Genomic DNA, 264,472 nt, shown 5'->3' on the forward strand with positions numbered 1-264,472 from the left:
CAGGTAACTAGTGATAGGACTAGAGGGAATGGCCTCAGGTTGTGCCAGGGGGAGGTTTAGTTTAGAAATTAGGAGACACTTCTTCTCAGGAAGAGTAATCAGGCATTGGAACAGGTTGCCCAGGGAAGTGGTGGCGTCACTGTCCCTGGTGGTGTTCAAGGAAAGGTTGGACCTGGTGCTTAGGGACATGCTTTAGTGGGTGATGTTGGTGGTAGGGTGATGGTTGGACCAGATGATCTTGGAGGTCTTTTCCAACCTTAATGATTCTATGATCATGCCTTGCATTGTCAGTAAGGTATTGTTGTAAATGCGAACTGCTGCATATTCTTTGAAACTCTAGGTCTGAAGAGAAAGTCCACAGCTTCTTTTGAGACCAAAATTTATAACTGAAAACAGGAGCACACACCCTGAAATGGTTAACAGCTTTGTGCCACAATCAGAGAAAAATAGTTATGACCAAAAAACCCCGGTTCTTAAACACCTTTTAAAAAGTAACAGCCTTTTGGATTTCTGAGGTGAGAGACAAAGTTTTGGAAGATGTCTTCTGTACACAAAAGGAGAAACATTCATTCATCACACAAGCTCAGGGATTTAGGAGTTCTATCTTTGAACATTCTGGATAAATAAGCTCTTTTTATGATGCAGGTGATAGAAAATGGGCTTCTTCAGGCTATATTCTGCTGCTGCTGTACCTTACAGAGAAACTTAATTATGAGATGACTTTACCAAAACAGAACTGAGAATAAGTCTTATTACTGTTGCACAGGAAATATAATCCTGGATAATATGCTTAATCTGTAGTTAATATTAATTTTGCAAACTGAAAGAGGAAATATAATTTGATACTAACCAATTAAGATTTTAAATGAGATGAATGATTATAATTATTTTAAAACCTACTTAAACATTTCCTGAACACATCACAGTTTGTATTATATAAATGCAGAAAAATCCTTGAGTCACTGAGATGAGTGGTGATACGACATTTCATGGACCATAAAATATTACCTAGAGCTATGTGTTTTGAACAAGGACTTTATTTGTTAAAGTTAAGATTTCTCTTGAGCTGACTTTGGATCAGCCTCTGGTCTGTTTACAGAGCTAAGATTACAAGCTAGAAGCATTTGGCCAATACTGATAGTCTTTTATTGCCACTTTGTATAGTGCCACAAGCTATGTTGTGCTGCTGTTGGAAATAATGCATTTTTCCATCATTGTAATATTTTTTCTTAATGTACTGTTTAATGGTTTCACAAAACTTTTTTTTTTTTTAACGATTGGTCTGTTATTTTTTATGGTAGGAAAATATTTGTTCCACAAATAAACTGGAACAGAGTTTACATGTAAGTTTGCAGAGGGATATCAAATTTATTACAATGCAATTTATTAATCAGCACTTAATGAAATTACAACTTGAAGGAAAAAAAAAGTCCCCTATTAGCCCTAAGTTGCTGATAGATAACAGATATTTTTTTTTTATTTTCCATGCACAATATCTATGGTTGTCTTCTGCAGTAGAAGGATAAGGCAAACAGCATATTGTTCTATTAAAAATTGCTCATATAGTGGTAAGTAAAATGGTGTTTAAAAAGTCCTTTTTCCTTGAAAAAGAAGACTAGTTTGACAAGAAGAGAAAATGTAATAGGAGTTAGTTATTACCTGGTTATGATTTTACAATATATTCAAATTGTTAGAGCACTTTGAGTACTGTTGAGGTAAGTGGACTTTATCCAGGTATGTGCACTGGTGTAAAAAGTGCCATAGGATGAGTCTGTGCAAAGCTGATGCCAAGGAAAGAGCTCCTAGTAGCTTCATCTCAAGTTCCCACCTCGGGTCATCAGTCTCTGATCCTCAAAGTGTGATCCTGACCACAGCGCTGGGTTTCTTACATTTATTCTCCCTCCATTCTTTCTGAGGCTAGGATGCCCCTCTGAGCACAGCAGAATTAATTTGTTCTTTGGGAGACTTGGTTATCTATCCATGCTCCACTTTGGTACTCAGAGATCACACTGCTTTTAAGAAGGAGGGGAATCACATGTGTGGAGACTTTGCTCTGGAGACATAACATGCTGCAGCTGCTGGGAGTAGTATGATGAACAGCTTCAGATGATAACCTTCTCTCTTCTCAGATCAACAGGGAAAATGTTTACTGTTAATACAATCATATATATATATATTTAATATATATTATTATATTTTATATTTATATATATTAATATTATTGCATTCCTACTCCTGTAAGGAAGATAAGTTGAAGGAATTTTTTTTTTGTTAGTTTCAACATTTATGAAGTAATAAAGACCAGTTTTGTCAACAAGCTGTTGTAAAGCTCTGGTTTAATGCCAAACCTTTAAATGACATTAGGTAGCTTTCCAGTGCTTGCAGTCTTAAGACTTTGGCTTGGTTCACCAACTTCAAGGAAAATTAATGCCATCTGGGAATTGCCCATATTTTGGCTGCTTTATGTCTGTCTAAATCAGGACCTCAGGAATAAGAAAGAAAACCGAAGAAAGCATAGACCTCTGAGTTCAAAGATTTCTCTTACAGTGATTTATTAATGCTCCTTTGAGATTACTAGTGCAGCAAGTGAATGCCTACTTTTTAAAATCCCACCACTGCCAGGTTTGTACTCGTAGCCTTTCTCGGTCGTTACACAGTGAAAAGGTACTCAGACTGTTTTATTGTTTGCTTTAGTTTTGTTTTGTTTCATTTCTGCCATGTATGCAGTCTGTTAGACACCGTAAACAGGATTCAAATGAATCATAGAATCATAAAGGTTGGAAAAGACCTCCAAGATCATCTGGTCCAACCATCACCCTACCACCAATGTCACCCACTAAACCATGTCCCTAAGCACCAGGTCCAACCTTTCCTTGAACATCCCCAGGGACAGTGACGCCACCACTTCCCTGGGCAACCTGTTCCAATGCCTGATTACTCTTTCTGAGAAGAAATGTTTCCTCATTTCCAGCCTAAACCTCCCCTGGCACAACCTGAGGCCATTCCCTCTAGTCCTATCACTATCACCTATCACCTGTGAGAAGAGGCTGGCCCCCAGCTCCCCACAACTTCCTTTCAAGCAGCTATAAGAGAGCAATAAGGTCTCCCCTGAGCCTCCTCTTCTCCAGACTAAACAACCCCAGTTCCCTCAGCCACTCCTCACAGGACTTGTGTTCCAGGCCCTTCATCAGCTTCGTAGCCCTTCTCTGGACACGTTCCAGGGCTTCAATGTCCTTCTTGTACTGAGGGGCCCAAAACTTTGGGACACGTGGGACCCATCGGCAGCCATCAGGACAATGCGCCAAGAAAACCTCCCCATGATCAAATAAACAAATTTCCTGTGACAGCACCAGCCTCTCAGGCATGTGTTAATCAGCTGGGTCTTCCAGGTCCGCTCACTATCCCTCCTCACCACAGAAGGGACAGAGGAAAACACCACCTGCGCACCCACTCACTGCAGTAACTGCCACAATCCCCTGAAGTCCCTTTTGATAGCCTGCAGGCTTCTCTCAGCAATTTCATTGCTGCCAGCCTGAATTATCACTAAGGGGTAATAATCAGAGGGGTGAACCAAGTCACAAAGTTTCCTGGTAATGTCCCTGACCCAGGCCCCAGGTAGGCAGCAAGAATTCCCTATGTGTAGGGTCCGGCTGACATATGGGGGCCTCTGTTCCCCTCAGAAGGGAGTCGCCTACAACCATTATCCTTCTTTCCTTCTTGTTGGAGGAAGTCTTGAGGCATGGAGTCGAATTCCTTGCCCTAGACTTTCCCCTACATCCTCACCACACTGTCCCTCGAGCTCTAGGGCCTCAGACCTATTGCGTAAGGGCACCTGGGTAGGTGAGGTGGCTAGGGAGGGGGCTCGCCTGAGACGCCGAGCAGGGACCTGTTTCCATTCCTCTCCTCTCTCAGGTCCCCTCCCTCTGCCCGACAGTGACAGGGCAGGGAGTCCACCACTATTTGGGGTGTGTAACCCCGGTGCCTTTCTGTCAGGCATGGCAGGGAGTGACTCTGCTGGTCTAACTTCTGCTCACACTCCCTGATGGTCCTTAATCTCTCCCCCTCCTCCTTGAGCTCAGCCACCAGGCTTATCAGATCCTCCACCTGCTCGCACCTCATGCAGGCAGTATCTCTGTCACACACCACTGGCAGCGACAGGCTGAGGCACTCCCTTCCGCCAGAGACCTGAACAGCTGCATCTTTGGGCAGGCACTCCGTCTGGGTCGCCGCAGGCTCTCTAGCGAGCACTTGCCGCCTGGTGGTGACCATGCCTGGGTTTGCTGGCTGGGAGGCAGCCGGTAGGTAAGCCGGTCTCTGGAGTGGGGAGGGATACTCACCCCTCCCTGCCCGCCCTGTTGGCCGCGCTCCCCAGGGACTGCCTTTGTACGGCAGGGGGCTGCAGGCGCCGCCCGCGCCCAGTCAGCCGCCCTCATGAGGGCTGCCGGCTCCTGCCGGCTCCCTCGGATGCCTCGAGTGCCTCCACGCAGGAAATTCCCCTGTCCGCCGCCATCCCCCGCCCCGCTGCAGCATGCGACTGCCTCGGTGCCAATCTCCGACTGTTTAACCTGCCGCTGAGCTGGTATGCTTTTGTTACATAGAGCCTACCTTACGGTACCTTATTTAGATGGTGATGTAAATATTTTTGCGTATTTAAACTGCAGTGTTTGGGGAAAGGTGTGCTAGAATGGGTCAGAGTGAAGGTCCTGCAGCCCTGTTAGTCGGCCTGGCAATGGCCTGTATGAGGTGTTTGAGGCATGCAGGTAAGAGTAAGTGCACCAGAATAAGCCCAGGGTGAGAATTCCTACTTGTTTATCTTCATTCTCTTCTAGTTTGAACGCTTGTTTTGAAGTTCAAACTCACAAAACCATTAAAAAAAGCTGAAATACTTTGAAGGTCTCATGCCTTTAGAGCAGCACCAAGTGTCTCTTGTGTCTGCCATCCAAATGCCAGCTTCAGTTTTTCATTTCTTTTTCATGGTCCAAAACCCTGTGGTCAACAAAAACCATGCTTGGTGCAGACACTGAGAGACTGGAAAGGAGAGGTATGAATTTCAGCCTGCAGGAGCAGCGAAACCCTGGTAAATATGAGGGCAGCATCCTGCAGTGACCTGCCTGCTCACAGCCGGGTGGGTAGGGAGGCGCAGGGAGCTCTGCACAGATACTTCTGTGCCTCCAGTTCATGGGGGTTTGCTTTCACCGCAAGATTTCCTTCTGGCTATTGGGAAAAGTTTTAAAACATGAGCGATAGGGAGCTCAGCTGTGGGTTATGTAGGCCACTGATTCTATACCACTGGGTGCTGAATTCCCGTCTTGCTGAAGGATTGTTAAAACCAGCACAGAAATGTTTTCCCCTTTATGTGGAAGAGCTCCTCCCAGACTTTGAAATTGTCAGAAACCAAAATTAATGGGGAAGATGTGGAAAGAAGAACCATGTCAATGGAAATCTCTTGTGCAGAAAACTTAAGAGTTTGATTCTTTAGTATTTTCTGTTATAGACTTATATCTCAAACAAACAAAAACCCAACACATCACTTGAAATGGAAAAACAGGAACCTTTCCACTTAAAAATGACAGCATGTTGCAATCTCCCAATCTTTAAAAAAAGAAAATACCACAGAAAATGCATCAAATCCGATGTTTGCTGCAAGTTGCTATTCCAGTGAATCAAAATATTCAGAAAAAAATATGTATACTTGTATCACTTGGAGCCCAATTCTGACCAGCTGTAGTCTGAGAAAGCTGCCATCTAGACAACTAAAATGTTAGCATAGTTCCCACAATCTCTTTGGTGCCAAAAGGTTGTGCAGTAGATCTCCTGTAAGCATGAAAATGGAGACTAGATTTTGGACAAATGCTGCACTGTTAGCAGCAAGGACCTATTTGTTTTTTCAGTAATGTGATTCTTAATCCCTGGGATTCATCAGAGGGATTTATCTGTCTAATAAGTATGTCCACTCTGTCTATACTTTTAATGTTTCCTGATTAAAATAAAGCTGTTTATCTCTCTTAGCTTCATGGTTGCATGTAAGCAGGGATTACTTCTGAAGGAATCTCCTCCCTGTTGACGGTCTGTGCTATGTTCAGCATTCCTTTGTGAACTATGACCATGCAAGGCATGTGTTTGCCTAAACATGTGCAACTTGTTCAGAATTAAGTTAGAACACAACAATAGTTACAGAACAGTCTGTTCTGTTGTGTTTTCGTGTACAGGGATGTAATTTACTATTAATCAGTAAGTAATACAAAACCAGATCTTATATCAAGAAGGATGAAGGAACAAGATTTGACCATTCCAACATGAGCAATTTCTTTTTACCCTCCTTCCTCCAAAGGGTAATAGGAAGATTTATATGACTTCATTTGTATTTCTAAAAAAAGTATTGATAAAATATATGTGCTGATAAATTAATGGTTCCTTTGGGAAACTGTCCTCAAGTGTGAGAGGATATGAGTTATATATATATAGAAGAAATTATATATATATGTATAGAAGTGGGGCTTATTGTGGGAGAGGAGCAGCCTATGGAGACTATGCAAGGAGGTTTGGGAATTAACTTTGCCTTGTATAACTTGACATTGAGCAGAATCACTTTATATGTTATACGTGATTTACAGGTTATATGCATATGAAAATATAAATATTTTTGCTGAGCAAGCCTCAGAGAAATTAGATGAAGCAAAGTGCTTTCAGGGCTCTTAAACAAAAAGCTCAAGCTGTAAATGCTTGATAGAAAGTACATACGGAAAAGTATCCATCCTCCTGGCTTGTAGTCTTTCTTTGTATCTGCTGCTGTTCTGTTGCAAGGAGGACAGACCGCGTGGTTTGACCCAGTGTGGGCTGCCCCCAGGCGTGTGCCAGTCCCATGTACCAGTTTTGTGCTTTCTTCTTACTGTTGTCCTACCAATTACATTTTTCAGTTTCCAAATTTTTTTCTCTGCTATGCAGAGAAACTTCAGGTTTTCCTCCTGTAGTAATGAGCCAGAATACTGTTCAGCAACTTGCATTGCCCTTGAATAGAGAAGGAGGGTACGAAAAGCCTGTTCACCTGCCTATGTACAGATGACCTGAGCCTGTTCTCTCCTACTGTTAAATCAGTTTTGCTTGCTATAGTGTTCTCTGTGCCTAGATTTGTCACCGTAAAAACCTGTTGTGTTGGCTACGGTATGTTTCTTGCAGAAGATGCAGTGCTGTTCTGTCAGCTTTAACTGACTTTTTTGACTCAACACATACAGGGCCATCCAAGATCAATTAATTCCAATTAATTACATTGCAGATGAGCACTCCCAAGACTAGGTTTAGACTGGTTGGGAGCACAGAGTTTAGTAATGGCTAAACCTTAAACTGCTGCAGTTTGGAACAGATGTAAATACAAGATAATACTACTGTTAATACAGCATGCAATTACTCATTCAACTGAGTGAAGTTGAAGAGAATCTCTTTCAGGATTGTCCTCATTAACACAGATTGAAAAAACTGAGGTCCATTTAAGCTCATAATTCTTTTTTTTTTTTTTCATTTCTACCCTTAATCCATTTTAACAGAGCTGCTACTCTCCTTTTCATTAAAAACACGGGGAAAAAAATGGCTGTATGTGTTTCAGAGCAGTGGCAGCGGGCAGGGTAAGTGCAGCCGTGGCAGCTCATGCAGGGTGCCAGTCTGAGGAGGAATTTGACCAGCTCCCCACCAGCTGTTTCTTAAGGCTGTGTCGCTAAATAGGATGGTTTCATTAGCAGTTATTCTAAGATTTGAGGGCACTGAAGTTCTGGTTCGAAGTTTAGATTTCTTTCTTTTTCCTACAGCATATGACATGCTGTGGATCAAGGGCAGCTATCATAGCAGTCATGGCATGGCAGCAGTCTACATCGACTGGCTCCTGTCCTAACTAAAGACTCCCAGTAGTCAAAAATCAAAGTGGTGGTAAACATAATTTTTAACCTATAAGGAAAGGAGAGTACCTTTTTTTTTTTTCCCCCACAATATGCTGTCATGTAATGCTTGAATCATTTTTTTTTCTTTCTATATCTTACCCATTTTCTTTTCCTTTATTTAGTGTCTTGCTATCTCTATTCACATTTGGAAAGGCTCTTTACAATATTTATGAGGTATTATTTATAGCAGAGGGAATGTCTTCTCATGAAAGTCTTGCAGATTTTCTTCCTCGCTGATATATTTAAATACATTAATTCTCCCTTCCTTTCTCCCTCATCTTTCCCCAGCACATCACACTTCTACATCGTTTTCCCTTGCTTTAGTAATCTTTCTTTTCCCTTGTTTTTCCACCTTTTTGATACTGAAGATATGCTCACTTTTTCCTCTTTTTCTTCCACTCTTTCTTTATCCTTTCTCTTTCCTTTGCATGTTTGCTTCCTTCTTCTTATTTTTTTTCTTTACTGCTGATCCTTTCTTTTCTATTTATTTTTTTTTCCCCAGGGCCACAACTGCTTTCTTTGCTATCACTCTGATGATCTACCAGATTTCTCATCATGTTTATTTTCTTGGCTTATCAGCTTGGTGTGCATACTGATCTCAGGCAAACCACTGGTCTGATGCTATGGTGAGCTCCAGTGGAGTAGGCTGGGAAGATGCAGTAGGGCGAGTGCAAATTGGGGCTTCATGGCAGTGTGAGGCACCCATTGCCTGCAAAGTAACAGAGAGAGCAGAGCTCTGCTTTTCTGTGCTCTTCTGTCTGCTGCATGCTCTGTTCTGAAGATGGTCTCTCCTTCACCTTAAGCTGAGGGGAGGCGCAAAAGAGCTATCTTATGCCGAATAAGTTCTTCCTTTGCAGTCCTCTTTTTTTACAGATGTTAACAACCTGGTCAGGTGCTGCACATCCTCAGGAAAGGTGCATGCAAAAGTTATGAATGGCAGTCTAAAAAATGCATAGACTCTATGCCAATTTCTTGTTTAATAAATTATCAGTGAAGACATAAACTTGGTTTCTGAACCTAAAAAGACATCTTTTTCTCATTAAAGTCTGGACATTACATTTTGTAAATTGGAGAGCAGAGGCAAGATTTCTTAACCATGCTGCAGAGATTGAGGTGTGAGGTTTTTGGTCTGATGGTTTCAGTCGCAACATGGAAATAATAAGCCAGCTGCTTAGTCTGCTGTCATATTTGAGGAGACAAAAACATACAGTTTGTAAGCCCATATGCTGGGATTGCAAGCTGGCAGCCTCTTCACCAATGTTCTGTACAAGTGCTTAAGTACTAAAGGTATTTAAGGAAAACTCATTTCTTTTGAAGATTAGATAAGGAATTGCAGAATGTTAGGTACTCAGTTTCAGATTTAAGCTCAACAAACTTAGTGGTTCTGGGGATGGAAAAACTTCTCTATGTTTGCATGTATGGAAAACTAATATGTAGTGATGCTATTCAGCCTTAATCTTATGTCATTTAACTAGTATATATTTTACATAAACAGTTTCTCTCTATTTTCCCTGACACAGCTTCATCTATTGTAGCTTTAGGAATTGTCTACATCCTTCAAAGAGGCTTAGTTCTGTCAAGCTGTTGATTTTGTGGTTGATTTTGTGGAATCAGGGGTGTTCCAGGATTCACCTATCCTGATCAATGCTGATAAGTTTCCTAACATTGATTTCTCTAGAGGACGAGGACTCTCACGTCTTTGTTCAATAGCACAGGAATGAACTATGGCTGTCTGCGTATTCATGTTTTCTTACTAAAACAGTGGATATTTCTGTATCGTTTTCCTGAATATCATCTCCAGCTACAGGGCTGCTCTTAGCTTACAGAGATGGCTCTGGCGCTCCCAAAAGTGTGACTGTGGCTTAGGCAGATAGATCTCTCCAGGCTGATAAAGGCATTGTTCTTCAGGCTGCGAGCTCTTATCTACGTTTGATTTGCTTTTTTGTTTTTCCTGCTGAAAACAATAAGGATGCTCTTTGGACAGCCTGCTTTGGAGGTAAGTATACCAGTGATAAAAACTGACCCAGCATATACAACCTAGTGTTGCCTCCTGAGGGAATGAACTGTCCAAGAGAGCACTTAGGGGGTTTTTAAAGCATGTTCAGAGAATTTCATATGTGAACATTAGGAAACCCTCACAAACAGCGTGGGCTTTGACACTGCATACCTAGTTAGCAAGATATTTGAGCACATCTAACTGCGCGTGTGATGTTGAATGCATGTGCCCAATAAAAATCTTCCTAAGTGAAAGGCTGTGTTATTATATCTGGTCTAAAGGACTAAGAAATAATTTAGTAATGGCAATTCAGTGCTCAACAACAAAAACAAATTTGTTAGAGTATTTATTACAGAAATACACTTGTCAATAAGGTATATTTGTCACAAATGTACTTGTCACAAACATACTTGTTCAAGCAGGACCCTGGACATTTTTCATCAGTTTTTGAAGTATTCCGCTGGAACAGCTATGCTAGTCAGAGAAAAAGCTCTTCTTGTACATGATGCTTTCTTCAAAAATAGCTATAAGTGGGTTTGTAGGAATTACTTTTCTACTTATTTTTCTCTATTGAAGAGCTTTAATTTATAACTTTTGGCACTAATTTGATACTTAGAACGAGATGATATTTTAAAAGCTTATTTGTAATAAGTCAAAACAGAACCTTTGTGTGGAAACTTAGACAGTCGTGATTAACATCAAGGAAAATTTCTGTTTATGACCAAACTGAGAGCATCAGTCTCCTGTCAAAACAATTAATTAGATGTCTAGAGCACTCAGCTGAGGTACGAAGGATCCCTGGTCTAAATTACACATTTGGAAGGGAATGAGACATGTACAAGTATGTTAGTAACCTAACTGTAACTGTTTGCTCTACTGGCTTTCTTCCCTGCCTTCTCGTGATAGAAGTTCTCTGTTTCAACTTGCTATTGAATAACACTCTTACGTAAACCTCATTTTCATGAGATGAGAAAGCCACTTTTTGCTTAGCTCTGGTTGGAAGGCTAGGTACAAACATTCTCAATGGAGAAGCGTTCACATCTAAATTTATTCATCCAAATTCCTTACGTTAGAAGCTGCTGCTTTCAAATGTTTCAGCATCTCCTTCTTGGAATTGCACCAGAAGATACTTGAATTAAACGATACAGTTCTCTTGACAGGAACATCTGCAATCCGCAGCAGTACTTACCTTAGCCTGTCTTACCTCTCCAGCAGATTTAACACTGAATAGCAGAAAGTCAGCAGAAGCTGCTGAGATCCACCTGTAAAACAGTCATCAGAGCATCCATCTATTGAGCTAATTGTAACCTTTTGATCCACCTTTGTTCCTTTTTTTTGATGTTAAAACAAGTTGCCAGGCAGTGTGTGTTGAACTGTGAAATATATATGTTTTGAGGACAGGCACATAAAGACAGCAGGTATGACTTTTGCTTGCTAGCACTAGGTTTTCCTTTCCTCCTGCAGTCACAAGAGAAACATGATGGTGTTGATTAGAGGATGTAGTTAATTGCCTTTTGCAAAATGGCACCAGCACTGCTGGGGGCAGATTTCTGGTCTGAGGGCAGTAGGGCATTTTTTCATTCTAAGGAAGCAGAGATCTGGAGATCCTCTCAGAATGACCACGCTTCACTTATTGTTCACTCCTGTAAAGAATATTTATAAGTCGGGGCAAAAAGGGTAGCTTCCATGAATAAACAAAAATTCGTGTTTGGTGCTTGGCAGCAGTACTTACTGACCATGGGAAAATGAAGAACTGAGGGAATTAGTGCGTGGGTCCCAGGCTGAATGTAATGAATTCCCTGCCATGAGCTTGTGTATATTTACCAGTGGATTTAAGGTTGGGTAGGTCTGCTCCACACTCTTCTTTTTGATGAAAGAATATCAATGTTCACACAGTTGTTCCACTTAGGTTATTTGTAGCATGAGTAGCTTGATAATCTCTCTCCTTTTTGTGCTTTTCAGCATGCTTAAACTTTGCTTGGAGACAGGACACTGGATGAGATGGGCTACTAATCTGATCCAGCCGGACAATTCAAGTGTTTATATCAGTATATCAGAGATCCTACTGTACCATTCATTTATCAGCCATATGAGAACTTAAATGACATATGGAAATGTACTGGGCAGAAAATCAGATTAAATTCAACATGTTTTCCTAAATCAACTTCTACTGTCTAGTACTCCTTGCAGAATATTAAAACTTCTTCTGACACTTTTTGCTTCTGATTTTTCTCTTGTTTTCCCTACCAATTTAAAGCATTTAATTTAAATGACTCCCTCCAACACCCACCCTCTTCCCCTTTATCCTTCTCTCCAAAGATTTGGGGTTGTAAATGCTTTGCTTCAAACCTATCCTCTTCAGTTCTGCACATCTAATCTAGTCATAGCTCTGACTCATGAAAGGAAGTTTAGCATATTTGGACCCACAGACAGTAGAATTTTGCCTTTGGTAAAGCCAGTTCAGGAGAGTGCATCATACTGCTGGCAAACATCTTTGGACTCACGGTTAGGATTAGGAGGAGCTCAGCGGATTAGAAGAAATGCAGTTCATAGCTCATGAAGCACATGAGGAGGGCAACACTCAGCACAAAGAGGGTTGGAGCATATTTGCTTCAAAAAAGAAAGAGAGATGGCTGGGTTGCAGAGGAAGGCAAATTATTGAAGACTGCTCAAGTACTGCATGAGGCATCGTGACCTCCTCAAAATGGAATTGTTCAAGTCACTGCAAGAAAAACTCATGGCAAATGTATTAGCTAATACTGAAGCCAAACAGGTGAGGTAATACCACTTGAATAGTCAGGCTGCAAATAATAAATAAATAAATAACAAAAAAACAAAGCCCACAAAATAATATAACAATGTCCAATTTTTTTTTTCTTTCAGCTGCATGTCCTCCTGTTTGTGGCTCCCAGTTCTCTCTTCAAACAATTCTTATTTTCCTGCCTAATATTTCCCACTGATTTCTTTTCCCTCAGCCAGTCATGGTATTTACCCTTTTTCATCCATGAGTACTCATTTTCTGTCTCCAGCCTGTATGACCTGAAAAAGTTCAGTAATAATAACAAGGAAAAAGCATGTTTTTATTTTTAATGCAAATCCAATCTTTTGCACAATTACAGGAATAGTTTCATATTGACAATGAAACTATCACCCCCCTCACCTGTTTCTCTGTTTTTTGTCTATTCACAGCTCCTCTGGCATTTTGATGGTCTTGGTCTTTTAAAGTCTGTCCTATTTAAAGGAGGGCTGACTAGCTTGTGGCTCATGCGCCTTGTGTGGTTCAGGCGCAGCTCTCTCACTGGCACTGTGTCTCAGAGCTGTGCGGATGCAGGGCTGCTGCCCAACTTCATTGCTCCTGAGGAGTCTCACCTCCTCAGTGTGGGATAACTATTGAGGATTCAGTGTCAGCTAGAAAGCGAACCCTTTCAGAGTTGTTCCTTTCTCTTGGTTTGGTGGCCATGTTTGTCTGATGTCTTGTGGCTTGTACTGGCACAGTGATTTTGATATGAAGCTTGTAGCATCAGCCAGGTTGGCCACTCCTTATTTTAATCCTAAGCATAAAAGCAGCCCAAAAGTCCTCGAGGTATGTCTTACCAGCAGCTAAGTGTTTAGTTTTGTGAATACATTCTTGAAAAATTTGTATGGATTTTTTTTTTATTTATTCACTTAAAGACTTGTACAAGTAGACTTTTCTTCATCATCTGCCTTTTGTATGTAGGCAGCTGTTACACAACTATTCACTACAGGAATTATCATCATTTCTAGTGAGGGAAAGCAAATGTCAAAGCCAGCATACCTTTATGCTTGAATAAATGTCCATATTACCAGCTTATATTGGTGTAGCCATTTCTATGAAAGTTATTGCTGGAAATAAATTTGTCTGAACCAATAAAAATAATTTCATAACATCCAAGTACTGGGAATTTGGGTTGCATAGTGGTTTTGCATAGCCTCAGTTTTCCATTTAGAAATGCTGAAAATCTAAGTTTTCAGTAACTCATTTGCACTATTTAGATACAAGTGGAATTTGCATTCAAAATAAACAACTATTTTGACAGAAAAGAGACTTAAGTGAAAAGTTTTCATCCTAATAATAGTGTTATATTATCTAAAAGAAATAAACAGCTCCTGTTTTCTTATGTGTAATTCATCTGCAGGTGATAAGGTGATAAGGTTGAAAAGTGGCTGATTCAAGAAAAACTGATAAGCATCACTCTTGCCATGATATCATCTCTGGCAGCTTGCTGTGAGAGGAAGATGCCTCTCTGTTGTCTGTTTCCCTTTCCCTTTCCCTTTCCCTTCCTTGTTAGCTACTTTTTATAAATAAGAAATGAAGAACAGCTTTTCTTGCAACTGCTTTTGATGTAGGTTACAGGAAATTTCTGAAAGTATGTATTTTTATCTCTTTTCATTGCCTTACACTAATGGCAAAGTCACACTCAAAACATCCAAAGCAAAACTAGGGAGACGGAGACAAGTACTTAGGCCATATGTTCGTTAGTTTTTCTTTTACTTAGATGGCAAACAAGTTCATAAATCTTTAACTATCCCTGCAGACTCTTGTTTACAATGAAAAATGAGGGTCTCTCTGCCAGTGCATCCTACTTTCAAAACAACTTTTCTCCTATTCTTTTTCTAAGCCACAAAGATGCAAGTTTGTATGGTAGGAATGAGACTTTCTAAGGCAGATATTGGACTTCAGTGCTCATCCTCCAGAAAAAATCAGCATGAATTCGAAATGCATAGCCTGCCTGGTACTTTGCATACTCATAATAGAACCGCATTTGAATTGTATTGATGTAAACTTTGTCATTCACAGATCTCTTAAAAAAAAAAAAGTGATTGATTGAAAGGGTAGTTTCCTACAGAGGAGCACTGATAATGCAGCCCATGAAAAATCTGCCCTTGAAATTGTGGTTCTGTCATCTCAAAATGTACCTGTTTAAATACATTTTCTTTTACATCACTGAATGCTTGCGAAAGACTCATGTTTCATCTTTGCCCCTCCTTTGAAGATGGAAAGAAAAACTCTCTCCATCTGATGTAGAACCTGAATAATTTTAGCTGAGAGAGCCATTCTATTCCTTGTTTCTCAGTTACTGCTCTCATGACTGCATGCAGAAAGTGATTTGAGGACCGAGAAGCTCTCCCAAACTGCTCTCAAAGGTACGTGTGTGTGCTGCAGACTGATTGCCTGTCTAGTTACATTGTGATATGTCAACAATGATGTACATATCACAAAATGTTAAGTAATTTTGTAGCCCTTGTCAGAACTGTACATAAAATGAAAGCAGTGCAGAAGAGAGGTGCTCATTCTGTAAAATGAACAAAGCCACCTAAAAGTTCTAATTGTATTTTAAAGTAGCTTAATTTGCCTTTGCCACCCCATCAGAAAATTAGTCTCTGGAGGAGAAGAAATGGAATGGTAGCTAGAGAGGACAGGAAGATTTGTATAGCAGTAGAACTATAGATGTGATGGACAGGAGCCTCAAAGTCACTTAAATGGCTACCTGTAATCTAAGTTAGCCAGCTGGGTGTGAATATGTAAGACTGTGTTCTTCACCAGTAACATCTTTAAAGATGTGAGAGTGACTGCAAGCTTACATGCATCTCCTTTTGACATCATTTGTTTTATTGCTGGAGTGAAGAATTCATCAGACATCTCTGCACAAAGGGTAACTGCTGATTTTATTGAGTTTATAAGTTGTTTTTTTTTTGGTTTGCTTTATAGAAAGTAGTTGTCTACTGAAGCCAAGCGGCAGCCTATTAAATCACCTTTACAGGTGAAGAAGTTCCTTGCTTTAACAAGGAAGGACTACAGCTGATGCCATCGATAAACACTTTAATATTGTCACGTTGGACATCCTGTCCTGTCCTTCCACTGCAGAGATGGGGGATTATGTACCAAAACTGTTGTGTGCCTGGAGCATCCCCATTGAGATTGTAGGCTGCGGTATAAAATGTTAGCAGTGCACTATGTGAGAAAAAGATTGCATTCAATGATTATCATGGGACAACAGTGAACAGTGAAAGAAAGATGAGCTGATAACTCTCTATACCACACAGCCACGAAAAGTCTGTTTTGGGTTCTTTATTTGTGAGGTGCTCTGATACAGCAAAAAGATAACGTCTTCTCTAGATATAACTTCAGAGAGTAAAAAACACTACAGAGTTACTGACACCACAAACATTCTCTTTGAAGATAAATGATTAAAACAAAGGTAAAAATTAAGGAATGTGATAGCTTATTTCAGTGATGAAAATGGTATTTTTTATATAACTCAAGGGTACAAATAAATTAGGAAGTAGTCAAATGCATCTAATAAAAAACATAGAGTATAGATTAAAGAAATAAGAAAACTCCTTGATAAAAACAAGTATACAGTCAAGAGAATTATCTCCCTAGGAAATAAGTGGAACCCCAGTCAGGCACATTTGAGGCCAGAATGCGTAAAGCACTAACACAATGGTATAAGGGTTAAATCAGAAGGGGTTGTAGATGTCATGAACATAAATGGTCTGAGTATCTTCAATAAATTATGTGCTGAAATTTTTCACTTCAGATTCAAGTGATTTGCTGAGTTTTGGTTAACTCAGAATAGCTTAAGGGGAAAATGAAGAAGGCAATGCCTTCTAGTTCCAGTTTTAATTTTGGAAATTTAACCTGACCTGTACCAGATTTTGTCCATGTTTTATTTTGTCTTCTAGAACAAAACATTTTACTTAAGGGTCAATTGAAACATTTTTTCTTTGCAATGTTTTACTCAGTATGTTTTTCTTGAACTGAAGGAGGATTTTGGGAGAGAAGGGCCAGTGTTATTTGACTGGTTTGTTTTGTGTGGTACAAGCTGAATTTGTGATTTCCTCAATGGAGAAAAAAAATTGTTTTATATAAATCCCAAATACTTACTATTTTTAGTGAGTGATTCAGACAGTTAATGAAATGCAGTTCTACTTCAGACCATTTCTTTATATCACTAATGTATGTTTTAGTTTTGTGGTATTTTCCTTCTATTTCTTGCCCCATTACTCAGTGTTTGCCTTTCAGACATCAGCTCTCCTCCATTAGTGCTCCCTCTCTCTCATTCCTGTATTACACTACTATGTAGCTTTGCTTTCCCAAAAGCTTAGAAAAAAATGTCAACTGCTTTTGTCATTTTTCCTTTCAGAGGGAAAAAAATCCGTGGAAAACTATTTTAGAAAGACATTTTCATAGAATGGACTGGGTTTGGGGAAGGAATAAACTATTCCAAATTCCATAGTTCTATAGTATAGTAGTTCTATAAACTACTAAGTACTGTTATTTTTGCTGACGTGTCCATTTGCAGTTGCTGACCTGGAAGAGTGACAGCTCCTTATTTCAAGCCTTAAGGTGTTCTCTCTGAACCCTCAGCCGCAGTGGCTTTCTGCCAGGGAGGTATGGTGGCATCATTATTTTATTGTTTACTGTACCAGCCAGCATTATAGAATTGTCATTTCATTATTTATGGAAGGCTCCAGAAATGGGAGGGAGGTAATAGTCAACAGTGCAGTGCTACGACCTACAGCTCCCTGCCAGTGATGCTGATAGGGAGTAAAGCTGCTGACCATCATTTTGCAAGCAAGATTTATTGTTGCCTGCTATAGAGAGGAAGAAAATTATAGTGACAAACGATAATGTTGTTGACTCCCTGGTAAGAAAGTGGAAGCTTTATTGCTCCACAATCAAACAAACAGCTTCCTTTGTATCTAATGAATAGGTTCAGCTCCAAGTCAAACATAATCGCAGATAAACCCTGCTTAATATAAATACTCAAAGCAATTAAACTCCCCAAACTCCATCAGTTCTTTCTAGGTGACATTTCTTACATAAATTGCAAAAAGAAAAAATTACATGCAAATGTCTGGTAAAAGATTGGATCAGAATGGTTCGTTCTGAAGTGGAAGTTCTGAATACAATTAATAATGACAACGTTATTCCCATGATTGCTTTGGGACTGTAGTATGATTTTACATAAAAGTTTGAGTTTAAGGTGCTGCATTTTTTGGTATTTATCTGCTTTGGATATTGGCAACTATCAGGGAATTGGAGCTTGCTAGAACTACGTTGCTGACTTCAGTGTGCACTAGGAACAGGCCCTGAAGATATTTCAGAAGAGCAAGGGAGAAAAATGGCAGCTTTACAGTCTGAAAGCTCTTGGTTGAAGGGAGTGCATAAGCTACACAGGGAGAAGTTAGAGGCTATGTGCATGTGCGGTAGTGTTTTTTTGTTTGTGGAAAAAACAACAACATCCACTGCCACATAAGAAACAGGCAAAATCCATCTCACGTAAGCTGTCCCTTTGCTGAAGGGTGTATTTCTAAGACTTCTTGAGGAACTCCTCCCTAATCACTACATGTAAACTGTCTACCACTGCTAGTTGCAGTGATAGCCTAGCCTTACATTGTCTAGCACTGCAGTGCTCAGTCAGCTCTTTCACGTGGGCTGAGAAGGACTCAATAATGAACAGCTCTGTGTATATACTGACTTTTCCACCATTTCTGGCACCAAGAGACCTGTAGCAATGCTATCGTTAAAGCATGCACTCTCCCCAGAGGCTACTTACAGAAGGTATTGAAGTTTCAGCACTGTGGTTAGTAGATCTGGGTCTATTATTTTACTGCTTTGCTTATCCATGACTGTAATGATTTTTTTTTTCATCAATATGTTTTCAGTGTAAATGAACAATTACATTTCATGCGTCAGGCAATTTAATTTCTCATTACCACATTAAATACTAAAGGTTGTTTTCCTGCCTCAGATCCACAGCATCTGTCACCATTTGACTAAAAAAGTTTGTCTGCTTTGGAAGTCAGTGTGGTGTCAGACTGAGTCACCATCAAGCTAAAATTTAGAACATGGTTCTAGCATTCCTGATAATGCTGGCAAAATAGATGTAACTCTTGTGAGGTGTTCTTTTTTTTTTTTTTTCCTGGAAAGCCCTAGGGGTGGCATAGGTGAGGTTTATGAGAAAAATCCATAAAGAATTAATAGCAGTAAAAGCAATAAATAGCAGTAAAGGCAATGATTAGGGGTCATACCCTTGGCATGCATCACTTCAGCTTTGTTCACATCAATGAAAACTTTGTTCGTTTATTTCAGCTAAGAGTTTGTTTCTTGCGATATATTAGAATTTACTTGTGTCCTTCATTTCCTTTTGAAATATGAGTGGACACTTCAGGATAGAGAGTCAGTTTTCAAGGAGCTGAGGTCTAATTGTGCAAGTCATTTAATCTAATGTGCTGCTTTTAATCACCTTTGGTGTGAAGGTTGGATACAGAAAAGTGCATGTGTCATTTAAAATATTTTTATAATAACCCGTGGAAGTTATCAAATACTTATAGTATGCGTAAGGACATATCTGTTTATCTGAATAGGGGACAAGAGAGATATGATTCCTGTCACTAAGCTATCTGTGTACTGGCTGACAATGACTACTTTCCACTCTCCTCCTTGTGTGCTATATTCTTTATACTTTTAAAGCAGAAAAACATTTTCAAAATATACTTTTAAAGCAGAAAAACATTTTCAAAACACACAAAGGTTACAAGATCTCAGCCTCAGTGCTTCCTTTCATAATCAGCAAAGAGAAGCAAGTAAAAGTGAGTGTGTGGGGGTTGTATGCTTTTAGCATAGCTGTGCTTTGCTTTCTGTCAGAATGAGAATCTCCACTGCGGACGTTGAGCTTGCTTGGTGATTTCATGGGTGCCTTTTCAGGGAGCAACTGAGGTGATAAGATATAATTTTTCATGCATTAATTGACAGGGTAACCAGCACCACTTACTAAGCAAAGCCACCTTCTGACTGTTGGATGATTTTCCGAACAGTCCTCCAGTGTACAGTGAAAATCCAAGGAATGAATCCACCATTCATACCGTGATTTCTACTTGCACTTCCCTTTTTCGCTTTTTTGCTAACACATGTCACTTTTACGGCAGCCCTTCCTCCATTTGTTTTGTGTGTCTGTATCTTAAAGCCTCCATTTTAAAGACTGTCAAGTTTCCTGACAGCCTCATATTTGCATACCCAACTTGTCACTGCAATGAATGTGAATGTCTATAAAATAAGAGAGAATCACAGAGAAACTCTGTGTCTGATAATTTAGTAGACGTTGTTTTCTTTCAAGTGATGAAGTTAAATTTGTTTTGTTCATTTCTGGAACAGCAGATGCCAGCCGTTTGTGTGACCATCAATCCCTCAAGAGAGATCATTAACAAGGCTTCTCTAGGCTTTGCATGTTGTTAGTGTGAGACAAGGACTCTGTGGGCATATGAGTCATTATTTCACAGATGCTGATGTAACGATTGCTTTTCTCTTGGATCTCTACAATCAACATTCTATAAAATAAAACTCAAGTCCGATGATGTACCGTTAATAGAAAAATATAGACTGTTGGTTAAGATAAGGGTTATATGAACAGAATCAGTGCCTTGTGTTCCTCAGCTCCATTTTGACGGAACTGAAGCACTTCTCATCTTTACTTCTTGTTGGGATTTGCATACATGAGGTCTTTGGGACATCCTTGTCCTCCAGCGATGGAAGAGTGGGCCCTTGGGTCTCTGTATAAAGAGTAGACTCTGCTGAAGGGGCAGACAGAAAGTTTCAGGGAAAGGAGAGTAGAAAACAGAAGACAAGAACTTGGGAACAATTCAAAGATGGGAGGAACAAATACGGCTCTTTCCTTCTGTGATTCTCATTATTTAAGCTCATAGCTGCTCTAGAGGTGCTGTCTTAGTGCTTAGTAATAAAAGCATGATTAAATGTCATGTTTTTCTTCCACGGTTCTGCTGAATTTATATTTGATTCTTATTAAGGAAGAAGAGGTTCTGACCTGTTCTTGGAAAAAAGATACTCTGTTGTTAGGAGGTTGAAGTAAAGCTGAAAACTCCATCATGCCTAAACTTAGTGCAAAATTATTTTGGAACATAATTTAGCCTGATAAACTAGTAAAAATTGTGAAAATTGGTAAGCTGGTAGTGGCTTTCCTCTATGCCTATTCAGCTGCTAATATGAACACATTCTGTTACCCTTTAAATTCTTCTGGAAAATGTACTGAGAAAGTGAAGTGCCCATTTCTTTAGCTTACCAACTAATTGCCGTTTGCAATGAAGAATGCCTTCTTGTTGCCTGTCTCAATGCTGGAGATTGTGTGACCACATGGGCACATACCTGGGTTGTCAAAAGCCGTGGCTGCCAATAACACACAGCAAAGCCTTCTGGAGTGTAGCAAAGCAAAGAGCGGTGCATTTGAACTTGTTGATCCTAACCAGCTTTTGAATGTGAGCGAACCAAAACATTTACTGACAACTAGTTACTGTTATCTTATTTGCTCTATATAAACATGGTCTTCATAAAAACTGAAATCTGTTTAGGAATAACAATTTAAATGCTAAAGCCAAAATAGTACTTTTTTTTTTTCTGCACTGAAAGTACTTTTCAAAAAAATAGAATACCCTGGGAGGTGCTGATATACCAAAACTAAGGTTTCCATGTAAGCTGGGGAGGAAGGAGGTAATTTTAGCTTAGCTGTCACAGATTCCTTTCAGAAAAATTATGGGACTTCACTATAGTTTAAAATTAAGCATGTGTGCTCATCTGAGCTGGGATTTTGATAGTGTACAGCAGTGTGTCTTGTCAAATCCAAGCTAAATAATCTTGATGTATGGAGAAGCCTTATGTAATAAGGCTCCTACTGATCCTACTCTGCTAATGTCACCTGAATCTTTGCTATTGATTTTAGTTAGTCTGGCTTTACCACCATATGCTTTTATGTATTGGTTGCCTCTCTAAATCTCTCTAACAGGGTTTTTTTAATGACGAGAAAAAGGGTCTAGGGCAGGACTAGTAAGTAAATGGTGACTTCCTTAAGCTTCCAGAAAGCAAAAGCAAACATGGGCTCCTCTGGTGCAATTTTAAACCTCTAAACAAGCTGAGGAGCGTCCAGCTCTGTTAGCATACACTTACATGATGAGCACTACCAGATGGAGTTCACATGCCAGGACCTGGCTGGCAACTCGCTGCTCCTGGTCACAGAGCAGAGCCTGTACATCAGCAGGAGCAGCAGGGCCTCCCTACTACCTTTCCAAACTGTCCGTGTGCCTGGACAGTCTTCCTGGGGGAGCCATTGGCACCGCATGTAGACTACGTAAATGAACTGCAGCCAATCTCCTGCAGCTCCTCCCTGCATAAGTGGGTCACTTGGGGAACGACAGGTTGGGTAATTAGTGCCCTTCCAGATTCCGTCACTTATGGAGGCTGCACAGAGTGAAGGAAAGAAGTCCACTCTCTGAAATCCTGAAGTAGCTGTCTGTTCACTAATGGCCCATAGCTAAGACTGAAACAAACTGACTTGGAGATTTGTGCTTTCTGGTTAGGATCGAAGATCAATATGTTTCAAAGTCTCAGAAGAGTTGCTCAGTCAAACAGACCACAACTGTTTTGATCTTAATCACGTAAGAAGGCGAAGATGGGTCTTGGCATTTTTGTACCCTTGTTTACTCTAAATATTCCTAGCAGTGAGTCATTAGTTAGAGTGTCCACAAAAACATCAAACTGTAAGCTGAGAAAAAGAGGTATTTCCAGAAGTAAGTTTGGAACTTCACCTATGTAAATATTTCTTCCATAAAACAGATTATGTAAGGGTGGTAGTTTTCATTCAGTCAGGAGCATTGCTAGGGGAATACTATCCAGTGAAAACAAGCAGTAAAACTGGCATTTGAAATACTAGGCACATGTAATGAACTCACTTGAGAACAATCTTGAGAACAAAAAGAATAGACAAATAGCCATAAAAAGAATGGTTCTGGCTAGTAAACAAACACGGAGATGTTATGTTCCTCCTGAGTAGATAAAAGCTAAAACTGTTTAGAAATGACTCACTGTGAACTATTAGACTAGTTCCCCATAGAAATAAGTGTTCTTGTGAAGTTTGCAGCCCATATTTGCAGAGAGATGTCATTTGGATAAAGTAGAAGAAAAAGAAAATTACTGGAAACATGAGCAAATGATAAACCTTTCTGAAACTTGCCTGTCTTTCCTTGCTAGTCATTTTCCTTCAGTTATAGAAATTTGTGATATTTCCAGAGTTACTATAGTGCAAGTAGGTGGCATGGGATGCAAGGGAAACAACTCTTTTCACAAGCTGGGGGCATTTTCCTAGCCCTCTGGATTGCCAGAAAACAAGGTGTTCATATCTATACCACCACACTGCTCTGCAACTCCATTTTCACCTTCTCGTGTAAAGATGATCCCACTTACAGAGAGATGTCTTCTAAGGAGTGGTTTCAAAGGAGAGGCAATGTAACACCACTCTATGTAATTTCCCACATAATTTTCACAGAGCTGCTTGGAGAGAAGTGGAAAAAGTGCATGTCTGAAGTAGCTCTGCTCCACTTGGTATGCTCTGAGTTTCTGTTGTGTCCCTTTCACAACTTAAAAACTCTCTGAAATAGGACAGTTTCTCTTTTATTTTGCAAATAAAAGGCGAGAAATCTCATGATGTGTAAGACCTGGGATACTGGAGAGACATCAGAACAACTGCTAAAAATCCTGGATGTTTCATGCCTATGTTAATTTTGTCAGCCTTGTTTGTGTTGTGGTAGCATGGGGATGTGCCATTGAAAGATGGCTGTGGCAGGAGGATGGTGCACATGAAATAAAATCCTTCTCAGCCTATATCCCAAGTAGGAGCTAGATTTGATGACTCTGCTACAGTGCTCCTGCACAGAGGTTATTTATAGCAGTGTGTTGCTGATAGTCTCTTTGTTTCCTAGTAGATGCAAGTGACTTAGGACTTTACAAATAAATAAAGATAAAAACTGGAAAGATGTATTTCCTGTCTATCTGTTTTGGGGAATTTAGTATTGAATGACCTTCTGGTGCTGAGTCCAATTTACTTGTTCTCACAGGCATGACATGCAGTAATATATTCTCTATACTGAAAATACATCATGCATTTTCAGCCCAGCTCAGTTTTTCTCAGCATCTGTTGGGACAGTGTTTCAGAACCATACTTTTGTTTTGTTACAGATCTCTCCAGATTTCCTGGATAGATTTAGTTATGGTCGATTTATATTTTCATTCTGTGCCAACAGTATCCACCAGCTTAAAGCGTTTTCTCCCTGCATAATGCTTACATGAGGGCATTGAGTAGTGAACTGTAGGCAGCGATGACATTCCTATCTTTGGCTTCTCTGTTTGGGACACTAAAAAATGTGTTTGGTTGTGATACAGCTGCCCAGCCCGGGTTCACCTTAAGAGACTTTGTGTCTTTTCCTGTTTGAGTTAATTCTTCATTGGTCCAGATGATCAGACCTATCCACAATATTCAACACAAGTTTTTTCTGGGTGTCTTTTTTAATGGTACCTGGTACAAGACTTCTCTGCAAGTGACTTGTAATGGGTTGCCTTTTAATAGAATAGAACGCAACAATGCAGTTGGAAGAGACCTTCAAATATCATCGAGTCCAGCTGCCTGACCACTTCAGGGCTAACCAAAAGTTAAAGCCTATTACTGAGGGCATTGTCCAAATGAGTCGAGCACTGACAAGCCTGGGGCATCAACCACCTCTCTGGGAAGCCTTTGACACGGTCTGACCACCCTCACAGTAAAGAAGTTTTTCCTAGTGTCCGGTCTGACCCTCCCCTGGCACAGCTTTGTCCTGTTCCCTCGCATCCGGTCATTGGTGACAGGGAGCAGAGACCGGCGCCTCCCTCTGCACTCCCCTCCTCAGAGAGCTGCAGGGAACAGGGAGGTCACCTCTTGGACCCTTTTCTTCAGACTGGGCAACCCTGAGGACACTTTTTCAGCCTCTCCTCACAGGATACGCCTGCCAGCCCTTGTGCCAGCTTTGTTGCCCTCATCTGGATGCTTTCAAGGACCTTAGCATCCCTTTTATATTGTGGAGACCAGAACTGCATACCAGGTGAGGTCACACCAGTGCAAAACATAGCAGGAGAATCACCTCTTTTGACTGTCTAGCTGTGCTGTGTTTAACACACCCTAAAATGCAGTTTGGCCTCTTGGCTGCCAGGGCATGCTGCTACCTCATGCTGAGCCTGCTGCCAACCAGCACCCCCAGGTCCCTTTCTACGGAGCTGCTCCCCAGCCACTTGCCTCCCAGTCTGTGCCTGTGTCTGGCATTGCTTCATCCCAGGTGTAGCACCCGGCATTTACCCTTGGTGAACTTCATGCCAGTGATTGCCCAGTGCTCCAGTCTATCTAGAGTCCTCAGAGGCTCTAGAGGCCTCTTGTCCCTCCACAGATTCAACAGCATCACATCTCCCAGTTTAGTATCATTGAACTTGCTGAGGAAGCATTCAACTCCTGCATCACTGATAAAAATGTTGATCTGGACTGGCCCCAGAATCGAGCCCTGAGGATTGCTGCCGGTGACCAGCTGACAGCCAGGTGTAGCCCCAGTCACTATGTCCCTTCAAGCCCTGCCACTGAGCCAGTTCATCACCCAGCGTAGCAGGGACCTGTTCATCTCACAGTTGGGCAATTTGTCCAGACGGATACTGTGAGGGATGGTATCAAAGGCCATAGCAAAATCCAGAAGGATTACATCCACTGCCTTCCCTTCATCTGCCAAGTGGGTGTCCTCATCAGAGGAGATGAATTTACTAAGACAGGACTTTCTCTTGATCAACCATGCTGACTATGCCTGATAATAGCTTTATTCTTTAGCTGCCTTTCAGTGGCACCCAGGATAATCTTCTCCGTAACTTTTCCAGGGGCTGAGATTACTCTAACAGGTCTATAGTTTCCTGGGTCTTCCCATGTACCCTTCTTGTAGATGGGTACAACAATGACAAGCTTCCAGTCAGCAGGGACCTCTCCAGATTCCCAAGACCTTTAAGTTGTTAAGGTGTAAATATGGTATTCTGGAACTGAAAAGACAAAAAATTAGTCAAGGTAAGGGGAAACACTCTGACTGGTACACAGTAATGTCCTTCCTTTCTGTTTGTCCTATAACTATAATAGTAAAACTTGAGTAAGAATAACAAATGCTGTATTTTTTTGATGATAGTACCTAAAGAATGGCTCCTTGTAGATACAAATCTGAACAGTTTTGCATACTCTGAGGCTACTATAACCATAATAGATACAAGCTGTTAAATTTTTGCTGACTCATGCCTTATAACCATTAATTCACTTGTTTTGATTGTAAAACAGAGCATATATACCTTACATTAATAACAAATATTTCTTAGCTCTTATGGAATTAGATCAGAAACTATATTTCTCTTTTATGTGAGATGTAAAGCCCAGAGAAATGGTTTGTATTTATAAGTGCTGGGACAGACACTGTTTTGTTCAGTAGCTGAAATTGAATCCTATATGCATTTATGGGTTTCATGTGGTTGCTTATGCCCATGTACGCTGAAAACCCTTATCCTTCTTTTCTGGATGAATACGCTCGGAGCTTGCAAGTGCTGTTCAGGTTTCAAGTATGCAGTCAATTGAGCTGTCCTTACCCTTTCCACCCTAACTCCTCATAGTGTGGTTATAGCACATCTGGAAACAACTGGGTATGAAAACAAGTATTTCTTTACAGATATTCTCTTAACAGCCCTTTCATTGGTCTTTTTTTTTTTTTTTTTGCAAACTACTCCTTTCCCCTCTAGTCTGTGGGAGATGGATGGTACTTTTTATCACCTTCTTTGGTGCATAGTTATACATTTTCCTCTTGGACTGCATCAGACTGCCAACGTAACACTTTGGGTCTCTAGACTGCCAGCCATCGTGTGGTCTGCTGTACCAGGAGTGTGCTGCCAATGTGCAGCTCCTTGGACAAAGGGCAAGTCGCATTGCTGGTAGTACCTGGAAAACAACTGACTGAAACAACTGTGCTGGGAGACAAAGGTTACTGACCACAAGTAGCAGAGTTCCTGCTTCTATATTTCTGTCATGTGGAGTCTGATAAAGTATGTGCCAGTGTTCCAAGAGCTGCACTTACTGATAACCTCTCATTATACTGCTCTTCTATAACAGAGAGAGAGGACAGAGCACAGGAGGCCCTGAGTAGTGAAATTTTTGCCAGGAAAATGGAGGTGGCTCATCAGCATGCTGTCCCACCAGGCATCCTAGGAGGAACCTTCCAGGACTGCTTCACAGGTGGGTTCTCAGACACCTATAAGCAGTGGGACCAGAGGAGTGGGAGTTTCAACACCGTACGTGATCTGCACCATATTGTTTATTGCTTTGACAGATAATTATGTCCAAAGGTGAGACGTCCTTGTGCTGACAGATGACTGATCAATTCTACAGGTATTTCAGAATTTTTTGAGGCGTGCTGGGCTGCCCAAGGATTTATACAGCATTTTACTTTCCTCCTTGCATCTTTCCTCCACAACTCCTCGTTAGTTTCTGTTTATCTTCTTTAATGCCCCCAGCTGTGCCCTTAGTGGGTTGTCCACACTAAAGCAGATTATGGAACTGAGGTCAGTAATGGAAGCTCTGTTTGTAAATCTTATCCTGCCATCACTTTTTCAGGGAGAAGAAATGTCATGTGTACTTTAGACTTTCTTGAAAGTTTTAATAAAATAACTCTTTTGGCAATGATCTTGCTCTGATATGCTCCACTGTTTGTCTTATGGGCAGGCACCTGCAGTTCCAAGGCAGCTGAGTTCGCAAACAAAAAAGGAAGAATATAAAAATGATACTGGGCCAGCTGTAGAGTTGCAATGCAGAAGTGAAGTGAGAGAAAATTGTTGCTTGTTTTTCCTTTCTTCAGAGAAGAAAGGTGATGAGCAGAATGTTTTTGCAGGCACTTGAGGGTCTGAAGGGTGGCTGTGGGGCCACCTTGGGGCTTAAGCACATCTCTGTCACCAAGAAAGGAAATAGAGCAGGAATGCATGATTCCATTGTTCCGAAAATGCTAAAGAAGAGTATAGATCCCAAGGTGCTTTCCAGCGATGCAAACACAGGAGAAACAGGAGGAGATGATGTAAGACAAGTTATTGCAACAAGAGGTGAAAAGATGAGTGACCTAGGATGCTGCTATGCAGGTTCTGCATGGACCCTAGTAACAGACCCTGCATTGAGTCTGGCACCTGTGCAGACACTTGCGTGCAGTGAGTCACCTAATAAGACAAAGTCTTGGCAACACAAGCTCCTCTGCTAATACTTGGTCAAACACACAGGATTGCAGAAGCCCCTTCTTCAACACTCTGCAGAGCACTTTTGGAACCTGCATGCTGTCCAGCAGCTGAAATTATGAGTGTTTCTCAGGAGACAGAAGGCTCAAAAGCTTTCAAAAGGGAGAACAGCTCTTGTGCTCCTGGTCCCCATGTGATCTCAGGATGCCTTGGCTCGCAGAAAGAAGTTGGGAGAGGCAGAGACCCCGTATTCATCTGCATGTACTTTGAAATTACATGCAAAACTTGGGAATTGTTTAATTGTACCTGATTTGCATTTTAATTTTATTTATTGCACTCTGTGTGACAATACATGATTCTCTGGCAGTTTAATAAGGATAAGCAGCCAGCTTAGCTTGCTACACATTCATTTTTCTTCCCGAAACATAACTGTGACTTTAACAAAGTTTTGTTTGGCATTTGCTCATTGTGTCTGTGTTTAGCATATATTGTTAGTTGTAAAGAAATAAATTACCACTACTTTGCAAAAAGGTTTTATTAAAATATCAGAAAACTGTAAGCAGTCTATGTAAGTCAGTTAGATGGCACTCCAAGAACATAAACTAGCAGTCACTATTTCCAGTGAGATTTTATATGGTTAAGAAATCAGCCGACACCAATGTCATCCATAAAATTCTTTAGGTGCGGTATACCTTATAAAGATCAGTGGCTCCTTCATCACAGGGTAAGTAACTTAAAAAATCCCAAATAATACAGCAACCAATTTAAAGCGCTGTAACGTATTAGTGCAGTGCATTCCACAATAAAGCAGAAACTATACAGCAAAAAAAGTGCTTGCATTTGAGAGAAATCACCCATCAAATCACCACAGCTGCCCAGGATGTGAGCCCAGGAGACACTTCAAATTTTCATTTCCAGTGTTGAACCTGGGTTTGTGTAGCTGATAAGGGAGGACATTAAGATGGATGCTTTTGTCATTTACTCAAATTACCAAGGAAGTCCACAGGAGTCCAAAATACAGCTCATTTGTCTCTGTTGAGTGTTTTTCTCAGACTTCACATATATCACAAAGGGCACAGCAGCACATCACCGTAATTCTGACGTTTGTAATACTTGTATTAACTTTCAAAGGTAGTTCTAGAATAAGTGCTGATATTGCTAAGAGTGTAATTAAATGATCTGTAGGGCTCCAGATCACAGTGCTCCTTAAGCAGTGTTGGAAAGAACTGGAAGCGCTCCCCTAAAGCATGTTCATAACTAACTGCTTGGAGAAAGATGATAGCTATGTGTGGTGGTTTTACTCAGGTGGGCAGCTGAACTCCACCACAACCCCTCCTCAAAGAGGAACGGGGAGAAAATATGATGAAAAGGACTCAAGGGTTGAGATAAGAACAGGGAGATCACTCAACAATTACTGTGACGGGCAAAACAAACTCAGCAAAGGGAGATAGTAAGATTTATTGCCTATTACTAACAAGCTAGAGAAATGAGAAACAAAGGGCAAAAAAAACAAAAACGCCTTCCCCCCCCATCCGCCCTCTTCTACCTCCTCCTCCTGAGCAGCGTAGGGGAAGGGGGGAATGGGGGTTGTGGTCAGTCTATAGCACTTCATCTCCACCAGTTCTTCTCAATCACTCTTGTCCCCTGTGCTGTGGGGGACTGCTGTGGTTCTCTTCAAGAACTGCTCCAGATATGGGTCCGTACCACGGGGTCCGTCCCTCAGGAGCAAACTGCTCCAGCCTGGGTCCCCCACGGGCAGCAGCTCCTGCCAGGTCACCTGTTCCTGCGTGGGCTCCTCTCCACGGGCTACAGGTGGGGCCTAGAATCTGCTCCCACGGGGGTCCTCCACAGGCAGCAGCCTCCTTCAGTGCAGGTCCACCTGCTCCACCGTGGCCTCCTCCACAGGCTGCAGCATGGAACCCTGCTCCACTTTGGTACTCCATGGGCTGCAGGGGGACAACCTGCTTCACCATGGTCCTCACCACAGGCCGCAGGGGACTTCTGCCGCAGGGTGCTCCAGCACCTGGAGCACCTCTCCCCCTCCTTCTTCACTGACCTTGGTGCCTGCAAGGCTGTTTCTCACTCCTCTCACTCTCCCAGCTGCTGTGTGGTGCAGCATTTTTTTTTCTTCCACCTGTCTTAAATATGCTCTCACAGAGGTGCTAACAACGTCACTTATTGGCTCAGCTCTGGTCAGCAGTGGGGCCCTTACCTAACATGGGGCAAAAATGTTTGAATAAAGAAAGACTACAGAATAGACAAGGAGTGCTGATATTGAATCCTATAAACTCTCTGCTTTCCAGATGGAAAGTTCAGTCTATCTGGAACCAGTTACTGTTATTTGAGAAGAAAATAAAGAATATTCACAATATATGGCTAACTTTTGAAAAAGGTGCTTATCTCACGTATATGTCTGTTGCATCTTATTCCTGAGCTAGTGAAACACCGTGCAGCCATATAGCAACCAATTCCTAGTCTTTCCTTTCCTCCAGCAAAGTGAAATGCAAAACAATGAGATTTGAGCAGGATAAGTTGCCAGCATCTGGATGATAAATCCATTGAATGCCTTAGGGTTTGGATGATTTATTTTGTTTGTGTTATCCAATTTAAATGCCACTCTATTTCTTCTAAATGTTCTATGCTCCACATCTCCTCCATCTTGTTTAGGAAGATAAATAATCAGATTACATTAGTCAATTGTTTAGGAGATTAAAGCAAATCAAGTCAATCACTACATCAAGAATTTCAAGCCCGTGCTGAATTTCTCTTTTGTATGAAAAGAAACTTTACTTTCCTGTTTTAGAAGCATCTTCCTTGTCTGCTGAAGGTCTGATTTTCCAGGGCTTCTCATACTGCAATGCATAGACTTTGACCCTACCTAGCAGCACTCTGTAAGATTTTAATATAGCATTCTTTATGTATCTTAAACATGTAAGTATTTTTGAGCTGGTGCTTTGCTTAATAAAATCTTTGACATATTCCTGAATCAACAAGGTTAGAAATGGAGGCTTTTTGTTAAGTTCCTCTGTTAGTAGCCTAAGCCAGATACTTTTAAATAAAGATGGTTTCTAAAACACAGAATACGCACTTCACAAATTGCTCCTTCAATTTTAACTTGAAGGTGAGATTAGGAAACAAAAGAGATGTGTCTAAAATAAGAATTAAAAACAACTATTTTATTTTTATTGTGTTTGAATGTCTAGACTGTGATGGAGTATTATTTTCACCATAGCCTGAACATTCCCATAATACAGCTGCCCACTTCTGTGATTTTTCTCTGCAAGAAATGATTTCCTTGGATTGTTTCTCTGATACCTCTGTGACATTCATCTTTGATCTTCTATCTACAGATGTGTTTTTTTTCACATAAGTAACTTCCTAATCCTTTTAATCTTACTAAAGAGTGCTGCTGCTTAACACCCTGGGACAGCGATTTCCATATGAATTATAGATATCTTTCTAATGTATTTGTTGGAGAAAGAATAATATGCATTTATGAACTGTTAGTGGACTTCAGTATATAATACAGTTGAGTTTTTAGAGTTCAAAAGGCAGTAGCACTGTGTGGTTGAAGAAGGTGATCTCTGTATACAGGCTGTTAGCCTTCATGTACAGTGGTTTTTGTCTTGCTCTCTCTCCAGGGCTCTATCAGCCATCTTTACTTTGCTTTTAATCATAATTCATTATTATTGCAACATTCCCTACAGGGACAAATGTTAACTGGTGACAAGTCTGTTTCTGGCAGCAAACCAGCCTCTTGAGTTCTTTAATTTTTTCTGCTGCTGACATTCCACTCCGTCACATGTAGCTGCTTAGTCCTAATTACTCTGCCCTTAAATTGACTTAATCTTGTTCAGGAACATAGCTTGCTACTTTCTGAAGTAGAAATGAATAATTCTTTCTAACATGAGTATTGTTTTAACTCTTTCTTTTACTTTTTCTTGTGTTTCTAGTCTCACTAGTATTTTCTACTGCACAAGCCCTATGTGTTAAGAATTTTATGCAATTAAACCCTAAGCAGTTGGCTTTGGCCATTACTGTGCATGCTACAGTTTGCTAAGTTGAACTTCATTTACAAATTGACATAACTTCTGGCTGCAGTTTAACCTTACCAAATACAATGTGTTTATTATATTTTGCATCAGTATAATAATGTTGATAAACAATAGTGTTGGCTATTGGATCTGTTTTGATTGATCAGAAGCATATTTATTACATATATATCATAAAACGTGTTGTGTAAGTATACTATCTATTTGTGCTGGATATTTAAATTGATTTCAACTTCTCAATGTTCTCTGCAAATGCAGAAATCTAGGTTTTCTACAACAGAAAAAGCTTCCTCTTGCACAAGAAAAGGACTCTGTGTGTTCTACCTAGGTTCCTTTCACTGTCACAGATCCTGGCATCTCCCTCCATTTTCTGCTTGCCTTTCTCCCTTATTAGTTCAATTTGGTGTGCTGCTTTGATCTGTCTCATGTTTTCTCCAGCTGCCATTGTAAGATGTCTCGTATGCCTAGGACATACTTGTGCAACTCATGTACAAATGTGTTCTTTTCACTGCGCTGCTTGGCATTAAACCATTTTGTAAGATCCCAGGGGCAGAGCTGTTACTTCTCTTTGCCCATATGCCACTAAACACATTGTGAGCACTCAGAGAATAAACATGCAGAGACCACCTCTGTTAATGCTAAATAAAGTTTCATAGCTAAACATTCATATGCCAGGAAACGTGAAATTTATAACCAAATTACTTTTTACCTTACCTTACTTATTCCTTCCATGGAACAGTGAAGTCAAAACCCTCTAGTTTAGCAAGTGCTCCGCCTGAGATAGTTTTATTTTGTGCGATTTACTTCTTTAAAAAAATGCAAATATAATGAGTTTTTGTCCAACAGAATCCTCAGATAAAATTTTCATTGGATGTTTCCTAACATTGGCATAGGTAGTGTAATCTCCAGCAAAGTCTGTTGACCTATGCAATAATGAGTTTATCTGTGTTACAAAATCCTATTGCAGGGTTTTCTTGGAACCAAGAATGTAGAGTTTTAGCTTAGCATTTTCATTTTGGAGAATAAATATTGCTTTTGTAACTTTAGTGGTCTGAGAGTGCATGGCCCTGCTTGTTGCTGTTACAAGTAAAACATACTCCTAAAGACTTAACAGGCACCAGTCAGCCAAGGGCCAAGTAATGTCTTCACTAAAGTTTTGTACAACTCCCACTGGTTGGGAATTTTAAGCAGTGGAGGAGCTTGCAGCAGCAAGGCACTGCAATGTGTTCTATCTTGTTGCAGTGGGCTTCAACCTTCGTGTGCTGTGGACCCACTGCTGTAAGACGTTCCTTCTCAGGGTAGAGCCGTCCCACCGGTTCTGTGAAGGACTATTTTCATCAGTAAAGGCCTTCAGAAAGGCATGATTTTTCTTCTCACGTTCATGGCTTTGTTATTCCAGGCTTTTATAAGGAGCACTCATTGCAGCAGGGCATATTCACCCTGTAAATGTCTGGATTGAGAGCTACCAAACAAAAGCAAGTACACAGTAAGCCTTAATAATGCAAGTATGTTAAACAAAGTGAGTTTGGTTGGATGAAAATCATTCTTGAACTAAATTCATTCCCAAACAGTAACTTCTTGCATCTTTGCTTGTCCCAGGTGCGCCCAGTGGAAATAGATTGGGACATTATCACTGCAAATGATGCAAGTCTGAAGTTCGTCTGGTTGGTTAACAGTGCGGGATGATAACTTCTGGCAGTTTCTCACCATGTTTCTCCAAGCACAGAGGATTTGAACTGTGATAAACGCTGGGAAACATCAGACAGCTGTCAGGTATGTTGACAGTGGGAAATTGGGAAGGAGGGACTGTATGTGTTATGCACTGAAACTGAATTTGTTCACACGATGTTTTGCTCCATCTGTAATTAAAACTGGGCTCAACCCAGAAGCTCTTTTTTTGCTCAGCTCTCACTTTCCATTTACTTTCTGCCTGGCAAAGAGGAGTTGGTGGTCCCCACACAGCCTCCCCTCCCTGCATCCAGAGCCCCTCTGGTTATGCCAAAATGATATGCCATTCACACTGAACTTGGCAGTATTTCATTATTCCTCCTTCCTTACATTTTTATCAGCAGTGACACTGGTGCCAAGCCTTGTGCACCTCTGGATAACATTTATGCAAATTATCGACTAAGCTATTTTGTACATTTGCTAATAATTTGCATACAACTGTACAATTTAGCTTAATATGTGCACACTGAGCACTGGGGAAAGGCTCAGAAGCGAGGAGCCAGATGTCTATTGCAGTCTGCCCACAGTAACCTTTTCCCAGCTCTCACTTTCTCCGCAAAACGGGAAGCAATACAAATTGCCTTTCTCCAAAGGAAAGGCTATGAAGCTTGGCTGTGCAGTGAGCACAGCAGAGATGCAGAGGTGTTTTCAGCAGTAGGCGGGAAAGGGAATATCAAAATATGTGGTCATTGCTACAATCCTGCTTGCCTTTCTTTTGCTCTTTAAGTCAGCCATGCATGTGAGAGTTCATTAAACATGTACTCTCCTTGCTCTTTCTCTCTTTTGCCCTCAATTTCTATCCTGACCTCTCTGCTTACCTATTTGTGTCCCTCAAATACAGGAAGGTGCACAGCAAATGTTGATCTTGAACTTTAAGGTAGCCTCCTTTTGATGTAGTAGTAAATGAAGGAAAAAAAATCTCCCCAGTAATAAAATGAGATTTTGCTGTTTGGGTCCAGACATAATGGGAAAGTCATTGGAAGAATGAATTCTGTTTTAGAAGTAAACAGATTCCTATTGCAATATGCCAAAGACTGAATTTGGTTTAATAGTAAGAATAATATAAACGTTGTCAAAATTTAGGATTGTGATCATTTGAAAAATAATGCTGTTTTTAATCAGATGAAAAAAAACTATTTATTTTATTGCTGTCATCACCTTAGTACTATTTTGTTTTTGTTCAGTGCCAGCAACCCAAATAAATCCATACTGTGCTCTTTTGTTTAATAGTGGCAGTGGTGGGTTATATAAACATGAAAATTGACGGTCTTCTGTTGCTTTGCTGTGTTCTTGCCTGTGCCAGTGGTACAGCTGGTGGAAGTGTTTGTTAGAACTGAGTTATTTGTTTTTAATGAGAAAGAATTGCTTACTTAGGTCTTCTTCTGCCTTTTTTTTTTTTTTTTAAGTATACCAATAAAAAGCACAGGGGAAATTCTTTCTGTCTGTGTGTACACTTATGTATGCGTTTAGAAAATCACCTGCAAATGAAATAAACCTAGAATCTTGTCATCTTAGTGGAGTTTCTAAACTCACCAAGGAAGGGAACAGCAAACTTTCCAAATGTTTGAAATAAAATTGATAGAATTTTGCTGCTTGCTCAGTTACTTAGGACTTGGTTTCCAGCCTACAAATATTCATAGCTACCTTTAGAAAAATGAACATTTCTAGAAAGTGTCTGAACAAATAATTTGTTGTGATTATTTGCATAAGTAATTTGATGAGCTAAGTGGATAAAGTGGTAAGAGTAGGAACATGCTTTTCCATATAACACGTTAGGTATGATTATGATTCAGGACATTTTTCTTTCATGAGCACAATAATAACATATACAGGTGTTCCAAATAATCCTCATAAAAGTTAAGTAATGTTTAAAACAAAGATGTCCCATGAAAATATGAAATATGATTTGCTATGGAAGGTGTGCAATTTAAAGTAAACCTAAAGAATTTATAATTCTTTGTGAAACTTGTTTGTCCAGAGTGGTGAAATGCTTCATTGGCACTAAACATTTCTGGTTTGATTGGGATTTGTGTTTGCTTTTTTTATCAGTACAGCTGTAGGTTTTTTCCCCTAATAAAATATACATGCATTTAATTCTGAAAAAAAAAAAATCTTCAGAGACAGACATTATCCTGCTAAAAATTATCTTTAAGGAACAATTTTAGAATAGAAAGGAAATCTGTGTATTATGGAATTCCCTTTGGAAAACCTAGTCTGTTTTATATTGACTTTGATACAGAGGCTAAACTACATTTAAATATTTTACAGCAATACTGCCTTTAAATGGGTTATAAATAATTCACTCGATAGCTGAACAGATGTCTCTGTGGAGTGCAAATTATCTATATCTTAATGAGTCGATTTAATAGAGTAAAACAAACTTCCAAGCTTTCAGTTATTGGAAAACAGATGACAGGAAGTCTGACATTCTGCTCTGTATAGGAGAAGAAACAGAAAAACTAGAAATAAAAGCAATTGGGAGTGCCAAGACATTTTTTTTTTTTTGAGCAGTCACATTGTGCAGTATCATGGCCTGTAACATTTTATTCCCACTTTTATGTTCAGAAGAAGCCTTGATTTTTATTTTCCTGCACCAGTCTTTACACAGAAGAAAGACAAGGATTTGCATTAAACAAAACTGAAAAATTCTAAACCCCTATTTAAAATTTATGTTGGTTTTGAAAATTCAACATCATTAAAATTCTTCAGGACCAACTAAATGATATTCTCCTGCTGAAGAGGAGACATGATGGAGCAGTAGAAGCATCTCTGTTCTCTGCTACTGGGACATTTGCAAATGCTTCCCCCAGCCATTCAGTGTCCTTGTGCATTGCTGTTGGGCAGCACTGCTCAGAAAACTAGGGAAGATCCTGGAAAAAAAACAGCAATGGAATCTTGCACTGAAAAATATTTCCACACAGTTTTTTTTTCACCTTAATTGAAAACCTTGGCTTCAAATCTTAAAAATTCTTAGGCTGTAAAAACTATGTAGGAGATAATAATCCATATTCTCAGATTCTAGAAATGAATCTAGCTACAATGACTCACAGAAAAAAAAAAACAAAACAAAACCAACCCCACTGCCAAAACTGAGATCGTCACTCCAGACTCCATATCCTGCCTTCATCCATGTAACACTTACAGGACATAAAATTACCAGAAAAAGGAGAAGGAAAAAAAAAACAACTTTAAAACATAGTGAAAGCTTTGGCCTTCTCACTAGAAACATACCAACCATAAAGAGACAGTGAGTTTGATGTGGTGGTGCTACTAAAAATCAGAAATTACACAGAAGTACTTTTCAGTGCTTGGCTGGGATTCAGAAAAAGAACAACTGTAGTTATTGCTGTTTTCCAATTTTATTCCTGTTCTAGTTGTAATGTTAAATCCTTTCTTGTGGATGAAGATTGTAGATCTGTACACACATGTATAAAGTATCACTTCTGATGAATGAGTCTTCTTCCTGATATTTATAAAATTGTTGAAACTGTTTCTACTAGAAAATGGTAATGTTACAAAAATCTTATTACATCTTTTTACAAAATCTTAAGGTGTGTGTGCAACATATATTATCAAACAGTATAAGTAATATAGCATTTCTGTGAACTTTTCAAACGTTTTCCCAACTAGAACAAAACACAGGTTTCAAAATGTAATTCCAAACAGAAATACAGATTTTAATCAAGATCTAGTGCCTACCAGCTGCCTGTGTATTTCTGAGCAGCATCTCTGAGCAGACATCCAATAAACCCCCAAGACTCAGATAGACAACAATGGACCTTGGAGAGGATGAAAGACTACAGCATAATTCAGTAAATGGAGTTAGGAGCTTCTCACAGCTTTGGCAGCAGTGTTGTTAATTCTCATAACCTTTGGCCTTGCTGAAGAACCCTGCTTCTGGAAGCACGAGTAGAAAGAGTGTCTTTCAAACTTTCATACTTATGAAAGAAATTTGACAATAGCAAACCTTAAAAACTGAGATATCTAAAGGCAAAGAAAAATATCTAGAATTTATTTATTTATTTAAAGGCTCCTGATTTTTTAATACCTGAGTGGGGGATAATATGGATAATTACTTTCAATGTGGCCTTCGTGAACACTAAGGTAACTTAAAAAGTACCTTTGTTCTGTTTCCTGGTAAGATGAACCTCTGAGGGGAAGCAGCAGAAAGTCTGTCTTCAGAACGATAAATGGGAAAGGTGCAAGTTCGTAAAAAGTCCTGCAATAAAACCATATCTGGAGTGCGAAAGGCAAGTGCCTCCAGGAGCCTGAAACTTTGCAAGATCCCTCAGGCGTCCTAGCTCAGCTCTGCACCCAAGACAAACTGCAAGGAAAGAAGAGTTCTTGTAATGAAGACCTGTATCACCAGTAAGACCCATTCACAAAGCATAGCTTCAGAGGAACAGTAAAATCACAAATGCTTGCTGACTTTTTATTTTTCTCTCTTTTTTTTATGTTTAAACTCTATCATTTGTTAAATTGTGATGAAATCTTAATTCGGTCAAGTGGAAATTCATCACTAACCTGCATCTCCAGACCTGCTATACTCGCCGAGTCTACTGATACTTTAATGCTGTGACCCTGCTCCTGTTGTGTCAGCCACCAGAACCCATAGTAAATGGCTATCTTCACAGCACAGCAGTATTAAAATGCAATGGGAAGCATATTAGAAAACTTTTGGGAGCAAACCCAACCACCTACACAGAGCAGATAATCTTCTTTATTATCAGATCTCTGGCAGCCCATCCCAGAATGCTACATCCCAGCTCCTGGGTTCATTTTCAGAATTGCTGCATGCAATACAGGGAATTTTAAAACATACTCAATTTGTTTCCCTGTTTTCTCTGCGTGCACCAGACATAACATGAGCAAGCTGTACTCGACTACAAGCTCTGTAGGCTGTTCTCCAAGTTGTGACAGGTAGTCACGGACACTGACCCAGGTGTCTCACAAGCACGGTGCAGTGGAGTGTGGCAGAACATGCTCTGTGCCTGTCCTGGCTGGCCCAGACTTGCAAGTCACTTCTCCTAAGCAGCCTGTGATGTTCCTCATAATGTGCACTTGCTCGGCTTGGCAGTGTATTGCAAATGCTGTAGTTAGGTCTCCTGCTTGCAAGGCAATTCCTTCAATGTTTTGCACAGGCATTTGTGGCTGCCAGAACCAGCCCAAGATTGCTGCAGAGAGAATTTAGACCCATCTTTGTGCACATCCAAGTGCACATTCAAAAATGTTCTCCATTAGAGGCATTTGAATTCAATGTGGGTAGAGGCAGCGTTGAATTTTGCAGGCAACTTCTGCTGGTGCCTTCTTCTGCATTTGACAACTTTTTGGTTCTGAATGGATCTGCTGTACAGTTCTATATATCAGCACCATTCCCAAATGTAATATTGTATTATATTGTATACAATATTCTCATATTTCTGAAGCTTTTTTCTTGTACCTGTGAAGAAAAGATAAAACTTTAAGAAACATAGATCTCATATCTTTTGTCATCTAAATTCATGATTTGTGTACTCCTTCAACAAGGGCATTACCTTTAAGGTAGCGTAACACATAAGGTATTATTACATGAGAAATGTGAACCGATATTAGCTGTGGCTGGGTTACTGAAGGAATGAGTAAAGGTAACTCTGTTATGTCACTTCCGCAAACAGCACAATTGGTGGAAAGATTTGTCAGCTTTTCCTCTTAATAGTTTCTAAATTAAGCATTTTTCATTTTAACAGAGCCACTTCTGTTTCTTTTGAATGTATTTCAAGAAATGATCTGTAGCCACAAATCAGGCTGGGGGGAAAGTGCTGTTAATAGTTGCAATAAGATTAGTGTAGGTTTTCATGAAAATCGAAGCAGCATACGAGTAGGACTCCCTCTACCCTTTCCCCCAGCCCAGTCGTGCCACCACTCCCCCTTGGTGGCAAGATCATTAGAGGAAGTCTGTGGTGGGCGATGAGGCTGCAGTGTCATCAGCATGCTGAAAGCTCAGCTCTCTTTTTCACTGAAACAAGCATCAACAGCATTACAGCTTTCTCATCGCCTAGTTGACAAGCTGGCTGATGAAACAACGTGCCGTGGTTCTCAGAGAACTGCCTTCAAATCAACCTGGGTGAGACAAGGGGCAGCCCTTTTAGCACAAGCATCCGGAACAGAGGTTTGGGCTGGTGTTGGCAGCAGTTACTGAGACAGTCCTTTTGCTCTTGTCAAATTATTTTGCAGCCTGAGTCCCTGGTTCCCAGATACCAGACAGGTCTTGTTATCATCTGGGGCAAACCTGGAAGTCAAGCTTTTCTCTCTCCTGTGGTGTTTGTCATCTGTGCTGTATATGTCTCCAGCCAGTTTACTCTAGTGGGTGAGGAATGGCATTTAGATTACCATTTAAACACCAGAATAAATTATTGAACTCATTTGGCAACAATACAGGTTCAACCTTTGAACAGACAAAAGTCTATTCACATATCTTTCGGTGAGTTACATTGTTGTGGAGACTTTCTGTGAGGATGTCTTACAGTAAACAACAATACTGAGACATCCTGGGTAAAGGAGAGGTAGGATGGGGAGGATGATTTTGCAGTTGTCTTAGTCATAGCTTTGAGAACTGAGAAAATGACAATCAAGAACTAATGGTTTGTCAGCTTTGACTGTCAGGGATACAGCCCAAATCCTGATTGTTTTCGTGGAGTAGTCCAGCTGAAGTTGATAGCGAAATTAACTGTGTCCAGTAAGCAGGATTTATTCCTTTGCAATATAAGGTGAGAATAGCTGGCAGAAATCTGTGAGATAATTGGCACACGACTAAAATACACTGGATGATTATCCCTGCTGAGTTCTTCCCAAAGTAATTACCAAACTAATATAAATATGTAGCAATATCAGTGCTATCACAGACAGTTCATCATGAATTTTGCATTTATTTATTTTTAGTATTCCTCAATTCCTAAGTATAGGCTATTCATAATGAGATGGTCATTACATAAACAGAGTAAGACAAGGTTCCTGCAACAAATACTATATTTTACAGATAAGTCTGGTTATTAGAAAAATGTGGCCAGAAAGACAAATGTATCCTTTAGAAGGAAGGAAGGAAGGAATTACTTCTCTTCAGTATTTCCTGAGGTTTTATTTAATGACATGTTTTCTGAAAAACTCTTAAATGCCTTAGAATGAGAAGAAATTATAAAACAATTTTCTAGAGAAAAAGAATTAGCCTATTGATGTGTTTGTGTGGGTAGAGATGAAAAATTAGTACATTTACCAAAGAAAAAGGAAATAAACATTTATTTCAACTAATGAAATACTGAATCTTTTTAGATGTTTCAGCCAAAACATTACTTCTTCCTTCAGTACAAGATAATATAATATTTGCCTTTGACTGATTCTTTAAAATCTCTGAAAATTAGTCTAAGATCTTGATAGCTAAAATGAGTCTTCTGTCCTCACAGTTATGCAAATGTAATGGACTATATTTTCCAAATGGCTTTCCTTGAGATTTTCCATGCAATAGAGGCCAAAAGAAGTCTGCAACAAAAATCAATTGTAATATATGGGTCAGCTACATTTCAAGTATTTGTTGCATTACCTTTATGGCCATTGAAAGGGAGAAAGAACACAGCTTATTATGATAACTGTAGGGCAAATGGAGCGGTAGCCAAGATTGTGAAGGGATTTTTGCATTGCAGTGGGGTCTCTAGGAATGGGGTTTGCACTGTTGCAAAGGAAGCTTCAGTAGCTGCTACAAGTTCCTTTGCTTGGATGGTGAGCATCACATGTAACTTCTTACAGCTGTACCTGCTGCCATGTGGGTACCACGTCTGTTCCTGTAACCATTGTCATGTTGTGTTCTGGGAAAAGGTGAGTGCATGCACAGTGCACTATTGTCAATACATGAGACAGCCATATTATAAAAAAAAAAATAAAAATAAAATCAGCAAAGCAGTGAAGCTGGCAACACCAGCAAAGTAGAACCCTAATGGGAGCTCTGCCAAGTTTTCACGAAAACACTGCTGAATGTTGGGTGAAGGGGAGATACAAAAGGGAACTTTTTTCTAAGTTATTTAACAGTATTAGATACACATACACAGTTTTTCAGGTGAAATTCTACATCTCATTTTTTGCCATTTGATTGGTTCTTACAAACAGAAAGGCACAAACAAGCTGTAATATGAAGCACTGGGTCTGGTCTCATCTTGATAACCAAATAGAGGAAAATAAATGCAGCTCTTTGTTGACCTGATTTAAACCCAGTTTCTCATCGTATGATTTCTTTAATGAAAGAAATCAAATATTTTGTTATAAAAAGATACCATATAGCTGCACTCATCATAAATTCTTGTGTTTTTTTTGGACTTTGCAATACTTCATGCAGTATTTTTAATATAAGTATGACCTTTCAATCATAACAACTCATATCAGGACTGAAGTTCTAGTTAACTATTTGATTATATGAAAAATGGTGAAATTAAATCTGGAACTTACGAACAAGTGAACCGTAATGAAATTATGTTGGCCTGATGTATAGCAACCATCATCTTTAATACAGCCCTGTATTAAAGACATTTCAAAATTCAGATGTTTCTTCTTGGAAAGAACAGAAACTGAGATTCAAAAGCCATCTAACTCTCTGCCTTTGACTTGCCAATGGTAAAATTGTTTTCTAAGCCTTGTTGGATTTAACAGATTCATACAATCCTTTTGAACAAAGTTTCATTTAAATTTCTACCTTATTTCCTTCAAGAACTGCTTAGGCATGTAAGCAACAAACTTTTGATCTTATTTTAATTACCTTTTAGTGAGAAATGCTCGTTATTTTACCAAACATTTCTTATAAATGTATTAGGTAACACAGCCTCTAGAAGGGTTTGATTCCTCTATTGCCTGAGTCTGCATAAGTGAACTGAATCTAAAGCTGATGGGATTTGTTGTAGTCCAGTGGGATATTCAGTTAAACCTTCAGTCATGTTTTCTTCAGTAGTTTGGTGGGTGTGATGAGTAGTGCCATCTGTCATTCCTTCCAGCAGCCCAAGCTCTCTCCTCACTATTTTTTCTTGGGAAATTGGGGTAAAAGTCCCATTGTCGAAAAGCCCGTTTCGCTTCTGGTATGTGCTTTCTATGGCCCGTTTTACTTCTGGTAGGCATTTCATAAGAGTGGGATTCATGGTGGACCTTTTGGACTGCGTTAGCAACTCCCAAAGTATAAGGCAGTGGAAATAAACTGTTATATGAATATCTGCCACTAAGCAATATGAAGTGCTTTTAAATACGTGAGTCATATTTATGGTGAGTTAAAGTGGAGTGAAGTTTTCGTTGGTGCCCTGAGAAAATATGAATATGAGATATGAGAACTGCATGTTGCACAGGTAAAGCAAAGCTGCTAGTAAGGGCTGTGGTGTTTGTTATTGCCTCTTGCTCTGGATCTATGTAATAAGTTTGCTGACATATTGTCAGTTTCATCAAAAATACACCCGAATTAGCATTACAGTGATTTTTGTGATGTAGAAATAGACTACTACAAAATATATGGCAATTTTCTTCTTTTGTATGCAGTGATGCATTCAAAGTCTTGTCTTAATACATTTCCTAATCTTAGGATAAGAAAAGATTTTTGCTTTTACTCGGGTTTCCTTTTTATAGAACACAGAAAATACGTGGTTTATATATGTCTCGTCTTGTTCCTTTGCTTTGATTCTGATGGAAGGAAGTTTTTGTCACAGTTCAGCATCTGAACTGGATTTTCTAATAGAAATATGTTCATAAATCTCTTAAAGGTCTTTTCACTAGGCACAAGTTCTCTGCTGTTCTTGCAATATAAACATTTCAGCGTTGTGCTAATGTGCTAATAGCTAGAATTTGAACCTAAACACTCGCCTTTCATTGTCACGTCTAGTGCAAATAGTAAAATTGTACAAATGATAAGAAGCAACGAAGGCTATTATCTTAATAACGTGCACACATGAATAGTTCTATCAAACAAAAGCAGCTAATTTACTTCATGAATGTCTTAGCTATTTAACATGCTTTTACCGTTAATAACTTAAGATGTAATATTTGAAATAAATGTTTTAGGCTTTGCACAGTGTTTCTGACAGCACTCACAGTGACACTGTTCTGCTGTTTCCTCTGACCTCATTTGCAGTGAGCTGTGTGCAAATAGATTAATGTACAGAAAAGCCTGTTGGAACTACAAGGATCAACCACTTAAATTGCAAGGAGAGGGGAAAGCAGTACTAGCTGTTGAAAGGTTGGATAAAAAACACTGAAGACCCACAAAGCAAAAAATATGAATAAGTTGCTGAAATGGCTGCCTTGTTGCCTAGAATATGTGAAAATAGAGGATGGTGAATGCCCTTCTAGGAGCATTCAATCCTCTATTTCTACATGCTCACCTTCTGTCATGGTATTTATCTTTCTTTCAAAGAAGAGAGGGAAGAAACCAAGTTGCTTGCTGAGTGGTTATTGTGCATTGCAGCTACACATTATGCTAACAAGGCTCAAAGGATGTAAGAAAATATCTTTACAACATCTGATTTTATATTTCAGTATAAGAAAACAGATAGCAAGCTCAAGGTTTTATTGTTAATATTTTCAGACCTGCAAACAAACAAACAAAAAAATAAATTAAAGAGACCTCCTAAACTGCAAAGAGCAGTTTCTTATATTTTCTTATATACTCAGGTTCTTGCTAGGAATCTGTTTGTAACCTTCTGGTCTTGAGAAAATGTTTTCTTTCTCAGTAAGACTACCTATGGTCAGGATATATGTTAACCTAGGAAGTACTGTTTTCCTTCTTATTTTTGCCTGAGTGGCAGAGTAAAAATCTGAGAATGTTTTCTCTTCAAAAGATGCATCTTTTTATTTCTCTCTGCTTCTTTCATGCTGCTTGCTCAGTCTGTTACACTTAGGAGACAACCGTGGTTCATCCTGAATTATTTGTCAGCACTTGCATTCATAAGGCATCTGGTTTTCAACACGCAGTGGATTGTCTTTACATTTATGCTGAGCAACTTGGGCAACAGCTGTAGCATAAATGCTGCAGGCTCTTGATTTCTGTCCTTAAGGGAATGCTTCTAATATACATACTGCAGGGGCACACGTAGTCTTCTGACTTCAAAATGCTTGCAACAAGCCAGGAGTCTCTGGGGCATAAAGGAAAAAGTCTAGCTCAGATTTTCTCTCTTCCAGCAAATGTGCTCAAAGGAAAGGCTGTAAGGTGGATGCTTCAGAAAGGAGGAATATTTCTGGGGAAACACAACAATCTCAGGATTTCCGACACTAGGGACTCTTTTTATATTATTTTTTTATTATTATTTTATGATTAGTATTTTGCTGAGAAAAAGATCTTTTTCTGACTCAACTTGACAATTTGCAAGCTGTCTCCAGAGCAGATCACAGATGCTATGACAAGATAGCTCCATAGTGTACTGAGTCAACTTCTCTTAAAATGACCTATGGCATAGGAATGATACAAAGAGGCAAACTGAAAGATGAGGATTTCTACACAACCTTTTCTTATTGATATTAGCATCTAGGTCAATTTTAAAAGTATTTTTGTATCAAACAAGATTCCAGTCTTGAGTGGTTGCAACAATTTTTCACCCCATTTTGAAGACCAAAGTAGTTGTAAAAGTTTTTCTTTAAGCAGGGTTGGAAATGAAATCATGTCTCTGGTAGGGCAGAGCAAAGCTGTTGGAACCTTGTAAAGTCCTTCAATGAGCATGGATCAAGTTTATACAGTTGATTATTGCTTCTTTTTTCCACTGTTGTAAATATTACATTGAATTTCCTTCTGAGATTCAGAGAGTCTAACAATGCTATCAGTTATGTTGTAGCAATTTGAGCAGTACGATGAGAAACTGTGCCTTTCATCAACAACAGAATTCCACTGGAAAGGTTTTAGACCCTGGAGAAGTCACTATGAACTTAGTTTATTCTCTCTCTCCTATAATTATGGATGGAGATGAATATTTAAATATCTGTCTGGATAAAAATAGTATTTTTTGTTTACTAGCCAAATGAAGAAGTTCTCTTGCACCACAGGAGACCAGATATTAAAAGAAAATATTCATTTTATGAGATGTACAAGGATCCTGCTGGTATTTAGGAATTTTAAAATGAGATTTCTAATCAGAAAAGTTAAATTGGGAAAGGAGTGCAGCTCCCACCATCTAAAAACCTAGGCTTTCTCTTTTCAAACTAGCTATCCCTGCTAGCTTCATGTCATACACATATCTAAAACTAAGCAAAAGCAGGCAGAAAGGGACCTATTCCCTTAACTCCATTGTATTTCACTGCATGGAGGGGTATGAAGAGCAAGTGTAAATGTTGTTGATCATTTGGCCCTTTTCTAGTTTTAAGAGAAAAGTGAATGGAGCTGGCGTTTTACTCTCAGTATTTTGCCAAAGTGCATGCAGCATGAAAGGGAAATTTCTGCCGGCAGGGACACCACTTACCCACCAGAGCTAGGTAGTGCTTTTACCTGGGAAAGTTGGTTCCCGCTGGACTTCTTGAAGAATTCAGCTTTTGTGGGTTTTGATTTGGGGGTACAATTTTGATACTCAAAACCGTGCCTGTTTTTATGTCCTGCCAAATATTGTCTCCTGCTTATTTCCACTCACATGGGCAGACTCAGTACAGCTAGCAATGTGAATTGAGCCTCATCAGCAAAGTAGTTAACAAGTTTTAATGACAATCTCTATTACTGGTAATATCAATCTATTACCAGTAATATTAAGAAAGCAATAGGGAACAGGACTTGTGATCGCTTTTCAGGGTTGAAATCACTGAGGCACTGTAATGTGACACTGTGAAGTATCATTTCACAGAGATACACTTCAGAGTACAACTTCTCTTTAATTCCCACAAACATAACTCTGAGCTAATTAAATGACCTTTTTTCCCCTACTGTTTTTTTGTGCAATTGAATAAAAGACAAGGAAAAAAGAGAATTTACTGAAGTTATTGAATGCTGTGTTATTTTTGAGATTTGTAGCCTCTTGGGAGATTCTAAAGTGCTTTGACACCAACAGAAGAAAGTACAGGTGCGAGGGACATCATCATACACAGTTCAGGAGGGTTTTAGAAAAGAGCAAAGGAAACCTATTCTTTAGGTCTTTAACTCTGACACCAGCAGGATGAAGAAGTTTTAAACTAAGCTGTTTCCCATGTAACTGATAGGGTTTAAGTAATGAAACTAGCCGTGTCCTAAACAGGGAAATTGCAAGAGGAGAAGGGAGGCTGGAGCAGCAGTGCTGAAACTGAAATTCATGTGAGAGCTAGTCATCTATGGACTTTTGTTACCATCTGTTTGTTTTTAAGTACTATTATTAATAGGAATATTTAACATTTGTTTATATACCACTGTCAAAATGCTATCTCAGAAGTTATTATTCATAACATTCTGTAGAAAACAAAGAAATCTGGTGAATATCTGTTACGAAAAATATTTCAAGTCCAAGGATTTGTACCATGACTTGATGGAGACTGAGGTGTTTTTCTGAACTCTGAACTGATTAACAGAATCTGTGAAACTGTTCGTTGGGTCATGAAGTATTGCTGAGATCATCTTCATTATCTGTTCTCTGGTAGTTTTACTTCTTAATTTAGTATATGAATTTTACCTTACTCTGCGTATTGTGCACCCTGTAGATACAATGCATATTACTATATTTCATATATAATTCCATAAAATTATCAGTATATACTAGATAAAATATAGAATATAAACGTATATTAGAAAGCCTCCAAATGACAACTTTTAAATCATTCAGATTTTGGCCTAACTGCTTCAAAAAAAACCAACATCCCCTCCAACCCTGTGATTTTGTTGCAGGAAGTAATATGGTGCATCTATGTCATTACAAGGGCTTAGTGAGAAAATACATTGTAAGTTTGCTGTAGAATAGCTAAGAACATTAGGCACAGGCTGATACCTATTCTAAAGTAAGTCCACAGTAAAATCCACAGTACTTCAACTCTTCAGGTTTGGATAGAAGTGTCACCGATGTATTACTCATCCTATTATAAAACTAAAACCAGGTTATTCACAATCTCTTTCCACTGAAACTGTAGATTCATGTCCAAGAGTCATAGTATTGTGTGCTATAAATTGTATAGGGAAATAGAAATATATTTTAACATTCAGTTCTACTGTAATACAAGATGAAGTAGTTGCATGCCAAAAAAAACCCCTGTCGGATGAGTGCCTGTGAGACAAGCGTACTAGTGGCTGCATGTTTATTTTACACGAGTTTCTCTGATTTCACCTCAGACACTCATCTGTTAAAGATGGTCTGAAAGAGTCGGATGTCAATGCAAAATTTAAAGTTGATCTATGTCTTCATGCCATTTAAGAAAGAGAGTCTGAATCTGCTCCCCAGCTGAATACAAAAAGAGTGGCTTACCCTTGTCTTAACAGGATGAAGAAATTAAAATGTTGTAAGACCAAATTCTCATACATGCCTTAAACTAAGAAAGCAAATTTTAAAACTAAAATTTTAAACTAAAAACAAATATGTTTGTCAGACTCATAAAACCTATGTTTCTCTGGTAGTACTTTTGGAAGTAGCATTCCCTTGATGAAATGTGTATGGTTGGCCTGTGGCTGCAAATGCTTTGAGGAGAAAGACGGATTTTTCAGGACAGCCAAACACAAAAATTTGTTATGTGTGCATGAGTTAAAAACTTTGATTCAGATTAGGATGTCGTCATATGGGCTTCATGCCATCTACGTAGTGATTATACTTTGGAAGTTAAGACATGGTTAGTCTGAGATAGTAACATTAGTTTTCTGAAAATCATAAATCCTAGAATAGAGAAAATGTGATACCCAGTCTTTGGAAGACTTAAAATACTTAAAAGTATTCATTAGTTAATGTATATATTACTTGCTGTACTTACTAATGAAGAGTCTTCATTAAGGATCATCAGGTCAGTACTCTAATAAATACACTAATAATTAGTGAAAACAAGCCTTGGGGCTTATTTTCATGGAACTAAGACAACAGAATGAGGCTGTGGCAGTGGCAGAGCATAGCAAATGGGTTGGTCAAAACTCAGGTGGTCACGGTGAACAGTTTTCCAGAAAACTGACACTGAGCTGTATATAATTCGGCAGTAGCAGTAGAGAAATTCATTGTGGTTGGAAGGATTATGGAGAAATATGAAGTCTGAGATAAAATGCCTGAATGTTTTATTAGAATCGTTTCCATGTGTTGCAAGATTGTAATGTCTTACACGGTAGTGTCCTCCTACTTTCAGGCAATAGAGATGTCCTATTGTGTTATAGGGAAGATCAGGATCCAGCAGAAGGCCATTCTGATGGCCTGGTTTGGCATGCAAGTCTCAGTGGGACATAGGACTACATATCCCATGCATAAATAAATTCCTAAAGCCATTTCACAGAATCACAGAATCGTCTAGGTTGGAAGAGACCTCCAAGATCGCCTAGTCCAACCTCTGACCTAACACTAACAAGTCCTCCACTAAACCACATCACTAAGCTCTACATCTAAACATCTTTTAAAGACCTCCAGGGATGGTGACTCAACCACTTCCCTGGACAGCCCATTCCAATGCCTAACAACCCTTTCAGTAAAGAAGTTCTTCCTAATATCCAACCTAAACCTCCCCTGGCACAACTTTAGCCCATTCCCCCTCGTCCTGTCACCAGGCACGTGGGAGAACAGACCAACCCCCACCTCGCTACAGCCTCCTTTAAGGTACCTATAGAGAGCGATGAGGTCGCCCCTGAGCCTCCTCTTCTCCGGGCTGAACAATCCCAGCTCCCTCAGCTGCTCCTCATAAGACTTGCTCTCCAGACCCCTCACCAGCTTTGTTGCCCTTCTCTGGACTCTCTCGACCACCTCCATGTGCTTCTTGTATCGAGGGGCCCAGAACTGAACACAGTACTCGAGGTGCGGCCTCACCAGAGCCGAGTACAGGGGGACAATCACTTCCCTAGTCCTGCTGGCCATGCTGCTTCTTATACAAGCCAGGATGCTGTTGGCCTTCTTGGCCACCTGAGCACACTGCTGGCTCATATTCAGCTGCCTATCAACCAGTACTCCCAGGTCCTTCTCTGCCAGGCAGTTTTCCAACCACTCATCTCCCAGCCTGTAGCTCTGCTTGTGGTTGTTGCGCCCCACGTGCAGGACCCAGCACTTGGCCTTATTGAACTTCATACAGTGGGCCTCAGCCCATTAGTCCAGCCTATCCAGATCCTCCTGCAGAGCCTTCCTACCCTCGAGCAGATCGACACACGCACCTAACTTGGTGTCGTCTGCAAACTTACTGAGGGTGCACTCGATCCCCTCATCCAGATCATCGATAAAGATATTAAAGAGAACTGGCCCCAGTACTGAGCCCTGGGGGACTCCACTAGTGACCGGCCTCCAACTGGATTTAACTCCATTCACCACAACTCTTTGGGCCCGGCTATCCAGCCAGTTTTTAACCCAATGAAGCATACGCCAGTCCAAGCCACGAGCAGCCAGTTTCTTGAGGGAAACATTATCAAAAGCCTTACTGAAGTCAAGGTAGGCCACATCCACAGCCTTTCACTCATCCACTAAGTGTGTCACTTTGTCATAGAAGGAGACCAGGTTCGTCAAGCAGGACCTGCCTTTCATAAACCCATGCTGACTGGGCCTGATCGCCTGCTTGCCCTGCAAGTGCCGCGTGATTACACTCAAGATAATCTGCTCCATGAGCTTCCCTGGCACTGAGGTCAAACTAACAGGCCTATAGTTCCCTGGGTCTACCCTCCAGCCCTTCTTGTAGATGGGCATCACGTTTGCTAGCCGATTTTTGAGAATAAATCTCATCTTGGTATTTTATGCTATTCTCAAGTATGTCAGACTACTTTGTTCAGAAACACGCCACTTAATGTAATTGGCTCCATTGCTAGAATGGCTGGTAGAAAGGATGCTGAAGACCTTTTGGATATAGTCTTGGACTGGGAAGGAGTAAGAGAGGAAAGGAGTAGAGGAGTATAATAGTAGAATATGGGAGGGAAGTTTGAGCTGAGATGAAGAAAATGCATTTTGAAAGAATTAAGAGAATGAGGTGCAGGGAGACCCTCAGTTCCTGGTGTGTGCTGCTGCTGAGGAACAGGCACTGTTTTGCAGAGAGAGGGAAAGTGTTTGAAAATAAAGATCTGGGTAATGAGAGATATAGGTTAGTAAATATGGGCAAAGTGTTCTATGGAAAAGGCCTTATTCTTTCTTACAGCTACTAAGGTCATAATATGCAAGATCCCTACTTGAATTAGTGCTTTCTAGTTCCAAGTTTAATAATATTCACTTTTGATAGAAGGTCAAGGTAAGGACAACCTCACCTCAGTCACTGGAAAGGTGATATAGCAAATAGCCTTAGAATACATTTCAAGAAATGTGAACGACAAAAAGGGGATTGGGGGTAGTCATCATGGGTTTATGAAGGAGGAATGATGCCTGACCAACCTGATGACACCTGGTGACTGGTGTGTTGGATGGTGAAGAGCAGTGAATGTAGTTTATCTTGACTTCAATGCTTTCAACTGTCTCTCCGGTAAGATTCTCGTAGACAAACTGACGAAACAGAAACTAGATAAATGAACAGTGAGGTGGACTGAAAACTTGCTGAACTGCGAGGCTGATAGGATTATGGTCAGTGGCACAGAGTCCAGGTGCAGGCAAGTTGATTGTGGTGTGCCTCAGGGCTTGATACTTGGGCCACTTCTCTTTAATGTCTTTGTTAATTAGCTGGACAATAGGACAGATTGCACCCTCAGTAAATTAGCGGATGATACAAAACTCAGAGGAGCTGTTGACACACTAGACAGTTGTGCTGCTGTACAGCAGGCTGAAGAAGTGGTCTGACAGGACTCTCAAGAAATTCAGCAAAGGGAAATGCAAAGTCCTGCACTCAGGGAGGAATAATTCCATGCACTAGTGCACACTAGGAGCTGACCAGCTGGAAAGCAGCTCCTCTCTGGTGGACAAGTTTACCAGGAACCAAAGAAAGCCAACCAACTCTTCAGCTGCTTTAGGAAGATCATGACCAACAGGACAAGAGGTAATGGGTGCAAAGTGAAACACAGGCGGGTCCATCCAAACATAAGAAAAAAAATTTCAATGTGAGGATGACCGAGCCCTGACAGAGGTTGACTGGAGAGGTTGTGAAGTCTTCCACCTTCCGTACTCAGAACCTAACTGGACATGGTCCTGAGCAAACTGCTTCAGCTGATCCTGCTTCAGGCAGGGGGTAGGAGATAGATGATCTCCAGAAATGCCTTCCAACCCCAACCTTTCTGTGATTCTGGGATCCTCCTCATCTACGTGGGCCTGGGAAATACACTGGAGTCTCCTCTCTGTCTGCCAGTGACAAATCTTAATTACGGTTTTCATTACTAAGTTCTTGGATCCTGTTTATAAATTTGGAATGTCTTCAGCTGGCACTGAAACACATAATTTAAACTACATGGCAAGATTTTAATGTTGCTGGTGACACGTGTCAAATGCTGTTTATTTAATTCCAAAACATAATGTATTAAGGCAACATGCTCTTAGAAACAACCTGACTGTTGAGATACTTAAAGATGCTGAAAATGCTCAAGAAGAAAATCAGTGAAGCATTCAGTGACATTTTAGATCAAACAGATTTTTTTTGTGTGTGTGTGTGTCTTTGTGATAATTGTATTGTCTTCTAGAATAGTTTTTCTACAACAATCTGATTGTAAACTTAGTGTGCTTCTTAAATTCTAAAATCTGTCTTCCAGAAGAAAGTTATCCTTTGCAGGATGTGGATATTTGCAAATATTATTTTATTCATTCTGGAAAAATATTTCCTTGTTCTACTTGCTTATATGTTTTTCATGTTGAATATATAGTATCTGTTTGATGTACAGGCAATTTTTGCTTCTGGATGTTCAGTTAATGCAATTTGTGCTAAGCATCTGTTGCATTACTACTGTCAATATGTCACTTTGTGCTTTTCAGTGTTTCACAGGGAAAGACTGTGCTAATTAACATCTCCTTCAGAGCACTCCCTTGTTTTTGAAGACAGTAATCCCTTCAGCCCACCTGCTAAGCAGAGCATAAGCACATGCTAAGATAGGTAGCGTTGGAGCTGTAGTCTTTTTCACTCATTTTTGTGTTAGGCAGAAAGACAGTGAAGGCAGGTAACTGGACAAAGCTGCTCTGTCAGATGGGAACATTTCATCTGTCAGTAGGACATTGGTCCTATTCCTGCCTTGGTTGCTTAGTTTCTGTATGGTGCCAAGGTTGCCACCTTACTTGCCTGCAACTTGTTCCACTTTTAAAACTGGGATTTTGGCACTGAAGTGCTTCTCAGAGCAGAGCAGGCATCTTCATCTGATTGAATGGATGCTTTGTTTTCATTTCTGAAACCCTAAAACTTAAAGTTTTGATTTTTTTTCTATTTCTCTATTTCTTTCCATCATTTAATGCAGTTGAGCGAAAAGGCATCTGTTGGTTTGTATTTCTTCTTCCACCTAGTTACTTTGTGAGACATTTCCAGTGAGTTTCCCTCTCATTTGCTGCAGCTGTTTAAAATGTTTATTTTTGTCATATGGGTGAACTCAATCAGTTATGAAAAGAGGAAAAACAAGGAGACTGATGATCAGGATAATGTGGGCAGCTAACAAAGACTTTTCAGGAGATGCAGAGGTTGTTAGTGTACCACACTGAAAGGACATAACTCTGGGCCTGAATTAGTGTGAACAGTGGTGAGGCACTCCAGTAAAAAACAGACATAAACATGTTGATGAAGCAGGAGATGTCTAAATGCCTCCTTTAAGAATAAGAAGTGAAATAAAATAAAACTTTTTTTTTTTTTCCTGGTAATTTAAAGTTTGGTAACACTGGAGATAGCAATGATACAAATGTAAGCATTGTGCTTGATGACTCCTATTTATGCCACCAGCCATTTGCCATCCTTTGCCATGTACCTCCCAGCTCCAAAGTCACTGCTTTGCAGTAGGAAGTTGTTTGATGTTCTTTCCCTTCCCTGTCCACTGTCCCAACCCAGCTGGTAAAATCTTGTTTGTCCCTCCATCTTGCCTGTCTCTCTTAGGCTTAGCTTGTCAAGCAGGAATTGAGAGTAGGTCTTGAGCTATGTTTCCACATTTCTGTCCTGTTGCTGGACACACACCATCATCTCACAAGCTACACACTCATGCCCTTTTGTTAAAGGCTATCACCACTATTAATATCACCACTGTTTGCTTTGCCTCGTCCTCAAATGCATTTCTGAAAAGGAGCACACTTGGTATACATGGTGGAGAGGAAAAGTTTTAAGCTGGATCAATATGTGAATCCTGTTAAAAGCACAGCCACACAAACTATCAGACTGGTGGGGCACTGGGTGAGACAACCTCTGCAGGACAGTGGGAGGTGGTGACTTCCCAAGTGGGGTCTGCTGTTGCCAACCAATATCATGCAGCCCCAGGCAGTGAGCTTGTTCAGGAATATGCTGGAGTACAAGGGAAGGAATAAAGAAGGGGAAAGAAGGAACCAGTAGGAAGTGTTGGAGTGATGTGAAATGAGGCACAGCACAAAGAGACTTGTCAAAAAGCACTACATGCCTCAGAAAGCATAACCAATTATAATACTGCAGATTTCAGTGGTGTTATTAGGTGAGACCATGAGGGAGTAAGCCAGAGAAACTGGTTTGCTGCATGGGCCAGGTAACTTCTCTTCTGTCCTTCTGTTTCTGATTTTTCAAAGCCACTTTGGCTGCTCTTCTAGTGATAAAGCTTATTCCTCAAAAAGCACATAAAGTTTTGTCCTAGTAATTCCTTCACCATGGGATGAATGTAAGCAGCCTTTGATTTGAAAATATAAAAGGAATCGGTTAGTTAGTATTAATTAGAGGCATAAAAATGATGTTATTGTTTCTGCCCCATGCTTTAATGAGTCTAGAAATTTCTGTTTGCCATAGCATGTAGTTCAATGATTTCCATTTGAAACTTGGAGAGTTTATTTCATCAGACATGTTCCCCCTGCTTCTTCTTTTTGACATCTCACTGAAATCTTTTGGGGAAGAACAGCCCAGGAAGAAAGAATAGAGCTGTAGCAGCTTGAAGTGCAGACATACTGAAGTAATTTATCTGAAAACTGTCTCCTGATTTGCGAGGATGGCCTTTTGCTTCAATGTTAATAACACTTCTCTATTGGCAGTTGCCGTAAGAGAAATGAAGGTCAACTAATTACTATAGCAGCTATTTTGTTTACTGAGCCTGTTCCTAGAAAACATTTTTGGCAGATTTCAGGGCTAATTGAATGCTTCATATGAATACCTTTTTTGGAGAAGAGGTTATGTGTGTAACTGAATTTTTTTCAAGTTTTCTATCTTTTTATTTGATTAATTTTGCTGAACCAGTATTTTTCAGTCTTTCTTGATCAATCAAATTGTAAAAAATGCAATAGCAGACTCAGCAGGGCAGATTTACTGCTAGGAGTAAACTGGTTTCTTAGTTACTCTTTGCAGCTCCCTTATAAATCTCTGTGGATTTTCAGATTTATCTGTGGATCATAATTTGAAAGTCACAATGACAAAGAGAATACAGCTTCCTTTGAAGGTATATAGTTTAAATACAGTGCTTTCATCAGAAGGCACATTATTGCCCTCCTTACTGTTTGCGTAGTCTTGTAGAATATTAACTTCAGGAACCAGGAACTTAGTTGAAATCCTATAAGCATTTAATCTGTGTTTCAACATCGGAGCTCAGTTACATAATCACTTATAACAAATTACCCACAAAATACCTCGGATTACTCTCTAGGGCTCTAATACGCAACCTGAAACCTCATAAATTTTGACTTTTAGGAGTATTCCCCTGACAAACCTTAAATAAATAGAAATTTTTTAGCAGCTTTAAATGAAAATTCATCATAAAAAATAAATATACAGTACTCCAAACTCCATTTCAGTGACTGCTAGCATTTCAGTGACATCGGACTGCTTTGGCGTGAACTAAAACAGTCCAGTGTTTCAGGAAAGATGTTTAAGTATCTTAGAGTACCAGTTCAGTATTTTTATTTCTTGGTATGGCTGGCTGAGAAGAATAGCTTCTGGAAGATGTTGTTTTAACTTTGCTTATAATTTGGTTTTGTTCTGAATTAGATCTGCTTCATCTGTTATGAGAATCCATGTAAATTAGGAGTTGTAACCAACACTCAATACCCCACTTATGCCTCCAATTTTCAGATAATATTTGGGACCTATATTAGCGTACAGGTCTTTGGCATTTACTAATATCTGACAAATGATTGGACTTTTCTTCTGTCTTGCATGCTGTATTTGTTTCACCCAGCATAAAATGTGTTTAAAACACTGCTAGTTCAAAACGGCTGACAGCCTTGGTGCAGTGGTGAAGGCAAGAGCAGCAGCTATGTGTGACCAGAGGAGGGGCTCCCTGCTTCGGCCAGCCCAGCACTATTCATGGATCTTAGAAAGACATCCCCACAGTCACCTCCCTGCCACAGACCATTGAAGCAGCATTTGCTAGCTAGTGTGTGATCAGCTCACCCTCTTCACATATAGCTGTTCTGTCAAAAAAAATGTTATTTCTCCTCAGCTTCTTGCTACCACCCACCTGGCAGAAATTACTGCCCCTGCACAGACAGTATAGCTACCAGAAGTGTACAGACATTGATTTCTAATGAATTCACTGTGGGAGCTGAGGTAGTCTATGAAGATGATCAGGGCAAACCTGACTGCCAGGTCAGTGGGCAGTGGGGAGCAGCAGCAGGAGGTAGTAATATATAAGATTATTAAACCTGGAAGATGTTTGGTCATGTCTATTGAGTGCTTCAGTACTGTAATAAGACAGGAGTAATTTCCAAAAGAGCAAAACCTCAGAGCTTAATGGGATTTGCTAGATCAAAAGGTGGAATTCATCAATTTCCACCATATTCCTCAACAATATTAAATCCTTCTGTTTAATTACTGTGATTTTTTTTTGACTTGGCTCTGTGTCCTATCAAATGAAACAGCCTTACTTTTCTGTGCAGTTTGCCAACTTGCTCCCCATTTTCTCCACCAAGTTATTAATAAATATTCAAATACTAGGTGCCATGGAGTCTGAACTCTCCATTAACCTCTCTCCCCTCAGAGAGTAATTTGTTCTCCAATCCTCTGTAGATTGTTTTTAAATCTATGAAAACATCTACTAAATCTATGAAAACATCTACTAAATTTCCATCAGATTTTCTAGGATGGAAATGGATTTTTTTTTTTCATTTCATTTCAAGTACCAGGATCAGGTTGGACTTTCCCTAGTAAAATCTGTAAGAATAGGCACTGCATGGTGATTTTCCTGTCTTCAGCAAGAGTAGTTGAGATGATCCCCTCTTCTTAGAGTTACTTAGTTGGATCATCCTGAAAGTTCCCTTCAGCACAGAAATAGCTTCCCAGTATCATGATCAATGTCTTTAAAGAAGCGGAAAGATCACCAGCCTCTATGAGGTGTGCTGGGTTTTATGCCCAAGAATTGAGGTAGGCTTATGAGAGCACTTTTTTTGACCTGGCACTTTTACCTATCTGTATAACCAGGGCATAAGCCCCATCTATAGGTAGTCCATAAAGTGGAGGTGACCTAGCAGTGACTCTGATGAGTTCAGCAAAATGTCTGGAGACAGTCTGAATCTTGCCCATGATAGCTTGGATTTTTCTGATAGTTTTTTTTTTTTTTTTTTCTCACCCTGTCTCTAAAGTGGCTACAGATTTTTGAGAGGTCACCAGAAAAAAAAAAAGAAAAAGAAAAAAAAAAGTTGAAGAGAAGGAAAAAAAGAGAAATAAAAGGGTATGCTGGTCTGAAGAGCTGCTTTTAGGGTAATTAGCAGAGTAGCTACAGGAGTTTAGAGGGGGAATAAGCTTTGCATAGCACTAAATTGTACACTGAGCCATCAGAAGTGATTTCAGCGGTGTAAACACCTAGAACAGTGACCTCTGAAAACTGTGGGGATTCTCTCCAGCCTAACATGGGGAGTAGTGTAAACCTTGCCTGCCCTGCTGTCCCAGCCCTTGGCTCTGCAATCACACATTGCTGCTTATCACATCCAGCGACCCCAATTGCTTTCACCTCTTAATCTTCAGAGGCACCACCAAAATAGGTCCGACAGTTTCCTTCTCCCAAACCCATGTGCTACTTACTGCTGCTGTGACTTTATCTGGTACACAGCGTTGGGGCACAGTGGGGCCAGGGGCTCCTCACATCTAGCAGCAGGGCAGCAGGGACAGCCCGAGCCCTGGCCATCCCACACCTCCCTGGGAACAGGGACGGGAATGAGGATGGGGATGGGGACAGGAACAGTGACAGGGACAGGGTCAGGATGTCAGGGACCAGCGAGGCCCATGGTGAGAGTGCAGAAGCGACTTGAGAGCTGTCATCAGCTTGAGGCAGCAGCACCCTGGGGTTGCTGGAGCTGGGGATGGTGGCTCCAGCAGCTGAGCTGGGACTGCCAGGGCTGGCTGGCTGGGCACCTGCCTGAAGCTGGGTCTGGGGGGAAGCTGTTAGCATTGTCTGGTGTGGGGCACATGCAAGAAGACATGGAAAATGTCCTGCAAGCTTGGTGGTATGTGCTTGTTCCCCGTCATTTTCTGCCATAAAACATATCTACTGCTCTTCCTACATCTCAGTGTACAGATACATTTATCTACCGTAATTTATGTAGATGAAAAAGAAAAAAAGCTTTTCTGATAGCTGTTTGTAGTATACCGATATAACTGCTTCTAGGTTGTGCATTGCATTAGTATGGCCACTTTACAGGGAAAAATCCCACTGTCCTTATCAAAGTCCTTATACAGAGAGGCCTCACAGCATTTGCTATAGGCCAAGCAAAGCTAAAGGACGGCCCTGACCTGTCACACCAGTGCTGCCAAGCTGGCATCAGCTGACCTGCGCAAACAAATTCCAAGTCTCTTTGTGGATATACACAAACATATATTCAGAAAACAGCTGGAATCACAGAGCCCACGTCTGGACTATTCAAATATCCTCTCCCTAATGAAGATCTTTTCACGTTCTGCTTTTCCTTTTATTTTAAGATGTAAAAATGCCTCTCCTTTCTGTGGTGGATCAGCTGTCTTGGTGTGTAGTGGCACACATGGTGCTCTTGCAGCCTGGAGAGGGCTTGGATGCCCAGCAGCCACTACCTGAGCTAAATGACTGCAGCACAGGTAAAGATGCTCAGGTTTTACCTACCTGAAATTGCTTTTTCTGCCCTAAAAGGCTTATTATGGAATGCAGAATGCTGCGTCCCCCCGTAAAAGCCGCCCACAAAACAGAGTCAGGGGGTAGGAGAGCGGAAACTGCCATCCTTTAGGAATGTGAGAGAAAAGATTTTTAGTTATTTAAAGCTTTTGACACATTGTCAGACTGTAAACACCAAAGCAAATGGTAACAGAAGTTGCCATAGCAACAAAACCTTGGTCAGTGAAAGACTGTTTCCAAGAAGTGGTGATTATGTCCTTCAGGTAGCAGAGAATAGAATCTCATTGTATTCAGCCTTTGAATACTTTAGTTTGCACTTTGCTTTAAGGGAAAAGGCAAAATTAGGAAGGAAAACAATGAACGGAATTGCCTTTGTTCTCCTCTGGGGCGGATGGTTGAATATAATAATAGGAGCAACAGTAATCCTGCTGCCACCCTTCCCCCTCATAAAAAGAAAGAAGGATAAACATTTCCTGATCTTTTTTGAGGTTATAAAAGATGAATTATCCTTTAGAGATGCTGGTAACATTCTTTCTTCCTTCTAACCCCCTAACCCCAAAAACCTTTTGAAAGCAGCAAACTATTGGAAAATATTTAATAGAGAGGAGGTTAAGCTTTCACCCGTGGCACAGGTGCAGAAAGATGGAGGAGCCCATATCTGCCAAGCCTGGCTCCCAGGAATGTGTCCCCCTGCCACTCCACGGCTGAAGATCCACGGTGGAATTTGAAGCACCTCGAGGCTTTGGGGAACCCACTGGAAATCTGTGGGTGTGCAAGTGATTCTGGATAACGACGCCTCAGGCTGACTTTGCTACAGATCTTAAGATCTGTAAGAGGCTGAGCCCTCCTCAGAAACAGTTGGACTTCGGTGCTCTCAAAAAGTGAGAAAATGATCCAATAACACACAGAATCACAGAATCATCTAGGTTGGAAGAGACCTCCAAGATCACCTAGTCCAACCTCTGACCTAACACTAACAAGTCCTCCACTGAACCGTATCCCTAAGCTCTAAATCTAAATGTCTTTTAAAGACCTCCAGGGATGGTGACTCACAACTCTGTTGTTGTCTGATGGTACTCTGGAGAGTGAGGCAGTATATTTGGTGTGTTTAAAACCCACAGTGGCAAGAAGCTTGGCCACAAGTGATTTGTAGTCAGCCTTTTTAGGATCTGAGATGTTCTTATACAGAACCCCGTCCCAGAAGGAAAGGCCGATTGAATGGATTTTCTGAGAAGATGGGAAGACCTAGTAAAAGTTGTATTTAGCACCTATCAAGAGAAATTATTTAAATTTTCCAGTTGGAAGTATTTTCCATTAACTTTTTTTTTTTTCTGAGAGGAAAACGAATTTGTATTTTAAAACTTTACTTTTAGCCAGCCTGAGAATAGAGGATCTGGGGCCTAGCTACCAGGCACCAAGTAGAACACCAAAAGAGGATAGCTATAAGAATATATAGATATTATAGATACTTAGATGCCCCAAACTATCAGAGCTGACATTCTGTAACATTCTGTCTTAAAACAATAGGCTTGGGTGTTTGATGCAAGATTACAGGACTTTGTGAACATCTTCCGCTTTTTTCAGCTCTATTAATCACATACAGACACAAGTATGAATTCGAAACAAAGAAAGGTTTAATCTTTTAGAAGACTAGGCAGATGCTTAGAAAGAACATTGTTTTAATTGATTTTTCTTTTCCTAAACACATTTTGAAATGCTCTCCTTTGTGCTATGACTTGTCCCATTGCTTTTCAGATCAGGCAGTCTTTGAAGAGTACTTTCATCTTCCAATAATTCAAAATCAGGATCTTACTAGTGGCACCAGAACAATGCATATTTCATCCTGGAAGTGCGGGGCTTGTTCTGATAATGGATTATAAAACTGGTATCTTCTACCTCCTTAGAACGATTCAATTTTTTTCTTCGGATTTATATCTGACTTTTGCATTGTCTGTGCCTGTTGGCCTTTCAGAGCTAACACAGCTAATAGTGACTGCAGCTCCTAACTTACACAGCCTCATCTATACATACTAATTTGGATTATATATCTACAAAAATGGTTGATGTTATGTAGTTGTTTTCATGTGTGAAAGCTCACTGAGCTCAAACAGGTCACCTAAAGCCTTGCATAGACCCGCAGGACTTCTGATGCTCTTGTGTTGTATGTGATATACAGAAGTTTTTATGGAGAGCAGGTGGAGTGTGTGTGTAACTAGCAGTTATGAAGTTCCTTTCTTTGTTGGCAACCACAATGTGATTTTAACAGAAATCAGAGAAGTTCTACGAAGTCAGTACTGTGATGCCATTTTCACAGGGATACTTTTCAAGCCATTTATGGGAAGTTTATCAGAAAGCAGCGTTTGTACAGGAAGTCCAGAGAGAGCTATGCAAGCCTTTGGATTTTATAAACAAGTCGAAAATCTGTATTCTCTCATGGGTTGTAAGAATATGAGCAGAAGGAAGTCAAACATGGTGCCCTGGTCAGGACTCTGAAAACAGGTTAAACGATAATAATAGTACTCAGCATTTTTATTGATCTGTCTGCGTATAAAGCTGGATGCTTATTTTTGACCTACTTTTACCCATTTTCGTGAACAAAGCATATATGTGACATCGGCAGAACAGAAGTGAAATGTACGGCTGCATAGTAAATCTGTAGCAAGATGACAGCTGAGTAAGATAGTTTGACATCTGTTTGCTTACCTGCTCAGCAGCTCTTTTGCCGTGTGTTTACCTGGCAGACCAGAGCTGCCTCAACATCAGACATCTTAAAGAATAGCCAACAAATATTTTGGGAAGTTATTTGGTTTGACATTGCTGAGATGTCAAGGAAACTTGGCACAGCTGTTGTGGAGGCTGAAAATACGCAGAAGTGAGAATGTGGTGGTTGGAAAACTCCAAGGAAAAGACAACAGCCTGGGAGATGACAAGATGGGTCTGTGCTTATTTGTCATCTGTCAGGGACATAATCTTGGCTTATGTATAGAATCTATTAATTAGAGCTGTAATGAACTGTTCAGCTCACTTCGTTCATGCACTTGTTTGTAGATTTAGGGACAAAAGCCAGTGCCTGAAGACCCAGGGGACTAATTAAGTACTCAGTGTTTCAAGTAATTAACATCCTAGTCAGATGTTTTCAGTGACAGTAAGTATATTATGCTGTCATTGCCCTGCCCTAGATCATCCTCAGGCCAGGTTTTCTAAACACTCTTGTTCCGTAATCTATTATATCTGTTAACCTACACAACTGTCAGGGATTCGTTAATAAGTTTATAAAATAAATCTTTAGCAAAACTTGTTCTTTCCAAAGAAGTCATTATCCTGTTGAGGTGACCCAAGCTGCGATCCTTAAAATCAATTATTTTTTATTTTAAATTAATTGATTTAATCTAACTATTGGCAAAAGAGATTTTTGCAAAGGGATGTAATTCTGATTTAAATACTCCAAAAAGTGAGATTACCCAAATCTTTCCTGTGCCTATGGCTGTAACCCTAAAGTTGTTTCACTATGATCTGAATGGAGGAGATGCTGCCTCGATACTTCTGGTAGGCCACTTGAATCTTCTTGTGGAGTTTGCTACCTCTTGAGGGTTTCTAATAAAATGAGCTATCTATAACAGGCCATGCAGTGACGCTAGTAATTGGTTAAGTAGGAAGCTTGAAGGAGAATTCAACAAAGATGAAACAGTGGAGCCCAAATCCCAAGTGGGTCAGAGATGTACACATTTTTTAGTAGATTTTCCTTCTTTCAGAAGTGAATAATAATTCACTTAGGACCTAGGACATTTCAGCCTTGGATCTTTAAGCTGATCATAAATCATATCAGTGCCCTTATCCATACTTTACAAGTAGGAAAGCAAAGTACGCAACACAGCAAATGGAAATGAACCAAGACCAGGGCACAGGCCTCCTGGAGGCCAGAATTTTGTACTGTTTATCATATTATGCTGTCCATGTAGATTAAAAGATCTGTTAGATTTCTTGTAGCATACTGACAGATTGTCCTTTTGCTCTTGCACCTTTGTAAACAGAAGCTCATAGTGTATTTAATGAGGTATTACATTAAACATATATATATTAAATATGTATATATATATACACACATTAAATATACTATCAGGCTTATAGTGTATTTAATATTGCAATTGATGAAATGCCACAGATGAAAAGTAATTAGCAAAAAGTGCGAGAAATCCTGTATGTTTGTCAGTAAAATAAAAGCTGGGAAGGTGCTGTTAGTTTTCCTCATCCTTTGACTGTCTTTGAGCTTTTAAGCAATGATAGTGAGATTACCTGAGCAAGGTAATGAGGAAGAATACCATCAGTACCTGCCACTGAGGCAATGTCTGCTTGCATTCTGTGCCTTACAACTGAACTATTAGTCTTGGTAAAAAGTGGTAGCCTAAAGCCCAGTGGAAGTAACAAGTATGCATCTGCTATTTAAACAAACAGCAGGTAGCTATCAAAGGAATGTCTAATCTGGAAAAGCAGATCACATTGACCCTTAAGAAAGTGTCCAAAAGGAACAAAAGGTAGAATAATTTACAGCCAGTAACAAGATGTTGTTTCTAGTGAGTTAGTTCCTTTAAGCATCATAAGACAATATAAACTATAATATATATATAAATATATATATATATAAATATATATATATATAAATATATATAAACTATTGCTTATGACTTGTTAGCTGAGGATTAGCTATTCAGACTGTTAAACTGGGATCTCATCATCTTTCCTTCCCCTTTTCAGTCAGTAGTAGACTTTGACATCTCAGCAAACCTTCTGTGAAAGATGTTGAGTAATTTTCATGATTTTTCAGCCTTAGAAAGGATAAATGTGACTATTTGTTTTTTTGCCTTGGGTTCCCAGACTGAAGCTAGCCCTGCTTCCACCCTCTATATATTATTATATATTATTACAGTTATATTAGTTGGAGGATTGGGATCGCGTCACCTTTGTTTTGTCCAGGTGCTATGAAAATTTACAACCAGTCCTTACCGGTTGTAACTAGCAGGCTTGTTCCTGAAAGTCCAAAAGTTCAGTTTTAGGCATTCACCCACACCCACTCACATACACACAACTGTCAGCTGCCTGTCAGCATTCACAATTTAAGTTATGTTTCGCCTACCATATTTCACCTACCAAGGCCCTTAGGCAGCACGGTGCCACAGTGCACAGTGCTTGGCTCTGCTCTCTCCTGTCTGTGGCTTCTATTACTGTAAACCAGACTCGCAGAGACTTATGTTTTGGTACGACAGAAGTTGCTGTAAATAGTATTGATCACAGCCCTCAGAAATAACTCCTACGTCTGCTTCACTGAGATTGTCAGCAATCTTGGAGCAGAGACCACTGGGAACACAGCAGAGCCCACCAGAGGATGCAAGTTCTGCCTGGCAGACTTGTGGTGGTGGATTGTATTTGTGTTACAGGTTTCTTCAAATATTGCATGTGAAATATATTTTTGTTAAAGATTTCTTGAAATATTCAATCTTTTTAAAATTATTTTATTTTATTTTACTTTTATTTTAGGTATTATCAAGGCTATTTCTTTTCTACAAAAAACAGGTTCCCCAGGTATCTTTAGTAATATTTGATCTCCGCACACTTTGAACCTGAACACAGTTGTATTTTTCCTTCAGAATCAGTGAGTAACGAACTTTATTTTGTTAGAGTTGAGTACATTGACTTAAACAGTAACCTGTTCTAGCCTCTTTTCCCACCTTGTCACAGTTAGAAGAGTCCCGCAGTATGCTGTAAAATAAACACTACTCAGTTGCAATTTTAATTCCTCAAACATTATTTCACTACAAATACGATTGCTGTGAAGTAGCAGCACGATTAATGTTCCTCACTATCTTCCTTTATGTTTGCTACTTTATAGCAATAAATAACATTCAGAAGGAAATGTCTGCTCCACAAATGGAACAGTGGGAATTTGGAAGGGGTATCCCAAAAGTTTTCTTTTCCTTACTGTTTAAATGTGTTGTTGCAGACATGTTTATGTAAGGCACTGTGCATAAAACATATGCATGCCTGTGCATTTCTGAGATACACAGCTAATTTGTCTGATTGGAAATACTTCTGCAGTAAAGATAACTGAGTTACAATTTCTCTTGAGGTATGAGGCCTGCTGCTTCTCTGTAGTTCACAAGCCTAAGCTTGACAGATGACCTCGTTTGTATGCAACTTAGTTACTTTAAATACATTTTTTCTTTTATATAGAATTACAGTACTGGGGGACTAATGGCCAATAGAGAGCAAACTCCCAAGTATATTTTGAACTGTTTTGTCCAGCCACACAATTAAACTAATCCTTATTAGAATACATGATATCATTAGCATCTCTTCTAATTTTAATTTCTTATGGACAGAAGAAATTGCACTTGTGTCCTAGTATTTAATTTTAAAGAAAGACTTCTCAAAGCTTAGGCAGACATAAGTGGGCATGGGGACAGGGAGCAGTTGTAGGAAATGTGGCTAGGGAGTCCCTCCAACAGCTGGCAGAGCTGCATAGTTGAAATGCATGGTGTAAATAGAGTCTTTGTGAAAGTCAGAATAAATGTTGCATTGACTTTAGGCTTAGCACTTTTCCCTTCATTGTTCAAAGCACCAAGAAAATTAAGAGCTGATCCTGTATGTTTTTTATGAGTAGCCGCTAGCTAATAAATAATGGAACTCTTGGTGTCTGCTCAAGGACAGATAATATCATGGAAACAAAAGGCTGGAGGGGTCTTCCCATTCTCTCAAGTCCAGGCAACCATATTTTATAATCTCATCTCTACCTAAACCAAATGAGCTTTTTTTTACTTCTTTTCTCTTTTCTATTTTGGTTCCCACTGATGCTAGTGGGTGGTTATTCCTGAATGTCTGTCCTCTGATGTGGGAGGTTGTATTTTCACAAACAGGTTAGTGTCTTCAGAATCAGAAATTCTGCTTTTATAAGAGCACCAAAGATCTTTTAGGATTTTTAAAATGCCCCAGAGATGTCTTTGCTGCTCCTCAATATTACTACCAGACTAGCTAGCAGTACCAGTCAGATCTTTCTTGGAGTCCTGAGACGAAAAATACTGAATATCACAAAAGGAGACAATCTCTGTTTAAGAAACAATTGAGTTCATCTCTTGGTTTCTCGCACATCTGAAAGAGAGAGACCTGCTTGTATGATGATTTATAGGCATGCTTTGAAATGAATTATTTTACTTTGAAACAATAACTTGTAAATGTTGTGTCAAATAAATGCTGAAATGAAGCTGAGAAACGATTCTTATTCAGGCTTCCTTCCTCCTTGATAAACTTCTCCCGTGGCCTGAATGTATTTCACTAGATTCCTCCTTTCTTTTGGCATGTTTTCATCACTTGGCATTTTTATGAAGCAAAATTTATTTTCCTCTTAAAAGTAGCTTTCTCATCACTCTGATTTCCCCTGCTACTTTGCAATACTTTTACTGATAAATCTGTTCATTTTGCCCATGTTAGAGATGCAAAGATATTTACAGCAGTCACATTTTTAAATAGTCTTTCATTTAAATTGTTTATGAGCCCGAGGAAGGTTTCAGCCCTTTAACTTTATTTAACATATTTATTCTGTAGTGCCTAAATGTCAGGCAGACAAGCCCTATTATGTTAGGTTCTGTATGAGGGAAAGTAATTATCGTCCCTTGATCTGTCTATAAGGCAAAGTATAACAGGGAAGCGAGGCAAGCCAGCAAAGTGGGTTTCAGAAGGGAAATGATAGTGAAAACAGAATAACAAATACATATGCTCATAATTTTTAAGAGGGAAATGCCAATAACGTAGGAGATCTTCCCCAGAGTAGAAGATTTGAAAAGCACTGCATATAAAATAGTTTCACTTCTTCCTCTCCAGGGACCTTTGCATTCACAGTGGCTTGGCTACAGTTCAGAACTATTTGTCACACCTAGAAATATTATCAATAAGCTCCGGGGTAGCATCGTCACTACAAAGCTATGGTTGGAGGGTTGTTTTATTTTATTGTAATTACCTTACCTTACCTTACCTTATTTTTTTAATTTATTTATTTTTTACAAGGAATATACTGTTTTAAAGCTTTCAGTGCTATTCCAGCTTGAATTGAATAGCCCACTTCATTTTAAAGAGTAATTCTGTATAGAATAGTATCACAACTTAAATCATCACTCATTTCCTGTGGAATTCTCTTTAGTTTTGTGGCTACATCCCCAGAAGGCAAGAGACTGCTTACAGTCAATGTTAAAACCAAGACCTGGTCAAGTGTGATCAGAAAAAATAGATGCTATTCGGCAGGGGCTAATGCAAAGGGCAAGCTGAACTGGTGTTGCAGAAAGAGAAATGTGTCCAGCAAAATAGGTGAAATATTGACTTGTGTTCACTGCTTGGGAAGTTTCACATGGGGCAGTGACTAGTTTGGGACATGACACTTAAAGAAAGATGTGGTTTGACTGAGAACAGTCTAGCACACAGAAATGTGATCAGTCAGAGGTCTGGAAAGGTTGAGTTACAGAGAAACTGTCAGGGAATAGAGATGAGTAAGCCTGAAGAAGGATAAGACAGTCTAATATATGTAAGAGGCTATTATAAAGGAAAGAGAATAATAGTTTTCAGTGTTTGCACTAGGGTAGGCAGAAGTAGTTGGATTGAATTGAAAAACTGACTTAGACTCAATGAGCTGACTTAGACTCAATATTCAAATACATTGGTATTGCAAGAAGGTTAGGTATTCTTAGCTTCTGCATGGGTATGATACCTGAATAATTGGAACAGGTTACTCAGGGAGGTGATGGAGTCATCGTCCCTTGGGGTGTTCAAGGAAAGGTTGGATGTGGTGAGAAAGTCAAGCGCCTGGTACAGCCCACCAACTACTACCCGCTACTGGTCTTTCAGGCAGGTAATGACAAGGTAGCAACGAGAAGTCCGAGAGCGATCAAAAGGGACTTCAGGGCTTTGGGGCGACTACTTAAAGGATCAGGGGCACAGGTTGTGTTTGCCTCTGTCCTTCCGATAGGGGGGATCGATGCTGACAGGCAGACTCATCACATTAACACGTGGCTTCGGGACTGGTGCGACTGGCAGAACTTTGGGTTTTTCGATCATGGGAAGGTCTACGTGACACCAGGCCTGCTGGCACCAGATGGGATGCGCCTCTCTCAGAGAGGGATAGAAGTCTTGGCCCAGTCCCACAGCTACGACATCATCGGCATAAGCGAAACCTGGTGGGATGAGTCCTGTGGCTGGTGTGTTGCAATAGATGGTTACAGGCTCTTCAAGAGGGACAGGCAGGGTAGGCGAGGTTGTGGGGTGGCGATGTATGTGAAGCATGGGCTGGACTGTGTGGAACTTCAAGTTGGCAATGGCAAAGTTTAGAGCCTCTGTGTAAGGATTAAGGGATGAACAAATAAAGAGGATGTCGTTGTGGGAGTCTATTACAGACCACCTGGCCAGTACGACAATGCCGATGAATTATTCTTTGCAGAACTAAGAGATGCCTCGAGATCAACTCCCGTTGTCCTTATGGGGGATTTCAACTTGCCAGACGTCAACTGAGATCACCACACAGCTGACACGAGGAAGTCCAGGAGGTTCATAAAGCACCTAGATGATAACTTCTTGGTGCAGGTGCTAGGAGAGCCAACTAGGAAAGGTGCCCTCCTAGATCTGTTGCTGGAGAACATAGAGGGTCTTGTGGGAGACGTGGCAATTGGTGGACATCTCAGTCATAGTGACCATGAAGTGGTTGAGTTTAGAATTTATGGTGACAGAAGGAACACTGCCACCAAAACTTCAGCCCTGAATGTGGGGAAAGCAGACTTCAGGCTGCTCAGGGAACTAGTCAGCAAGGTCCCCTGGGAAACTGCTTTTGAAGGCACTGGTGTCCATCAGTGCTGGTCAACCTTTAAGCACTGCCTCCTAAAAGCACAAGATCAGGAAATTCCAAAATATTGGAAGTCAGGCAGGCGGGACAGAAGGCCGGCCTGGCTGACCAGGGATCTTCTACTGGAGCGTAGGCAAAAAAAGAAAGTGTACGGCTGCTGGAAGGAGGGTCAGGCGACGAGGAAGGAATACAGGGATGCTGTTTGTGTTTGTAGGGAGAAAATTCGTGTGGCCAAAGCCCAACTAGAGTTGAAGTTGGCCATGTCTGTGGGAGACAATAAAAAAGGTTATTTTTAGATACGTGAACAGAAAAAGGAGAACCAAAGAAAACATAGGTCCACTACTAGATGGGGAGGGTCTCCTCACAGACAATGACATAGGCAAAGCAGAGACGTTTAACGCCTTATTCCCCTCTGTCTTCAACCCTGATGATGGGCTTCGGGACCCAGGGTGCCCTGAGCTGGAGGACCATGACGGTGGGAATGACAAACTCCCAACCTACCCTGAACGTGTGCAGGATTTGCTGCTCCACCTGGATCCCTACAAGTCCATGGGTCCGGATGGGATTCATTCCAGGGTGCTTAAAGAGCTGGCTGGCGTCATCGCAGGACCTCTCTCAATTATTTTTCAACGATCTTGGGAATCTGGAGAGGTCCCATTGGACTGGAAGCTGGCAAATGTTGTGCCAATTTTCAAGAAGGGTAAGAAAGAAGACCCTAGCAATTACAGGCCTGTCAGTCTCACGTCAGTGCCTGGTAAAATTATGGAGAGGATGATCCTTGAAGTTATTGAAGTGTACCTGGGGGACAATGCTGTCATTGGTCCCAGCCAACATGGGTTCACGAGGGGTAGGTCCTGCCTAATAAATTTTATTTCCTTTTATGATAAGATCTAGTCGATCAAGGGAAACCAGCTGATGTGATCTTTTCGGACTTCAGCAAAGCTTTTGACACAGTTTCCCATAGGATCCTACTGGACAAAATGTCCAGCATACAACTTAACAAAAACATCATGCGATGGGTGAGCAATTGGCTAATGGGCAGGACTGAAAGTGTTGTGGTAAATGGGGCCACATCAGGCTGGCAGATGGTCACTAGTGGGGTCCCTCAAGGCTCCATTTTAGGGTCAGTCCTCTTCAATGTTTTTATAAATGATTTGGATGTAGGACTAGAAGGTGTTTTGAGCAAATTTGCCAACAACACCAAAGTTGGAGGAGTTGTGGACTCTGTTGAGGGTGGAAAGGCCTTGCAGAGAAATCTGGACACATTGGAGAGCTGGGCGATCACCAACCGCATGAAGTTTAACAAAAGCAAGTGCCAGGTCCTGCACCTGGGACAGGGCAACCCTGGCTATATGTACAGACTGGGCGATGAGACGCTGGAGAGCAGCCCCGCAGAGAGGGATCTGGGGGTTGTGGTTGACAGCAAGTTGAATATGAGCCAGCAGTGTGCCCTGGCAGCCAGGAGGGCCAACTGCATCCTGGGGTGCATCAAGCACAGCATCACTAGTCAGTCGAGGGAAGGGATTGTCCTGCTCTACTCTGCGCTGGTGTGGCCTCACCTCAAGTACTGTGTGCAGTTCTGGGCACCACAGTACAAAAAGGATGTAAAACTGTTGGAGAGTGTCCAGAGGAGGGCTATGAAGATGGTGAAGGGCCTAGAGGGGAAGATGTATGTGAGGAGCGGCTGAGGTCACTTGGCCTGTTCACCCTGGAGAAGAGGAGGCTGAGGGGGGACCTCATCGCAGTCTACAACTTCCTCGCGAGGGGGAGTGGAGAGGCAGGTGACCTATTCTCCGTTATCACCAGTGATAGGACCTGTGGGAATGGTGTTAAGCTGAGGCAGGGGAAGTTTAGGCTGGACATCAGGAAGAGGTTCTTCACCGAGAGGGTGGTCGCACACTGGAACAGGCTCCCCAGTGAAGTAGTCACTGCACCAAGCCTGTCTGAATTTAAGAAGAGATTGGACTGTGCACTTAGTCACATGGTCTAAACTTTTGGGCAGACCTGTGCGGTGCCAGGAGTTGGACTTGATGATCCTTATGGGTCCCTCCCAACTCGGGATATTCTATGATTCTATGATTCTATGGTGCTTAGGGACATGGTTTAGTGAGTGACATTGGTAGTAGGGTGATGGTTGGACCAGATGGTCTTGAAGGTCTTTTCCAACCTTAATGATTCTATGATTCTCCTTGATTTCCTTATATTTTTCTTAAGTGTCAGTAAATACTTTCAAAGTATAGCACCTTATTTAGCCAGCTGGGGTATATAATAAAGAGAAAACTGCATTTTCTTATCCAGAGTCTAAACTCACATTTACTTCCCCACAGCACTTACTCCAGTCTGCATCAGGCCAAGGAAAGTGGAGCCCTCAGACTATAACCATGCGTAGGCCATTGCACATGTGTGTACTATAGGGCAGCTATAAAGGAAGTAGCATGTTGGGCTTTCAGGTTGTCTTAGGAAAGCGAGTAACCAACTGATTCAAGAATGAAATCATCAGGAAGACGCACTCTGTCGTGCTTTTCACGCACAATCTGAATCACAAGGACCAGAGTGTTCATTAAAGGAACACCAAATGCTCTGTGATCACTTCCCAGGCAGTGAGCAACAAGTTATGTCACACCGTCACAAAGTAGCTGGGCACTGAGGGGACCTCTGAGACCTTCTGGTCCACCTGCCCTGCTCAGGCAGGGTCAGCTGGAGCAGTGTGCCCAGGAAGGTGTTTGATTTGACATTTTATCTAAATTTAAGTACGTTTCAGAGCATATGTTTTCTTTAACTCAGAAAAGGAGCATGGGGTAGCTAATGGAGGACACAGCACATTCTCCGTTTTTATTGCAGTCACAGGAAGTAAAGGACACTTGCCATATTTAGGATGAGACTCCTCATCAGGAGGGATTGTATAATTTAGCCCATTAGTTTTGCATCAGTATATTTTCAATTGAACATATTGGGTAGAGAATTCCCTCCACTGCTATCCATATGTCCCCAGAGCAACTACTACAAGATAAATGGGAATATTTCAAAAATTATATTCTCAGTCATAGAGTTAACAATACTGAAATTTGAAAGAGCCAAAGTTTTGGCTTTATTAATGTGCTGGCTTTCACGCACACAAAAAAAAAGTGATTTTAACAGCTTTTCAAATATCTCTTTAGATTTGTTTCTTGAGCAGGAGTGTTTTCTACACTTGTCTGGCAGTTAAAGTTAGATGACAGGTCCTCAAAACTTAAATCAATTTTGTCTAAACTATGTCAAGAAGTAATGAGCAATTCGGGGAGAAGTCTTATTCTGCTAACTGGAATATCATTTTTAGAGAGATAAAAATACATTAGACGTATGACAGAGGAGAAGAAGTATGGAATGACTGTGATGTATATTAATCTAATCTATGCAGAAACTGGAATGAAACTGTCCAACTGACATGAGTGGAAATGTTGCTGTTACATCACAAATATTTAACCTGTCACTTGAATAATAAGCAGACACTCAGCTTGTTACTTGGATCTATGTGTCTGTGGAAAGGGACCTGCTGTAAAGTTTTTTTCATAACCTGAAGGAGGGGTAAGACAACTTTTTTCAGATTTGTAATATTTTTATTTCCACCTCCAGAAGAACTCCCTCGCAATATCTGCTGGCACATTTGACTAGCATGTTTGTGTACAAATTCATTCCAGTTGAACCAAGAGGGGCTCCCCTCTACTAAGTCATTACACAGGCTTGCTCGCTATCCAGCAGTGTCCCGTGGGCCAGTGCAGTGCCATCTGCGACCCTCACGTAACCCATGTTTTGCCTGTTTCAGAGCAGCAGGGGCAGTGAGCACTGAGAGAAGGACCTGGCTCCTACTATCTCCTGTGAATCACCAGAGCAAAGCACAGCTGTGAATCTGTCTCTGCGTGATGTCAGGCTGGGAAGAGTAAGCCTAGATTGCTGCTGGTGGGTAAATTGGCAAAGTCAGTCAGTCACAGATACAAGTGGGAGCCAAATCTGATGAATGCATTGGGGCTGACTATGCATTTAATGGCAATAGAGATATCACCAGGAGAAGACAACAAGGAGATTGCAAAGGTGGCTTGCAGTGCTTTAAAGAGTTAACTGATTAAGAAAAATGAGGAAAGGGGCCAGCTAGGCTTGCAGATTCATGCTAGATTTTACAAGGCAGGTGGTAGTCAGTAAAAGGATATTTCTCTTCTAGATAGCATGCATGAGCTGGAGCCAGAGTCACCACAAAAATGGAAACCTGGGATGCCATTTTTATCAAGTTCACTGTCAGAACAGAACTGCATTTGTACCTGATTAGATAATACAACTTTTCACACTGAACTGACATCAAAGACAAATTTCAGTCAGATACTTGTTCTTAGACACTGTGAAAGTGTTGAATGGATACTGAAAAGAGAAACCATCTTACTTTATTTTCCATAGTATCTTTCATATGTTATTTCTGTTACTATTTTACATGGACTCTGTTCACTTCAGTAAGGGTTTAGTGAAAACAGGACTCAATAGAGTCAGAAATAGATTTTTCAAAGGGTAGGGAATAAAGACACATGAAAAGGTAACAAAATTTCAGACAAAATGCTAGGCTGGAGTCCATAACAGAACAGCAGATATTGCTGAGGAAAGCTGTCAAGCCAACAAGGGTGAAGTAAAGGGAGGAATCAAGAGGGTGTCAGTTTCAGGTAAGTAGAGAAAGGGTGCAAGTCTGATGCTTGCTGTCTCATACAGGTGTCTAGGGAAATGCATTTATAGTAGCTCAAAAATCTTTGAATCTTTGAATCTTTGCACTTCTGTGCACGTGTGACATAGTTTCATTTTGGTTGACCTAAACAAGTTCATTCCCTCTCTGAAGGAGTGTGACGTTTTAGGCAAATTAGACTCCTTTCATTTTCTTGTTGTCTTAAACCTTATCCTGTACTAGAATCCTTCATATCATCCTGAGTAAAGAAGGATGGCAAAATGGTCATTATGAGCTATCCTGACTGTTACTTTTCCAACATATTCCCAATTTGTGTGAACACAATGTGCTATACAGAAGAAAAAAAAAAAAAAAAAACAACAAAAAACCACTAATAGCACATATCGATATGTACTAAAAGCAGATCCAGATCTGTCAGTTCTCTCATCTTTGTTATCTACAAACTTCTGTGCAAATATGGCACTTTCTGCACTGCTTTGTTCAGAAATTAGCTTCACTGCTATTACCAAAATGAAAACCAAAAACATCTGGCACACTAATTTGCCAGATGCTATATCCTAAGGATCCAACATCATACTAATGACGGTACAATTTTGCAATAATAAAGATCTGTAAGTCTTGTTAGAGGAGCAGTTTCAATTATTTTTAGCATATCAAAGCCAGCAAATTATTAAATACCAAGATGCTCTAATTTATGCCATGTTTATATGCATCATCTTTCTGAAGTCCTCAGCTCTCATCTCTAATTTCTGTATGTATTTAGTTTCTATATTGGCATTCTCTCTGAGTCACTATCTTTTTTTTTTTTTTCCATTGGCCTTCTTATCCTCTAATTTCATTTCCGCTGTTATCATCTTGACATGCCTTTTAGTAAAGCTAGTCAATTATCAGAAAAGTTTACTTGACATCATTTGGTCACCTCACTATAATTTAATCAAACAGATCTAGAAATATTATTTTACTCAGTTTTTTACCTGCCTCTTATTGAATCTCTCTGAGTAAGTCAGCATGCCTGAAGTTCCTCTTTATAACCTACACTCACAACAAGACCTGAAAATGCAGAACAGTCCTCTATCTGTTGGTGGCCTAGAAATAAACACCCGGATGTCAATAGCCATAGGATTGAGAGTGAGGAATTACTGAAGCTGGAGAGCTAGGCAGCATGCAAGTAAATGCTCATCTTGCTGACCTAATCCATGATCTGAATCTTCTAAAATCTTCTAGTAGCAGCCAGTGTCTATGGGGAGACTATCTTGACCTTGCCTTTGTCGACAGAAATATCACGAGACCTTACAACAAAGATGTTACAAACTCTGTTCCACACGTCTAGCATAGCCAGCCCTTACCCAAAATTTTAGAACAGTTATATCTGCAAAGCTATTGACTTCCTGTTGCTGTTTGCAACCAGGATTGTCTCACTGAAGAACCTGTTGCAATAGTAAGGAAAGGTGAAACGGGCAGGAAAGTTGTGAGCTGTTTGTTGAAGCAATGCACATGCTTTTTGTGAAACACATTCTAAGCAGTCTTCTAGCAAGGAAATAGATCTATTTCCTGATCAATAAGGGAAATGATGAACAAAACACAATGTATAATTAGATGTATGAAATAGACCCATTCACTGAAGAAGACGTCATGGTTGGCAAAGAACTGGCTTATGTACAGGTAGTAAAAATAGGTGTTAGAGGAACATAGAAAAGGAATGATTGTAACTCACAAAAAAAAAAAAAAAATAGAAAAAAACAGGAATAACCCTATGGAAATTTATCAGCAGTTGGGGAAAAGCAGCATCATGACAGACCTGGCTGTATTCTTAACTGTGGCTGAGAAAGAAAACCTCAGAAACACTAGGTGTTACCTGACAAGAGTTACGTGGATTAATAGACTGAGTGGTTAGTTCTGATCAGAGTGGGGTCTGACGTGTTGTTTCATACAATACCTAGTTTTGGCAGTATTCTTCATTTGTGACAAATAGATCTGGGCTGGTGAAGAACCCTGTCTCCCGTTCATACTTAATCTGAAATCCTGCTTTGTCTCCCTTTAACTTATTCTTGTTACTCCCATGATAAAGGGAACAGGCAGGGGCCTGAAACAAAGGAGGAGGATGGGATGTGGTGGTGAGATGTGATGTAAGGTAAGAAGAGAGGATTTTGTTTTTGAAAAATAAAAAAAAAAAAAGTGAAGCAGAAGGATTAGGGGAAGCAGCTGAAAAGAGACAGCCCAGAGAGCAGGGTTTGCAGGCCACAGCAGCAGGCTGTGAGGGTGTCAGAGCCTTCTTCCTGAGGCTTGAACGCCACCCAGCCCTACTGCTGCCTGCAGACCTCTACTGCAGAGGCAGTGGGAAGGGTCGGAGCCATCACCCTCCTGCAGCCAGGCTGCATGAAGGCAACAACTGCTGTTGTGACCACTCAGTCTGCTGGCTCCAGCAGCAGAGCTGGGCTGTGCATATGAGAGATTTCAGCCTTAGAAAATCACGTAGGCATCACTGTGGTCGCATTAGAGGAATCCTGTTAACCAGTCTTGTTATCTTTGAAAGACAGGAGTGAGCATAGACACTAGCACTCTTGTGAACAACAGAAGGGTACCAGCAAACTCACTACTATGTGCCTTCATTCAGGAGTTTCTGACTTGATGCTGCAAAAGCTCCAACAAAAATGTTCATTTCACTCTTAATGCAGATCTCCACTAAAAAGCTTTGCCATCTTAACTCTGCTGCTTTATGTGATAGTATAAGGAGAGTCCGCTCGGCATCTTGGTCTCTTAACAAATACCTTCCTCTTAATTCAGATGTGCTGGTGGACGTGGGAGCTCCCAGATGCTAGTTTTCATCTTGCTCTTTGAAGCTGCCATCCCGTGAATCTGTTGGCAAAGCGGACTGTGACTGCGCACTAAAATACTTAAGGCAGAGTCAGCTGGCTTGCTTCAGTTACAGAGTTCAGACTTCACAAATAAAAACTCACTGTAAAGGAAAATGTTCTCTGACAATAGGCCCTTGGTAACTCAGGTTTTATCTTGAGGATTCGATGATCCACCTCCTCTTTTCAAATATGCAACATATTTGGCTACTAACGTGCAGAAATATTTTTTTTTACCATTCGCAAATTTACTATACAAACCTAGACCTAGCCTTACAGAATATATGCAGATTTCTTACTTGTATGTCTTTTAAGAGTTACTAGGTTAACTGTACTTTATTCAGTATTATTCAGAATACCAGTGATATTTCACTGTACTAGCAGATTGGGAGAGAACTAATAATGCTTTTAAAAAATTAAATAATTAAAACTAGAGCTGTGAGACTACTTCAAAATGCCATTATGAAAATGCATTCTAATGAAATTAGTTCAGTCTGGTATTTGAAAGTTTGTTTGCTCTCATGAATATTCATGCAAGCTGCATTTTTCTTAGCAATAACATTCCTTAAAAATTTAAAATTAATCATGCCAATATATGTTTGCCCTGAAAGTCCTGTGAATTCTCAGATGACTGTGTTTGCATGAATTTTCACTTGTGACAAAACTTACTCAAGTTGTTTTCCTTTTTCTTATGTGTGGTTGGATGACAGACAACCAAATGAATACCCTGGGATTTAAGAAGTTAGCAGCGCTGTACAAACAGCACATTGCAAGTAAAGAATGCCAAAAGCAAGGCTGGCCTGAGACAGTTAATGAGCAAACTATGGCAAGAATATGATCACATAAAATCCTTTCTAAATAATGTTAGCCAGAATATTTTGCAAAAATGAAATCAAAATTATTCCTATGGCCAAGTAGCAAACACAAAAAGAAGGGACTTTTATTAAATTAATTGTTCAGCCACCTATAACTAAAAACTGAAATAGTGTCCATTTCTCATTTCCTGAAATAGTTTATCCCTGCCTTAGGATGATGAACTCCTTTGCTGTAACCTGTGTGGTATGAGCAACAGATTGCCTTAACACATTACTAAGAGACATCAAGAAATGGCTTTTAATAAACTTTTAATAAACTTAATACATTCATGACAAGCTGTTTATAATTATCACAAAAATCTAATTGTTTCCTATGTGATAAAGCCTTAATTCTTGTAAGCAGTATGCCTGAATGTAGTATCAATATTCGGCTGCTCCTTTGCTTTGGTCTTAGAGTGAGAGTGTGCACAAAAGTTTTTGGTGCCCTAGGAACTAAAATCAATGTTGAAACAAACCACAGTCAACAAAGGATCTGGAACGGGGACTTTGAAAAGCCAGAACGGGACTTGGTGTCTTGTGATTTGCTTTTAGAGTCACACTTTTCCCCACTACAGCTTATCTAGAGTTCATATATAAATGCAGTGGGTATTCCTCTAACCCTTTATTATGTTATACCCAAGATAAGTAGCTGGATGGTTATTAGGTGATAACCTGCATGGTTATTAGCTGATCACGCAGCTTGTGTTGTAAACAGCTTCCAGAAATGAATATGAAAGAAAGCCTTTTCACCAGTGAGTGAAATTCTAAAACAGTCAGGTTGAAAAGTATGTAATCAGGGGAAGAAGAGGGAGGAGTGAAGAGGAAGGGGGCCATATGTGCTTATGAGGAAATGAGGGTTAACTGAAGATTCACCCACAGAAAAGCCATATGGCAAAAAACAAACAAAAACAAACAAACAAACATGAATAATTTGAACCATTATCTCAGAAGAATGGAGCTAAGAAACTTCTGACCGGACAGAAAATATGTCTGTTTCACTAAAAAATTAAGGAATCTTGTGTCATTTATGTGAATACATGGAATTACCCATTCAAAAGAAAAATAGTCACTGTTTATTTTACAAGAAAAGAATTGCTTTCTTAGAACAAAATGTATAAATAATCCTGGAGGAGAAAGTAGTTCTAGCATGAAGGTTTTACTTCTCCCACCTATTCCATAATCTCAGAATTACACATACTCTTGCATTAGACTTAAAAGGAGAGCTTACATCCTCTTCATTTTAAGGTTAACATCTCTCAGAGCCGCTGCCTGAGTTTGTGTCCTACCTGCTAGCTATTATGTAAGAGGCTGTGGGGGGATTCTTGGCTGCCTTTTAAATGAGTGGATGTGCTCTCAGCAGCAGCTATACCCAGGGTGGACTTTTATCCCTCACTGGTAGACAAATCTTGCATCTATCTAACTAAGCAAGGGACTGATCTGCAGCCAGTTAACTGCTCTGCAAGCATTGAAATATACCCAGTTTGCACAGGTTGTCAGTCCAATCACTGGAGTTTAGTCACTCTGTGCCTCATTCATCTCCTCGTGGCACATCTCTACTTCTACGAATTTTAAAATTCAAAAAATGTTACAGACCTTAAGGCACTAGATAGGGGTGGGAGCTCTGGAAGACAGATACACAAAAAAGACAGATCAGTCAACAATAAATTATCCCACAATCACTGATAAATTTTGTAGCAACTTCTTGATCTTTTGCTGAGAGTCACTGTTTGATTTTACCGAGAGTCAGAATCAAACTCTGCTGAATTCTTCCATTTTGTGTATTTTTTTCCTATCTGATGCAGTTGATAGGCAAAAAGGAGTCATTCCCTCTAATTCAGTCTATGTGTACAAAACCTAGCACAATACAGAAATTCTAATGAAAATGAAGACAGGGACAGATAGAAAACCACTAAATTTCTGGGACAAGTTCAGTAGCTAATGGCTTTTACTGAACACTCACCAGATCTGGTGTTAAAATATCAGTTGAGTCAGTGAGGAGGAGGAAGGTACAGGTATGTCAGTTTTAAGTACCAGCATTGTTTAACCCTGGTGTACATTCTGTGGTAATACACTAGGAAAGCACAATGAGGTAAAAATATCAAGTGATTGACTTTCAAATTGAATCAGTCAGGAACCTGAAGTACCAGAAATCCTGAATGACTCTTTGCAGCTGGATCCAATTCTTTCTATGAGTGAGACATCTTAAGATCTTGAAATGGCTTTATGGAAAGCTTTCTCCTCTAGATAATATAGATGAATAGTAATAAGATGCTCATGAGGACAGGTGAATTCACTCACTCAGTTTAGAGCAGAGGAGTACCATATATTCCTGACAGGCTCTTCAGTTAGATGGAGATTTATTATAACGAAGAAATTGAGTCATGTCCTCTGATACAGAACTCTAAGAAAGAGATACTTGAAATTATGCTTATAAATGCCAAAAAAGCATTCCCATGAAACATGCTGAAAAAGTAGAGCATGTATGATAAGACAGAAAGCCACTCTGAAGAAATTTCTCTCGATCACATTCATTCACTACTGAAGGGTGTTATAAAATATGCCCTTTCTATTCCACTTAGTGCTTTGAGTGCAAAACGAATTATGCAGTAGCACTGAGTGCTGGGCAGATAATGAAGAAGTTTGGACCCCCACCCTACTGATTGACTTTCATCTGAAAGTCAACTGCTTGGTGCGTTTATTTATTGTCCATATCATGATGTGTCCATTTTAAGCACAGCTAGGGCCTAAAAGCTCATGGACTTCCCACAAGGCTTTTTATTTTTCAAGATCCTTTAACATACTCCCTGCCCAGTTATTGGAATTGTAGAATTCATTTAATTTAATTGGCACCAAAGAAAAGAATCAGCTTGGGTGTTTTCTGTCAGTCTTCTGAAACCAGACAAAAAGGTCAGAGCATGGGTGATTTCAGATCAGGTTTGTGTTATTCAGAAAACCATTTCCTGCCAGGTTTCATTTGTGTTTTTTAGCAAGCAAAACCAAGGAGTTTGGCCAGCAAAACCAGGAACAAATATATGTAGAGTAGTATAAGCAAGATGCTTGGATGCTAAAAAAAAAAAAAAATCTTATATAGGGTAGTGAAACACATGTAGAAATTATCACAGGGTTGGTTGATGCCTGACTCTAGTCTGGCAATGAAGGAAATGAGAAAGAATTAAGCACTCAGTATGCTGTTTCTCATCTGCAATGGTCGTTAAAGGGCTGCTTAGCTAGGCCTTCACGTTTGTTATTTCCTGCAAGTGTACTCATAAGGATGGGAATGTAGGAAGCGCCGGCACAACTGAGCCATCTGGTGCAGAGACAGAGATCAGCCGTCCTGGCTGGGGCTGGCAGAAGGACAGAGCCCTTCAAAGAGAGGCAGAAGAAGGCACGGTGTAGCTCCCAGCTTTCTTGTTCTGTCAAATCCTTTGCATCTAGCCAGATGAAAGGGAGCCTTCTCACTCACAGCCCTTCTTGGGCTGCTCACAGAAACTGGGCATAATTTAGAGTTCATTTGGCTCAGTTCATGATTCCTCGGAAAACATTAAAAAAAACAAACAAAAAAAATACCACCAACAAAAAAATATCTTGGTTTGGATGGTTCTATTTTGCATTTTGGCATCCAGAATGTTTCCATGTTTCAGTACTGCACTGTCACTCACATGTAGCACAATGTGAAGTGACTCGTGCTTCCCAGCATGCCAGATGATTTCAATATTCCCTTCCTACCAATCTGGAAAAATAGTGGCTTGGATGACTCCTTCTCTGGGAAAACTAGTGTTACTCTGTGTGGGAAGGGAGGATGGAAACAGCTTTCCGAGCCTGGAGAAAAGATTTCTAGAACAGTCTTGAGAGGCTTCTCTGTGTTGTTAGGAGTATAGTGTTTGCTGCTGTAAAAAAACGTGTGAGTTACAATATGTGTCACACAGCCGAATAATCCCTTTGTACTTGCCTGCAGGTGACTCAGTGAAGAACTGTCAATGAGATTCTTCCTGTATAGTACTTTGAATATAAGCTCATTTTGCTGTGTTTTTTTACACAGAGTACCTTAATTAAGTCCCAAATGGGTGGGTCTACATGGCCTACTTAGACCTACATTAGAAAGTCTCAGTATTTTTTCAGCTTCTCACCCCAACTATCATTTCCTCAAGCAATTGTTTAGTACCCATATCTAGATGCTGTAGTAATTTCTTATTGATCCATTGGAAGGTAATCATTACACATCTACATGAAAATCCCTTAATTGAGTCACCCTAGAAAAAAATAAAGTTCTACCAATGTCATACTGCACAGATGAATTAATTTGTTATTTTTCAGTAAAAAAACAACAGCAACAACAAAAATCCAAACAAAAATAAACAGAGAAAAAATACTTATTGTAAGAGACAGATAAAATTACTGCAGCTCTGAAAATTAATTTCCAGTTGAGCAGTGAAATAATTGAAACACCAAGTTGCTCCTGAGATTAGAAGTAGGTTCTTCTGTCTGTGAATTGACTTTCATGCAAAATTCCCTGGAGAGCTAGCTTTTTTGTTGCATAAACATGGACAGCTTCCTACCAACAGAGATGTGAATTAATCACTGGAAAATGCATCAATAAATAAGAGAATGACTGATATAATCACCTGAAAGTGAATGGCTATTCTTAAATGATCACAGTGTTGCAAACTTGAAAGGCACAGCATTCCCATATCAGGACCTTTGTGCATAGGGCTTTAAAAATACTTATTGTAACACTTCCAGGGTTATTGTCCACCATCTGCCAGCTAGTATCTAGAGCATTCCCAATGGGCTAGGAGGCGTTATTATACAAAGGAATCATGCCGTGCTTCTGCATCATCCTGTAGGAACAGCAACACAATCACAACAAGAAATAAGTTCTACAAAGTTAGAAAGAAGAGACATTTTGTTTTTCAGAAAGCTGTTTGGAAGTATTCCTGCACTTTGGGCTAATTCATCTAGGTCCTTTAGACACTTCTGTCTGCCTTACATCTCTGAAAATTACAATTTTCTGCTTTGGCAGGCACACTGGTTCTAATCTGTGTTATTACAGGACACGTGCCGGGTCTCCTTAAGCACTGGGGACATACAACATCAGCCAATGGCTCCCTAGCAAAAGAGCAGCACAGCAAACCAGGCCAGATGCATGGAAGACATGCAAAGGAAGCTCGGCTTCATCTCTGACTTTCTTCTCATTTTTGGCACTTAATATATTCTCAACACCTAGTTTTAGGCACCTAGCTTAAATGCTGACTTCAGGAGGTACAAATTTTCCCATATAATCATTGAGGGAAGAGAGAAGTTTCAATAGTGATGACGCAAAGCAGGATCCTAACTTGGGTGTTTTTTGTGCCCTGTAGAAGAAAGGCCGTCTCTCTGCACTGAGGAATACTAAGCAGACCAAATTACATGATACAGATACCTTTCTGTCTTCTCTGGATCTTGGATCCCTAACTGTGGAATAGGAATAATGTTCTCTTTCCTCACAAAGTGATTGTGCAAATAGGCTGGGAGGTGCCTATGAACAATCATGGCAGGACCACTGAAATAAGCCTAATGAGCTCTCTTTCTCTTGCTCACTGTATACATTTGCTTTCAGCATCTAAAATGAATCCTTTGTTTGTTTTTGAACATAAATTGTATTATGATTTTAGGAACTGTTCTGCTAAATTCAGACTTCTTGTTTTCTTCTGAAAAAAAATGTTAAAGAATGAACTATTTTTTCTTGCAAATAGTTGGAGGTTTTTAGAAGCCAAAGGAAAATGTAGAAGAAATAACATTACAAAATCATTTCAGGTTCCTGAATCATATTTTTCCTTTGTGCAAAGCAGATAGGAACTACAAGAATGGATAAAGGAGTTCATCCATATAAGCCAGAAAGTGGATCTGACAATAAATGTGAAAGAAAGACATTATGCTCACCAGGCTGTTGAGGACAAGAAAGTACAGACAGGGGTATTGTTGAACATGTATATCCTAAGTGTGAATAACACTCCGTAGCCAATAACTTGGGCTCAGGCGAGGATCTCAGTGAAGTAGTAATTGCAATGGCAGGCGTCCCACAAGCAGGAGCGCACCTACTGGTTCCAAAACACAGTTTATATACTTTTTGATGACAGGCCCCTCCCCTGTTTCCCCACTGAGTGGGTAATCCAGGTTCACAATCTATCTGATGCTTCACAGACAATGCCTGGCCTTCAGTTGCTGGCCTGTTTTTGAGGTGGTAATGTTTTCTCTCCTTATCTGGCTTGACTTAACATAGTGATTTTCACCTGATTGCTCTAAGGAGTCTGGTTGTCTGCATTTTACGAGGTCACCTGCTAAGTTTTCTTATCACTGCAAGCATATCTCAATACCCCATTCCTTACCTTTAAACAATGTAACTCTGCAAAACCAACATTTTTATTCCCACATAAGTCAGGTAAGAATGTGGTTCTCATGGAAATTCAGGCAGAGACTGGCTCTTCAGAGGTTAATGATGTACTACTCTAATTTCTCTCTTCAAAATACTTTACTAGTGAAGAGCATGCGTGCTGTTAATTCTTTTCTAGTCTGGAAACCTGCTTTACCCTTGCACATACTTAAGGTTATGAATAGCCTCATTGTTTATAGTAAGTGGAGTCGCACATGGTTCAGGGATTTCACAAGATGGAGGCCTTCTTTGCCTAAGTAATATCCTTTTCCTGCGGGTGTTAACATGTTAGTACAAGGCTGACTAAATCCATTCTCCTGAATTTAGTGTTTTGCCATTGACTTCAAGGGGATGGAGCAAGGCTATCTGATGGGGCAATGGATATCTGTAAATAGCAGAGATTGAGTGAAGGTGCTCATGGTCTTTGCGGATTCAGAACAGATAGTGTGGTGTTGAGAACAGTAAAGAAAATAATCATAAATATGGCAAGTAGACATTTAAAAAAAAGTGAATGTTCACAATCACTTATTTTGTTAGGAACCTGAAGTAGCTTTAGAGGAACAGTGAAAATGTCTTTAAAGATCTGCTGGAAGGATGCATTTAAAAGAGATTTTATAAATGTTAAAAATGCTACCTACTTCTAGCTAAGATCTTAGATCAGGTCCTTTCCTGGTGGTAACTGGTGTTCATTAACTTTGTTGCACTGACCCTGCTGAGGATCTGGATCCTCATGTGCAAAAACAACAGTCTGAAGTGACTTGGAGGATTTTCGTAGATGTGCTAAAGTTTGATATATTACTGACTAGACAGCAAGTCAAATTCTGCTTAGTGCTTTGAATACAGTGGATGAGCCCAGCAAAGGGCAAAATCTAATCCTGTGCTGACTGCAAAGTACATCTTTAATAGGTTTGCATGAAGAAAATTATATACTGTGGTCAGAGTACATCTCTGAAGCTCTTACAGGTTCTTCAGAATATATGATGTACATTCTTTTTGAAAGGTACAGTAGAACTTTATATAAAAAAAAACCTTTCTCATGCCACTAAAAACATATAATATTTTCAGGAAATGAGCATTTCCATTTGGTATGAAGTGAATAAAAAAATGATTAATTCATTTCTTTAAGGAATGAAGTCTATGCTAAAAGGGGCGGCAGTGATGATACAAGCAGTATCTTTACTCTGGCTACACAGTTTGTATTCAGTCCACATCTTCCACAAATGCGCCTCAATTCTCTATTTCTGAAAAAGAAGAGTATTCAAGCATTCCCCCTTTAAATGGCCTCCGTAGAAACAGCTTATCTGCACAATGAATTGCTTATTCTGAGTGACAAGTTTTAAAGGCTGGGTACAGCACCTTTCCATTCATTTGTCTAGCACAATCCTTTTTATCAGCACCCTCCAGGCTCCCTTCACTCTCTGTGCGGGGAAGATAAGGAATAGAGCAAATTTTTATAAAGAATATTTTCTATTTAACAGACCATGGTATATATCTTGTTGTTAACCTTCTGAGCAATGAGACAGGATTACTCTATAGGTGGAGAAATAGCCATTAAGCTGATAAACAAAACTTCACTAGGATGTTTCGAATTTTCTTTTGTCAGTTGCCCAGGTCAGAGGAGAGGGAGGTTATTTTGAACTTGGAGGTGGATTCTCTCATGTGCTTCCATCACCCCGTGTTCCAGCCATAGGTAATACCAGATGTACTAGGTGGGTGTGGGTATTTCCTAAAGCCCATTCATAAAGGTGTTCTTTCCTAATAGATTTTTGTGCATTCTAAGAAAACTTCAGAGTTCAGTGCGTCAGCTTAATAATGATCTTGAACATCTTGAAAGAAAGTGAGGAAGCCCTGTGACTGGAAACCAAACTCACACAGCCTCTTCTTTCAAGTTTGTTTGTAAAAAGATTCTGTGAAAGATTGGCTAGATATCATGTCACAGACTGATCCAACCACTGCAGATGTTTTCATTTGCATATGCATATGCATTTATTTATATGCATAGATAAAATGAATAGTCTACCCAATCTATTTATGCACAGCACTTTCCAGTTGATCTGTTGTTTTCTCTACTGCTTTGAATGCCTGCAGGACTTGTTAGTTGAACTCTGACAACCATCTTCCCAGAGAAGACAGCTTTGCTCCTCATTCCCTCTGTCTGGGAGGTAGTTCTTAATTCAAATTAGATTTCAAATAATAGTGGCAACTTGCTGAAAAAAAAAAAAAAGAAGGTAGTTGTTAATCACTGGCAGGAACAAAATATCCTTTGAAGCAACCTTATCCTTTAAGTTACAGATTGACACACATTTTATTTAGCTATAATGTGTTTGGGATCTTGAGTTTCTATCAGCATGTCATAGCTGTGTCACCTGCAGGCATCAGAGGCTGTGAATGGGGATATGGCTTGATTTGTAGTTCAGGCAACTGCTGATGTGAAGCCCTCATAAATCACAACAAACAGTGTATGATGTCTGAAGGTAGTCAGTCTGCAAAGTGCAATTTCTTCCTCCTTTCACACATAAACATCAATATCAATTGACATTAGAATAGCAAGTGTAGAGCTGAGTGAATAATTTATAATGAACAATTAGTCTAACTGTGTCTGCTTCCGTTATGAGCTGATTATGAGGTGCTGAGATTGGATGTCTGAAATGATTTGTGTATTTCTTCAAAACAAGTTTTCCATGTGAATATCTTGTGAGTAATTCATTGTGAGTAGTTGAACTTTAGCACTGGTGATGGTTGCTAAGTTATATAAGTCACTGGGACTGTTCGTTTTCCTAATTAGATTATTTGCAAGTCTAGACAAAACACTGTGGATTTAAATTATCAGAACTGAAAATATTTTAGTGGTGGAATAAAAGATGGCAAATATTTGAATATTTGAACTTAATATATTTTGAGTTAAAGCAAAACTATTCAAATAACTGGAAAATTAATACAAAAGAATCATAGGCATCATTATATTTACATTTGTTTTCAAATGAGGTTGTTTAATGAAAATCTTATTATTCTCCAAGGTTTAACAGAATTTCCTTTTAACATCTGCATTTCATTTCTGTGTCGTTCAGGGAAGGGTTTTCCATTAATTAGCTATTCACATGTGGAGTTTGCCAAGGCCAACCCCAGATGATGACATAAAATCCTGGCTGAAGTGAAATTCAGGTATTTCCACTGACTTCACCAGCGCTGTGATTTCACTCTTTGTTCTGAATACCTTCATATTACAGGAGAATCATATCTGGCTAGAGGTTTGAATTTGCTATGCAAAATAGTAAGATTTCTGAAAATGGGGAAAAAAAAAAGGTGAAGTAGGGCATGACTAAAGAAAAATTGAATTGTTATTAGATGTTTTTATGAATGTCCAGCATCCTGCAGTGCCAGAGCTCAGGTGGCAGTGACTGGATGACTGCACAAGCCTGTTTGTGAAAAGCAGCGTCTTTTATCCTACTGAACATACCAAAATTTTTCATCTGAGCCTGTATGCTGCTGCTGCGGCTTCTTTACCTTTGGCCTGCACAGTTGTCCTATGTGGCTTTTTAAAAAGACTGTCTTTCTTCACCTTGTTATTTGGGTCTTGGCCGGGGGTCACTGTGTCAAATTTGCGCTCAGAGTACTGATGGGGGACTTACAACAATGCTGCTTTTCTCCACCACCACAATCATGACAAAGGCTCTTTCTTGGCATTTGGGCATCTTCCCTCTGTGTAATATCAAATCCATGACAGCGAGACTTTTACTCACAGAGTTTTGATCATCCCACAAACCGTCACGGTCAGCTATTTACTTGTACCACTGAGAGAACATCACATACCACAATTAAGGGAATTTTTCTGCTCACAGTTGTGCTTTGGGCACCCATGATGCATGAGTATTTTTGCCTTTATTATCTGTGCTTTTTTTCCTTCATGTAGAAATCAAAAATAATCATCTTTTTGATGTCAGAGTTGTTTTGTAAAGGTCAGTTAACATTTGTGAATCCCAGCATACTAAAATAAAGGGCAATAAAGGTAATAAAGGACATCAATATACCCAGGAAGAAATGAATTTTTCTGTCTTAAAAACAGTCTGAATTCTTTTTCAGTGAAAAAAAGCATGGAACAAACATTGCATCATGAGAATAAAATTAAAAATTGAACAGCTGCTCATTGAGCACTGCTCACTGTTTTACTAAATAAAGCAAACACATCCTTTAAAACATACTCTCTGGTCATGGAATTAAAAACAGTATTGTAGGACATGAACACCAAAGAAATGAGTGACTCTGCAACATAAATCATGTTCCTTTGATTTGAGTAAAGGGTGTTGCCCATATTTCTCAAAAGGACTATATCAGTACAATGAAGTGTAGAAAGAATGTGGACTTGTCAAGAAAAGCAACATTTTTATATGACTGGTAAATATTTTATGGGGCTAAGAAGAGTCGTGTGAGCAAGGGGTGCTGAGACTCAGTATTTCACTTGGGACAGAACACGGCATTTAGCACATGCCCTTCTTTACTTTGGTCACAGTGCTGTAGCAGCAGTGTTTCTAAAAAGCTGTAAAATGCAAAGATGGAATGGAATGATAATTCACAGCTCCTCACATATAAAGGTTTTGGAAAGAAACAAAATTTCATGGCATCAGCTTTTCCGTTTAGCCTATACCTGATTGATGTAACTTAGGTTTCCTTCTTCTCTGTTTAATTGCCTTTTTATCTGTTTTCTGAAACAGTTGAGTTTTATTTGATGATTAATAGTTACTGAGTTAGATAGTTAGTTAGATAACTGCTCTGATCACATCTATGTCCCCAGCTGTTTTTTAGGACTTTATAGCAGAAATTTAGAAAGGGAATACTGTACCAGACAGAATTAAAAATCAGTAACTCTTCACATGGCATCCAGAAGGTCTCTGAAATGAACCCTGTTACATGATTCATAGTCTATATTTTAGGTGTTTTGCTTTTTATACATAGTTTCCAGCATGGCATTGCTGCCAGCTCACTAATGTTTACTGGTATGCTTTTCTACTGTTGCCAGATTCCCAGATCATTAAGCATTTGTAACTGAGAGAGTTTACAGATTTGTGCTTAAGGCATACAAATGTTGTTGGTCTTTGTTGTTGTTTGTTTGTTTGTTTGTTTTTTCTTATAGATGAAAAAAGAACAGTATGTTTTATTTATTATTAGTAGTAAAGTTAATCATAGGCTGACTAACAGGCAGTCATGGAGACATCCAGGCGAAATATGGTAAAACAGATTTGAAAGTCAGGAGTCCCAGGGAGTTTCTGTGAGATCTACAGGAGCATGGAATAATGGATCATGCCCTAAATGAGAACACCATCTTACTATTGAAATTTGGCCTGACTGGAATAAGCTTGTGTTCAGGGTGAAAATAAGTATGCTACAGTGCTGTTAGCACTGCTGGGGTACAGTGTGTGCTCTCATGGAAGGGGAATAGCCCTTCCCAGAGCCATTCCAGCCAGCTTTCCTCCAAATATTAACTCTAGGGTGGCATCAGCTCCTCCTGGGTTCTCCCTCTGGACACTCCCATGGCCAAGAGAGAATCCCAGCTGGTAAAAGAGTGCTCTCCCCAGCTTCACTGCAGCCTCTGAAGATATAAGAACTGTAGCTTTGGCCAGGGCCTCTGTTCGCAGCATCCTCTCTGCACTCTTCTCTTCCACAGCATATACAAACTCAATTAAATTACTATCCCATAAACCTGGAGGTGCTGGCCATGTCCACTGCCACTATGCATCATTTCCATTTGTGTTGTGCACATCACTGCTTGGATGAGCTTCACCTGAGCTTGGAAGTAGGCCTGAGGTTCTTTACCTAGTTAGGGTGCTCACCTAGGGTGTATAGTTGGCTTGGGCTTTCTCTGGAATTGGTGTATCCAAATCCAGAGGGACGGGTGCTTCTCTGCCTCTTAACTCACAGGAGAAGGGCCATAGTGCCTCTAATGCACAGGAGAAAGGCATAGTGCATGACCAACGGGGTGAATCTTCCCTTGATATTTGAATAAGTATGTGCTAGGAATAGGATCGATGAGCTCTAGTAAAGGCATTAAATCCCTGTCATACTTACATTAGTAAACAATAGCACCTCCCAATCCAGTCACTGGAGTTGTGCCAATGCCTGGGTGATGAATGGCTGGCTCTGGGGGTTCCTACTTCATTTTCTGCACTCACATCTGATACATTTTTGTCATTCTAGTGTGTAAACCAGGTTGAGGCTAGTTTCTGCTATCAGTGGCTTGTCTACCTCTGCATCTTTCATAATGCTTGTAAGTGGGAAATAATTTTTAAAATTATTCAAGTTGACAGGCAGTGCTTTCTGTTAATCAAAATTGCATTAAAGTTCATTCTGTTAGCCTTTTGTTGCTGGTGGTGTTTCACCTTGATACACACAAACAGGCTTCAAAGTTTAGACGTGAGGTGTAGAAGCAGCAGTGCTGGGTTCTCCCAGGCAGAAGCTGGGCATCGCTGGCTTCTGAATGAATCCTTGCAGTGTTTTCTTGGGCTCTTTTTAGTTAGAAACTTCAGTTCAGTTAGAATCATAGAATCATAGAATATCCCGAGTTGGAAGGGACCCTTAAGGATCATCAAGTCCAACTCTTGACACCGCACAGGTCTACCCAAAAGTTCAGACCATGTGACTAAGTGCACAGTCCAATCTCTTCTTAAATTCAGACAGGCTCGGTGCAGTGACCACTTCCCTGGGGAGCCTGTTCCAGTGTGCAACCACCCTCTCTGTGAAGAACCCCCTCCTGATGTCAAGCCTAAATTTCCCCTGCCTCAGCTTAACCCCGTTCCCGCGGGTCCTGTCACTGGTGTTAATGGAGAAAAGGTCTCCTGCCTCTCGACACCCCCTTACGAGGAAGTTGTAGACTGTGATGAGGTCTCCCCTCAGCCTCCTCTTCTCCAGGCTGAACAGGCCCAGTGACCTCAGCCGTTCCTCGTACGTCTTCCCCTCCAGGCCTTTCACCATCTTCGTAGCCCTCCTCTGTACACTCTCCAACAGTTTCATGTCCTTTTTATACTGTGGTGCCCAGAACTGCACACAGTACTCGAGGTGAGGCCGCACCAGCGCAGAGTAGAGCGGGACAATCACCTCCCTTGACCTACTAGCGATGCCGTGCTTGATGCACCCCAGGACACGGTTGGCCCTCCTGGCTGCCAGGGCACACTGCTGGCTCATATTCAACTTGCTGTCTACCACGACCCCCAGATCCCTCTCTTCTAGGCTGCTCTCCAGCGTCTCATCGCCCAGTCTGTACGTGCAGCCAGGGTTTCCCCGTCCCAGGTGCAGGACCCGGCACTTGCTCTTATTGAACTTCATGCGGTTGGTGATCGCCCAGCTCTCCAATGTGTCCAGATCTCTCTGCAAGGCCTTTCCACCCTCATTCGAGTCCACAACTCCTCCAAGTTTGGTGTCATCAGCAAATTTGCTCAAAATACCTTCTATTCCTACATCCAGATCATTTATAAAAATATTGAAAAGTACCGGCCCTAAAATGGAGCCTTGAGGGACCCCACTGGTGACCGCCCGCCAGCCTGACGCAGCCCCATTTACCATAACCCTTTGGGCCCTGCCCGTTAGCCAATTGCTCACCCATCGTATGATGTTTTTATTTAGCTGTATGGTGGACATTTTGTCCAGTAGGATCCTATGGGAAACCGTGTCAAAAGCCTTGCTGAAGTCCAAAAAAATCACATCAGCTGGTTTCCCTTGGTCCATCATACGGGTGATCTTATCATAAAAGGAAATCAGGTTAGTTAGGCAGGACCTACCCTTCACAAACCCATGCTGGCTGGGACCAATGACTGCTTTGTCCCCCAGGTGCGCCTCAATAAGTTCGAGAACCATCTTCTCCATGATTTTACCAGGCACTGACGTGAGACTGACAGGCCTGTAATTGCTAGGGTCTTCTTTCTGACCCTTCTTGTAAATCGGCACAACATTTGTCAGCTTCCAGTCTACCGGGACCTCTCCAAATTCCCAGGATCGTTGAAAAATAATTGAGAGAGGTTCCGCGATGACATCCGCCAGCTCTTTCAGCACCCGGGGATGAATCCCATCCGGACCCATGGACTTGTAGGGATCCAGGTGGAGTAGCAAATCCCGCACACGTTCAGGGTCGGTTGGGAGTTTGTCATCCCCACTGTCTCGGTCCTCCAGCTCAGGGCACCCCGGGTCCCGAAGCCCATCATTGGCACTGAAGACAGAGGCAAAGAAGGCGTTAAGCGTCTCTGCTTTGCCTATGTCATTGTCTGTGAGGAGACCTTCCTTATCAAGGAGCGGCCCTATGTATTCTTTAGTTCTCCTTTTTCCATTCACATATCTGAAAAAGCCCTTTTTATTTTCTCTCACAGACACAGCCAGCTTCAACTCTAGGTGTGCTTTGGCCACACGAATTTTCTCCCTACAAACACGAACAGCATCCCTGTATTCTTTCCATGACACCTGGCCCTCCTTCCAGTAGCGAAACACTCTGTTTCCACCTAATCTCCATTAGAATGTTCCTGGTCAGCCACGCCGGCCTCCTGCCCCGCCTGCCTGACTTGCGATATTTAGGAATTGCCTGATCTTGTGCTTCTAGGAGGCATCGCTTAAAGAATGACCAGCACTGGTGGACATCGAGGCCTTCAAGAGCAGTTTCCCAGGGGACCTTGCTGACTAGTTCCCTGAGCAGCCTGAAGTCCGCTTTCCCCATATCTAGGGATGAGGTTTTGGTGGCACTTTTCCTTCTGTCACCGTAAATTTTGAACTCAACCACTTCATGGTCGCTATGACCAAGGCGGCCAGTTAGAAAGCTGGAATCCACTGCGCCGATCTGTCTGATCTCTGTGTGTGGCTTTGTCCCTGAATCTCCTTTGCAGGAGCAGGTGATTTTTAAGTGTCCTGCATATGCATATGATTTGTTGTGACATTTCTTCACTAGGTGTCTGGAGATCTGGTAAGCACACTGAGTAGTTTATTTGTGTATGCCAGCAGTAATGAAGAAGCAGTATAAGGGATCACCACTGAGCCTCCTTTTCCTGTCCACTTCCTACCAAGCCCCTCTTGGAAGGAATTCTTCGACACTGAATGAATATTATTCTAGTAGTACGCCATCTGTGAAAAAGCTGTTGGATCCTGCTGAATGCTCATTTACATTGCTTTAATCAGTAGTACCTTAAAAACAAGGGCTTATACCAATGTAAGGATGTCATGTAAGAAGATTCATGATATTATTCAAGCTCAGTACTAGAGCATTGAACAGGGAGCAAGTGGCACAAGACTCACTGTTTTCAAATCTTCTCCTCTGAAATTTGTGAAGGTGTCAGCTTTGAAGGTTTCCCTTGACAGAGATATTTTGAAGTCAATAAGGGTCATTTAACAGGAAGCCGAGCACAAAGCACATGATCTGTAGCTTAAACTTACTAATAAGGGTTACCTCCCTGTGTTTCCTTTTAAGTTCATGTTTTTCTCAATTCAAATAGATACATCTACCATGCTGAATATATAGATATGAAATAGTTTTAAATCAGTTCCTTTATTCACCTTGTGAGGCCCTGAATTAGGATCTGTGCTTGTTGGAGGTGTCAGTTCGGGTCCCAGCACAGCTGGGCTAACCTGGTGATCTCCTTAGACTAATTAGCATTGCCTCAAAGAGCATGCACATAGGTAGCGTGAAAATCTAGCTAGCAATGTGACCAAAAGCTAGCAGTGACCACCATAGTTCCCCGGATGGAGGCAGCCAGATCCTGCCTTTTTTCTTTTTTTTTAACTGAGGTATGGTACAGCCTAAATGTAGCCAGTCGGATCTTCATGGCAGATCATGGTACTTCACCATACAGATGTGTGGCCCTGTGCTGTATGATGTGGAGGTGTTGGCCTGATACATCAGCAGTTCCTTCAGCAAGTACAGTACCATGCTGCCTTGTCCTGTACAGGTGGAGTTAGCCCAGTTCCTGTGTATTCAGGAGTTTCTCCCCTCTGGTGTGTCCGTAAGGTTTCTCTGGAGGAGGTTACCTGAACTTTGTCTCCAACAGAGAGGTTGCCGTTGGAGTGCCTAAGACCAGTTCCTCAGAAGCTGCTTGCTTACATCAGGGGAATGAACACACACCGTTCACAAGGATCTTGGCCCAAACCACACAGGCTCATGTTCTGACTTAGGGCATTAATTTCTCATTCCCTAATCAGCCCTGCATTCTAGCTGTGAGATCAGATTCCAGCCCTGCACGTGGCCATTAGCTCATCATGCAAAGCATCACCCAAGAGGCTTGAATTTCATAAGAATTAAGCTCTGGTTACCCAAGAGGCTTGAATTTCATAAGAATTAAGCTCTGGTTTAAATCTACTCCTGATGAGGCCTACCAAGCCAAATCCCATATTAAGCATAATCTTTAGATACACATCCAGGGACTTTCTATAGTACTTGTTGACTGCTCAAGCTTATGATTTTACAAACCTGGCAGGAAATTGAAGCTGTCAGGAGCTTGCATGTGTTTCAGGAGTCCCTTGTAACAGTGGCTGCTAGAGAGAAAGTCAGAAAGTGAACTCTGCTTCTGAGAGCAAACAAAAACTCTTCAGCTCCCTTCATAAAATATTCAGGAGAGCCTAACAGAGATTTAAATTAACACATACTTTCAAAAAAATTTAGCAGTGACCACCTATGTCCTGGCTGACTGTGTCAAGGGTGTGATGGTACCCCTGGGGCTGATCTGGCAACTGGCTGCACCTCGGTCTGAGCGTTTTTCCGCTGTGATTCAGGTGGATGCAGGAACCCTTCTTCAAAACTCTCACAGATCAGTTTGTAAGAAATAATGCTTTGTGGAATGGAGACAGCAGGTCTGCATTAATGTCAATTCCTCCGTTCTGCCAGTGCAGCTGCTGAACTGTCCGGTTTCCTCATGTTATGGTGACACACTCGTCCATACAAATGCATGCAGCATTTGGTGAGCAAGGGTGGGCAAGTGGCACCAGGGATGGTACAGCAGTTGGCAGCTGCATCAGTTCCTGAAGCCTATAGTACAAACTCACAGAAGGTATTTTCAAAGAAATTTATGCTTAACAATATATTTAAGCAGTAAGTTCTTCAGAGAAACAGGCAGAACAAACATCCTTTTTCTGAACAGGAAGCATCAGAAATTAGTCAATTGCAGCCTGTTTGGGAACTTAGATGGTTCTTATCATAGAAATACCCAAGTGCTTCCCACCTTCTCCTGAACCAAATCTTAACAAAACCTACAGGAATTAAGAAAACATAATTCCTATTATACAGGTGGGAAACATGGTAGATTGATTGTAAATTCCCTACAGCAAATGGCTTCAAAAGTCATGCAGTAATAGGTGTTATTTTCACTAATACCTTTAATTAAAACTTATTTTCAAGCCCAGCATGCAACAGAGGTACTAGGGAAATAAATTAATTCATTTGCAGACACAACACAGATTTCTGCATGTACTTTTGCCTGTGTGCCTCAACTGGCAGCAGAGAGACAGAAGAGATTGCTCCTCCTGGGGAGGTGACAGCAGTGGGTACATGCTGCCATTCCCTGACATCAGTGCATGTTCAATGGGATCCACCAACATAATTTCATTGTTCCGGATATTTTTGTTTGTTTGTTTGTATTTGAAGGCTGAAGTTGCAGAGCCAGAAATCAAGTCAGAGTTCCCATCTGACTGTAGTATATTTCTTGGATAAAGTACATTTCTTTCACTTATTTGCTGGAAAGATAAAACAACCAAGGGTCATTTGGGAATTTTTTTTTCAAGCTGCTTTTACAGCAATTAGGGTCTTCCGTGATGGTTAGCTATTGATTTGTGTGACATGAAGTGATAGCCTGCTGCAAGGAAACAGCAGCATTCTTTCAATGCAAAGGATAATTTAATATTGATCTTTCACTTATAAAATGCAAGGATAATTCTTTTAGTAAAAACACCTTGCATCAGGGCTCCTATGGCTTTCCCTATTCAATCTGAATTTCTAAGCACTGAAGAAATCTCATTATTGAGAAGTGAAATAGCAAATCCCTTGGCAAAAAGGTCACAGAAGTGTGAAATAGCCTTTGTACTGTATTCAGCACCAGTTCTTGAATATAAGCATTACTCATCCATGAGGCTAACTCATGAGCATAACATGAGCATAACTCATCCATGATGTTTAAATGCCATCTACAACAGTGCTCTTTCTCTGACAGTCATTTTACTTTTCCCCCCTTTTGTCTTTAATAAAGCAAAGATTAAATGGTTTACAAGAGCTATTACTTTGAAAGTCACATTTTCTCCACATGTCACTTGCAATTATGTAGAGAATATGTCTAGTATTAGAAAACTTAAGTCAGTGGGTTTGAAAGTTAGGTTAGGTTTCAGCAAGCTTAAAAATGTTTAAACACGTCTCTGAACTTTGAGGTTTTCTCCCCGGTATGATGCCAGTCTTCTTAGCTTTCCATCCATCCCCACTTCCCTTCCAGCCCAATCCAGTCATTTTTATTTTCTTTGGTTCTGTCATTTCTTCCCCTCATTTTTCCTTGATTTGCCTTTTGCCCTTACTCACCTTATACTGCAATTTGTTCTTTTTTTTTTCTTTTTTTTTTTTTTTGCACTCCAGCAACATCCCGCAGTTACTGTGATCATTAATATCAGAGGAGTTTAAAGATGCTTCTTTGTTGTTTGGTTTTTTTTCTGCTTTTTTTTTTTTTCTGCCTTTTTTTTTTCTTCCTCAGTCTAATTTGGTTTAGGCTTGTTTTTAAATAAGTATTTAGAGAAGGGGTATAAGTACTATTGAAGAAGCATCTTCCAAGAGTTTTAGTGCTGGTTGTTTTTTTCCTTCAGAAAAAAAGAGAGTGTTACGTAAGTGGTTTAGCATACAGAAAATCAGAAAGAAAGTGGATGGGGAATTCCTGAAAACAGCAGAACAAAATTATATAATGGGAGGTTACTTCAAAGGAAATCTGGAGAAAAGAGAAAAAACGTGGGGGTCTATGTACCTGAGGAGGTGTACATTGCACCTTTTATTCCTACATGCTTGCAGTTCTACACAAAAACAATTTCACAACTGCAGTGTGCACACTGGGAGATCAATGAACTAGTGGCCATTAAGAAATTCCTGATGGGGAAGAGGAAGGAGCATTTGATTGAAGTAGGACAGTATTTGTGGACTATGCAGAAATATCTATTTAAAATACTGGAGAATATCTGTTGTGTTGGGGTCAGGAGGTAGGGCTCAGAAAGGCAGATGGCATGAGTAAGACTGAATAAAGTCATGGAAGTAATGATACAAGATTCACTGACAATAAAGGTGGTGAATGGAGGTCAGAAATTATGATCCGAAATTTGAATATTATGGAGATGAAGGAGCTGTGTAAATAGCCTTGACCTTCACAATGTGGCAGCCTTGTAATCACATTACCTAAGTAGAAGGGGAAAAAAAACATTGAGAAATGTGTAATTGGGTAATCAATATGAAAAGTCTATACTGAATCTGTAATAGCATCTATTAATGCAGAATATGATTGCACCATTGTGCAGAGCAGTACTGCAGGCTAAAGCTCTGTAACCAGAGAAGTGGCATTTATCATGGGAGAAGAGTCCATAGATGGGACTTCCTTTGGCTTCTTGCTTCGAGAAGAAAGTTTGCTCTTGTTTTCTGCGTTGGTCTGACCTCCCTTTTAAGCTGTGCATCCTTCACCTGGCAAAGACTGCACTTTGCAGACGTGTTCACAGTGGTCCCTGATGCCTGTGCCAGCCCAGCCATCAGAAGAGGCTGGGGCAGCAGCTGCCTCCTGCGAGCCCACACAGATCGTCCTTCTGTCATGTGTGTCTTGCTATGGCTCCTTTGATGCTACGGAAATGCATTAATTTATGCTTTGCATCTACATCCCAGATGATCACGCTTCTATTTTTAGACAAAAATAATAATAAAAATGGGGGAGGGTATGTACTCTTGGAGGATGCTATAGTTCAGCAGTTGATAAAAGGACTTAGAAAATGCTTTTTGCTCTGAGCCATTACAAGTGTAAAAGCTATGGTGATGTAGCACCTGGAGCCTTACTCAGATCCTGCATGCGGAATTCGGTTTCTGTTGCTGCCAGAGAAGTCTCAGTGGTTTCACAACCCTCCTTCTCCCTCACACATGCACATGTGCACATGCACATATTTACTTTGTCTCTCTCTTCCAGGCTCTCTCTTATTTATGCTGGACAGAGCCATCACACAGAAGTAAAAGTAAAGCAATTCTGCCACCTGCAAAAATGTTCAGCATGCTGCCTTATGGTTTTATCTTTATGCTTCTCACTTCTGCTCACTGAAGTGTGTACAAATGCTCACCAGTTAAAAGCTGTACTTCTGGTAAGGGTTCAACATCTCTGGGAAGATGTTGAGTTGTTAGTAATTTATTAACAGTTGTTCCCCCCCCCCCCCCCCCCCAGCTGTTTTTCTAGCAGGAGATGATGCAGTGATGCCCCTGTCTGCATACCCCTTCCTGAAGGCTCCAGAGATTATAGCTCTGTGTTTGGGAAAAGTGTTGGCAGGCTTTGAAGTCATGAATAAGGTCACAGCAATTTTCCCTGTGGGACAGTGAGGCTGAACTGGGAAATGACATGCAGATGTCTTCCAAGAAGAGAGGAAAAATGTGCCTCAAGGATGAAGTTTGAGTCCAGTGTCTCCAAACAGGGTCTAGGAAACAGTTTGTTCTCTGGCCTGATACAGACAAAAAAAAATCGTGTAAGCCAAAAGGCTTTTTAACTCTGAGTAAAATTTGTCTTTCGTGCTTTGGTCTGCTTTCCTGATTTACAGTGTCAGATAAGGTCTTCTGCAATCTCCATTAGTGGGGAGATGAACTAGATGATATCCTAAGATATTTTTTTAGCTTGGTTTGGTTTCTGTTTTGAATACCATATTTAGTATTTTATGGAAAAAAATACTTATCTACAAATTGATAAAAGCATTGCCTGCATTCAGTTTTCTTATTTTACATGGTAGTGAAACCACAGCCTTGTTCCTATGGCACAAAGAAGTGAGTTATTAAGTAGCAAAAATAAAATTCCTGGGTGATGCTAGGCTTTTTGTCTAAGAAGCATATAGGTGTTTTTTGTGCTTTATAGAAGCTAGCAAGGAATATACACGCCAAAGACAATGCAGAACCTGAGTTGTGCAGTTGTGGACATGATGTTCAAATCCCAGCTGACAAACTCCATTTCCTCATTCAGTGGCAATCTTTGACAGGTTTCACAAGCTGGACAGTGACAAAAAGTGAAAAAATGCCTGACAATTTCTTCCATAATTGCCACCTGCAATCCCAGAGATCAGAGGAGGAATGAAGCCATAAATAGCAAAAAAGATTTGTCAGGCTCTGCAAGATCAGAGCATTGATTCAGCCTTGATTGAACTCCCTACCGATGTCCTTTAGTTATTTATGTCAGGTTAACCTCTCACTTTCAGCAATGACATCTGTTCCCCATCTACTCATTCCATGGAACATAATGTGGTTTCCATTTTGTCAGCTGTTTTTCCTTCTTCTGATTACTTTGGAGTAATCAGAAGCTGGTGGGGTGATTTTTATATAAATTATGTCTAATTCAAAATGAATGTGCTTGCTTTGAGATAGGACATGTGATAAGACTTTGTACATTCCGTAAAACCTATGAACAATGCTCAAAATGAAATGAAAACAATGAGGACCTAACAGAGAGGTTTATGTAAGGCAAAGGCAGAGGAAAGACTAGGCGAGGCATGGGGGTGGAAAAGCCCAGGATTGTGGGCAGGTCTGTTTCGTATGAGGAAAATTTAATTGTGAAATATCCCATAGTTCTGCACTGTACGTGGGTGAAGTGGCTGGTGGCAGTTTGTACCTGGGTCTCTAAATGTGTGCATCGGCCTGTCACTAGAAGTCTGCTTCCGTTAGTCCAATAAGTTTAACAGCTTTATTTATGAATTTTGATTGGTTGTCTTCAGTTTGTTTGGGGGTCTGTTTCCAAAGGATTTTTTTTGTCTGTTTCCAAAGGCATTATTTGACATACTATTTGACATACAGTGCTTGCAGTGCTCTAAATCTAATTCTAGTGTTGATTCTGGCTAAGGTCACTTTACCTCATTATTCTGGCATCCCCCAGGGCAGGTGTTTCATTGTACTATGTATTTGATTTACGTAGTCTACGTTCAAATTCCTAGCTGTGTAGGACAGCATGTCTCATCTAATGCCAAGTATATTGTTAGTACTTAAAGAACAATAATGACAATTCTACCTTGGAGGAGAAAAGAGCTATAAAAGCAAGGTAAGAGACTTGATAATCAGGAAGATGTTAGCTCTGAAAAAAATATGAAGCTGCTTCCTTGCCCAGTAAGATCCAGAAAAAGCAGGAAAATCATAGAGTAGGTGAGGTGTTTGTGTGATCTCCATACAGACATTTTTAGCGATGTCTCCCACCTTCCCTCCATTTATTCTCTGGTGGTTTTTGACTTTGCCTCTGTATTTTATTTTAGGTTTTCTAGTATTAGAAATCATTCCTGGCTAGTGTTTTTAGCATTCCAAAAGCAGAGACTAAGAAACTCTTGAATTTCTCTCACTCTTATCTTGAGACAGGAGGATATATATATATTAAATAAAAAGACTGCTGTCCCATTATAAATGTTGTTAAATCAAACAGGCCACACGACTAATTCCCAGCCTGAAGGTTTTTAAAATTATCACTACTATTTCACATGGAAGCTCATCTTCAAAATATTCTGCGAACTTTAACTAATCCTCACAACTTCCCTCACAGAAGAGTTTAATTCCTGCTCGAAGATAGGAGGACTGTGGGCCAGGAAAGTAATTTACTGAAAGTCAAAGAAAATAGCTGGTATTGAAGCTATAATTAGGACCCATGATCAACTGGTGCTGCTCTCTGTGGTTGCTCCTTGAGACACCTTTGCCAGCAATTGATCTCAAAATGGACATGGGATATTTGTACAAAGGGATACTTCCAACATGGGGACTTTCTGAATTGAACCACTGTTGTTGATAACTGCTACTGGATCGATCTCAGTCAATTTATGTATTTCTCTACTGCATTGCAGAACACATTAAAATCATTGAAGAAAGACGTGTTCAGGCATAATTACACAAAAATGCTTCTATGAAGGCTTTATATAGATGGGAAGTGTGTGTGTGTGTGTGTGACTGTATAAGTACATATATTTTACAATGAACATAGTGGGAAGATATGCATATACAAAATGTTGAAGATCAATTTGTAGATTGCCAGAGCACACTTTTTTCCTCTGGCTTTTTCAGTTTCTAGTACTCTCAACTGCTCCTAATGATTTTCTAAATGAAACAGCTGTGTTTATGGGACTCTCATACCGTGATGTCTGGATTGCTGAATGCACACCACATTCACAAGTAGACAGTCTCTCCATGACAAAGACAAAAAAATGTCCAGACATTTTGGTCCCATTTAGATCTGTTACCTACTGAAGTCAACGGGTGATTAAGTATCAACATAGAAAACTGAGACTGCTTCACTAAAAGAAGCTCAGACAAGTTTCAATCAAGAATGGAAACTCTGTTTTCATGACATTCATGTTTTGACTACAGGTCTTCAGATTTATAGGATAAGAAAAATCTCGGCAACATTGGCACAAATTAGGGATAAATTCATCTCAAAACTACGGCTGCCCATTATCATGTGTGTTCAGAAATGCCCCATTCTCGCCAATTTCTGGTGTGCTTTATTATCCTGAATGTCTTGAATCTTCAACTTGGTCCAAGATGCCCTGTGGCTTCAATGTTGTTTTTCCAGCATTTTCCAAAATTAGAGAAAGAAAGACACACAAGTCTTGCAAAGTTTTTATTCCCTCCACTTAAAAAATAATAATAAAAAAATAATGCTATTAGGTCAATGCTAATACTACTATAACCCAAATTAGCTTCAGCCCTGTAAAGTACACCAATTAACAAAGACAAAAAGGAGAGCAATAACTAGGTATGCCATTATTCTGCCAATCTTAACAATCCCTTTTATGTGGAATTCTATTTCAAAGCGCCTTTCTTGTTTCTAACGAGATCACTTACATAAGCAACTAGCAGACGTGACTAAAAGTATTTTGTTATTCCTTCACATCTGCATCCTCCACTGCTGAGAATCTCTTATTGCTATTGTCCTTGGGAGTTCTTCAGACTGATGCCATACAGCTGTCTTTTCTGTGTACACATGTATTGCTTTAAGTTTTTCTTTGCCTTATGCACCTCCTTCTTCAATCACCCTCATTGCAATTTTTAAGGGCTGAAAGAGGATGTTGAGAGTAGAACTGGACAGGTAGGGGGATGAAAAGGTTGGGTTTAAACCACTTTGGTACTGGCACTGGTTTTAAATGCAAATAAGAATGAGCTTCGAGTAACTCAGAGGCAGCTGCTCAATCTAGAGAGCTTGCTCTCACAGCCTGAGAACTTCATGCCATAAAAGCTAGCACTCTGGCTAAGTTGCCTCCCACATCGGCATGGGTCTGGGGTTCTAACTTCCTACTTCTGCACAGGGAACTTGAGTCTTGCATATGAGAATTAAGTCTCCTGATGTAAACCGTATTTTGCTGGTGCATGCTAATGTATACATTGATACTAGAGGAGAATAAGCCCTGGTAATTCTCCTATTACATGACCTCATTTTGCTGAAGTATTAGCTGAGTCTGATATGAAACACAGCACTAAAATAAAGGCAAAACATACATTCTGCTAAACCAGATGTTTCAACTCCTACCAAGACAGCACCTGAGAAAAATCAGTCTTACAAATATAGATATGTCTATGAAATATACACATGTTGAAATGTCATCTTGTCTTTTAGTGTATTACCCAGATATATTTGTTCATCCTTGAATACTGACATCAAGACACAAACTTACCAGAAAAAGCAATTGCTGATGGAATGAAGTACTACAAGTACTGCCTGTCCATGCTTCAGATACTCAACATTATTCTGGAACCTTTTAAAGCAGTCACGTTATCTGGAAATATTGCACAGCTTAAGTTAATTGTCTACAAGTGCCTCTTCTGTAAATACATCAGGCATTGTAAAGCGCTCACAAAGATTAGTCATGTCAGAGGTGTGAAATTCAATATACATTGGTGCACCTGCATTGGGCACCCATAAGAGCAGTTGTATTTACTTATAGCAACTTGTCATTTATTGGCTCCAGCAACATTTTTGCAAGAATAAGCAAACTTGAGAAAAAGCAGTCCTTTATAAGACAAAATTGCAATGGATTGTTATTGTGAATAGCATTGCAGGACTCTGACATAATAAATCATTCAAATTCTATCGATGAAAAAAATGAAACATGAAAGTCTTTCTGTTGGGAATTAACACCAGTTACAGTTTCCAATTGCATGGCTAACCTCCCACTGTCAGTTGCAATACTGTCTTTGCCTAGTGTAGTGTTTAAAAGCTCTTAGCTGAATGCTAATGACCATGACTTGAGTTAACAGGCAGAACATATGAGGTTAACTTTGACAGTTCTTCTGAATGCATTTTAAAAGCTGGGTTCAGGAAGGGTGTTTACAGAACAAACAAAGGCCAGATGTCAAAAAACACATGACCGAACTTGTCATTTTCTTTTGTGAAGCCTAGTATCCCAAAGTAGTCCAAGGTCCTGTTGGGCTGGGTGTTGTACAGGAAAGAGACTGTCTCTGCCCTGAGTAGTACTCAAGCTAAAGAGATGAGCTAGTGTGAGAAACACTCTGTAGCCAATAACTTAGGCTCAGGCGAGGATCTCAGTGAAGTAGTAATTTATTCGCGATTGCAATGGCGGGCATCCCACAAGCAGGAGCGCACCTACTGGTTCCAAAACACAGTTTATATACTTTTTGATGACAGGACCCTCCCCTGTTTCCCCACTGAGTGGGTAATCCAGGTTCACAATCTATCTGATGCTTCACAGACAATGCCTGGCCTTCAGTTGCTGGCCTGTTAAATTTCAAATTTCTTTTGAATTTTTTACTGTTTGAAGTGGTAATGTTTCTTCACTTATCTGACTTGACTTAACACCGTGATTTTCACCTGATTGCTCTAAGGAGTCTGGTTGTCTGCATTTTACGAGGTCACCTGCTGAGCTTTCTTATCACTGTAACACTGCAAAAACAACATTTCTATTCCCACACCAGGTATGCACTTTTCCTCATTGCTCTTGTCTTTGTGACTACACATATATTAATAGAATGGACAAAGTTCAAAGTAAATCGAAATATGTATTGTTGCAAAGACCAGGAGATTTAACAGATCTATGTGAGAAAGGGATGGAAGTTCCCCTTTAACTTAATTCAGCACTGAGTAGTTGATATTTCCTTTAGAATTGATGATTTCCATCTCTGCTCTGAAGTGCATGATGCTCTGGGACTTGGAAATCTTTCTCCTTAGCCTGCCAGTGATATGTACTGTGACCCTGGTCAAATAGTTTCATCTCATATATATATGTATGTAAAAACGCTTTGTATTTGAAGGACAAAAACACTATATAAAAGCTGGGTATTACTACTGCTAGCTAGTTCCACTTCAGTAGATCAGACTAAGAGTAAGGAAAGTTAGAAATAAGTTCAGCAGGTTTCTCTTCCTGTGCATCTGCTAAAAATAATTTATCAAAATTCCTTCTGCAATGTCCAGTATACTCAGTAACAAATCTAGGATGCACTTCAGTGCAGCCAAACCACCAATTTACAGTTGTTTATTGTCGGGTAACAGATTTCCTAACAAAGGAGAAAAATGGACAGTTGTAAACTTCAGAAGTATGGTATGAGAAAACTAGGAAAAATATATCCCCTTCCCAGCAAGAGGTATGGCAGTTTAATTAGTATTTCTCAAAAAATGTCCACAAATGTTTATGTAATTTCCCAGAACATCAGCTATTTACATTCCTGATCATTTCGAGCTACTCTGATTCCATCTAGATCAATTCTGTAAACTCATAAAAATAGAAATATTGGATTTTAGCCTAATGCTAGAGAAGCATGTGGGTCATTAACTGTAACTTAGGCCTTGTAGGGTATTTTCTGGCTCTCCTGAATAAAATCAAAAGTGTTTCTCCCTCTCAAAAAGAACTGTTGTATTTTGTTTTGCACGTTTGGGGGGGGGGGCGTTGAAAGGAGGGACAGTCAGTCTTTTTTTAATCTTACTATTTGTACAGGAGGCAGAAACCAAAAAAGTTAACCCATAGAGATTTTGCTTTTCCTCACTCAGTACACTTGTCAGAAAAAGAAATTGGCAGTAGAGGTCAGAAGTGGTAAGTCATTATTTATTATTTGTTTTGCAGTCAGCCTGCGGGGCCTGATTCATAGGTATGTGACTGCATGCATGGGATCTGCCAGGTACCCCCAGCCCTGCTGAGAAGGATGTGTGCGCTTTTTTTTCTCCATTTGATTTTCTTAAGGGTCTGTCAGTCAGGTTCCCCAGGACTCTGGGAAATGTAGCAGGTGACTCTAAAATCTCTTCTGGTAATAAATGGTCACAGATATGGCTCTTATGGAGGAATGGATTCATGTTTTATGATACTAAGTTTTTTTTTCAAGGAATGTTAGGAAATAAGAGCTGTCCTGTAGCTCAGGATGTTCTGTTCATCTTTTTTTTTCCTGAGCCATCTCAGTTCTTCAGTTTTCTTTTAAAATATCTGTAGACCATGTGCCAGAGCTACCCTTCGTTTTTTAACAGGATTATGCTCCCAAGGCATGAATAACTTACAAAAATGACTAAAGCATTTCAAAATTATTTAAGAGAAAGGCACAATAAAACTGTCTCATATGCTGAAAATATCTTCCATCTGCCTCTGGGAAGGAGGCTGTCAGCAGCATTTAATGCTACCACAGTGTCCATCCAGAGAACCTCGAGGTACTTTGCTAATGCAGCTGTCGATGGTTTTGCATGGTGTCTGTTTTGCCTCAACAGGTTTTCTGGTAGTCTGCAGGAGGCAGGCAGTGGACTCCTGTGAGTGGGCTGCAGGTTGGAGACAGCTGTGCCACCAGCTTAGCCCTTCACCCCTGGTGTTTACATTTGTCAGAGCTTTCGCTAGTAAGGTTTGGGGCAGCTGATATGTTATGCTACTGTTTGGGGGAATATGGTAGTTACTTTTTTTCTGTTTCTTCCATCTTTCTTAGCTTCTCTAGGTATATAGACTGAAAACAGACTCACTGGAAAAAGGAGACACAGCAAATCTTGGTGCTCAGACCTTTGATGTTTCCTAACACCTGGAGGAGAAATTTCTCCCACAAATCAGTGCAGCCACTAGCTCAGAGGCTGCCTTGAAATCATTAATCTGTAGCAGAAGCTCTCATAGTACATTAAAATTAATGCCATACTCTAGATGATGATGGTGTACTGCACATTGAGGGAATGAAGTGACAGAACAACAGACATGAAGTATCAATCTCCTGATTATTTTTAAATACATTTAAGAGAAAAAGAAATCAATGTAGGTGTAATCTGGAGTGTTGATGCTTTACCTTTTTTTAGTGACTTACAGTCTATCAGCCAGGCAGGTCTGTACTCAAGTCACATTGTCTTACCAGCTTGATTTCTTTTATTGACGTTAATATTATTTTTAAGGACACTCACACATACTGGGAAAATTATTTGGGTCAGCTGAAACATCTTTGGTTGAGCTGCTTTCCAAATTACAAAAGTCAAAACAGAAACAATCTAAAGCAGAAGCTTTGCTCACAGTTAAGTCTTAGTAATAGACGTGGTGCCACAAATACTGCTCTATAATTCATTAGCAGGCAAGTAACAATGCATGGTAGGCATGGTGTCTCCTGTTCGACTTCAGCTGTGAAATGAAGTGTTTCCTTTCATTTAATTTATCAGCTTCTGTGGAAACATAAAGGATTAGGGCACTGTCTCCAAATTCTGGTGCTCATATCTTCAAAAAATGAGATGTCAGGTTTTATGGTGCATGGAAACACCATTCTCTCTAGGTTACTCTTTCAATACTTTTCTTTGCTGTTTTCAAGAACAAACACAGATTTTTCATCTCTTGGCTGAATGCCTTGATTCAGCCTTTAAAATCAAACGGCAGAAACATCTGCCATTATGTGTACCAAACAGTAATATTTTAAGGGATTCGAAACCTCCTAAAGAATAGCCTCACAGATAAACATGAAGTAAAAAAAAATCATACCAGATAAATTAAGAAGAATTCAGCTATTCGTGCAGCAGCAGACAACATGCCAGAAAGAGTAGCTACTTCTGACTATATGCCAACATAAGGTACAGATTAAACAAGATAAACATTTATGTTTACATTTAAAATGCCTAAGGTTTTCAGATGTGGTCATAAGTGTGCTGTTAGCATCAAGAGAGACAATTACATGGTGACTGATCGATAGTAACCCAGTAATATAGACAAAACCATGGTATTCTGGGGAAATACTGTTTATTAGTGGCATAAAACCCTCAAAGTTCCTCCCATATTTCACTCTTCCATGTAAGATTGTGGGAGTGAAATTGGTTGCAGCAGAACCAGAGTGCTCTTTTCATTAGCACAGTGCACATCTAATTCCAATGAGAATATAGCTGTCCATGCTACCAGAAGGGTATAAAATGAAAAGTCAATAAAAAATAATGTAGTAGCTCAGTTTCTCTTCCCCTTTAAACTCTGAAATTGCTTATCTGTGGTGTGTTTAAAAAGAAAATAGATAAAGTGTAGTATTTTGTATATTTATAAACTAAAACTGAAGAAACCACTGTGCATGTGAGCAGATTCTGATATCAGAACACGTGTAACGTGTTTTGATATAGGTGGGACTAACAGTCAACTATTAAGGTGACTCTTTGCATTAACATTTTGTTTTCATATGTTTAACAACTTGGAAAATTTTGACTAATTGGAGGGTGAAGGGGGTGGAGAGAATGAGGAGGAAAGAGGAAGGGGTGCAGAATATTTCTACCAAACCTGTTGATCTCTTTCTAAGGAAATGTTTCCATCAAGGCATTAAGAAGTTTCTTCTTAGTCCTTCTAGGTTTTGGATTAAGTATGTCAAGCTTTTCTATGACAGATAGTTACTAGTAATGACTCAGACAGGACTTTTTTTCTCTGCGCAAGCACTGTCCCAGTTGGCTGAATAATAAATCCTTAAACAAACATGCTTCATGCATGCTTGGTACGGGAATTTGTCAATTTTAGGAGCTCTCCTTCTAAAAATTGAAAGGTTCTGGCCCCTGCAAGTGTCAAGACTTGGGGAAGGAGCAGTGGTAGATGTCTAGAAAGGTGACTCCAAACCATGAAGAAGCCAATCGCAAAAGCAGAAACCCTCACACCTATTATGAGTTCTTGAGGTATGGTCAGGGTGCATGAAGGTCAGCCCTAAATTCTTACTAGTGGAGCTAAGATATTTCTTTTCAGTGCATTTTGCTGTCAGGGCCCGATGGCAATAATAGCCTTAAGGGCACTAACAGGCCTCAATAGCTTTAATTGCCCTGACCAGCTTCACCTGGGGCCTTCAGCCCCACCCAAGCCCTTGAGCCCAGAAGCCCTATTTAAACTCAGCCCCGGCCCTCTACTCATCTTAAGCTTTGTTGTAGGGCTTGTGTTTGTGTCTCTGGCTCTGTTCTCTTGGCTAGACCTATGCTGGGAGTTGCTTTTCTCCTGAATGGACCCCTCAGATGCACCCTGTGGTCCTGTCACTAATTCTGTTTCTGGAGCCTTCTCCTTTCTTCCTGGCTGTGCTACCTGGACCTGGTGTATCCCCTAATGATGATGGGGGTTGCTGGTGGGCGCTGTTATGAGCACTGCCTGCTGTGTTCAGCCCTTGTGGGACCATGCTCCTTGGAGAGGGCCTGGCCTATGCTGGGGTTGCGCATGGCTCCTGGCTCCCCTACCTCTGGGAAGTGGCTCACTTTCCTGCAGAGGTATGTCTAAGTAGTGGACTCCTAATCTTGAGCTACATGTTAGCAATGCAGGGCCCTACAGATGGTCTGTGGTTTTAATGCTGTTTGACTTGAAGTGGCTGATGTGAATTGGTGGGACTTAATATCATCTGAAGACAGATGCAGATGGTGATGTTTGTTGATTTGTAATACCTATTTCTGATGTGCAAAAGAATAGGATATAAGGAGTAGACTAGACTTAAATAAACATCTTAAAAAATAAGGGAGGTGGCAGGATGGGAGGCAGGCCTTTCTAATGCTATGAGCCCTAGGAAGCTGTGCAGGCTGTCAATGTGGGTGAGGGCTCATAGCTGGCCTAGTGCATGGTGTGTTCAGTGAACCAGAGCAACTTTCTTCATTCCTGATGTGGGAATAGAAATGTTGTTTTTGCAGTGTTACATTGTATAGAAGGAAGGAATGTGGTATTGAGATATGCTTACAGTGATAAGAAAGCTCAGCAGGTGACCTCCTAAAATGCAGACAACCAGACTCCTTAGAGCAATCAGGTGAAAATCACTATGTTAAGTCAAGCCAGATAAGGGGAGAAAACATTACCATCTCAAAAACAGGCCAGCAACTGAAGGCTAGGCATTGTCTGTGAAGCATCAGATAGATTGTGAACCTGGATTACCCACTCCAGTGGGGAAACAGGGGAGGGTCCTGTCATCAAAAAGTATATAAATTGTGTTTTTGGAACTAGTAGGTGTGCTCTCCTGCTTGTGGGGCGCCCGCCATTGCAATCACGAATAAATTACTACTTCACTGAGATCCTCGCCTGAGCCTAAGTTATTGGCTACAGAGTGTTTCTCACACTGAGCCTTCATTTCCAGTGCAGGGGAGAAAGCTGTGAGCTTACTCTGGAGGCGCATAGCTGGGACAGGTGTGAGTTGTGCTAGGGAATGTGGTGGTGAGCCACCAAGAACTGAGTCCTCGATGGGAAGAGGCAGATACAAGATCAAAAAGAGGGAGCAGGGTTTTATTAATATGAATGCTGCAGTGGGGGTCTGCTGTGCAAGCAAGAGAAATCATGACCCATTGAAGAAAGGCAACTGGGGAGACTGGGGTTTGCTTAATAAAGTATGGAAGGGCAAAACTGGGACTGCAAAAGAGAGAAGTCTCAAGAACACATGGGAGGAGAAGATCAAGTGCCCTTGTAGGGAAAGGGAGAGAAGGTGCAAGGGGAAATTTCTACAAGATTTGAAGTCAAGTAGAACCAGCTACTCCTTGTGGGAGGCAATGCAAGCTCTATTTTTTTTTTTGCCGGATGGCTGGTACTAGAAAAGTACTGTCAATCTGAGGTTGGACCTCCAATATCAGTGCTTCTATATATTCTAATTATCTGTTTCTCAGATAAAACCTGTGGATAAAATTACTTCTACAGGGTTTTGTGAAGACAAGTTAATATCTGCTGAGTGCTTGTAAGAGCTCATCAGCAAATGACTCATTCAATCCTCCAAGTTCTGTGTGATAAAAAAATCCTGTCTTATTAATTTAATGGGGAAGGGGAGGAAGAAATTCTGGGTGGTTGGAATCTTCTGTGGAGATGCAAAGGGCTGTTGCTGTTGAGTTGTGCCATCAATCTTCAGGTTGTAAGCTGGTAGGATCTGTCTCTTTTCCAGGGTTATAAAAAGTAGATTGGGAGAAACAAAGTCTATATCCCCTCACTTTTTCTATTTGAACTCAGAAGAACAATGGAAAAAATGAGTTACTTTGGCTATCAGGCAAGCCAGGAAAACATGGCTTCTTGGTAACATCTTCAGCTCTACATTTATCATTAGACACTAAGCAACATAGTGAGATGTTTTTTCATCTGGAGAAACAGTGAGAGTAGATTTCACGGTTGAAACAATCCATATTTCATTTGCACAAGCAGAACATTTACAGTCAAAATGTCAGTTGCAGAAGTCTGGTCACTGTCTAACATAATATAAATAAACATTTGGTTGGAAATCTTAAGAACAATGGCTTTTCCAGCTCCTGCTCAGTTCTCCTACTCCATTATATTCAGGGTCCTTTATTTGCTGCAGCTGTGCACATGTCAATGGTGGATCAAGCATTCTAAGGTTATTTTCAACTGCATGTGATTCAGCTTCAATAAAAATATAGGGGGAATGCCTGGCAAACTATCATTTGGTTCTGTTGCCTTTAAATTTCATTTTTTTGCCCTCCACATAGTAATTTACTGTTATGGTTTGCAATTTAGCTTCAGTTTTACTAAGCATCTTATGTATGGTTTTCAAGAGTACTCTTTCAAAGTGATGAGTTGGTAACTGCCTATACAGTATCGTCTCAGCTGTACTTGTTATGTGGCTTTGGGCTCCTGGAAATTGAGGTTCTTATCACAGGATTGTTCACGGTGAATAGGGACTCATAGCACCAAAGTCTTAAAAAGTTAAAGGAAGTGAGAAGCACCCTGAGTATGTAACTAAAATAGTAAATAAAAAATGATCGTATCCTCTGAGGATAAGTACTTGGTTTTTCCTGATATCTAATCTAAATCTCCCCAGGTGCAACTTGTGGCCATTTCCTTGAGTCCTATCATTAGTTATGTGAGAGAAGAGGCCAACCCCCTCCTCATCACAACCTCCCTTCAGGAAGTTGTAGAGTGCCATGAGGTCTCCCCTGAGTCTCCTCTTCTCCAGACTAACCAGTCCCAGCTCCTTCAGCTGCTCTTCATAAGGCTTGTGTTCCAGACCCCTCACCAGTTTTGTTGCCCTTCTCTGGACACTCTCCAGGGCCTTGATGTCCTTCTTGTAGTGAGGAGCCCAAAACTGAACACAGTACTTGAGGTGTGGCCTCACCAAAGCTGAGTACTGGGGGATGATCACCTCCCTGCTCCTCCTGGCTACACTATTTCTAACACAGGCCAGGATGCCATTGGCCATCTTGGCCACCTGAGCACACAGCCAGCTCATGTTCAGCCAAGCATTGATCAACACTCCCAGGTCCCTTTCCTCTTCACAGTCTTCTAGCCACTCTGCCCCAAGTCTGTAGCATTGCATGGGGTTTATGTGGTCAAAGTGCAGGACCCAGCACTTGGTGTTATTAAACCTCATCCCATTCGCCTCAGCTCAGTGGTCATATCCCAGGCTATGTGCCAAAAGGTAGGTGGCTGTTGCTGCGTTCTGGAGATGGATCAACTGCTCTAAATGCTGCGTTCTGGAGATGGATCAACTGCTCTAAATGCTGGTTAAGTAGAGGGGCACTTCTATTCTTATAAACATACAACATACTGGTTGGCTCAGGGTACACAGAAGGATCTCTGGGTCTAATCTGGGTGCTCTGAAGCAGATTCCTGTAGCCAGGGACAGAGCTATGGGCACCCTGGTGGCTTAGAAGCTGTGAAGAAGGACCACACTTATCACCAGTAACTAGCACCTTCTACATTTTGCTTTAAAGTTTTGTTTGTCAGAATACTTTAACTTTTTGCTGCTTAAGTAAGCCTGTATTTCAGTGGCAGACTTCATTTTATTAAAGCACCTGCTACTGTAGAGTATGAATTAAGCTGAAATCTTAAAAGCAGAAATGCAGTTTGACTCACAGCTAGATGGAAAGCAATCTTAACGTCTGGTCCATTTGTTCCAGCCAGTAGTGCACAACATGGCATAAGCTTTCAAAATACTGTTCAGCTTTAAAATACTTATTCAAACTGGGCAAATGTCAGAATCAATACTAATTTTACATGAAATCTGTAATTTGGAAACATTTCATCCAAGCTACTGTAGCTGAAAACTAGATGAAGTTCTTTAAAATATGTTGTCCAAGGAAGCTTTATTGGAGGTGACAAACTTCCATGGGCCAGCTTGTGTGGTAGTACTCATTTTTCCTGAAATTTTCTGATTAGTATTTTTAAGAAGTCTTCTGACAGGCTATCTTCTTGTTGTGGCACAACTGATTGTGCCAATTTTTCAAGTTTTCTTTTGGGAAAGAAAACATGAACAAAATTATATTGATGTACTTGAAGGGAAAATTATGATTCAGAAATTGTTGAATGGTTTCAAAATGTTGAAATCAAAACTTCCAGAGCTTGTGTTTCTTCTACTCCAGTGTCTGGATGCTTTTGGGTTTCTGTCAAAAGGGAGAAGGCAATTTCTGCAGGTCTGCTTCTGATGTACCACAAGATTCCCATAAAAGTAAGGATGAATGGTTGGCTTTGAAATCAGAGGATGTTTCCCACTAGATCAGGCTAGATTTTTGCTTCAGATCCTATTTCAAGTGAAATAGGATATTTGAGGGCTATTCTTTCTGTAATATGTTGGAATGCTGAATTGTCTGTTGTGTTGATAGGCCTGACTATCATAGTTAGGAGCCTGATTTCCTCAAACCTGGAGTGTGTTCAGTGACTACACTTGACGAAGTCAATATCAGCAATGATGTTTTGACATCTGTCTATTTCTGGATCACTTCCTTGACCTTGTTCACAAGATAGCTGGTCAAACTGGGGCAGGTGCTCTGTTGTGCCAAGGGGTACAAATGAGATGTGTGGAGTGGGGAATGACTTCAGTAAGCATTGTCACCAGGAGCTTTTCCTTGAATAAAAAAAAAAAAAAAGCTTTTAGTTTCACATGAATCTAGAGAACCATCTGGAGTTTGGATCTCCATCTCATGTGGAATAATTACCAGCTATCACCAACTCTTGGATTTTCTCCATTTTGTCAGCTTTAAGATGTGAGACATAATCACTTCAACTCAAGTCTTTATAAATAGCATTTAATTCCTGTGTAACTTTGAGGATGCCTGTGGTAGCCAATTTACATGGGTCTCATGTATTTGAATAATAATACTTCATATTTGCATCATTATACTCACAGACTTTACTTCAAGGGGACAAAAGGGAATTTCTGTCTAATCTCATTTCTCCTGACTCTTGGTCTATTAATAACAGAAGATTTACCCTTTCAAGACTTCAGTTAATAACCGAGGGTGGCTTACCTTGGGCTAGCTCTAGCAGTTTTTGTCCCCAGCTGTTCTTTCATTCTTTCAAAAAAAAAAATAAAAATCCCTGCCCCTTCTGCAGGCACAGCTGCTGAACTGCCATAGTGTACAGCTGGTACTCAGGTAAACGGGCAATGATTTCATTTTCTTGTAGCATGGTAACTTCTGACAGCTTGGCAGCTCTTTTGTGAGAAGATGAGGCAGCTCTGAAGCAGTGAAAAATTCTAATAGTCAAACAGGAAGGACAATGGCAAAGTAATCCCCATCTAAGAGCCCTCTGATACAAAGATCATGGCCACTTCACATGTAGGAAATCGTAGGTTATCATTCTTGCATTCACTGATGGATTGTAATGAGATGTCTGAATTTGTCTGTGCAGCTACAGTCAGGGTAATGTGGTCTGAGGGGAATGGGGATGAATGTTCATGATCACTAGGGGAAGCTTCACAGGAAGCTTCACAGTTTGTATCAAGCTCAACCACACTGGTAACACAAAGGACATGACAGGTGGGCTCAAGTGATGTGAGGAGCAATGGTTGGAGGCTTTACTATTGGCAGTTGTCACTCTTCCGAAAGTAACAGCCACAAAGCACACCATGTTTTAGTGATCTCACTTGTAGCACAGTATGGAACACTTAAATACTGCAGCTGTGCACAGGCCAAAACTGGGCCATGTTTGCACTCTGTTTTCTCTCTGCTGCTCTCACTGTGCTGCAGTGTTGTGAGAAACACTCCGTAGCCAATAACTTAGGCTCAGGCGAGGATCTCAGTGAAGTAGTAATTTATTCGCGATTGCAATGGCGGGCGTCCCACAAGCAGGAGCGCACCTACTGGTTCCAAAACACAGTTTATATACTTTTTGATGACAGGCCCCTCCCCTGTTTCCCCACTGAATCCAGGTTCACAATCTATCCGATGCTTCACAGACAATGCATGGCCTTCAGTTGCTGGCCTGTTAAATTTCAAATTTCTTTTGACTTTTTTACTGTTTGAAGTGGTAATGTTTCTTCACTTATCTGACTTGACTTAACACCGTGATTTTCACCTAATTGTCCTAAGGAGTCTCCTTGTCTGCATTTTACAAGGTTGCCTGCTAAGTTTTCTTACCACTGCAAGCATATCTCAATACCCCATTCCTTACCTTTAAACAATGTAACTCTGCAAAAACAACATTTTTATTCCCACATTGTCAGCAGTGGAAAGCCAAAGGATCTGTACTGCTTTATGCCCTGGGGATACTGGTATTGAAAAAACAAAACACCCTTCATCGATCCCTATAATAAAAGGAAGCAGAAAACATGTCCTACTTCACTAAATCTTTAGGATATCAATATTTTATACTTGGTCTGATAGTAAATGCATAACATCTATTGCCACAGGGGTCTGACAAAGGAAATACTGGTTAAATGTGGTATGTATAACCAGACAAAGAAAATGCTTAGTGAAGCAGAAAGATAAGGGGAGTAGTGAGATAGCACAACACCTAGTGTTTGGAGCTTTTAATTTGACAAATCATTTGTCAGGAGCTTCTGTTTAGAAACTTGAGCTTTGATTTATTAGGTGAGTTTGTTTCCCTAAATGTTTCCTCTCTCAAGGTACCCTCGTGCCAGAAACCTGGATATGCAGTAGCAGAAGCACAAATTAAGTGTAGGGTTAAGCTTTTGACATTGATGCCCTGCTGGAAGACATGAGATTTCATGTTTATATTTTTGTTATAGGGTAATGTGAGGCTGGCCTAAGCTAGTAGCTAGAAAACTATGCCTGAGAAGGATTTCGGCTCCTTTAATTATTGAAATAAGCATCTCCTGACATACCAAGAGACAATATCATGTACCTCTGCTTGGGGTCAGACACTTCCCAGGAGACTTGAAACTTGATAGGTGGGTAATGTTCATCGTGGGTGCTGCCATCCTGGTAGATCTTTAACTGAAGGAATTAATATAGCTTTCTTCCTTCTAATAGGAGATGAAACATTGGTGTTTATAAGAAATGATATGAAATAAAGTGCTTAGTCAAGACCAGAGCTATGGCTGGATATATAATTGCAGCATGGGTAGTTCATCACTTTGGAAACTTAATTGGCCTTTTCCTTATCTTTTTTGATCTGAAGAATGTTTAAGCCTATATCTTATTTGTGAGAAGTTATCTTCATGATGATTAAATTATGATGTTCTAAGATAGATATGCCATCTACTGTACAGCAAGTGAAGCCCATGAAAGTTCAGTGAGCCTGAAGAATTTCCTATATGAAGGAGGATATAGGACTTTGTTCGTCTGGAATGATTCACAGCTTTTTAGACCAGGGTAGTCAACAGACTTGACAGGATCTTGGCTCTGTATGAATTGGGAGAAAAAACATGATATCAGAGATGTAAAGGGAAGTATGACATAGATGTTCCACTGACTTATAAATACACTTTAGAAAATACCTTAGAATGTGTAAGAATTGTTGCTGACTTTTTGGAAGTCAAAGTATAGTGGATGTTCTTTCCAAACCTCTATTTATTTTTTAAAAGTACTTTGCTTTTGGTGGGAGATGACTTTAAAAGTTGGTCTGCGCACTGAAAATGAGTGGATTCTAGTTCTGATAGTAAGCAACTGACAGTATTTAAAAACAGCCTCCACAAAAGGTGTAACAGCCCAAGGTACAGCCTGATCCACATCCAGGTGCCTCCTGTACCACTGCTGCTGTTCCCTCCTTGAAGTGCTGGCAGAGCTTGCTCTGGCATAAAGCTAGAAAGGGGTGTCTGAGGCAGAGAAGGGTCCCAGTGCTTTGTTTTCAAACTATCTTTTGAGGAACAAATTGGAAATCTTCAAGTTCTGTAGCATCTGAGAAAAGCTCAGTATGAGTATGAGCCCCCAAAATAACCAAAGGGTAAAACTAGAAAGTCATCTAGTGATACAGACAGGAATAATAAATCCCTGTTCAAAATATTGTGGCAAAACATGTTTTCTTTTGAAAGAATAGCTAGAAGGAGAAAAAGTCAGATGAGACATCAGAGTATATACTTGCTGAATGAGCTTGCCCAGATTAAATGCTTTAAAAAAAGAACATTACACAGAGGCAAGGCAAATATCAGTGGATGAGTGAACACAGCAAACCTTTGTATTTGATAGTTCTCAATCTCTAGAATGGGTATAACCCTGTATTGAAGGAATAGCTGCTCAGTCCTCAGAGTTGGCTAGGGGCTAAGTCATGTTGCTTTGTCATTTCCGATTTTTGAACTACACTTGGATAGTTATAGTTTCTTTTGGGGAAATTTCATAAGATTTTTGCCAGCTCTGCCCTGCAGGAAACCTATTTGAGGGCTTGCGTTTTATTCTGAGCTATTAGAATATACTTGTTTTCTCCTTGCTATTTAAAATATCAAAGCTCAACAGCACGTTTCAGCTGTCCCATGAGTTATTTCAAACCACAGCAAACATTAATTTCAATTGGTTCATTCCTAAGGCCTGCCATCACCTCTAAATGCTGGCAGTGCTACCACACTTCTCTTGCTAATACCAAGTTCCTTCAAAAACCAGGAAGCAGAAGCAGAACTCTGTATCAGGCATGTTAAACCTCTTTCAGCCTGATCTAACTGATACTTTGTGCTGACCAGTTAAAGGTACTTTATTCTTGCTACCAACTTGTGAAGCAACCTTTCAGAATAAAGCAATATATTTCACGTGGATAGATACCATTATTGGGAAGACAGTAAATGTAGAAGGCACACTGTCATGTGTGGACACAGGGATAGAAAGAACATCTCTTAACTAGTCTCGAGCATTTGATAGGAGATAGCAATACTTGCAATGTATACCATTTCACCTGTTCTCTGAAATTATGTAACTTCTACTTTACTATATGTCTGGTTATTGAAGCTACCATCAGTCTTGATATAGGCAAAAACACAGTGAGAGTAGAGCCATGACTGGATTAATCCTAGTCAAAAACTGAAAGCAGCATATAGGTAAGCAAAGTTATTTTCTAGTGGGTAGAAGTATACAGCATAACCTAGTAAGAGATTATACTAGGAATTCCACTGCTCGTATGAATGCTAGAGATATAAAGAAAACCAAAATGTTGATGGGCAAAATTAAGTATTTAAATCTGTCCATATTAGGAATTTCTGGAACATATTAGGAATGGTAATCATAAGCAAACTTTACATATGTTTCTCCTAGACTGGTCTTAATTTTGCTTCTCCCCATGCACATGCCTAAAAAATGTACAACTGCCAATCAGGTGCAAAACTCCAGACTTGAACAATTCAGTCTTCTGGAATTTTCTTGTGCTTTTGAGGACTAAGTCATCCATCCCAACACCTTGTCCTAATGTGTAAGTCAATGCCTCATCTTGAGAGAATATGGAGGTAATGGCTGTCCTCAATTCTCCTGAACAAGCTGATGGTGTAAGAAACAGCTCCTGTTGTAACATGGGAGCATGCAAGAAGCTTGGGGAATTCTTTCCCAGCAGCTAGGGACACAGGGCTATGGGCTGTATTCTGGCTGTATAGCTTCTTGGGGGTGTTAACCAGGGGTGAACATAAGCAAAGGTCATACTAAAGGTTTTCCATTATAGGAACACAGAAACTGCTGAGCTCTTAATTTGTTTGCTACAAAAAGTGACTTTGGTTCAGTCAAGTATGGCATGTTGCGTGTGGACTTAACCACAGGATAGCTCCTTCTCAGCAGGGCAGGCATCTTCATGCCGCTGTGCTGCCAGCTCAGGTCTCACCTACAGTGCTGTGCGGTTCCCTATCAGTGAGGAATCTCAAGGGTGTCAGGCCATGCTGTTAACTGGACATCCTCCCTTGTATATGTCCTGCAGCTATCGGATACAACAGGCAAACTGGGGATTTGGGTTCTGAAATCATTCCTAGGCTGTGTATTACAGTATTCATAAATACTGAAAAACTGTCCCTGGACTCTTGCAATTAAATATTTCTCTGCTAATTCAACAACAGCCCATCTCCCCCAAAATCAACTGTTCGGTTTCATTCTCATGTGATCCAGAACTACATATTTAATGTCATGAAAATGAATGTGTTCATCGCTGCAATTTGTTAAACCGTAAAGCAATGAAAGAAAAGGCTGAGATCTCTGGAACAACAAGGTTTGGCATGGAGTTTGCTGGCATATTTGTGGGAAGAAAAGGGATGTCTTGGCAGAGAAGGTATCTCAGCACCCCCTTTTTCCCTCAGCTCACCCACAGTCAGTGTGATATACACATATCCATCACAAGGCAGAGTTTTATTCACTGCTTTGCCATTAAAATGGAACTAGATCTCTTCCTGCTGTACTTCTTCCTTCACTATCTTTATCTCAGGTGATGAAATATAAATATAGGTGGGATACTTTAATGGACAGATCAAGAACAGTATTAATCTCACCTGTACCAAATTAAAGTTTCCATAGCATCCAGCTGAGCATGTTGGCCCTCTGTATTTTATGATGAGGGTTTCCCATTTAGGAGAATCATAGTATGAAAGGTATTTTGTTAAAATAGGTATTTCTACTTATATATTCAGTAATATATGTAGACTATAACAATCCAAAAACAGTTACTGTGCAAGTCTCTGGTTTTAAAGGAAACTGTTTCATCCAGTATAACAGAATCTTGTGAAGATGATTCATGAGGTGAGACTTGGAATTTTGTTCTCCTTTTTGACAAGATTTTCATAAGAAGTTTGGAAACCAATTTCAATATCCAACTTATCTGTAAGACTGGTCCTTTACAGCCACTTGTTTTAGAGGGTCTTCAAATTCTTCAAACTCTTCAGTGCCATGGATACACACTAGAAAGGCTGGAAAGCAGGTATGTTTTTAATCAGGTTTGTTGGGAGATGGGAAAAAATGATGGGACTCGCTTAGGCCTGTAGGTCCTTCGTTCTGCTGCTGTTAATCCTCTTGCAGTTTGTGGTAGAACTGCTTCCCTGGGAAAAGGAGCCAGCCACAGGTATTGCGCTTCATGTCCACTTTTCTGAGGAGGCAGTAAGACAGTCTGGAGTGGCTGTCCTGACAAGGCTGGTGGATGCAGGAAGGAGCTGGCACTGTGTTCAAAAATGGTTTTGTAGCTAGAATTGGATGGAAGGGGATGAGAGAGAAGAATGGAAAGCACTAGCTCACCTGCCCCTGGGAATTTTCATTATACTGCTGATCGACCTGTAACAATTGTTTGCTGAAGAGGTAGCAGGGTATCCAGAAGTGGGATTAATAATGTGCACTTCATCCATTAGCAGTCTCAATTACTCAGATACCAAGACTGAACAACCCTTAGGAATATATATGCTGCAGAAAATCTACTTGCTGAGGGGGATACCTGTAAATATAGGCGCTACTTTAAGTTAATCACCTCCTGTTTTATGTTCCTAGAAAACCTGTTACTGATTAAATAGCTAGAAATGACAGCTGGGACAGTATTTAATTTGAAGGACAGTGAATCTTAAAGTGAATGCTGGTTGTTTACATAAAGGAAGGCGGATGTTCAGTTTCATGGTTCTAGATTCTAATGCAAACACCTCAAGTGACACTGTGTGGAGACAAACTTGTGTTTTTTCCCTTCCTCTTGTATGCCATCAAAGCACTGAACTCTGAAGTTATTTGGAAGATTTTTTGGGTCTGAATTTACTGTGCATGGTTCTACTCAGTGTGGAAATCATTTGAAGGCAATGACAGTACTAACCTTAAGTCTGCACAAAGACCCTGCTGCTGCTCTGAGAATACAAAGCCAAACTTGAAAATATCACCTTTAAATGAGCTGAAGCTTCATCTCCTATTGCTGCACTTTAGCCCAGAAAGACCAGTTCTCCCACATTTTGCTACTTGCTTGTATTACAGTAGTACCAGAGCACTCTCAGAGCTCTAGAAGGTCTAGTGGACAGGACAAGAAGGCAGGATAGGGTAGGTTGTATATTCCTTCCTGTAAAAGGAGATCTGTGATAGAACTTGCCCACAGTCTAGCTGGGATTCTGTTAAGTTTTTAAAAATGAACCTTGATTTCCAAAACCCAGTACGGTACCTTTATCAGGCCATTATTAGCTACCATTTAATATATTTCCTCCAAGTTTATACAGTTTCTTCCAGGGTAGACAAGCCCCTATGTTATTTTTGACAGGTATTCTCAAAATAGTATGAAATGACTAGACCCTTCATATATGGCAAGGTAGACACAAGGCTTCAGACTGAGTATGGTTTTGAAACATGCTTTGAGTAGGAAAGAAAGTGACTTCCTGTCTGGTTCACCTTGTTCTGAACATGATTGGAAATTCTTTCCTTGAAAGACAAACTGAAAGAACCCTGAAGTTACAGGTTTTACCTTACCATTGGAAATAAACAGCATACAACTTCATTTCAAGTAGGAGTAGTGCCTTCTAAATCTAAATTGTTGTTCTTTACTGGAAGCTGTGAAGCCACCTCGTTGTGATACTCATTTTTTCATGAAAATCTTTTAAAAGATGGCTTTCTGCAAGTGTGTTTTCTATTAAAAAATAAATAAATTCTTTTCCTCATGTCCCTTCTAACCATTTTGAATTGGTCTGAGATGGAGGGAAAAAATCATATCTAACTTAACTGTGTTCCAGTGAAAACTAACTAAGCCAGTTTTCCTGTTTTTACAGGATGTGTCAAAATTCATGGTTATTGGTAAAGAATTATTTTGTGTTAGAAGATGACCTGTGTGTGACAAGTTAGCCGCTGTATGCATTACCTGTTTCCAATAGGACAGGTTTACTTCCAATAGGACAGGTTTACTTCCAGTTATCTATTTCAACCTTGTCACCAGGCAACACCTTAAGCATTTTAATGCCTTTTAGATGTTGAGGCCAACAATGAGGTTTATATTTTTAAAGGAAGGGCAGGGCTAATACCTCCTTGGTCTTTAGGCCAAGCAAAAGGCAAGCAGTGGCATTTGAATCTTGTTCTACCTAGTAATGAGTACAAGGTCTGAGTTTACTTTATGAAATGAGTAAAATAACCAATGTGATTAATTTGTCTGGATTTTCTTTACATGGGGGGCCATTCTCTGAATTCCTGTGTAGTGTGCTGGCTATGGAACTTTTTTAAGGATCCCTGATTCTCTCAAGGCTGTAAAAATTCTCCATGCTAGAAAACACTGCTTAGAAATTCAGATCTAGTTTAAAGAGTTTTGAGTGATAGAGCCAAGTTTCCTGGTTCATCTGTTCTGGCTAGCTAGCAGCTAAATCTAGCCAGGTTCTTCTCTTCATTAGAGCAAAGATGGTTTAGTCTGGAGGATATAAAAACAGTTCACGTACGTGTATGTGGCAGAGCAGCCAGAATGAGACTAATACTTTTGTTTGGTTACCTCAGTTTTGTGAGGGGTGAAAGTGTAACCCATGGTGCTGAGTGGCAGAAATGATGTCATTCCTAAGTGATCCTGTACAGAATACGAAAAAAGGGGCTATATTCAGTTTGCCACCTGGCTTGCTGTTTATTTTAAGCTGGCAGTGTATTGCAGATACCGATGCAGAGGTGAGTTGCAAACATACCTGTGTTAGCTCTGAGCTCAAGTTTTAAGCCACAAGTAAATGGAAAATGAACTGAAGTGGGTATGTACATACGTACATGATGTGACAGGACTTTTTGCTTAGAGAACACTTTCTAGTGTCTTGTGACTATAGCTGATAATGATTATAATCACAACTTGTTTTGCAGATACAACAAATACTTTCCCTGTAAGTGTCCCTTATGAACTAAAACAGGCTTGCACTTTTCAATACTGCCTGGAGATATTCACTGATGCTGGATTTGGATCTTTGTGGTGGTTTAACCTAGCTGGGCAGCTGAGCTCCACCACAGCCACTCTCACCCCCCAACTCAGAGGGAAAGCGGGAGGAAAATATGTTAGAAAAGGCTCAAGGGTTGAGATAAGGACAGGGAGATCACTCACCAGTTACTGTCGCAGGTAAAACAAACTCAGCATAGGGAGATTAATATAATATCTATTAATATAATTTATTATCAATTACTAAACTCTAAACTAAAAGCAAACCAAAAGCGCCTTACCCCCGATCCATCATCTTCTACCTCCTCCCCCCAAGTGGCGCAGAGGAACGTGGAGTGGGGGCTGCAGTCAGTCCCCAATGCTTCATCTCTGCCGCTCCTTCATGGTCACTTTCTGCCCCTGCTCCATGTTGGGTCCCTCCCAAGGGATGCCATCCTTCCCAAACTGGTCCTGCGAGGACTTCCCACAGGCAGTAGCTCTTCAAGAACTGCTCCCACATAGCTCCGTACCACGGGGTCCATCCGTCAGGAGCAAACTGCTCCAGCACGGGTCCCCCATGGGCAGCAGCTCCCCCCAGATCCCCTGCTCCTGTGTGGGCTCCTCTCCACAGGCTGCAGCTCCGGCCTGGGACCTGCTCCTGTGGGGGCTCTCCATAGGCTGCAGCTTCCTCCAGGCCACATCCACCTTCTCCACGGGGGGCTCCTCCACGGGCTGCAGCATGGAGATCTGCTCCATGTGGGACCCATGGGCTGCAGGGGGACAGCCTGCTCCACCAGGGGCCTCTCCGCAGGCCGTAGGGGAACTTTCAGGCTCTCTGCCCTCCTTCTGCTCTGACCTTGGGGTCTGCAGGGCCTGAGGGTCTCACTCCTCTCTCCCAGCTGCTGTTTTGCAGCAGTTTTTTCCCTTTCTTCAATCTGCTCTCCCAGAGGCCCACCCAGCATCGCTCACCGGCTGGGCTCTGGCCAGCGGCAGGTCCCTTTGCAGCTTTGCGGAACTGGCTCTGATCTGACATGGGGCAGCTGCTGGGCTTTGCTCACGGGGGCCATCCCTGTACCCCACTGCTCCCAAGCCCTGGCCACGTAACCCAATCAGTTACATGAGTATGTAGTGATGTCAGCGTTATTTTACAGTAAGCCCCTCACTTTTTATATCAAAAGAGAAGCCTGACTTTTTTTTTTTTTTTGGATAATAAGAGTAGAATATATGGGCAAGGATCATGTGTGTGTCACTATCCAGTGAGTGAAGTGCTTTGTTGTAGATGCATTTTATAAAGCAAATTGATTGTGTGGACAGAAAGAGAAGCATACCAGTGTTTTCCCAAGAAAACATTATTTATTTGACCTAGGATTGGTTTCACTTAAAGAAAGGAACATGTTAACCAGTAGGGAGATAACATTTTAAAATTCACTCTTCTATCAAACTACAAGTATTTATTTTTCTAGTATTGAGCATCCTCAGATGGTTCTTCGCCAACAGGTTGTCTCCTGTCTCTATAGCCAGCTGTGATAGCAGCTTGGATGCCACTGCTGTGCTGGTGAAGCCAGTGGCTTTTCCTGGCCACAGAGTTGCTTACAAAGCCGTGAGGTTGGAAACAAGTTTCCTCTGTGCCTTCAACCCATACTTGCCCCCTCATCCTAGGCCAACCAGTGATTTAGGTGCAGCTCTCGGTAAGAAAGGCTGGCTGAGTGTCGTTGTAGATGAAAGGCAAGAAGACAAGATTTGCCCACGAGTGAGGATGTTCTAATAGCTTGTTCAGAGGGGAGAGTCTGGGAGCGAACTAGTTCAGAATACGTGGGTTGTAGTGAAAACTGTTGTTCTGAACAGAATAGGCAAAATTTAATAGCAGAGCAAAAAAGGCGAGGTGGCTAATGAAATTTCTTCTGAAAATAGAAGCCCTGACTTTCATTTTTGCCCTTCCCAGCACCTTTCCAATTTCTCCGGCTTCTGAAGGCTTACGCTGCTTGGTGTCTCTGATTTGGGCAAGTTTAGAGTGCTTCTGCCTCATCTTGTCTTCATTTGGCTTTTTCTTATCCAGCTTAATCTTGGAATAATATTCCTGAGTTAACCACATAATGTTCTCACAGCACTTTGGACGAATTGATCTCATAGCTGAGACTGAAAGGGATTTTAGGACTGGAAAGAAGAACACTCTTAGAAAAGGAGGTTGCCGATCCAGACAGCCACTCAACTGAAGTCTGGTAGCCGTAAGAGAGACCATAAAGGACAATGAAAAATGATGATACCCCAGTTACAGCTAAAAGCAATGCCCACGAGAGGTAGACGCACCACCGACAAAGATCTATGTGAGGTCTCTTGTGAAAGAGCCTGGAGGTGAGGCCTACTGGCTTGCTTGCTTTCAGAAAGTTGCCCCCTTCTTCTGCAGAGTCCTTCTGAGCCAAGGCACGAGGAGAAGGTTCCCTCTGGGAATACTTAAGTAAGGCAATGATAATCTTTTCGAGATAGCAGGTCACCAAAAAACAGGCAGTTCCTTTTATAATTGATCTCAGGTACATCAAGTGGATTGGATATTGTTCATTGCTGGCCACTTTGAAGAACATGATGTTAAAGAGCAACTTCAGTAATAACATTGCTACCCAACAAGATGACCTTTGGAGCCTGGTGAAAGTGCTGGTGGGAAAGCGAGCAAAAATTGAGGTCCACAGATGGCCCTCTCTCAGATGATTGGAGAGATGGATCAAAAAGAAGTCCTTTCTGGGTAGGGGATCTTTGGGGTTTGTGACGGAAAATGTCCTTTCCAGTAAGCCATCTCCCCTGTTGAGAGAAAGCCACTTCCTGCACATAAATAACCAGGTCTTCCGAGTGGACGTGTTTTCAACTTTGGCTCTGCTTAAGAACCAGCCAGGAGATGGGCCTCTGTTATTGTGCCAGATCCCGAAGGCACAGATGTCTCCTAAGCCTTCCCTAGTAGTCAAGAGAAAGCGGTCAGTGCTTCCTTGACGGAAAGAAGGAACCTGTGGGTGCCATAAGCAGTGGACATCGCTTGTGCCGTTCTGACTGATGAGCTGGAGAAAAATGTCAGCTTTGGTTCCAGCTCCCCAGCGACTGCCTGTGTATAAGGTGACCAAAAAGCTGACTTTGTCCAAGGGGTCATTGTTAGGCAGAACTATAATCTTGTCTTTGCTGGCCCTGTCAGCCCGGTCTTTCTGCATGGCCCAGAGGGACAAGAGCAAGTAGGCTGCAAGAATGAAGAGCACCGTTAAAAGTGTCACAGGGTTTTTAGGAATGTCTGCTATCAGCACTTTCTCCAGGTCTATCATGTTGGGGATAACTATTGCTTTGGCTGCCAGGAACCTGTTGTTGAATGTGGATTTATTTGAGGCCATGTGGACTGATGGGCTTCCGCAACTCTCTGTCATCTTGCAGATGCACTGTTCCCTTTGCCAGTCTCTTGCAGAGCCAAGCCTGCAGACATCTCTGGCGATATTTGCCACCAGCCTAGTTCTTTGGAGCAGAGGAGTGCTTGCCGGTGGGAGGCCTGTCTGCAGCATGCCCTGCCCTACCCAGCGAGAGGTGCTCCTCACCCAGGCCGATTTCAGGTACCAGATGCAGCGTGGTGCGGCTGGTGGCTGCATCTCTTTCCTCTCAGCCTCTGGTCTTACTCCTGGGCCCAGGTGGTAGTGCAGCGTCCCGGTGCCGCTCCTCAGGCATGCAACGCAGCCCTGGGTGTCGCGTTGTTGGGAGACATTTCCAGGAGTGGCCAGGAAGGTGAGCAGCAGGGGTGGTGGCTGCAGGCAGGGAGAGGAGGCTTGCAGGGCTTGGTGGAACAAGCTGAGCAGCGGAAGGAGGAGGAGAAAAGGGCACAGAGGCATGTCAGCAATGACCAGAAGGTCCTGAGGGAGCTCTGGCATTGCAGTGCTGCCCACAAGTGGGAGCCAGCTGAGGAGTCCCAACTGTTAGTGGGTGTCCTTGGAGATCAGAATGTGCTGCATGGAGACCAGGACCTGTCCCCCTCCTCCCCGGCACATTTGTCAAGGGGACCTGGTGCAGGCGCCATCTGTGTCCCTTGGGCGGCAGCTGCCTGGTCCTGGGCTGCCTTGGCCCGGGTGTGCTGGGGCAGGCAGGACAGCTGTCCGCCAGCAGACATGGCTGCCATTCCCCATGAGCTGGAGTTTCCGTCTCCTCCTTGGCAGCCAGATGGTTGGTGGAGCAAAAATTGCTCCACCATTATCTTAGATATTCATAGTACTGGTTCATAGGAAAAACTTAGCTAAAAGCAATAGTTGGCTCAAATCTTATAGCAAGGGAAAAAAGAGCCATGTTCTTTGTAGGTTATAAAGATCTAAAGATGTGCAGAAAGTTTGATATTGGTCTATTATGTATTTTCCTGTATAGTGAAAATGTTGATTGGAGGTATAGCTTAGAACAGTTTCTTCAGTATGTCTTAGTTAGTATTTTCTCAGTTGAAAATACTACAGGAAGAATGCATTGAGGTATGCCCTTGCTATGGCTGTAAAAAATCATGCCCAAACATGCAACTTCTGCTAACCAAAACATAAAAAATATATTCTTGATGACGAAGGTCATAATGCTGTTTTGATATAAATGTTCAACTTTCCAAGCAAAGTTTCGCTTACTAGATCTGAGCTATATGGATACTTTCCCTTAAAGTCCTACACTTAAAAGTAATTTTCTGTCAAATTCTGTCCCCAACATAAGCCTTTCCTCCTTTAGCTCATGTAGTTTACTTCAAATGCCTTGGCCACCTGTAAGCTGTGGAGTGGTTGGGCTGAAAACAGTCAATGCATCTCTTATCAGCTGTTACCGCCTTCAACAATTCTAGCATTGCTACGATAAAATAAGGGTATCACTTCTCAGCAAGTGATACAGCTTGCGGGTGGGAGGAACCACTGAAATTAATGGGACCACCCATATGCGTAAGATCATCTGGAACCCTCTGCTTTCAGTTGAGAGCACTTATGTTCATTTTACAATGACTCTCTGTTTAGGCTTTGAGAATCATAGCTTTTCCTCTTCCAAGTTTATCCCAGCTTCAGAAAATCTTACCCCACCTCCCATTTTGTTCTTCCCTCTCCCCCCCAGCCAGCATATATAGACATTCATGTTGCAGCCTAATGTATTGTCCTTATATCACTGCCAAAAGCCTTTTGCATAATCCTTTTAACAGGATTGTAAAGCAGTATTTTGAATACCTGTAACACAATTCAATGGCTTGAAAATGACAGATTTCTATGCATGGTAGGATAGGGGAAATGGAAGACTACCCAAGAGTGACATGACTGTAGGAATTCCTCTCTGGGCTAGAGTTGTGAGGAAAAGATAAGAGCTGGAAGAATGGAATATAGACATAGGTAGGGCAATGACCTTAAATTTAAGTAAGGTACAGTCATATGACTTCAAGCTTGGAAATGTCATTCGAAACAATATTTTTCTGACAGATACTAACAAACAATCTCTTCATGTGAAGGATAACAATTTTTGGAGATGTTTGTCTCTGCATCTGCAGGATCCTGCTCAGGAAGCCAGGTGATTCTCATGAAGCAAAACCTTTTAAATCAGAAAGAGAAAAACACAGGTATTGCCAGCCTTGCCAAAAGAATGTGTGTGTCTGAGTGTGTGCATATATACATATATATAAGAGTACTCCAAGGTAAGAACGACAGTTGCTTCACAAGAATGTTAGCCAGCTTTGGATGCTTCACTTCGGGTCCCATTGATCTGGGTTCATCCAGTTGATTTAAATGGTCTAACTTGGCTCCTCTCTTCTGTGAGGTAGATCTCTTCACTATCAAACTCTAACCACTAGCCTTTGTAGTTTGCATCCCTTGCTGGATTTCATTTTCAGTCCAACTTTCTTCCCTAGCTATGTCTTTGGTTGCCTAGGCAATGTTTCTGTATACCTGCCTCAGCTTCCGACTTCCGTATACTCCCCTTTTATATTTGACTTACTCAGGAGCTCTCAAAGTCAAGCTGGACTCCTGGTATGGTTGTTAAGTTCCTGGCATGCTGGATTTGATTGCTTCTGTGCTGTGGGAGTTGTCCTCAAAGTTTTTAGTCAGCTCTTCTGGCCCCTTTGCCTGTCAAGACAATGTTTCACAGGGTTTCACCCACCTGTACAAACAAAAGTCAGGTGAAGCCCAGGGTCTTTGTTCTGCTCCTTGTCTTCCTCACTCCTTTAAGATCTTAAACTGCAAGCTGTGATCATTGTAGTAAAGGCTAAACCAAACACATCCTCAGCAACTTCTTCCTTAGTCATGAGTAGCAGGTCCAGCAGAGTACCACCTCTAGCCATCTGTCCAGGACTTTTATCAAAATACCCCCAGACAAGCTCCATAAATCCTCTGAATTGCTTGCACCTCACTGTATTGCCCTTTCATTGTACGCTAGGGTAGCTGAGATTTCTTGTGAGAAACAAAAGCCTGTTCTCAGAAGTCTTCTTCCTTTTGTTCAGATGAGGTTTTGACTGGGGGTCTGTAGGAGACCTCCACTGTGGCTACCAGTGCTTTGGTGTTCTCTGATTCTGGTCTGTGAGCTCCCATCCCTCTGCTGGTAATCCTGTAGTAGAGATTTCAGCATGCAGTGCTGAGCAGAGCCCCTTCTTGCCCTCCAGCCTCTTTTTTCCTAAAAAGCATGTATCCACCTATTACAGGGCTCTGTGTGAACATCCCACCATGTGTCATGCCGTTCTGGTTGTCACAGCTCTGCAGGCTTATGCAGTTCTGATTATCCTTTTCCTGTGTAGGCACTTCATTGGGGTACCTGATTGTGTTTTCTCAAGAAAGTGAATGCCTCCACTGTTTTGCTGTTGGGTGCATATACCACTGCCTCCATTTCTCACTCCTTCCCTTCTTTTCGGACTTGGGACCAGTGAGCCTAGTTTCAAACCTTCCTCATAGCTAGCAAACCTGCTGAAAATGCTTTTCTACTTTATCAGGTAGATCTCATTTCTCCCCAGCCAGCCTTGTTACCCAAAGAGCACTGTCTAGTCTTAGAAGCCAAAATCCTGCTGATGTTTAAGGAGAGCAGCATCAGGCCCACATGCCTTTCTCTCTTGCACTTAAAGCTGTAACATGTGCTGTGGAAAGACAATCTGGTCTCCAAGATGTTGGGTAACGAAGAACGTACTTGGTAAGATTGTTCAGTAGTTAGTTTTCCTTACTGTAGCTAAAGTTAAACTACACTATATTCTCTGAATATGTCTAACTTCAGCTTCTTCCACTGAATCTGAGGAAAGCTCTGTCTGCTAGGTTAAAGAAGTACAGGAGAGATTCTCTAATTGAAAGCTCAGATGCAGCTCTTCTGATCCAGTGAAACACTGGGTGTAGTCCTCTTGAAGATACCGGAGTGAACTAGTGGTTGCAATATAAAGGTAGGATGCAAATCTATCATACACCAGAACAACCTATTTAGGCTTTTAAAAGTAGACCTCTTCTTTCTCTTTAGTCTCTGACATACTTGTATTCATTATGTGCGGCTTTTCATAAAGTATTTTTAGAGTTTATGCAGCATAAAGTGCTCCTCTGTACACTCAGGAGAAGCTCTTCTGTTCTCTGAATTCCTCACTGGATGGATTATGATACCCATGAGCTGATGAGCCCATTTCTTGTTTAAAAAAAATAAGTTCATCAACTCTGGTGTTCAAAATTGCATGTAGTTTTAGGCAACCCTTGGGTTGTTGAGTGATGTCACTGACCTACAGGCTATCCTTTAGAAACCACCCTCTGCTTGCTGTGCTCTGTGGTAATATGCATGCTAGGGTTGCTTTTTCTGTCCTAATGTTGTGAACCTGGTATTTCTTTTCTCCTGCCTATTTTTTTTCATCAGCAAGAAGGAAAAGAGGCTGCAACTCCCCCACACATCCACCTCCACAAATTCACAACTGGGATCAGAACTGTATGAAGAAAAACTGACAGGCTGCAATTCTGAATTTTAAAATCTTCATAAATCTCTCCTGTAATTCCTGTGTTGAGAGGGGTCGTGCGCTAAATATAAACCTTTTCAGACAATGAATGAAGAGAAACAGTCAGGGAGCTTATGGTTAGAAAAAGGAAACTACGAACCGATTCTGATGGCACATTACCAAATGCTTTATATCAATTTATCCTGCATTTAAGACGTGATCTATTTGTGAATTGGAGTGATGCGTTAGATAACTTGGAGACAGGTGGCTTTAGAGGACATCTGACATTGCCCTTTTGGCAGAGGGAGGACGGAGAAAGACTTCTTCTATTTTGAAATATTACGGAACTGCTATCCAAGGGGATCTGCTCTCTGAAGTGATTTTTCATTCAGACCTGCAGTTTATTTGAATGTACGTGAAGCTTGGAATAAGTTGATCAGTAGGCAGCCAGTTCAAAATCCATTATTTGTTTCTCAGGCACATCAGTGGTGACAGCTTACTTGCTAACAGGTAATGTTATTTATAGTACTTCTTGCAGCTATAAAAAAAATGGCTATCATTAATAGGGGTCTTGGGGTACTAATAATGCTCATTCTTAAATACTTGGCAGCACTTTTTCCCTTGCAGTTTGTCAGCAGTTCTTTGAAGTGTAATAATCAAGTTAATGCTCACTGCCAAAGTGAAGCCTTTTGACAGAATTCTGCATTAAAACAAAATAGGTTTTGAGTCCTACTAGCTTCTCCTGAAAGCTGAAATGTATGCCAGAAATCAAACTTGTAAGATACGTGCAGAGAAGTTGCTGGTGTAAGTTAGATTTAATTTTTATAATCAGACTAGCAAATTAATCTAGATTTCTCTGTCATGAAGCCATCTGCATGGTCCCAAATGACAGATTTTTTTCTGAAAACAGCAAGTGCTGTTTCCCTAGGATTTCTACTGCAATGTCATTCTAATCCACAATGATACTACATGTATTTAAGAAACTACTGCTAGTTTGTTTTTAAAAGTGTTCTTTAGAAATCAACTGAAATTATGATATGGGAAGTGAGAAATCTGCAAGCTGAAAAAACTGGCTGTTAGAAGGTTAGAGTTTATAAAAAGAATATTCAGCATACCAAATACGAGCTCCTGATGCTCTAGCTCCTGGAAAAACAGTATTGTTTAGGATGAAAACAAAGTGAATACTGGCTAGACAAATTTGATCTATGCTTCCAGTCTCTAGAAACTTACACCGTTGTATCAAGCAGGAAAAGGTGACTTGTCCTCCTGTCAGCATGCTGAGAAGGGAGTGGGCAAGTTGTGGGCAGTGGGAAATAGCCATGTCAGTGTTTCATTGAAATCACATCGATGACACTTCAGGCTTCCCAGTTTCTGAAGGGGGTTCTCTTTACAGATGCCAAAGATACTCTGGATGAACTGTGTAAAGTGGCAACTCTAATAAATTATCTTTTTGTCTTGTTTGACTGAAAAGATTTGCTTTAATGCTTTGGGAGCTGGCTTGATGCTATGATAGTTGGACATAACCAAATGCAAATTTCTAAATGGATTCTTTGCCTAATCTGTATAAAGGACACTTAAAGCAAAAGGATTAGTTGTGATCCAAATCCCTTTGTGAAAGACCAGATTGTTAAAGTATTGGGGCATCCAGGGTTGTTTCTATTCCCAGGATGCAAATGTGATACCCTTTTTCTTTGGACTTCTTCCTAAACTGATGATGCCTGGAACCAATTGCAAGTGGATTCTTTTAGCTTAGGTTTGAACTGTCTAGCTCTTAAAATGAATAAACAAAATCATTCTGACAGGTACATTAGCAAACCAGCTCACAGCATGAATTTATGCTTTCGGTACTTCAGAGTATAAAATTAAGGCATGGCCATGAAAATATCTTTAGACTCTGGTCTCCTGCCAGTTCAAAATATGGGGTGCATTAATCATGTGGCCCCCATGAGCTGTAAAGGAGCAGCTCAATATGAAACCTGCATGCCATATTACCTCCTGCAAAGACATAATTTCCTCCTTTAGTTGGTGTTTTATTGCAGGGCATGAGATAAGGTTGAAGTATGTTAGTGGTTAGCAGACCTTTCTGAGAAGGTAGCAGAGCTGAGGAACTGAAACTCTTGCTTGTCCTAGATGTCTTGGAGGTCTGTAAGAAAGAATGCTGTTGAAGCAGCTTGTAGAGTCACTCAGCCACAACTTCTGAGTCAGTCACAGTTCAGCATCTCAACAGCAGGACTGCCCTTCCTCTTTAGATAAGCAAAGTAAAATCTTCTAGTGCTTGTTCTCAGTAGGTAACGTGCCTAAATATTTCAAATAAGCTTGTTGAAATATCACAATAACACCAGCAAAACCAATTCCCTTCTCCATGGCTTTCTGCCAGATCAGCTGAGTGCACTGAATTGTGCCAGCTTTGACAGTGTTTTTCCTCCTGCTCATCTTGTGAGTCAGTGGCAGACAGGGCTGGCCAGCACCAGGGTGTATGGCTGCACTGGGGAGGGACAAGCCCCTGCAGTGCTCCCCAAGGTCCTGCTGAGGAATCCAAGAAAGGTCAGTAGGAGTCACCTGTTTAATACAGCAGTCAATGTTTGAGATGTGTAAGTCAGCTCTAGGGGGGGAGGGAAAAGTTAATTATGATTTGAGAGGAGTTGCTTATGATTTCAGGCGTTAGAAGAGATTTTCCGTATCTGTGTAGATGTTAGCATTAGCCTATTCTTTTTGCATGTGGATGAAATAAACTAGTAATTTTTCAAATAAACTGTCATGCATATCTTTAGCTGTGTAGGAAATCTTTTTTGAACATTACTAGCATTGAATAATTTTTTGTGATTGGTCTGCTTTCTTTTCAGAAGATGGTAATCTCTTATTCCCCTTATGTGCATAATTCAATAAAGCACTTTAAAATTGAAACTGTAACTGCACAAAAATAGTGCAGAGTGGGGGCAACTGTGCTGAAAGCAATGATCAGAGACTGTACACCCAAAATGGAGGTGGGGGAATATGAGTACCAAATGGTTTTCCAGTTTGTTCTAGGGCAATGGGGCATGTCACTGCAGGCCTTGTAAATGAGCAATTTGTAGGCCAACTATACAAGTTTTTTTTTTCCTTTAGCCACAGGTCTGAATGGGGTAGATGCTTTGGGGTGAGAGGACGAATCTTAACTATAGGAAAAAAGCCTGGAGGACTGTCAAGTGTCCTGTAAGTTCTTCTTGACTGTTTGTAAGACTTTTTCCTCCCAGGCATTTTGGCCATATCTGTAACAGTCATGGCTACAGAATTCTTAAGTCTCAGTTGTAAGTGACTGTATAGTGTACATATTCAAGTTCATTACCACTTATCTCCATGAATTTTCCTATAACTACCTGTTAGAGTACTGAGAGATGATATGGATTATTGCTATGCATTGTTTCAGAAGCCTGATTCAAGTACCATGACACCATTATACTAGCAGCTGCCCAAATAGCATACTAATAGCCACCAGTTATTGCAGGAAGGGATTCCATCACTGAAATGGAAAGCTGCAGGGAAGTATTTTAAAATAGGGTGTGGCATTGTCACGGTGATACAATAGATTTTTTTTTGAATGAATCTAATTGTTCCACACTGATTTTTTTTTTCTGCTATCATTCTAGATGTTGCTACCATTTTGATTTTAAATAAAAGCTGAGAATCAAGTTAAGAGTGCTGCTGCCATAATGTTTCTGGTTGCATGAGTCAAGTCATTACCAAGATCATGTACTATTCTGAGTTTTTGTTTTGGTAACTTTTGAGGTATCCATCTAGCACAGGACCTGTCTTCTCAGAGTCTATTTGACCTGTTGCTTTGCCTGGATTATAATCTGATTGAGATGCTAGGAACTGCCCTAAAGGCAAGGACCCAACACAGATCTGCTTAGGCTTGTGCCAGATAATGTTGGATCAGATGCCTAAGAGTGTTTAAAAAAAAACACCTGTAAAATGGTAATAAATTTGTTTCATATGCATACTGTTTTTGAGGTAAAATAGGACTAAAAGCGTATGATAGAAGTATTTTGGTAGAAAGACTTATACCAAAAAGGGCATGTTGATCTAGTTAATTCTTGTTAGATAAAATCATATTATAGCAATTTCTCAGCTAGTTAAACCTCAGGGTCACTCTGTCCTCAGAGGCAAAGGTGCCTTGCAGTTTTAAAGAACTTAACATCCAGAAGGAAGAGCACTTTTTAAAAAGATTCCAGGAGCTAGTAAGTCTGAGCAGTTTTGTTGCAATCTTATTGATACCACAGTACTTCACAAATGAGGAGCTAAGACATCTGAAGAGGAGGAACCAATATATTTTGAGTATATATTTACCCCCACATACTTCTCTGCATGTCAGGTGCTTTTATAGAATTTAAGTACAGATATGGAGTTGGTTTGCAGAAGGTAATTTGTGTCTCTTAGTCCTTAATTCATGTAAGTATATATTATACAGAACTAAAGATATGATTTTCATAAGAACAAAAACTCTTTAATCTCATGAACATAAAAAGGCAGGGAAATTAGTCTGAGTTTCTTCCAAGCTATGATGAAAGCTAGTTCAGATTGCTAGGCCAAAGTTAAGGGAAATAGGTGGCAACTAGGGTTTGCCAAACAAGATCAGCCTTGGTAAGGTGAAGCACAGAACTTGGCATACATTCTCTGAGCTGACATCTGCCTTCATCCCATCTAGACTCTGAAATGCACACTTGGAAGCAGAAATGGTATTAAGTTTTTTTGTTACATATGAAGTATTACTGTTTTTGTCACTGTACTGAAAGAAAGAAAGGTCTCTAGCTCAAATTTTTAAACAGTTGGTCTGATTTTTTAATGGTTAAAGGAAAATGTCATCTATATGTAATGAACAGTAAGCTTAGCAGGAATATTTGGAAAGTGCTGAATTACTGACTACACAAGAAGATTTTGAATGTTGTTAACATGTGCATTTTCAAGGTGTACCCCTCTTCCACTGTGGTATTTCCAAAGACACTGGAAGTATAAGGGAGCCCAGCTGTTTGGATCCACTGAGAAAGGAAGCTCAGTTATATAGAGCTAAAAATGTTTGCAGTTTCCAGGAACCACCACTATAAGACAAATATTTGCTTAGCAGGGAAACTATGCATCATACACGTAAATGAGGGAACCAGATGGAAGATGCACATGTATGAGAAGTGACTGAATAGCACACATGGGCAAAAAAAATGCTCAGCAAATACATGAAAGAATAAATATAGAAAGGAGATGTGATTAATGTACTAGAAACTATCTGCAGATGATGTGATCTGCTCTGGACACTCTGTTCTCTGCTCTTGTATCATCCCCATGGTATCTAGGCACTTAACTGGCAGATGAGTCACTGTGTCTTTGTGCTGCAGCTTGTTTCTCCATTAAATAAAGGTATTCTTTCCATTCCTGGAGTGATGCTAAAAAGATTGATCTCTAAAGTGCTTTGAAGATATACTAGCATTCATAGACCTTCTAAAGCCCAGGTATTAGTTGGGGAGCTGCAAATAAATATATTCTTATAGCAACAGAAATACGTAACTGCAGTAATTGTGGTTATTTTTTGCATTTCTGATAACTAAGATGATTAAAAGGCTGGGTTAGGATAGCATTTACACTTACACCACAGTAGTGTTCAAGAAAATCCCTGGCTGTGAATGAAATTGCTAGGTAAAATTGTTAGGAGGCCTGTTCCAGGGTCTGACCACCCTCGCAGTAAAGAAACTTTTCTTAGCGTCCAGTCTGACCCTCCCCTGGCACAGCTTTGTGCTGTTCCCTTGCATCCTGTCAGCAGTGACCAGGAACAGAGACCAGCACCTCCCTGTGCACTCCCCTCCTCAGGGAGCTGCAGGGAGGTCGCCTCTTGGCTCCTTTTCTCCAGTCTGGGCAACACAAGTGTCCTCAGCCTCTCCTCACAGGACAAGCCTGCCAGCCCTCGTACCAGCTTTGTTGCCATCCTAGGGATCTTTTCAAGTATCTTAATGTCCCTTTTACATTGTGGAGCCAAAAACTGCAGGCAATAGTCAAGAGGCTGCACCAATGCTAAGTATAGTGCAAGAATCACCTCTTTTGACCGTCTAGTTGTGCTGTGTTTAATGCACCCCAAAACGCAGTTTGCCCCATGGCTGCCAGGGCACGCTGCTGCCTCGTGCTGAGCCTGCTGCCGACCAACACCCCCAGGTCCCTGTCTGCTGAGCTACTCCCCAGCCACTTGCCTCCCAGTCTGTGCCTGTGTCCAGGTGCAGCACCCAGCATTTACCCTTGGTGAACTTCATGCCAGTTATTGCCCAGTGCTCTGGTCTATGTAGAGCCCTCTGCAAGACCTCTTGTCCCTTGAGAGTCAACAGCATCTCCCTTTTTAGTATCGTCTTCAGACTTGCTGAGGATGCGATCAGCTCCTGCATCCAGATCATCGATTAAAAATGTTGATCAGGACTGGCCCTAAACTTGAGCCCTGGGGTATGCTGCTAGTGACCAGCTGTGAGCTTTGGGCTCTGCTGTTCAGTCAGCTCATCACCCAGCATAGCAGGGACCTGTTCATCTCACCAATGGGCAAGTTGTCCAGAAGAATACTGTGAGGGATGGTGTCAAAGGCCATACCAAAATCCAGAAAGATTACATCCACTGCCTTTCCTTCATCTCACAAATGAGTGACCTCATCACAGGAAATGAAATTACTAAAGTGGGACTTTCCCTAGGTGAACCATGTTGACTATGCCTGATAATACCTATTTTTCATTCTAGTCTACAAATTCTACACCATTGTTTTAAACTACTTTAGCTGTGTAAGCAAGAGAACAACTGTTCTCCTGATGATCCCATAATCATTATAATGAAAATTGTAATCTAAAAGTAAATTGGGATTTAAATGAACTCACATTGTCCATAAATTGTCATTTACAGCCGCTAGGTTCCCTTCCATGTTGAACACACCTAGAAAACAGTTGATGATATCTGACCCTCTGCAAACATAGTCATTCTGCATAAAATCAAAGCCTCAAGAAAGCTTTGTTAGAATTGCTTGAAAACATGCCATGTGAACTATTACTTACAAAGGACTTTGGTATTTGCAGCACATAAGTGATTATTATAGCTCTTAAAGCTAATAATAGTTAGTGAAGCTCTTCACTTTGGTATTAATTATTACTATTAATGATTAAATGTGTCTAGTAGAAATTTATGATGAAATAGTTGTGATCCCACCACCTAAAAGGAGATATGTGGTCCTTGCTGTATTGACATTTAGTGGACCCCATTCCTACATACTGACTTGATTTATACTGGTGGAACACTGAAGAATGACTTGAAATGAAATGTTTTACAGCATGTTTTATGCCACTTCCATTGTGTTATACCATTGTAAATGGGCCTTCATAAAGCACAGTCCAAGCAAGTAATATTTCAGAAACCCAAATGATGTCATCTCTTACTGGAAGGAAAGTATCCCAGTTCAGGTTCCTGTCAGAAAGACTTCTCCACAGAATTTGGCCAAAGGTAGTATCGGATCTTATGGTAACAGAAAATCTCAGCTTTATTGTCATTTTGATGTTCTCCTTAGGGTGGAAGACAGGGTGTGTCAATAATATATCTGCTAAATCCAGTTCTAATAACTACAGCTTGTCAACTTCGCCTGCACTTGTTTTTAATCTGTGTGAGGTGAATATACTATGAACTTATTCTGATAAAAGAGAAGATTCTTTGTTAGAAAGTTGGAGATGAGGTCAAAAAAGTCGATTGTGAAGATTCTTTAAACTATCTTTAATTGAGATCTATAGCTGGCCTTGTACCTGGTTTCCATTCAAAACAAATGCATTATGAAAGTAACCAAATGGGACTTCATGGGGAAATATTCTTCCTGCTTAACTTAAGAAAGCTATTGAATTGTGGCTTTCTCTTTTAGAGACTGAAAGCACAATGGCTACAGATAAATGCCATAGGCTTTACATAGCTTCATAAAATAAAAGACTCTTCTAGTCTTGCTTCCATTTCTGCTTGGAAGTCACAAGTTGCATGCTTACCAGTTTCTCCTTTCCCAGTTAGCATGCTGTTCTTAATTCTTTCAATGGAGATGGAATTAAATATCTTAAATTCCTTCTTAACGCCATCCTATACTGTAATCACCTGTAAGAAAAGTAGCAGCTACATGATAATGCTGATAGTGCCATTTCAAATATTGCTGCCTTCTGTCAGAGACCAAGTGGCAGTAATAAAAAAGGCAGATTTAGGTGCAGAGCACTTAGTGCAAATTACTTTGCACTATTGTCTCTCTTGCTGAGATGAGGAATTTCCTGGGTTGCCAGCACTGAGTATTTTTCTATCCAGCTCCTGACTATTTTTCTATCCAGGAGGTGATGGAAGGGGTTAGGATGAGGGTCTGCATGGGCTCCATGTGCTCCCAGGTGGGTCTGAAGTCTGTACAGCAAACCCAGAACTCTGAAAACTGTGGACTAGAAGTGAGGTGAGGAATGGGAGATTTTGTGTCAAACTCTTCTTCCTTTTGTCTTTCATGAAAAATAGTCTAAAACTGGAATGGCAGCGTCAGCTGCACAAATGCTGAAGCACCTCAAAGATGATTTGACTCTTTCAACTTCTCTCTGATCTTCCCTATGTTTTTGTGCAGCTATGAGGGTTTAAAAAATAAAAATCTGGAATAGCCTTCAAATCTCCCCACTTGTTGGAGAAAGGTATGATAAATCCATTTAATTGTGCTATCCTCTTCTGAAGTGAGAAAGAGATAAGGAATTTTTCTAGTGTCTACAGAGAAGCTGTAAACAAAAACCACAAAACAAACAAAAAAAACCCAACTCCTTAGCTATTAGGATGTGACATTTCTGAAACACTTAAAGTTCAGATATCCAGGCAATGAGGTGGATTATTAGGCAGCTGCTGCTTAAATATCTCGAGTGGTGCTAATGCAAAAAATGTCTTGTTGAAAGGAGAACTGTTCTAAGGCTAAGTCTTGTAAGCTTCTTCAAAAATCTTACTACTTAGCTTTTCAGTTTCCTGAAGATTTTTTAAAAGGTATTCAGAACAGTAATTCTTCACTCTAAAGTGATTTGTATTTCAGATGGATTCTTCTCATTTTGGTTAGTTTAGAGCCTTTCTCATACTGCTTTTCTTTAAATTTCTTGTAATTAGATTAAATCATAAACCCCTTTAATTCCAGCAAAAATTAAAAAATTTTAATGCAAAAGTATTAGTCTACTGAATGCTCAGGCTTTGAATCAAATGAAGTTTCTTCCACAAATTTCACATGGCGGTAGATTTCATGTGACAGTAGTTCATACCTTGCCTGCAGAAATATGATCAGGTACCAAAAGTTTTTGATTTCTGTTCTCATATAGTTTAAAAAATGGTACCATGTAGCCAGCTGTGTCCTGCAAAATTATTTAGTTCTACTGCTGTTAAAACTGATGTCTTCTTGCTTGGACTTGTTCTGTTCTCAACTCCAGTGTGTTTAGCCTGTGCAGTGTTCCATAAAACACTGCTATAGGAAATGGTACTATTGCTTAGGTGTCCTTGTCTTAATGTTGCAGTTTCTAATACTCTTTCTACAGAAAATTTAGGGTTTGGAATATTTTGCAAGTCATAACAATCCACTTTTCTGTGACTACTGGAGTCACTGAAGCTAATTTTGTTTGTATCAAGATAACAAGTTCAGCTCTGAGGAGCCTAATTCAATACCCCATTTTCTCTACTCTAGCAGAGCATTTTTAAAGCAAAATGACACTGAATTCCATGGTAAACCCTGGAAAAAAGGAGTTCCCTTCTACCTTGTCTTCTACAGAGATTTTTTCTATCTGCAGAGATGTTTGTCTTTGGAAAAAAATATATTACCTCTGGATCTCTGCACTTTACTCTAAAACTTTCTTTGCACTGGATTATTCTTGCATTTGTTTAATTAGAGTGAGGTTTCAAGTTCCATTTATTCTAAAATCCTACTGGGGAAAAAACACTAAGAGCATTGATGTGGTCTTTGGTGTGTGTTGCACTTAACTTGTGACCTTTTTTGTATGATCACATATTTTTGCCCTTGTGCTCTCTGTCTGTGTGCTTATAGTAGTAGCTCTAAAATATTCAATCAGATCATGTCATATTGTTAATTTTTGTAAGGAAGTATCCTAATGATTACTAATATAGATGTGCCTAAGTTGTCAATCTGTTGTACAGAAATGCAATAACCATGTTAAGTATAGCAATGCTGGGTGTTTCTCTAAGTTACATTTTTCTCATATTGCAGAATACAAATCAAAGCTGTTCAAATACCAATACAGTTTGGGGAATGATAGTATTAGTTTGCTAGAAAATAACTTTCTCAATCTCATTTTGTTTAAATGAATCATTTTTCTTCTCTATAACTACTTGACTACTGTACAGCAATCACCCCAATAATGAAAGACATTTAGTCCTTAAGAGTCAAAGCAGTCTATTTCGTTTCAAAGCCATTTAATTTTGAAGTTCAAGAAAGTGAATCAATATCTTCATAAAAAGTCCCCACACCTTGCCCACTAGTCTAATTTAAATTGTTACACCAGTTTATAAAATACTCTGTAGCATACTACCTAATTCTTACAAGCTTAGTGTGCATAGTTACACTGAAATTCAGCAAACTTAAGTTGTAAAGAATTTTTACTTTAGCAAAGTAGAGCCATGTGCAGTAAAAACTCATTCTGAAATACAGTATAAAGCCTGTACTGCGGTAAGTAGCATAGTGCTCACCCCTAGGAAAGTTGTTCCTTTCCATAATATAATGTTGGACACGCCCAGATAACGGGGATAAACATGTTAAAGCTTAGCACAGAGTTCATCATATAATTACAGGAGCTATCTTTTTTCCCTTAGGAAATGGACACTCCAGAATTATTTTGCATGCTTCTGAAATTCCTGGTTGTGAACATCCTTGCACACAACACTTGGCATATTTCTGTTATGATCTGAAACATCTCTCCCTTCTTTTCTACAACTTGTGATTTCTTAATACACTGGCTGAATTGCTTTCCTCACCCTAAATGGAGTCTTAAAGAATATAGTACATTGCACTTAAGGGAAGGAAGAGTTGGGATTGTAAATCACTGCTAATAAAATGCTTTGGTGGCAAACAGGAGTGATACTGCAAGTAATATATTCTATACAGCTTGTTCAAAGACTAGCATTATAAGAGCAGTTTGCATTGCAAACAGCAATATTTGTGTCCACATTCATTCTGTATCATCAGTAGCTTGCCTGAATAGTGATTTAAAGGATTCATAGCCTATTAATTTGACAGTTGTTTGTTATGCTTAGTAGAAAGTGAGAGATTTTCTTCTCAGGTCACTGTTTTACGTATAATTGCTACGTGCAAGTATTTGAAACCCCTTATCCTTTAGAAAAAGATTTGAATGAGTTACAGCATTTAAATGATGGTTGGTATGTCAATAGTAGAGCTGTGAAGCTACTACAGTAAGTAGACAGAGGTGGGCGTTCCTTGATTTTTTTTTTTTTTTGAGAATATAAATAAGAAAAAAGTACTGTGCATAAGGAGAGTACCTCCTGAGATGGCATTATAATTACCATCCACTTGAACCTGGGTTTTCATTCTCAACTTGCACAAAGTTCTTGTAGTAAATAAGGACTGTGGCACATCACAGATCTAGGAACAATATCTGTAAATTTTTACTGAAGGGAAGGTAAAAGCTTACAGATTGAAAGAAATATTTTCTAACTTCAGACCAAACACTGAACGGACAAGGGAGACTGAAAGCCACTCTAGAGGTGGTGGCGAGACATTAGTGGGAGAGCATAACCTCAGGGTTACATAGGAAAACCTGCTACTTGCAAGGTAATACAGGCACCTTCACACAGCTATGTCCTCCAGCTGGCGGTGTTAGAAATGTCTATCTCCAAATGTAGCTTGTAAAAATAAATAAATAAATAAATTACAGTAGCTGTTATCTAATTCATGTTTGTGGAGTAACAAACTTTCACAGAAGCAGGCAGGCAGACACCAGTGAATATCCAGACATAATACTGCCCTCACTAGAAAGAATTGTTAATACATTTTGATTTTGTATGACTTGTTGAAGTTGATGAAGTATTCTGATGCTTGTGATTCTTGAAAGTCTAATTTTCTACTGAAAAAAATAACACAATATCCTTCTGATTTGAGTGTCTGAGAGCTGCTTTAGGCATGCTTTTGAAAGCAAGTTAAAGTTTTTTTTTTAGCTAGGAAGAAACCTCTTAACATTATGCATTTAAGATTTCCTCTCACTTCCACTGCAGCAACCTTTTCCCCCCACTGCTTTAGTGCATGTGCCTAGAATAGTATCATTCACAACACTTTAGTTCTTAAGTTTTGATTCTCTATCCCTTATTTTTTAATTTGCTATAACTGCTTTCAGAAAGTTGGTTTCTCACATTCTCATCAAAAGACTTTTGCCATTATATCTGACGTTTTAGTCATCATATTTAACTTGTTTTACCTGACGGGGGGGTCCAATATGGAATAATGCTGTGCTTAAAAAAGAATAAATAATGAAAAAAAATGAGAAGTTCAGGAGTTAATTCGTGAAGCCATTGAATAATTTAGTGCAGGTAACTTAAATGGGAGTTTAAAGGGCTGTTAATAATGAGTCCTTCAATCCCCAAACCTCTGCTACTTGTATCCAATATAGAAATACAAGTAGCAAAAGCTCAGTAAGGAATAGTGTTTTCTTTGTAAAATTTCACCTATTGCAAAATGATTTTTTCTTTTATCTTTTTATACTCTTCACACATTTTTAGAAGTATTAGCTCTCTAAGAATTGGTACTGTTTTCACCATCCCATATGGCTATGTAGCTGAAAAAGGCATTTAACTGAAAGATATTCCCAATATTTAATTGCAAAAAGCCATAGTATATTAATGTCTCTTCCACGCTCTCGCTGTTTTTCCATAAATAAGCTATTTTGAAATAGTATAAGCAAAACCATCCTATTCTGGAAAATATAGGATTTTTGTTGTGCAGATTTTAGAAAGAAGCACCTAATATACCTAATTCATGTTAAACTATAAACTTTCCCTACTACAGGTGTGAATGCAATATGCCTCTTTGGTATGAAGAGCTCAGGGGGTTTCAAGGAAATGAGTTGTCCTTCTTTGCTGGTACTGCTTCCAGCTCCTTACTAGGAGCTGGAAATAAAAGGAAAATGATACTTAGACATCCCAGGACTTCCTGACTGGAGAAAAGCAGTCCTTCAGCATCCTCAGTAGGGGTAGTGAGGCAGGTGAGGCTTCAGTGAGATAGACCTGGGCAGGGAATTTTAGCAAATAATAAAGATGTGATTTTATTCATTTGGAAACATGACAAGCTTTAAATTGCATCTTCTAAAAGCTCAGGGAGAAATGTTCAGGGTAACAGTCAAAAAAAAAAATGCTGGGGGAAGAAAAAGTAAAGAGTTCATCTGTATCTGTCTCATAACCTACAGCTTACATATTTTGTGCATCTGTTAGACTCATCCTGCGTAAGGAGCTTGTATCATTGATTTCCCAGGGCAGAGTGCCCTAATAACCAAGAAAACTTCTTAAAGTTAAGTCTCGCACTGATGTTGTAACACCATAGAACCACAGAATATTTCAGGGTGAAAGGGACCTCAGAAGGTCTCTAGTCCAAAGTTCAAAACAAAGTCAGCTCTGAGGCCAGAATTATTCAGGGTTTTATCCTGTCACATCTTGAAAGCATGTACGATTCCACAGTCTAGATTTTGCATGAGTAATATCTATGGTGCCAAAGACTGAAACTTGAGAGACTCGCACACAGGTAAATGGCTCACCATCATAAATAACAACAGAGTGCCAGGTGTAGGGGTGCTTCTTCCAGTGTTTTCAGATGTATTTTAAGAAATCATTACTTCCTCTGCTCTTGAAAGTGCTCACAGGTGTCAGAGTGCAACACTGCACTGCACTACATTTTGTCATTGTGTCCCTGGAAAAAAGAAAACTAGGTTTCAATGCTGCTGCATAATGAATCGCAGACGAATGTGAATTGTATCTGGCAGGTGGTGGTAGATTGAAAAACAAACAAACAAAAATACAATAGCAGGCAGGAGAAGGGGACAAGGCATTTTGCTGCAAAGGTAAGCTGCCCCCAGATGTCTGTCTGCCGAAGGGCAGGGGCAGGTGCCTGCATGGAGGCAGCCCGCGGCTGTAGCATGAGGCAGGCTCGTGGCCAGGGCTTCATGCCCTAACTTTGGGATGGTGCCCACACCGTTGGTTCGCGTTCACTGCACTGAAGGCCACCTTGTTCAGTGAATGGTCACCTACAGCCACGAGCACAGCTGCTGGGGCCTGGCTTGCTGCTGGCACTTTCCTGTTGCTTACAAGCCCTGTGCCCTCAGGGCTGTCCGGTGTTCTCTGCAAGCACGTGAACATTGCTCTGGTTCCTTGGAAAGTGCTGTGTTGGTCAAGTAACTGAGGCCTTAGGGTATAAATGCAGCATGCTCAATAAGGAAAAGGGAGGAAAGTGTTGTGTATATGAGCTTGGTCACAGTTAATTTTTCAGCTCAGTTATCAGAGATGGTTCACTTGATTTGACTTTGGCTTTGTTTCGTTTTTAAGTAGGTTTCCATGACAAACGCTTTTTCCAGAATCATTGAACCTCCCACAGAGCTATATTTCATGAGCTCTTGCTGCACACACCCTTGTGGCATTTAAAGGGCTAAAGATTTGTCCCTAATACTTACAGGCATTGCTGTTTGAATTTACTAGCGATAAAACTAAACTTGTCAAAAAACACCTTTGTGACAAATCATTACTCTCTGTTCACAGCTGAAGGCTACTGTGGTGTTTGCATATGCTAAACACCTTTCCTCATGTTCTTATAAAAATATTTTTTGTGTGAAGTGCAAAAGTAAATGAAATAAAAATGGTTGAATCCAGTCAGGTTAATTTCCTCTAGTTTATTCATAGACTTACAGAGGGGTTTAGGTTGGAAGGGACCGTAAAGAACATCTGGTTCTGAACCCCTGCCATGGGCAGGGATACCTCTCACTAAACCAGGTTGCTCAAAGCCCCGTCCAGCCTGGCCTTGAAACATATCCCCTATCTCTGATTTTAGAAGTAAAGTAACGATAAATCAACTCCTGCTTCCTAGTGGTCTGGTACATAGATCATGAAATTACTCAATCATAAAAGATTAGGAGTTTAGAGCTTAAAATTGATTTTTTGTTTCTGATGCAGGTTCATTCTGTGGGGTTTGCTTGCTCTGGACAAGCCAGCAAATACTTTCCTCCTGCTGCTGTAGATGCCTGTGCAATTTTGGAACATTTCTCTGTGTAGTGGCTGATTTGGCCTGTACAGTATTTGTGCATGAGACTGCATTGGGTGAGAATATTAGCACTGCTATATGGCCCTTGGATTCATGTCTAGCTGGTTCTGTAGGAAAGCGGAAAGCTAAGGTAGCTGCACATGTAAAATCTGAGACTGCTCTCAAATGATACCCATGTCATTTTTTTGAATCATCTCATCTGTGATTCTCTGTGCTGAGTTTGAGGTGGTTCTGGGAGAAGATGAGATGATGCTGTGCTTGGCTGTGTAGACGGGAAGGAGTAGGGCAGAGGAAAGGGAAGTTATAAGGGGATTGTCTAGGCTCTGGCAGACCACTTGAGTCTTAATAAATTATTGGGTAGTGTCATTAGTGTATTAGACATGATTAAATGTGTCATCTTTGCCCGTGTTTTACCCTTGCATGATAGCTGTTACAAATCATCACAAGATAATTTATGGCCATCTACCAGAAAACAAGTTCAGCTGGCGTTTGCAATAAAATAGCATGGGCAATGGCAGATGACAGATGAAGCAGAATGAATGGTTTGATTATTCATAAGGCAAGTGACCTCTGAAAAACAGAAGTAAAAAGCAGTAGAAAATACACTCCAAGCAAATAATGTGAGGCTTCAGGCAATGCAACTTACAATGGGTCAACCGGCAGTCAGAACACTCTGGTTTATGTGCTCTTGAATGTATTTTGGCATGGGGCTGACGGGCATCATCCTGCAGGGCCCTGCTCTCTACTGTGGAGGGCAGTGTATCTTGTGATAATATTTTGGAGAACACAATAAGTGAAGGACTTCTCCACTGTCCCTCAGCTCACCTATGCCACAAATGAACTGTGGGGCAAAGGAGGACCCAGCATCCCCCACGTCTCCTTGGATCTCCCTGGCACACCAACTCCCCTTGGTGCTCCAAATAACCCTTGAGTGAAGGAGCCCTTCTATGGAGAGAGAGGTGTTCGAAAGAAACTACCCTGTGCAGCCAAGCTGGAGCTAGTCCTTGTCTAGCTTTTAGCTCCTGAGCTGGATGCTTCACTATCTTCAGAGCAATGTAAAGACAAAAATATTTTGTAATATTTCCTCAGAAATAATATACTATTTGAAATGGCTTCACTGGCAACCTGGAAAAAAAATAGTATGTCAATGAAAGTTGAATGAAAAAAAGTAGCATGTGGCTTGTTCTGCTCTACGTGGCTCGTGCATTTCTGTCCTAATGTTTCCCATCTTAAATATATGGGTGTTACTGGTGTAATGTGTTGCTTTCATTTCCTGTTTTTTTGTTTGGAAGAGCTGTCTGCTTTTCACTTAGGAGGTTTAAAGCAATACTGGTTTTGCACAGTGTTTTGTAAAGTGTTGTACAAATGTCATAGAGAAAGATGTCCTAGTTTTAAGGAACCTTTGAACTTTAAAAAGAACTAACTAACTAATATTTGTGCCAAGTCACTGTTGTAGCTTCCATTTATGAGAAAGTCTGGAAATAGATGGCATGTGCTCATGCACCAAATTGAAGCTTTGCTCCCCAGATTTTTTTTCTTTATGTTTTTGGTTTATGTAGGTCTCTGCCTGTTAAGGTTTTTCAGAGAGGCTGAAAAAATGTGAATTTAATGTAACCAGTTCAGATAGTTACCTGAGGCTGCTAAGACAATATCTCCCAGGGAACGTGAACTTCTTATTCATGTATGGAGTGTTGCAGATAAAACTGACAAAATTCCCAAAAATTAATACTAGTTTTTCTAGGATGCATCTAATGGAAAATATTTCAACTTTAAAAGTATAAGCCAAATCAATAAATAATTGTGTAGGTATTTACTAACATAAGGTAAGGGATGGGGGTTTGTAGACTTGCCTTACTTTCCATATTTAAGCTAACATTAGGCATCCATATCAGAATATGTGATCCAAAATTAAATCTTATTTTAAGGGAAAGTGGTCTGTAGGTCTAAGTGCCTGTAGCACTATTTAAAATTAGGCAAAAGAAAGACAAAAGAAGGATAACAATTTATAGACATCTTGGCATCCCACCTGGCTGGCATTTATGAGAATTTTCTTTTTGTTCTTCAGTAAGAATGAAGCAAGGGAAATGACAGAGTTTATGCATATATCCAGGTCTCTTCTAGGAGGAACTCAAAGGATCTAAACATCTGTACGCATATTTACTAGCAGCATCTTACTCTTTCAAATTCCAGCTAGGTCTACCTTTCTAACAGTATCAGGAATCTTCCTTTTCCCCACCAAAACTCCCAGCAAAATGGCTCTAGTTCAATAATGAATAGGCATTTATTCGGGCTTCCTGAAAGTGCTTTTTCTGTATCAGGACTTCAGTAGTACTTGCAAAAATGAGACATTACAGCACAAGTCAGGAATCAGCCTTTCGTCTACAGTTTCAAATTGAGATTTTGGTCTCAATTATGCTGATGTAAATCAAGTGTAAGTAATGCAGTTTGCCTCCCTGCGTATTAGTATGAAGCTTGGATTTTAACTCTTTGTATTTCACCAGTACACATGATTATAGAAAATTTGATTTCTTTAGAAAGAACATGCATTAATATTGGATACATTTTCATGTTCTTACTCTTTTCTTCTGCCTTATGCTACGTGTAAAAACAGTGTCTTTACTTAAGGAAAAAGGGAAAACAAAATGGTATAAAACAAATCCTGTGCCATTATTCATGAAATACCTCTGGGATCTTGTAACTGAATGAAGAAATCTTAGTATATAGTAAGGTAGTTTCACTGTAAAAGTATGTTGATTAGCTTTCTATAAAATGACCTGCATGCATAAACAAGATCATTCAGTGTAAAGAAATACTGTATTCAATACTTGTCTCTGTTCATAAATACTTTAACTGTACTAAGTTTATGGGCTGTTTATGTACAGCCCATAAAATGCAATATTAATTCAATTCAATGCAGTTATGTTTGCATAGCATTTAAATATAGCTGTTGTCATTTTATTTAAAAACTGAGAAAACTCAGTTTAATGGTAGTTCAGTAAAAAAGGAAAACGTGTTCTCCATACTCATAAATCACCCCACTTTGATTTATTCAAACACTGAATTTGGCACTCAGGGCACTGGAGAAAACAACACTAAATTGCTTTCATTAATTTGCAGAAAGATTGATTTAGAAATTACAAATCAAAAACACATTATTTAGGTAGTGAAAAAGTCCATCTCCTCTCCTACCTCTCAAGCTCCTAGATATAAAAATTTGTTCTGACACCTAGTGAAGAAAATTTTAAATTACCCCATCTAAAACTAGAAGCATAACTTCTGTTTGGTCTCTAATGATAACTTACTGAAATTAGTGAGCTATTAGTGTGCATCAGTGTAGGAGAGAATTCCACAGCATTTGTTAACGTTTCACTACTGCCTAGTAGAGAGCTTTTGCAGAATGACAGACTTCTGCTTTAATAAAATACTTAACCTATTTAATAAGCTGCGATCCAATCCAACAGCTGCAGTTGGTCTGCAAACTGGCGGAGAAACTTGTCAGTTTCACTGTGCTTTGGATGTTAGCTTTATTGCTCAAGGCTGTACATCTGTCAGCTTCACTGGTGTACCTTATGGATTATGTACCTAAATGCACATCCTGTAGAAAGGCTTGGCTCAGCAAAGCTGTTCAGCTCATGTTTAAATTCACCTATGTGCTTTAGGGCCTTTGCTTTACATTTAAACATTTTTATCTTCATTTAGTGAACATTGTCACTGAACGGTGAGTCAGCAGAGGGGCTCCTGGGCTTGGCCAGCAGCAGCAGGCTCCCTGCTGTTTGAAACAATCAGATAGTGAAAAATGCATTAAAACAGGGATAAAACAATATATATGTATTATGTAAAAAAGCAGACAACTCATATGACTTGAAGGCTTTTCCTTCCAAACTGCTAGATACACAGAGAAATACATGGAGAATATGGTATCTGATGCAGTCAGCAGGGACAGGGACCAGATTTTTTCTGAATGGCTAGAAGGGACCTGTTACTTGTTTCTCAAGAACCATAAAATAAGAGGACAAAACTGTGCTTAAAGTAGCTTTCATAGAACTATATTCTATAGTAGTAGAAGCTGTATTGGTTTGACTGAAATAAGCTTGTATTATATGACAGGAGGGGTTGCAAAATAATAAAAGCTGATAAATTCATTGATCCTATGGCTTAGCCTTTTCCTTTACAAACAGTGGTCATACGATGATCCAATGCTTTCACAATTTCTTCATTCCTTTTTTGAGGCTTGAAGCACCTCAACTTAAAAGGCCTACATGTAATATTTAAGACAAGAGGGAATGGCCTCAAGTTGTGCCAGGAGAGGTTCAGGCTGGAAATTAGGAGACATTTCCTGTCAGAAAGAGCACTCAGGCACCGGAACGGGTTGTCCAGGGAAGTGGTAGAGTCACTGTCCCTGGGGGTGTTTAAGGAAAGGTTGGACGTGGTGCTTAGGGACATGGTTTAGCGGGTGATACTGGTGGTAGGGGTGTGGTTGGACCAGATGATCTTGGAGGTCTTTTCTAGCCTTAATGGTTGGAAAATTCTATGATTCTATGATTTCTAAAATGCTTCTTGTTAGTCTTGGCCAGATGTGCTTCAATAAGTTGAGTGATCATTCCAGAAATGTGTAAAAGCTGATATGAAAGCTCATTTCAAAAGAGCTGTGATTATCTGTAGAAACTCTGATTTCACAGCTACAGGGTGATACCCGTTTACCAACAAATGGGGTTGACATTTACTGTATTAATTTCATGGGCAACTGGCAAAATAAGCTTCAGGTGGAGTTGCAATGGGCTTCCAGATTGGTGGCATCTCCTGCCTTCCTGACCAGCACAGATACTAGCTTGTGCAGAGGGCTCAGCTGTGGATGGATGTTGTTTTTGTTGTTTTTATCCCTGTGCAGTAACAGAGAAAGTGTAGCCCTCGAGTGTTGTGATCCCTACCCCTGCCTGAGCAATGACGTGGTGGTGTGTGTGTAAATTGTCCACCTCGTCGGTGTTGTGAAGTTTATTTTGGTGTGGGGAATTCTTTTTCTTTTTTGATGTAAGTGAAGTTTGTGAAGATTGTGATAATTGTAAAGTGAGAGTATATTGTGATTATTCTTAAATATGCTTTTCACGGAGGTGAGGGGTGGAATGTAGTGGGTTTACGTGGCAAGATTTTGGTAGCAGGGGGCCATAGGGGTGGCTTTTGTGAGAAGGATCTGGAAGCTGCCTCATGTTTGGTAAGGGCCCCGTTGCTGAGCAGGGCTGAGCCAATAAGTGATGTTGTTTTGCGCCTCTGTGAGAGCATATTTAAGACAGGGAAAAAAAAAATGCTGTGCCACACAGCAGCTGGGAGAGTGAGAGTAGTGAGGAACAGCCTTGCAGGTGCCAAGGTCAGTGAAGAAGGAGGGGGAGAGGTGCTCCAGGTGCCGGAGCAGAAGTCCCCTGCGGCCTGTGGTGAGGACCATGGTGAAGCAGGTTGTCCCCCTGCAGCCCATGGAGTACCACAGTGGAGCAGGACTCCATGCTGCAGCCCGTGGAGGAGGCCACGGTGGAGCAGGTGGACCTGCACTGACGGAGGCTGCAGCCTGTGGAAGACCCCTGCCGGAGCAGATTCCGGGATGGAGCTGCAGCCCGTGGAGAGGAGCCCACGCAGGAGCAGGTGACCTGGCAGGAGCTGCCGCCCGTGGGGGATCCAGGTTGGAGCAGTTTGCTCCTGAGGGATGGACCCCGTGGTATGGACCCATATCTGGAGCAGTTCCTGAGCTGCTGCCTGTGGGCAGCTCACGCCAGATCAGTTCAGCAAGGACTGCATCCCGTGGGAGGGACCCCACAGCACACAGGACGAGAGTGACCAAGAAGGAGCGGCAGCGAAGAAGCGCTATAGACTGACCATAACCCCCATTCCCCTGCGCCACTCGGGGGGAGGAGGTGGAAGAGGGTGGATGGGGGGGAAGGTGCTTTTGGTTTCTTTCGTTTGTTTCTCGCTTCTTTAGCTTGTTAGTAATAGGCAATAAATCTAACTATCTCCCTATGCTGAGTCTGTTTTGCCCGTCACGATAATTACTGTGCGATCTCCCTGTCCTTATCTCAACCCTTGAGCCCTTTTCATCGTATTTTCTCCCCGTTCCTCTTTGAGGAGGGGGAGTGAGAGAGCACTTGTGGTGGAGCTCGGTCGCCCACCCGAGTAAAATCACCACACCATTGTGAGCACTTTTTGATGGGAGAATTTGGCGACGTATGTGTTGGGATAGGGTCATAATTAGAGTTAGGGCTAGGGTGTTTAGGAAGGATCAGGGATCTTGATGCTGCTCTTGATCCTGCTTTGCCATCACCTCCTGTGGGATGCTGGGCAATAGGATCTGCTGAGGCAACTCTCTGGTGCATGGAGGTGTCTGCAAGGGCCAGGCAACACCAGCCCACTGCCGGAGCAGTTCACTTCTGCAGTCTGGAGAACAGAAGAGAAATACTGTAAGAACAGAACCAGTCTTTTTTTTTTCAAATTGTGCATCTTAATTGAGATGGCAATAGTAAATAGGTATTTGATAATTGCTGGAAAAGGTGGCAGAAGCTGTGCCGCAATGGAGACGGTTCCTTGAGGGTCTCTCAAGTTTTGCAGCCTGCCCTGCTGCACAGCACTGGCTTTGTCCTGCTTGTCTTGCTGGTCGCTCCAAACAAGTTTTCCTCTGTTCAGAGGGAAACAGCTTTGTTGCTCTGTGGGTAAACCCGTAATGGATATTTGAGATCAAGACATTACAAACAAACTTAATCTGTGTGCAGGAATGTGCTCTCTTTTTGTAACAAGATCAGCGTGACCCAAAGTCATGATTTCCTGCCTCAGACAGCAAAGCCTGTAAAAATAAGTAAAAAGATGGTACTAGGGTAAATACATTCCAGTTCTCTATTGAATGGCAGGATACTACAGACAGATAAATGTAAATCTTTCCTATCAATTTGATATGGTGTAGTACTGAACAATAATGCTGAAAATGGTTTATAGTTTGTCCTATTTTGGTTAACGTAACTTTTTTTTATACAGTAAATTCTACTGGATTTTATATTACCTTTAAAGCTATGTTGCAGTTGCAAGACAATTGAAAATTCTTTATACTGATGCTCAATCTAAATATATTTAATTGTTATTATCAGAGTTAAGAGGAACAATCCAGTGACTAAATATTTACTATTTGAGCCATGGTGTTATCTGTACTGTAGAAAGCATCCTTAAGCAATATGTGATGAAAATGCTCAGAAAACATTCTTAAAACCCCTAAATGATTTTTTAAAATTAAATGGTTAAAAAGAAATCTTAAACTTAATATTTCAATATTGCAGTGCATTTAAAAAAATTGCTTTGTCCTAAGAAACAGGATGAATTCAAAGGATATTTTGAAAGTAGAGATGTACTTTTTTAATAAAATACTTAAACAGCTGTTTTGCATGCCAGTAATTTCAAGATTACAACTCATCTCAAATTTTTCAGTGTGTTTTTCCAAATATTAGCTGTCTTTGTTCCCCATGTAAAACCACTGGCCATGCTGAGTCCGAATGACACTGTGTGGACTTCAGTGAAATTATAGCTGTCTTCTAAATAATATAAATATTACTCAAAGGTGGGTTAATTTTCTTCATGTGGGGAAAAAAACGAATGTTTTAAAACAAGAGATACCATAATCATCTTAACACTTTCCAAAAGAAAAGAATGTGTGTTGCTATTTCACTGGAAACAGGATAGGTCAATAAAAAAAAAAACAACAATGCAAAATCCAAATTCAACTTCTTTAGCCGTTAAGAATCTATTCAGAACAACTTGCATAAACCTAACTGCATGATAGCTCCCTTACCTTCCTTCAAAATTTGTCTATGGCCCAAATTCTGTTGTATTGTAAAAAATAGGTGAGAGCTTGCTGAAACTAGCTCGAGATGAGCTTTACACCATCTGAGACCCTTTGATCTACCTGTATAGAAATCCTAGTAAATTTCTTCATACTGTGAATTTTCTGAATGAATTTGTATCCAGTCTCATTTGTATGCACTGAGGACACTGCAGAAGGACATTTAGAAAGCTACGTATTCTGAGCTGTCAATATTTCTGCCGTATGCCAGGCTGACCTTTTGGATGATAATCTTTGTATTTGTGGGGTGAAAAGAGATTGATTTTGTCGCTTTATTGTAATTACGCTATAATGTAGCAGTACTACATGCTTTTGAAGGGTATTCAGGAACTGAAATGTCAACAACACGAACAACCTTCCATCTGCTCCCAATTTAATCTGAATTGAGTTTCTGATTTTATAGGAGGTTATTTCTGCCACTGGCAGTTGAAAGGTGGTAATCAGTTAATCAAAATGCATTGATTGCTCTAATTATTGCATCTTGAGTAGTTTTTTTATGAATCTTAGTCACCCACAATTGAGTTTTGGCATATTTTGCTTTCCATCCAAGGCAAATCTATGGTAAAAAAACAAACAAACAAACAAAAAAACTTCATCGTGAATAGCTCTTTTACTGAAACTTAGGGCCACACCTACCACTACGTGCTGATGATGTCGCACCAGGCCAGTTATGTAAACTGGCTGGAAACCAAGCAGTAAAATCTGTTTGATTAGTAACTCTGCAGCTCCAAAGACACTGAGTATACTAGTGAATCAGTCTGAGGCTGTATTCCTCTGAGCACAGAATACTAGATTTAAAACAGACTTCTTTCCTGTGTTGACTCTAAGCTTTATCTGCAGTTTTTCATTTCAAAAGAACACATCTTCACGTTATTGTGTTAGTACTGCAGCATTAAGGCAGCTGAGGGGGGAGTGAGCAAGAATCTGTTTGCCTTTTATCCTGGGCCACATTTTAAAACTGGCACTTTTTTGTTACGTTTGTGGACATGGGTCAAAAATAACACTGCTTCTTTTCCATGTGCCCAGGTTAGATGCAGACTGAGGGGGCTAGTGGTTTAAAAAAGCACAGCACTTAGTGTTGAGGAAAGGCAGAGCAGAAACTTCTTCCAAGGGGATAAGTAGAAAATCAGAGAGGCTTTGCCTGAGTGCAGATGTAAGCCCACAGGAGAATGATTCCAGGTTTAAGGTCTTAGAAATACCGACCCTACTGAATAAACAGATGAGTATTTGAAACTAAGTTAGTAAATTGTCATGTATTGCTTCTGTCAGTAAAACCTAAGGATAAGGATTAAATGGTTGAATAGTAATCACTTTTCAGATATTGATGTTAAAGCATTTTATAGGAAAAGAGCACATATAAATAATCAAATTGTGTATGTTATAAGCATAAATGCCCACTTAGGAATGTGTAAAAAAATATGTATCTGGAAGGTTCGTTTCAGTGGTCTTTGGATGAAACTTTTAGTGATGCTGGTTTTGGGGTTAGGAATCTGATGGCTTAGTAATTTTTTTATTATTATCATGAGAGAAATGCTACATGGCAGTAATGGGCTGGGAGAACATAAATTTAGCACAGGCTATCAAATATAAACCAGATCAATCATGCCCTATCTGCAATAATTACAAAGGGTACTAAAAGGTCAAAATCAAGTCCTGAAACAATTAGCAGACATCAAGAGTAAACCATTTGTTCACAAGAAAAAAAGCTCTACAATTTAATGACCTATCCATAGATAAATATCCATTTGCCAGAACAAGCTCAGCCATGAATTACATAAGGGTGCAACTCCACCTTGGAGACCAGGGACTGCTGGTCTGATTCAACATGACAGTGAGAACAAGGAGCCAGAGCTGGTTGTCTAGACTTTAATGAGGCAGTCTGTCCATCGATATGAAGTTTGAAAGCTGAAGTAGACTTAATGCAAGTGTGGAATAAATGGCAAACTTGCAAAGCCTCGTGTCTGTGGAGAGCAAGGAAAGATGAATAAAGTGTGAGAGCCTGTAGAGAAGGGGTTAAGTATGAGAGGAAGGAGGAATGAATCTAATGTTGCCACAAAAGTTGCATCCATTGAAGATAAACCTGACAGGTATTTGCCTATGGATAGCCCAAGGGTAAGTAAGAGAGCTCAAAGTAGTGAGGCAGATAAAAACTGAGAGCTGCCTTGGCCACTGGAAAATGGTTCTACCCCTGCTTTCTTCAAGGTGTGGTGAATATGCTCATCTTGTGAAAAGGATGATAATTTCTGCTTTGAAAATGTGTATCTTAAGGTTGCACTGAAATCAACCAGATTTCTAAGTATTAAGCATGTGGTAAGAACTTCCACAAAGGACCAGAGTGACTTCCTTATACTGCCAATTTATGATATCTGTTTTCAGGCCTGATGCTTGGTAGATCCTGCTTTGCATGGAATCATGATGATTGAGGACAAGCCAGTGAAAAACGTGTAGAAGAGCAGAGGACTGCCTTGCTATGCACCACTTTGTATAGTTATTCTGGAAGGGAAAATGCTAAAAGCATATATGCTCTTTAAGTGATGGGGAGTACCAAGTACAAGTTTCCTTGTGGCTTCATTGAAAAGGTCTCTTCTAAAAGCTGTGAGCCTTTTACAAATATGGAAAACTTGAGTTAAAATTACAAGGGCACTGTAAGTCTGAGCCGTGTGTCTTATCTGACACAGTTCTGCAAGACCTGCCGGACAGGTGAAGACTTGAACCTGTGAAAGGATAGAGGATCACTGAAATAAAAATTTCCTATTTATTAAGAATCAGAAAAGTAAATACTTGATAAGATTTGGAATCTGAAACAAGCTTTGCAACAAGCTTTTTTTTCTTCGGATTACAAGGAACTGTAAAATTACCTTTGTGTGCAAGAAACATTATTGAAAAAACATTCTGGAGTGACAAAGTGACCATTTCAGATGTTTCTGCATCACCAACAACAATAATTTAAGGAGCTACAAATTAAAATCAGAGGAGAAATCTAGATGTGACACACTGAAGATTTGGAAGTGAATTTTATTAAAATTATTTGAAATGTCTAGTTGAAAATCATTTGGAAATTATACTGGACTCGGACAGCTTGTTTGACTTGAGCTCCTTCCTAAGACCAGGCTTCAATTGAGTTTGGAAATGAGGAGACATTTCGTCTCAGAAAGAGTCGTCTGGCATTGGAATGTGTTGCCCACGAAGGTGGTGGTGTCACCGTCCCTGGGGGTGTTCAAGGAAAGGTTGGACATGGTGCTTAGGGACATGGTTTAGTGGGTGACATTGGTAGTAGGGGGGTGGTTGGACCAGATAATCTTGAAGGTCTTTTCCAACCTTACTGATTCTGTGATTCTGATTTCAGAGGAAAATGCATTACCTTGTTGTTTTCCAGTTTAGCAGGTGTGGTTTCAGGTGTAGCCAGACAGTCACAAGCTGTAGAAGTCTCCCACATTGATCATGTGTAGGTGGATGGTACCAAAAACTTCAGTCAGAAAATTATAAATAATCTTTTTAATGTACATCTGCTTGTAGATACAACTGATTATTCAGCTAGATTAAATATATATATATATATAAAAGTATGTATATGTTTTGCACCCAAATGGAAACATGGCACTTTTCAGATGGTTTCTTGAGCTATGAGGGCCAGTCCTCTCCTCCCCTTGTTTTCAGCACAGATTCTAACTTTGAAAGTGTTTGTTTTTTTAATTTAGATTTGAATTAGTGCTTCACAGAAACTCTTCTTCCCGTGTGGATATCATCGTGTTATTAAAACATCTAGTAAGTTATTGATATGGTTAAGGCAGTACTGGATAGAAAACAGAAGGCTGACATTTAAAGTTGTATACTAAAACCCATCCTCAGGCCTTTTCCTTATAAAAGCAAAGTTGTCACAAGACTTACTGTTCACAAATCTATGTTGCTATTTATTGCGTACTCTGCCAATTAAAAGGAACAAGCTATATTCCTTGTTGCCTGCAAAGGTAAATCCTCCATCTGCCTAATTCCACGAACCTGGGCTAGATCAAATACTTCCTGAACTAAGCTCACATCTGTAAAATAACCCTCTCTTTACATACGTGCAGGAAGCTGGGATATTTTAAGTTAGGCAGTGGAACAGGCTCCCTGTGAGGTGTTCCTTGAAGACAAGGCACAGGGGAACTAAGCATCTTTAAACATCAAATCTTGAGATGAGAAGCCTCAAGCAACTGTCAACTGCCCTAACTTTCATTCCTCCTCTTATCAAATATTGAGCTTTAACCTAAGCAATCAAGCCTATTTTAATTCCCATACTTACAATTTTTGAATGGCAGTGTTTTTGAAGAGAGACAGTTCATCAATACTTATTGTTGACAATTTATACAATCTGACAGCTTAACCCAGATCAAATTAGCATTGGTAGCTTTGGGAAAAAAAAAAAAAAAAAAGAAAGAAAGAAAGAAAGAAAGAAAAAAACAGGAAAAAAAAGAAAAAAATAAAAAAAATAAAAAAAAAAAGTTTGCTGATGCTTCACTGGCAGAGACATTCATACAACCTCAGCTTTGTCAGAAATATGTCATTGCCAATGGGACACTTGATAGTTTAATATTTACCTACCGGTAGGAAAGAATCGCATTGACCAGACTTTCTTGAACTGTGCAAATGAAACCTGTCACCTGCATTGAGCACCTGCAAATTAACAGGCTTGCATAACAGCAAGGAAGATTGTTTAATAATAGAGATGGTGATATGCTGAAACAGGTGAGCTATGGAGTTTGTGAAGTCTCAATTATTTTGATCCTTTAAAAGCAGCTTAATGAATTTGTCAGAAATGACAAAAAAAAAAAAAAAAAGAGTTGATTTTGCCTTGGAGGGAGAAGGATACGTTAAAGAATCCTCTGTGAGACGTCCCTCCTAGCCTGGAAGATCCTTGCTCTAGGCTAAAGGAAAGCAGAACTGGTATACACTGGCCATGCCTTCTGACCTTGCTACCTTGGAGACTCACTGCTGAGTAAGTACATTATTACTTCCGACAACAAGATGTAGTAGCAGATGTCCCTGTGTCCCTGGGGGCACAAAAAATCAACCTGTGTTATTTTTACTGTGCAGAATCAAATCAAAACTGTTTTTCTTCTGTTGGCCTAAAGCCAGCGATGTAACTCTGCATCCTCCTGCTCCAGAAGCAGGTGGAGCCTGGACCTCTGTTAACCTGGTGCTGGGTACCAGCCAGCATCTCTCCCTCACCTTCCCTTTGGGCAGTGTAACTCAGTCTAAGTTCTCCTTTTTAATGTGATTTGTGACAGAAATTAGTTTTCTTCACAGATTCTGTGTGGAAAAAAATACCAATGTTTTCTATAGCTGCAGATACAGTTTTGATTTTATGTTGCTTTTTAGAGCCCGAATTGTCAAACATCTGCTCATTTACTTTTGAAATGTATTAGCAAGCTATAAAAATAAAGGAGAGGGGGAAGTAATCTCTGATACCTTTGGTGAGTGATGCATAGCTGAGAGCACAGATTTAGAAACTGAAGCTTTAATGAGTTCTGACTCTTGACTTAGTGGTCTTAGAGATAACATATATTTACCAGTAATCTATTACAGGGGTATTGGATATGTTTGTAAAAGGATTCTCGAAAGCTGGATACAAACCTGTGAAGTTGTCCCATTTGTGATGTCTGTAGGCTGATTCTGAAGTAAGTGTCAATAAGGTACAAGGAAAATTGGTCCTTAGACTAGATATTCTGACAAAATTGGACAAGTAGGAGGAAAAAAGGTCTCCTGCACCTTGCTTTTAGGTTCAGCCAGGCATAGTTTTCAAGTACTATTAATCTCTGTTACGATGGGGTATATAAAATTCCTCTCTGATAGCTCTATTGCTTAACAAGTTGACCTTGAAGCAAAACATGTTTATCGTCTTCTCCTCCTCTGTCTCATGCCTTTTTCATTTCTACCTTCCATTTATTAAGACTTAAAGCTAATATACTGGGCTGAATTTACCAGTGTACTCTGGTTGTTTTGTGCAGCCTTGGTGATGCAGGAGAACTGTAAACTTATACCAGCCAGGCTAAGTCAGTTTTATAACCTCTGAGTATTGCCAGAGGAAGGCAAAGCAGCTGGAGTGCATCAGTGAATACAACCCACTATTTTAAGTTCTGAACTGTTGTTAGTGCACCTAAGTGTCCTGATAAATATTGGTTAAAATGATTTATAATTAGTTAATCTTCCTTCACCTAAAAGCATGCACTAGGGAATTTTGTCTTTCCTGAAAAAAAAAACTGAAAAAGAAAGTTTGGTTTGTTCTCAAGACCTAAAATTGCTCTTGGTTTTTAATAATATTGACCTGGGGGGATTTGCATGGGGAGAAAGCAATTATAGCAATTGCTTGGAAAGAGCAGTTCCTCCCTCCTGCATTTCCTCATCCATCTGGTTCACAGTTCATGGTCTTTTTATCTTTTTGGTTTGCCTTTTTTTAAAGTACTAACCATAAGACACTGTTATCTTCCTCCCACTGCCTGCAAAACAAATGATAGAGCTCTTGGCTCATCCTGTTTCTTCGTGGAAGCCTAATTGAGTAGCATACCCACCACACTGTGCTTAATAGCAGTTTCAGTAGAACAGTCAAACATTCAAAGGCCTTGCTAAGAGGATTTGCTTTGAAGGGGAGCTGAACTCTCCTCCCATTCCATCCTGATGCATTTTCTGGTGGTCACTGTGGGACATCTCATTGGGATGCTCAGGCTTCAGCTGCTTAGCTTATCTGAGGATAAAGAGGAGCTACGTCTCAGGGACAGCAAGTGCAGTGTCACAAGCACTTGAAAGATGAGTTTGATCTTTGGCTCCCACCATACTGATGGGTTTGGGGAACACCCTGCACCCCATGATTCCTTGAAATGCATTACTAGAACTCCTTTTTGCCCTGCAAGCAAGTTATTCTGTGACTGGGATGAGGACATGCTATCCCTTCCTTAGGGAAAAATGAGTCCTTAAACTGCTGATGTGAGAACTTTGTTTTGGACAGTATTCTAAGTAGTTTATCAAGATGAAATTGGTGACCTCTGCAGTTTCTCTCTCCCCATTTCAATAGAGTTGCTGTACGTATTTATTTTTTTTTTAATATTGCTCTTACATGAGCTAGTCTGTACCTTAAAGAGGCCCCATTTTCTTTACTTTTCACCCACAGCACTTAACCTCTTGTAAATGGCACTGGCTATTATCATATCTTTTCTAGCACATTTTTTGCTGTGTCCTTTTTACAGTTGAAATTAGAAATGAAATTACTTAGAAAGCGATATATCCTCTACTTCAGAGGAAACCCAGTGTTTGAGCTATGCTTACAAACAGAAAAAAGTAAGTGTATCTTAAAAAGCAAGCGAAACCTCCACTAACTTATTTTTTCAGATACAGGAAAATAAAGCAACCATTAGGGAGTTGAACACTTCAAAATTTCAGACCTGTTCAAAAGTTTGTCTGATGTCCTTGGCCAAGGGAAATGTTGAGTTTATATATAAATAGGAACAACAAATCATTATGGTTCTGCTAGACAAAAACTGCAAAATGCTAAGCATTGTTAATTTTTTTTCTTGTTTAAGAAAAAGGTATTATAATCTGAGTTTTAAATTGGAAAGATTGGTAGATTTCTCTTTCTTTATAAATGAATAAATGTCATCCACAATATTGAATATTTCAGGGGTCTGGAGGTTTATGATAATAAGCTTAAAAATCCCAAATTGTCTCATCTATTAAGGAACTCAAAATTGCAGAGATTTATTTAAAGTAATCCAAGGATTTGCTGTGAGAATAAGGTGATTTCTTTGTCAGAGATGTTTAATTCAGAGTCTTTAGAATATCCAAGATTTCCAGAGTTTTGTAGCTGTACCTTTTACACATGTAGATATTAGAGGAATTTAATGCAGCTTCTTTACTTAAAACAAATCAAGATTTTTATAGATTTTTTATTTGCCTTAGAAATGTTGACATACTTTCTGTATTTAAAAGTAGACGTGACTAAAATCAAGGCAGATCATAAGTTCCGGTAGGGTTTAGCTGTGCTTGTGTAGTTCAATTCTCATATTAGATTTTGTTTGCTATTTTATTACAATTAATATTCAGCAGGTTTCTGAAGTGCACTGGAACTTACAGAGTCACAGAATCTTTACGGTTGGAAAAGCCCTCCAAGATCATCTGGTCCAACCACCCCCTAACACCAATGTCACCCACTAAGCCATGTCCCTAAGCACCACGTCTAACCTTTCCTTGAACACCCCCAGGGATGGTGACTCCACCACCTCCCTGGGCAACCCGTCCCAATCCTTGACTGCTCTTTCTGAGAAGAATGTCTCCTAATTTCCAGCCTGAACCTCCCATGGCACAACTTTAGGCCATTCCCTCTAGTCCTATCACTAGTTACCTGTGAGAAGAGGCTGACCCCCAGCTCCCCACAACTTCCTTTCAGGTAGTGGTAGAGAGCAATAAGGTCTCCCCCGAGCCTCCTCTTCTCCAGACTAAACAACCCCAGTTCCCTCAGCTGCTCCAAACTACCGCACAATAGTACATAGTACATGTTGTACATGTTATTACACAGCAGGAAGGAAACATCCCATTCTGTTATACTTAGACTGAATTTCTACAAATCCTAAACAAATTAGTGGACTTCATCTCACACATACGCTTGAGAGAACAGGCAGGTATACTGTTGCCCACCCACAGCTGAGACTGTAATGTAAATAGGCTCAAAGGCTGCTAATGATTTGTCTCTGATCTTTTTTACCCTGTAAAAGAAATCAGAGCTGCTTGACTTCACAAATGTGAGACCTGAAGTGAGGTCTGTTTCTTCTGAATTTGTGGTACTCATAGTCATTTAAGAATATATACTCATACAGGAGGCTGACTGAATCTGGGACACCTCAAGGAAGGTTTCTTGGTTTTTAAGCTTCCCTGTGAGCTACCCAAAGTGAGGCCACAAATCCTGGGAGAGAGGCGAGGGGAACCTGTGCTGCTTTATCATTTTTTGTTGAAAGGTTATAAATAAGTTGAGAACTGCAGGAACCATTTTGAGTAATGATGGCATTATGCATGCTGAATTTCCTAGGTGGCAAACCGCATGCAGAAGATCAGTCCCATCCTCCAGCTAGCTGTTGTGGCTCCCTGTTTGAGGGCTTCTTCTGGTTACAGTAATGGAGACTCTAGTGGTTAATGGCAGTGACTTAGAGTAGGAGTCAGACACCAGCTATCACCTTGTCCTGCAGACATGTCTCCCAGGTGGCAAATTCTCCCCTGGGATTTCTTCAAGCCAGGTGACTGGAATCAAAAACTGATTTTGCCACAGCTCCTGACTGTAGCTGGTGCAGTCAGTGACCTAGTCAAGCAGTTGCTGGGCAATGGTACGCAGGTAGTTTAGAAATAACTGGGGCAGGTGGACCACCCTGTGTATTATTTTCACCCCAAATTAGTTTCTTGAGCAATTGAGAATACCAGGCTTGATCTCCTACACCAAGAAGGTAAGGAGTTAGCCCATTGAAAAGAATTTGTGATTCCTTTCTTCACCTATCCTAATGAAGTCCTAGAAATGCTAGAATGGCCCAGAAGATCCCATTTTGGACAGATCAGCTTTGGTGATAACTGCCAATCGTGTTTGTAATTGATGACAAGCTTGTAAAGCTTCTGTGCTATAAACAGATAGGCCTTTTCTAGCTCTTTAGCTGAGATCAGTGCTGACAGCAACACTGGAAGCTGCAACAAGGCTTACTGCTGCTCTTGTTACTCTATGAACCTTGCCAACACGGCTTTCTCTTCTCTTTATTCTATTGTTTTGCCACGAGCTGGAGAACAGCTTTATGGTTCTGTACAATGGGGACGAGCAAGTATGTTTTCCAATGTAAGCACAACCACTTTGTAAAAATCTGCTTTCATTGGGTTTAGTTGTGCTCAAGAATAAAATGATGAGATAATGTTGTGTTTTTTTTTTTCCTCCCCTTTATGTTCAATGTGTTCCTCTTTCAGGGTTGCTCAGCCTAGAATGAAGCTTACAACCCTGTTTCCATGCAGCCATTTCCACCACCATGTTATCCAGATGGACAAAGGCTTCAGCAAAGCCACAGAACCTACCAAACTTGTACCAACTTTTTAATAAGGTGAAATGTAGATAAATAAACTTGAAGGGTATGTTCTGGCTGCTGAATTGGTCTCTAACTAAAAACAGTAAGAATAATCACAAAATTCCTTACCAGAAGATTGGGCTAGAGCATAAGATCTTGGTAGTTCATACAGATTTAAACATGCTTATCTTCCACAACGCATTAGCACAGTAAACTCTGAGTCTTCCTCTTCCCAGTGGAAGCTTTGAAGGTAATACATTTCCATCTTTTCACATCAGTGCTTGTCTGCAAATCAGCTTGGATCAGTAATAGTATGTGCTGAGCTGAATAAAAATGATAAAATCTTACCATGAAAACTTTTGCCACTTTTTTTTTATGTGCAATGATCTCTAAAGCTGCCTATCAATTACATTTTGTTGTTGGAAAAACACGATAATTCAAGAAAGGAATATTCCTTGATTCTTTTTACTCTCTCCATATATGCTGCTAGCCCCATCCTTTCTCGGAGTTTTGCCAGAAACAGTATTGCCCCCACTTCTGTGCTTCTGTAAGAAAAATGTTAAAACAAGGGATTTCAACAGTATTAGTAAACAGATATATTTTCCAAATATTTTTAGTTAGATTCTCTACTTTCTAAGAACCTTAGCTTAGATTGGGCACTTTTTGATGAAAAATATTCCTATAGAAAATTTCCTACCAGATTTGCTTGTATTAAAGGGCCTAATTCCTTTTTATCTGAAATAGGACAATATGCAGTGCAAAACTATCACCTGTCAACACTAACATTTGAGAATATGAAAGTCTAGCATTAACCTAAGGTAGTAATTTATGTGCAAAAATACTGTAGTTTTTTGCATGCCTATTCAGTATATATGAAATAAAAAAATAACTGAATAAAAAAAAAATCAGAGCACATAATCCCAGTTTACCTACAGGATTCTGTTCTGCTCTGAGAACTGTAATGACTTTATGAATTGACCCAAAAATATAGATAAACTATCTGACCAGATTAAGCTGTGTCCAGTTTTGCCTCAAGCTTGCTAAGTAAATTTACAATGAAAGTTGGACCCAGTTCTGCACAAGCAAAAATACTTCTATTAATTGCAGCGCCCCCCAGATCACTGCCTTCACCACAGCTTTTTGCAGATTGACTTGCACTGCTTTGGCAGGTGTCAGTGCACAGATATGTGTCAAAAGATCAAACACAACTGTCTGGGTGGAAGTGACAGAAATAGTTACAGTTCTCTTTATCGTAACAACTCCTATGGCTTTTTGTACATTTCCAATCCGAAATATGTATAGATGAAAATTAAGATCAGGCCATAAAATCTGCAAAGGGATGTTATTAAAGTCCTCAGTTCCTGCCTAAATAAACAGTGCTCATATCCCAGTATATGCAACAACCTTCACAGAAATATGTAGGGTTTTTGTCAGTGACTGACTTGGTATGTTTATTGCCATAGAAAAATAAGCATGAATGCTTCTTTCCTTTCTCGTGCTAGCGTGTATGGCGATTTTCTAATACTTAATGTCTGAAGTCTGGGTGGGGTATATCCTTCCATAGGTATACAAAGACTGGTGGAGTTCTGTTGCAGTTTCCCACTATGGTAAGCTCTGTGTGAAAATAAAAAAGTGTTTTCCACACCAGCTCAAAATATTTTGATTGCATAGAGAGTTTGTCAGAAGAAAAAGGAAATATAAATACTGAGAGTTTTTGGTTTTGTTTTTTAATGCCCCATTAGCCTATCTCTGCTATTAGGGAAGTCACAGATTCCCATGTCAGCACTGACCAGGCAGTGTTACTCATGGAAATATTGACCTAATTATTAAACGGTGCATTCTCAGCCCCAAGAAATACTACGTGATATAATCCCTCTAGCACAAAAAAAGTGACCCTCATGGGAGATGCAGAATGCTTTATTTGCATTAGTTTCCTATAATACAAAGTACTGGTGAAGAGGAAAGGCAGGTGGCTCAGAGGCTGGCAATAGCAAGGCACTGCTATCTATTTCTTTTAATCTCCCAATTCCACTCCCAGAGCCTGGATTCACTTACCTTTAGGTTACACCTTCGTTTGTCTCACATTAGGTGTCACACTGAATGCCTGTTAACAGCAGGCATACACAATAGGATTTAAATGTCCTGAAGTGCAAAGTAGCAGCATGCCTGCCGTGAGATGCTAACACAGCACAAAGATGGCCACGAGAGCTGCCTTCTTTCTCAAGACACAGCCCAACGGGCTCATGCACACAGTGCTGGGCCCTTCTCTGCAAATCGTTCTTCAACAAAAATGCATTTGCTTTTCCAGAGATATGATCCCTCACTTGTAACTGGGCTGAGATGCAGGGTACACGTTGCTGCGAGTAGGGTGCTGCATCCCTGTCGTGGGTCTGCTGCAAAGGACAATGTGAGCGGCATGGGTGGTGTTGTGGTTTAACCCAGCCGGCAGTTAAACACCACACAGCCGTTCGCTCATCCTCCCCTCTCCGTCTCTGGGATGGGGGAGAGAAACAGGAAAGTGAAGCCTCTGAGTTGAGATAAAGACAGTTTATTAAGACAGAAATAATAATAATAATAATAATAATAATAATAATAATAATAATAATAATGTTAATAGTACTACTACTAATAATGTATACGGAACAAGTGATGCAGTTGCTCACCACCCGCTGACCGATGCCCATCCTATCCCCGAGCAGCCGGCCCCCCCACACCGGCTAGCCACCCATATTAATCATTCCGCATGATGTCAGATGGTATGGAATACCCCTTTGGCCTGTTTGGGTGAGCTGTTCTGGGTCTGTCCCCTCCCAGCTCCTGCTGCACCCCTAGCCTGCCCGCTGGCAGGAGAGTGTGAGAAGCTGAAAAGTCCTTGGCTTGGTGTAAGCACTGCTCTGCAACAATTAAAACATCAGCATGTTATCAGCCCTCTTCTCATCCTAATCCAAAACATAGCACCCTACCAGCTACTAGGAGGAAAATTAACTCTATCCTAACTGAAACTGGGACAGGTGACTTCAACACATGGGCTAATACTCTAACAGCAGGAAAGGAATTCGTGAGCACTTGTCTTTTTTTAATTGGAAGCAAAATGTTGAGCCATTTGGTCATTTTGATGAAACAGAAAATATTTACTAGACAAAGCACAGGGAGTGCTGTCAGTGAAGGTCAGTGTTTGTGGTGGCATAGCTTAGCTTAAAGACAATGGCTGGTCTAAAACAGATATGAAGTAAGGCTTCTCCCTGGGTGTAGCATCAGTCATTCTGGCTAGCACAAAAAGAAGGTCCCTGCGCAGCCGTGGAAAATTCTGGGGCTATTTATGCATCAATATGAAGCTTCTGACCCCCACACCCCCTACATCTGACAACCTTGTGGCTGCAGCAGGATTGGGGCTGGAGAGGTGCAGAGAGTTCTGGTGTTGTGCTGCAGCCTTTCAAGCCATGTTACAGCTTGACCCGAGGGAAGATGTCGATCAGCATCATGCAGTGAATGCCTGTAGCATGGCCACAATCAGCCGTACCCCTGCTGCCCTCCAGGAGGGAGAGGAGGGTGGAGGGAGCCCATGGTCACAGGTGGAAAGCCACTCAAGATCTAGGAATAGACGGCCCCAAACGAAAAGCAAACATGGCAAGCCCAGAAATAGACCTGGGTGCCAATCTTTGCACAAATTGGGCCTGTGTCTTCTTGCTGCTTGTGTTTTTCACTTTTACTAGGTAAATTGGAAAGCTCTGCTGGCTGAGCTGACAGCGTCACAGCACATTACTGCGAAGTGGAAACAGCAAAACAATGATAACAAAGAGTAGCAGGAAAATTACTTTTCCTTTTTGTCCAGGGATGAAGAATGATTTTTTTTTCATCTACAAAGAAGATTGGTGCGTATGCAGGAGTGTGCTGAGGGGTGAAGGGGCAGAAGAGGGAAGAAGAGAGGTATAAATGAACTAAATTAATAATCTCCATGAATTTTCTAGTGCCTTAATGAAACTGCTGATATGCTTGATTTGAATCCATTCCCTTTTTTCTCATTTGAACAACAATAAAATGTCTGTTTCTGTGGGATTTCCTGCTTACAAAAAAAAATAAATTACCATTTTCTAATTTCACTTTTATTAGGTGGCTAATATTACTTCAGTATTCGCTATATTTAGTAGAAGTTGCACCTAGCAACTGCAGAGACTGATTTAATATTATTTTAGTTAAGATAGTTGGGAGTGTAGAAAGGCATTTAAAGTTAATGATTGAAATAAATATTTTATATTCTAGCCAGTAGAAGTGTTTAAACATGTAACCCTTATGAAAAATATCAAAAACTGAGATTTTCCACCAGGACCCACAGAAGAAGCCCACGCTTTCATCTCCAAAAATTTGATTTGCTTAGAGTTTGGAAAATGTACTAGAGCATATCAATACTAGGTTTTGATCAGCTGTAATTAACCCAAACCTTTCACCTCATCCCTCTTACTGAGATCCACAACTCCCTACTTTAATATCTCTTCAAGCACCTGACTATTGCCTCTTGTCTGCTGCTTTCTAGCTATGTGTAACTACATCTACTACCATTCTTCAACATTTTGAATGTTGGGCAGGAAGAAGTGACATTTAAAACTCAAAGGTATGTGTAGGGAAAGACAGTGAAGAGATGCAGTATCTGCCTACAGTGCCATCAGTGTTTGGAATTGTCTTGCACTAAAATTGGCTGTGCTTTTGATATCTAGTGACCCGAGATGTTTATCAAACACGTCCATTCTCAGCTATGGACAGCTATCAATGTACATTTATTTACTAAAAGGCTGATGTCTTTAACCACTTTAAGTAGAGCTTCAGATGTCTCTTCAGATAAACATGTGTTTTAAATACATTAAGAGAAATATGAACCTTGTTTTCTATGTTCTTGCTGGTGTCTCTGGAAAGACCAGGAAGACAATATTTTGATCAAGGTGATGGAACCCACAAACAATTCAAGAAAAGGGGCTTAAAAACTGAGTTTCTAACACTTTTGGTGGGAAAGCAGTTTCCCCACACAAAGTCCACAGTCACGTAAAACCCCTAGTCTAGCCTTAGGACTACTTGGTAGATGTTCACTGCAGTCTAACAGGAGGCTAATCAGTCAAGTTGTTCCTTGCAATCCAGCTCTATCCAGGATTGTTCTGAAGAATGTCTTGTATCTCAAGTGCTAAGGGATGATCCAGACCCAATACTGCAATTATATTGTTGTATGATTAACTCTTGGATTCCTGTGTGGTAATCCTAAGCCTCTGGGTCCTTTTTGCTTGCTTTTCGTCCATACAACACTAGGATGAAGGGATGCCTACAAAGTCTAAAGCTTTAAGGAAATAGTCACTTATTTCTGTTAATAAAATACATTTTTTTGAGTCCTGCGTTTGTTGGGTTTGAATTGTGAGTTAAAGATGTCACTATCAGTGTGACATTACAATTTTTTTAATCCTAGATGGTTTAGTTAATGGTTTAATCTGAATATGAGATACACACAGTTCTGGTCAGTATCTCTCCTTGGAGAATTATCAGTCCTCATCAAGAAACCTTAATCCAATAGGATCTATTTTGCTACCAAAAAGGACTTGAATCCTAATTTTGCATAGACAGTGTGGGTTTCCAAAGTAACTATTTCCATGCAGGAAAGAGATCATAGAGGTGTATGCAATAGGTTTCCTAGGGACATGGCTGCTCAGAGACGATAAAAGTTCAAATGTTTCATGTTATTAGAAAACCAATAGAAAGCAAAACTAAACAGCTATGTATACATTTGTGATATGCTCATATCTTTAATGTTAAGCATAGTTCTGATTTCCCACCTCTCTCATTTAATTAGCATGTAGCAGTATTCTTAGAAAAGTAGGGAGTGGGAGGCAGTGATCAGCAGTGTGGGACGGCTTCTGTACAACAGCTGTAGGCTCAAAACGAAAACGTTGCACAAAAGCAGACTTTAAAGAGAAGCAAATGGCCTCAAGCGTGCAGACATTTCTGCTAGGTACTGGTGGTGCTTTCTCAAAAGTTTAGAAAATGCCTTGGTCTCTATGCGGTCTTCTTTGTACATTGCTGTTTTCATTTCTGTCTTCTGAAACCTTCTTTGGGGTGGGTTGAGGTAGTCAGTCTGTGGTTCTTATGTGTAGCCAGTGTGGCCTCTAGGCTGATCAGTCCCTCAGATGACCTTGGTCACTTCACTGTAAAACTGTTATTCTCCCGGCTCTAAAACAGTTTTCTCTTTCCTCTCTTCTCTTCAGTGTTTCCTATGTATCTTTTTTTTTCCTGACAGCCCTCTTTGAACTCTCCTTTGTCAGCTCATCTCACTTGGGGAATTTCAGAAGCTGGTGGCTTGTCAGCTCTTGACTGTTGTCTGATGGTTTCTCAGAAATGCGTAAACTATACATAGATTTTTACAAATCACTCTGGACCTCCATGAGCAATATTAGATCAGCATTTTTGGTCTAAACAGAAGAATTGTGATTATTTTTTTCTTATTAATTAAAGGACCTTAACCTCTGACTACAATTTGTGCAGAGCTTCTTTTAAATGGTTGTGAATTTATCCAGAGAAGGTCCCAAGGTCCTTACTGAAGTCCCTTTCCACCCCTGTCTATATACATCAGTCTTTTGTTTTACCTATTAAAAGTAGGGATATTTGTGTTCTTCTATTTCCAACATTTGTAATAATTTGCTTTTGTTTTATATTGACCCTTTTGGAAAGTTGCTTGATTCAGTTCTGCCATGCTATAGAAATTAGAGAATTCTGATTTGAGTTGCCTCACACTGCATCTCTATTAGAGAAATACTCTTTTTTAGATAGTTAACCTTTACTACCACTTTTCTGACTGAATCATCAGCAATTATTTTGTCCCTGAGGAGTGTTCCCTTGGCTTCCCAGAGATTTATGGGTAACCATCTTCTGGTAACATATTCACAGGAAGGGTTTTATTTCTACTTTTTTTTTTTAATAGTTCAGGTGTGCATCACCTAAAAATGAGTTAATAAGCCCCCGTCAGTTGGTATGTGAGCTAGACATTGCCTGCAGTAGTAAGTAGGGCGATGTGAGCCATGAGAAAATGAAGGAGGACTTTGCAGTCTAGTATTGTTCTGTGGATCCTTTTTCATAATTAGGAAGAAGCTTAATTTTTTATTTTTTTTCCCAAATATGTTCTGCATGTAGCTGGAAAACTGGTATAATTCTTCCTTTTGGCACCTGTGTCAGTATCACTTACTTCTTTCATGAAATTAAACATCTATGAGCCCTATCTTGTGAGTCCTCGGGTAACAACTTCTCTGTGATGGAGCTGGGGGTGTAGTTATCATCCTTTTTTTCAGATGAGGTTACAATTTTCATTTTGGTTGGAGACCCAGCTACATATAGGCTTATAAAAAATATGGAATTATTATCAAGGCATATATTCCGTAACCAGGAGAAGGTAACTCTGGATCATAAAGCCTCCAAGAGTGTTTAATCCAGCTGTGTTAGATGAGAATGGGAACTGTTGGCATAAAAGTAGCACTCCCCTTTTTTCTGCCCTCTAATTCAGTGCAGAAAAAAAAAGAGGAAAATTTGGGTTTTGACTGATGAGCCCTGGTAAATCTCACTGTTGAGGTTTAAGATATTAGAATCATAGAATCATAGAATCACAGAATATCCCAAGTTGGAAGGGACCCATAAGGATCATCAAGTCCAACTCCTGGCACTGCCCAGGTCTACCCAAAAGTTTAAACCATGTGACTAAGTGCACAGTCCAAGCGCTTCTTAAACTCCAACAGGCTTGGTACCATGACTACTTCCCTGGGGAGCCTGTTCCAGTGTGTGACAACCCTCTCAGTGAAGAACCTCTTCCTGATGTCTAGCCTAAACCTCCCCTGCCTCAGCTTGACACCATTCCCACGGGTCCTGTCACTGGTGACTAAGGAGACTAGATCGGCACCTGCCCCTCCACTCCCTCTCATGAGGAAGTTGTAGACTGTGATGAGGTCCCCCCTCAGCCTCCTCTTTTCCAGGGTGAACAGGCCCAGTGACCTCAGCCGCTCCTCATACGTCTTCCCCTCTAGGCCCTTCACCATCTTCATAGCCCTCCTCTGGACACTCTCCAACAGTTTTACATCCTTTTTGTACTGTGGTGCCCAGAACTGCACACAGTACTCGAGGTGAGGCCGCACCAGCGCAGAGTAGAGCAGGACAATCCCTTCCCTCGACTGACTAGTGATGCTGTGCTTGATGCACCCCAGGATACGGTTGGCCCTCCTGGCTGCCAGGGCACACTGCTGGCTCATATTCAACTTGCTGTCAACCACAACCCCCAGATCCCTCTCTGCGGGGCTGCTCTCCAGTGTCTCGTCGCCCAGTCTGTACATATAGCCAGGGTTGCCCTGTCCCAGGTGCAGGACCTGGCACTTGCTTTTGTTAAACTTCATGCGGTTGGTGATTGCCCAGCTCTCCAATCTGTCCAGATCTCTCTGCAAGGCCTTTCCACCCTAGAGAGTCCACAGAGTCCACAACTCCTCCAAGTTTAGTGTCATTGGCAGATTTGCTCAAGACACTTCTAGTCCTACATCCAAATCATTTATAAAAACATTGAAGAGGATTGGCCCTAAAATGGAGCCTTGGGGGACCCCGCTAGTGACCATCAGCCAGCCAGATGTGGCCCCATTTACCACAACCCTTTGAGCCCTGCCCGTCAGCCAATTGCTCACTCATCGCATGATGTTTTTGTTTAGTTGTATGCTGGACATTTTGTCCAGTAGGATCCTATGGGAAACTGTGTCAAAAGCTTTACTGTTAACCAGCTTTCCCTCCAGTCTCACTGCCTGAGGTTACCAGCCCTCTAATGCAGCCTGCAGGGGAACCTCTGCCTTTACCTATGCAGTTTCAACTCAGGTTTCAGTATTTTGTCTTAAATCGGTGATTGTCTCCTAAGGTATCAGACTCTTGGCAGGAGAGGCTGGTTCATTTCTGCTGACTTTACCTTGCAGCAACCTCTGACAGAAGGGCTGGGCAGGCAGCTAGGAGTGCTGGTGCCTTAAACTGCTAACAGCAAGACTTGGCGGAGCTCATCTGTCAAAGCGGTGCATCAGGCAGCTTCTTTTTGTGTTTCTCATATGCATCTATAGCTCTGCCACCAGGAAGTAGAAGAGTATTGAAAAAGAATAAAAATGAAAAACGAAGTTAAACAGTGAAAGTTGCTCTGTTTACAGACTTGGTGAAAATTCAGGAAATTTGTTTCAGCTAAGAAAGGTCATGTATCCCTAGGTGTAGTCCCTGCTAACCGTTCAAATTGGAAAAAAAAGTAAAAGTTACATTTAAAGTGTGGTTTATTTTCACAGGGGGCAGAATTTGGTGCACTTGTGAACTTATGTGCAGGGGTACAGTACAGCAGGAATCTGGACGTGGCAGCCGTTGCGCAAAGGATGGGCGGACGGACGCTGCGTTGCCTGCTGTCCTGTTGCTGAGGCATAATCTGCAACTATTTCAAATAATTTCTTTTGCTAACGTTGCTGTAGTTTCTCTGAATGAGAAGAGCTTGGGGTGACCTATTCTTTGCTTGCAACTTCTTCAAAAATTCATATGCTAATTTTCCTCCTTTACCTTTCCCAGAAGCAATTGCTACATAGTTTGACATGCAGTTAGGAATCTTGGTCCCCCTGGTTTTCACTGAGGTTTAGTCACTTGAGTGTCCAAGTCAGTTATGAAAAGGGATTTGGGGCCCTGCTTCCTTAGCTGCTTATGGAAGTGCTTAGCCTGAAACACTTCATTATTCAGCACTGTCATTATTCAATACCTGTTGAAGTATTTGAAATCCTGCAGTAAACATATGTAATATTACTTGAATACATTTTTAAAGTATGCCGAAAGCATAGCTGAATAAATTTCAAGAGCCTGATCCAAAACCCATTGAAATTTCATTCATTTTTGGAGGCTCAGCTGAGGTCTCAATTGGGTAATGTTGTCTGGTTTTGCTAGTTTCTGGAAATGTCATTTTGCAAGACTGATGGCCAATGAACATTCAAGGCCTATATGGTAAATTTTGTACAAGATTTTCCTTTTCATGACTTTAATATTTGCCACTTCATAACCCACATTTGTTACAATGCATATAAAACAACCTGATAGTATGTTAGATTGAATACAGCTCTACCTGTTTATCTGGCTATATAGTCCTTAAGGCGAGGTGATTAAAATTAGATGTCAGAGACAGAAAAAACACAGATACAATAAAGCAAAGTAACCCACCTAACGTTAATGATGATTATGGGCTAATGCCTCACAAGATTATACGGCAGAATTGACTCTTCCAACCCATTTGTTTAACCGTCTATTTAAATTTAATAACTGACCCCAAATTAGGCCATGAGCAATGCACACTGCCATAAGTAAGGTTAAACAACGTGGCCCCAAGTATTATAGCCTCTTTGAGGCATCATCTGCCTTTTTTAACATTATGTTTTCCTGATGCAGACTGAGTTTTCTTTCCATGCTAGTACCATGGGCCCAACTTTGATACATACAAAAAATAACAGACACTTGTGATAGCCAGATAGTGAGGTGCTATAATAACTAAGTCAAAATCTTCAGACTACAGTTTTTAATATCCACCACCCACCCACTCACAATATTGGTAGGGGAGAGTATTTGCTACCTTATAAATAAAAGGATTTTTGTTGAGTAACTGGCCATAACTTGATGTTATCTAGTGACAAGACAAAAATAAAAAATAGTAATTGAATTCATAGACAACTTTACTCAATATTTTTATTTGTCATTAAATGGTTTAATGGAATTGTAGGAGTAAATGATTGTTAAAACCCACTAGTTTTAACAATGCACTGGGGAAAGGTTTAGTTTGGATATTAGGAAAAAATTATTCACTGAAAGGTTTGTGAAGTATTGCCCAGGGAAGTGGTTGAGTCACCATCCTTGGAGTTATTCAAAAAATGCGTAGATGTTGTGCTTCGTGACATGATGGACTTGGCAGTGCTGGGTTAAAGGTTGGACCAGATTATCTAGAGGTCTTTTCCAACCTAAATGATTCTATGAAACTTTAACCCTTGTCCTCTGAAAATTCCCTTGCTGGTTGCAGAGCACTTGTGCTCCATTCATTAGCGCCACTTAATATTAAATAGGTAGAGTATCTGACTCTAGATGTGGCATCACAGTAATGTATCTATGGCATATTAGAAGATGACAAACACTAGGGCACTGTAACGTGAGCTGACAGATCTCCAGAATTTCGACTGTTTCCAGTACGCATGGCTAGTTTTAGCACATCTGCAGTGTGTTATCTAGAAAAACACAAAGCAATTTGTTTCTAAAATATTGCAAAGCAACAACACAAAATAAAGAAACAGTTGTTAGTACTAGGAAAACAACCTGTTTTAAAGTTTAATACAGCATATTTTTATAGTATTGTTACAACTATTTACTTGACCTTTTTCAGCCTGGTTCATCATGTATTATTAAAAGCTTTTAACAAGTTGCACACAGTACAGACTGCATCTGCCCACTGCTTACATAAATAACATGCCTGGGAATAATAAACTTCAAGCTTTCTTTAAAAGCTTTGTAAAGGGGGTATGCAGCAGAGCTAGAGTTATTGTTAAGTATCTCTTTAGACCCTTACCGAACCCAGGCTCTGCACACAAGTTTAGTTTCAGTGCTGCAGGGGATGTTTTACAAACTCTACATCAACATCATTTCTACACGCTGTTTCAGGTTGTTACTTCTCAGGCATGCACAGCTACCCATCCTCCTAGAGGTAACACTCCCATACGAAAAGTTGTTTGGGACTCTGAAATACCTTAGGTAGGTCACACAGTGCCGCTCTCCAGCAGCACACCAAGTAACAATGGCTGATGTTTGGGCACCCCACCTTTCCATCGCCCACCAGCTGCAAGCACAGGGAAATGCCTCCAAGGCTGTGTCTGGCCTGAGAGCCAGGAGGCTCCCTTTTCCCATCCTGAAAGAAGCGCTAAGCACACCACTGACAGGAATTGCTAAACGTTTGTAAGTGAGGATACAAAGAGTGCTTTCAGCTGTAAAACATCCTGCCAAAAACTTGCAAAAATGACCCTAATTCTGGAAGGACTTTTAAGCGTGGAGCTAATATTACAGCATATATACTGAAGTCTGTGCTTCAGTCCTTGTTGCAGAGTCCTCTATTTATTTTTAAAAGAACTCTTTGTGTCTTGTTATGTTGTATCTGCTTTTCATTTATGGCACAGTCCCTAAAACTGCTGTGAGAGACTAGAAGGTATTCAAGCCCATTGGCCCAGCACAGGACGCTCATTTAAGTAAGAGCTGGGAATGCAGTGCTTTGTAGAAACAGGATTATAACGGTTGAGCAGCTTTGACCCAATTAGTGAGCGGTGCACGGTGCTAAGGACCCTCCCCTGGGATCATTGTGCCTTTTGGAAGCTGGCCCCATGTCACTATTCTGTGGAATTGCATGGTAATGTGGAAAAACAGTCGAAGAATCTGACTTATCAGCAAGGGAATGTGGACTTGTGGAGACCAATAGACAATGAAAACCTGGAGATGGAGGTGGGAAGTGGGCTGGAAGCTGAGCACTGCTGCACCAGGAAGATCTGCTTTGGGGGAGCAGGGCAGAGAGCATGTGTTGTTTGTCTGCACAACACAGTAGGGAAAACTTCTGGTGGACATAAGCAGCTGGGAAACAGTGCCTGTAAAAAATAATCACACTGACATGTTAGAAGGTACTTTTTGCCGTGCCTTCCTCCCTGCGTTGGTATTTTAAAAGCTCTATTTGTGAGAATCATCTCTGTCAAAAGCGCCAGTGGATTGCATGTTTAAGCATTTAGCTACCTCTGAACTGACAAAATATATATTTGTCATTTGTTAAAGAGGGATGGACAAAAGAGCGCGCTTAATGTTAAATAAGTAAATCCTGTTGAGGTATCCTGTGGTTATTATGGGATGACTCAAGTGAGAGAAGCTTTGGGAGCGCTGTTTTGTTTGCCGCCTACATATGTGAAGCACCATCCTAAAGCTTGTAGAGAACCCAGGTGACTGCCGGAAGCCGTCAGCACCAGCATCCCAGCTCCTAGCTGCCATGGCTTTCTTTGAGGGAGGGAGAACTGTTGGCTTGCAAACCCGCCACAGGGAGTTTCCATTTCAGTTTGGCATAACATAAGCTGAAAACAGCCCTGGCTCATGTGCCAGCTGAGGAGCAGATCAGACAGCCTGGGTGGACATCTTCCAGCAGGGTGGGGTGGTTGGCGAGGACAGTGTGAAGGACCTCACCGTGCCTGCGAGCCTCACACACCCCAGCACCATTTCTGCAGAGGCTTTAGGATGTCAGACAAGTAAGTCTGGCTGCTCCTTCATTCGTTCATCCTGAGCAGAGCGACTGAGGGACCCATTAAATAAGGTTTACTGTTTTAATGGCTGAGTGCTGTGGCCAAGTGCAGTGCTTGCCCAGTCAGGGTGAGTTGATAGCTGATGGGAACAGAGGCTAAGTCTGCATGAATGCATGGTGTAGAAGGGAGCCTCAGGGCCAGGAATAGAGGAAGTGACGGTCCCCACAGGGATGCCTACTGGAGAAGCATGAATTGTGCATTTACAAAGTGGTAGCAAAGAAAGAGACAAGTAGCTTATTATAAGAAACTAAATTATATTGTCAGAATTATGATAGCATACCATAAGGAGAAACATCCACTATCTGTCTTGTACGGATATATCCTGGAGAATTGTATCTGTCTGTGAAAGATAACTTATATTAATGCTTTACAGTGGAAAGGTCCAACTCAAATGTATGAAACCTTAAAAATATGATCTATTAGATCAATCTGTAAGATTTACTTTTATTCACTTTAAATGGGCAAACAATGTGAAGGGATATAATACGATACAAATGTCCAAGAAGGGAAAAATACAGTGAAAAAATCATTTCAGTCTAGGGAGCACAGGCAAAACATGCAACGGTGGCTAAATGACCAGGACATTGCATTCAGTGCTCCAGGCTGGGACCCAGCAGCTTTCTCTTGGTCCTTGCCTCTGCTGCACATTTCTGCAGGACCTGCAGTTGCCAATGTTGACCCAGGTCCTTAAAGACAGAATCTCTTTGGGCATTTGGCTCCCACTGAAATCGTCTCCTAGCTGAACAGAAATTCGCAATCTACTTGGGATTAACTTTGTGCACCTCACTGCTCACAAAGCTGAAGGTGGTTTTGGGACAGACCCTCCGTACACCCAAGTTCGGTGCTGGTGGTGCAAGTGCTCTTGCATGTGGTGTGTTTCCAGGCTGGAGCTGAGGGGGCTCCCAGCCAGCCTGGACCTCTGACCGCTCTTTATATAGCAAAAAGATTTTGTCCTGATGCTACACAGTGTTCCACTGCTGCGATCAAGCAATTGGTTAGCATGCAACCGTGTCTAATGCTACAGACGTCGTCAAGCGCTTTCCTTCCATAGCCTCAGTGCATCTTTTCTTCTCACATGGCATCAGAATTGTTCTACTGAGCAAATTCTCCTACTGTTCAACTTATGGACATAATGGAAGTCAAATATAACTCTTGTTAACATCTCACTGCTATTGGCACCTTTAACATTTCAAGTATCAGTATCAATTTCAGTTCTAAGAAAAAATCCTAGCTGCATTTCAATAGTTCAGTGCCCTGTCTATTGCTATAAATACCTTAAATGAATTTGCTACATGTGCTGAATTCATTCCTGTTATCTTTACACTTTGGTATCAAATAAACAGGGTGATTTGTGCTTTTTTTTTTTTTTTTTGTAATGACAGTTAAGACATGCATCTGTTGCTACAGACCAGAAAAAGCATACCTAGAAAAACAGTGGAAAAACTTCTTTTACATGTTATCTGGGAAAAATTGTTGATTCATGAGTTAAGGGCCACGTTTTCCCTTAGTGCAAGTTGAGCTGGCCACCAGTAAAATGGTTTCAACTTATACCAGGTGAGTGGCTGTCTTAAAAATCATCAGTTTGAGAAGCAAGAACAGATGAAGCAAAATCTTTCTTACAGCAATATTGCATGAGAGAAAAATGTAAGCACCCAGCTCAGTTGGCCTCCCTCAAACACATTGCCTTGAAAATTCCAAACCATGCAGAAAAAGCAGTTTTAAAAATAAAATAATGCTGATGTCAGGCTGAGTCCTTTAAAAACTTACTGCTTAGGGCAATTGTGAGGAGAGGAAGATTTCAGTAAAAAGCGGGGGGGGAAAAAGCGGGCTGCTGAATAAGCAATGAGATACACCATTGTCAAGGAAAATGTATAGCTAGTAGCAAAGAAAGGAGGCCAAGGATTATATTTTACTTGATGTCATCTGTCTCCGATCTCTCCCTGCTGCAGTGTTATGCACCTATCCTGTCCAGTAACTCCACTGCCCTCCACAGCCAAGTCACAGACAGCAACCTTCCTTCACCCTTGAATACAAAATGCACCTGCACAGGGCTCTGAGACACCCGTAGGTGCCCCAGGTATTCTCAGAAGCTCCTGCTGAAAGTTGTCTTAATAGGCTAAAAGCAGATCTCCTATAAATGCCATGTCTTTGGTCATTGAGGACCCTCATCAGCCCTGTCTACTCTAGATGTATTTGTGTGTTAGTACTGACATCTTGGCACTGACATATGTTTTGAAAACAAACTCAGAAATTCAGAACACCTTCCATAACTTTTTGGGCTGCTTGAGAACACATGAATTTTGTCATAGGGAAGCGGTTTTGAAAATCTGATACAACCAATTCACTAAATCTCATATGCTGATGTCTGCATCTGCATTTGCTGAATGAACACCCCAAAGCTCCAGTACCAATGCAGGATCAGACTGAAAATATGGGACAAAGTCAGTCTTAAGGAGAGCTGAGATTTGGAGGTAAATGAACATGTAATCAATGCCCAAATGCCATTTATTTCTATAGCCAACTCTATTCAAATTTCACTGTTGAGGTTGCATGCAAACAAAATCCCATTCTGCATAGACTTGTGCTTTCTTTTACATAAGACTTATGTAGACTTTCCGCTTTTCCACTGTCTCTGGGTTGACAGCAATTTTGGATAAAGACGATTAAAATATAACATCCCAACATCTACCACTGCATGAGTTCCTAATTTAGCAATTATTCAAAAATATGTGTTGAAACCATCTAAATGTGTTAGCAGCAGCAACTTATTTTTGTGGTGTTAAATTAATTTCTATATTGCATTCTTAACATGACAAAAATATAAAAGAGCTAATCTCAGACTGTAGGTGGAGTGTGTTCATGGTAGTAATGCAGAACAGCAAAGATAAATGTAATAGTCTTAAAATGAGATCATGAAACATAATAATAGGTTTTCAGTATGTGATCATAAAATATGAACAATACTATCATGTAAATTAAATTAGTGTATTTGAACAGTTACATGAGTTCATAAGACGGTAATATAAGTAAAGAATATTTTAAACCCTCCTATATCTTAGGCAGGAAGAAGCTGACTAATCAGCTCTTTTTGGGAGCCTCTTTCAGTATTAAAATTGTTTAATAATATGAAACATATCGTAATAATAACCCTGAATGATGAAAATCAGCCAATTATAAAAGTTCAGTTGCAGCTCAAGATGATCAAGATATGATCAAGATATGATTCTGGAATCACATCTTACAAAAAAATGCAAGCTTTTAAAACCAAACAGACAAACAATCTCCTGGAATGATGAAAGAAGAGTCAAAATAGTTGTTTTTCTTCAGGTGACAGGATTCCCAGAAACACTGATTTCAGTTCATCAGCTGCTCACCTTTCAACAAGCCATTTGTTTTTAAATGTTTAAGGATTTTTGTTCCCTTTTTGCAAAATTAAAATTCTCTCATTGAACCATTCAGGCTTGCACAAACAGCATTTGTAGGAGGAGAAGTAAAGATGGATGATGCCTAACAAGCTCTAATTTGTTATACCTATTTACATTTGTGTTCTACAAGCGACTATAGAACTAGAAAACAACATTATGATGGGGTATAATTTATTACAAGATTCTCTATGTGGAAAATTCTTTTGAAGGATCAGGACTTCTGTGAGTGATTATAAATGAATTTAAAAGAGTACAAGCTGGGAAATGTAGCTCTTTAATCTACTTTTTTCTCACCTTTAAGTAAGAAAGGTCTGAAAAACAGAATCTTGGGAATGTTTAAAAAAACACTGCACTGTAAAGGCCATCCTACCTCTTACAAAATTCAAATGCAGTCTGCCATAAAAGCAAAACATTAATCTCTCTCTTTTTCTGTTAAGATGCATCATTCTTTGTACAAATTTTGCAAACGATTCAGGAAAACTGTCATCCTGTTGTTGGGTAGGACAGCTGTTGGTTAGAATAGGAATAGTTAAAGCATCTCCAGTGCAACATCCTCTATAACACACAACAGCTTTCTTTTTAAGAGGCCAGAAACACTGAGATTTTAAGAAGTTATCACCAAAAATTGCCAAGATAGGTTGTCCTTCAGGAAGAGATCTCTATGATTAGAAGCAACAGAAATAAGGAATTATTAAAGACAGTATCTGGAAATGAAGGTCTTGGAGGTGCACAACACGGGCACAAAAGGTCTGTAACCTCATCACCTGGAAGCCACATCTCAGCATTTTGTCATTATGTAGCTTCTTATCCAAGGATAAGTAGATGTTCTGCACAGCACATGAATGTAATTTAGTTGTTAATGCATTTATGACACACATCCCAACCAAACATCTCTCATTTAAAACCTAGTGAGGAAATGAGAGATCCCACAGTCCTTGAGCTGCCCACCAAAGTACTGTGTGAAGCCATGGCTTTAATACCAGCACCACTGCTATCCACAGAGTTAGCCTGGGAGCAGATGCTGCAGCTGCAATATAATTTTCCACAGCTTGGCATGAGGGTGTTAAGCTGTTATTGAAAGGCTGAAAAGGGGTGGTGAAGTACTGCAGGATGAGAGAACCATATGAAACACAAGTATTTAATTAGTATTTAGCATGATGGGGATAGCATGGTAAATACTGTCTAGTCTACCCATAGAATAACAAGTTAGTATTTAAAACAATTTGTCACCCATCTGCAGTGGAGTAAGAGTCTCCCTTTTTTCTTTTGTTCATAAATATCCACAGCCTTTTACCATGTCAATGCACTTCTACGGCTAGGATGGCTGCTTGGCTTATTTTGGAGACATTCAGCAGTAACCAGGCTTATCGTGCTTTTGATATATACCTCTTAACCCTCAGAAGGGAAAAAAGTAATCTCTTATGAAACAGAAATGGATTCATCAGGCCCCGGTTGTAAATGTTTATCTGTAAAACCTCACCTGATGGCTTCTGCCAATGTAACTTAATCTAGAATCTCAGTTTTTCCTCTGCCCTTGACTTGCCCTGACACGGTCAGGAGCTATGAACAGTAAACTGATGAAGACATGGTTTGCTGCATGCTGAGGTAAGGAGCCTTTCTGAACGTCTTTGTAGCGAATCATTTACCTTGCAGCAAAAAAAAAAAAAAAAAAGGACATAGATTAATAGATTAGACAGTAGCTTTTAACCGAAACAATGAGATTTTGAGATTTGAGCATTTTAAAATCCCTAAAGAAAAGTTCATCAGATCCGATACATGAACTTTGAGTGTGATTTATCATAAGCCTTACCTGCTTTTTCCTACTTATTCCCTTCTGAAAAATGTTGGTTTGCAGGCAAGTGGTGAACTTCACAGTGGAACAAGGTTCATGTTTGTAAAAGAAACCTCTTAGACAATACTGCTAAGTCTCCTTCCTTATGATTTTTTGCTTGATACAATTTTACTACATTAGCAGCTCCCCTTGACTAGTTCTGTGCATTAGTCAGAAGAGAAAGGGAGATTTTGCTCTACCTATCTCTCTCCAAACTGAATGCAAGGCTTATGAAATTCAAGGGTTTGCTTTTCATCTCATTTCAATGGGCTGTGACTCCCTCTCAGTGCATGTGTTTAATAAATGCCATTAGTGTTTATATGTACCAAGAGAAGGCTATGCCTCTCAAGCTTTTGGCAATTTCAGTATGTGAAAGTGACAGAATAAGCAATATCCCTCTTAACAGTGTTTTCCCTCAATCTCTTCTTCTGACCTAACACAGATTTTTCTGTACTATGGATGCTTTATGGAGGAATGTACTTAAATGGAGAATAAAATACCTAGTGAATAGAAAGTCAAATTTACCTTAAGAAGCGTGAGCTCTTAGTCCTAGTTCTGGGGTTGATAAACAGCTTGATAAACAACTTAATCTCACCAAGCACCCATTCCCCTGCCTGTAAAATGGAGACATTTATCTGTTCCTTCTCTGAAGAGTTCAGAGACAACTCTGTGAGGACACTAGGCTTTGGTTTCCTGCACCAGGCCTTGTTACTTCATGTTGCATATCATCGGTATGGTTAAATAATAATAACCATATTTACATTAATCATATTAATTACTCCCAAATCTTTCTTTTTTTTCTCTCTCTCTTAGTTCTTGGTATATGTAGTCACAGCGATTTTGTTATGGGAGTGGGGTGTGATTCCCCAGTAGCAACTCTTTGCGTATACATTGCAAACTTTGCCTTGTCTTTGACTAATACCCTTCAGGAAGTCTCTTCTGTGTCTATCCAGCATTATCGATCCATCTGCTTTAATTAAGAAGCACCTTTGGAAAGACAGGCTAGTCTTCTGCTTATGCCCTGCAGAACTCAACAAAGTTAGAGACCTCAAAAAATGTAATATGACCATCAGCAAGGTGATACAGCCTAGGAGCTTTTTCTTGACAGAGCTATATCTTGTTTATGCCCCGTGTCTGTATCAGTGAGCCGAAAAGACTGTACAACAGGTAACTTCCTGAAATAGTCAATGAACTTGGCATTTCTTCATTTTGTTGTGAACCCCAGTTAAAAGCAAAGATCGGGAAGCCAAAAACTACAGCTGAGTCTTTGCTTCAGTCATTACCTGGAAAAATACCTCTGGCTTGGTGCAGGCAAGAGACACAAATGACTTCACCTTGTTGTCCTGATTAATGCTTTCTCTTTCTGCATGCAGTCCCTGAGATGGTTGGTGTCAGCAGAATAAGTACGTAACCCAATAAATCACTGTTATCTTTACAGAGGAACAGCAGTAGTTTTTACCCAGCCCCTCTCTGGCCAATTCAGTGTACTGAGCAATTTTCCACACACCGTGTCAGACCAGTCCATTGTGATAACTGGGTGCAGTAACTGCAGCGTCACCACATGCCATGGACTATGTTTCTTTTAGTTCAGTGGCTCACTTCTCTTATCACCAGAGAATCCACAAAAGCAAGACTCTTGGGGTCATTGCCCAGAATCAAAAGTGAGCCATCAGCATTGTAGCTTAGTAAATAACACTCAACAAACTGATGAGCTGAATTTTATTTTTTTTTGCTCGCTTTTCTGCCTTCAGATCATAGACATTTGCATATTATTTCAATGAATAACTTTACAGATCATAAATCAAAAAGACAGTCCCAAACTAGAGCTCATGATAAATAACTGCGTTTTAACTGAAGCCTTCAATGTCATTTGGTGGATTTTATATATTTTTTAACATTTTTCATTTTCCTAAACAAGTGCCAAAAAATAATGTTCCCATGTCTGGGATTATTTTATTTTTCCTATGCCTCCCCTTCCCGCCTTTTCGACCCTTACAAAAGACAGAAGGTTTAAGGGAAATGATGAAGAAAGGTACAAATGTATGGTCTTACTTTTAAAAACAACAGAGAAAGCTTAGACTGAAGGGGATGAAAAAAGAGGACTTTGTAAACAAGTGTTCTCCTTCACCCACTGCATCCTACAAGCCACGTCCTTTCCTCCAGCCCTCACTGTTCACTGTCTGTGGCCTGTTGTGCTGTGGCAAACTCCACATTGCCACCCCCAAGGGTCCCTGTGGAAAGCATCTTACATCGCACATTGCCTCTGTGACCTGATCTTCCCGAGGGCATGGCTGCTCATGACTGAGTGCTCTCTAAGGGGAGGGGATCTGCGTTCCCTTTCTAGGAAGCTGGGCCAGATGGATCAAGTAGTTTCTTGAATACCAGGGAAAGGAAAAATAATGCTTTGGAAAACCAAAATAGAAGATAAGGTCTAGGGTGACTCCCATGTGTGAAAGGGACAAAAGAAGATGATAGGAGGGAGGCAGAAGGGTGTAAAACCAGAGAGGTTAATTTCATCTTTTCATTTAGTTGCAATCCTTTGCTATATTTTTCTACAAGGTATTTTAGTGAAAAAGCCTTTTAAGTGATGTAGATGTACTGTGTTCTGTTATGACACATGGCATTTTATAAATCCTTTCTTTTCCTTGTAGTTATATTTATTCTCCATATTTCAGCTGTTTCAGGAGTTGTTCAAAATAAAGGAAGGTGAAAAGTCTTAACATGTATTATAAGAAGAAAGATGGATTTAATTTCAATGAAAAGCTGCTTTTGTATTGCAAGAAGAGCGAAAATATGTCAGTCTCATGACTTTGAAATTCTCTGGCAAGTTCAGGAATGTTTTTTCAAGATTTTCAGCTCATTTATAGCCTGACCTAAAGCCATCAGAGGTGATGGGAGTCTTTGCATTGCCTTTAATGTGCTTTGAGTCGGGATCTTGGGTCCTGAGACTCCAGCTCATTTGTACCAACATTGTGCAGTGCTTAATTAAATGGAGACACTCAAATATGCAGCGAGCCATCTGCAAGATCCCTGTACAGCAATAAAGCTCTTAATACCAAAAAGGAATAATGTTTTCAATACCCAGCTTTCTTAAATTACTTCTTTTACAACCATATGGGAGGTATTTTGACCCTCAAAGGGCTAGGTTTTGTTTCAGTTCAGCTGTCATACACTATATATATGTTATTTTCAATACTTTTATTTTTATCAAGCAGTTGTGTTATGTCTAAAAGGGCTTAGGGAAGCAGAGGAAATATATCATTCAGTCTCTATTCAGATATGAGTTACAGATTTTCCTTTGCTGTCTAAAGTCCTCAAGTCTAATATGAAAGAAAGTAGTCCAAAATGAGTGAAATTAACTTCAGTGAGTAAATTTAAATATGTCCTGCAATTTTTTACAACATTAGGGTCTTACAAACCTCACTTTCCTTAGTATTCAGTCAGGCATCCACTGAAATGGTGTTGTCCTAGAAACTTGTAACCGGTAAAGATGGTATGAACCACTCCATCACTAGGTAAATGTGAATTTGGATCCCTGTTTTTGAACCAGCCTTTATCCACTCAGGTAGCAAAAAGCTTCATTAAAAGAAACCTAAGCTGCCACAGAAGCCCCCGATATGCTGCTCTGGCACGTGCCAAGAACCAGAGAGTCCAGTACATGGCAGAGTGCAAGCATAGTCACCTGCTCTGTCAGGGTGTTTCTGAGTACTCCTCCCTGCAGACCCATGCGGGACCATATGATCACAGAATGGCTCGGGTTGGAAGGGACCTTAAAGATCATCTAATTCCAACCTCCCTGCCATGGGCAGGGATGCCACCCACGAGATCAGGTTGGCCAAGGCCCCATCCAGTCTCAAGCCATCTCACAAATACAGCCAGAGCTAGGATATGGTAATAGCCACTGAGTCCATGAGATCTGCTTGAAAAGCCTCTGTACCGTTCATGGTAACTACAGAAACTTGAAGCATACACATCAGAAACAGAATATATCTATTTTCTGCTGGTTTCTCTTCCCTTCCTCCACATAATGTTACTTTTTCATGATAACAAATGCCATTGTTTCTACCAGAAAATGTGCTCAGGTGGCATAAATCATGGTCACTGCTTATACAAGATTGCTCTCCTATTTGCATATTAATAATAATGCTGAGAAATAAGGCACCATTAAAGCCAACTCTAAATGAAAATGTTTCAAATTTGTAAGCAACACCTTTTTCATTTCTATGCAGTACTTCCTAGAATGTAGTGTCAGTAAATACAAAATTTCCACGCGTAGCGTTGCTGATAACTTACTGTGATTCTCCCCATACCAGGGCTCATGAATCAATACTTTAAGTTAATTACCTCTTGACTGCAGACTGTAGTTTTGAGAAGGACCTTTGGGCTAGTCAACATTTTCCTGATACTGTTTTCCAGCAACTGTTTTCCAGCAATTGTCAGTGACAGAGCTTAAGAAGCAAGCACATGCTGAGCTTACCATAGAAGAAAATAAGTATGCGGTCTTTTTGATTTAAGTTCAGTCTGTAAAGGAGAAATGGGAGCTGGAAACCACTATGTGTTATGCAATAAGAAGAAAATGAAACAATTTATAACTGTGAAACACGAGTGGACTGAAGCAGCACTTAAAGTACAATTATACTCTTGAGATGTGACTCTGGGAAAAGTCACCATCTGACTGAAGAGTTCTGCTATTTAGATTCATTCAGAGCCCTGTCCTGATTTAGACTGAAGCTACATATAATTTTTGTGTCACTATATCTTTTTTTTCCCCCCTCTCTGGGATGGGGGAGAGAAACGGGAAAGTGAAGCCTGTGAGTTGAGATAAAGACAGTTTATTAAGACAGGAATACCAGCACCCTACCAGCTACTATGAGGAAAATTAACTCTGTCCTAACTGGAACCAGGACAATTATATAAATAGCAGAAATTGACATGAAAGCCCTGATCAAATATATTAAAAATTGCTTGGCTATGAGAGAGGTATAGCCTTTTTCATGGTATCAGCAGAAATACTGAGTCTCGTACCCATTCTGCTCTCAGTTACAGACAGGTCTTTATGCCTTGTTGAAGGTGATTGAGATCAGAGTGAAGGCACCGCAGTGTGCCCAAGAACCTGAAGATTTCGTAGGGTGGCAGTCAGCAGAGACATACCCAGCTCTCTCTTGTCCTCAAGCAGAGGAGCCAAGTCATCCACATGTTAAACTGAGCACATGGTAGTTACGCTTCTCTCACCAGACATATCCGCAAGTATCTGCTAGAACTGGAACCTGAGTTTCAGCAAAGTAAATTCATAGTATGGGTGACTGGAGGGGCTGTATGTGTGTGTATTTGTATATGGATAGGGAAGAGGCAAGTGGATAGTCATGCTGAGCATGCTTACCTTGAAAAGTGTTTAAAAACAAATAACTGCAGTTTCCAGCATGTTTGATATTAATAAAGCGTTCAAACTCTGATGCTCAACACAAATAACTGTTTTGTTATTACACACTTTTCAGTTACATTAAAAATTTCAAAATGAGAGTGTTTTGCAAACTATAGCTCTCTCAGTCAGCAAGGACCACACTGGAAGGTTTTCAGTATTTACTTTTACCTGTCTGTGTAAGACAGTTTCTAGGTGTTCAGCTTATGCAGGTCAGCAGTGCCTTCTCCTGGGCTTTGTTAATACATGGGAGCTATTTGACTTATTTATCTAATAATATCCTAGCTGCCCCTTCTGGCACCACAGGAAAATATCAAACGTGTCATCTATTCCCCTCGTGCTTTTGTGATGCCCTAGAGTGTCTGGGATGGCCACGTGGCAGATATGACATGGCACCTGCAGGAGACCTGTGCTCTTCTGGTGCGGCAGGTGGTTGCCAGGCAGGACGCCCAAGGCACTGAAGACTTACATGTGCACAGCTGGACTGAACCTTCTTTATCTGGATATTTCAGTGTTGGGCTGAACGAGAAGGACCAATTTCCAGTTCTCTTAACAACATCTTTGAAATGGGCTCTGCATGCTGAGCCTCAAGCTGCCTTGGACAGACTGCATTGGCATTGCTCTGTCTGTCCAAGCACAAAGACCTCAGTATCTCTTTTGGATTAAAATATCCACTTGCAGTAGATATTTCAAAAAAAGCTGACATCCCTGAATGCAAACAAAGCTAAAGGGTAAAATCTGCATCATGTTGAGTGCGTTAAACATAATGATAAAGTTCTCACTAACAAGAGCAGAGTAAGGTTTTGATCAGTTACCAGAATTTTTGATGTTGCTTAAATCCTATATGCACAGGTTTCTAAATCTCATTTTTAACCAACAACCCAACACAGATGCCTTGGCTCAACCTTCATTTGGATGCAACACATTCATCTGAGGAGTAGCTAAGGCAACCAACTAATTGCACGTGCCAAGAAACTGAATTAAATTTTACTTCCCAGAGATTCTCAGGTGATTTCAGAATCTTGAAATACGAGACAACTAGGAAGGTGTTTTGTAAATAGTAGACATCTCTCAACATAGCTACTCAGTGCATTCATAATTTGGCACCATTATTTTTAACAGAAACGACATAAAAATTCAGGATTTTTTCACTGCAGTTTTTATCTAAAAAAAATCCAAAGACTCTCTAAAGTCAGGAGTGGAAAATGTCTAAGTGAGATTTCTCAAAATTCAAATAAATGAAGAGACATTCAGCTGAGATTGTCGAACCCTACTGTAGAAAAGCTATTTTGTACTTCTGAGGAGACAGTTTCAGTCTGGCATATATATAGTGTGAAATATTCTCCAGCTCGTCTGTAAGAAGTCTGCAGGAGTCATGTCCTGTCCAAATCCTGGGAAGAGGAATTAGTATGAGAAAATTATACCTAACAGGGGTCTTGAGTTCTTGTGTTCTTTTCACCCCTTTCTTTTTGCATAGAAAACTACAAAGAAGTCTTTTGAGTGGAAAAGCATCAGTTGGTTCAAGTATTAAAAGTTCTCTCTGTACCAGCTTCATATCAGCTTTACGTGTTACATCTTTGCTGCATCGAAATTGAGCGTGGGAAAGCAGGAACAAGCATCTGACTTAGCCAAATCTGCCTTTTCCACCTTCCAGATCTGTACTGCAGTGGGATGTGAGAGGGCAGTAGGCTTCCTACACCAACAGCTGGGGCATCCAGAGGTGCAGAGCAAGGCACTCAGCTCTCTACAGAGTGGGAATGCTCTAGGCACCAACTCCTAGGGCACCTAGTGCCACTGATCAGATATCCTTGATGCAGCAGCCTTGCAAACTGAAAATGCTCCCAGCCACGCTCTGCCTCCCTCCCATCTGTTCGCATGGCTGCCAAACCTTGGATACCACACAGCACAAAGCATTTTTACTGCATTTTGCTGCACCATTAGCGCAGCAGGGTGCACCTAGAGGGTATGAGTCATCACACAGGGCATTTTGGCAGCAGCTCTTGAAGTCACAATCCTGCACACAACCTATTCCTTAACACAATACAGGTGATGCTGTCTCTGAGAGCTGGACAGTCTCCTTTTTCATTCACAGTGGTTCTGGCAAAGGTGTCCATGCATGTCATTAGAGCGTCTTTGGAAAGCTCGTTCAAGAGGCCAATGTAAGGAACTTTCCCCAGCATTGTAGACAGGGGCAAGTTAAGGTTGCCTAAAGGAAATTGGCAGAGTGCTTCAGGCTTTCCAGTTTGGAAATGGTGGTTCACAACCATCCTGTTCTTTCTTCCCCTTATCCTCATGCCACCCTAGTTCTTTGTCAGATCTGTTACTTGCATTTCTCTGACATGCCCATATTTCATCCTTACTCATTGGCCTTATTAGAAGCAATGTCATTACAAATTGCCTGAACTCTCTGCAGGTATAAAGCAGTTTAGAAATGTGATCTTCTGAGAGCACTCTTGCCTCATATCTGGATGCAGTCCCAGTCTAATGCGGCAAAGCATAGCTAGGTGATCCATGCCTCGGTGCTTAAACTACCCTGTGCAAATATGCCCGTAGTCATATTGGATGCAGCATCAATGCTACTACTGGTCCAAGGGGATTATAAATAGAGTGTGATATATCCAGGCACTTCAGATGGGTCTTCCAGCTTGCTAAACTTGCAGCCCTGTCTTGGCGTAAGTTTACAGCAGCAAAGTCCTAACAAATAAATCACTAATTGCATACCCAGTCATCCTACTTCACTTCTTCCCCCTTTCTAAATATAAGGGAGATAGGTGGATTTCCATCCTTTGCCAAATGAAAGACTGCCTTACAGCAAGCAGCATCTTTCTGAACAGCAACTGCGTTAACCAGGAGTAGGCTAAAGCCTCCATTTGTTTATCAGTGTAGCAAAGCAAACTGTTGCACTGGTGACTCATCCAATTTATAAACAGGTATAGAGCTCACCATTTTATCCTTGCTTCTTTGGTAGGCAGTTCCTACTACTGTTTATATTCAGATTTAACTGTTTGTTAGCCTGTGAAACAATCTGGGTTAAAAAAGAAAAGAAGACACAATTGTGGGTTTGTTTGGCTCTTTTTCAAGCTAAACACCACATAATCCCTTCTCTGTTTTTACACTCATCCACACAGGTCCATTATATCTGCCTGGCAAATTTCCTGCTCACTCAGATTGTGTGTTCTTTTCCATGGACTTCTCTGCTCAGCTCTGCAGCATCCTCAGCTTCTCTCATGATCCTGTGTAGGTACAGCACAAGATTCAGACTATTCTGCCTCCAAAGTCCATGCAAAGCGATGGTAGCCACCAAGTGAAATCCCTCAGTGGGGAATTGCTGCATAGTCAGTTGACATCTTTTCAGAAGAAGCACCCTAGAGAATTTTATTTTCTCGGTGTTGATTTTTTTTTTTTTTTTGTACTTACTAAGCCCAGGCTAAAACTCTGGCTAGGTGTTTATATGTTTCGTACCCAAAGACATCCAACATGACCAAATTTTTCAGTTCAGTACTGGTCTGTATAAAGCTATACCATTAGGAATTAGAATGTGAAATTAAAGTGCTAACATTATACAGATATAACAGTGCCTTAGTATGGCTGGAGACTGTCTACAAGGAAGGGAGTATGTCTGTCCAGCATGCTGAAAGAGCTGACACCTGCCTCTCATGAACCAGAGCTGCCTGGAACCTTGCCTGTTCAGAAATGTGTACTGTGAAGACATATGCCTTTGTCATCCCCTGCGTGGGCATCCTTATTCTGCTGATAGAATACTTTTCCTTTACTTTTATTTTTCCCTCTTTCTTTTCCCTTTTTCCTTTTCCTTTTTTCTTTTTTTCCCCTTTCTTCTTCCTTTCTTTTTTGTCTTTCTCTTTCTTCCTTTTTCTGTATTTGTTCTTTATCACCTTTACACTGTGTTCATGCTCGTGACTGTGTCAATAGACTGCGTTCAGTCTGTTATGCGTGCATACCATATAATCACATACAAGGACAGCAACATAGTTGTAATGTAACAGAAAACACTATGTAAGAAGCCCTTAACAGCAGTCTGTGAGTTAACACACTGATTCTCCTCTACAACCATGTCTGAGCCTTTTCTTGCGAGAAGAAGTCATTTGTTATCAGTCATGTTTACCCTTTAGCAAAGGCAAGCAATTACCATCTATTATTATCTAAATCAGACATTTCACTTAATTCAGGAATTTGCCAGCATAAACAAAAATATTTCAGCACTGTTTGAACAGTAATGAAGCTACTTTGTTTATCTTCGTTATGGGATATGAACTGGTTGGATTGGTTTTTATTCCAGTTAAAAACTACGTCTTCTAAAAACACATCTGAGCTATGCTGGTCTCTGCTTGTGCCAGTGTTGCAGCACATACATTCACGTTGCCTTAGCCCCACTCTTAATTGCATCTACATATATATTACTGTCATAGGATGGTTTCCATTCATCAGTGGCAGCAGTCCCAGCCCTTCTGACTCTCTGAGGGAGTTAACAGCTCTTGTTAACAGCTGGCAGATTATTACTGTAGCACTCTATTATCTTATCTAACAGAGGATTTTATGGCTATATTTAGTTTAATTGAAGAATGACCTAGCAAAGGACTAATGACAAGGTTCATCATCAATATACCAGTTCACATACTGAGAAAATTTTAAAAAGAAGGAGGGAAAAACTGAAATAGAACCAGAAAATACTTCTGGCAGTGAAAAACCTTTAGCATTTTGTTGATATATTGCTTGTATCTAGTCGCTGGCTGATACCATCCATGACTAGGTCTTTTTCTCCTAGACATTTTGAAACTAATGGTCAAAACCATGCTCGATTCTATTGGATAAGTGTTTATTTACCTGGAGTAATCTTACTGAATTGAAATGAATTCCCCATGGAGGCAACTTGTTTGCAATACATTACAAAATCTGACTTCTAGATAAAAACATCTTTACTTTGCCCTGTACCTTTGAGAAAAAGCATTTTTTTCAGGAAAAACTAGTGGAAATCAGGCACATGATTTTTACTTCTAGAAAGTCATTTCAGGTTTTTGTTACCAGATTTCAGGATGGTTTGTTCATAGTACAATAAGATACTTCAAATCAGAAAGGACTTCAGGAGGTCCCCAGCCATCCGTTGGCTCAGAGACATCAGGGCACGTCTTCAGCTGGAAGGTGAATTAACATGCTACCTTGCCCAGGTTCATTCACCTGGCTGAGAAGTAGTGTTTCATTAACGTGTCTATATTGCTTCTGATGGAGAGCTAGCTTAGGGATCTTAGCCTGGTGCTGTTGTGATGACAAGCAGCCGTGCTCTATCTCATTTTCTAATGCCAGCACCTATAAAGAGGAACTCTCCAAAGGTGCTGGTGGAGGACTGACCAAGTCTGCTGTGCTGAGAAATGTTTCTTCCCTCTAACAAATACCACACTTAACACTATGGGTAAAAATATCTTCCTGTTTCTATGAAGTAATATGCATTTGGATGGAGAAGGATGGTGCTGGCTGATCATTGCAGGAACCTTCATAGGTTTGGGTGTCTATTAGAGTTTCTGTGAATGGACATCTGCAAGCCTCTTAGGCCTTTTTGATACTCTGGAATTGTTACTTTCATCTTTTTTGTTTGTTTTCCCTGAGATGAGGCTAAATTACCTGCACTTTATAGGCTTCCTGAAAAACACACACTGCTTGCCTCTGTAATAGCAAGGTTTTAGTTCATGAACCCTATATACTTTAGAAAATCTGTGTTAGCTGCAGCAGCGTTTATGCTGCAGGACCAGTTAAATCGTCCTCCTGTTGTCAACTCATTTACCTACCTCATTAATACAGTTTCCGCCCCAGCAGGTGTTGTACTATTCTCGTTTCATATATGGAGGCAGTTTTTCCCCTGCTGATCTTACTTTGCAGAGAATGGATGAGAGCACAATGAAAACTGTTTGGACACAGTGATTTAAGAGCCTGCTAGCTTGAGGCTCATGCTGTGAAAATGTCACATATCCTAATCCTTGAATCTCAGGCATCCACAGCATTGCAACAAAAGAAAGGAAGCATCATGGCTTTAAACCTGGCTCAGGTGAACTGTGAATTGCCTTCAACAGTCTCTGCTAGTGGAGCTGCAATGCTTCCTTGTTCCAGCAGCCTCAGCCAGCTTAACGCATTAGCCCCTAATATCATTTCACAGGTACCAACCACCTTTTGTTTTAGATTGTCTAAACAATTGACATAACCAGTCTAACAGAGAAGTCTGCTAACTTGCATTTATACTCGGTTGCATTTAGCTTTAAAGGCTGTTGCTTCCACTTAAGAATTTAGGAAGGGCTTCTGTGCCCATAAGCCTGTGTATTTTTTTGCACTGCTGTTAGTGCTAGGGATTTTCATTGATTGGAGTCTGTTTAATATCACATGAAACCAATACTAGGCTTTCATATTGCTTTGTCCCCATACCTTAAGAAAAAAAATAAACTTCTCTTTAACATGTATTAACACTATTTTTCCAGTGAAAAAGTAGAAAATGGTTCTATTAAGAATATCGGTCATTATTTACTGAAACAACTGTTCAGTCTTTACTGAAAAGGGCTACCTGAAACAGGAAGACTGTTTCCATTATCAGTGTACCATTGATGTGCCGTGTATTTACCTCCATATTGAAGGTAGACATCTCTGGTAAACCATATAGTAAATGTAACTGCTAGCATCTGCATGTACAGTGTTTTCCAGAATCTAACCATAACCAAAAGTTTGGGCACATGTTCTTATACCATGACAAAATGTCTTCACTTTGAAATCTTGAAACGCAGTAGACAAGGCAACTGAGAAGCAATTTTTGCTGTGCTTCGTAGGTATTTGCAGTCTCCACTTGTTCTTTATGATATCACTAGAGATAGTAGTTCAGATTACTCTTAGAAGTATCCTTGATCAAATTATTTGGTATGGTCATGAAAGCTTTGATTGTTAGGGTGTTCCCAACTTTTTACTGGCTTTTCTTGTACTTAATAAGTTAATACTGCATGGGAAAAAGCCTAGAATTTGTATTAAAATGATAATATGCTCTAAAATGCTACGTTTTCCACTGGTTATCAGTAAAATATGTTTCAGTATCAGACAAAATTTCTAAGATTTAGCCTACACGAAAGTATACATTGTGTATCATCTACTTACTGAAGGTTTCCTAGATCTCTAAAAGAAGAAGGAAAAGCTGGGCCTGAGTGGCATCTCTGTTATACCTATTTGGATCAGCTGCCTTTAAAATTTTGATATGATAATAACCCTGACAGTCAGAGTGGTTATCCAGCTACCTCAATAAGAATGTGAGCCCTACATTCAGGCACAGATATCTCTGTCTCTGGAGTATTCTTTTATGCATTGTCAGCCAGCCAATTAAATTATCCATGTTTTTGTTTTGTGATAGAGCAAAGCAAGATGAGCAATGGTGAAGATCAGAATGTGGATGTTCCTGGTTCAAATTCACTCTTCATGAAGGATAATGGACTTTAGCTGAAGATTCAATAATTAAATTATAGAATCATAGAATTATATTCTGATAGATGCAAGAACATTTTTTTTCTTTCTTTCATTTGGTTGACCACATCCTAGCTGTGCATCACAGGACTTCACAGTGAAGCTGTTACCTCGCAGAAAGTACCCACAGGATGAGACTTGTAATAAAAGCCCAATTCCCTGTTTCACCAAGTGCTCACAAAGTAAGGAGTGTTGTGTGTGAGCAGGTGGTAGGAAATGCACAGGATGAACTGTCAGGGAGTTTGCTGTGAGCGAGCTGCCTTCATGCCCCTGAATTTTGCCTGGCCACGCAGCAGCTTTATAGAAGCTGCAGTATTATGATAACCTCTGGCAATTGGCAATGATCTTCAAGGGAGCAGGGGCAAGCTGAGCACAATCAGAGCAAGTATAACAGTTCATATTTTCTATTTCCAACCTGCTGTATACAGGGAAAACCTCTATATGGGTCTTTTAGGGAATTTTATAGATCTTATAGGGAATCTAGGCTGGTGCATCCAGTCCCTGCGCCCTCTAAAGAATAGGTGGGGAACATTGTCTTCTTGTAACTGTCTACCCAAAATCCTGCTATCAGGAGAGGACATTAGAACACACAAAAAGGATAAGTCTTAACAGACAGCAGGCTTTTCACATAGCTGTGAGCAACACAATCTACTCTGTGTACATTTCAAATAGCAAACGAAAACTATTAGATTAAATAACACTAAGCAAAGGCAAAGGTGGATAATTTTAAAGTCATGTGAATTGCTCTATAAATGTCTGTTACCCTCAGTGAGGATTTTATGTCAATACAAATTGCCATATAGTGTAGCAGTGTTTGTTTGTTTCATTCTGCAAAGGCCAATTCTTGAGGCAAGACAAATGACAGATGAGCACATCCTTATAGCCAAATATTTGCCAAAAGGAAAATCGATCTTTTTTCCTTTCCTTTTCTTCTTTTTTTTTTTCCCCTCCTCTGGCCTGCAGTAGTTCACTTCAAAGCCAAGCAGAAGCCTGAAGTAATATCCCTTATTTCCTGCACCCCACTTCAACCTGCGCAATGCCTGATGCGGGAAGTCAGGCTGCTTAACTGCTCTAGGAAGCCCTGGTGATTTATTTGGCCAATAACATGGTCAATAATAGTGATTCCTCAAACGTGGCTTTTGTACCATTATCAAAAAGTGAATCTTGGAAAGCATCCAGTCCCCAAGCCTCCCTCAGAGTTTCTTCCTCAGAAGGACCACTTCCTATCCCTTTGACATCTCCATCTGCTCTCCCGCCTAAAGCAGGATCTGATTCCAGATGCCTCCACGCCAAGAGGAAGGCTGGAGACTGCATTTAGCTGGCTGCATTGCAAAGGGGAAGATAATTCAGGAAGTCTTTTGTCGTTGTTGTTGATTTTCTTTCCTTCTAGCACTGCCCAGTTCCCTAGCCCCTTTCCAGAGAGCAAAGCGTGACTTGGTTCAGGCTGAGCTCTCTGCTCTGCTGAACCCTCTGCTCCTCTGCTCCACGTGTGGTGGAGGCCTGGCAGGTGGCTGGCTCTGCGGAAGACGTGGGTGTCTGACTGCATCACTGCAGAGGCAGGGAGGCTGAAGCCATCTCAAAGCAAACTGACTTCATTTGACAAGCTCAAGGGGAAAGGTGTGAGCCTTTTCATTGTTACTGTCCATACAGCACCTAACAACAACAACAACAAAAAGATCTGAGCTGATTAAACCAGCTGTTATGTTTGACAGAAACTAGGAGGAGGGAATAAGCAAACAAAAACATCTGTAGTTTTGTGTAGTTTCCATGACTCTTTGGAAGGTATGCTTAGTTTCCTTCCTTGTAAAAGGTATCCACTCCTGTCTCACAGGTTACCTTCAGTCATTTTATTTATGACACATAAGGAATCTGTCATTCTACGTTTCTTTTGGAAAGAAGGACAAGGGCAGGGATGTGTTTACCAAATGCAGATTAATTCAAGATATTAACAGTGCATCCAACCCATTTATAATGAAATGGCTAAATATTAATCCCGTCATTGTTAGTATAATTCTCTAAAAATGTATGAGAGAGAAGACAACTAAGAAGAGCAATGTTCTAGGGTTTGGAAGTCAATCCTATAAGCAGTAATAGCCTTTCAAACTATTGAAATTTAATTAGAAGGATGCCCATAATGTAAAGCCGCCTATAGAACCTGAGCTGAACATGGGTAGCAAATCCTCCTGAGGGCAAGCCATATCCATTGTCACCTCTTTGGAAAGGTCTGGACACTTCAAGTGCTCCTTTGCATAGCAGTTTACCCATATTTGAGTATTAATTAACCATCAGCAAGATGCCCCTTCCAGAAATACATATAAAGAAAAGAGAAGAAGCGGAGCATCAGGACCTAGGGAGGCTCTAAATAGTGTGAAGACTCAACAAGAATGGATTTTGAACATTGTGGTTTAACCCAGCCGGCAGCTAAGCACCACACAGCTGTTCGCTCATCCTCCCCCCTCCCTCTCTGGGATGGGGGAGAGAAACCAGAAAATGAAGCCTGTGGGTTGAGATAGAGACAGTTTATTAAGATGGAAAAAAATAATAATGATAATACTACTACTAATAATAATGTGTACGAAACAAGTGATGCACAATGCAATTGCTCACCACCCGCTGACCGATGCCCAGCCTATCCCTGAGCAGCCGGCCCCCAACCCTGGTCAGCCACCCCTATATATTGTTTAACATGACGTCAGATGGTATGGAATACCCCTTTGGCCAGTTTGGGTCAGCTGTCCTGGGTCTATCCCCTCCCAGCTCCTGCTGCACCCCTAGCCTGCTCGCTGGCAGGACAGAGCGAGAAGCTGAAAAGTCCTTGGCCTGGTGTAAACACTGCTCTGCAACAATTAAAACATCAGCATGTTATCAGCGCTCTTTTCATCCTAATCCAAAACATAGCACCCTACCAGCTGCTAGGAGGAAAACTGACTCTATCCTAGCTGAAACCAGGACATATATCCACCCCTTATTCCATACCATTTGTCATGCTCAGGTTATACCTTTTCCAATACATTCCAATTAATCACCATTTTCATCTATGTTATATGGAATGTCCACTGAGTCTGCATAGTCTGTGACTGACATCAGGCTTCATCTGTCATGGCAGTGTTTCAGGGCAGAAGAGATGGTGTGTGATGTTGGATCGTCACACGTTGAAGCCTGTTCTCGTTCCATCACATCTCTGTGCTTGTCCATTTCCATCAAAATTCATTCATTATTATCTGTGTGGCTGTTACTGTGATACCATTAATAGGACATTGACATATAGCAATCATGGTAGTGATGACATACAGTATTATATAATAATTAACATAATACAATTCAACTCATGGGCTATTCTCACCCAGTATTAAATCCCCTTGAGGTACACACCGGACCTCCCCATTCTTTTGCATTACCCACCAAGTGCATCCAGGTCCCTGAGCAAAAGCAATCCCACGAATGGGTTTGCCTTTTCCTGAGGCAGAAGTAGCCCAGACTGTCTTACCCAGCATGTTTCTACAGGAACATTATCCCCTTGTACAGTACGTAACAGGTTTGATTGGGCAGGTCCAGATCGGTTGGCAGATCCCCAAGTATTGACTAACCAAGTGGCCTTTGCCAAATGTGTATCCCAATTTTTGAATGTCCCAGCCCCCATTGCTTTCAGTGTAGTCTTTAACAGTCCATTGTATCACTCAACTTTCCCAGAGGCTGGTGCATGATAGGGGATGTGATACACCCACTCAATGCCATGTTCTTTGGCCCAAGTTTCTATAAGGTTGTTTCGGAAATTAGTCACATTGTCTGACTCAGTTCTTTCTGGGGTGCCTTGTTCCCATAAGACTTGCTTTTCAAGGCCCAGGATAGTGTTCCGGGCGGTGGCATGGGGCACAGGATATGTTTCCAGCCATCCGGTGGTTGCTTCCACCATTGTAAGTACGTGGTGCTTGCCGTTGCGGGTTTGAGGGAGTGTGATGTAATCAATCTGCCAGGCCTCTCCATATTTATATTTCAGCCATCGTCCTCCATACCAAAGAGGCTTTGCCAGTTTGGCTTGCTTGATTGCAGCACATGTTTCACAATCATGAATAACCTGTGCTATAGTGTCCATGGTCAGGTCCACCCCTCGATCGTGAGCCCATCTGTATGTTGCATCTCTGCCTTGATAGCCCAAGGTGTCATGGGCCCATCAAGCTATAAATAATTAACCCTTATGTTGCCAGTCCAGGTCCACCTGAGCCACTTCAATCTTAGCAGCCTGATCCACCTGCTGGTTGTTCTGATGTTCTTCAGTAGCCCGATTCTTGGGCACATGAGCATCTACATGGCATACCTTTACAACCAGGTTCTCTACCTGGGCAGCAATATCTTGCCACAATGTAGCAGCCCAGATGGGTTTGCCCCTGCGCTCCCAGTTGTTCTGCTTCCATTGCTGTAACCACCCCCACAGGGCATTTGCTACCATCCATGAATCAGTATAGAGATAGAGAACTGGCCACTTTTCTCGTTCAGCAACATCTAAAGCCAGCTGGATGGCTTTCACTTCTGCAAACTGACTCGATTCACCTTCTCCCTCAGTAGCTCCTGCAATTCATCGTGTAGGACTCCATACAGCAGCCTTCCATCTCCAATGCTTTCCCACAATATGACAGGACCCATCAGTGAACAGGGCATATTTCTTCTCATTTTCTGGTAGCTTGTTGTACAGTGGGGCTTCTTCAGCACGGATCACCTCCTCCTCTGGTGATATCCCAAAATATTTGCCTTCTGGCCAGTCCATAATAACTTCCAATATTCCTGGGCAACTGGGGTTTCCTATTCGAGCCCGCTGAGTAATCAGTGCAACCCACTTACTTCATGTAGCATCAGTTGCATGATGTGTAGAGGGGACCCTTCCTTTGAACATCCAGCCTAGTACCGGCAGTCGGGGTGCCAGGAGGAGCTGCGCTTCAGTACTGACCACTTCTGAAGCAGATCAAACTCCTTCATATGCTGCCAATATCTCCTTTTCCATTGGAGTGTAGCGGGCCTCAGATCCTCTGTATCCCCAACTCTAAAACCCTAGGGGTCGACCTCGAGTTTCCCCAGGTTCTTTCTGCCAGAGGCTCCAGGTGGGACCATTCTCCCCGGCTGCAGTGTAGAGCACATTATTTACATCTGGTCCTGTTTGGACTGGCCCAAGGGCTACTGCATGAACTATTTCCTGCTTAATTTGTTCAAAGGCTTGTCGTTGCTCAGGGCTCCATTTGAAATCATTCTTCTTACGGGTTACTTGGTAGAGCAGATTTACAATCAGACTGTAATTTGGAATATGCATTCTCCAAAACTCCATGACACCTAGGAAAGTTTTTGTTTCTTTTTTGCTAGTTGGTGGAGACATAGCTGTTATTTTGTTGATCACATCCATTGGGATTTGATGACGTCCATCTTGCCATTTTATTCCTAAAAACTGGATCTCTCGTGCAGGTCCTTTGACTTAATTTTGTTTTATGGCAAAACCGGCCTTCAGAAGGACTTGGACTATTTTCTTCCCTTTCTCGAAAATTCCTCTGACGTGTCACCCCACACAATGATGTCATCGATGTACTGCAGGTGTTCAGGAGCTTCCCCCTGCTCCAGCGCAGACTGGATCAGTCCATGGCAAATGGTAGGGCTGTGTTTCCACCCCTGGGGCAGCCGATTCCAAGTATATTGGACTCCCCTCCAAGTGAAAGCAAACTGTGGCCTGCATTGTGCTGCTAGAGGGATGGAGAAAAATGCATTAGCGATATCAATTGTGGCATACCACTTGGCTGCCTTTGATTCCAGTTCATACTGGAGTTCTAGCATGTCCGTCACTGCAGCACTCAGTGGTGGCGTGACTTCGTTCAGGCCACGATAGTCCACTGTTAGTCTCGACTCACCATTAGACTTTCGCACTGGCCATATGGGACTATTAAAAGGTGAATGAGTCTTGCTGATCACTCCTTGGTTCTCCAGTTGATGAATCAGCTTATGGATGGGAATCAGGGAGTCTTGGTTGGTGCGATATTGCCGCCAGTGCACAGCTGTGGTAGCGATTGGCACCTGCTGTTCTTCAACCCTCAGCAACCCCACAACAGAAGGGTCCTCCGAGAGACCAGGCAAGGTAGACAACTGTTTAATGTCCTCTGTCTCTAAGGCAGCTATGCCAAAAGCCCAGCGGAACCCTTTTGGGTCCTTGAAATATCCTCTTCTGAGATAGTCTATGCCAAGGATGCACGGAGCATCTGGGCCAGTCACAATACGGTGCTTTTGCCACTCATTCCCAGTTAGACTCACTTCAGCCTCCAATACAGTAAACTGCTGGGATCCCCCCTTCACCCCATAAATACAGATGAGTTCTGACCCTTTATAGCTTGATGGTATTACAGTACACTGTGCACCAGTGTCTACTAAAGCCTTATACTTCTGTGCGTCTGACGTGCCAGGCCATCAAATCCACACAGTCCAGTAAACTCGATTGTCCCTTTCCTCCCCCTGGCTGGAGGCAGGGCCCCCCTAATCCTGGTCAGAATCTACATTTCTGTGTCTGAAGGACTGCCTGCTGGAAGTTGGAGCAGCAAGCTTCTCAGAGAACCCCTTTTTCCCGATTGTTTTTGTTTGCAACTCACATACCCGTGCCTCTAGGGTTGAGGTAGATTTTCCATCCCATTTTCTCATGTCCTCTCCATGGTCACGTAGGTAAAACCACAGGGTGGCACGGGGTGTGTACCCACTGTATCGTCTTCCTTGCACGGATGGACGCTTACCCCTGATAGCTGAGACACTGGTTTGTACAGGTGGGGAGGAAAATAAACTCTCTTCAAGTTGGTGGACCTCTTCAGAAAGTTTCTCCACAGCCAAGACACAGGCCTGTAGGGAAGAGGAGAGATTATTTTTGTACTGCCGGAGTTGTTTAGTCAATTCATCCACTGTGGGTTCCTCATGTTCTTTCAAGGCCATTACTGCCAATGAGCTGGCATATGATGGTGGTGCACTCCTTACAAACTTCCGCCACATGGGTCATGTACACTTGACTTCATCTGGATCTGTGGATATTTGTTCGTTGTCTAGGTCCCTATAAATCACCTCCCATACGGCCAATTCCCTCAGGTACTGGATTCCCTTCTTCATGGTGGTCCACTTGCCTGGTAGACATACAAGTTCTTCCTTGAAGGGATACCTTTCCTTCACAGCTGACAGGAGACGCCTCCAGAGGCTGTAAGGTGGTGCTCCATCTCCAATTGCTTTGTCAATGCCTGCGTCTCTAGCAAGGGATCCCAGCCGCCTGGCTTCCCTGCCCTCTAATTCCAGACAATTGGCTTCAGTGTCCCAGCACCGGAGCAGCCAGGTGACAGGCTGCTCACCTATATAGCGACCAAAATCTTTTCGTACATCTTGTAGCTCACGCTGGTATAGGGTTCGGGTAATTACTTCTGTTTTTTCGACATCTTCATCTTCATCCTTCTGTTCCTCTGAAGGCCCGGACTCATATTCTCCATGCTTAGTCTTAGCAGGAGTTTCTCTGCGTTCTAAACAATCTGACTCTCTAAACCATTTTTTCACCTTGGCTACAGGGGCAACTTGCACTGCTACAGTTCGTTTCTCTGAGCCAGCCACAGAGCCTGCCACAGGGGTTGGAATGAATGCAGGGCCCGCCACAGGGGTTGGAATAAACACTGGGCCCGCCACAAGGTTTGGAACAACCGCAGGGCCCATCACAGGGGCTAGAATGACCGCTGGGCCTGTCACAGGAGCTAGAACGACCGCTGGGCCCGTCACAGGAACTCAAACGACTGCTGGACCCATCGCAGGGGTTGGAGTGGCCGCAGGGGCTGGAGTGGCCGCAGGAGCTGGAGAGGCCACTGGAGAGGATGCAGGCGCTGGAATGACCACTGGGCCCATCACAGGGGCTGGAGTGGCTGCAGAGGCTGGAGTGGCTGCAGGGTCCATCGTAGGGGTTGGAGTGGCTGCAGGGGTTGGAGTGGCCGTTGGGCCTGTCGCAGGACTTGGAGTGGCCGCAGGGTCTGTCACTAGGTTTATAGTGGCATCGATTGCAGCTCAATAGGCACAGGCCAGACCCCAGCACGTTGCAGTGATTTGTGTCTCTTTGGAATTGCCAGAATGATGACACCCCTTTTTCAAACATTCTACCAGTTTTTTAGGATTTTGCAGTTGTTCAGGGGTGAATTTCCAAAGTACTGGAGGTGCCCACTGCTCTGGATACCTGCCCATATCCTCCCACACTCCCTGCCACTCATAACCATCCCACCTCAGGACAGATCTCTGGATGGCATTCCTAAGTAGTTGTTTAACCTTAAACAAAATCTGAAGTGCATTCAGGAGACATAACAATAACAGCATGCTGGTCTGAACATCCCAAGGGTATTCAAAATCTTGAAAAGCTATCGTAACTAGCCTGCATTATAAGAAGGGGGGTGAAGGAGAAAGGGAGAGTGAACAAGTAGGAAAAAATATCTCCCCCTAGGAAACTTGTATTCATTTGTCATTTTCTCACTTTGCTCAGAGATGCAGTAATTCAGACATGCCTTAAAACCTCTTTATTCACCAAGATTGTATTGAAGTCGTAATTGGGCCAGCTTCCGTACTTGCAGAAGATACAACAGTATTTAGTCCATCTGTAGTATAAAAGCTTTACAGTTCTCTATTTCTGTACTTCTGAAAAGGTGTTCCTTAACAGCATTCTACTTTTATCAGGAAATCCATCCTCTTTTTTACACATACAAGAATGACTAGCCAGTAGAAAGCCATTGTATCATGTTATTTCTTGGGAATTTGTTGTCAAGCAACAAGAAGGTATGAAACTTCTGACTTCAGTGCAGTGGCTATCAGCTGATATCCTTCAATTAATCATCATGACAGAGAATGTTTTATGTCACTAAACTTAACCTTTGAACAGCAGGTATATATGAGAAGCACAAAACTGGCATTGGCTACCTGAAGAAATAAGGTAATAGGTGTACTTGATAATAGTTTCTGAGGTATGGTTTCCAAAGTACAGTCGACAACAGTGCTGAGTACAAATACCAGATTAGTCTCATGATCAGCAATTTCATCATACCATAAGCCAGTGTTACACTGCACAGTAAAATAATGATCTTAAACCAGGCCCCAGAAAGGATAAACAGCACAACAGGGAACACATACAATAAGTAATGTGCTATATAACTCAATTTGGAAAACAGGCACAGCAGACCCGAGATAAAAGCAATCAACATTGTGACTAGCAACTATTAAGCAGGTCTAATACTTATACTAATTTTGGTTTAACACACTCTGGTCAGATCTGTCGTTATCTCAACCCTTTGGGCCCCACGTTGGGCTCCAAAAGGACTGCTGTGGTTTAACCCAGCCGGCAGCTAAGCACCACACAGCTGTTCGCTCATCCTCCCCTCTCCGTCTCTGGGATGGGAGAGAGAAACAGGAAAATGAAGCCTGTGGGTTGAGATAGAGACAGTTTATTAAGATGGAAAAAAATAATAATGATAATACTACTACTAATAATAATGTGTACGAAACAAGTGATGCACAATGCAATTGCTCACCACCCGCTGACCGATGCCCAGCCTATCCCCGAGCAGCCGGCCCCCCACCCCGGCCAGCCACCCCTATATATTGTTTAGCATGACGTCAGATGGTATGGAATACCCCTTTGGCCAGTTTGGGTCAGCTGTCCTGGATCTGTCCCCTCCCAGCTCCTGCTGCACCCCTAGCCTGCCCGCTGGCAGGACAGTGTGAGAAGCTGAAAAGTCCTTGGCTTGGTGTAAGCACTGCTCTGCAACAATTAGAATATCAGTGTGTTATCAACATTATTCTCATCCTAATCCAAAACATAGCACCCTACCAGCTGCTAGGAGGAAAATTGACTCTATCCTAGCTAAAACCAGGACAAACGTGCAGGTATTATCTCTTGTTATCCCACCCCAATCAGCAATGTTTTGAAAGAAAAACTAAGAGAAGCTTCTGTCAACATATACTGAAAAATATTCACAAATATTTTCAGCTATGTAGCTCATTTGGGAGCTACATTTACTAGCTCACATAGTAAAGGAAATTCAGTTCAATAACAGATGCTTCTAATCTGAATAAGCAAATTGAGACCTTGATAGCATAAAAACAAGCTGTGTTTTATCACTTTGTTGCATAAAGATTATGTAATGCCTTTTTTTTAGAATTTCAACATGAGGGTAAGTGTCCTGAATTGAATTCTGGGTTTACCACTTGGAAATTCTTCTTATATTTCCCATGCTGTGACTTACAGAAAAGCTTCCCTCCCTCCCAGCTCTCTGTTGCACAGTTCCTTTCCTTGCCTCCATTCCTGCTCAAAAGGAAACATTTCAGAATTTGAGACAGACTTCCCTTCATGCATGTGGCAGGGTGTGAAGGGACTGCATAAACTATCACTACGGCAGGCAGGGTTTGCTGCCTCTCACTGCTAATGCGCATACAGTCTTTGGGAAAAAGGAGTAGCAAAGTATGACAGGAGAAGCGGCACCGTAGAACAGATTAGGACCGTGGTGTAAACCATGCCTGACTGAAAACACAGCAGTAGTGTTTATAGACTTACATACCTGCAGCTGTTAAAATCCTGCTGTGTGTTTTTTGTGTTTGTTGTTGTTGTTGTTTTTTACAAGCAATTTAATTGCTTTAACAGTGCTCTGTTCCATATTAAAAGAACCATTCTCAAGATCATTGGTAATTTCCCTTATCTGCTTTGGTTCAGTAATTATTTATTACTGCAGTAAGGGGGGAGGCTTGATTCTGTTCAGCTTGGTACACCCCACTGAAAGACCTTGCCCAGGAAGTCTACAAAAGCAATCTCTTTCTTTCTGTTGCACTAATGTCACTTCACCCCAGCTCTGGCAGCATAAGAAAAGTAGGATATTGCTTTATGACTTAGTATTATTATATTACCACCACTTTGCAAATTTCTGTTTGCAACTCTGTTCATGCTCTTTTTAATCCATCTGATCCGAGAAGTAAAATTAGCTTAAAGGAACTATACACTCATATTAGTTAGTGTATGTTTAAGGCTACAGATTATCATGGTACCCTGCTGATGTGCAGTAACGTAAATCCCAGTACTTCAGGCGCTCTGGATTACATGACCACAGTTCTTAGCACAGTTCTTGTGCTGGTTTAACTATTATAGCTAAGCAGGGATTTCTTTATGGTTATACAGATAGAAATCTTAGTATGGATCCATTCAGCTGTTGTCAATACTTTTTTCTTTGCCCTATGCGTAACAGTAACAATGAAACTGCCATCTTTATATCCACATAGCCATGCTATGGAAAGGGATCTGCTTTATATACTATACTTTGTACTGAAAGCAGCTCAATATGTGTATAAAAATGGGAAGACGCTGTTTAAATGGGTGCAGGAGTAAGGCTTTTTAAAGCACAAGTTTGACTATTAGAAGAACAGTAGCCTCATGGTGGGGAGACATGGGAGGTCTTTGCAAGGCAGAGGAGCATGGCTCTGCCCATTCCCCTAAGTGGGAGGTTGAGGCTGGGATGAGCAGGGATGATGCTGAGGGCAGCAAGGTGCTTGTGACCAGGCTGGCAAAGCAGATCTGGTCTCCCAAGCACAATTTCTCATTACAGAGCTTTGTGAAACCCATTTTAAACTGTTTTTATGGGCATGAGATCTCTGAAAATGCAGACTGGTTACTGTCCAATTCTGGTTTATGTTTCACCTCACACATATCAGATATCACACATCTGCTTCAGCTCACACATCTCTGTAACACTGACATAGCAATTTGTGTGGAGAGTTTCTTTCTACTAACAGTCTCCCTGAGAGCTGTGGTTTGTGTTTTTTTTGTTTCGTTTTTGTTTGTTTGTTTATTTTCCATATCTTTGTTGAGAAGCAAGATGCTTTGTGTGGCAATTACTTTTTATGAGATCAGTAATTGTTTTCAGACTGATGAATGCCACAGAACAACCTTTCACTTTAACAAATGGAACTGTATGAACTACATCCGCGTGTAACATGCACTTGGACAGGGGAGTACTCACCAATCTGTCCTGAATGGCAAAGCCAACTTCATTTCCAGTCTGTCACCAGCTTTGAGAGTTGCCATCCTTGCAGTAAATCCTTTGTAGCTGATGGTGTCCACAAACACACTTCGGAGTGGTTTTAGAAAGGGCTCCAAATACTTTTCTCAGTAGGTAGCACCATAATATTTTTTTTTTTTGCAATAGTCTCAGAAATTTCTGTTCACCTTCTTGAAAGTCTTCAGACTCTTTGTAAGTTATATTATGCATAATTTAATTTTTCTATTACTGACTTTAGAAAAATAAAATAAAATTTTAAAGGCTGCATTAATGTGTGATGTATGAGATGAAAGCTGCAAGAGGAAATTCATTAACATTCACAATTCATTTTCTGCTTCTTCCTGGTGCCTCCATTTTGTATACCTGGTCATAAGTAATACTGACCAAACTTTCTTTGACCAGATTTTGTCATTCTCAGCAGCAAATGTTGCCATTGCCAGGTGCTGTACACATGAGCAGAGATTAGGGAAGCTCTGTTTGTACTTCTACATCCTAAGCTTTGTGCTTGGACATAGGTGGGCTTGTACTTATCCCAACCCTGCTTTGCAGGACATCTTGCTTTTTCCAGGACATCTTTTGCAGGGGTGCTCAGCCTCACCAAGCTGCTGGACCACTTGATGCTTTTCACTTTGTCTTTGCTGTTAAATGAATTGGGATGAGATTCACAGCTGCCATGGTAGCAGCACAGTACAGGCACAGCTCTTTGAAACAGTTTATATGCCACAGTTTGAGAGCCCTTGACACAGAGCAAGATGAAGTCAGAGGTGAAAGCTTCTTCAGTGACTACTGATTCCTGGGTTTATTTTGCCAGAGTTGGGCCTGGTAACTACTGAGAGCAATAGAAGAGGTCCTCTTCCACGGGCAAGACAGCGGGGCTTTCACTCTGTTAAATTGAGGAGTCTGTTAAATTGATAGACTTGCAGACCAAACCTTCTTATTCATGGAAAGTAACACCATACACTAGTACAAACAGTAGGAGCTTTTCCCTCTCTTACCAATATACTGTGATTCTCACCCAAAGGGCATCATTTGTAGGCAAAATATTTTCTGTGCATCCTGAATGCAGTCCTGAATATTTCTGCTGTGTTTCAGAGGCCCAGAAACAGAAAGCTTTCTATTTCCTTTAGCAGGATACTTGGTTTAATTTTAATGGCATGTGTTTGAGTTTCTTTCTTAAAATTCACTGTGATATTGTATAATCCTCATTCTTTTACTCCCTTCTACCAAATACACAGAAAAGATTTTCCAGCTCCTTATCCTATCAATGCCTGGGAAGGGGTCTTCAATCTTCTATCTTAGTAAGAGCTGATACTTAATTGCATGCCTCCTAATCTGATTAGCAGAAGTGAAGAAGACTCTTTTATTAAAATCAGCTATCTGGGACTGCAAGCCATGTTGCAATGAAAAGCTGTATAAGCTTTTTTTTTCTTTCTTTCTTTCTTTTTTTTTTTTAAGGGTTCTTCTGTTCTAGCTATCGTTCTGTTATCTGGAAATAAACTCAGTAAGGTATACACATCTTGCTCTTTCTCCAAATGTGTTTCTAGAAAAGTTATTTCTCACAAGCACCAACCTTTCCATTAAAGAAAGAGATCGATGCCCTGCAGTTGACTGTTTTCATATGATATTTGTAACAAATGTGATCAAGTTTTATCTGGTATAGCTCAGAAATGGCAGCACAGGCTTCAGTTCTTTGATACCAAAGACAAACCACCCTATTCAACTGAACCACAGAATGTCTGAGGCTGGAAGGGACCTCTGGAGACCATCTGCTCCAAACCCCCTTCTCAACCAGGGCCACCCAGAGTAGGTTGCCCAAGACCACATCCTGGCAGCTTTTGAAGATCTCCAAGGAGGAAACTTCACAACCTCTCTTGGCAGCTTGTGCAACTTGTGCCAGCATTCTGTCAACTGCACATTAAAAAATAAATAAATAAAGATGTTCAGTCTAAAGAGCATTTCTTGTATTTCAATTTATGTCCATTATCTCTTGTCTTCAGTCCCACCCAGTCAATATTTATATAACTTTTTAAGTTCATCACCGCAAGCCTTTTCTTCTCTGGGCTAAATGATCCCAGCTCTCTCAGCCTGTCCTTGTATGACAGATGCTACAGTCCCTTCATCATCTTCATAGCCTTTCGCTGGACTCATTCGAGTATGTCCCTCTTGTACTGGGAACCAATAGATTGACCCAGCACTCCGGATGCGTCTCACCACTGCTGACCAGAGAAGAAGGGTCACCTCCTTCAGTCTTCTGACAGTGCTCTTCTGATGCGGATCAGGAGGCCATTGGCCTTTGTGCTGCAAGGACACATTGCTGGTTCATTTTCAACTTGGTGTCCATCAGGACCACTATGTCCTTTTCCACAGAGCTGCTTTCCAGCCAGTCATCCTGCAGCATATACTGGTGCATGGAGTTATAACTCCACAGGTGCAGTACTTTGCATTTCCTTTTCCTGAACTTTATAAGATTTCTGTTGGCCCTTTTATCCAGCCTGTTGAGGTTCTTCTGAATAACAGCACTACATTGTAGTCCATCAGTCTATTCAGTCTCTAAGTCTATCAGTCTCTAATATTTTGATATTTAGCTGATGAATGAAAATATATTAACAAAAGTCAAGGAACAGCAAGGCAGACTGCAAGGAGCTGAAGGCAACTGCAAGACAGGCTGGGGCGGTGTCCTCACCAACAAGGGGTCAGACCCATTATTAGCAGTGGAAGGGGAGCAGACAGGGTCTGGTGATGTTGATCAGGGTCAGCCAAGATTCCTATGATTTCCAGATATGTCTGCAGTGATGGGGCAGCTCTGAGGCACCAGCCTGGGAAGTCAAGTCTTGAAGACAGTCAGGATCAGCAAGGTGCATGGCCAGGCAGAGCATGCCTGCAGAACAGCTAAAGCAAGGACCAAGGCTGAGGCTTGATTGAAACACGGAACTCAAGACAGAAGGGGAGGTCACTGGCAAGATTTCTTACAGCTCTTTCTCCTGAGCTAGCTGGCTTCCCTGCAGCCTGGCATGTGTCTGCATCACATCAGCCAAACCCCCAGTGTGGGAGAAAAGGTTGCAGAGCTTGCCAGTATCCAAGAATTTTCCAGAACTGTGTCCACCCTCAGCAAGTATGCCGATGATACAAAGCCGGGAGGAGTGGCCAACAGGCCAGAAGGCTGTGCTACCATTCAGCGAGACCTGGACAGGCTGGAGAGCTGAGCAGGAAGAAACCAAATTAAGTTTAGCAAAAGCAAGTGTAGAGTTTTGCACCTGGGAAGGAACAACCGCATGTATCAGTACAGGCTGGGGAATGACCTGCTGGAGAGGAGCTCTGCGGAGAAGGACCTGGGGGTCCTGGTGGACGACAGGTTGACCATGAGCCAACAGTGTGCCCTGGTGGCCAAGAAGGCCAATGGGATCCTGGTGTGCATTAAAAGGAGCGTGGCCAGCAGGTCAAGGGAGGTGATCCTCCCCCTCTACTCTGCCCTGGTCAGGCCTCACCTGGAGTACTGTGTCCAGTTCTGGGCTCCCCGGTACAAAAAAGACAGGGATCTTCTCGAAAGAGTCCCGCAGAAGGCAACAAAGATGATACGGGGCCTGGAGCATCTCCCCTATGAGGAACGGCTGAGAGACCTGGGTCTGTTCAGCCTGGAGAAAAGAAGACTGAGAGGGGATCTTATTAATGTTTATAAATATCTCAAGTGTGGGAGACAGAGGGATTTGGCCAACCTCTTTTCAGTGGTTTGTGGGGACAGGACAAGGGGCAATGGCCACAAAGTGGAACACAGGAAGTTCTGCACCAACATGTGAAAGAACTTCTTCACGGTAAGGGTGACAGAGCACTGGAACACGCTGCCCAGGGAGGTTGTGGAGTCTCCTTCTCTGGAGATATTCAAGGCCCATCTGGACGCCTTCCTGGGCAACCTGCTCTAGGGAACCTGCTTTGGCAGAGGGGTTGGACCTGATGATCTCTTCAGGTCCCTTCCAACCCCTACAGTTCTGTGATTCTGTGATTCTCTCCCCCAATCTCAGTGTCCCATTTTGGCCTCTGACATGCCATCCCAGAAAAGAACCCAAGCCAGAAATACCTCCCTCCACCCCAGTTAAGTGGTTACTTGCACAGGAATGTAAGAAGACCTGCCCTGGGTCAAACTAAAGGTCTATCTCTGCCAGTATCCCATCTCCAGCAAGAGACAGAAATACCTGTCTGAGGGGGAGTAGAAGTATTAGAACAGACAAAGCACGACATTTTCCAGTAATATTCTTCCAGTTTCTAACAGTCTGTGTCTCAGGGGCATCCACTGTATTTAACAACCTTCAATTGTATTTCTCTTATATTAACCTGTCAAATGTCCTTTTAAGTTGTGTAAACTGTTGTCACCCACAATTTCCTGGGGCAAGAAATTCCACTGCTTAACTGAATGCTGTTTTAAGACTTTGTCCTTTTGATTTTGTGGTGTTCTCTGTACTGCATCCTCTTCCACTCAGCACCAGGAATTCTTGATGGTCCTTTCCTCCTTCAAAACCTCTGAAAGGTGAGTAGGTTAACTATTTGTTGTAAACTGACAAGTGACTGAAATACATGAGAAACAGTGTCTCATTTTCGTGTATTGCCAGGTTCATATCTTGTGAACACTAATATTAAGGAAGAGGGAGGATGCTAGTGATGCATCAGGTTCAAGATCTTTGAAGCCAGCTGAAGAGAAACATTCAAAGATATGTCAAATCTAAATGGGAGAACTTCACAGGAGGTTATTCTGCAATAGGAGTTCCTGATGGGACAGAGAATATCAGTCTCTGAAACTACACCCCCTGACCCTTTAAAAGATTTTCACCCAGATGGATGAAAATAAATTTAATTTTGATAGGTTACAGGCTTCTAAAACAACATTGAAAGCTAAACGTCAGGAACTGATTGGTACATTTTTCAAATTCTCCTTGAAAAAAAAAAAAAAAAGATTGCAGCTAGCCTATGAGCCTGTGATTAAAACAAAAACAAAAAAAAAAATAAACTGTGTTAAGGAAGTGTATAATATGATAATTATTTTTCAAGATTTAGGCAAAAGACAAGGAAGAAGAGAGATGAGACTTTTCATCTATACGGTAAGCAGGGGAGTCCATGTTTTTTTCAGCCCAGCTTTACTTCAAGATTCCTTTTCAGAAAACAGAAATAAGATTAAATATTTGTACTAATTCTTTTTTCCACACTAAATTCTTTCTAGTTGTTAGAGTTGTCTATCCTACTTGCGTACAAAAATTTAACCAGTGGCTGTGAATAATAAATCTAGTAACTTTTTCAGCTCCAAGCATGCCAAGCACGTGCTTTATAATCTCCTACAATAGGGTATAGCATGTTTACTAAATGTCTGAATATGAAATGGTCCAGGATTAAATAATTAAAAGGAGTATCTAATTCCACGGGGTTCTTAGGGGAATGAAATATCTGCAGGAAGAATGCATTTAAATGGTGTTATCAGCTACTTGAGGTGTCTTTTGCTCCTCTAGCTGTAGAAGGGAGTTAATGACGTTGGCAGACACACCTAGTTGGACAGATCAATACAGATAATTTGTTTGCAGATAGTACAATGTTATCTCAGCACTGAAGTACACCAAAGAGATTGTTTCCCTGCAGGAAAGCGCTAACTTCACTTTTGAGAAGCAGTGCCCACAGAAACCTCCTCTTTGCCATCGTGTCTGGCTTCTCAGAGGTCACAGAAGCTTGTGACTCCATGTGTTGGAAGTACAGACGAAAGCTGCTCTTGCAAAATGGTACAATGTGATGTGTGAATAACCTGAGTGATGCACTGATGGGGCAGCTGAAAGAAAATAAAGGTAATACAGGTTGCTGAGCTATGGAGTACAGTGACTTCTATCCATCTAGAGTTTTTCTTCTGTCTTTCTTTTGACTTTTTTTTTTCCCCTTAAATGTTCCCCCTTTGCTCCTAACCAGTCCCCTCTCTTCCACAGGCCCAGTCCCTTCCCCTGTTTTCCCACCCTTGCTCATCCGATATCTGAGATTTTCTGTCCCTATCATTTAGTCAGAGCCCCTCAAAAATGCTCAGACCCTGACTATAGCAACCTGGTGTATGAGATGTACCATCGGAACCTTAATACAAAAGTTTATGATTAGTGGCAATCAACTTATTTTTCTCCAGTCATTTCTATCTGCCTTTAATACAGGAAAAGGAAATAATCTTTGCATGTAAAGTCTCTTTGTGAGGATGTAGAGCTCACACAGTGTCAAAGGTGCCAGTTCAATCCCAAGTCACTGTGACAAGTACTGCTGTGCTATGTTAGGCAAATATATTCAGATGAAGCAATAATAGGCAGGAATATTTGACATCAGTTAAAAAACACCGTATTTTCTAAGTTTCCATTTTCTATGTCCCCATAAAGTGCTTACTGTCCTGTCATATGGGGGGAACCAAATGATCTGAGAAGGTACTAAATGTTGGAAAAACTCCTGACCAGAATGTCACATCTTCTCACCATGTCCCACCCCCTTCTCCATCTCAAATACACAGTTTAGTAAGCTTGTTTGAAATGCTAACTGTTGTTTTTATCATAATTTGATATTTAGCTGATGAATGAAAATATATTAACAAAAGTCAAGGAACAGCAAGGCAGACTGCAAGGAGCTGAAGGCAACTGCAAGACAGGCTGGGGCGGTGTCCTCACCAACAAGGGGTCAGACCCATTATTAGCAGTGGAAGGGGAGCAGACAGGGTCTGGTGATGTTGATCAGGGTCAGCCAAGATTCCTATGATTTCCAGATATGTCTGCAGTGATGGGGCAGCTCTGAGGCACCAGCCTGGGAAGTCAAGTCTTGAAGACAGTCAGGATCAGCAAGGTGCATGGCCAGGCAGAGCATGCCTGCAGAACAGCTAAAGCAAGGACCAAGGCTGAGGCTTGATTGAAACACGGAACTCAAGACAGAAGGGGAGGTCACTGGCAAGATTTCTCACAGCTCTTTCTCCTGAGCTAGCTGGCTTCCCTGCAGCCTGGCATGTGTCTGCATCACATCAGCCAAACCCCCAGCGTGGGAGAAGAGGTTGCAGAGCTTGGCAGTATCCTTCCCCAGGACCCTGACACCAAGGTGAAAATGAATCTAATGAATCACTGCTGGTCTGTTTGTATGAGCCCAGCCTCAGGGATTATGATGCCTTTCCAGCTCTTTTTTTTTTTTTCTTTTTTTTTTTTTTTTTGGGGGGGGGGTGTTATATTAAATTACACACATGGATGCGATGGTTGCTTTGGTATTTTGATTCCCTTTAGGGGTACATCTAGCCCCCAAAGTCATAAGCCAGACAAAAGTACAGTGGTGCTAGAATTACATTTCAAAGATGTAGAGGTAAGTAATATCTGGAAGTTCATATATCCTAAAGACAGATATTATTCATACTTTTGCTGTTATCTGTGTCCTGTGCTTGGGCAGATTTCTTTCTGCTTTGCAAGAAAGCTTGTTAATTTTCTAGTTGACTTGTGTATTGCTACAACTGTTTTCTCTGACTGAGCATTTACAATGCTATGGTCATATAATATATGGTCATAATACGTATGGTAATGGATCCAAGGAATACGCATGGGAAATAGATACAAAATCCAAACATTTTATGGAGGAAAATAAACTTGCTAGTGAAAAATAAAGAAACAACGCCCCCCCTCAACCTCTAACACATACACATACATATGTCCTGTTGAAATTATTACTATTATGGAGAATTCTTCAGATACCTTGAGAAAAAAATGCAAATTATTTCAATTTAACTGATGTTGTAGACTGTTTCCAGATCTGTAGCAATCTCTGGCTAATAGCAATATGAATGCCAAAAAGTACACTCACATCAGACTAAATTTCTCTTTCATGGACATGCATTATTTCTGGGAATTAGTTGAAGACACAGGCATTTCTCAGGTGATTAAAGCTGAAAGGTTTTATTACTTTAAATAGTCCTTTTGCATAGAATAGCAGACCTCTATAACAAGAAACAGTAAATTATTAACATAATCTAAGGATATCTGATAATATGTAAGAATCATTTCAGTTCTCAGAACATGAGGTCTCATTGGGTGTAAGCACACCAGCACAGTGGGGCTACTTACTCAAAAATTGCCAGGGGCTATGGCAGTCCAGCAGAGCTTTCATCATGCTATGGGCAGGGACACCTGCCACCAGACCAGGTTGCTCACAGCCCCATCCAACTTGGCCTTGAACACCTCCAGGGATGGGGCATCCACAGCTTCTCTGGGCAGCCTGTTTCGCTGCCTCACCACCCTCATAGTCAAGAATTTCTTCCAAATATGTAGTCTAAATTTAAACTTTTTAAATTTAAAACCATTACCCCTTGTCCTATCACTACAGCCCTTGACAAAGAGTCCCTCCCCAGCTTTCCTGTAGGCCCCCTTTAGGTGCTGGAAGGCTGCTGTAAGGTCTCCCTGGAGCCTTCTCTGGAATGAACAACCCCAACTCCCTCAGCCTGTCTCCATAGGAAAAGTGCTTTGATGATCTTCAATGTCATCCTTCCAATCTAAACCATTCTTTGATTCTACGATCATCTCATGAAACAGCAGCACATGAAGAAGTTGGAAGTGGGGAAAGTCTGGAGGACATTGTCACAGAAACCCACACACCCTTATACTTCGCTCCTTTTAAGGTACTTTGACAGTTTAAGGAGTCATTTTTTGGAGAGTGACATTGAGGAAAGTCCTAATATTGTGCTCCCTAACTAAAGCAGGGATGCCATGCTATGTTTAACTTCAAATTGATGTCTCTTTTCAACAGTGCTGTCAGGAGACTGGTTAAAAACTAATACAGACAGAATGAAGTCCTAGCAATGAGCCTGAAAATGCTTTTGGGCTCTTTTTTTTTTGCATCCCTATCAAGTTGGACTTGTTAAAACCTGACAGCCATTGACAACTTATTCATACCATAGCATGATATCCACTGATTTCGATGTAATATTTTAGGCTTAAGTGGAGAAAATGTTTATCTACCATCTACAAACTTTTCAATTTGAACATCTGTTATTTACAGCATTCAGATCTTGTATTCTCACCAGCTTCTCACACCACGAGCTAAAGAGTTGTTGATGTTTTCATTATCTTCAAAGGCATTAAGTCATCATCATGTTATTCCTTTCAATTTGCTTCTGAAGCAAAACTGGGTGAGTTCATCTATACAGCAGACATTACAGACTCATCCAACAGGGCATAAATTTATAGTATATAGTGATAATACCCCATGGTACACAGATCTGACTCTCCAACCCAGAAATTCAGTCCTATTATCAGTTAATTCCAAAAATGAATCAATATTTCAGCCTGAAATTAATTGGGAAAAATATGAATTGTTGGAAATCTCCCAGCAGCCATGTAATGGAGAACCTCTCTCCAAGGATTCTCCACAGGGAAATGAATGCAATTAAGGACAAAGGTAATAATCTGCCAAGAAATTTTAACTAGCTAGAGAAGACTTATTTAAACCCTGAGTTCCCCCAGTGAGGTGAACAGAGTGCCATCTCTGCCTGAACTACCAGAGAAAGATTTTAAGTACAAAAATGAATATTCTACATAAATACCTCTATATCTTCTGCTGCCTCTCTGTATATGCACTCCTAACTTATTAAATAGAAATTGATAGCATTTGTAGAGTTCTCCTGTGTGATTCTGGTTAGCACCCTGCCCATCATTTGAAGAAATCAAATATAGTATTATAGGCAAAGTGTCAGAGATATGTTTTCCCTTTCCCAATGTGGAACAAAGTTCTGACATACTGCCTTCACTACTGTGCAGATAATTAAAATTAAGAAGATAGATCGGATACTTCTGGACAGTCACAGGTCCCAGAGTGCCCTACAACCTCTCTCCCATACACTTCGCTAATGAAGAACTCTGCAAGCCTGAAGCTCTTTAAGAAAGCAGGTCACCCCTTAAAAGGGTCCCAGTGGCAGAGTGTATGTTGTAATGGTTAGAGGGTTTTTTATGGCTTGCAGACAGCTTCATACAAAAAATATAAATATCAGCTTTATCAGGCACTATGGAGTTTGAGCTGGGCAAAGGCCTTTTTCTTTTAATGCCTGGGAATACTGTAATAAAAAAAATAGGGCACTGGTAAGTGTTGCCTGGGACTGTCCGTCAGCCAGGCAGCTGAAGGAATAGAGAGAGACCCAAGAATTAAAGCCGTATTCAGTAGCCAAACTTCTGCTGAGAATCCCACTCACTATGCTTATTTGCCAAAATGTATTAAATCAGGCCACAATGACTTTGTTTTTTCATGGCTGCAGAGATCATGCCTGCATCAAGTGCATGAGTTTACAGAAAACTAGGAAAGAAGCCTGAGCCCAGAATAGAAAAAGGGTACTTGGCTGTTCTGAAGGAACAGCCACAGAAGGAAGAGCTTCCCACCCTACAGAGCAACAAGACAAGTCCAAAAACACTTGGAGCATGCAACTAGATACAATTGTTTAAGAACCACTGAGACTGCTGAAGGAATTTCAGCCCTCCATTTCCTTTCCTGCCCTCAATTCACTCCTTTCCCTATTATGCATGTCGTCTCTTAATTTATAAGTAACACAGTCTAATGTGTTATGTCTATGCTGTATTGTCTGATCTTGCATTGTCTGCAGCTTTTACAAGTTTTAAAATTGCCTAATTGCATAGTTTTATCTGAGATACTGGGAAGCACACAACATTTGGGAACATGTTAAAAATATGGTACTTTTTATTTCCTTTTCTGACTTTGTAGAAAAGTTAAGTAAAAAGCTTTCCACAAACAGGCCAGAATAGAAGTTCTCCAAAGACAATGTGATAAACCTTGTTTGTCACTTTAAAAAGTTAGTGTCTGCTTTTACACTGCAGTCACCAAGAGGTACTTTGCTTCTGCTGTGTGACGGTGAACAGGGAGCAGCAGCATAAACAAGCAGCATGGCAGAGGCTGGTGCTGGAGCAGAGAGGTAAGCACAGCCCTGATTCTGCAGGAGAAGCTCTGCTGAACCCAAGGAGAGAGTTATATCTGACAGTAACAAGAGAAAGAATAGTTTAAAAGACAAAAGAAAAAGGCGAGGAGAAGACGTATGTGCCTGGAAGCACTGGGATTATTGCCAGACAGAGACTTGAGTTAAAGACAATAGTGCTGGAGCTTGCAAACAAGGTCACAGGAAACAGAAGTTTTTGGGAAGCCACAACACTCTGGAAGCTGTGTGAGTGAATGAAGTGAAGACTGAGAGACTGCAATGGCCAGCATGGTGCAGAGTATAACATACAAAGTCCTTGTGTAAAAATAGATGGGTTTGGGGAACAGAAATAGAGTTGATGGTTTGGATGAAAGATGAAGTTAGGCCAAAGTGCACAGTTAAAGATTTCATAGATTTTGCCAACCCAAAGGATTATAAAGTTGTCTACTATCTGAGATTGAAAAAAGTATATCTTTCTACATATCTGAAGTCACATATGCAGCAAGAAAAAGCTTACTGACAAATTAACATGGAAATGTACTCTGGAGCTGCCGTTCCTAAGTATTCTGCCCAGTAAAGCTTCTCAACCATCTGAATTCCTTGTGGGTCACTACCTGAATAGAAAACATACTTTATCTGCAAATGAAATGATTTCCTAGACCACTTAATGTTGTCTCATTGACTAGTAGTTTGAGCATTAAGCCATTTTAGAGGCTCCAGAGGTCATAAAACTGAAGAACGAGGTAGCAGAAGGAGCTGGGCAGTGGCCTGGGACAAGGAGAGGTGACTGCATCCTGTCAGGGAAAGGAGGAAGGTCTGGGACTAGAAACATGGGTGTTGTGGTTTAACCCGGCTGGCAGCTAAACACCACACAGCCGTTCGCTCACCCTCCCCCCTCCCTCTCTGGGATGGGGGAGAGAAACGGGAAAGTGAAGCCGGTGAGTTGAGATAAAGACAGTTTATTAAGACAGGAATATAATAATAACAATAATAATAATAGTGATAATGATAATAGTATTAACAATAATAATGTGTAAGAAACAAGTGATGCACAATGCAATTGCTCACCACCCGCTGACCGATGCCCAGCCTATTCCCGAGCAGCCAGCCCCCCACCCCGGCCAGCCACCCCTATATATTGTTTAGCATGACGTCAGATGGTATGGAATACCCCTTTGGCCAGTTTGGGTCAGCTGTCCTGGGTCTGTCCCCTCCCAGCTCCTGCTGCACCCCCAGCCTGCTCGCTGGCAGGACAGAGCGAGAAGCTGAAAAGTCCTTGGCCTGGTGTAAACACTGCTCTGCAACAATTAAAACATCAGCATGTTATCAGCGCTCTTCTCATCCTAATCCAAAACATAGCACCCTACCAGCTACTATGAGGGAAAATTAACTCTGTCCTAACTGGAACCAGGACAATGGGGAATAGGACATGAAGGCAGGATAGTGGGATATTTTGATCTGAGAGATTGTGCTGGTAGGCCTAAAATGCAGACATAGGACAAGAAACCATGGATGGAGAAAACTGGGTCTGCATCAGAGACAGGTAGGTAAGTTAATATCTCAAAACAACAGTAACAGGCAAAATAAGGGCAGTGACAGATCAAAATAAGGACAGTTTTGTCTCCAGAGACTATAGAAGTCTGAAGCTCTTTAATTTACTAATGCCAACAAATTTTTGTGATATCTACTGACAGAGTCCCCTGGAACCCGTTTGCACAAAGGTTAACCATGTACTGCTACTACTATCAGTGGCTATCTTGGCTCATGTAGTGCTGGAGAAGTCTGACTGAAAACTTCCATCTTTGGTAAAGAAACACGCTGAGTCAGTAGCTGTGTATCTTCGGTTATTCTGTTGGTCACATTCCTTCAGTATTTTCATTCGGATACTTTTTACTGAAGTTATCTTCACCAAAGCAGGTTTTAAACAAAGTACTCACAGCAAATCCAGGACAGTCTTACAACTTTCGCCCTTAAAATCTCTAGACATTGGTATGCTCACGTTCATGTTATACTGAGAATATTATGCTCACATTATCTGGGAATGACAGCCCTGAGAGGGCACCAGCTGGCAGACAGATTTGCACTTGGTGTATTTCTAGCATAAGTTAAGGATCTAGCTCGTGCTCTGCATCTGTCACAGTTTTTCTCCGTTCGAGGTCTGTGTTATTACTGAAGTTCCCTTTAGAGTACTCACAGAAAACTACAGGTGGGGACAAAAAAGAAGAGACTGCCAAAGACATATTATACATCCTATACTACAGAAAAGGTCATTCGGATCTGGCACTGTGAAATAAGAAACCTGGTACTGCCCTGGAGTAGAGTAATGAAAAAAACAGTGAGTATGTAGAACATTAATTGCTATTGGATGTATAAATCATTCCAGATCAAACGGCTGTGAAAGGCCACATCGCTACAAATTTTTCTTTAGCTTGGGGTCCCCATGCTCCTACTGAGTTTCTGACTGCCTGGTGTGCAGGAGATGTGACACCAATCAACATAAAGTACCAGCAGTGTTACTGTATATGTAATTGTCTACAGCTACCAGCCAGGAAAAGTCTGCAGGGAGTGGTAATAGCTTTTCACTGAATCACAGAAGCACAGAATCATTTAGGTTGGAAGAGACCTCCAAGATCACCTAGTCCAACCTCTGACCTAACACTAACAAGTCCTCCACTAAACCACTAAACCATATCACTAAGTTCTACATCTAAATGTCTTTTAAAGACGTCCAGGGATGGTGACTCAACCACTTCCCTGGGCATCCCATTCCAATGCCTGACAATCCTTGAAGTATAGAAGTTTTTCTTAATATCCAACCTAAACCTCCCCTGGTGCAACTTTAGCCCATTCTCCCTCTTCGTATCACCGGGCACGTGGGAGAACAGACCAATCCCCAACTCGCTACAGCCTCCTTTAAGGTACCTGTAGTAGGGAGCGATGAGGTTGCCCCTGAGCCTCCTCTTCTCCAGGCTAAACAACCCCAGCTCCCTCAGCCGCTCCTCGTAAGACTTGTTCTCCAGACCCCTCACCAGCTTTGTTGCCCTTCTCTGGACACACTCGAGCACCTCGATGTCCTTCCTGTAGAGAGGGGCCCAAAACTGAACACAGTACTCGAGGTGCGGCCTCACTGCTGGCCACACTGTTTCTTATACAAGCCAGGATGAAGTTGGCCTTCTTGGCCACCTGAGCACACTGCTGGCTCATATTCAGCTGACTATCAACCAATACTCCCAGGTCCTTCTCTGCCAGGCAGCTTTCCAGCCACTCATCTCCCAGCCTGTAGCGCTGCTTGGGGTTGTTGTGCCCCAGGTGCAGGACCTGGCACTTGGCCTTGTTGAACTTCATACAGTTGGCCTCAGCCCATCGGTCCAGCCTATCCAGATCCTCCTGCAGAGCCTTCCTACCCTCGAGCAGATCGACACATGCACTTAACTTGGTGTCGTCTGCAAACTTATTGAGTGTGCACTCGATCCCCTCATCCAGATCATCAATAAAGATATTAAAGAGAACTGGCCCTAGTACTGAGCCCTGGGGGACTCCACTAGTGACCAGCCTCCAACTGGATTTAACTCCATTCACGACGACTCTTTGGGCCCGGCTATCCAGCCAGTTTTCAACCCAACGAAGCTTACGCCAGTCCAAGCCATGAGCAGCCAGTTTCTTGAAGAGAATGCTGTGGGAAATGGTGTCAAAAACCTTACTGAAGTCAAGGTAGACCACATCCACAGCCTTTCCCTGATCCACTAAGGACGTCACTTTGTCGTAGAAGGAGATCAGGTTCGTCAAGCAAGACCTGCCTTTCATAAACCCATGCTGACTGGGCATGATCGCCTGGTTGCCCTGCAAGTGCCGCGTGATGATACTCAAGATAATCTGCTCCATGAGCTTCCCTGGCACTGAGGTCAAACTAACAGGTCTACAGTTTCCTGGGTCTACCTTCCGGCCCTTCTTGTAGATGGGCGTCACGTTTGCTAGCTGCCAGTCAACTGGGACCTCCCCCGATAGCCAGGACTGCTGATAAATGATGGAAAGCGGCTTGGCCAGCTCTTCCGCCAGTTCTCTCAGTACCCTCGGGTGGATCCCATCCGGCCCCATCGACTTGCATACATCTAAGTGGTGTAGCAGGTCGCAAACCATTTCCTCGTGAATTATGAGGGCCACATTCTGCTCCCCATCCCCTTCCACCAGCTCAGGGTACTGGCTATCCAGAGAACAACTGGTCTTGCTGCTAACGACTGAGGCAAAGAAGGCATTAAGTACCTCGACCTTTTCCTCATCTCTCATCACTAAGCTTCCCCCCGCATCCAGTAAAGGATGGAGATTCTCCTTCGTCCTCCTTTTCGTGTTTATGTATTTATAAAAACATTTTCTGTTGTCTTTAACAGCAGTAGCCAGATTGAGCTCCAGATGAGCTTTGGCCTTTCTAATTTTGTCCCTGCACAGCCTCGCAACATCCTTATAGTCCTCCTGAGTGGCCTACCCTCTTTTCCCAAGGTCATAAACCCTCTTTTTCTTCCTGAGCTCTAGCCACAACTCTCTGTGTTCAGCCAGGCCCGTCTTCTTCCATGCCAGCTCGTCTTTGGGCACGTGGGGATGGTCTGCTCCTGCGCCTTTAAGATTTCCTTCTTGAAAAGTGCCCAGTCTTCCTGAACAGCTCTGCCCTTCAGAACTGCCTCCCAAGGGACCCTGCCAACCAGTGTCCTGAACAGTTCAATGTCTGCCCTCTGGAAGTCCTGACTTGGCCAAGAATAGACAACTCTACCATTTTGTGGTCACTCTGCCCAAGACAGCTCCCAGCCAGCACATCTCCCAGCAGTCCTTCTCCGTTTGTGGACAGAAGGTCTACTGGGGCACCTCCTCTGGTGGGCTCACTAACAAGCTGCGTCAGGAAACTATCTTCCACGCTCTCCAGAAACCTCCTAGACTGCTTACTCTGAGCTGTATTGCATTTCCAGGATATGTCTGGGAAGTTGAAGTCCCCCACTAGAACAAGTGCTGACGATTTCGCAACTTCTACCAGCTGCCTGTAGAACTCCTCATCCATCTCCTCATCCTGGTTTGGCAGCCTGTAACAGACCCCCACCAGGATGCTTGCTGTGTTGGCCTTCCTGCCAGTCCTAACCCATAGGGACTCAACCTTATCATTCCCAGTCTCAAGTTCCACAACATCAAAACACTCTCTAAAATAGAGAGCCACACCACCACCCCTTCTGTGCTGCCTGTCCCTTCTGAAGAGCCTATAGCCAGTCATTGCAGCACTCCAGTCGTGAGAGTGGTCCCACCACGTTTCAGTGATGGCAACCAAGTCATAGCTAGCCTGCTGCATGATGGCTTCCAGCTCCAAATATTTTTATTATATCATTATATATATGTGTATTTTATTAGAATAACTGGCACAGACTGGAATTAAAAAAAAAATGCCTAGACAAAATCATAAGTGCCTTTTTTTTTTAATATATATATATATGTCTCTCATAAATGTAAATTTGTGACTTTCAGAGAAGACATTAGGATCCGGATGTGCATGTCTGAGACCTTCCCTTCTTGCTCTCTTTTGAAAGTATTCACCAAAATGGATTATGTATACATAAAAAAATACATTATGACTTCTGGATAGGAATCACTAAAGGATAAACATATCCCATGTGTATGAATTAATCTTTACACAATTTTCAAAAGTACACATGGTTGGAGCAACAATCTTAGAACGAATGTTGTTATTTAATCATTACCAACATACAGACTGCTGTCATCTGAAGCCATAAACTCATGGAAGCATAAATTTCTCAGATAAAACAGAGACCCTACCAGAACATCCTGGCTAGACAATAAATGGCCATTGTTCTGATTGAATTAAAAAAATTTCCTTGTGTGTTCATAAATCAAACTGAAAAGTTATACTATTATATTAAGAGCGTAAGTGTTGATGTGAGGAGCCTAGGTTACTTCTTGCAGGACAAAAACATAGGGTGAAAAATCCCACTTTGGTTAAATTAATCTGCTTACTCCCCCCAAATTCCCAATGCATTTGGGAAGACAAATGCATGGGTTAAATCTCGCAGAGAGAGAAACGTGGTTTCGTGTAAAGAAATTTACTAGCCAAATCCATAACAAGACCAAGAATTCAGGTTGATGTTCAACAGTGCAGCTGTAGAGTTATGCTGGCTATTCAGTATGTATGCCACAAGTGTTCTAGTTCCAAATAAATCAACATAATATAGGCTTTGGCTGCAAAAGAAAGTGGTAGTGGTTTCACTAGGATTGTTTCTTTAAATCAGTTTCATAAAATATGAAGTAAATCCACATGTGGACACAGTTAAATTGATTTACAAATGACATGTTGATTTAGCTTAATTCAAAGGATGGAATTCTATATGGCAGCTATAAATTGATTTAAGTCCATCTACACGACTGCAATGGTTCAATGTCAATTGACTTAAAACAAGACTTCAGTTAAGCTTCCAACACCTTAAATAGCAGGTTAGGTCTTACGAAGTAAACACACACATAGGTAGACGACAGCTGTTTTTCAAAAAACAGGACATTTAAATTAATCTGAGTTCAATTTAATGGGACAGATCTTAGCTCCTCTTGATGGTTTTTGATGGTTGGTCTGGATCTTAAGGGTCTGTTCTAACCTCAGTGATTGAATTTATACAAAACTACCAAGGATCGACGAAGAGTCTCCTTTATTGACCAATGCCCATGACCATTTTATTGCAAACTGATCCTACTTTTAAAAGGATTTAATGTCTTCCATCAATCCTTTTTTTTTTTGTTGTTGTTGTTGGTCTTAATTCTTATACATATATACAACATCCTCCCATTCCCACAGTGATTTTTAGTTCATACCTATGGAAAAGTCAGATTCTATATTTCAGTAGTACAGACCATCTTAGCCTGTGAAGGAAGCCCAAAACCTACCAGTTTTGGTCAGCTGTATGCTTTCCTACTGTGCACAGGATAAAAAGAATGAGAGAGTTCAGTACAATATTGATTACCTTTCTTAATCAGTATGTTCAAGTCATGCTCCAGAGTCAGTTTCTTTGTTGCATTCCCAGTGGAGGATCTAGGCCATGCAGCAGGGAGCATATCGCTGGTTCTCATCTGCTTTTAATTCTGCAGCTAATCCTCATTTTATGTCATATCTGAACATACGGGGAAGAAAATATCAAAGAGAATAGGCGATTTCTACAGTATCATTTTTTGTAAGCTCTATTTTTGTTACTTTTTTACTCAAAACATTTTTGCAGTGTCTTTTGACAGATGCAAAAAGAAAAGTGAATAACGCTTATTTGGACTAAATATTCACTTGTCTGTGTATATTACAATAAGCTACAGTGATTATTCATTGGGATGATCTCATCAGCAGGAATCAGTAAATTCTCAATGCTTTTGAAAAATTAAGCTGTTTATTTCAGAGCCTAAATACGCGCTTGGCAACTTAAATTCAGGTATGCATTTCTCAGTGCCATGCCTGCTGGCCTCTAAGATGCAATATCCCTGAGTGGAGATCCAAATGAAATCTCAACATTTTATTCTGCTGAAGTAAGTGGAGGTTTTAACTCTTACAGTGTGCCAGGATTTCACCTTGTATCTTTTCTGTGTTCAGTTTAATACTCAGCACGCCAGCAGTGGTTAATCAGTACACATGGGATTAATTTATTTGGTGAGAGCAAGACTGTGGTAATAGTGATTTCCTCATTTAATAATGAGGAAATTTTAATAATAGATTTTTTTTGTTGTTATCTTCCTGCCATAATCAATGAAGAAAACACCACCAATCTGCAATAATTTTATGGATGAAAAATATTCTTTGCTTTGACAGTGTTCTTTAGGGACCAATTTGTTACATTTGAAATGAGGGATGGGAGACTTTTCTTAGGGAATCAGGAATGTAAATGCTATTGGAAAATACTCAGTTTCCTTTTGTGGTAATTTTGATGTCGCATTTAACATTTTACACAATATAATGTATGTCAGAAGGCAAAACATTTTTATGAGCCTCATATACAAGTCATCTTTCATATTCATTATTAAATGATATGTGGAAAGGGACTGATCTCTGAGGCAAAGAAATTTCCACTTACAAAAGTGGAATTCCAGCATAATGTTCTTGTGAGCTCCCTTCCAGCACATTTCTGAAAAACGCTTCTCATGTCACCACCAGTCCCCAAAGATAACTACTACTGCACCAAAGAAGCTGGTGCTCTAAGAGGAGGACACAGACCAGCATTCAGCTGCCAGCCAAGGCATGGCACCATTGCTGCTCCTGCATGGATCTTAGATGACCTTAGGGCTGTTCCAGACTTTACATCCAAACACAAAAAGAGCAATATATTTACTGTCTACTCAGAAGAAAAGAAGTCTGTAAATTAGTATGTGAGCAGAGACAGGACACATGGAGTCTGCCTATATAGTTAAGAAATGAAATAAAGGCTAGTGCACTGTGGAGTGTTATATTGAACTTTAGAAAGCACTCAGAGAGGAAAACCAGAAGTACCAATGACAGCAGAGCATGTTGGATTTCAGAAAATCTTCTGCAGTGTCTAGTGGTGCAAATATAAAAACAAACATCAGAGTACATAAATCCTATCTCCATTGAAGTCAATGGCAAAACTCCCATTAACTTGAGCAAGACCAGAATCACTTCCACAGCAGTCTAATACCTTGTCACTGTATACGATGCCAGCCAATACAATACTCTGTTATAATCATCATTAAAATGTGATTGATCCTGGAAATATCTTGCTGTTTTCTTTCTCTCTTTTGGTCTGATACCGGAAGTGTCGTTCCACTTCCCACAGAAGCTCACATCCTTAAACAGATTCAGACCAAGGGAGAACAAATTTGCTTGAAAATGGAAAGAGAAATTCTGCTTAGAATATCGTAGAATTTTGTTCAGGCTTTAGCTGAGAACAGTTTCAGATGTGGCTGAATAAATACACAACATAATGAAATGAACAAAAGGATGACTTTGGACTAGCTATTTCTACCCGTGGCCTGCAAACTGCTATGGTGACATAAACTATTTCTAAAAATCTAGAAAAGGCAATGAAGAAAAGCATTTCTCTTTTCAGTAACCATAAATTCACTCTGCAGATGCCCTCAAAATATTTGAGCTTCCAGAAATTCAAAAAAGTTGGAAAATTGCTGTCTTAATGTCTGATACTGCTAAACTTGCCAAGATAACATGGTGTCATAGTTGGACTTGTCTTACACAGCGTGAGGATCATCAATATTTATGGAGAGTATTTATCAGAAAAAAATGAGTAGCAAACCATTTTAACAAGAGATTAAAATTTGGATACAATCCTATTCATTCATGGTACCTTCCACAGGCTGAAATCCACGTGCTATTACTAGGCAGGGAACCTTTTTGAGAATGGATTCTTTGTGGTTCCTCAGATTTTAGGAAGGTTACCTAAGGAAAAGAAACTTATCTACTCATAGTTTTTGTGTGCTTGCCTGTCTGTCTCTCCAGCAGTATCTTATGAATGGTCCAAGTTCAGCCAAACCTGACCACTCACTCAGTTCCTATAAATTTTCTAAGGGCAGACAGGTAAAAGAGCAAGACAGAACAAGCATGTTGGCAAGGGGGAGAAGCTGCTGTGTGAATTCTGCTTTGCTTGACACCAAAGAACCCACAAAGAAAGCAAGACTGCTAGATGCCAGTGTCTTCCGTCAGACCTCATAATCACTGCCGGACACCAACCCATAAAAATGAATTTTTTATCACCCCTGGCACTACCAGAATGATTTGTTCTGAGAACAAATAGAACAAATTAGCTACTGATCTGTAGTTTTGCTACTATCTCTAGGGTATTTGGGACTTCAACCTTCTATACAGAGGGCAAGATCCACAGCGTGCCCAGAATTGTCTGCATCTCTATTAACATCAGATGACCTAGCCCAGAATTCTTGATCTGTCATCAGGTTGGGGTGACAGCATACACAGTCCTGCATTTGTAATGTTTTCAGGCCTTTTGGATTTACCCACGGGTTGCAAGTTCCCTGAGAGCCTTGTTCTTGCTTAAGATGCCAGACTAAAAAATAAATGGTAATTTTTCAGAAAATCCCAGGCTCTGTTCTGTCAAGTATAGTTATTACAGTTCCTGGATGGATGTTTATCCCATTTCAGAATTTACGTGATGTTAGTACTTTACGTTTTAGAATTTACGTGATGTTAGTTCTTTTATTACAACTAACACTTTAAAATCATGAAAGCCCATCAGCTCATCTCAAGTAGGAATTACGGATTTAAACACCTAAAATGAATGGATATTAACTGAATGATTGTTTTTTATTGTACAGACAATCTTTACACTCAGAATAATTATTGACTAACTGGAGCTTAATAACAAAATAATTATTTTTGTTAGATGAGCTTAATTAAACTACAGGATCCTAGGAAGTGAGGTAAATTTTCAGAGGGTGCTGGCTGGGGGCCATCAAGTGGCAGCAGTGTCTGAGCATGATGCCTGGTCCAGCAATGTTGCTTAGCAACTTCTCAGGGCTGATTCTGGCAATTAACTCTTGTGTGTGACGGGGGTACACCACTGCTTCATTCCAAATGGGAGAAGGCAGAGTAAATGGTCCTCCAGAAGACAGACCAGTAAAACCAGGGTTGTGCTGAATAGCCGCTGCAAAATTAACTCTTGTGCAATAGCTCTTTCTCGATGAGTTCCTTTTCTGAATGCCCTTGTTTTTTCCATGCAAACATAATATGCTTTTGGAAAGGATTAATCAATATCAGAATGTACAAGCTCGTTACAGAACAAGAGGTTCCGTGGAGGGCATTGCTTCAATACCCTGTTTCATTTCACATTCCTACGTGAATCTGACCTGGCTTTCAAGTGCGAAAAGCCCAGCCATAACCCCTGGACCCATCCATGAAACCACGCTGTTTGGCAGATGACTTATGAGTTCAGTTCCTTGAAACTACACTTAGTTTTGCCTCAGTGTGATCTCAGGTGCCCCAAGAGACTAGGAACAAATGAAGACACTCCGAGTCTATGCTGTCTTCCTAGAGACCATCCCAGGTTGCTCCAGAGCATAATTCAGTACCCTCCTCTGCTTCCCCTCTCCTGCTGCTGAGGGAAGGCAACTCGTGTCCAAGCTCTTGCCTTTACTACCCTTCACAGCCTCCTCAGCTCTCCAGGCAGCTCTGGTCCCACTTGCTCTCACTGCCCTCCTGTGACAAATACGGCCCCGAAAGAGGGAGTAAAGCTCCAAGAAGCTTCCCCCAGGCAGTGATGAAAGGCTGGTCAGAGAAGAACCCTGTTTGCAAGCACGGAGCAGCAATGCTCCCTGTCCGGCAGCACTGGCCACAGAAGTCAGATCTGTGTCGCTTCTACTGAGTGCCCACAGTGTTTCACCCACGTGTTTGTTTTGCCCTGATAGGCAGAGGTGGAAGCGAAGCTGGCAATGTGTGGGTTTATCCTAAATTTAACAACTTGTTAAAATAGGTCAAAAAATGGTGGCAGAGCTTTTATAAGGAAGAAAAATTCATCTCCTCTGGGCTGGCAATATGGTTCTGTAAGAATTCTGAAAGCCAAAATTTTGCGTAGTATTGCAGTGGAGGAAAACTTACATAAAATTTACATATTTTTGTAGTTTTAAATAAACCTCTGAAGGACAACTTCTGTTCTTTCTCTAAGTAAGGGAAGCTACAATTCTCTTTCATTCAGGATGCAGAGGTTTAAATATACTTTACATGTGAACTGTGGAAAGAATTTGATAATACACCTCAGGAAAAAGAAAACAAACAAACAAAACAAAAACAAAAAACCAACCAACCACCAACTAGCTTGTTTTATCACAGTCAAAAATAACTACAGACTTTTCTGCAATTCAATCATTTAAAACATTATAGAGCTATTGTCTTTCAACTTTCCAATCAGCAGTTGCCACAAGAATGGTGCCTTATTACTGCAACTGCTTCTTTTGTCTATGGGGTCGAGTTGTTCAAAAAATGATTTCATGTTGGAAAACTGCCCAAATGACAAGGAACATCATTTTGAAAGTTATTTCATCGCATGAAGGATTTTAAATAATTTACACACATTAACCGATTTTAACTTGCCGGTGATTTATGATGCACCAACCAAAGAAAATACCTGGCAAAGGAAAATGCCCTATGAAGAGTGTCCATTTACACAGTGAGTGTACTTGAGTAGCTGAATATGCACAATCAATGGCCCTTTACAGGGGCTGAGCTCTGCCCAGGTACCTCAACTGTTAGGCACAGTTACAGACATACCATGCACGTGACAGCAATCTAGGTCATAGGCAGCTCCCTGCCCACAGAACCCATCCCTGCCCCCCAGCCACGTAGGGTATGGGCGTAACAGCCTGAACTCACCAGGCAACACAAATTATTTTATGCTGGAGTTTGGCAACTGTAGCAGCACCTGTGTTCTCTTTATCATCATGTAGGGGTGCAGAGAGAAGGAGAATATACAGCCCTAAATTAGGATTGATCTAATCATTAAACATCAGGAAAGAACAATTAGACAGATGATCTATGAGACGTATGATATAAATGGGAAGCACTCTGCCTGCATGGACTTCCCCCGCCAGCAGCAGGCTGATGGGACTCCCACAGTCTTCCGTTCCTTATTTCTACACTTTTTATTTGCTTGGTAAACATCTTTGCCCTTTTTTTTATCATCTTTGACAGCTGGATTTTATCATCAATCAGAAATAAATTGACCCAAAATGTATAATCTCTCTTGTGGGAGTTTTAGTTATTTCAGTTTTTGAAGAAGAGTGAGTGGGTAGGTGGGAGTGCCAGGAAGCAGTTCCCTCTGTAGATGCAGTCTGAATATCCACTTCTTGTTTCCAGGCAGTGGTATCAAAGACAGAAATTCCCATAACCTTCAGGCTGCAGATACTCAACCTGAGCTATGTTGAACAAAATTGATTCTGAAGTTAATTTTTCAGCTGTTATTAATGTTCTTGTTTTCTAAAGTATAATTCAAACAGATATGAAAACCTGTGTCATTGCCATATATCCATCTTCCCACCCACACACTGTCTATCAAGGTATTATGTTATCTGTCTGAAAACTGAGTTAGTTCCCAGGTTGAATGAAGTTCATAAAACTTTCAGCAAAACTGGGCTGAATTTATCAGCATTAATCCACATTATGGCTTGGGAAAGAGAGCAGGGTAACCTCACTGTAATTGCATGGCTTCACTGGAAATCATGCAAAGTTTTGTAGGTTCAGCTGCACTTTGCTTTGATTTATAATTATTCTCAACTTCTAAATAAAATGTAGGCTGGTAATTTGCCTGAATTCAGTAAGAGAACAATATTCTCAATGAACTCTACTCCTCAATGAACACTGTTTTACATTTGAGACCTGACTACGTTGCCAAGTGACAGAGAACATTGTATTAGCAACCGTTGTAATCTTAAAGTATCTTGTTCTATTTACAGAAAACTTCCGGCAGCAAGGAATCTGCTATACTCCATTATTCAAAGAACAAATATTGCCTTCTACTGCATTGTGTTTTCTTTGGAACTACCTAGAGCATGGCATTGTATTTTGTATGAAAAAAACTGCTGAACAGTACTGACCATAAGCCCCGTGCTGTAAAAGGGGCTCCTTATTGCATTGGGAATTTGGGGGGAGTAAGCAGATTAATTTAACCAAAGTGGGATTTTTCACCCTATGTTTTTGTCCTGCAAGAAGTAACCTAGGCTCCTCACATCAACACTTACGCTCTTAATATAATAGTATAACTTTTCAGTTTGATTTATGAACACACAAGGAAATTTTTTTAATTCAATCAGAACAATGGCCATTTATTGTCTAGCCAGGATGTTCTGGTAGGGTCTCTGTTTTATCTGAGAAATTTATGCTTCCATGAGTTTATGGCTTCAGATGACAGCAGTCTGTATGTTGGTAATGATTAAATAACAACATTCGTTCTAAGATTGTTGCTCCAACCATGTGTACTTTTGAAAATTGTGTAAAGATTAATTCATACACATGGGATATGTTTATCCTTTAGTGATTCCTATCCAGAAGTCATAATGTATTTTTTTATGTATACATAATCCATTTTGGTGAATACTTTCAAAAGAGAGCAAGAAGGGAAGGTCTCAGACATGCACATCCGGATCCTAATGTCTTCTCTGAAAGTCACAAATTTACATTTATGAGAGACATATATATATATATTAAAAAAAAAAGGCACTTATGATTTTGTCTAGGCATTTTTTTTTTAATTCCAGTCTGTGCCAGTTATTCTAATAAAATACACATATATATAATGATATAATAAAAATATTTGGAGCTGGAAGCCATCATGCAGCAGGCTAGCTATGACTTGGTTGCCATCACTGAAACGTGGTGGGACCACTCTCACGACTGGAGTGCTGCAATGACTGGCTATAGGCTCTTCAGAAGGGACAGGCAGCACAGAAGGGGTGGTGGTGTGGCTCTCTATTTTAGAGAGTGTTTTGATGTTGTGGAACTTGAGACTGGGAATGATAAGGTTGAGTCCCTATGGGTTAGGACTGGCAGGAAGGCCAACACAGCAAGCATCCTGGTGGGGGTCTGTTACAGGCTGCCAAACCAGGATGAGGAGATGGATGAGGAGTTCTACAGGCAGCTGGTAGAAGTTGCGAAATCGTCAGCACTTGTTCTAGTGGGGGACTTCAACTTCCCAGACATATCCTGGAAATGCAATACAGCTCAGAGTAAGCAGTCTAGGAGGTTTCTGGAGAGCGTGGAAGATAGTTTCCTGACGCAGCTTGTTAGTGAGCCCACCAGAGGAGGTGCCCCAGTAGACCTTCTGTCCACAAACGGAGAAGGACTGCTGGGAGATGTGCTGGCTGGGAGCTGTCTTGGGCAGAGTGACCACAAAATGGTAGAGTTGTCTATTCTTGGCCAAGTCAGGACTTCCAGAGGGCAGACATTGAACTGTTCAGGACACTGGTTGGCAGGGTCCCTTGGGAGGCAGTTCTGAAGGGCAGAGCTGTTCAGGAAGACTGGGCACTTTTCAAGAAGGAAATCTTAAAGGCGCAGGAGCAGACCATCCCCACGTGCCCAAAGACGAGCTGGCATGGAAGAAGACGGGCCTGGCTGAACACAGAGAGTTGTGGCTAGAGCTCAGGAAGAAAAAGAGGGTTTATGACCTTGGGAAAAGAGGGTAGGCCACTCAGGAGGACTATAAGGATGTTGCGAGGCTGTGCAGGGACAAAATTAGAAAGGCCAAAGCTCATCTGGAGCTCAATCTGGCTACTGCTGTTAAAGACAACAGAAAATGTTTTTATAAATACATAAACACGAAAAGGAGGACGAAGGAGAATCTCCATCCTTTACTGGATGCGGGGGGAAGCTTAGTGATGAGAGATGAGGAAAAGGTCGAGGTACTTAATGCCTTCTTTGCCTCAGTCGTTAGCAGCAAGACCAGTTGTTCTCTGGATAGCCAGTACCCTGAGCTGGTGGAAGGGGATGGGGAGCAGAATGTGGCCCTCATAATTCACGAGGAAATGGTTTGCGACCTGCTACACCACTTAGATGTATGCAAGTCGATGGGGCCGGATGGGATCCACCCGAGGGTACTGAGAGAACTGGCGGAAGAGCTGGCCAAGCCGCTTTCCATCATTTATCAGCAGTCCTGGCTATCGGGGGAGGTCCCAGTTGACTGGCAGCTAGCAAACGTGACGCCCATCTACAAGAAGGGCCGGAAGGTAGACCCAGGAAACTGTAGACCTGTTAGTTTGACCTCAGTGCCAGGGAAGCTCATGGAGCAGATTATCTTGAGTATCATCACGCGGCACTTGCAGGGCAACCAGGCGATCATGCCCAGTCAGCATGGGTTTATGAAAGGCAGGTCTTGCTTGACGAACCTGATCTCCTTCTACGACAAAGTGACGTCCTTAGTGGATCAGGGAAAGGCTGTGGATGTGGTCTACCTTGACTTCAGTAAGGTTTTTGACACCATTTCCCACAGCATTCTCTTCAAGAAACTGGCTGCTCATGGCTTGGACTGGCGTAAGCTTCGTTGGGTTGAAAACTGGCTGGATAGCCGGGCCCAAAGAGTCGTCGTGAATGGAGTTAAATCCAGTTGGAGGCTGGTCACTAGTGGAGTCCCCCAGGGCTCAGTACTAGGGCCAGTTCTCTTTAATATCTTTATTGATGATCTGGATGAGGGGATCGAGTGCACACTCAATAAGTTTGCAGACGACACCAAGTTAAGTGCATGTGTCGATCTGCTCGAGGGTAGGAAGGCTCTGCAGGAGGATCTGGATAGGCTGGACCGATGGGCTGAGGCCAACTGTATGAAGTTCAACAAGGCCAAGTGCCAGGTCCTGCACCTGGGGCACAACAACCCCAAGCAGCGCTACAGGCTGGGAGATGAGTGGCTGGAAAGCTGCCTGGCAGAGAAGGACCTGGGAGTATTGGTTGATAGTCAGCTGAATATGAGCCAGCAGTGTGCTCAGGTGGCCAAGAAGGCCAACTTCATCCTGGCTTGTATAAGAAACAGTGTGGCCAGCAGTGAGGCCGCACCTCGAGTACTGTGTTCAGTTTTGGGCCCCTCTCTACAGGAAGGACATCGAGGTGCTCGAGTGTGTCCAGAGAAGGGCAACAAAGCTGGTGAGGGGTCTGGAGAACAAGTCTTACGAGGAGCGGCTGAGGGAGCTGGGGTTGTTTAGCCTGGAGAAGAGGAGGCTCAGGGGCAACCTCATCGCTCCCTACTACAGGTACCTTAAAGGAGGCTGTAGCGAGTTGGGGATTGGTCTGTTCTCCCACGTGCCCGGTGATACGAAGAGGGAGAATGGGCTAAAGTTGCACCAGGGGAGGTTTAGGTTGGATATTAAGAAAAACTTCTATACTTCAAGGATTGTCAGGCATTGGAATGGGATGCCCAGGGAAGTGGTTGAGTCACCATCCCTGGACGTCTTTAAAAGACATTTAGATGTAGAACTTAGTGATATGGTTTAGTGGTTTAGTGGAGGACTTGTTAGTGTTAGGTCAGAGGTTGGACTAGGTGATCTTGGAGGTCTCTTCCAACCTAAATGATTCTGTGCTTCTGTGATTCAGTGAAAAGCTATTACCACTCCCTGCAGACTTTTCCTGGCTGGTAGCTGTAGACAATTACATATACAGTAACACTGCTGGTACTTTATGTTGATTGGTGTCACATCTCCTGCACACCAGGCAGTCAGAAACTCAGTAGGAGCATGGGGACCCCAAGCTAAAGAAAAATTTGTAGCGATGTGGCCTTTCACAGCCGTTTGATCTGGAATGATTTATACATCCAATAGCAATTAATGTTCTACATACTCACTGTTTTTTTCATTACTCTACTCCAGGGCAGTACCAGGTTTCTTATTTCACAGTGCCAGATCCGAATGACCTTTTCTGTAGTATAGGATGTATAATATGTCTTTGGCAGTCTCTTCTTTTTTGTCCCCACCTGTAGTTTTCTGTGAGTACTCTAAAGGGAACTTCAGTAATAACACAGACCTCGAACGGAGAAAAACTGTGACAGATGCAGAGCACGAGCTAGATCCTTAACTTATGCTAGAAATACACCAAGTGCAAATCTGTCTGCCAGCTGGTGCCCTCTCAGGGCTGTCATTCCCAGATAATGTGAGCATAATATTCTCAGTATAACATGAACGTGAGCATACCAATGTCTAGAGATTTTAAGGGCGAAAGTTGTAAGACTGTCCTGGATTTGCTGTGAGTACTTTGTTTAAAACCTGCTTTGGTGAAGATAACTTCAGTAAAAAGTATCCGAATGAAAATACTGAAGGAATGTGACCAACAGAATAACCGAAGATACACAGCTACTGACTCAGCGTGTTTCTTTACCAAAGATGGAAGTTTTCAGTCAGACTTCTCCAGCACTACATGAGCCAAGATAGCCACTGATAGTAGTAGCAGTACATGGTTAACCTTTGTGCAAACGGGTTCCAGGGGACTCTGTCAGTAGATATCACAAAAATTTGTTGGCATTAGTAAATTAAAGAGCTTCAGACTTCTATAGTCTCTGGAGACAAAACTGTCCTTATTTTGATCTGTCACTGCCCTTATTTTGCCTGTTACTGTTGTTTTGAGATATTAACTTACCTACCTGTCTCTGATGCAGACCCAGTTTTCTCCATCCATGGTTTCTTGTCCTATGTCTGCATTTTAGGCCTACCAGCACAATCTCTCAGATCAAAATATCCCACTATCCTGCCTTCATGTCCTATTCCCCATTGTCCTGGTTCCAGTTAGGACAGAGTTAATTTTCCCTCATAGTAGCTGGTAGGGTGCTATGTTTTGGATTAGGATGAGAAGAGCGCTGATAACATGCTGATGTTTTAATTGTTGCAGAGCAGTGTTTACACCAGGCCAAGGACTTTTCAGCTTCTCGCTCTGTCCTGCCAGCGAGCAGGCTGGGGGTGCAGCAGGAGCTGGGAGGGGACAGACCCAGGACAGCTGACCCAAACTGGCCAAAGGGGTATTCCATACCATCTGACGTCATGCTAAACAATATATAGGGGTGGCTGGCCGGGGTGGGGGGCTGGCTGCTCGGGAATAGGCTGGGCATCGGTCAGCGGGTGGTGAGCAATTGCATTGTGCATCACTTGTTTCTTACACATTATTATTGTTAATACTATTATCATTATCACTATTATTATTATTGTTATTATTATATTCCTGTCTTAATAAACTGTCTTTATCTCAACTCACCGGCTTCACTTTCCCGTTTCTCTCCCCCATCCCAGAGAGGGAGGGGGGAGGGTGAGCGAACGGCTGTGTGGTGTTTAGCTGCCAGCCGGGTTAAACCACAACACCCATGTTTCTAGTCCCAGACCTTCCTCCTTTCCCTGACAGGATGCAGTCACCTCTCCTTGTCCCAGGCCACTGCCCAGCTCCTTCTGCTACCTCGTTCTTCAGTTTTATGACCTCTGGAGCCTCTAAAATGGCTTAATGCTCAAACTACTAGTCAATGAGACAACATTAAGTGGTCTAGGAAATCATTTCATTTGCAGATAAAGTATGTTTTCTATTCAGGTAGTGACCCACAAGGAATTCAGATGGTTGAGAAGCTTTACTGGGCAGAATACTTAGGAACGGCAGCTCCAGAGTACATTTCCATGTTAATTTGTCAGTAAGCTTTTTCTTGCTGCATATGTGACTTCAGATATGTAGAAAGATATACTTTTTTCAATCTCAGATAGTAGACAACTTTATAATCCTTTGGGTTGGCAAAATCTATGAAATCTTTAACTGTGCACTTTGGCCTAACTTCATCTTTCATCCAAACCATCAACTCTATTTCTGTTCCCCAAACCCATCTATTTTTACACAAGGACTTTGTATGTTATACTCTGCACCATGCTGGCCATTGCAGTCTCTCAGTCTTCACTTCATTCACTCACACAGCTTCCAGAGTGTTGTGGCTTCCCAAAAACTTCTGTTTCCTGTGACCTTGTTTGCAAGCTCCAGCACTATTGTCTTTAACTCAAGTCTCTGTCTGGCAATAATCCCAGTGCTTCCAGGCACATACGTCTTCTCCTCGCCTTTTTCTTTTGTCTTTTAAACTATTCTTTCTCTTGTTACTGTCAGATATAACTCTCTCCTTGGGTTCAGCAGAGCTTCTCCTGCAGAATCAGGGCTGTGCTTACCTCTCTGCTCCAGCACCAGCCTCTGCCATGCTGCTTGTTTATGCTGCTGCTCCCTGTTCACCGTCACACAGCAGAAGCAAAGTACCTCTTGGTGACTGCAGTGTAAAAGCAGACACTAACTTTTTAAAGTGACAAACAAGGTTTATCACATTGTCTTTGGAGAACTTCTATTCTGGCCTGTTTGTGGAAAGCTTTTTACTTAACTTTTCTACAAAGTCAGAAAAGGAAATAAAAAGTACCATATTTTTAACATGTTCCCAAATGTTGTGTGCTTCCCAGTATCTCAGATAAAACTATGCAATTAGGCAATTTTAAAACTTGTAAAAGCTGCAGACAATGCAAGATCAGACAATACAGCATAGACATAACACATTAGACTGTGTTACTTATAAATTAAGAGACGACATGCATAATAGGGAAAGGAGTGAATTGAGGGCAGGAAAGGAAATGGAGGGCTGAAATTCCTTCAGCAGTCTCAGTGGTTCTTAAACAATTGTATCTAGTTGCATGCTCCAAGTGTTTTTGGACTTGTCTTGTTGCTCTGTAGGGTGGGAAGCTCTTCCTTCTGTGGCTGTTCCTTCAGAACAGCCAAGTACCCTTTTTCTATTCTGGGCTCAGGCTTCTTTCCTAGTTTTCTGTAAACTCATGCACTTGATGCAGGCATGATCTCTGCAGCCATGAAAAAACAAAGTCATTGTGGCCTGATTTAATACATTTTGGCAAATAAGCATAGTGAGTGGGATTCTCAGCAGAAGTTTGGCTACTGAATACGGCTTTAATTCTTGGGTCTCTCTCTATTCCTTCAGCTGCCTGGCTGACGGACAGTCCCAGGCAACACTTACCAGTGCCCTATTTTTTTTATTACAGTATTCCCAGGCATTAAAAGAAAAAGGCCTTTGCCCAGCTCAAACTCCATAGTGCCTGATAAAGCTGATATTTATATTTTTTGTATGAAGCTGTCTGCAAGCCATAAAAAACCCTCTAACCATTACAACATACACTCTGCCACTGGGACCCTTTTAAGGGGTGACCTGCTTTCTTAAAGAGCTTCAGGCTTGCAGAGTTCTTCATTAGCGAAGTGTATGGGAGAGAGGTTGTAGGGCACTCTGGGACCTGTGACTGTCCAGAAGTATCCGATCTATCTTCTTAATTTTAATTATCTGCACAGTAGTGAAGGCAGTATGTCAGAACTTTGTTCCACATTGGGAAAGGGAAAACATATCTCTGACACTTTGCCTATAATACTATATTTGATTTCTTCAAATGATGGGCAGGGTGCTAACCAGAATCACACAGGAGAACTCTACAAATGCTATCAATTTCTATTTAATAAGTTAGGAGTGCATATACAGAGAGGCAGCAGAAGATATAGAGGTATTTATGTAGAATATTCATTTTTGTACTTAAAATCTTTCTCTGGTAGTTCAGGCAGAGATGGCACTCTGTTCACCTCACTGGGGGAACTCAGGGTTTAAATAAGTCTTCTCTAGCTAGTTAAAATTTCTTGGCAGATTATTACCTTTGTCCTTAATTGCATTCATTTCCCTGTGGAGAATCCTTGGAGAGAGGTTCTCCATTACATGGCTGCTGGGAGATTTCCAACAATTCATATTTTTCCCAATTAATTTCAGGCTGAAATATTGATTCATTTTTGGAATTAACTGATAATAGGACTGAATTTCTGGGTTGGAGAGTCAGATCTGTGTACCATGGGGTATTATCACTATATACTATAAATTTATGCCCTGTTGGATGAGTCTGTAATGTCTGCTGTATAGATGAACTCACCCAGTTTTGCTTCAGAAGCAAATTGAAAGGAATAACATGATGATGACTTAATGCCTTTGAAGATAATGAAAACATCAACAACTCTTTAGCTCGTGGTGTGAGAAGCTGGTGAGAATACAAGATCTGAATGCTGTAAATAACAGATGTTCAAATTGAAAAGTTTGTAGATGGTAGATAAACATTTTCTCCACTTAAGCCTAAAATATTACATCGAAATCAGTGGATATCATGCTATGGTATGAATAAGTTGTCAATGGCTGTCAGGTTTTAACAAGTCCAACTTGATAGGGATGCAAAAAAAAAAGAGCCCAAAAGCATTTTCAGGCTCATTGCTAGGACTTCATTCTGTCTGTATTAGTTTTTAACCAGTCTCCTGACAGCACTGTTGAAAAGAGACATCAATTTGAAGTTAAACATAGCATGGCATCCCTGCTTTAGTTAGGGAGCACAATATTAGGACTTTCCTCAATGTCACTCTCCAAAAAATGACTCCTTAAACTGTCAAAGTACCTTAAAAGGAGCGAAGTATAAGGGTGTGTGGGTTTCTGTGACAATGTCCTCCAGACTTTCCCCACTTCCAACTTCTTCATGTGCTGCTGTTTCATGAGATGATCGTAGAATCAAAGAATGGTTTAGATTGGAAGGATGACATTGAAGATCATCAAAGCACTTTTCCTATGGAGACAGGCTGAGGGAGTTGGGGTTGTTCATTCCAGAGAAGGCTCCAGGGAGACCTTACAGCAGCCTTCCAGCACCTAAAGGGGGCCTACAGGAAAGCTGGGGAGGGACTCTTTGTCAAGGGCTGTAGTGATAGGACAAGGGGTAATGGTTTTAAATTTAAAAAGTTTAAATTTAGACTACATATTTGGAAGAAATTCTTGACTATGAGGGTGGTGAGGCAGCGAAACAGGCTGCCCAGAGAAGCTGTGGATGCCCCATCCCTGGAGGTGTTCAAGGCCAAGTTGGATGGGGCTGTGAGCAACCTGGTCTGGTGGCAGGTGTCCCTGCCCATAGCATGATGAAAGCTCTGCTGGACTGCCATAGCCCCTGGCAATTTTTGAGTAAGTAGCCCCACTGTGCTGGTGTGCTTACACCCAATGAGACCTCATGTTCTGAGAACTGAAATGATTCTTACATATTATCAGATATCCTTAGATTATGTTAATAATTTACTGTTTCTTGTTATAGAGGTCTGCTATTCTATGCAAAAGGACTATTTAAAGTAATAAAACCTTTCAGCTTTAATCACCTGAGAAATGCCTGTGTCTTCAACTAATTCCCAGAAATAATGCATGTCCATGAAAGAGAAATTTAGTCTGATGTGAGTGTACTTTTTGGCATTCATATTGCTATTAGCCAGAGATTGCTACAGATCTGGAAACAGTCTACAACATCAGTTAAATTGAAATAATTTGCATTTTTTTCTCAAGGTATCTGAAGAATTCTCCATAATAGTAATAATTTCAACAGGACATATGTATGTGTATGTGTTAGAGGTTGAGGGGGGGCGTTGTTTCTTTATTTTTCACTAGCAAGTTTATTTTCCTCCATAAAATGTTTGGATTTTGTATCTATTTCCCATGCGTATTCCTTGGATCCATTACCATACGTATTATGACCATATATTATATGACCATAGCATTGTAAATGCTCAGTCAGAGAAAACAGTTGTAGCAATACACAAGTCAACTAGAAAATTAACAAGCTTTCTTGCAAAGCAGAAAGAAATCTGCCCAAGCACAGGACACAGATAACAGCAAAAGTATGAATAATATCTGTCTTTAGGATATATGAACTTCCAGATATTACTTACCTCTACATCTTTGAAATGTAATTCTAGCACCACTGTACTTTTGTCTGGCTTATGACTTTGGGGGCTAGATGTACCCCTAAAGGGAATCAAAATACCAAAGCAACCATCGCATCCATGTGTGTAATTTAATATAACACCCCCCCCCCAAAAAAAAAAAAAAAAGAAAAAAAAAAAAAGAGCTGGAAAGGCATCATAATCCCTGAGGCTGGGCTCATACAAACAGACCAGCAGTGATTCATTAGATTCATTTTCACCTTGGTGTCAGGGTCCTGGGGAAGGATACTGCCAAGCTCTGCAACCTCTTCTCCCACGCTGGGGGTTTGGCTGATGTGATGCAGACACATGCCAGGCTGCAGGGAAGCCAGCTAGCTCAGGAGAAAGAGCTGTGAGAAATCTTGCCAGTGACCTCCCCTTCTGTCTTGAGTTCCGTGTTTCAATCAAGCCTCAGCCTTGGTCCTTGCTTTAGCTGTTCTGCAGGCATGCTCTGCCTGGCCATGCACCTTGCTGATCCTGACTGTCTTCAAGACTTGACTTCCCAGGCTGGTGCCTCAGAGCTGCCCCATCACTGCAGACATATCTGGAAATCATAGGAATCTTGGCTGACCCTGATCAACATCACCAGACCCTGTCTGCTCCCCTTCCACTGCTAATAATGGGTCTGACCCCTTGTTGGTGAGGACACCGCCCCAGCCTGTCTTGCAGTTGCCTTCAGCTCCTTGCAGTCTGCCTTGCTGTTCCTTGACTTTTGTTAATATATTTTCATTCATCAGCTAAATATCAAATTATGATAAAAACAACAGTTAGCATTTCAAACAAGCTTACTAAACTGTGTATTTGAGATGGAGAAGGGGGTGGGACATGGTGAGAAGATGTGACATTCTGGTCAGGAGTTTTTCCAACATTTAGTACCTTCTCAGATCATTTGGTTCCCCCCATATGACAGGACAGTAAGCACTTTATGGGGACATAGAAAATGGAAACTTAGAAAATACGGTGTTTTTTAACTGATGTCAAATATTCCTGCCTATTATTGCTTCATCTGAATATATTTGCCTAACATAGCACAGCAGTACTTGTCACAGTGACTTGGGATTGAACTGGCACCTTTGACACTGTGTGAGCTCTACATCCTCACAAAGAGACTTTACATGCAAAGATTATTTCCTTTTCCTGTATTAAAGGCAGATAGAAATGACTGGAGAAAAATAAGTTGATTGCCACTAATCATAAACTTTTGTATTAAGGTTCCGATGGTACATCTCATACACCAGGTTGCTATAGTCAGGGTCTGAGCATTTTTGAGGGGCTCTGACTAAATGATAGGGACAGAAAATCTCAGATATCGGATGAGCAAGGGTGGGAAAACAGGGGAAGGGACTGGGCCTGTGGAAGAGAGGGGACTGGTTAGGAGCAAAGGGGGAACATTTAAGGGGAAAAAAAAAGTCAAAAGAAACAAAAGAAAGACAGAAGAAAAACTCTAGATGGATAGAAGTCACTGTACTCCATAGCTCAGCAACCTGTATTACCTTTATTTTCTTTCAGCTGCCCCATCAGTGCATCACTCAGGTTATTCACACATCACATTGTACCATTTTGCAAGAGCAGCTTTCGTCTGTACTTCCAACACATGGAGTCACAAGCTTCTGTGACCTCTGAGAAGCCAGACACGATGGCAAAGAGGAGGTTTCTGTGGGCACTGCTTCTCAAAAGTGAAGTTAGCGCTTTCCTGCAGGGAAACAATCTCTTTGGTGTACTTCAGTGCTGAGATAACATTGTACTATCTGCAAACAAATTATCTGTATTGATCTGTCCAACTAGGTGTGTCTGCCAACGTCATTAACTCCCTTCTACAGCTAGAGGAGCAAAAGACACCTCAGGTAGCTGATAACACCATTTAAATGCATTCTTCCTGCAGATATTTCATTCCCCTAAGAACCCCGTGGAATTAGATACTCCTTTTAATTATTTAATCCTGGACCATTTCAGATTCAGACATTTAGTAAACATGCTATACCCTATTGTAGGAGATTATAAAGCACGTGCTTGGCATGCTTGGAGCTGAAAAAGTTACTAGATTTATTATTCACAGCCACTGGTTAAATTTTTGTACGCAAGTAGGATAGACAACTCTAACAACTAGAAAGAATTTAGTGTGGAAAAAAGAATTAGTACAAATATTTAATCTTATTTCTGTTTTCTGAAAAGGAATCTTGAAGTAAAGCTGGGCTGAAAAAAACATGGACTCCCCTGCTTACCGTATAGATGAAAAGTCTCATCTCTCTTCTTCCTTGTCTTTTGCCTAAATCTTGAAAAATAATTATCATATTACACACTTCCTTAACACAGTTTATTTTTTTTTTGTTTTTGTTTTAATCACAGGCTCATAGGCTAGCTGCAATCTTTTTTTTTTTTTTTTTCAAGGAGAATTTGAAAAATGTACCAATCAGTTCCTGACGTTTAGCTTTCAATGTTGCTTTAGAAGCCTGTAACCTATCAAAATTAAATTTATTTTCATCCATCTGGGTGAAAATCTTTTAAAGGGTCAGGGGGTGTAGTTTCAGAGACTGATATTCTCTGTCCCATCAGGAACTCCTATTGCAGAATAACCTCCTGTGAAGTTCTCCCATTTAGATTTGACATATCTTTGAATGTTTCTCTTCAGCTGGCTTCAAAGATCTTGAACCTGATGCATCACTAGCATCCTCCCTCTTCCTTAATATTAGTGTTCACAAGATATGAACCTGGCAATACACGAAAATGAGACACTGTTTCTCATGTATTTCAGTCACTTGTCAGTTTACAACAAATAGTTAACCTACTCACCTTTCAGAGGTTTTGAAGGAGGAAAGGACCATCAAGAATTCCTGGTGCTGAGTGGAAGAGGATGCAGTACAGAGAACACCACAAAATCAAAAGGACAAAGTCTTAAAACAGCATTCAGTTAAGCAGTGGAATTTCTTGCCCCAGGAAATTGTGGGTGACAACAGTTTACACAACTTAAAAGGACATTTGACAGGTTAATATAAGAGAAATACAATTGAAGGTTGTTAAATACAGTGGATGCCCCTGAGACACAGACTGTTAGAAACTGGAAGAATATTACTGGAAAATGTCGTGCTTTGTCTGTTCTAATACTTCTACTCCCCCTCAGACAGGTATTTCTGTCTCTTGCTGGAGATGGGATACTGGCAGAGATAGACCTTTAGTTTGACCCAGGGCAGGTCTTCTTACATTCCTGTGCAAGTAACCACTTAACTGGGGTGGAGGGAGGTATTTCTGGCTTGGGTTCTTTTCTGGGATGGCATGTCAGAGGCCAAAATGGGACACTGAGATTGGGGGAGAGAATCACAGAATCACAGAACTGTAGGGGTTGGAAGGGACCTGAAGAGATCATCAGGTCCAACCCCTCTGCCAAAGCAGGTTCCCTAGAGCAGGTTGCCCAGGTAGGCATCCAGATGGGCCTTGAATATCTCCAGAGAAGGAGACTCCACAACCTCCCTGGGCAGCCTGTTCCAGTGCTCTGTCACCCTTACCGTGAAGAAGTTCTTTCACATGTTGGTGCAGAACTTCCTGTGTTCCACTTTGTGGCCATTGCCCCTTGTCCTGTCCCCACAAACCACTGAAAAGAGGTTGGCCAAATCCCTCTGTCTCCCACACTTGAGATATTTATAAACATTAATAAGATCCCCTCTCAGTCTTCTTTTCTCCAGGCTGAACAGACCCAGGTCTCTCAGCCGCTCCTCATAGGGGAGATGCTCCAGGCCCCGTATCATCTTTGTTGCCTTCTGCTGGACTCTTTCGAGAAGATCCCTGTCTTTTTTGTACCGGGGAGCCCAGAACTGGACACAGTACTCCAGGTGAGGCCTGACCAGGGCAGAGTAGAGGGGGAGGATCACCTCCCTTGACCTGCTGGCCACGCTCCTTTTAATGCACACCAGGATCCCATTGGCCTTCTTGGCCACGAGGGCACACTGCTGGCTCATGGTCAACCTGTCATCCACCAGGACCCCCAGGTCCTTCTCCGCAGAGCTCCTCTCCAGCAGGTCATTCCCCAGCCTGTACTGATACATGCGGTTGTTCCTTCCCAGGTGCAAAACTCTACACTTGCTTTTGCTAAACTTAATTTGGTTTCTTCCTGCTCAGCTCTCCAGCCTGTCCAGGTCTCGCTGAATGGTAGCACAGCCTTCTGGCATGTTGGCCACTCCTCCCGGCTTTGTATCATCGGCATACTTGCTGAGGGTGGACACAATTCCCTCATCAAGGTCGTCGATGAAGATGTTGAACAAGACCAGACCCAGCACCGACCCCTGGGGAACACCGCTTGTCATAGGTCTCCAGCCGGACTCTGCGCCGCCGATCACCACCCTCTGAGCTTGGCCAGTCAGCCAGTTCTCAACCCACCTTACTGCCCACTCATCTAGCTCACACTTTTTCAGCTTTGCTAGCAGGATGTCATGGGAGACAGTATCGAAAGCCTTGCTAAAGTAAAGGTAGATGACATCCACTGCTCTCCCCCCATATACCCAGCTGGTGATGCCATCATAGAAGGCGACGAGGTTGGTCAAGCACAACTTCCCCTTGGTGAATCCATGCTGACTACTCCTCATAACATTCTTCTCTTCCAATTGCTTGGAGATGGCATCCAGAACAAGCTGTTCCAACACCTTTCGAGGGACAGAGGTGAGACTGACTGGCCTGTAGTTTCCCGGATCCTCCTTCTTGCCCTTCTTGAAGACCGGAGTGACATTGGCTATCCTCCAGTCTTCAGGCACCTCTCCTGTTCTCCAGGACCTTTCAAAGATGATAGAGAACGGTTCGGTGATCACCTCCGCTGACTCCCTCAGCACACGTGGATGCATCCCATCAGGGCCTATGGATATGCGTGTGTTGATCCTACTCCGACTCTCCTGAACAACTCCTTCATCCACCAGGGGGGAGCTCTCCATTTCCCAGACTCTTTCTCCTCCCTCCAGGGTCCAGGAGTCCTACGGGGGAGTCTTTGAAGCAAATACCAAAGCAAAGAAGGCATTCAATATCTCTGCCTTCTCACTGTCCCCCGTTACCAGGACACCCCCCTCATTCAGCAGGGGACCCACGTTATCTCTAGTCTTCCTTTTACTGTTTACATATTTAAAAAAAAAACTTCTTCTTATCCTTTATCTCTTTTGCAAGCTTCATCTCCACGTGGGCTTTAGCCTTCCTCTTCACGTCCCTGCAGGCCCTGACAACACTCCTATACTCCTCCCAAGAGGACAGGCCCTCTTTCCACATTTCGTAGATCTTCCTCTTCCTTTTGATCTTGTTGATGAGCTCCTTGCTCATCCACGCAGGTCTCCTGCCCCCCTTCCCCGATTTCCTAGTCTTAGGGATGCACCAATGCACTGATCCTGAGCTTGGAAGTTCTTCTGTAAGGTGTTTTTTTGTTGTTGTTGTTGTTTTGTTGTTGTTGTTGTTTTTTCTTATCAAAACTTCAGTACAAAATGTACTTGGTTCTTTAAAATCATCATGTTTTCCCATATCATCTTTCTTTTTTTCCCTATCTAATCTAAACTTACCTAACTATTTAGAGAGTCCTGGATTCCTTTAACCTAGCTTCAAGTACCAAGCTAAAGAATCTATATTTGGATCAAGGTCACTGTAGGGTCCCTCTGCAGTCAGTGAAGAATGCTAGGCAGTTCCACGGGTGATTCATAGCATAGTTGGGGTGCATCTCCCTCAGGAAGCATGAATTAGCTATGTAAAAGCCTAACATGACCTTGTTTCTAATTTAAGCATTTAAGCACATCAGCTAAGTAACTAAATTGTCAAGTCCTCAAGTTAGCTAGGAACAGTGTTTGCTGTCGTTGTACCTGCATTCTAGATTTATTATGTGCATGTGTAGTGAAAAGTCATTTGCTCTTTCAAACTTCTAATCCACAGAAACCATAGAACAAGTGTTGTGACATGAATGTAAAATCAAAATATACAATAAACAAAAATGAAGGTCAGCTGCTCAGAGTCCTTCATTTCCAGACAGTTTTCATACACAGACAAAGAACATTATCAGGATAAATCCGAACAAATTTAATAAGCAGGATAGAGCACACATAACACCATGTAAAATCAACATTTTTCTTATCCATCCAACAATACAGGTCCTGCTATAATATGTGGCTAATCGTTCTTCATTTTCCAAATACGATAAGAAAGACCCATAAGGATTTTATTTGCCATACTATTGTTATATCTGTTTCTGTTGGAATTCCTTTTTAATTTAGTAATCAAGCTAATTTTGTATGCAATAAAATGTCACGATAGCTTAATTTTGCATTTCCCTAGGAAAAAAGAAGCAGTGCATAAATGAGGTTTCCTGTAAGCAATATACTGGAATGCAATTCTTAAAAATTAACACTTAAAAATTCTTATTAGTAATACACACAGACACGCAGTTACCATAGCCTTCCTTTGGAAGCATGTGAAAATGTACAGTATTGCTTCTACCACAAGCAGCAGAACTCTAGAAACCTTTTTTTTTTTTTTTCCTGAAGAATTTTATTAGAGGAGTAAGAGTAGTTTTGAGGTCTCAGTTTTGGTAATACCCACACAGAGTATGAGGGTAAAATGCTGATTCTCAAGATTTTACCAATTTAGTTTTAATTTTATGAAGGGATAATTCATAAATAACTTTGTGCACTGTTTTCATAGGTGGTTTATCAAAATGTATTTTTTTCAGTGATGCTTTCAAGTTTCTTTTGTCTGGAATGCCCAAGTATTCTCATTTTGCAGATGAGAAGACTCCTGCTTGAGTGACCTCAGAGTATCCACAGAGGCTCATCTCTGTTTCTTCATTGATACTGATCATTTCTCTTGAGATTGTCACAAAGCACCAAGTAGCACAGATCTTCATATAAATACAAGTGGCCATGCAATAATATTTGTCTGGGAAGGCTGTGTTAGAGTCCACTCCAGTCCCTCCAAAATAAACTTTTCTAATGTGTAGTAGAGACTTTTCATCCCAGAAGTAATTTCAGTCATGAAAGGGGGTACAGCTTCAGTTTAACAGTGGACCCCAACACAAGACCAATAAATCTCAACCTTGACTGTTCATCACATAAGTTAATATACATCAATACAGTAGTATAAAAAGATACCTGAAGTAGATAGCTGTTTCTGTGCTACAAGCAATGTAGATTCTTTAGCCTGGTACTTCACTTGGAAGCTTTACCAGTTAATTTGGAGAGAACTGAGGCACACCTATATAGTGTTGTGTGGTACAGCTCCAACCTGTCAACAGAAAAAGCCTCTCCTGGTAAGCCATAAAAAAGAGGAACAGCTCTGATTCCCCCAGAGTTTCTTGTGGAACTTCCTTCCTGGCCGTCGGGGATCACGTATTTGGCATAGAGCTGGGACAGAAAGAGTGAACAGCCTTATTATTTATTAAACCACAAAGGGAGCTTAGGAAACAAGAAATGTTTGGCCAGCTGTAAGTATGGCCAGGATATTCACATACCATCAAGCCACTATGGTAATATCCTGAACAATAGTTGGAAGAGACTGCGACTGTGATGCTCTGTCTCATGCAAAAGACAGCAGTTCTGTCATTTTCCAACTTTTCTACTGTTTCTCAGCAACTTGATGTTCTTCAAAGGTCTTCTTTTTCAGCTCCAACTCAGCCTTACTGAGCTTTAATTGTAAGGCCTGACAACAGTTCATCCATGGCCTGGGAATAATGCCGACTGCTCTTAGCATGATATGGAATCTTGTGTGAACACCAAGAGAAACACATGTTCTTATTCCTGGAAGGGAGACACCAGCAAAGCCTGAAACAACAAAAATGGAGCCTGAAAAAGACCACAGGATGTCATTTAGTTTATCACACTCTCCCAAGGAAAAATCAACTGTATTCACATAATTCAAAACAAATGGTAGTGCAACCTGTTCTGAAAAAAATTCAGTGATGATTTTCAGACATACAACTTGCCTTCCTACACGAAAGAAACTTTCTTTGAAATCTCTTACCATTGCAAATAAAGATTCAAACCTGGTGATTTTTGCAAGGTGGTAAATCAAGCACCAATAAGTTGCTGGTTCTCACATATTCCTTAAAAAACTTTTTCTATAAAGTCAGATCACTGTGCATTCAGACCACTGGGCTGAAAACTGCAATTTTCTTGGTAAGTATTTTTTATGTTTTACAATGATGAAAATCAGGTATTTTAACAGAAGCTGAAGAGGTTATTAAAAACTCTTTCAGTCCCTGGTTATTCTGATGCTCCTGTTTCACCCACTTCCCTCTCTTTAGAAACTTAACTGTTCTTTTGCAATCATACAGAGACACTTCCCATGTAAAAGTAACCATTCTTTGCTAGACTAATGGGAAGTGAAGGATTTATTCCAGTCCATTTGCTTAAGATGATGCCAGCTTTTTAATAGTCTGTAAGAAACTTTCCACTGAGAATGTAAGAAAATTTTAAACAAAGTTGATCTATGGTGTCAAACATTATTGACCATTAAAGGGATATGTCTCCTGCTTCTTCCTGGAAGAAGACCCTTGTTCTACTGAGTCTGTTGCTGAAGGTCTTGTTTTGCCACTGAGGTACAATTTTGCATAAGGAAGTTTTTGCATAAAGAGTGAAAAGCCATAACATAACAGTATCTGCTTTCTTGAAACAGCTTTTCAACCTGAGTGAAACTCTTGCTGGGTGATTCTCTGATATGGTTCAGCTCATTATAATTATCTAATAATAACAAATAAGAATTTAAAAGTTAGTTTGCTCAAGAAAGAGGTAAACATGTTCTAATTTAAATGTATTTATACACAATCCATGCTACCAGCAGCTATTTCAGAATTTCATCTTTTTGGTGTCCTTGGATTCAGAATCTAAAAAGCATTATCTTACCAGATTATTTCCTCCTTAATTAAACGGAAGAGTTTAAAAAAAAAAAAAAAAAAAAAAGGAAAGAATTCTTTCTTTTTTTCCTTCATTTGAATCTTTTTTTTCTCATGATCTTTTTTTTCTTTTCTCATAAATAGCTACACTACTATTAGCAAATAAGCTTTCTTAAAGACAACTTCATCTATTTCATTTGCATGCCAGTTAGAAGAAAAATAGCTATCTTTCCTCCCTTTCATATTTACTGTTAATTTCTCTATTAAAAAATCATCTTTTCTCCTTTTGTCTTTTTCTTCTGGAAATTTTATTTCAAATCAAGACTTGAAGTCTCCCAAAGAATAAAACATTCCAACCAAGAGAAAAGAAGAACTTTCTGTTATGATAAATGTCTTCCAAAGATACTTCATTTTATGAGAATATGAACACAGAATCTTTCACCAGCATATTAAAACTCAGATCCTCATATGTCTCTCAGCCTGTCATTATTGATAAAAGCAGTGAAGTCTTGCATATGTCATGACTATACACTCCTAATTTCATTTGTGATCATGAGCACCATAGGTACTGTAAGTACCAGCAGTGCTTAAACTATGAACTCTTTGAGAAAAGTGCTATTTTATTTGGTCCTTGACTGTACAGTGCCTACCGCAATCTTATGTGGATCAATGGCTTAGACTCAAAGACAATATACCAATACACATAATGAATAATAATGAGAAAACCACTCAGTTCACATGAGACTTGAGACTTTCACCCTACTCTGCACCAGATCTGAGCAGTTAATGTCACACTCACAGAGACAGAGGTCTTGGCCTAGCAGCTTCACCACATTTGGAGCTTAGCAAATAATGAAATAAAAAGTGTGGTTTGTCTTTTCATTCCAAGAAGGATTGTCTTCTAGTAATCAGCACTCAGTGCTTTACAAATGGATCAAATTGAGACATATTTCTAAGCAAGGAATGATCTTAGAAAATTATGGCACAGTGTCTCAAGTGGAGTGACTCAGACTGATAAATTTTACTAATGATTTATTTACTAAAAATGCATATGTTCAATAGTCGCAATTCTTCACTGATTTGGCTGATAGCTTAAACATGGAAAAAAATATTGGAAGTATAAAAATGCTGCAATTCAATGTTTTCAAACAAGATGTTTCCATTTTTGCCTTCAAAATCAGTTTAAAGTTGCCAACATGAAAAAAAAAAAGGGGGGATTAAAAATGAAGGGTAACACTTCTGTTCTGGTCAGCCAAAATATTTAGTAACTTCAAATGATTTATTTTACAATCTGTTACTGAAAAAAATAAAAATAAAATTGGATTTAGCCCACTGAAAATGTAAGGTAGCAGACACTCAGCTGGTCTGGCTTAAAACAGGCAATTAACAGTGAAGCTGGCATATGTTGTTGGTTGGACTATCTAGCTGGCTGGATATTTTTGGATTTTTTATAAGCTAATCTATTAAGAAACTGCCTCTACAGATTTCTAGAGCTTTATTGCCATGAATATAAGAGCAAATGTCAAGAACAAAATCAACTTTCTCAAATAAACAACAGTATGCCTCAAAATGTATAAGGAGCTGTGCTATTGTCCACATTTATAATTCACCTTTTTTTTTTATTATTTTTTTGGTATTCATCTATTTGATAGGATATGGTTAGAATCAAAAGTGAATTGGATTCTTATATAAAGTGAATTGGATTCTTATATAGTCTCTATAATGTCATGGTCCCTATAAAAGACAAGCTGGTAAAAATGTGATATCACAGGTTGTTTTAGTATTCCACTCTAGAGTATCAGTATTTCTCTTTCTGACTCTTTAATTATGTTTGCCAGTGCCTAGTGTATCAAGCTGTACTGCCATTCAGTCAGAATTGAAAGGCTTGGTACACTTCAACCAAATAACAGGCTCCTTCTATTGCCAAAACATGGCCCAATGCATTTTAACAGGCTTTTATTGATCTTAATGGCAGAAGACATTATGGAATGCAAGTCAGCAGAAATTACATAAATGTTACCTAAACGCCATGGCAGCATGGTCAGAGAGATGATTCTCCCAGTACATCTTTTTAGTGTCTTATTTCCTGGGCAAGCATGAAGGCTACATTGGCTGTGTCTTACAGTAATGTCCTCCTCTGTGCTCTGTCAATAGCGTAAGCAAAAACATCAAGGATACTCACACACATCATCCAGTTTCTGCCAGAGGTTGAGGTAATGTGCACATGCACCTTACAGAAGAGAAAGTGACTGAAATAAATTGTATTATTTTGTCTCTGTAAGTGAAAGAAAGCTTCAATTCATTCAGACAAGCATCACCAACATACCCTAACTTCTTCTGTCTTCTCTCTAACTGGGCATACGTGGCAGAATGAAAATGGAAAGTTGTTTCAAATACCACATGTTCACCTTGTGGCCTCAACAAAAACTGCCTCTCTGCCTTCTGTCCTCTATGACTGACACTGAGGTTTATGTTCATCCACCAGTGCAGAGCGTTCATTCTTCCAGGCTATAGTAAGCTGACATAGCAATTAATCATAGCTGACATATAGTAAGCTGGCAAAGCAATTGTTTTCTTATGAAGGAAGGAATAAAGCATCTTAGCAATTTTCTGTCATAGATGAGGTGAGCTACAAGCTTGAATTTATAGTGAACAATGTGTACGTTTTTCAGGGGAAGAAAGACCCAACACAAGCCATAGTTGAATTTACTTCCCTGTTTTCATGGGGATCCCAACTGAAGCTGCGGCAGAAGCTTGAAGAATGAAATCAGCAACTAGATTTGCCTGTACAAGAAGTATATGGTCTAAATTGCTAATCCATTAGACTCACTGAGTTATGAGCATGACTTACCAAAAAAAGATTTTGTATAGTCTGTCTTCCCACTGATTCTACATTAGTAATGATATTGTTCCAATCTCAAATCATATTTCAGTTGATACTGCTCTGAAACAGCTTAATACATATTCCTGCTATGAAAAAGAAAGAAATTAACTTTAAAAATACATTTCTTAATAAACAATAGAAGCTTATTTCTGTCTGGTAGTGTTGAAAAGGTAGTCAGGAGACTATCTTGGAAGGGAAAATGGGGACATTATTTAGAGGAGGTAGAGAGGGGAAAAATTCCACTAATGACACTATACAATACATCTACCCCCAAATTAAAACATTTATCATCATTTAGACTGCAAATAAGACTGAAAATATTGATTTCAGTTTATGAATGCAGTAAGACAGTAGGATAATAGGACATCCTGCTGGTAAAATAACACTTGTCAGGAAACTGAAGACACTGGAATTTTCTTTGGCTTCATGATCCAGGCACTGTCATGTCATTGTGCCAAGAATGGCCAGAGTTAATTATAAGTTGCAATGTGGCAATGTGCTTCATATATTGACTTTTTTGAAAATAGCATATTCTGTTCACTTGAATCTCTAACTTTTCTTTTATGTATCACTGTGAACAATTTCAAAGATTTTTTTTAATATAACTTGCTATTTAGTGTATTTTTATATATACTATTTTATATAGTATTTTATACTATAATAGTATGTTTTAATATAACTTGCTGTTTAGCTTTCTGCTGTATTACACTGCAGTACCCTGCTATTTAATATATGGGACAGCCTACCATACGATGTAAAATATTGCACACTCTGAAAGACAGTACACATGAGCTGGGTTGACAGCAACATGAATATTGCCTGTAGAACGTAAGCTTGATGTTCTCACTCCTGTAGCCAGTGTGGGATAGCCATGAATGAGTGGAAACCTCCTTTCCACCATTGCGAATGACCCGTGCAAAGCATTGGTTACTTGTTATCTTAGGACCAGCATTTTATTGTTTATCTTCCTCCATTTCAGCTGAGGTCAATGGGAAAAGCTGGAGGGGAGAATTTGTGAAAATCAGATTATTCAAGGCCTATATCCTGCATCTATTCAAACCAGTGTCAGTGTTCTCATGACTTTCAGTGGAAAAAGCACATTCCTTTAGATCTGAAGCAGAAAGAACTTCCTCAAAGACACTGTCTAAGAACAATGGATCTGTGCTGAGTTATATCAGTTGGAGACATGGCTCTAGGCACATTAAAACAAAAATATGGATTCTTGATTCTCTTCCCTTTTAGGTGATTGTTTACGACTGATCAAGCATAAAGTGCCTAAGTTGTCAATGTTCTACCAACTTATTTAAGAAAAAAGATGGAAACTCATGTTTGCCAGTGGAGTAGACAGAAAATACAGGAATGGAGAGAAATCAAGGGGCCTTCTTCTAATCTTATTTATGTTTATGAATGTCATGAGTCATTGAAACCAGAGAGATATACTGGCTATATCACAGGCAATGCCACTATAATCACTGATCTTACAAAAGTAGGAAAGGTCCTGACTTTATACCAGTTGTTATGTATCTACAACTGCTTTCCATGAAAGATAAGCCAGACCTTATGAACAGACAAAAATCACTAACGTATTGCTGTATTACCTTAATAACTGTTTCTGCTATCAAAGTCTAAAAAGTATAAACAGTTTCCCAAAAGAATTGATATCCACTGAGCAGCAAATATAAGTTGTTTTGAAATGCTCATCGTAATGCTGAGCAGAAAGCTAAGACTGTTAGATCTTATTTCTATAACATAAGTGTTTCATTTCAGGGGTCCATATTTTCCTTTTTCCTTTTTTTTTTTATTTTCATATCGCAACTGCAGAGCCACACAGAATTCTGCAACTTCAGCTCAAGGGAATGAAAATCCAGTGTGGCCTTTGATCCTTTTCAGAAAAACTTAACAGTGTCCCCACTAATGGGAAAAATACTTCAAGTTCTTCCTGAAAGAAGCTTGGGAAGAAGTTTTTGTCCCGCGGGGGACTTACCGGTTTTGCTTTTATCAATGGCCTATGCTAATTTGTTCTGCTGCATGTTAGGGAATTTTTTTCAGTCCTCTTGTACTGTTTCTAGGAGGGCAGTTAGCATACTGTAGGAAATATATTGAATTCAGGGGTTCAGAGATTTGGATGACACCAGCATGGTGTTTGTGGACATGTGTTGACATGTTTTATATTTATGGTTCAGACACTCTTTCTACTTCTTTTTGGAGTACAACAGACCACAGCAAGCAAGCTCTTCCTTTTGAGTAAAGCAAGCCGGAAGAGGGAGAAGCAGCTGGAAAAATAGATGAGGATGCAATTTAGGATCTTATTCTTGAATTCCTTTGATCATTTAAATTGCATGGGTGTCAGACAAAGTGGTACTGAGCGTCTAGTCAAGGAGGCTTTTCTCTGAGCGTTTAAGTTCTTGCACTATACTCAAATGTTTCTTGCAAAAACTGTGATTGAATAGTTTTCTGAAAAAGTACATTAAATGAACTGAAAACAATAGGAAGATATATATGCACATATACATAAAATTTGAAAGGAAATTACTATCTTTAATAAATCTTTCAGTATTTGCAATTCAAATGTTATATTCATGTGTGGGTGCTAGAGAGATCTCAAATAAAAATGACTGGATAGTAACTATTTTTACTGCAAACAGAAATGTACAAGGTAATCAAGCAGCATAAACAATGAAAAGTAAAGTAGATTTCTGAAACTATTCCTGTTTTTAGTCACTCCCTTGTGGCATTTGCAACACAAGCAAGGAAACTTGTTTATCTATAAGTAGCACACCAAATCCCTACATCTTCCCCAATCCCCTCATGCAGTCTAATACCACAGGTGACATTAAATTGATATCTTCCCAGCTAGCTTGTCAAAGGACATCATCACCCTTCAGCTGTACCCAGTGTATACAGTCAGCTAGAGGAGAGAGGAGAGTTGGTCATGGACATAACATTTTAATATATTGAGATAGGCAAGGGGCAAAATCAGTGACAGCCAGCTACATCTGAAAGAGCATCATCTCCAGGCTGCTCTGAAATCTCAAGTGGAAGCTGAAATGATGTAAATGAAGAGAGTAGGGATCTAGTCTACCTGACAAGTTAAGACAATTCTCACACTGTAAACAGAATACCTGATTACAAGTGAGAAATATTGTCAGAAAGCAGCACTTTTTACCTCAGTACATAAGCAAACTGATTACACCAGACAGATTGCCTGGGAGCCACTTTAACTAATGGGTAGCATTTCTCAGTATTCTTCAGCATTTTTATGTGTTTTTGACTTTGTAACATCGAGAAAACCTGGCAGTGACTCATGTAATCCAAGTTCCCCTCCTGCCTCTCCCAACATGTTCCTGAGTGATCCTGAACAAGTTACTTCATTAATTTTAGTTGGATGCTGTCATGAGAAAAGGCATGTCAGGCTGGGCTGCAAGTCTGTGGTCATTCAATCCTGGTTCATGCAAATGCCTATTAATTCTAGTGGGACTTTTCTCTTTGTCAGGACTGCAAGATTTACCACAGCTGCATGTGCTTAAAAGGCTGCAACAGTTGGATGTTGATTCTTGTCCCATGAAGATTTATTAGAATCTGCTACTAATACTTACCTTTTTGTCTGCCACTTGAACACCTTCAAAAAGGCCCTTCTTCAGTCCCTACTGGCTGATCCCAAGTCACAGCAGGCATTGTTAGCTGAATCTGTATTTCTTCTAGCAGCTCTTCCTAATCCACCCAGACTCTGGGCAAGTCTTGGCAATGAAGGAAAAAGCACAAAATAACGTGTGATTTTTTTTTCCTGCTGTTGTGCAGTGAAAGTGAACAGGTAGACGCTGTTTCCCAGAAAATCTTATGTTCTTGTCCGCATCTCAAACTGAGTGGTGAATAGCCCAAGAGAAGAATGCCAAGCTGGCTTCAATTCTCCTTCAGCAGAGACCAGAGACACCTTAGATAATTCCCACAAGATTCTTAAGAATATTGCTAATAAATGAAATGTGGAAATGTTACATTGAAATGTGAGACTACTAGATTTACATAACTTTGTAGAAAAAATATTGCTATTATAGCTAAAGCAGAAGCAGTTTATGATTAAACCATATCCTTTTAGGTACATACAAGAACACAATAAGAATATATGAAAATTCAGACAAATATTGGAATTGTGTAAAATAAAGAAAAAAAGATATTATTTTGTTCTGGACTCTGCAATTCCTCTAATACTCAGTTCTGGTCCTCAGTAGACTGGGACAAGCACTTGATATGTGGGAGGGATGAGGGGGATGTATTTGTGAATGTTTGCCTTCACAACTGAAAAACAGCTCTGAAAATATTTGTGACTTCTTTTTATTTACTTATGTGTACATTTTCCTTTGCAAGTGTATTTTGCCTCAAGAGGATGTCAGGAATTTCAGTGGGCATGACCAGTCATGCTGGTAGCATTGGCTACCTTGAAAAGGCTTTAGTGTGAGAGCCAACACAACAGGATTCAGAAACCCTGACATGTAAATATCACCATGCATTTGCACAAGAAACAACCATGGTCACTTTCACCATGGTCACTATTAAAGAATTCCAGCCCCCTAATTCTGCACATTTCATACAGGAGCCCTTCAGCCCCTGTAGCGAGCTGGTTTTAGTTTTAGCCCTTATAGTTCCTTATGTGTTTTCTTGAGTCGCTTCTCTTCTGTCTTCTTGGATTCTCTCTATTATTTCTACATTTCTTCCCTTTTTCATCAGCAACCCCTTATCCGCTTCTCTTTTGACATTCTGATACACCTTATCTTTCCAACCTCTGTTCTCCAGTAGCTTCTGTTCTTCAGAAGCCTGACATTTCTCTCTTTCCTCAAGCCTCTCCCCTACCACATACTGAGCCAAAGTCTAGATTGCTCTCCCTGTTCATGTACAGTGGGCAGCTCAGTGCAGTGGACGTTTCTTGGTGGGTTAGGCAACCTGAGTATGACTGAATGCAAACTAATACGCTTTCTGGTAACCTACAGAGTTTCTTCTATGAGAAGCAAAAACTATTTTAGCCAAGATAAAGCAAAATTTCCCCAATAAAGCAGCAGGCAAAACAGTCCTCTATTTATATGACAATAATGGAAGAATAATCATAATATTTTATGACATCAAGTGGCTAGTAGTTACTACTTCCAGACACTGATACTGTTTAATATATTTCATCCTGAAAATATTCCATGAGTCATTGCCTGCAGAACACCATAGCTATGCAGCCATCATTTAGAAAAGGACAGCAAAACTGCAACATCTTATTAAGGTTGTGTTGAACAGAAAAGGACCTTAGTTTTTTGAAGTCTCACTCAGAATCCCTTGATGCAAGAAGACACACAGAGCAGCATTTATCTAGCTCAGACAGATGTGGCTGAGTTTCAACCTATGATTCCAGAAAGAGCAAGAATTTCTAATATACTTGGGTCACCTCTGCTTGCTTTCTCCCTGGGTTTGACTCCCAGTCTATCAGTCAAAATGATTTCTTCTGTTTTCTGTTAATGATGTGTGGTGTCTTAGTCTTGGTGTCACACAGAAAAAAAAAATACCATTTTCCTCAAGATCAACACGGTGCCTCAAGAATGCATGGTTAAAGAATTGAAATACCAAGTAAACTATTTTGGTTTATTTTCACTAACAAAAAAGGTTGCAGATATGAATAAGCAAGAAGGGAAGGAGCAGCATGAAGCAAGCAAATTTGTACTGAAGTTGTATTTCAAAGTGAAGATACCATTTTCTAATAAATCTGTTACGCAGATCATCTAGGACGTAGTTTTACTGTGATGCCTAAATAATTTTAAGGATATGGGCAGAGGTGACTTAGAAGAACACCTAAAAGTCTGTCCTCTAAACTGCCTGTGGTCAATGTGTTCATTTTTGCAAAGAAGAAAATACTGAAGAGAGCATAGTACAGCAAATAACAGAAAAATTAAAGCACTGTACAAACTCTTGAGAATTTCCAGGAAATACCTGGGCACTGGTGAAAGTACTGGTGCAGTCTGGTTTACTGTCTCTTCACACGTATTTCTGTGAATGGTTGCAGTAGGTTAACTGTAGAAGAGAGGATTCAGCAGGATCTTGAGGGAGAAGCAAGCCATTACAGGGAAGGTAATTATCCCAGTTTCCATTTCAGGCAGGAGAGAAATTATTCTGTGGAGTTAAATGAACTTCTGAATCCTTTTCTAGTCCATCAGTAACAAATCCGAAACAGGAGGATGGAATACTTTTCTGGATGTAATCACTTACTAATCCACAGGGGATTTAGCTTACAAACCACTCCCGTTAACAGTAAAGACATATCTATTGTATGGAAATCCTAGACCAAGGCTGGCAATCTAAAACCTGTGAACATGGAACGTTGTGCAAGAGAACTCTATACACATGATGGTTTTATAATTTATTTTTGCTGAGTGTGTGCTCTGCACTGATAGATTCCATGGAAATTGAATATAAAAGTAAACATAAGCAACTTTGCAAAGTGTACTTCAGTCTCTGCATTTGGCTTACCCCTTAAAAGCCCCTTGAGCCAGCTTTTGCAGTTGATTACCTTACAGCAAAAAAATCCCTTTGTTGTCATTGCTTTATTTTATACTACATGTGTATCATTCAATTTTTTATTTTTTTTTCACGGAGAATACCAACTTCAGGGAATACCTCCAGTGATATGCTAGCACATGAACAATGTAAATCTTTATTATAGTAGAAAGAGCAGGGAGATTCAACATCTTGGCCTCTTCTGTTGAGCAGTATATTTTGACACTTTAATGTTTTAGGCTCTCTGTGTAATAACAGGGATTAATACGATGTGCCTACGAAGAGATTACGTGAATGAATTTCATTTTGCGCACCCATCAAAATAAAACCTTTTCTGACTCAAAGAAAAGCCGTCCTTTTCTCCTTCATTGGACCAGATTATTAAATATACTATAGCTGTAGCAGGACTGAAGGAGACTGGTGAACATGAAGCCAACCTGTACTCCCAGCAAAAATCCTAAGCAATCCACGCTGCAAAGGTTACATATGTCAGCTGAGAAATCAGGACATGCAGTCAGTGCCATGTGCCTGCAGCCCCTCTCACTGGCGCCACACATCTCCACCACCCTCCAAATCCCATAAAGTGAGCATGCAGGCCAGCGTTTAGCTGCAAGAGAGCTCCTGCGGGCTTATAGTAAGCAAATTACAACAAAGCCAATTCCTTCTCCTTTGGAGAATCTTAAAATACCTTATAAACAATGTGTCCCCTAACACATCTGGGAGACCACATATTTTTGTGTTATGTTAAGGATAGCTAGACTAAAATGTTGCCCAATTGTCAAGGGTAGCCACAGAATCAGGGGAAAAAAAATGATTCCCAAGATTGTGCTGTAACCACAAGAAAACCTATCCTATTTGCTATTCTCCCTGCTTTGGTTTAGTATTTCCCAGTAAAATTTAGTCATCACATATCTGCGTGGCTCTTCCATGTCAAGGATTTCAGACTCCTTTAAAAATTGTAAAAGATACTGCTCAGCAGTAACAATCCCACCCCTTAAGTGTAATCTTACTGGGAATGAAATGTAGCCACTGTTTAGCAATCCAGGTCTGTATGATCCCTGACAGGAAGTGAACAGTGACAAAATGAAACTTGTGGAAAAACTATTAGCTGATAGGCACTGAACAGTAATTTAAACTGTCAGTTGTGGAAAATATAAAATTCATCCCAGCATTTACTGACTTTTCTCTTCACACTTCCCCATTTGTTTTGCATAACTCTACTTACAAGTGTTCTCCATCACTTTTTTTTTTTTCTTATTAAGGATTCCACATCCAAGTCCTAATACTGCATCTAGCTGCATCTTTTTTTTTCAGAACTGGAATGTTTGGCTGGACCTTGTGGCCACAAATACCTACTGGGATTTTGTAGAGCCAAATCCTCTCTGTTTCTTTCCACGTCTTCCCTCCATTCTCCATCAGCACAAAGTTATGTGATCCCGTCCAGTTCTGACTCTTCTGGAACTGGTACCTTCTCTGCCACGTGCAGAATAATTCAGAAGGGTAGGTTATCTCTGGGAAAAAAAGAAAAAAGAAAAAAAAAAAGAAAAGAAAAAAAAAAGAAAAAAAAAAGTGTCCTTTCAGAAAACTAGAGAGACCCCTTTTTGCTTTGAATGTCAGACAGGAACACTGCTCCAGCTCTCCCCCTTCTGCTCTACAAGTCCATTGTAACACAATCAAAAAGCACAGATCTATTAACCTTTTGGGAACAATGGAAATTGTACATTTTCTCCTAGGCAATCAGTAGAAAGGGAAAGAGCCAAAAGTATCTAAGGAAAAGAAGAGAGATAGCTAGGCTAGGGATGGCCTCACATGGCTACTGCGGCATAACCAACCCATTGCATAATATTTCTATGACAAGTGCTAATAGGCTTTAAACATCAGGTGTTGTAGCATAACCCACTGTCCACACAAAGGAGTAGCCAATATTTTTTATTTGCTTCCACAAAAATAGTTACCCTCCTGTCCTTGCCTGCTGAACAGCAGCTGGCAGGGGTGCATGCGAGTGGGAGAGAGGTGCTGCAGTCTGACTTGCTTAGCAATCAAATGGAGGAGAGCGCATCCTGAATTCACAGTCGACTGCTCTGTGGGAGGAGCAAATGTCCTTCCCTCCTTGATAACAGGATTAATGCCAATCCCACGCACTGGTGTGTATTCTGAGGTGAATTCTGAGGTGAATCAGTACAAGTCCTTACCACAAGCTAGCACAGCAGGGCCATCAGCGCTCTGTAATGTTGCAAACCATTCTGCTTCCCTGGATAAGGGCTTGAAAGCACACATATATTTGTGTGAATGTGCACATGATGTGTTTGTGTGGTGTATGTGTGTGTGTGTGGTATAAATCACACAGCTGCATATGCTTGTGTTACTATTACTAAGTATTGTTTTACTTTTTTTTTTTTTTTTTTTTTTTCCCTCCTGGAAACCCAAGCAAATTAAAACAATAGCAAAATGTTTCTGCTTTAGCTAGGTCTTCCAAACTCTTGGCTCCAGTAAACCTACAGTATATGCCAGCATTTTTGATTCTCATCCACTTTTTAAGTATCAGTTTCTTCCTGCAAATAACACGTACATATATACATGTACATACACAGTTTGGACAGCTATAGCAAGGTGTCTCCCTGAGTCATTTCCTTGATGTTTGGTTTTGAAAAACATCCTTGGGAATCTTTCAGGACCATGTGGTAGCCAGAGCCACATCCAAACCACCTGAGTTTGGACTTCCCTGTTGGCAGTCAGCACTCTTACTATTAATTCTCTACAGATGTCAACACTTCTCATCTGGTAAGACCTAGTGCCATGGGTGTACCTGGTTAGCATGCAAGTGCCTCACAAAAAATTCCATGGAAATTCCCCCTAGATAAAGATGAGTTATGAAAGATGGCTGAAGCAATACTTGACAACTCTCTCTTTTCCAAATACTACGTGGAAACACTGTGTGTTCCATGCCCTGACAGTCCAATTAAAGCCATTTAAAGTACTAGGAAAAGTGAATCAGCCACTTCAAGAGTGAGTCTGATACTGACATGTGCTGTACTTCTGCACTTATAATGCATTACTAAGACTCCCTTGCGTGGCACAGGAAAAAAAGCTGTGTCTATGTTGCAGTTACACAGAGGACGAAAATGTGTGGAATTCCAAGGATGGAACAATACATCCTTGTTGGATTTGGCAAGGCGTGATCTTCAGTGATGAAAACCTGAGAAATCTGGGGTCAGTGCCACAAGAGCTTACACATATGCTTATCTTTATGCATAACTCATGCATGCAGATCGTTACATTTGGCCTCTGCCCTGTCTGCTTCAGTGCAAAGTTCTGTAATGTAAAAACTTGGGTGCAAGCTTGCCATTCCTGGAGTCAATGGCACCTTCCCTTAACTGGTCCATAAGTGGCTAAAACAGTAAAATAAGTGCTCAGATGTGGTGAGCTTTAACATAGTGTTTCCTCTAATTTATTATTTTTTGGGGGGGGGGGGGGAGGCTGGGGAGAAGGGAGGAGGAATATATGAATAGTGATGCTATGCTTTTTTGTGATTATACTATTTATGGTGACATCATCTCAAGGCCCAAATGAGGTTCCCATTCAAGGCTTCTTTATACCACAAATACGCAAGAAATTGCTGCCTGGATTGCAGCCATCTTTTGTATTTTCATACAGAACTTCATATTTGAAAACTTAAAGTAGTACAGGCTTAAACGGGAGCTCTGTCACCAGACTTAGGAGCACTGATCCTAATATCAGTTCCAGCACTGCTTTAGGCAGGGTCGATAGATAAATCACTCGCTTCTCCTCTTTTCTATTTACTGTCACTCTCCATACCAAGGCATGAACTTTAAGTCTACACAGCAGTAGAAGTAGTGATTTTAAACAGTAAAAGTTGTGATTTTAAACAGATTTTATTGTATGAGAGTGTTAGAGCAGGAAGACTTGTAGCTATGTAAGAAAAAAGCAGAAAGTCTCCTCTAGCTACCTAAAATGTAAGATTTGTTTTTATACTTACTGCAAGAGAGCCATACAGCATCAACCAGATGATGATGAGGCTATTGGGACACAAGCATTTGGTTGCTATATCTGGCATTAGCATGGGATGGCAGAACAACTGATCAGGATTTAATTTTCATTTCTTGTCCTAATTTGCATTTTCTACTACTGTTTGCTGCATTTCAGCCCTGTGGGTTTGGGATCTGACCAAAAAGCCAGCTGAAGGAAGGCTCATACCGGTAAAAGTCCAGTATTTCTTTCCTCAAAAAAGTCACACAAAAATACACACCTTGCCTCCTACTCTTTCCCCTCCTACTTGTACACACCCTACCATGTCTGCTCCTCAGGAAATAGGCTTGAACAATACAGAACCATTTGTGTCTTATTTAAAGAAGACTCCAGCTTTTCCTTTGGTCACTTACAACAATAAAATGCAAGAGAGAGTGCAAGAGCATCACTCTAATAGAAAGAGAAGCCCAGAAAAAAATAGGAGTGTCTGAAGCCCAAGTCCCTCTCAAGCATGGCTTCAAATTTCTGTGTCCATGTAGGGAGAGCTTCCTTCTCACTGTCTGCTTAAAAAAAAAAAAAAAAGTAAATTGAATGGCTTGTTGCTCTTGTCTTTTCAGGGTTGAGTTAAATTGAGGAATCAGCGATACTACAGAATATAGGGGGAAAAAAGAAAATAAATGGATTAACTGGTGGTCCACAATTCTTGTGCTCTGTAATTATTTTACGAAAAAATAACAGCAGCCCACCTAGTCGTAAGTTTTATTCGGTGTCTGTAAAAGAATTAGTCCCAATGGGACAGTATAGCCTCGTTTTATGTGGCTGTGTAATGAGAGATCCTACCATAAGAAACCGGCACAAGCTGACAGGGGACCTTGAGTTCTGTTTGAAATCATTCAACTCAGATTTTAAACAAGTGGCTAAATTTGGTAAAGTTATATTCTCTCCTGATTTCAGAAGTACATCCATGATTGCTCCTTTCCATGTGCACCTCCTGTGCAAAAAGTGTTGCTTGAATATTCAAAACATACCTCCATGCCAGACCATTGCTTAAGACATGTCGAGGAGCGAAATCCCAGTGATGGGAGGCAGGTTACAACATCCCCGTTGTGTTACCGAGTGGCCTATTTA

The 264,472-nt window shown here is 40.8% G+C and overlaps 3 long non-coding RNA genes across 10 annotated transcripts; 1 reads left to right on the plus strand and 2 right to left on the minus strand.

Moving 5' to 3' along the window:
• Positions 1-758: 758 nt before the first annotated feature.
• LOC310882747 lies at positions 759-4,234 on the minus strand. The gene is made up of 2 exons (XR_014573135.1): positions 4,115-4,234; positions 759-2,149 (listed from the first exon to the last, which is right to left on the minus strand). It is a non-coding gene; the product is annotated as an uncharacterized lncRNA (long non-coding RNA).
• On the plus strand, positions 2,139-218,929 carry LOC310882736. 8 transcript variants are annotated; one of them, XR_014573121.1, is made up of 8 exons: positions 2,139-4,579; positions 15,021-15,090; positions 17,253-17,341; positions 26,940-27,062; positions 33,697-33,870; positions 211,371-211,417; positions 211,936-212,714; positions 213,463-218,929. It is a non-coding gene; the product is annotated as an uncharacterized lncRNA (long non-coding RNA). The 8 variants fall into 8 exon arrangements; XR_014573122.1 differs by lacking the exon at positions 17,253-17,341; XR_014573123.1 differs by lacking the exons at positions 15,021-15,090; positions 17,253-17,341 and adding an exon at positions 27,157-27,215.
• On the minus strand, positions 81,413-102,656 carry LOC310882743. Its single transcript, XR_014573129.1, has 2 exons — positions 102,558-102,656; positions 81,413-85,921 (listed from the first exon to the last, which is right to left on the minus strand). It is a non-coding gene; the product is annotated as an uncharacterized lncRNA (long non-coding RNA).
• Positions 218,930-264,472: the final 45,543 nt, after the last annotated feature.

The sequence above is a fragment of the Anser anser genome (assembly GCF_964211835.1).
Source record: "Anser anser genome assembly, chromosome: 1".
Lineage (NCBI taxonomy): Eukaryota > Metazoa > Chordata > Aves > Anseriformes > Anatidae > Anser > Anser anser.